Here is a 240,561-nt window from a genome sequence, read left to right as displayed (position 1 = left end):
CAGGCATGGCCAAAATATTGAGGGACAGGTTGCTGTGGGCTTCCCTGGGGGAGTTAGGAGAGGGGGCCCTGGAAGAGATCTGTGGGAAGATCATGGCGCCCCCTACTGGAGTGCCGGAAAGAGGCTAGCTGGGATAGAAATAGTGGGGCTGGAATGGAACACCAGTGTCCCACACGGTTAGTAGCACTTGTGAACACAATGCCTAACCTCATTCAGAGCCATTTGCCTTCGTTTCCCAGGAGCTCCCAGGAACTTCAGTTTCTTATTTGGAAAAGGCATCAAGGCTTTGGTACCAGAGTCTTGGTTTTAAGTCAAAATCCAGCTTAGATCTGTATTAGCTGTGTGATTTGGAGCTGGTTATGTGACTTTTCTGAGCCTCACTCTTCTCTTGTGAAATATGGGGAAATAGTATCTGCTTGATAGGGTGCAGTGAGGGTTCAGTTAGACCACTCAGGAACTGTGCAAGCCCCGGAGATGATGCCAGACTGGTGTTCATGAACTGGGTCTGGAGGTGGGGAAGGGCACATATGTGTAGAGATCTCTGCTTGGGGGCTGGCATATCACAGAGCCAAAAGGGGCTTCCGGGTCCACCACTTCACTGTGTGTTCTCCCATCAAAGAGGCAGATGACAGGTAACCCCGTAGGGGTAGTCCCTGCCTGTCGTTCACACGGAACAACAGGTGTCAGAACTGGGCTCTTCATCTTCAGTCTGATGATTCCAGACACCCATAACGTAGCCACACATCACATCAAAAGACAGCTTTAATTTACCAAATCTGTCAACCAAAGATGAACAAAAGATCCCTGTCCTCTTGTTCTCAAACTTGTGATCACCATAAATCTTCCTTCGGAAGCAAGTTACTCAATAAACTTTGTAAGCAATGGCAACCAATGACACTGATTTACTCTGCAACAAAGATTTGTTGAACACCTACTGTGTGCCAGTACCCGAGCTCTTGTGCGGTCCTGCCATTGCCCAGACTGCAAGTGATGGCATATCCCTGGGATCTCTTTGGCTCTTGTTTCTCCCCTCCCCCCTCCACCGCCTCTTTGTCGCAGAGATAATTCATAAAAATGGAGACCTGTAAACACAATGTGATGACTCCTAATGTTGTATCTTTGGGCCCAAGTTCCCCATCCCTGCCTCCAACTGCCTACTTTCCATTGGATCTCATTGGGATCTCAAATTTATCCCCAAATGAAACTCCTGGCTCTCTCATCCCCCATTCTTCTCCTAGTCTTTCCCCATTTTTCTGGCCTGCTGGCTCATCCAATCATTGTTCATCCAAGAGTCACCTTCGAATCCTCTCTTTCCCTCATGTTCTACATCCTGTCTGTCAGTAAATCGGGCTTACTCTGCCTTCCCAAAGTAGTCCCAAGATCTTATCTCACAACCCCCTACTAAGGCCACCCACCTCTGACTTCCCATTTTTTTTCTACCTCAGCAGCCACCTAATTTGTCACATTTTTATTCTTGCTCTTCAAAGTCCATCCTTTGCACATCAGCCAGAGTAATATTTAAAAATAGATATTAGGTCATATCAGTCTCCAACTGCAAACCTCCAGTGGTTGCCCATTGAACACAGAATAAACTCCCTATGTGGCCTCCCAGGCCCAATATAGTTCAGCCTTGTCCCTTCTCTGGTTTCAATCAATGGGCTCCAGCAGGGCACCCCTCTGTCCTGGCATCAACAACAGTGTGTAACACAGAAGAAGATCAGTCAATAGTTTGCTTTGCCTACACCAGTCTTCTTTCTGTTCCGCAAGTATACCAGCCCCTTTGCACCAGGACCAGTGTTGACAATGTCTGCAAAGCCCTATTCCCCTGGATTCTGATGGTTGGCTCTTTCCGGTGGTTTATCTTTTGGCCCAAATATCAACCCCAGAAAGGTCTTCCTAGACCCCTCCCCCCATCCCATCCAAATTGCCATCAGTGTCCTATTTAAAATTTTTTTTCGTGTTTATTTATTTTTGAGAGAGAGAGACAGAGACAGAGCATGAGCATGAGCAGGGAAGGGGCAGAGAGAGAGGGAGACACAGAATGTGAAGCAGGTTCAGGCTCTGAGCTGTCAAAACAGAGCCTGACACAGGACTCAAACTCATGAACCGTAAGATCATGACCTGAGCTGATGTTGGACGCTTAACTGACTGAGCCACCCAGGTGCCCCATCACTGTCCTATTTTCTTCATGATGTGAATCCACTCTATAATGCTATATTATTTACTGATTTCTGTTTAGTGCTTCTCCCCCAAAATAGAAGGTAAGTAAGCCCCATAAGGGCATGAGCCATAGCTGTCTGGTTCACCGCTGTGTTCCTAGCACCAAGAACACTGGCCACACCATGGGCTTAAAAGGCACCTGACAGGTGGATCCATGGAGGGAATCACTTACGCTCTCACTCTTAATGTTTTGAGTCATTCTATCTCTTCTCTGATTCCATAACATGGCTTCCCCTAAAGAGGTACATGGCATTTCTTATAAGTGAAAAACTAAAGTCACTTTAATTTTTTTGAATTTCTTTGGAAATTCCTCAAGTTTTGTTGACATTATTGAATAGTCTTGAGGCCTCGCAAGTCCAGGGTGGGGACCTACAGTGGTAGTGAACCTTCAGGGAGAAACCTGAGTATTAGATCACTTTCAAGACTCACTCCAGAAACCAGCATGGTGTGGCTTTATATGTAAGAGATGTGATTGCTGAACAGCTATAAATAAAAATTTATTAAACTCAATCATATTACAAACACACTGGAAAAAGTTCATATTTAAAGGGAGCCCATAACAAATCCTTTTATGAAGGGTAAAATTGTCATACTGAATGATCACCCCTTAATTTACTGGTGCTATAAATGTGTATTTGCATAGGTTACATTTTCTTAAAGCAGGCTACAGTGATATGATGGTCCTGGAAATAAACTCCCTTTGAAAGTGTATCCTAGCTTTCCAGAGGGTGATAAACTCTGCCTATAGAGAAAAATTTAATTAGTTGGAAATAACGGACAGATCATTTCTTCTGACAGATGTATCTGTAAACATGGCTCCCTTTTCTGGGTAGAAGAAGCAGTGGAAAATTTTCCTCCATTCATTCCTAAACAGTGACATGTTATAGAGAATGGGGTTCAGGGCTGAGTTGGCAAACGTGAAGGCCACCACCCAGAAGAAGAGGGATGGCCAGATGACCAGGTCCTGCTTGAAATTCTGGATCAAGATGAGGAGGATGGTGATGATGATGGGGCTCCACATAATGAAGAAGGAGATCATGAGCAGGAAGAGGGTACGGAAGAGTCGGAAGTCCTGCTGGGACACGCGGATATGGTGGCTCTCTGAGGAAGCCAGGTTCACTGTGAGCCTTTTCCTTGATGCCTTTGTGATCTGCAGGAACACAAAACAAAGCCAGAGCCACAATTTACTGCAGGATGTAGGGGATTTGGGCTGAGGAGGAACAGAGCATCTAGGAGTTGGAATCTGCCGTCCCTGCTGTCCTGGGGCAACTTTGGAACTTTGTGTGGAGAGGGCCGGTCTCAGTGGCCTCGCAACTGCCCATACTTAGGATGCTCTGGGGAATAGGGCCCCTGGCTGGCCCCCTGGATATACGGCCCCCATCCGTATTGTAAATAGAGTTGATGCAGAGGAGTGGAAAGGCTGAACTGAATGGTCTAGAAGAGAAATATGTGAATGGAAGCACATTGCTATGGTCTGAATGCATCCCTCTAAATTCATATGGTGGAACTAACCCCCAAGGTTACGGTATTAGGAGGCAGGGCCTTTGGGAGGTCATTGGGTTATGGGGACAAAGCCTTCATGAATAGGGCCCTTAAGAGATACGTCCCAAGACAGCTCCTTCAGTCCTTTCACCATGTGAAGACAGCAAGAAGGTGGCAGTCTGCAGCCAGAAGAGGGCTCTCATCAGAACCTGACTGGGCTGGCACCCTAGCCTTCAACTCCAGCCTCCACAAGTGTGACAAATAAACTCCTGTTGTTTTTAAGCCACCCAATCTGTGGCATTTTGTTATGGCAGCCCAAACAGGCCAAGACACGCATTTCCCCTATTATTGCTTTTTTTGAAAGTGGTAAGTAAGTAACTGTATAAAAGCAGTATGTGTTCGGGGCACCTGGGTGGCTCCGTCGGTTGAGCGTCTGACTCTTGATTTCGACTCAGGTCATGATCTCGCATCGCGGTTTGTGAGATTGAGCCCCGCGTTGGGCTCTGCGCTGACAGTGCAGAGCCTGCTTGGGATTCTGTTTCTCCCCCCCCTCCTCAGGCCCTCCCCCACTCATTCTCACTCTCTCAAAATAAATAAACTAAAAAAAAATTTTTTATTAAAAAAAATTTTTTTTTAACGTTTATTTATTTTTGAGACAGAGAGAGACAGAGCATGAACAGGGGAGGGGCAGAGAGAGAGGGAAACACAGAATCTGAAGCAGGCTCCAGGCTTCTGAGCCATTAGCACAGAGTCCGACGCAGGGCTCAAACTTACAAACCGTGAGATCATGACCTGAGCCGCAGTCGGACGCTTAACCGACCAAGCCACCCAGGCGCCCCCCCCTTTTTTTTTTAATTTTTTTTTTAACGTTTATTTATTTTTGAGACAGAGAGAGACAGAGCATGAACAGGGGAGGGGCAGAGAGAGAGGGAGACACAGAATTGAAACAGTAAAAAAATTTTTTTAAATAATAAAAAAAATTGAAAAGCAGGTGGTGGTCAAGGTATAAACTCAAGCAATATGATGCTGAAGGAGAGCAAATTAAAAATATAAGCAAGGCTTCTAGCTTCCTGCACCATCCATGGTCATTCCCTGGAAGGAACCCGTGACCAGAGTCCTGTCTGTCCTTCTGGGAACGCTCTCCCATCACACACATGCCTAGCAATGGGAACACAGACGTCTGCACTGTTGCTTTGCCCACAAATGGGACCACGCCATGCAGCCCCCTCCTAACCCTTCTTCCTCTCCGCTCAGCAGCAGGCCTTGGTGCTCATTCCATATAAGCCCAGACAGAAGGCACCTCATCCTTGTTATCTGGCAAGTGGCTGCATAGATTCCATACTGTGGCTGCACCAGGATTTATCGAGGCCCCTACGGATAGATATTTTACTTATTAGCCTTTTTGGAGGGGGGCGCGAGGGCCCTGGTTTAAGTGGCAGTCCACACACACTTGTCCCTTTCTCCTCCCCTCCAGGTTGTTGGGTGGCAGAGAGGGCAGTGGGAGATGGCGTGAGGGTGTGGCCAGTCTGGGCAGACAGGGAGCACTGAACCCCCACATCTGGTTCCTCTCCTTCCACAAGAGCAACTGAAATGGATTCTAGTCTTGCCGCAGGCCGCTGAGGTGGGGCCATGGAAGGCGGCCGAGACTGGAGGCTGCTCATCTGCCAGGCCACCTGCTGCCGGGAGCCAGCCTGAAAGCGAAGCTGCTCTGGAAAGGGCCCACGATGCCTGGCGTGCATGCCATTTGGGAATGAGTCCCTGATCAGTAGGGTCTGTTGGCACCACCAGCTACATGGAGACCAGAGGCCATGACCAACCGAAGGGGACGGTCACCTTACAGGGGGGACACATAAGGGATGACTCCATTAGCGGCCTCATCGTGTACGCTGTCCACATTGCCCTGCCAAGAAGGATGGAGTCCCTCATACCGTGTCTTACACATATTTTCGAATGATGTTGATGTAAATTCATATTTATTGAGCACTGACTTTGTGCTAGGCTCTGTACATATCACTTGGCTTATCTCTTTACATTCTCCCAACAATTCTGGGACATAGGTACTTTGATGATCCCCATTTTACAGATGAGAAAACTGAGGCTCAGAGCGGCTGAGGAACTTTCCCACCAGTACCCAGCTAAGCAGTTGCAAAGCTGGGCTTCAAACTGGGCAGCCTGACTCCGGCCCATGCTCTTTTTTTTTTTTTTAATTTTTTTTTTTTAACATTTATTTATTATTGAGAGACAAAGCATGAACAGGGGAGGGCCAGAGAGAGAGGGAGACACAGAATCGGAAGCAGGCTCCAGGCTCTGAGCTGTCAGCAGAGCCCGACGTGGGTGTCGAACTCACAAACTGCAAGATCATGACCGGAGACGAAGTCGGACACTTAACCGACTGAGCCACCCAGACGCTGCACTCCGTGCCATGCTCTTCATCTTAAACGAGTTTCTTCCTACCCTCTGCTAATCCCCACCAATGGAAATCCTTCTGCCTGGCCTATAACTCCATGCTCTGATGCCAGAGACTCTGAGAAGCCTTCCTAGTTCATCTCCCACAAGGCATCCTGCAGTACTTTGTCTCCAGCATTCACGTGGCCCTTGCCACGTGGACCATGTGGTAGGTGCTGAAGCGTCATTGTTACCTCAGCCACCAGACTGCAGGCTCCACAGGCAGCCCTGTGGCTTCTGTGGCCTGGGGCTCTAGCAAGTGCCTGACAGTGACTATGAACAAACAGACAGAGAAATGGACTGACTCATGGGTCGAGTGAATAAGTGGTCGGGTCTGTTTTTAGCACTGACTGATGCCACCGTTTCCTCTGCCCATGGTTCCCATGACTTTCAGGGCGTGAGAAGGAAAACGGGCTCATTATAATCCAATGTGGCTCCTTGCTGCTTCCCACCCCACGTTAGATGACAAGACTGGGTGACTTTTATCCAGGCTTTAAAATGTCTCTGTCATTGCACAGAATGCTTCATGTGTTTTAGGGGAAATGAAATGCTCAGCTAACTTGAGGATTAACTTTAATCCTTAAAACAAGCCTAGGGGGCAGGTCCTGTCATTACCCGACTTTGGGTATGCAAGATGAAGGCTCTGAGAGGTGAAGGAACACGCTCAAGGCCTCATGGTCAAGGTGGAGGAGAAGTGCCCCTCTGGGGAGGCATCTGAGCTCTTCATCATGCGGCTACGGGGGAGCACAGTGCTCCCAGGGATGTGGTCCACGGCCACCTGTGTCAGAGTCACCAGGCGAGCACTTGGGACCATGGTCAGATACTCACTTTTATGGGTCTGAGTGGGCCCAGAAAGCTGTACTTCTCACAAACTCTGAGTGATCTTTGCTGACTGAAGTATGGGAACCACTTATACAGGACAGCAGATTTGGAATTGCCCCACAGTTCTTCATAAAGAGTCACTTTTTAAACAGTCCTTTTGAGATGGTCCTGAGGGAAACTTCTCTCTATCTCACACCTCTGCCACTCCAGGCCACCACACCACGGTGCTGACAGGTGGGTGCAGGGGGAGGTGGTTCCTCACTGACATGCTCGGGACCTGGGGGTTGGCTCTCCTTGGGGTGCTGCTTGGTCCATCAGCAACACACAGATTGAATCTTCAGACAACAGACTCCATCTTTCTAGAGGGCCCACCTCCTTCTCCATCACTGGCAAGCAGGCCCCAAACCTGGGAATGAGGGCCAGGCATGGAGAAGGGGCTGAATGTTCATTACCTAACACCTTGGTGCTTAGCTAAAACAGAGTTCATTTCTCAGTTGAGCCCTGAGATGCGTGAAAGTTTTCCAACTTCAAGCAGTACCCTCATTCTCTCATGCGGCAAATATTTATTGAGCCCCTACCATGTTGTGCCGAGTACTCTCATAGGTGCTGGATATACAGCCGGAAAGAAGGGAGCCCTGCCCCACCCCTCCCCGCTCTCCCATCCTAGTGTGTACCTGGAGAACAAGGAGGGGAACAAGAAAGGGTAGAAGCATCTCCTCTTGCCATGGCAGTGGTTGCTGGGTGACAATGTAAACCAAGCCCCAGAAGCTAGCATTGCCAGCCTGATTGAAATCACTTGGGAGTGACTGGGGGACTATTACCCTGGGAAACTATTGATTGGAAAAAGCCACTGGAGATGTATAGCACGCTTGAGTCATGAGGAAAGAGGAAGCAGGGAAGGCAGAACCGTGGATAAGGCCACTGCCCTGAGCACGTGAGGCAGCTTTGGAAGGGAAGTGCCCAGGTGAAGCCTGCTCTCCAGTCCTTGCCCAGGGCAGAGCCAGCAACCCCAGCAGGGACTTTAGAGCAGTGTTCCCCGAAGGAGACCCATAGAGCACCAGTGCAAAGAGATGCTCTGTGGGGAGAAGGGGGTCTGTGGTCAGATTTGGTGGTGCTGCCTCCTCTATTCCTGGGTTGGAGACTCTCAAAGAACATTAGCCTGAGGCCTCCCAGACGTCCTGCTGCAAAGACACCTATTTAACATTGACTCATTGGTGGTTGCTAAACTCATTTGATCACGGACCCCTTTTTGATATCTAACAGCGCATGGAGACCTAGAGAGTGCTTTAGGGGAGATGCTGCTTTAGAGGAATAAAAGATCGGGGTGATTTCAAAGAGGCACTTCTCACGCCTATAGATGGAAACTGAGGCAGAGACAGTACCGACAGGTAAGAGGTAGACCTGGTGGGAAAGGGTTGGCGGATGCAGTTATGTGTCTTATGGTTTCTGATGATTTGTTAGTTGGGTCTCTATGAAAACAGCTGATTAACGCTGATGGTCAATTCATTTTACAGAGTTACGCTCATAACAGAAAAATTTCAGCTGGGAAGCTGATCCAGTGTCTCTGAGTTATGAGTATCATAACGAGTATGAGCTCGTGGGGTGGAAAGTCCTTTTTTAAAGGTCTTATATTTGCATTAACATGATTTTCAAAATCACAACATTACATAGCTTTCAAATTCAATTCTAGCAGCCTGTTCAAAATATTATCATATCTACACTCTCATTTTACTGTGTTAAACAACCCACTGAGGCCTGTCGACCTCCAGACAAAACTGAGGCCCGCAGTAGTTAAATGACTTGCCTGTGTTAAAGTCACACAGGAATAAAGCTTGGACTAGAAGCTAGGTCTTAGGACTTTTTGTTGAGTGGTTTCCCCACTGTGCGAAAGGAGAAGGTAGAGTTGGCCGTTTCACTGTGTTCCAAAGTTTGTCTTACTCATTCAGTGAGTGTTTGCTGAGTATCCACAATGAATAAGCCAGGCTCTGTGCTAGGCATGGAGCTATAGCAGTAAACATAAGGAAGTCTCGGCCCTCATGGAGACTGCATTCTAGTGTGCAAAACAGATGCTTTACAAATAAATACACATAAATGGAATATGACAGGCATGGTGAGTGTACAGAAGAGAAATATATCAGGGTAATGAGGGACTAGAGAATGATGAGAAGGCACTCTGGGGAAGAGCCTTCTGAGCAGAGACCTAAATGGAGTGGGGGAGTGGCCCACACAGAAATTGGGGGAATGGAGATCCGGGAGAGGAAATCACAGGTGCAAAGGCCCTGAGGCAGCTGTGTGTCGGCATGTGTGAGGAGTAGCCCCCAAGGTGGACACAAGAGAGAGTGAGAAGATGATGTGAGAGGGCAGGCAGGGGCCAGATCACACAGGGCATCAAGGTGTGGGCTTTGAGTTTTGCTCCACACATGAGGGAAGTGATGGAGTCTAAATGGTATCTTCGAGTCACTACTGAGAGCACTGTTTCATAACGGTGAGTCATGATAGATATTCTCTTTCACCCAGGAGCTGTCCTGGGGTCTGTGACAGGAGGAACTGAAGGCTGGCCATGGGTTTATATCAAAGTGTCTGGAAAGTGATGAACAGGAATCTAAAGGCTGATGGATATGAGGACCCCTCCCCCAACTCATCAGGGCTCTTGGGGTCTCCCGGAATGTTTCCGTGTGGGCCCTGGCCTGAGAAAAAGATGGAAGAGGGTGGGAAAACCTTTCCGTGGAATAAGTCAATCCTCTCTCAGAAGGCAGCTGAGTCATCTCAGGTGAAGTGCAGTGGGGCAGACAGGAGCTCTCATGGCCTGCAAGGAACTCAGGAGCGTGACCGCCCTGCCCTAGCATCGGCTCCTAGCTCTTGCCACGCTCCAAATCTGGACTCTGCAGTTTATTCTCTCAAAAAATCTCAGGGGTATCTTTTCCCAGCATGCTCTGAGGGTAGGGTCAGAGGAACAGCCATGCCTAACAAATAACAACAGATGTAGTCTACTCACCCCCCGCTACAGGCAGGCATGGCTCTGTGGGTCCCCGGTAGTATTCCTGACATGTCTCCCAACAACCCTACACCGTCTGAGTTATCATCACCATTTTGCAGATGAGGGAGCAGAGGTCCAGAGAAAGTGAGTAACTTGCTAAAGGTCACACAACAAGGACTCAAAAGCCGGGTTACTGGAAGAGCCCTTTATGTCTCCATGTCTGCCTTTCCTAGCCCTCTCCTCTTCTCTCTTCTCCCCCTTATTCACTTCTTAAGTCCGTGCGGTGTTCAATGGTTTGCCAAGCATTTTCACACTTGAGTTCTAGCATCACTCTGTCCTGTGTACTAGAGGCTCACCGCATCGAGCAGCAGTCCTGTTGTCTGTCTCCCCTTCCCCTTCCTGTGTTGGAGCTCCTTCTGAATAGAAAAACGTGACCTGCTCACTCTTGACCAATCTCCACTCCCCACCAGCACTTTGCAGAGAGTAGATCCTCAACAAATGTCTGAGGAATTAAAGTGTTGGGACGCTGGGGCCAGACTGCCTGGGTTCAAATCTTGATACCACTGCTTATGAGCTATGTGATCTTGGGCAAGTTACTTAGCCTCTCTGCATTGGTTTCTTCATCTGTAATTCTTATTAGGATTAAATGAATTCATTCCTGACACATTTTAAATACTACACAAATATTTGTTAAATCATTTTTTAAAGGATTCATTTTAAATTTCTCTTCCTTATTCCCTCACTTCTTTTCTTTTAAGGTAATAATAGCTAACACTTACATAGCATTTACACATGCCAGGCCCCTACTGCAAGCGCTTTACAGACCTTGGCTCCAGGCCTGAATCTGCCTCATACCCTTGAACAAGCCCCAGGCTGGATGTCACTAAAGTGGGTCACAAGTCAATCGGTGGGGAACAGTCTAGGGAATAGATTGGGGATCCATCTCCCACAGGACCCAGGATTAACAGACCCGGATAGAGGCTGGCCTGGTTCTGAGCAGCTGAGAAGGTTCTAGATCCTCAGCTACAAAGAAAAGGCCATAAAAAGTAGCCAGATAACAAGCAGGACCTACAGGGCTCCGCTTCGATAAAATTGTTTGCCAGATGACCTGTAACATGCAATAAAACCAAGATTCAACAACTGTAAACCTTCAAGAGGACTCAAGGTTTTGCATGAAATCTTCTGAGATGAGCATAAACATATATGTACATGCTACTTGCCTGAGCCAGAGCCGTACATGTGAATGGGCCACCTCAGGAGGTGGGACACAGGCTGGCACGGTCCTTTTTACGTCCCTGTACATACCTCCAAAGTAGACATTACTTCCTGGCTCAGCACACTTTTGAAAAGCACCTTCCCTGGGAGTGAGGGGTAGCAATGGGAAGGTACCAGGAAGGGGCGTCTGGGAATATTCTGTTTCTCGGTCTGTTTCTGGAAGCTGCTTCTAGGAGTCAGCTGTGCACGCATGCTGGGGATGCTTTTCTGAATGTATATTATACTTCAATAAAAAGTTTTTAAAAGTGTACGTTCTCTATCACCGTATTGCTATCTGTGATGGGGTAACAATGGACTCAACCCAAAAGCCCATAAAGTGAATTATATCACATCTGTATGATGGAAGACCATGAAGCCATTAAAAAGAATGAGGCAGAGATATAAGAGCAAACATGGAAAGATATTCCAGTATAGTGTTAAGCCGATAAAGGAAATTACAGAGCAAAGAGTGTTATCTCAAATCTGAAACAAACAAACAAACATTGGGTTGACCCATGGTGAGTAGTTGATATTCGACCATTTTATATGGTTTATCATACATATATAACATACATTCATTATACTCATGGCATAAAAATATGCATATAGGCACATCTATAAAAAAAGTAACCTGAAAAATATACTTTGAACTGTTAATGGGAGTAGATGTTTAGTTTCTGTATCACACATTTCTATATGTCTTTAATTTCTTTTAATTTTTTTTAAGTGTATTTATTTTGAGAGAGAGCACAAGCAGGGGAGGGGCAGAGAGAGAGGGGAGAGAGAGAACTCCAAGCAGGCTCTGCACTGTCAGTGCAGAGCCCTGATGCAGGGCTCAAACTCACAAACCGTGAGATCATGACCTGAGCCAAAATCAAGAGTCAGATGCTTAACTGACTGAGCCCCTCAGACACCCCTTTAGTTTAATTTTTTATAATGAGCTTTGTATTACTTTAGTGATCAGCAAAATTAATAATAATAATAATAACAATCACAAAGATATAACTTTAAAAAAATATTACATTCTCACTCCTTGGTGTTGCAGAGGGGGTAGACCTGGGCAGCGAGCCAGGCTTGGACCAGCGTGAACTCTGAGGTAACTTCGCCCTGGAAATGCTAAGATTCCATCTGAAATACCCCCGGCTTCGGTGCAGTTCAGCTGTGGCCCTTGAAGCACACATACCTGTAAAATCTTGGAGTAGCTGATCACAATGAGCAATCCCGGCATCAAGAAGTTCAAAGTAACAAACGACACATCCCAGGAGATTTCTCCAGCGATGCTGGGCCAACTCAGTGTGCAGATCGGAATTTCCTGGTTACAAGAAGGAAGAAAACGTCAGTTAAGTGGTGGCTTCTTGTTTGGCTTGAGCTCAGTCCCAGCAGGAGGGTACCCAACCCTGTTACACTGTTGTGTCACCATTCCACAACCAGGTTGACAGGAACCCCCCGCATCCTTTCCCCTGCCCACACAAACACCCCTACAGGCCCCCAGAATACCCCGTTCTCCAGGAGACTCAGCTGGGTGTCAGGGTCCCATGCAGGTAACAGCTCAAGTTAGCTGCAGGCAGGACTCCAGGCCCAGTGCTCTTTCCCCTCCTGAACTGAGCTGCAAAGGGCCCTTGAGCCTTGTCTTCATTTTACAGGTGAGAACCTGAGCCCTGAGAGGCCACACAGACTGGAAGCGACACGCATATGAAAACAGGCAAGAGGTTCCGGTGCAGTCACACTGGGACTGCTGAGGGCACCAGAAACAACATTGAGGCACTGAGTGTTCATTTAGGGGAATGACGATGTCTAAAATGTGTCAAGCCGTATCAGAGAAGGCTGGGGCTTACTCCAAGACAATACCGGTGCCCAGACTTGGAAGCTCTTTCCTCCTGTGTCCCTCCTCCAGGGGAGCACGCTATAGCCCCAGACAATTCTCCATCATTCAAGATGTAAAACCACTGGAAAGGGGTGGAAAAGCATGCTTTGTGGCCTTTGCTGCTGTCAGTAGGCTGGGCTGAATTCAAACGTTTGACAGTAATTACACACCTTGAAGCATATAGGGACCTTCTTACATGGTTACTAGGAGCTGCTGGAATAATCCACTCCATCGATAGTCAATGGTCTGCCTGTCTGTCTGTTTGTCTGTCTCTCCTCCCAAACAAACTCCTCATGCGTGCTTGACTGTAGGAACAGAACTTTAGAAAGCAAGTTGCCCTAAACACTTCTGAACGTGTAGAACAGACTTTTAAGAGCACATTTTGTGTACAAAGAGCACATTATTGACCTCTGGTGGACAAGGCATCTTAACCAATGGGCTAGTAGTATTTTTTTAATGTTTATTTGTTTATTTTGAGAGAGAGTGAGTGAGCAGGGGAGGAGTAGAGAGAGGGGGAGAGACAGACAATCCCAAGCGGGCTCTGAGCTGACAGCACGGGGCTTGATCTCATGAACCATGATATCATGACCTGAGCAGAAATTAAGAGTCAGACGCTTAAGTGATTGCGCCACCCAGGCGCCCCAAGGTAGTAGTATTACTTACAGCATCATTCGTTTATTCATTCAGCCTATATTTATTGAATGCTACACTAAGTAAAGGCAAAGAACTTTCATCATGTATATCACAACTGAGTGGTCAAATTCAAAATGCAGCCAAATAGTCACTTCTTTTCCTATTAACAGAAAATAGTAAGTCTGATATTCACTGAGCACTTATCTATGCCAGGAAACACTTTAAATACATTACCTCATTGAATGTTTGTAGCATCCATATTGAAATGCATATTACTATTTTTCCCACTACACCGAGCAGAAAACTAAGGCTTAGAAACACCCTCCTAAAACAATAGTTTAAAGGTGTAGTACTTTTTAATCATAGAATATCTTCCCATGAGAGCTAAGTAGTCATAAAAAGAAATCCAGAGACATACCAAGAAAACTCTAAAGCAAGTCAAACAGGGAAGAATGCCCAAGGGCCCCCAACTCTTTCCAAAAGCCTTCTCCAGAATGTCTGCCAAAATCTCTCCAGGCTTAACATGATTTTGTAGAAGAATACGTAATGATAGAGCTGGGTGTTCTCCCTTCAATCGGGGCAAAAAACTAGATCCTCAAATGATCTGCTTTGCCCAGTGCTGTTGAAGAAAATGTGTAGGTGTGAATGAACAGATATACACCTATGCACGTGCACACACAAACACACACACACACACACACGCATATGCATAGAAAAAAGACTGGAAGGATACAGTCCAGAAAATTAAGTGTCTGTTTCCAGGTGGGACTCGAGTTATTTTTGTTCTTTCTAAATCTTCTAGAATGTGCCAAAAAAAGGGCGATAAACGTTAATTTTTTTTAAAAATCATGATCAAACATGAAACCATGATAGTTTAGCAGACCTAACCAGCTACTTTTTCAACAAAAACAATGAACCCATCCCAATTTCATGACTCTGAGGAAGATGCTCTTTCACCTTTTGATTTGTAGCACTCACCCCAGGCCCAGAGTGTGATAAGGAAGTGAGATAAGAACTTTGCACAGCACCTCACACATGACCGAAGAGACAGTGTGGCTGGCCTGTGTGGACTGAATCATTTATATGCTCTTTAGAAAGCTTTATATGGTACCATTGTTTACGCGCAGAGTTTATTCTCATTAAGAAATTTAACAGCAGGCGCCAGGCCCAAAGTCAGTGAGCTGGCTTGGTATTATAATTGCGTTTTTGTGGGAAAATCCATCTGACTTACATTATTTTGATTCTAGGTATTCTGACCCAGGCTGTGACTTAAGAGGGAGTGTGGCAGTGAGTCAACTCTGGACGGCGGAGACATGAGTCTTATAATATTCTCTGTACTTTTTCTGCACATTTTGGAAGTGTTTCCTGATTTTAAACAGGAAATTTGAAAACCAGACGTGCTAGGCCCATTTATGACTGAGCTACAGAAGCAGAGTGGCCGAGTCAACAACTGTCCTTTAATTGGTTTGTTCAATCACTCACTGACTCCAGCCACAGTGGCAGCCACAGTGAGGATGGGCAAGGTGAGGCCCCTGCCCTCGAAGAGGCTATGATGTGCTTAAGGAGAGAGAGAAGGGCTAAGAAACTTCAATACAGGGCAGTGAGCTGGCAATGCCCAGAGCTACGGATGACAGGAGAGCACAGTCACCAGGGAGAGTGGCCTCCCGGAGGGGTTGTGTTCACTGTGCTCAGAGGCATGGGGCTTCAGTCAGGAGAATGGGGAGGCTGGAGCTCGGGACAGGACAGGAAGGGACAAAGTCAGGAGGCCACGTACAAGGGTGTTATGTGGTTAAGTGTGACTTGTATCCCCATCCCAACCTCTACCTCTCCCTGGCAATCTCATCCATTGTCATGGCTTCATTTCCGAGTTGCAGCTGCTTTTTCCAGCCCTGTCTTGTTCTGTCTTCAAAACAGGTCCCAGTGTCCTGAGGACATCTCTGAAGGATGCCTCACAGGTATGACAAGGCTCCAATGTCCCACCCCAGAAGGCTCCACCTCCTGCCGTCACTGACTCGGGGCCTGGAGAAGCCATTCCCAATGCTGCCAGCAACCTGAGTACAGGCCTTCTGCCTTCTCCTCCCTACCTTCTGCCTTCACAGATACCCAGTGGACCCACGTATTTCATTCTCACCGGCCCACCCTTCCCGGACCTGGTCCATCTCTCACCTTGGAAGTCCAAACTCTCTAAAGGACCACAGCTGGCCCTTCTCCAGCTGGCCTCCACCAACCCTTCCAGCACCATGTCTTGCCAACCTGTGGGCTATTTCCTCTGCTTGTAATGTCCCTCCGGTTCCCCACGTCCTTGTCTGGCTAACTGCCTTTTGTCTTCACACGCAGCTGAGACATCACCCATTCTCTTCTAAGAAGACCCCCGGTGGATGGGGGTTTCTGTCTACAGGCACCGCTCCACGTTGCCCCCTCTCCACACTGGCTAACTTATTTGCAGATGCCGCCTGATTCCAGCTGTTCCCCGTCATCCTTCTGTAATGACGCTTCTTGGAGTACCATCGAGGATCCCTTTGTAAATCATTCTCCCTGTTCCACCTCTTCAAACAAAATGGGAGACTTCGAGATCACTTGAAGGAACTGGGAATCCTAGTGGATATCTCCTTGTCTCTCCGCTTCCCAGCCAGAAAAGAAAGAATATATCAGTGCAAGAGATGAACTTTCTTATATCTTAAAGGATCCTCTACTACTAACAAAGGCAAGCAAATTGCGTTGATCTCCTCAGCTAGTTTGCACTCAGCAGAGACACCGTGACGTGATTGGCCTGGTGTTAAAATGGGGCAGGGCAGAGCATTAGGACCAAGGGCTCCCAAGGAAATGTGAACTTGCAGGAAATGGCACAGGAGTGGGGTGGGGGGAGGTGGAGGAGGGACACAGAGCCAGGCTAAATTCTGGTTCCATCCCTTGCCTGCTCTGGGACTTTAGGCATTTTCCCCTTTGGAGGATGAACAAACACCTGTTTGTAGGATTTCTGTGAGAACCAAACTGTGCCAGGATCTGAGACCGTCTGCATTCTCATTACCTGCACCTCCTGGAACAGGACAGTGTCTCGGTCACATGACTCATGATGAGGGCAGGGGGCACGGGTGCTCAGTAAATGTTTGTATAATGAATGGGCAGCACATTCTGGCCGGGGTGCACGGTCCCCCCTAACCTGCCATTGAGGCCGGCGCCCCGCCGGGGCCACAGCATACACAGGCAGGAATCCCACTGGACCAGGCTGAGGTGACCTGGCTGAGATGTCTGTGTTGCCAGGATGTGCCCACCCCCTTAAAACGGCAGCCTATTATCCTACTGCAATCAGAAAAATTACACTATTTGAAGAATGTTTGAAATATTTATAACCAAAGATAAGGAAACTAATAATAGCTGGCAATTCTTGAGTGCTTAACTGTGTATGTGCCAGGTGGTGGCCCATTTACCGAACATTAGTCCCCATGGCAATCCTATGTTATAGACTGTTATCACGCCCATTCTGCAAATGGGGAAAGGAAGGTATAGAGACGTGGGACCACTTGCCTCTGGCACACAGCTCCTAAAGGGCTGACATTGGAATTCAGACTCAGAACGTCGGACTCCAAAGCGCATGCACGCTCCTAATACCGAATTATCTAGCGTTTTCAGCATGCCGATTATTTCATCATCCCTTCAGGGAAGGGTTAGAGAGCCTGGTCACCCTGGATTGTGGGCACCCGCTGCCCAAATGGACAAAGGTACTCATGTTCCTGTTTTGGGGAGGAGGAGGGGTGCTCAGAATAGCAGAAAGCTATTAGACGTACTGTTTCCCTGGCCAGCGCTCCTTGAGAGGAGGCAGCCAGTATGTGCTTGGGGTTACTTAGTTTCCTCGGCTGGTGGTTTGGGTAGGAAAGTGTCTCCCATCCAAAACCTCCATATTTAGTGTCCAAGTGGGAAGGGGCAGGCAGAATCTAGACAGGAAGCTGGGAATAGAGGATTGAGAAAACAAGCTTTTGCTAATTTTAAATGTGAGACTCCATTCAGTCTAGCCTAGATCCTTCTCTCTTTTTTAAAATGGCCACACTCCGCCCCCCCCATTTCTTATTCTTTCCAACTTATTTTTTCAACCCTTCATCCTCAGTTTGCTCACCTATAAAATGAGTTGTTTCGTACATGCTCAGGTCACAGCCCTTGAGGGATAGGGGAGTTTTTCTGTTCCTTGGCTTACTGGCAGGTGCATGTGGTGGGGGTGCAGGTGGGGCAAAGACAAAGAGGATGGAGAGCTGGAAAGGACCATGCTGGTTTTTCATTCCAAGCTCCCTGACCCCACTTCTACTAATGTCAGGGAAGAGGGCTCCTGCGGCCGACTCACCTGGCCCCCAGTCTTCTCCGGTGCTCTCCCAGTGGTTTTGTCCAATCCCTCTCCCTCTCTTATGATCAAGGAGGTGTTTCTGCATTAATACAAGAGGGGGCTGTGTGCTCAGCCCCAAAGGAGACGGAGTGAAAGCCACCACAACACGAGTCTCCATGGAAGCACTTTGCAGCACAGCTCTGGTCATCCCGGAAGTGCCGGAGAGGGCTCTGACCAGAGGTACCTTCCACCAGAGGTACAACTACACAGTGACCAAACAGGGAGGATCCCTCCATCTGAGCGAAGGCCTTCTTGCTCAACAACCACCTGTGTCCATGTAGGCCAGCAGTTACAGTCTGGGCTTTTGGCTGGGAAGGGACAAGAACCTCACTTTTTTAGTGCTATTTGCCAGTTAAGTATAAGTGTACCTGAAGCAATTGTAAAAGGGAAGGGCATAAGGCATATGTCTGGAACATGAGATACCCGTAAGATATATTTAATTTGATCTTTAATTTCCTGAGTGTCATTTTGTCTGTAAGAAGAAAATGGGGAGAAGTCCCTCAAGATCTGTGAAAATACAGAAACACTGTGACTCAGGGAGAGAATAACTTAAAAAAATCCAAAGATTGAGGGCAGAACCTTAGCCTCCAGCTGATCCAGTGGATCTGGGGTGAGCCTGGCCTTCCACTTATTCTAGAAGCATCTAAGTGACCCACCCTGATTCTCAGGTATAGCTGGGTTGAGGAGGAGAGGGCTGCCCACTAAGTTAGGGTCCTTGGCCCACCACACCAAAGACACCCCACCAACTCAGCCGATCCCAGCTATCCTGGCCCCCACTTGAGGGGTATGGCCACAGGCTTACATGTTCTTTGATGAAGTGCCATGGGCCTGACATGGTTCCTGCCTATTAGTCATTCAAGGCCTTAAAACAAAACAATCAAATAAAAAGCCCACAATGTATCCCATGCAAAAAACAAACTATTAGGAAAGAGACTTGTAGATTTCATCTGTGTGAAAAACAAAAAATAAAAAAGGATAGTGCTTATACAGGATGCAGACTTCTCCCCACACCCCACTAAGAGGAGTGTGTGAGACTGGTCTGGGGAAAGCCCCAGAGAAGCCCATCTCTGTGTCCATGCTCCAGAGGATACACCCAGCGGGACATCCCCTGGTGGGACTGTCCACTTCCATAGTGAGAAGCCTTCCCCCCGGTTACATCTCATCCCCGTGCCTTCCTACCTTCTCACTCCCTTCTGGTCACTGTGCAGGCCTCTCTTTGGGACTGTGGTTTGTGAGGGTTTTGCTCAGGCCAGAAACCCAGCAAGTTGTAGAGAAAGGGAGGGGGCGAAGAAACCAGTAGGGCAGACCCTGTGAGAGGCTGAGCCTGGAGCAGGACTCATCCCTTCCTTTACGGTGCACAGACCTATGTCCTCTCCCTGTCCCTCCCCATGAGGCGTAGAAAACCCAACACACTGGGATGACAGCCAGAACAGGCGGCCACTGTCCTACACCCGGCCCGTGCCCACGAGTCATGAGCTGAATCAAACTGCAACAGCGCAGTGGGGCAGCAACGCCGACAGACCTGGACCTCAATTCTGGACTGCGCAACCGGAGTCACCCTCGAGCCAGTGTCATGAACTGTCCGCAGAACCTTTGTCAGGTTGTGGACCCCCACTGAGATCCTAATGACGACTCTGGGCATACTACTCAGAATAAAGCTCTGGCAGCCTCTGGAACCTGCAGGACGTTTGGGGCGCCGAGGGTACTCTGAAGCCACCTGTCCCCCAAGGCTCCCAAGGCAAGGTCCTGCGGTCTAGTGTAATCCTTCTGTCTTGCAGTTGGAAAAGCTGAGGCCCTGGGAGGGGGGGTCACAACACCCCTGGTGGCAGCGTTGGGTCTGGGGTCCCTGGGTCTCCAATGCCCTTTCTCCCTGACTCTGCAAAGCAGGACACTTACCCAGCCTGTACTGAATCTGCCGTGCACGATCTCAACTCCAACTCGCACCAAGGATGACATACCCTGAGCAAGTCATTCCCCTGTGTGCCTCAGCTTCCCCATATGTAAAGTAGATGTGATAGCAAGAGTACCGTAGCACCCTGCCAGGAAGCAGAATTCAACATACAGCAATGCGATTAGCCATTCCGGACCCTCGAAATTCCATCTGACTGGCCGCTAAACTCTCCGTTATTTCACTGACCTCGAAATGAAGGGTGCACTTTACAGGCATTTGGGGGACTCCACTTACAAGGTTTTGGAGGGCGTTTATGGGACCTACGTCGCTGCGGTGAAATTTAAGAGCTAAAACTTCAGAGCGCCGGGCACAGTGTCACAACTATTAAGCGCAACAAATGGCCTGTGATTGTTTTGTTGTTACTGTTATTCATCGTCCCTGGTCGCCGTTTCCGTCGGACCCCCGCCTGCCGGCCCGCCCCAGACACCGGCGGGGCGCGCACCGCCCGGCGCTCACCTGGTCCCGACCGGAGAGCCGCTGCGGAACGACTTGGAAGAAGACGCAGAGGGGCAGCGCGGCCAGCGCCGAGTAGCCCCAGATGAGCGCCAGCAGCGCGGCCCTCGCCCGCCGCCCCAGGCCCCGCACGCCCCGCTGCAGGCGAACGATGCACACCATGCGCTCCAGGCTGACGGCCGCCAGCGTGAGGATGGTGACGCTGCCGCTCAAGCTCATCACGTAGAAGAGCAGGTGGCAGGCGACCGGGCCCAGCAGCCAGGCCTCAGTCCATCGCACAGCCAGCACGGGCGGGATGGCGCTGGTGAAGAGCAGGTCCGCGCAGAAAAGGTTGAGCACCAGGCAGGCGGTGGTGCCGCGGCGCCGTCGGCGCGCCACCAGCACCAAGGCGCACACGTTGCCCAACAGCGACACCGCGAAGATGAGCGCCAGCACGACCGTCTCCACAGCGGTCAGCACCAGCCGGTGGTCTCCCTTGACGTCGGAGAAGAATGGGAAGCGGGTGCGGTTGGCCCGCTCCAGACTGCGCGGGGACCCAGTGCCCGCCGCCTGCGCGCACTCAGGGGACATGCCCTGCGCCCGGCGGCCCGCAGCCGTCTGCTAGCGCGCTCATCTGGGAGGCGACTGAGCGCCAAGGCGGGGAAAGAGGGAGGGAGGCGGTTGCGACATCTCCCCTCTGGCCCCCTCCCGCCGCAGGAGCGCCGGCGCTGGGCGTTGTGAGCTGAGCCTGGGGCGCGCGGGAACGAGGAAGTGCCAGGCGTCGCCGCTGGAAACACCCCGGCCTGGCAAGAGGCGGCGGCCGCTGCGGAGGCCTCACGCCCTCGGACTGTTGGGCGAGCGCCCGAGGGTCCTGGAAACCCCACTTGGAGAGCCCCCAGAACCCCTGCAGGACCTCCCCAGCTTCCTTCATCCTCCAGGGGCATCCTGTGTCCGAAACCTTGAAACCACCGATTTAAGTAAAATTGATTTAAGAGCGTCAGAGCTGGACTGTGGAGATCATTTTGTCCTGTGTTGCCCAGACTTCATCAAAGAAGCCCCTCGGGTCCGGGAGTGGACTCCAAAGCACTTTGCAATGGGGCCACACCTTTTTTTGGGGAGGGGGGAGAGAATCGTTTGTTTTAGCATTGCTTAGTAACATGTGACATTGGGGTGAATTAATTTTATTTCTCTGTTCCCCAGGGTTGGTTTTTTTTTTTTAATCTATAAAAAGAGAATAAAATATCTCATCGAGTAATTGTAAGGATTTTATAAAGAGATTAACACTTGGCATATAGTAATTGCTCTCACACACAATTATTATTTACTATAATAAATTATTAGTCTTCAATTATTAGTTATTATAATAAAAATGCATGTCAATTTTGCATTCTGAGCAACGAGCGATGATATAAAAATGCTCTCGTGTAAAAGGAAAAATCTTGAATAAACTTGACACCCCAGAAAGGCAAACTATCCTAGACCTCGAGGTGTATACACAGGCTGTGAATGTGTCTCAGCACCCCAGTTTGAGAAGCACTGGGCAATCCAGGGCTTACACATAAGGAAACTGAGGCATAGCAAGAAGCGACTTGTCCAAGGTGGCCCCTGGTTAGTAATAAAAGCCAGGTCCCCTGCCCCTGCCCCGCGAGTTTCCACCACACCCGTCGTGTCTAGTTTTCTGTTAAATTAGGCCGTTAGAGAATGAGAAATGTGCCTGTGGCCCTAGACCCAGTGACCACTTCCCTGGCCAGCCACCCCCCCTCCCCTTTGCCACACTGCTAGGCCTCTCCCAGTTGTGCATTCTGTCTTGTAGTTGTCTGTGTACTTATTAAGGATTTGGCACAGCGGCCTGAGGTGCTGTGTGGGGAGGAGATGCAGTCTGCTTATCGCTGTGTCATGTGTGTCTCAGTCGACAGTGTGACCTCTGAACTGAGGATCTGTTTGCTTGCAAGTCAGTGGAAGATGTTCAACTGGAACCTTGAGTAAATTCAAGTTGTCAAACAGAACGAGTTTGTTTTCTGACACTGTTGGAAAAGGGCAAGAGATTGAAATAAAGGGAACTCATATGGGATTTGGCAACTCTCTGGGGTCAGGGTACGTTAGCTTTTTGTGTGAGGGAAAAGGGAGTTGTCTGTGTTGAGAGGGAAGGAGAGGAGGGGGGTTGGCAGATGTGGGGGGGGGGATCCCATTATCATAGGCTAACGTGCCACGAGGACAGGATAGGTTTCCTCAGAGTGGGCAACCGGGGTGGGGTGTCAGGGCTACAGGGCTTTCTCCATAATTACTCTCCAGAGTTCTTCCGATGGCAAAATGGTGAGTGCAAAGCTTCCCAAATTTTCTCCTTTTACATTGCCTTCATGGCACCCCTCAGGCCAAAAGAAATACCTAACAGTTGAATTTATTAAGCAGCTGGATCCAAATGACTTACTAAGACTTTATGTCTTAAGAGCTCAGTAACCATCTGTGAAAACAAAAAATAATTTTTTGTTTTATTCTTAAGCAGACATAGTGACTTTCCAGTGGGATGAGTGCACCTGTTGAGCTCTACAAAACTGGGAATCAGATTGGGCACTGCCACTCTCATTTCCTGCTCCACACTGACTTTCATGTGTCTGCTTTTTATCACAGTACCTCTGAAAACTGAGCTTTTTAAATGGGCTTCACGTTGCAGCTGTGAATGACCTAGAGCTAGTCGTTCACATGGAGACCAATGGATGTTGAGCAGCACTGTGTTTCCCTGGGCACCCAACCAAACACATGTGGGCATGTGGCTAAGAACACAGACTTGGAAACTCACCTGCCAAGACCAGAATTCAGACTGTACAACTCACCTTGGGATGTTGGGCAAGTTAGCTTCTAGTGTCTCAGTCTTTCCATACACAAAAAGGGAATAATAATAGAACTGATCTTGCTGGGTCTTGAGGGGATTAAATGAAGCTCCTACATGTAAAACACTTAACACACAAGTCATCCAGTGCTCGACACTGTTTATAGACTTAAGGACTGACCACACATCCTTGTTGGCTGAGACAGTCTCCATTTATGAAATTATTATTAGAACCCTCATTCTTTCTCAAATTGCCCTGGTTTGGAGGATAAATTCTGTGACCATGGTACCCTCACATTTATTAGCTCGTTGGGTGCTCATTAAGTCGCCACAGACACTGGGATTTAAATTTAAGTGGTCTGGCTACGGGACCCCTGCTCTTAAACACCAGAGAAGTGCTTCTTCTTTTTTTTTTTTTTAATTTTTTAAAAATGTTTATTTATTTTTTGAGAAAGAGATACAGTGTGAGCGAGGAGGCACAGAGAGAGAGGGAGACACAGAATCTGAAGCAGACTCCAGGCTCTGAGCTGTCAGCACAGGCTTGACGCGGGGCTTGAACTCACAGACCGTGAGATCATGACCTGAGCCAAAGTTGGACACCTAACCAACTGAGCCACCCAGGCACCCCCAGAGCAGTGCTTCTTAACCAGGGGTGATTTTTAAATACACACACACACACACACACACACACACACACACACACTGTGGCTGTAGAGACATTGGTAATGTTTGGAGACACTTTGGTTGTCACAACTCAAAAGTTGCTACTGGAATTCAATGGGTAGGGGAGAGGTGGGAGCTACTGCTGGACACTGCACAAAGCACAGAACAGCCAATTGTCCAGCCCCCAAATGCCAATAGTGTTGAAGTTAAAGAACCCTGTAACAGGGGCACCTGGGTGGCTCAGTCGGTTGAGCGTCCGACTTCGGCTCAGGTCATGATCTCACAGTCTGTGAGTTCGAGCCCCGCATCGGGCTCTGTGCTGATGGCTCAGAGCCTGGAGCCTGCTTCTGATTCTGTGTCTCCCTCTCTCTCTGTCCCTTCCCTGCTCATGCTCTGTCTCTCTCTGTCTCAAAAATAAATAAAAACATAAAAAAAAAAAAAAAACCTGTAACAGATGCTATTGCCTCACCAGACTTGACTTCTGTTGTAAAGTCCCACCTAGTGGCAAAAGCCAGAAATGGTATTATTTTCCTTGTTGAGGTTTCCTAGGAAACTGTAATCCCTCTAACCACAGGTGAGCCTCAGCTTTGTGCTCTGGCCCCAGGTGTGCATGGCTGCAAGATATCCTTGGTCCGTGGGACAGGATGTGAAGTCGTCAGGGTGAATTGACCTCACAAGTTCCTCAGAGTCAACATGGCCCGAAACTACAGGCTGAGCCCTCATTATGAGAGTTGCTTTTATTGCTCATGGTCATTACTTGCTATTATTACTATAGCTTTGTAATATAGCTTGAAATCGTGATGCCTCCAGTTTTGTTCTTTTTTCTCAAGATTGCTTTAGCGAGTTGGGTCTTCCGTGGTTCTACACAAATTTTAGGATTGTTTCTTCTATTTCTCTGAAAAGTGCCATTAGAATTTTGATAGAGATTGTACTAAGTCTGTAGCTTGCTTAGAGTAATGTGGCCATTTTGACAATATTAATTCTTCTAATCCATGAGCATGAACTGTCTTTCCATTTATTTTTGTCTTCTTCAATTTACTTCATCAATGTCTTACAGTTTTCAGTACATAGGTTTTTCACCTCCTTGGTTAAATTTATTCCTAGGTATTCTATTCTTTTTGATGCAATTGTTAATGGGATTGTTTTCTTAATTTCTTTTCCTGGTATTTCATTGTTAGTATATAAAAACACAACAGGTTTTTGTATATTGATTTTGTATCCTGCAACTTTACTGAATTTGTTTCTTAGTTCTATCAGGTATTTTTGGTGAAGTCTTTAGGGTTATAAATAAAATAATGTTGCCTGCAAATAGTGACAGTTTTACTTCTTCCTTTTCAATTTAGATGCCTTTTATTTCTTTATTCTGGCTAGGACTTCTAATACAATGTTGAATAAAAACGGTGAGAATGGGTGTCCTTGTCTTCTACTGGTATTATAGGAAAGGCTTTCAGCTTTTCACCATTGAGTATGATGTTAGCTGTAGGCTCGTCATATATGGCCTTTATTATGTTGAAGTATGTTCACTCTATACTCACTTTATTGACAGTCTTTATCTTAAATGGATGCCAAATTTTGCCAAGTGCTTTCTCTACATCTATTGAGATGATCACATAATTTTTATCCTTCATTTTGTTAATGATATTTGATTGATTCATGGATATTGAACCATCCTTGCATCCCTGGAATAAATCTCACTTGATAATGGTGAATGATTCTTTTAATTTATTGTTGAATTTGGTTTGCTAATATTTCATTGAGGATTTTCACATCTATGTTCATCAGGAATAGTGTCCTGCAATTTTCTTTTTTCATGGTGTCCTCCTCTGGTTTTGGTGTGGGATAATGCTGACCTCATAAAATGAGTTTGGAAGATTTATCTCCTCTTCAATTTTTTGGAAGAGTTTGAGAGGGATAGGTTTTAAATCTTCTTTGAATGCTTGGTTGAATTCACCAGTGAAGCTTTCTGGGCCTGGACTTGTGTTTGTTAGGTGGGTTTTAATTATTAATTGAATCTCCTTACTAGTAATTGGTCTAGTATAGATTTTATATTCCTTCATGATTCAGTCTTAGATGATTGTCTATTTCTAGGAATTTATGCATTTCTCTAGTTGTTCAATATGTGACATATAATTTTTTATAATGGTCTCCTTTGATCCTTTGTGTTTTTTCAATAGCAGTTGTAACTTCTCTTTCATTTCTGATTTTATTTATTTAAGCCCTCTTCCTTTTTTCTTAGTGAGTCAAACTACCATGTGATCTGGCAATTCTACTTCTGGGTATTTGTGGGAAGAAAATGAAAATTCTAATTTGAAGAGATATAGGAGTGCCTGGGTGGCTTAGTTGGTTGAGCATCCTACCCCTGATTTCAACTCAGATCGTGATCTCAAGCCCTATGTCAGGCTCTGCACTGAGCAGGGAGCCTGCTTGGCATTCTCTCTCTCTCTCTCTCTCTCTCTCTTTCTCTCTCTCTTTTTCTCTCTCTCTCTCCTTCTCCCCACCACCCTCCTCTCTAAAATAAAAAAAAAGTAAAGATATATGCACCCCTATGTTCACTGTAGCATTGTCTACAATAGCAAAGATATGAAAACAACCTAAGTGTCCATCAATGGATGAATTGATAAAGAAGACGGAAAAAAAAAAAAAAAGATGTGAGATACACACGCACACACACAGTGGAGTACTTCTCAGACATAAAGAATGAAGTATTACCATTTGCAACAACACGGATGGACCTTGAGGGTATTATGCTAAGTGAAATTAGTCAGACAGAGAAAGACAAATACCAAATGATTTCGCTTATATGTGGAAGCTAAAAAACAAAACAAATGAGAAAAACAAAAACAAATTCACAGGGAACATAGTGGTAGTTGCCAGAAGGGAGGAGGCTTGGGGAGTGGGTAAAATGAGGGAAGGAAATCAGGAGGTGCAAACTTCCAGTTATAAAATAAGTAAGTCATAGCGATATCATGTACAACATGGTGACTGTAGTCACCAATATTGTATTACCTGTTTGAAAGTTTCTAAGAGAGCTGAGCTTGAAAGTTCTCATCATAAGAAAACAAATTGTAATTAGATGATGGATGTTAACTTATAGTGGTGATCATTTTGCAATGTATACAAATATCAAATCATGTTTATACACCCAAAACTAATATATTATTTGTTAATGTTATTTTAAAAATTTTTTTAATGTTTATTTATTTTTGAGAGCAAGAGAGACAAAGCGTGAACGGGGAGGGGCGAGAGGGAGGGAGACACAAAATCCGAAGCAGACTCCAGGCTCTGAGTTGTCGGCACGGAGCCTTATGTGGGGCTAGAACCCAGGAACCACAAGATCATGACCTGAGCCGAAGTCAGACGCTCAACTGACTGAGCCACCCAGGCACCCCTGTTAATGTTATTTTAATAAAAAATAAAACAAAATGGTATTAGGCTTAAAAAATACTATTATTATCACGCTCCTCTGCTTCTTCCACTCTAGATAAAATGATAGAAGTGGAGACGAGGATTCACCAAGTGTAAATATGAACAGTCTGGTTTTGGGGCTAAAGGGAAGACCACATTGAAGGATGACTTCTGTGCCTGTTTATTTTATATTTTTAACCAGACAGGAGCAGGGGACTTTTTCTGCATGTGGTTTTTCAAATTTTCCTCTAGAAAAAGTTTACAAAGTTTGTATAAAAATGCTTGCTGGCCCATCGCTTCCTTTGCAAACCTCTCCTGTGAGTAGTCTATCCGTCATCTGTCATCTCCCTATTCACCTGACTGTATCAATCCGAGTTGAGACATAAGTCCTTGCAGACATCAGAGTGTCTCCTGCAAAATCAGGATCTACTCCAGAGCAGAATGCAAAGGGTGCTGCCCTCGTGTAAAGATTTTAAGTCTTCCTCCTACCTCTGTTCTTCCTATCCTGCTAAGGAGGGTTCCCGCCGCACCCCAGACCCAATTGCCTTGACCATGCCCAGCTGGGTAACCGCCTTGGCCAGGCCAGGCCAGGGTGGGTGGGGGAGATGAAGGCCGCCTCGTGCTCCTTCTTCCAGGCCGCCCCAGAGTTCCCAGGTAGACGAGTTCTGAGCAGCATTCCGGCACATCGGAAGGCGTTGGAGACCAAGCCGCACCTGGGAAAGGGCAGGTGCTCTCGTGCGCCTCAGGCCTGTGGTCCTCTCCACTGTCCGCCTCGTACCTGTGAGACGGAAGAAGGAAGCCCAAGTAGGAGCTGGAAAATGAAAACGCTAAACCCCAGAGCGGCAAGTAATCAGCCCCCGGTGGTGAAATACTCACATACCAGAGCCCAGGGCAGGGATCTTTAAACAAGATCTGGTGGCCCAACCACAGCTAGCACATGCAATGTGTCCTATAAATTAGAAAAAGTGCCCCCTCTGAGCAGACGGTTAGGAAAAGGCACCTCTTCCTCAGTGTTGATGCAGCCAAGGCTCCGGGCTTGGCAAGCGGGGCCTGGCTGGGTTTCAGCCTGTGCACGCGCCCCTCAGGCAGGCATCCTCTGCAGGGAACAGCCGGCTCGTTCATTCGCTGTGGCTCTGCCTCAGAGCGTGTGGGCTTGTGGCAGCAACGGTCCTTCCCGCTGGCTCTTCCTGCCCACTGGTTTCTGTCCAGGCTCTCAAAGGCCACCCCTTACCCTATCACCAACTGGGCAAGGCCCCGCGTGTGTCTCACTGGGCCAATCATTTGCCCGGGGAATTTCCTCCAGTTCCCTGTTGCGGGTGTCTCCCCTGAGGAATTGAAGAGCAGAAAGCAAGGGTCGGCCTTGCAGCAGCTGTGAGGACTGAGATGTACAAAGGGGCTGACTCCCCTGTGCTGAACAGCCAGGCCTGACCACTGTCATTGGAGTCCCAGCGTGACTCTTTCCTGAGGTAGATAAAAAGTGTGGGACCAGTCCGAAAGCAGCTCCTGCTTCCTTGACGGAGACTTAGGAGCCAGTAAAGTCAAGGATCACCTCCACTTCTGAGGTAACTTTGGAGGAGGACAGTGAGGAACAGGCCGACTGGCAGGGTGGGTGGGGGAGAATAAGAATATTACTACTACTACCAGCAATCAAACATCTATGTGGTAATTACTACATTCTAGGCGCTATCTTAAACACTACTATTAACTCATTTAATCTTTGTAATGATTCTGTGAGGTACTGTGGTGGTTATAAGATATGGCTGCAAATTTTTTCATATACCTCCCTTCAAAAGGTGGAGGCTAATTTTCCTCCCCTTGCACTCTGGCTGGACTTACTTTCTTCTAAAGAGTGACTATAGCAGAAGTGATGTGATGTGACGTCACAGGCTAGGTCATACAAAGGATGTACCTTCTGCTGGCGCTCTCTCCAGTATCTCTTGCTCTGACAGGTGAGGCAGCCACTATGTTGTGAGGAACCTCAAGCAGCCCAGTTAGGGAGAAACTAAAGCCCCCTACCACCAGCTGGCACAACTTACCAGCCACAGGAGTGAACCACCTTGGAAACATCTTCCAGTCCCAGCTGAGCCTTCGACTACTGTACCCCCAACCTACCTCTGACGGAACCTCAGGAGAATTCGTGACAGAGTCGCCGAGCTAAGCTGCTCCTGAATACTTGACCCACAGAAACCGAGGTAATAAATGTTTATTGTTGTTATAAGCCACTGAGTTTGGGGGTAATTTGCTTCATAGCAAAAGATAAGGAATGCCAGCTGGTACTTTTATTATCTCTATTTTACAGATGTGAAAATGGAAGCATAGAAAAGTCATGGAATTTGCTTTAGGTCCTGGTAGATGGGATCTGAGACCAGGCGGTCTGGCTCCAGGGCCTGTGCTCTCAAGCCCTATGGTAAATCTGTCAGGACTCAAAATCATAAGAAGACTGAGACCTGTGGCAGAGACACAGCTCAGGGGACTCAGCAGTGGTCCCAATGGCTTGGGTCCTGCTCGTTTTACCAATGGGCTCTAGTCTTCCTGTCCAAACTGGGAGTTACCAGAAGGCTTTCCAATGCATTTCTTGCTTGCTTAAATTGGCCGGAATTAACTCCTGTTGCTTGTCAGCAAGAAGCCTGATCAATGGGAAGAGACCTATCCTCCCCAAACCCTGCTGCTGTTTTAAGGACAGAGACTTTTCTTTCTTTCTTTCTTTCTTTCTTTCTTTTTTTTTTTTAATGTTTATTCAGTTCCTGAGAGAGAAAGACAGAGCATGAGCAGGGGAGGGGCAGATGGAGAGGGAGACACAGAATCTGAAGCAGGCTCCAGGCTCTGAGCTGTCAGCACAGAGCCCAATGCAGGGCTCAAACTCACGACCTGTGAGATCATGACCTGAGCTGAAGTCAGTTGCTTAACTGACTGAGCCACCCAGGCACTCTGAGACAGAGTCTTTATTTTAATGGCAGCGGGAAGAAGGAATGTTGCTGGTTACCTCATTCCAGGCTTCTGAGGAGAGAAGCAATCAAAGGCTTCAGACACACAATTTTAAACTCAGAAAGGAATGCAGTTTAGGGATGGCCCATCCCTACTTAAGTGGCAGCTTTTCTCTGTGGTGCCCTCTTGGCCAGGAGCCACCCTGGCCCTCCTAGGAAGGAAAGTGGTCCACTCGGCACACACAGATGGGGCACTTACCGCAAGCCAGACACGAGGCCCAGCCCGAGAAAAGCAAAGGCAGGAGATGAGCGGTGCCAGCCCAAGCCCAGAAGAGCCTTCTACAGTCCAGGATGTGGCTTCACTGAAATTCTGCAGGTCCCAAGGAGACCGAAGTCTCACACAGAGTGTGGCATAATTCATCTTGCGTCATTTTTCTTTCTTTTTTTTGGCTACTTTCTTTGTTCTAGGTTTCTGATTACAAAACAGGAAGATTTGGAAAATGCAAGAAATAACTCAGAGAAAATAAACCCAGACATCATTCTTCCATACAGAGATAACCCCGTGGGATTTTGCTGTATAGCCTTCTGGTGGTTTTTTGTTTTTGTTTTTGTTTTTGTTTTCTGTGCATTTGAGGCTGCCTGTTGGCATACAGGCACTTTACAAATTGGGGGGTTGGGAGTTCATTCATGCTGCACATGCTATTTTTTTTTTAATGTTTTTATTCATATTTGAGAGAGAGACAGAGCACAAGTGGGGGAGGGGCAGAGAGAGATGGAGACACAGACTATGAAGCAGGCTCCAGGCTCTGAGCTGTCAACACAGAGCCAGAGCCTGACGCAGGACTCCAGCCCACGAGCGGCGAGATCATGACCTGAGCCGAAGTCAGACGCTCAACCAACTGAGCCACCCAGGTGCCCCTGCACATGCTATTTTGTAATACACATTAAAAACATTTCCTGGAACTCATTTTTCTATTCTGTCCTTCAGTTCTCTCGTGCACGTGGCTGCCCCATGATGTATTTAGTGCACCTCTCGCTGCCCAGGGAGGGCTTGGCTGCAAGATCCAAGAGTGCCCCTGTAAACTACATACACTCTCCAGCGGCGGCTCCCAGAGGTCAGTCCTTGCTTCAATTCCCACTGATCTAAAGCGAAATGAAAAAAATATAGACCACATAGTTTTGTGGGGCTTTTTAGTTTTTGCTATTTTTTATTTTAGAGAGGGAACACACGAGCAGGGGAGAGGGGGCAGAGGGAGAGAGAAAGAGAGTCTTAAGCAGGCTCCACTCTCAGCGCAGAGCCTGACTCAGGGCTGGATCCCACAACCCTGGGATGGTGACCTGAGCCAAAATCAAGAGTCAGATGCTCCACTGACTGAACCACCCAGGTGCCTGTTGACCACATAGCTTTTCACGAGGCTAAATACATCCACTTTTTTTTGGAGGTTATATCCTGCCTACTTTTGTATTAAGCTTCTTTTTCTTTTAGAGCAGAGTATTTATGGCAGTCATTTTTTTTTTTTAATTTTTTTTTTCAACATTTATTTATTTTTGGGACAGAGAGAGACAGAGCATGAATGGGGGAGGGGCAGAGAGAGAGGGAGACACAGAATCGGAAACAGGCTCCAGGCTCTGAGCCATCAGCCCAGAGCCTGACGCGGGGCTCGAACCCACGGACCGCGAGATCGTGACCTGGCTGAAGTCGGACGCTTAACCGACTGCGCCACCCAGGCGCCCCTATGGCAGTCATTTTTAAAAGGAAGAAATGCTATGGAACTCATGGAGATTCATAACAAAAAATTATCCTGACCTTTGCAGTCCTGAAGGCTAGGAACAACTAGGCCTCCAGGGGACCCAATCAAAACACAGCAGCCCAGCTTGTGGTGATAATGAGGGCACACGGATTATGTAAGGGCACATTCACACTCATGCTCTTATCTCATCTTGAGGACAGCTCTCCGGGACACGAAGTATATTTTACATGGGATACTATAGTCTTACAGATGAAGTCTTATATACTTACAGATAAAGCAGAAGGCCATGTGGCAAGAGGAGGGGGTCCAGCTCAAGCGGCTTGTTAGGTCCCAGTTAAGCAGACCCAGCTTCCTGACTCCCATCCCAGTGACCCTGGAGGGATTCTGAGCCACAGCTTTGAGGTGATGCTGGGTCCCACACAGAGTACTAATACACAGTTGCAGAATTGAACTTGTTGGAACATTCTAGAATTCTACTTTAGGAGCCACAGAGCTATAACACACTTAAGTGAACACAGACCCAGGTCTGGAGGTCTCTGTAGCTCTTGCTCATCCCTTGAGCCTATGTGCTTAACTGCTCCCCAGCTGCCTGCGAAGGTGCAGACTCTGGGAGTATCCTGGGCACAAGCAACCACAAGCCCAACAGTGAACTTCAACAGAAATGCCTGACCATTTGGGTGGCCGCCTTCACGGCTTGACTCCTGGTTCTGTAACTCAGTCAAGTGATGTGATTGCTCTAGACCTTTGCTTCCTCATCTGTAAAATGGGAATAATAACGTCTCCCTCACAGGCTTGTATAATAAGGATAATGACTGTCAGGCCTTTAGCATGGTGCCTAGCACGTAAGTGCTTAAAGGCTTAACAAACGTAAAGATTATATATAATTTTTTCAGCACCCGACACATAGAGGATGCTTAAAATATTGTTTAATAATTGAGTAATTAAATAGATGGATGAACGAATGAATGAAAAGGAAATTTTGAGGTTTTCTGTGCAGTCTGGATATCTCCCTCTGCTAAGGCATGGACCTCAAAAGTCTGCTGTGACAATGTGTGGACAGCCAGGAGGGAAGGGAGTGAGCCATCACCATATTAGCATTCTCTCCAACACCCACCCTCCCCGCAACACACAAAGAGATAGAGGAAATTAAAAGTCAGGGCTAGAGGACAAGGTACACAAGAGAAGTAAATTTGAAGAGGAGAAGCACAGTGTAGGACATGCTCTGAGCATGGGGGCCTTCTTTTCCTGAGAAATATAAGCTCAGGTGATGAAGGTCTAAAAGGACAGAAGAGACATGTCAAGGAAAGAGGGAGTTTGGTGGGGGCTCAAGTCACCAAAGATGGGGTCCCGCTGAGAGGCTGGAAGACACAGTTGGCCCTCCCTGAATGGCGCACTCAGTGGTCCATCTCCTCTGTGATGCACACGTTCACCACCAGGGGCCGACAGGCAGTCCCAGAAAGGGCTCCAGGGGTACAAAGCTGCCGGAGTATTATCAGCACTGGGGCCGTCAGAACCCAGGGAGCTGGGTGTTCTCTAAGGGAAAGATGCCAGACCCACTCAGGTGGCCAGCTCAGGAGCTGTGTGTCCTTGCACAAGCCATCAGGCACCAACTCCTCTCGCAATGAAAATGTTGAACAAAATAAGCTTCTCTGGAAACCTCACCAGCCAGGGTCTGGTAGAAGAGTTTGGGAAGACCTTGAAAAGCTTCTCCATACTGCTCCCTAGTGGCACTTGGCTCCAGAAAGTTTGTCAAAGCTCAGGCGTCTGTCTGTCCCACCCACCCATCCATCCATCCATCCAACCATCCATCCATCCATCCATCCATCTTTCCTTCTTTCCACTCAAAAACACTCTGCCAGTTGTTGGGGACCCCATAGCAAATGATATACTGTCTCTGTCCTAAAGGGAAACTCACAGAACATGGATAAATATAAAACCATTAAGTAACTATTCCACAGGGATCTTAGACTGAATGTTGTGGGAGGTTGACGGGGATGGTAGCTGGCTCTCCTAGGGGTGCAAGCAGAATTCACAGAAGAGCTGGTTGGTCATTCAGCAGACAAGCACTGAGTGACAAACAGAAATGCCCTGGGGCGGAGCATGGCAAGTGCTAACTCAGGCAGCACATGAACATCACCAGAAGGTGAATAGCAGACCCAGGAATGCATTGGGAGGGTGAAGCAGGGACCACTCTGGAGCATTGCCCTAATCTGCTTTCTAGACTTTTCTTCCTCCCTCCCTTCCTTCCTTCCTTCCTTCCCTTTCTTTCTTTCTTTTTTCTTTCTTTCTCTCTCTCTCTTTCTCTCTCTCTTTCTCCCTTCCTTCCTGCCTTCCTTCCTTTCTTTTTTAAATTTTTATTTATTTTTGAGAGAGAAGGAGAGAGACAGAGACAGACAGAGGGCTAGCAGGGGTGGGGCAGAGAGAGAGGGAGACAGAATCCTGAGCTGTCAGCACAGAGTGTGGTTCCAACTCATGAACCACGAGATACGACCTGATGAAGTCGTATGCTTAACCCACTGAGCCACCCAGGTGCCCTTAGGCTTTTCTTAAGGAAAAAACTATTAGAGCAGTTTCTCAACTCTCTCCCCCCAAATGGGGTTTCATTTGGGACACACAAAAACCCAGTGTTTAAAAAACATTTCTTCTGTCCTGGTATCTTAGGTTTGGTGGCTGAATTCACTTTTGAGGCCATTTTAAAAGGTCTTTGTTTCTGCAGAGGGAAAACCAGAGGGAAGTCCTAAGGGGTCTGTGACAAATCAGAGCCAACTCCTCTGGTATGTTAGGGGAAGTGTCTCCTCCCAGGGGCCTGGTATGTCTATGAGGACTGTTTCAGCTCTCCATATGGAGGGGGGTGGGGCAGGGGGGAGAGGCCAGGGTCCATGTCTTAGGGACAATAATGACCTGAAAGAGCAGAGCCACAAGAAGAAGGGAGTGACCAGATGGTCCCTGGAGCTGCATTTGAAATTGGAACTCAGAGGTGCTGAGTGACACCCAAATGAACAGACTGGGCTCTTGTTGCTGGTGGGGCCTCAAATGAGTTTTTAAGGACGAAAGCACCTTAGAAAGGGGACGTGGAGGCACGGACCATATGCACTCCCACACACTATAGAAACGCTGCAGGAGGATGCATACATCCCTGTTGGTTGTCCTTTCCAACTCCATCCTGTGACTGGTAAATTTCCCACATTATGAGTCCCACCTCCCAGGATCAAAGGCTGATTGATGCTGGCTTTCCTAACCCCCTTGTAACAAGGCATAAACCCTAGGCTGACCCATTCAGACATTCGGGATAGACTTGGCCTCCAGGGGAGGACAAGAGGAACTCGAGGCTGCATGGACTCCGTTCTTGGGTAAGGGTTAGGGCACAGTTGTGGGGTTCCTAGCATCCAGGGGCCAGCATCAACGGTGCAAGCCAGGCATGGTGCCTGTGCCCTGGGGTAGTCCCCGCCGTGAGGGCGTTGCCCCGGGCTGGAGGTCTGACACTGGTTGTCTGGCCCTCCCCTCCAAGACCCTGCGAGCTGCATAACACCTCTGCTGATGAATCCAGCCGACTGGGCTCCTGCGGGAACGCTGCCCACATTGTGCTAACACACACACACACAGGTTTGCTCAGCCTCAGAGCCCTGTGGACTGGCTTCATCCCAGTCCCAACCGCCTGGGAAAGCAAGCAGCCTTAACTGAGCATTTTCTGAGTGCAGGCAGCGTGTCCCTTCTTTCCGCAAGCGATGCAGGAACGAGGCTAAGAGGCCTGGCTAACTTTCTCCCAGTTTGCTTTCCCTCTGTCCAAACTGCGTTGCAAAATCAGCCATTTCTGTCTTGCCAACCACTCACCTCCCCTTTCCCCTCCTCTCTGGCAACCCTTGCTGTTTCTAGCAATTGCCAGCAGAATGGGGCCCAGCATCACCTGGCCTTGAAGAGGGGCCCTGAGGGAGCGTGTGAATGAGTGTGGGGCAAGGTGGGGGCGCTGGCTCACACCCCAGGAGATGGTGGCTTCCCCAGGCTGCCTCTGCCTGACCACAAGTTAGGAAAGAGTATCTCCCTGGAGGAAGTTGCTGACACGGTGCTTTCTCTTTTCTTATCCTGGCTTCTCTACGGTTTTATGCATGGGGCAGTCTTGTTCTCTTTCTTTCTTTCTGGGATGGGAGGATGAGATTTTCTGGATTCAGTTTCTTCTACCTCCTTAAAAATAACACATACCATTTACTGCCCCTCATGGTGTGACAAGCACTATATGTGCACCCACTGATGTAAATCGCATGACAATCCTGTGTGGGAGGTGATCGGTACCATTAGCATCTTCATTTTACAGGTGAGAAACGGAGATGGGAGACTGCACCTACCAGGAGTCTTTTGGTTACAACTAATAGGAATCCAACCCAACTTGAACAAAAAGAAGGGTAAGGAGGAGGGCGAGGGGAGAAGAGAGGAGGTGGAAGGAAAGAAAAAGAGGGAAGAGAAATGTACCAGCTCAGGTAAGCAAAAGTCCAGTAGGTAGATCTAGCCTGAGGCACACCGGGACCCTGGTGCCCAAATGACCCGTTTGGGCATCTGTTTGTGCCTCTTTTTTTTTTTTTTTTTTCTGATTGGCTTTGTTTCAGGCAGCCCATCAGCCCCCCAGCAGGAGCACAGAGGCCCCAAGCAGCTCTTCCTACTTCCTACCAACTCATCATGCTCCTTTCTGGCACTTGGGGCAGAATTCCCAAAGATGGCTGTCATGGGCTGGGTTGGGGTCGCATGCCCAGCCCTGGGATCTGGACTGAGACTGTGGGAGGGCAGGTTCCACAGAGAAGAGTCAGAGAGCTGAGACCAAAGACAGGGTGTGTGTGTGGGGGGGGGAGGGGGGTGGTCCGCAGCAGGGGGTGGTGGTAGGGGATCCGCAGCACGGCGGGGGGGGGGGGGGGGTGTTGCAAGGGTGGGGAGTCTGCAGCAGGAGCAGGAGGGGGGTGGTCCGCAGCAGGGGGTGGGGAGTGGGGGATCCGCAGCAGGAGGTGGAGGGGGGTCCACAGCAGGGGGTGGGGGGAGTCCGCAGTGGAGGGGGGGGTCCGCAGCAGGGGGAGGTAGTGGGGGATCCGCAGTAGGGGGTGGGTTGGAGGTTCCGCAGCGGGGGCGGGGGGGCGGGGGGAATCTGCAGCAGGGGACAAAGTGTGTGACTGAGCATCTGCTGCTATGACTTCATCTCAAGTCCATGAACCACCTGGGAGAGCCAGACTCTAGTTCTGTTTTTGTCACTAACTAGCTGGGTTACCCTACAGACTTCACCATTTAGAGCCTCACTTGCCTCCTTTGCAAAATAAAGATAATAGGTCTCCAACCGTCCTCACAGAGTTGTTGTAGATACCAAGTTAGACCTTGAATTAAAAAGCACTTTGAAGAGTTAAATGTAAAGTATCATATTATTCTTTTGTATATCTTCCATTTGGTTTGTTGAAATTAGCTTAATACCTTCCATATTTTCCTAACTCCCTTTCTTATTTCCCTTTTTAAAAACTCATTGCATTGGGGTGCCTGGGTGTCCCAGTTGGTTAAGCCTCAGACTTGGGCTCAAGTCATGATCTCGTGGTTCATGGATTTGAGCCCCACATCAGGCTCTGCGCTGACAGCTCAGAGCCTGGACCCTGCTTCAGATTCTGTGTCTCTCTCTTCCTCTGCTCCTCCCCTGCTCACACTCTGTCTCTCTCTCTCTCAAATAAATAAATATTTTAAAAAAACCTTTTTTTTAAATAATAAAACTTGTTACAAAAGCAACCTACACTATAAGCAATTTTTAAAAATAGAGAAAAAATTAAATTAAAGGAAAAATGATTTATAATCTCACTGTCTTTAAATAACTACTACTAACATTTTGGTATTATATCTTCCTTGTCTTTTTTTCTGTGTGTATGGACCCATGTATGTTTTAAAACAAAAGTGGCACATTATAATACACTTTATAAATCTGCTTTTTCCCATAAGGAATGTTGCACACATTGATATGTGGCATTAAATATTTTCCCACAACATTAATTTCATAGCAGAATGGCCTTCCATTGTTCAGCAGAACTCCTCTTGTTACACATTGGGATTATTTCTAATTTTTCCCTAATAACAAAACTACTACAGAATACATCCTAATAACTAAATACTTGTCCATATTCATGACTATTTCCTAAGAAAATTTTCTAGATGTGGAATTTCTGGGTCAAAGATTTTGTAACACTCTCAGGCTTTGGCATCTATTATATACCCAGAAACGTACCAACTTATGCTCCTGCAAATTGGAGATCTGTGTTCATTCCTGCATCAGCTATTACAATAGGTGTTGTCATGTTTTAAAACTCTTACAACTTTGATATACTTTTTCTTTTTGAATTTAGATCCATGATTACTTCCCCTTGATTACTTTCTGCTGGTGGGGGGGGCCTCAGAAGACCAAAGTTCACACCCACGTTTAGAAGCTGTATGACTTCTAGTAAGTTACTTAAAATTTTTTTAACGTTTATTTGTTTTTTGATATAGAGAGACAAAGCGTGAGCAGGGGAGGGGCAGAGAGAGAGGAAGACGCAGAATCTGAAGCAGGCTCCAGGCTCTGAACTGACAGCATGGAGCCCAACGCGGGGCTAGAACTCACGGACCGTGAGATCATGACCTGAGCTGAAGTTGGATGCTCAACCGACTGAGCCACCCAGGCGCCCCTCTGATAAGTTACTTAATTTCAATGAACAACAGTGTCCATGTCTATAAGATAGAAATCAAGTCCTGCCCTTGGCCTGCTTGCCTCACAGGCTATGAAAGATCAAATGAGAAGTGGGTGTGAAAGTCCCTTTGAAGAAGTCAGTTCCTGCACACCTGCGCAGGACGCTTCGTATTTGCGCATTTGTCCATGAGGGAAGTCAGTCTCCCAGATGGCCCCGGGGAGGGATGCTTCCTGGTACTCATTCTCTAGTGTGTAGGCATCTCCCCTTGAGTCTTGGCTGGTCCTGAGTCTTATTTCTAAGCGGTAGGTGCAGTAGAGGTGACACCGTGTGACTCCTGAAGCTGGCCACGAGATTATCTAAAATTATAAAAGCGTCTTCAAGAGAGAACCACCCAGCTGGCCCTGTCAGTCCACAAAACCATGAGAGGTAGTAATAAATGTTTGTTTTAAGCCACTAGGTTTAGGGCTGTGTTGTTACACAGTAATGATAAGCGAAACATCTGCCAAATCTTCCAGTACTTTGAATCTGGGAGCAAGTCTAAAGCTTAATGGTTAAAAGTGGCTTTGGAACCAGACAGCCTGATTCTCAATTTTTGCCAACAATCTGTCTGCAGCTACATCATCTTGGGTAAATTATTAAACTCTCTCAGCCTTACTATACCAATCAGTAAAATGGGCATGACAATAGGACCTGCCTCATGGCACTGTTGAGACCATCAGATCAGATAATGCACATAAAGTCCTTAGCACAATATCTGGCACATGGTCCTCATACATTTCAACTATAATGGTGGTGATAATCCCTGCTGATGAAATGCCTCACTTACTTGGCTTCCTTAATTAAGTTTCTTAAAGAGTATATATCAAAATACCCTATATTTTTATCCCCCACCCCCCACCTGAACCACCATCCCTGTGACGTCTTCTCTGGGCATTCAGGGAATATTCAACATTTCCAACCTTGGAGATGTAGTTTGGGTTAATGTCCCAAGACCAGACTGAAGGTATTTCTAAATGAGTTTCCAAAAATCAATTTCCTTAAAGAAATGTTTTACGTTTGTTGACGTCATTGATCAAATATTTACTTGATTTATGGTCACATTCTTGAAGTCTGCTCTGCATTATCTTTCGCACCCATGTTTGTTTAAGGGCTGAATCATACTTCTTGTTCCTCAGTGATTCTTCTGCAAATTCTAAAGTTTAGGTATTTAGGGATAAGCCAGGTATTTCTTAAAGACAGTCAAACAGCTGTTTCTAAAAGGCCCTCATTCACTTGGTCTAAAAACATCTATTGAGCACCTACTACGTGCCAGACCCTAGTCTGGGCATAAGAGATGGAAAGGGATGATGACCCAACCTCTGACCTTAAGAAGCTCACAGTTTGTTGGGGGTGGAGTAGATGGAGGGAGAGAATGACAGGCAAGTGAAAGGTAATCATAATACTGGGAGGAAAGGGCAATGGAAGAAAGGCATAAGAATCATGGAATCCCAGAGAACACTGATGGGGGGAGCAGATGGACATGAGACCTGGTGGCAGATTCCCACCCAGCAGCCATTCCCAAGCCTCTCCTTCTCTGGCATCAGGGGGGCCTTTAGGAAAACACAATGCTCTGTGTTCTTCACACTGTTTCCTTTGTGGGGCCAACTGTCCTTCCTAGACATCTTGCAGGTGGGCCATCAGATCAAGTTCAACTAATAGGAATATGAACAGAGTACGTCCCAGTTTCATGCAATTAAGAGCTGGTGCCCTCACTTTCCTCCCTCTTTCCCTTCCCTGGGTCTCATGGTCCCAGGGGTTTGGCCACAAGACAAAGGAGGGCCACCAGCTCACAAAAATTGTGAGGTGAGCAAGAAGTAAACCTATATTGTGTTAAGCCACTGAGATTTCAGGGTTTACTTGTTACCTAAGCTTCGCCTGGACTGTTCTAATATGCTATGCAATCCCGTGCTAGTTAATGAGATGTAGGAAAGTGCACTGTGCAGTTTCTAGATGGATATTTCCCTTTCCAATACATTTTCTTTTATTGGAAAAAGGAGATCAGCATATAGGAGTACTCATTCATTACCCAAGCTAGCTGTCTGTTTCTTGGTTTTTGAAAATACATCTCATTAGAGACATGTGATGTTTGGAACTGCGGCAGCCATTCTGTGAGCATGAGTACAAGACCAAGGGAATTATAGAGATGACAGGCCACAGTCTTCATATTGTGAAACTGGAATTATCTGGTTCCTTATTTCTTTTTAAACAAACAATAAATGTCCCAATGGTATTAGCCTTTCTTGTTACAAATATCCCCACTTTTGAAAGTTCATGTTACAGCCACTTTGCTTTCATGAAGGACCAACTTTAGTATCTGTTTTTGATGACTGAAAGAAAGCCGTTATAGAGGCAGCACACCCCCCTGAGCAGTGAGAGTGGCACCACCAGGAGCTACACTCAGCATCTCGGCATCATGCTGCCAAAACTTGCGTCTGGGAACATCTCCGCTCTGTCTCAATTGATTTTCTGCATCCGTTAGCAGGATGTGTCCTAAGGTGTCAGAAAAGCCTAAGAAAGGTTGTTTTTTTGGTCTGGGAATACTCAAAAAAAATTTCCATATAAATTAATGGTAATTGCTTCTTCACTTACCACCATTTTGGCTTAGGAAAGGTTTCATAGGGCCCCTCTACTTTTGGAAGTGGGGGAAAACCTGTATGTGCATCTGGATGCATCTGCCCTGATACTAGTTGCAAATGAGGATGAGGAGTTGGTTATAATGGATAAGTAAAACGAATGGAGGTTCTTGGGGGTAGGGAACGTCACTTTCATCTCCTGTCTTCTCTTCATCCCCATCCGCACCACAGTCATTGCTGAAAAACACAAATAATCCTGGACAGTATTTCTCCAGCTGTGATGTGCTTTCAAGTTCATTTTCTGGCTTTAAGATGAGAGAGGAGTGGCAGCATTATGTAGGGGCTAAGAGCTCAGTCTCTAGAGGAAGACACAGTCAGGTTCAAGTACTGGCCCTGCCACTCTCATTGCTGTGTGACCTTGGACAAGTGACCTAAGCTCTCTAAACCATAGCTTCCTCATCTGTATAATGGAACGATGATAGAAACTCCCATATACATAGTGTTACTGTGAGGACAAAATGACATCACACGTAGGAAGTTTTAGCATATTGCTTGGGACACTAAACATGCTTAAGACGCAGGATTCCTTACAATAAATTGGACTTTGGTTTTGATGACATCCTAGCAGGCCGGCTAGGGCAGATGCTGCCATTCCTAACGCAGAGTGAAGGAAACTGAGGCTTAGGGAGGTTAAATGACTTGCTCTAAGTCAGAGCCAGATTTTCATCCCACAGTCTGGTGCTTCCCATTTCGGGGGTCTTTCCGGACTAATGCGCTTCGTTGAAATTGCCAAAGACGTAAAACCAAATAAGATTTAAATGTTGAGATGCTTCATTTTTGATTTCCAATGAACAGAATCATTTCCATGAAGTTCACTCTTTCAAGAGAAGGGAGTTTTTCCCATAGCATATGTGCAAATGTGAGGTTGTCAAATTTATATTGAAAAATAATATACTCTGGATGTTGTTCTTGGTCCTCCAGTATCAGCTCCCTGCCACCTACAGCCACCTTATAAAAATCAAGAGAAAACACACACCATCGCAAGAGTCTATGAAAGGAGGCAGAGGTGCTGTCTGTAGAATTTGTGAATCAAACAGCAAACCTGCCACTTTTCTAAGCCTTTTTCTTCTCCTTCATTAAAACATTTATTATCTCTTTCGATATTTTATCACTCGAAACAGTCTGCTTTCTGTGGCTTTTGTGGCTACGTGACTCTGGACAGCAAGTTAGGAGGATATGAAGGACCGCCTTTTACTGCGTCAGAATCTGGATCCACGCTCCTGCCCTTCCTCTACACCCTCACCCTTTGTCATCAAAAAGTGACCAATATAACCCAGGCCGTTTTCTTTAAGTTCTGCTTAATGATTCACTTTCAACATAAGTCCAGGAACAAACACTATTACAACTTGAATATTATTTGTTTTCTTAAACCTAGCTCAGTCATCACCTCCTTTGGAAAGTCTCTCCTCTTTCCACAGTGGGGTGACTTCTAATGGGGCACTGACGTCACTGTGCTGTAATTGATCTGCACTGATATCTGCCCTGCCTTGGCTCTGCTAAAGGTGGGCCTTGCCATACCCTCTCTCCACCTCTAGTGTCTAGCAAGGCATCTTACCCGTTGCACATGGGCTAAATGCTGAATCAAGTAAGGAGATCAGTGCCTAGTACATCCCCTGAAATGGGTAAGATTTCTTCAGGAGACTTACCTGTAATACCTGTTAAAACATTGTAGCAGAAGATGTGCTGATCCTGGGGTTAAATCAATATACTGAGTCTGGTAGGTAAGAAGGTGAAGGTTATTATCAGATGCGAACTCATTCTCTAGGGTGCATACCATTCCTTCTTTCTCTGGTTGCTTCGTTTGGGCGATACAACATTAATTAGATTCTCTCTGAGGTCTCCTGTCTCCTTCTGGACTGCAGCAAGCTCCCCAGGACTCAGTGTTCTTTGATCCTTTCTTCCTGTCTCCAGATTCTATGCAAATCCTTGACCTTTCACCCTTGGTTGGGTGCCACCACTAAATTGGCCACTTGGATGTCTTGCCAGTATTTCCCACTCAACTGTCCAAAGCCAAAATATCATTAGATTCAAAGCAGAGAGCACAACACAGAGATAATAAGGAGAAATAAAGACACCCAGGCCAACAAACCACTGGATTTGCCTTAGGAAGACAGAGCATTAAAGATCTTGGAAAGGGTAATTTTGCTAGAATCACAGTACACAAGCCAAAGTGGTAAGGGCTCTCATGACCACTGCCTTTGAAAGCTTGGGCCTCCCTCACTTTCTTGCCAACCCACTATGGACAAGCTAGTCCCCTCTCTGGGACTCTGTTTCATCAGAAAGTCAAGGTTGAACTAGATGAGCAGTTCTCAGCCTTCAGTAAAACACCGCAATGCCCTGGACAGCTTGTTAATAATGCGGATTCCATGCTCCCCACCCCCAGACATTCTGATTTAGGAAATAGAACTAGGAGAGGCCAAGGATCAACATTTTCAAACGCGCTCCAAGGGTGAGGTGATTTTCCGGACCAAAAATGCTCAAGTAGATGATCTCCTAGTTCCCTTCCAGCCTGGACATTCTCTCAGTTGCCATGTTTGGGAAGCAGAGGGTAGCAAGGAAATGCTGTCAGCCAGCCAGTTCTGTTTGGGAAGGTAGCCACAAAAAGAAAGCCAGATGGCACGTGGAAGGAAACGGTCAGGGAGGGCCATATTCCCGGTGTCTCTCTAACAGTGCTTAAGATTCTGCTTAAGACCCTGCTCAAGATTCTGTTTGAACAGGACTTGGGGAGACAGACCTCAGTCTCAAGACAGCAGACAGGACCAAAAGCCCGCCTTAGCTTCCTGCCTGTCTCAGGCTAAGCTAACCACCGCTTCTTTTGCCCCTTTGAGATGCTCTAAACAAAGGTTACGGACAGGAAATGTGGCCCACGTAGTGTTGTTTTTAATTTTCCAACATTTAAAAATTGGAAGGTTTCACATTTAAATATTCCATATCTCTATTGGAAAATCTGAAAGATCAGCTACATTTGACTCACCTGCACAAGACATTGGCTGGAGTGGAGCAGCGGGTACCTCCTTTCCGTAAAGGCACCATTTTCCGGTCTCCACAGTTTCCGGCTGGCCAGCTGCCTCACTCACACGACCAGGCTCCTGTCTGAGGGGGCTTCTGAGTCGGCTCCCCTGACTCTAAATTTTTTTTTTTTTCAACGTTTATTTATTTTTGGGACAGAGAGAGACAGAGCATGAACGGGGGAGGGGCAGAGAGAGAGGGAGACACAGAATCAGAAACAGGCTCCAGGCTCTGAGCCATCAGCCCAGAGCCGGACGCGGGGCTCGAACTCACGGACCGCGAGATCGTGACCTGGCTGAAGTCGGACGCTCAACCGACTGCGCCACCCAGGCGCCCCACCCCTGACTCTAAAATTTGCTCTGGGATAAGCAAGAGCAGCAGAAATCTACGTACTGGGAGAGTAGGACATGGCCTGCCCTCGAGGATTATGGAATGGCCTCTGGGCACGACCTTCTTCGCCTATGCAGAACACTGGTGAGAAAGCAGCAAGCTGGCACCATTGCTGTGCTTATGGCGACGTTGTGTTGAGGCTGTGGACCTCTACCTTACATGGTTTCTTCTCCACAAGCGCACCCGGGAGAAATCTCTTTCTACAAATCTCTACAGCACCAGGACCGCTGTAATGGTGTTTCCCTCAGAGATCAGCTCTTGTGTTTAAATCACGCGAATGGCGTGCAGGACTGTTGGCGTGCAGGACTGTTGCCCTGTGCTCAGCACCAGGCTCATGGCTCAGAAGCACTCCATGCCCTGCCTTTCAGGGGCTACCCTTAGGAGTGGCTCCATTTTGCTTCTTAGTCTACCCTTACTCTTTTTCTTATTTTTTTTTTTTTTAATCTTCATATAAGATTTGCATCTTTCAAGAGTAAGACCTTGTCTTCATTAGAATAAGGCAGTTTCTGGGGCACCTGGGGGGCTGTTGGTTTGGCTCAGGTTATCCCAGTGTCGTGGGATCGAGCCTGGCATCAGGCTCTGCACTGAGCGTGGACCCGGCTTAAGATTCTCTCTCTCTCTCTCTCTCTCTCTCTCTCTCTCTCTCTCTCTCTGCCTGTCTCCTCTGCTTGCGTGTGCATTCTCTATCTCTCTCTAAAATTTAAAAACAAAAAACGAATAAGGCAGTTTCTGTACCCTCCATATACCTTGATTATAGCACCTCCTACATGTAATACTTACCTGTTACATGTTGGCCTCCTCTGCTAGATGCTGAAGATGGGGCTGCATTTTATTATCACTGTGTCACTAATACCTAGCCTCGGGACTGGCACGTAGATGGTGTTTAATAGGTATTTGGAGAATGAGATTAAAGATGTTGGAGAACTGGCATAGCAGAGACCCATGGAACAGGTGGAGGGGTTCGACAAGGCAGGACTTCTCAGACCAGAGGGATGGAAGAGACCAGTTGGGATGTTCTGCTCTGCTGTTTTCCTAACTCAAGGAACATTCCATTACTCTGGTTATAACATCACCTGACGTGTACTGAGTTTGGAGAATTCACAAAAGTTTTCTGGCAGGGTAGAGTGAATTTGGGCTTTGGGGCTGATTTGGGAGTTTGAAACCCAAGAATATGTTTCTCTTTTAAGTGATTGTGGGGATTTTGCTTTATCTCTCTGAGCCTCATGTAGTTTTTGGTTCCCGTGGATCCTTAACTCTCTTGTCCCTTTACACTGTAAGTGAATCCGCTGTTCTCTGGCACACCCCTCAGGACAGAAATCTTAGAATTCCTGTGTACATATACACAAGACATATTAAAACTTATTAAATAATTTTATTCTTTTCTCCTTTATATTACTAACAGTAGCCCATATTCAGCATTTTAGAAAACCTGAAGAAATAAAAAAAATTGGGGGTTTACACACACACATATAAAAATATATATTCAGATAAGCAAATGTTCATCACATTGCCCAACTTTAAGAGTGCCAAAAATAAATAAATAAAATACCTGCAAATCAAATGAGAGGGCTAGATGGCTTTGTTAAAATTCATTTTAACAACTTTGAGCAACCTGTGCTAATGAAATTCAAGTTAAAGTTACAGCCAGTTAATATGAAAGAAAACATTGTGTGTGGCTACTGAGGAGTGTTGCTTAAGCAGAATCTGCCTTGTGCTTCTATTAGAACACAGCTCTGCAAAAAAAGATCAAGAAAAATTCCAACTTTTCTAATAACCGCCTTATTACAGAGAGGAAAAAATGTAAAAAGTATTACCAGCTTTTAACAATGGACATGAAAATTGGAATTGTAGGTTTATGAAGTTTAATAAAAAAACAAAAAGCCAACAAAGTAAGATCCTGGGTAATTAACTTTGACTTTTAAAAACCTACAAAAAACATAAAATATTTGCTTGCTGGTGTTAACAGATTAAGCCCACAAGCAATAACCTGAACTATCTCGTCCTTATCAAGTACTTTAACAGTGCAAAATGTTAGTTGTCTCAGCTCACCTCATTCCGTCACTGAAGCCTGAAGATGAACCATCTCAGAGAGGTATCACTACCAAGGAAAATGCAAAGCAGCCAAAAAAAAAAAAAAAATACAATGATTCACTCCTATGCCAGAGTCTCAAAGGTAGAGAGGCAGTTTCTTATAGAAGAGGTGAAATAAGTAATTCAAAATGTCCATAAGCTAACAGAAGATACAGTATTGAATCTTTTGCCACAAAAACAAAGAATAATTATATTGCTATTTTGAACAGTATTCAACGTGGACAAGTAGATCTCGATGCTCGGTGGCTGGATACTGTATATTGCACTTGGGACATTCCACCAGGCTTTCATTTAGTGCAGCAGTAGGACTTTTTGGTGAGGTAACTTTTACCCTGTTTTCGGACTCTCCTTGGAAAGTGACTAATGGCTCTGTGAAGGCAAATTCACGAAGCTGCTTCTGAAAAATAAATGTATACGAGGTAGTTATATATTACCCAAATTACCCACGAAATACCAGGATTGGGTATTTACATGGATAGAGTTTATTAAAATGCTTAGAGCCAGGGATGCCTGGGTGGCTCAGTCAGTTAAGCGTCCAACTTCAGCTCAGGTCATGATCTCACCGCTTGGGAGTTCGAGCCCCGTGTCAGGCTCTGTGCTGACAGCTCAAAGCCTGGAGACTGCTTCAGATTCTGTCTCCCTCTCTCTCTGCCCCTCTCCTGCTCATGCTCTGTCTCTTTCTCTCAAAAATAAATATATGTTAAAAAAATTGTTTTAAAAATGCTTAGAGCCAGATAAAAAGGTAGACCTATATACAAGGCTGACAAAATTTGATAGTTTTGTAAAAAAAGGTCAAGTTCAGCAAGTAAAAAAAAAAGAAACTACATAGAATTAAGAGTAGCAAAGAATGTTAGCAGATCAAATAGGTTACACATAGAAATCATAACAATATTGTATAATATCTTTGTGACTTTCCTTCTTTATGGCTTTTTCCCCCCTGAGGACGTCAGAATAGTCAATACAGCTTTAAAATGAATATTTTACAGCATATTCTAAAGATGATGGACAGCAGGAAAACAAAGAAAAGTACAGGAAAATTATGGAATCTTTTTTATAACCTCTGGCTTCCTATACTTTGAAAAATAGTCATTAACAGAAATGAATTATAAACTTCAATTTCAAATATTATATGTGGTCAAAATGAATGACGTACTACTAAAGAACAGAGTCAAGATATATTTTGTCTTTTACTCATAAAGAAGCTACAAATGATTTTTTTAACAATTGCTTTTTCCTCTTTCAAAAACTGAGGAATTCTATTTGTTACATTTTACCATCTGCAAATACTCTGCAGTACTAGGCATGAATAAAATATGTGCCAGGGTGCGTGGGTGGCTCAGTCCAACTTCGGCTCAGATCATGATCTCAAGGTTTGTGAGTTCCAGCCCCATAGCAGGTCCCACACTGACAGTGCTGAGCCTGCTTGGGATTCTCTCTCTCCCTCTCTCTCCCTGCCCCTCCCCCACCCATGCACGCACGTGCTCTCTCTTCGTCTCTATCTCAAAATGAATTAAAAATAAATAAAATATGTGCTAATGGGACATAACACGCACACAGTTACCAACAGGTTTGGTTCAAAAGCTTCTTAGTAAGATGAAAATAGTAAGTCAAAAATCACTTCCTCATAGAAACAATCTTATTTAAAAGGTTTATGTTTTAAAAGATTGTGTTCAAGGTAACCCACAAAATGTGCTTAACTCAACATGCCTGCAACAGTGTATTAACAGAACCATCCATTGTCACTAAAAACGACATTTCTTTCTTTCTAAATAGAAAAACATGGTTTCAGTTCAGGATTTACAACTGCCCTCCCTTACCCCACCTTGCCCCAGGCACAGCCCGTTTAGTGAGTCTAGAGTCACATTAGGGAGAGGTGATCTCGGGCACCAGTAATGTCATTGTTACACAGAGGCACACAGGGCCCCTCCTTCTAGTGCTCTGGGCTGATGCTCAAAGGGCAGGTGCTTCCAACGAAGCAGGGTTCTGCCTGTTGATTTGAGAAATAGCCATGCTTGAAGCTGTATCCTCTCAGTCTGGGCACTGGTTTGATATATAAATGGGAAAATGGCAGCAAGAGAAAGAAGAAAATAAGTTTTAGTTTAACCATTCCAGACTCACCAAGGATTCCAACTGTGTTATTTGATTTCTTGCTTTTCGCAGTTCTTTAAGAATTATGTGCAGTTGGTGCTGCATATTTTGACGGTCAAGTTTTTCATTTTCGAAGTCTAAAGTACATGCGTGCATCTGGAACAAATACCCAGGCCGAGACAATTATGGTTAGTATATACTGTCGAGTTCTCTTGACTGGATGCTTGCATTTTTTTTTTTTAGCACAAGAGGCAAACATTTGCTGTGTCTTCACAGCAAGAATTCATCTGAGTACAGTGAGATGTTGATAAATAGAAAAGCTTCTGGTTGGGGGGTTGGTTTATCCAAGGAGCAAAGCCAGGGCTTGAGGTGAGTGAGGAGCAACTTAAGAAGTTGCTGGTTGGGGTGTGTCCTCCCTGAACCCCCTTCTGTTCTGGGGCAGGGGGAGAAGGGAAAGAGATAGCTGTTCCCTGGTTTGGAATACACTAAAAATCTCTGGTCTATATCCTGAGAACAAGTGGTATCTCTCTGAGTTCTACTTGAAGTTATAAGATGGCCCTCTTGAGGAGATCCTGCTCACTTGGAGTAGGGACTACGGAAGCCATGCGGGGAACAGTAAGATTTACCGAGGCAAACATTACCCTGTCAAAACAACCGCCATCCCCCCTCAGGATCTGGTTTAGCCTAAAGATAGGAATAAATGGCAAGCACAGATGGCCACTTATATTTTTTGCTGTGGTTGTTAAAGTTTATTAAAAACATTTTTCATGACTTTCAAATGGCTCTTCATAGACTAGTGTAAACATGAGGAACAATCCCATTTTCTAACAAGTTAAGCTGAATTTAGAAGCAGCCCCAGTCGGTACCTGTTGTTCCAACAGAGCTACCCTTGTTTGTTCTTCCTGATGCTTTAACAGAGATGTGTAAAGAAACTGGACCTGTAGGATGGAAACAGAGCCAACACTGTCATATCCACTCTTCTACTGCTTGACTTGGGATGCAGGGGAGGCTCCCAAATCCATCTCTATTCCGGACGACACCTGCTAGTTGGGGTGAGTCCCGGCAGCTGGTTGGTTGATGGCTATCTGTACAAGGGGCTGAGCGGCACCACCCTGGCTGAGGGCTCCCTGAGGCAGAGACCGTGAGTCCATAAACAGCACTGAACTCTGCAGTGCACACACCACTTTCCTGGAGGTTCTGACATCTGCTAATATTTCTGATAGGTTAACAAAGCTGGAGGTGCCCTGCCTCCTTGCCTGCAGAGTTGGAACAAAATTCCCCACCATTTCTTTTTAAAAAAATTTTTTAGTGTTTATTTATTGTTGAGAGAGACAGAGCGCGAGCTGGGGAAGAGGCAGAGAGAGAGGGAGACACAGAATCCGAACCAGGCTCCAGGCTCTGAGCTGTCAGCACACAGCCAGATGTGGGGCTTGAACCCACAAACCGTGAGATCATGACCTGAGCCAAAGTTGGATGCTTAACCGACTGAGCCACTCAGGCGCTCCCTCTCCACCATTTCTGGTTAATCTTTTGTAAAGATCACTGCTCACACCTGCAGGCACAAACCAGGGTGGCAAAGACTAAGAAGGCAAATGTTACAGACTGCTTTGTTCTCCCTCTCAACTTCTGGATGATTAAAAAAAATTACTATTCTAATGGCAGCAATAACGAACATTGACCCCAGCCCTTTATTTTACAAAGCACTTTCACATTCTCTCAGTTGACCTTCACAAAAGCCCTACGAGTAAGGCCATACATCCTGAACTAGAGACCAGGTGTGGACCCCAAATAATGTTTTTTTCATTATTCCATGCTGCCAAGCAAGATTTAAATTAATGAGTTTCTGTTGAAGTAGTATTCAATTCTAACAATCCTAACTTAGTAACTCCAATGTTACTGGCACAGATATCCTGGCAGGAGGTCATGAGCGCAATGAGAAGGTGGACGGTATCAGGTGAAGCAATTAACTTGAGCACGGTATCATCCAGATCAAGGTGCCTGCCTGGGAACCAGCACCGATTCCCCTCTTTGCTTCACACCTTTCGGCTCCTCACACATACCTGCCTCCTCTTCCCCGAGGGCCTCTGTACATGAGCTCCTCCACAGGAGGGAATTCCCAGTCACTCTCTTCACAGGCTCCTTCTTCCCAAAAGACCTTCGTGCAAATACCGTCTCTGCAGTAAAGCCTCCCCCGGCCCCCAGTTCTTGTGTCATATTGCCCTGCTTTATTTTCCTGAGTTTACTTGGTTATTTAGGAACTGGTTTATGGTCTGTTTCCATTCTAAATAAGAATCCTAGGGCAGGGCATTTGTTCCTTGTTGGTTCCCTAGTGGTTAACATAGTTCCTGATGCTTGGTAAGTACAATGGCAATTCTGAATTCTGAATCACGGAAAGTCTTACTAGTTAGGCTCACCTGAGATAAGAGCTCCTCAGATCTCTTCTTCTCTTCTTCAAGCTTTTCCCTCGCAATATCATTCTCTTCCTTGAGCCTTTGTATTTTCTCTGTCTTATGCCTATCGTCTTCCAGATGTTGTACATCTGCCTTTCTTTGTGAACACAGCAGTTGATTTAAATCTTGGACTTCTTTCTGGGTTTCTTCATATTTTCTTCGAAATTCACTAAGTTCAAAGCTCAACTGAGTTATGGTCTGTCGTTCAACCTCAAGATCTTTTTTTGCATTTGCCAAGAGATGGTTGTAATATTTTTGCTTTTCTTCTTGAAGATAACCTATGACAAACACATTGGGTCACAACTCACTTTATAAAACATAATAATCCTGAGAAGTTAAAACTAAACACATTTCTGTAAATAAGTTCTTATGAAACAAAGAGTCAAGAGATAGGGTAGACATCCGATAGAACAAGAAACAGAAGTTCAGGAACATTATTTGAAGTTAAACTAATAAACAGAAGAACTGAAAACAGTAATATAGCTATTCTATGGGAAGGGAAAATCAGCAATGTCTAAAAAAGATAAACCAACAAATAGAAATATAAGCTCATTATTTATAGGTATACTCACCAAAATCAAAACCAGAAATGTTAAAAGCGGCTGCCCTAATGGCAGGAGGAAATAGCAACTGGGATGGACTATGAAGAGTAGGGCAAGCCCTCTTATACTACTATTAAATTACTTTAACAAGAGCTTACATTACTCTGATAAAACACATATACACATAGAGAACATATTGCCAAAGAAGAAATTAGACTTGGCCCACAACTAAAATCTTACTTTTATGTGTAATAAACTTATAAAGGAATTACAGTTAAGTAGCTTTGTGCCCAATTCCTTTTATATTTTCTTTTTCAGCATTAGCTTCATTTTAAATATTCAAATGTGAAGCTCCAAGATTAGGAGTCTTGTCTCCCTTTCTTTAGCCTTCTGTTTATATAATTCAAGGCTTCAGTCCCATTAGGGCCATCAGTCTTTTTTTTTTTTTTTTTTTTTTTTTTAGGATTTTATTTTTAAGTAATCTCTACACCTAATGCGGGGCTTGAACTCACAACTCTGGGATCAAGAGTCGCACACTCCACTGACTGAGCCAGCCAGGCACCCCGTGCTATCCGTCTTTTGACAAGTGCTTTGGAAGGGGGTTTCTTTTCTCTTCTTAGCTCGTCACCTGGAGCTGCTGAACCTATCTTCCCATCTGTAAAATGAGAATAATGTCCCCTCCTGCCCCACCTCTTAGAGTTCTTGTGAAACTCAATGTCAGAGAAGCTGCGAAGAACTTGACAAAAAGATTGAATCATCCTTAGGAGCCTTCATTTCAATTCTGTGGGAGACTCACAAGACTGAAAAATCATCTATAAGAGGTATTCTTTCTCCTGGGATTGATATGAATACATGCAAGGAAGCAGAGTAAAAAGCTAATCAGTAACAAGGCTGACCCTGGGGGAAATAAAGCTGGAGAAGATCTTTGAAGGCAGAGAAGGACATGCATGAAGGAGAAAATTTAATGTGCCTTCAGAACTGCCAGAGACCCATTACTCTGTGGCTGTGCCCCCTTTTATCAAAAAACATGAGAAAACAGACTTGGTAACACAATATTTCTTACTTCAAGGTTAGAAGATTTGCTTAATTTACTTTCTAACACTTATTTATAAAAATCTAAATTTGATGAATCTCTCCTTTTGGAAAATGTCAGGCAGGCCTACCCCAAAAGAACATTTTTACACCAGTACCTTCTGATTCAGCCTTTTTTGTCTGCTGTGGGAGTGAATGAGCAGCTGTTTCTGATTTCTGTTCCAACTCGAAGATCTTGGCTAAAAGTCCTTTTACGTAGACCTCCCGCTGCTGATCATACACAAGCCACTGCTGATTTTTCTCCAGAGCCTTGAAATGAAAATGAAAGCAAACCATTAAAACGAAAAACCAAAATCTTAAAACGGAGAAGGGAGCCAAAGTGATGTAGCCTTTCTCAGTGCACAGTCTTGCGGTTCACATAGAAGTCTGGTCCGCCACCGCATGGCTTGCAACCTCGAGATCCATTCGAACATCAGGCTCCTTCAGAGCACCTAACACCATGGCAAAGTCATGTTTCCATGGGGTCAAGTTCATTTCTCTGCCGTCTCCTATACACAACTTGCTTTGTATCTGTGTCCATGTCATTCTCTGTAAACTAGGATGCCTCTGTGGCAGAGGCGAGGTGCACTGCTCGGGCTCCCTTTGAGAAAGAGGGATTTCCACTCAACACATAACTCTGCTCAGGAGCTCTCCATGGGGACATAGACCCTGTCAGGCTTGCAGCCTGGTGCTCCTGCCCAGTCCTGCCACCTTCCTTCTACTCTCACAGATGTTGCTGCCCAGTAAACTGACCTCCGAACTCCATCTCAGTGGCTGCTTCTCGGAGAATCAGCTTAAAGAGCCGCCCCCCTTTTGATCCCCAATTTTCATCCTTTACATCTCTTACAACTCAAGCAAAAATCCCAAGCTGGGATCATTCACTTGGTTTGTATAGGGGCTTATGAAGTCAGTTGTTACATAGATCTACATATTTTTAAAAAGTATTTTACCAAACATCTTCAGATGTTTATCTGTGCTTGCTATGTCTTTCAAATAGTAAGTTTCTTGAAGTGGTAGACCATGCTCTTCTCAGAGGATTCCTCTGAGGAATCTGCTTTTATGTACAATATGTATACTCAAGAAATTATTTGAATGACAGGGTAATATTAATAAAATAGGCAGTGTCTATTTAAGTTAGCTGGTAACAAGGAAACTGATTCACTTTACCATTACTGCTAACACGAGTTTTTCATTTTGGTTACATCTTTCCCTCAAGAAACTAGATATGCTCTGATAGCCTTACCAGGCTACCTAGCTTAAGTTTGAAAACCTGACCCCACCTGATCTGTGGCAAGACACTAGCAAACACTCCTATAGGAAGCTACATTAGCTTTAGTGGGTAAACAAGCTTTAGTGGATAATACATGGACAAAGGTATGCAGATTTCTAAGGTGGTTCATTATTATCAATCAGGACAAGTTCATATCCCCTCTGATTCTAGCTCTCACTGTTCTTAACCACTGGATCCTTGGAAATTCAGTGAAAGGCAAAGGAGTCTGCCAGGGCAGCCTATTATCCCCAGCAATCGCACACTACCCCACCCCCTTGACCCCTGCCCTAGTTTTGCCAGGGGAGGTGGCAGTTTTGTTCATGAAAGTGGAGCCCAGATTCAAGTTGAAAGCTAGGAAAAAAGATAACTCATCTGCTGGCACTGGGGGGAAACGTCTAGAAATTCTTAAATAGCACCGCTATGCAATGAGATAACTCTTCTCTCCTTTCTAATCTAGAAGTTCAGTCCAAGAAGACGGGACTGTCCCTTTCTCGTTCTTTGCCCCTAAGAGGCTGGCTAGGGAAACAAGTCTCAATGACTATTTGTGTAGAGAGGCCGTGCATTATCTAAACCTGATGTCACCTGTGCAAAATGTTACAGATGAAGGGTCCCAGAAGGGGGCACACACAGAGATGTGAACATCCGTTTCTGATAGCCAAGCTCATTTGTACTGAGTCCTCTGGCCCTGGTGCTCATGCTATGACCTGTCTGCCCCTATCGGAATGCCTACTTGAGCAATTATTCACTGTTGGATCTTGGTAAACCCTGGAGATAAGAGGATTAAGAGAAAAAAGAAAAAAAGTGTCCATTTTTTGCTCAACAATACAGATCCTCAGTTTGAAAGTGATTTCCCCATTAAAAGAGTATGAAGAGGCACAGGTTATCACCAAAAGCTTCAGGTTAATCAATACCATGATTACTCTGTGTTTTGGGGAAAAACAGCTACTCCTAATAAATTCAGTTCAACCTTTCCCTTGGTCCCCCAAAGTGCTAAATTGCTTTAATTATATTAGTAACAGAATTTTTGAAAGCTTCATAACACCATTTGCTAAAACTGAAGCTATGTTCCCTTAGGTTAACATTAAAATGGTCCACAATTTGCCTTTTCCCATCTCTTCAAGTTACAGCCTGGCCATTTCTGGCCTCCACTGCCACCTTGCTGTCTACAGAACTATACACACTCTGTGCCTTGCTTAAACTCTTCCTTCTGCCCAGAATGCCCTGGAACCCCTTCCTATATCACCTGCTCACTTAAATCCCACCTTTTCAGCAAGTTCCAGTGCATCCGGGCTTGTCTTTCAAGACTCCTCACCGTAACTGCCCTCACCAACAGTGATTTTAATGTCTTTGTAAGCCAACAGTGATTTTAATGTCTATTCAATCTATTTGGCATCTTACACTCATGATCTTGATTGCCTCCTGATGATAGTTCTTATCTGAACTAGAACATGAGCCCCCAGAAAGCTGAGCCCAGGTTTGTTTAGAGTCCATAGGTTCTACTCATGTGTTCGATGTTTCCATAGCAAGCAGCTGCCTGATGAATGTTCATGAATGATGGTGACGACATGGAGTGGAGAAACAATGATTGACAGAATCAGTCAAGCATCCAAGCAAGGCTTTTAGACACAGACTGAAGTTTGAGAGTATTCAGGAAAGGGAGGAAATGGCATGAAAGAACCTAGTAGAAGTTCCTTACACACAGAACAATCCATTTAGAATGATTCAAAAAGAATCAAACACCCTCAAGAATCTATTACTCATTAACTAAGGAATGTATGAAAATGTAATCAAACCTCTTTGTAATGGAACTATCACAGCTATTTCTGTGATTTTAACAAGTGCATAATATATACGCCTTGTGTCATAATTCATCCCAGACCTGTTGGAATTTACTATTATCAATGATTGAAGTGACAGCCAGGATGTAAAATTTCATATCCTCTGGGGTGCCAAATAAAGATGGTACAAACGTAAAGTTCTTGACAAAAATGTTGCATGGTCCAATCAGACTGAAGTAAAACATACATACTGGAATACATCTTCAAAAGTGCTCAATTCTTTTTACTCACGCTGCATTTGTTGTAGGTGTGCTGAAAAAGGAGGGGGTCCCCTTCCCTATAAGCTGGCATCTCCCCCGGGGAGCGAGATGGGAAAGGTGGTAAGGAACATACTGGACGTTTTTGGTTGTATAACAAGGCATCTTCTTTCAGATAAGAATTTCTATCTTTAAAGACATAAACGACTGAGTCTCAAGTCTAAAAAGATCTCTCTCTATAAAAACCCTTAAGTCTATAGAGTTCCTCTAAACTTTGCTAGGCTCATTCCATGAGCATCCTACAAACTCATGAGCATCTAGGCATAAGGCTTAAAGAATTTTCAGTGTCTTGTTTTCTGTAGAACTAAGAAATGGATTACAAAGACAACGATAGCATCTGGAATCAAAGACTTAGTCCAGGGACCTCCAGTCACTTGACCAGACACTTTTCTCTCTGCACCTGTCATGCAGTTACAACATTAATTCTCCTCACAGAGCTTAAGAGTTCTGTACTATATACTCAAATTTAGTTGCCGAAAGAGGTATGACTCAAAAAGCAGGCACATATCCAAATACTTAATAAATCATATTAGTTAGATGCTAAAGATAACCTAATTTTATTTCAAATTTTAAATTAGTCCATCTTTAAGAAATATTTCAATATAAATAATCCAAGTTAACATTGGATGGTCATGAAAATTTTCTTCTTTTAAATGAACCCAGGACCACCTAGGTGGCTCAGTTGATTGAGCAGCTGACTCTTGATTTTGGCTCAGATTAGGATCCCAGGGTGATAGTATTAAACTCCACATCAGGCTCCGTGCTAAGCATGGAACCTGCCTAAGATTTTCTCTCTCTCTCTCTCTCTCTCTCTCTCCCTCCCTCTACCCATCTCCCTTGCTCACACTTGCTCTAATATATATATATTATATATATTAGTATATATATATCAGTATATATTAGTATATATACTAATTAGTATATATACTAGTATACTAATTAGTATATATACTAATATATATAATATATATATAATAAATGAACCTGTCCATACATTACTTAAGTATGAGAAACAGAACTACAGGTTAAGATTTGAGGTGCAATATTCTAAAAAGCCACGTGGTGGCAATATTACTTTATTAAAGTAGCAAACATTTCTTTACTCGGGCCTCTTCTCACTGACTCTGCATTTGCTTTCTTCTCTAAATAGTATCAATAATTAATGGATTTGATGGCTATCAATAAATGCTGATATTAGTTTTGCATCTTTAGAGCCATCACTATATTACTATCTCTTCCAGCTTTGTGTCTTCTACACATTTCTAAGGCATGCATATATAACATTTCCACTCAGTTATCAATAAAAATATGGGACAGAAGTGGGCAAAAGAGAAGCCCTGTGGAATGCTACTAAAGTTCTTCCTCCTGGCTTCCCAGAGATGCATTACATAATTCTTGGGCAAAAACTGAAATGCAGGTTGAAATGTTAGCCTATACTGGAGAAATAAAAAATGTGGGTCAATTGACAAAACTGGAATATGGATGGTAGATTACATAGAAGTATAGTGTCCTTGTTAAATTTATTAAAGTTGCAATCTGTACTGTAATCACGTAAGAGAACATGCTCATTCTGAGGAATATATATTGAAGTATATAGGTTTAAAGGGCTGTAATATATGCAACTCACTCTCAAATGGTTTAGAAAAAAATATTATATGTGGGGGGGTATTGAAAGAGAGAGGTATAAGGTGGAAAAAAATGTTAACAATGTTTGAATTTTGGTAATTAGTATTGGGTGTTCTATGTATCATCTTCATTCTTGTAACTTTTCTGCAAATTTTACTTTTTCCCAAATAAAAAATTAAATAAATAAACATTACCTATGTTCCCTAAATTCTGTTTAAAAATCAGATTTTTAAAATTAAGAGCAAGAAATGCCTATTTCAACTGCCTCTTAGCTATTTGATTTGCAAGTTAATGACATTGTATGTTTACAGAATGAATGCCATGTAATTATTTCAAAATGTCAGCCAGACCTAAATGGCAGCTGAGAAAATGATACAGCTAGGCTTTAAGAAAGGTAAACATGAGTTTTTAGGGCTTCTTTTAGCAAAACAAATACTGATTCTTAAAATAGGTGGGCAAAGCATTCCAGGAAGCTTTGCTCCAGGAAGCTTTGCAGGAGACTGGAGGAACGGTGAGGGATTGGAACTGCTGGGCTCTCAAAGCAGAATAATGCCACAGTGCCTATGCTCAGAGGAGTGACAGGTCACTTTCTGGGCTCTCTAGTCTCCTCCTGGGCTCAGAGACAATCAGAGCTAAACCATCTCTTGCTCCTCAAACATGTAAGTTAATACAGCAGCAGCTGAGAATCTGTTGGAAATGCAGAATCTCAGGCCCTAACTCTGACCAATGAAATCAGAATCTGCATTTTATAAAAATCGCGTAGTCTCATCTGCACATGACAGTCTGGGAGGCATTGCTCAGTCTATTGAAGGTGAGTTGGGTTAAATTTTACTCTACTTGTCTAAAAGCATTTTAAGGTAAACAGAGCAGAGAAGTACAATGTGATCTTTAAGTAAGCCAGGAAGATAACACAGAACAAAAAGACTGGGTATACATGCATAACATTTCAAAGTTACTTTAACATAAAGAATTGCCATTATCTAAAAATAACCTTAGCTGATATTTGAAGCAGTTGGTGCTGAGACGCCTAAAAATTACATAGAAGTTTAAGATGATAGCATATTTTTTCAGGTACTAATAAAATTCAAATGTTCTAGATAATGGGGATATAGCAGTGAAAAAAACAGAAATCCTTCCCTCATAAAACATATACCAATGTATAGACAATGGAATATTACTCTGTGATCAAAAAGAATGAAATCTTGCCATTTGCAACCATGTGGATGGAACAGAATGTATTATGCTAATTAAAATGTTAGAGAAAGACAAATATCATATGATTTCACTCTCATGTGGAATTTAAGAAAAAAAAAAACAGATGAACATAGGGGAAGGGAAGGAAAAATAAGATAAAAAGAGAGGGAGGCAAATCATAAGAGACTCTTAAATACAGAGAACAAACTGAGGGTTGCTGGAGGGAAGGAGGGTGGGGGGATGTGCTAAATGGGTGATAGGCATTAAGGAGGGCACTTGTTGGGATGAGCACTGGGTGTTGCATGTAAGTGATGTATCACTAAATTCTACTCCTGAAACCATTATTATACTATATGTCAGCTAACTTGAATTTAAGTAAAATGAAAAAAATATATATACCAATGTAAGAGTCATGTAATAAAGTGAGTAAAACATATTATAAGTTTAACAGTTATATGTGATGAGGGGAGAAGTTACAAAAAAAGAAAAGGGAATAGGAATTTTCTGGGAGCTATAATTTTAGAAAAATGGCTAGGTAAACCTCTGGCCCCACTCCCCGCCCCTCCCCCTTCCGGAAAGTGACAATTGAGTATTATCTGATGAGGTGAGGAAGTGGGTCATGAAGATATCTGAGGGCAGTGTGCCAGGCAGAGAGAAGAGAAAGACAAAAGGCAGTGTAATGCAGGAGTAGCTAGAAAGCCAGCATGGCTGGAGTGGAAAAAGGGGAAAACTAGAGGTGGGTAGGTAAATTATTCATAGATATGCGCATCTGGTAGGTACTGATATACACAGAATGATAAAGGTCAGGGTAACATACAACACAAATAACTTATTTTGATAGATCTTTAAAAATTGTGTTTCTTCTTTATCTTAGTTACCTTTAGGTAAATTACTTTGATAAGGCTACTATAGTACTCTGCTATAAAGACACTCAACAGATTTAAATTCTTTTGAAGATCAAATAGACTGCAAGGTACACCTGCCAGATGAAATAAAACAGGAATCTTAAGAGCAACTTAGAGCAGGGCAGACATGCCAGTAATATTTCTGGAATCAAAATACCTACCTACTGGCCTAATAATTAACTCAAGAATTTTATACTTTGTATATCTGATATTAAAACACAAAAAAATACAGTCCTGAATTTAGTCAATCCCTAATGAAACACTTCTTGTATTTAAGACATAAGTTTGAAATAATATAGCTTTACCATATATGTAGAATAACCTCATATCAAATTCTACAGAAGATGTACTGAGTATACTAAGAATGTGTTTCCTTTTCAAACTATGAAAGCAAATCCTGGTTCCAAGGGAAGAATTTTAAATGAATAGGTACATCTTGCATGGATAAACAAAAAGAGAAAAAACTGTAAATTAAATTATACCATAATAATAAAATAATTGGGCAAATCAGATTGGGTGTTTGGGTGATTTCTAGGGCTTTCTAGCCTATTCGTGAGACCATGATTAGAGGAACTGGCCCTCTTGAATGTCTAGAAACAGATTTTTTTTTTTTTTAATTTTTTTTTTTTCAACGTTTATTTATTTTTGGGACAGAGAGAGACAGAGCATGAACGGGGGAGGGGCAGAGAGAGAGGGAGACACAGAATCGGAAACAGGCTCCAGGCTCTGAGCCATCAGCCCAGAGCCTGACCCGGGGCTCGAACTCACGGACCGCGAGATCGTGACCTGGCTGAAGTCGGACGCTTAACCGACTGCGCCACCCAGGCGCCCCTAGAAACAGATTTAAAGATAGTAACCTAGGGAGTTAGGTTCTAACTCAACCTAGGTTGAGTTAGGTTCTCAAACCATTCAGTTCTCCGTCTTAACAGATTGTTTTTTTTTTTAATTTTTTTTTTTCAACGTTTTTTATTTATTTTTGGGACAGAGAGAGACAGAGCATGAACGGGGGAGGGGCAGAGAGAGAGGGAGACACAGAATCGGAAACAGGCTCCAGGCTCTGAGCCATCAGCCCAGAGCCCGACGCGGGGCTCGAACTCACGGACCGCGAGATCGTGACCTGGCTGAAGTCGGACGCTTAACCGACTGCGCCACCCAGGCGCCCCTTAACAGATTGTTTTTAAGCCAGAGAATCAATTCTGTCAATTTCCATGAAACTTAAGAATGAATGAACCAGACCTCTTTTCCCATAACTTAATAAAAGGAAACTGAACTTACATCTTTCAGCTGTATTTCCATTTCATGAATATTACTCATTGATGAGTTGAAGCAGCTTGTGGCCACAGTCTGAAATAAACCAGTATTAGTTAATATCACAAATTTAACAACAGAAATTTCCTCATTATATTTAGTTCTATAATAACACAGTATACTTCACAAGGGCATCCCCAAAATCCAGATCTAGTATATGCTGATGAGCCATCATGCCAGGTCATGAGTACCAGAAGAGAATGAAGATCTGGAAGCTTCCTCAGCACACTGGAAGCCCCGAGATTTCATAACTAATTTGACTTCTTAGGGCCTCTGGATCATTAGAATACCTCAGTGCATATGAATTGCCCAGTGCTTTTCACCAAAATGAGAGAAAACACATAGAAGTGGGCTCTTAGATCAAATCTGGAAAATACTAAATTTTCAAAAGATAAAAGTTGTTTTCTAGAATTATATTTACATTAAAAATATTAATTAGTATTAGTTAAACAGATTTTACGGAACTCAAAACATAATTTCTCTCCTCTTTTTTTTTCATTTTCTTATAGAGGAAAAAAAAGAGGGGAAATAGATGGTTAGGTACCCATGCTAACCAACAAAACTCATAAAAAGCTATATTTCACTCTTTTTAACAGCTTAAGGAAACAGATCTGTGTGAACACTGGCAACAAATCACAAAATATTTTTCTCCAAAGGTACTCTAGATACTCACCCTAGTATGTGGTCCTTCCTCTCTCAATTTAGTCCTCTTGGTAAAAACTAGGACAGAGATAGCTCACCAAATCCCTTTCCATTTTTCCCTGGGCATACCTGGACTTCACATTCAGCCTTCGCTGTGCTTAGTGAGGCCATAAGACTTAATTCTGTCCAATGGAACGTGGACAGAAGTGAAATATGCCAATGCCAGGCCTGGCCCCCAAGCCCTCGCCTGATGCTCCACACAGTCTTTCTAGCTTACATAGCTGTACATAGAGGATCTGGTGGAAGGATGGGGAAGCCACTAGAAGGAAGGAACCTGGATCTGAGTGACCCTGTGGAGTAAGGCCTCCTCCACTCTAACCTGCACTAAATTGTGACATGAGGGAAAAAAAACGAACGCTTATTGTGTCAGACCGTGAGATTTGGAGGTTGTTTGTTATGGCAATAAAACAGTCTGACTAATACAGAAATTAATAGTGGACAGCCTACACAATTACTATAAGAATACATTTTTTAAAAGTTATCGTTTATACCGGGGTCTGTCTTTCCATATTTGAGAGCAGAGAAACTAATTCTTGAGCTTTAAGGAAAAGTATTAGGCAACCACTTTGGATCTGATTATAATTTTCATGAGTTTTAGCTGCATGGAAATTCTCTAGAAAAACTTAACCTCTTTGAATTCACCTGTAAAAATACTCAACTGCCATTCTATGAGAGGGCACATAAAGGTGCATAATTACACATAAATGTATATGTCTGATCACTCTGACTACTCTAAATGGGAGAAAAAGTGCAAAGACCCCAAATAACATTGAGGTATTATATCTGAAAGCAACAGATTTTCTTCTATAGGTGGTATTAATAGTTGTAACATTAGTATTATCCAAGTGTCCAAATTTATTAAAGAATCAAAGATCTGATCAACAAGAAACTATTTACAGAGCACTTTCTATATGCCAGGCACTGTGCTAGGGGATTTAGATATATTATCACACTTACTTTATTTTCTTTTTTAAAAAATTTTTTTTTAATGTTTATTTATTTTTGAGACAGAGAGAGACAGAGCATGAACGGGGGAGGGTCAGAGAGACGGAGACACAGAATCTGAAACAGGCTCCAGGCTCTGAGCTGTCAGCACAGAGCCCGACGGCTCGAACTCACGGACCACGAGATCATGACCTGGGCCGAAGTCGGCCACTTAACCGATTGAGCCACCCAGGCGCCCTTATATTATCACATTTAATCTCCAGTATTCTTTCGCCATTTTAGGACCTCTTTATCTCCTTCACCTATTTTAATCTCCAGTATTCTTATCTTGATTTTACCACTGTGGAAACTGAGGTTAAGGAGAAGGGTCTGGTAAATTCTCTCTAGCACTGCCTCTAAGACTAGAATGGTTACAGTCACACAACTAGCAAGTGGCAGAACCAAAATCTGAACTCAGACCTGCCTACCAACAAAGTCTTGCTCTTTCTGCTACACTAGAAACTTTAAAACAAAAGAGGGGAGCAAAAGCACTTGTAGTTTCAAAAAACATGCTTGATATTATCATTGTATATCTGAAATTTGAAAACAATAACAAAAGGGAGCCTATTGTCTTCATGATACAAACTACAGGAAAAAAAAAAAAAAACAGCCCAAAAAAATCTTCTTGGATGTTGTAAATACACAGTGGATTCTGTATTCCGAATATTCCCTTGTGCAAAACAATGGTCTGGGGAATGGAGGGAGCCATGTTAACTATTTTTGCTTAGGGAGAGGGTATCAGGCTATAAACAAAAAATAACCTGTTGGTATACTATACTGTTTCAACATTTGACAAGTGTGTTTTAACAAACTCATTCTTCACAAGAACTACAAATTGTATCAGAAAGGAAAAAAAAATCTGGATTTAAAGAAATGGCAAGTACCTGTGATAAATGAAGTGTACTGGCTTTGCTCTCAAGTTCAGCAAGCCTTGCAGTTGTAGCAGACAACTGCTTTTTCAATACATCTGTCTCTTCAGACAAGGATTTCAACAGCTGTTCCCTCCTTTCGCCTTCCTTTGTTTTCTCTTCCAGCTGTTCAAGCAATGCGGTACTACTGTATTTGGCTTTCAGCTGCTCTCTGAGGCGCTGTATTTCTTTGTCTTTCTCTGTGAGATGATAAGCATTCTTCTGCCTCTCAGCTTCCAGGACTCGAATTTTCTAGATATAAACTAAGAAGAATCTTAGAACAAAGCCAGGTCAAACATGGAAATAAACAACATCCAACAAGCATTTACAGAGGGTTTATCACACATCAAGTCAGCATCACACTAGACACCAGGGCCAAAAAGAAAATGAAGCCAAGGTCTTGTGCTCAGAGAGCTCCAGAAAGGGAAACCAATACATTAATGCAATATGGTCGGTGCTGTAGTTAAGACACATATAAAATGAATGGGAGAAACCAACTCTGTCAAGGGTGGTAAGAGAAAGCTAACAAAAAGCTGGCTCCCACATGAGTATGTGATAATCACCCCTCCATCATACCAGTTCCAATCATCTTAAAGGCTAAAAGTGAGTCCTAAAAGAGATACATGCTCATTATTGAACTCAAAGCAACATAACCTAAAAATTACAGAAAATTACAGCTGGATAAAAATGCATTCATTAATTTGTTTTTGTTAATAAATGATTTGGTAACAAATCTAAAAGCTGATCTTCAAAGGACTGTTCACATTTCCAAGGATTTAAAAGATAAAGAAGGCACACTTGTTAAGCGGCTGCTGACAGAGGCGGGAAAGCATCTATGGAGAGTCCATAAAAAGTTAACTGACTTTATATGCTAACAAGGTAAAAACAACATAAAACTTCAAACTTGCATGAGGATGAAGGGGAGAAGCAGTTGTTCAAATATAATGGGGAAACTGAGTTAGGTGACCTTGAGAAAATGAAGGGATTTAAGTCGCCTCAAGCTTAAGATAAAGCAGTAGTATGATACAGTTACCAAAACAAAGCCCACATAATTTTAGACTTTTGTAGAAAACAATATCCAAATTAGTAGAAATAATACTGCCATTTCAACCCATGTTTGCCACTGTGCACGATATTGGGTGCATAATTCAGAAGGAATATGAACACGTCACAAAATGTTCAGGAAAGTAACCAGGATGATAAGAAGCTAGAAAAGCTGAAGAAATGGGATTGGTCTACAGAAATGTAAGATGAGGGCTGCCTGGGTGGCTCCCTCAGTTAAGTGTCTGACTCTTGACCTCTGCTCAGGTCATGCTCTCACGGTTTGTGAGTTCGAGCCTTACATCAGGCTCTGTGCTGACAGCTCAGAGCCTGCTTGGGCTTTTCTCTCTCCCTCCGTCTCTCTCTCTCTCTCTCTGTCCCTCCCCCATGTGCACACACGCTCACTCTCTCGCTCGCTCTCTCAAAATAAACTTAAAAATATATATTAAAGAAAAGTAAGAGAAAGCAAGATTTCCTCAAATATCTGAAAAGTTGTCAAATGGATAAAAAAATAGACTTGTTCCATGCAGCTGTAATAGGTACAATTAGAACAAATTGGTAGAAGTTACAGGAAGTGTAATTTCAATTGATTACAAAGGAACAAAGTTTTGACAACCAGTGCTTGTTTAAAGTGGAAAGAGCTGGAAAGCGATCTCTCAGAGAAGCTATTAGATTCCATCACCAGACTGCAAAATAATCTTTGTGTTTAAGAATTGGAGATAGGGACGCCTGGGTGGCTCAGTCAGTTAAGCATCAGACTCTTGATTTCGGCTCAGGTCATGATCTCACGGTTTGTGAGTTCAAAGCCCACTATTAGCACAAGCCTGCTTGGGATTCTCTCTCCCTCTCTCTCTCTCTCTCCCTCTCTCTTTGCCTCTCCCCTGCTCACACTCTGTGTCTCTCTCAAAATAAATAAATAAACTTTAAAAAAAATCGGCGATAGATCATTTCTCAATGCTTCAATAAGTATTTACCTCAATATGTGTTGTTAAAGAAATAAATTATTTGGTTTTAGGTGTGCCTATAAAATAAAATTTAAAGAAATCCAATGATACGATTTAATATAGGTCACTTATTTTCTAACTATGAACAAGGAAATAGCTTTTGCAAAATAAAACTGCTTTATTGACTAGGCCATAACAAACTGTAAATTAGAGAATCTGAAATATAGTTTAACAGAATGCAAAATGCCAATATATGTAATGATTTTATCTCAAATATCTGAAAACAAGGATTATTTGGAAAGCAACCAATATATATGATAAAATGAGTTTTTAAGCATTCACATTAAAATTTGAACTCCATTAAACACTTTGAAATTACTAGTTTTGATTTTTTACATTTAGTGAATGAACAGAATAACCAAATTACATAATTACTGGGAGAATACTTTCTCATCTCCTACAGTAAGGCTTATTATACTTTAAAAAGGTTTATGCGGCACCTGGGTGACTCAGTCGGTTAAACGTCTGACTTTGGCTCAGGTCATGATCTCGAGGCTTGTGAGTTCGAGCCCGGCGTTGGGCTCTGTGCTGACAACTCAGAGCCTGGAGCCTGCTTCGATTCTGTGTCTCCTCCTCTCTGCCCCTCCCCGCTTGTGCTCTGTCTCTGTCTCTCAATCATAAATAAACGTTTAAAAAATTAAAAAAAAAAAAAAAAGGTTTATAAGGCCACTCACCTCCAAAAGTCTGTGTTTGTCTTTATCAGTCAGCTTTCCTTTTCCACTTGTGATTTCATCCACGGATGTTTTTAAGGCTGCAATTTCTCCCCTAAATTTTTCTAATGCAGTTTCTGATTTGGAGTTACTAGGCTTCGATCCCCATTTACCTTTAATTAAACTTTTGGGACTTCTGGAAGACATCTCTGAAACTGTAAAAATAAAAATACAATTATACTTTATTAGTCTAAGTTTGAAAGGCTTGGAAAGGTAATAACCTATTTGCTAAATAGAAGAACATTTCTATCTCAATAGAAGAGATACAGCCAAACCAAGGGACTGGGAAAGGCTTCTGGCTTTCTGGTAACAATACCGATTCTTTAATCTGGGTGGTGGATACATGGGGAGAATTCACCTTTTAAAAATATGTCAACTTACCTTGATGCTCACTGAGTAATGTACAGAATTGTTGAAACACTACATTATACACCTGAAACTAAATAGCACTATATGTTAACCATACTGGTATTAAAATAAAAACGTTAAAAAACATGGACACATGTTTGGTGCAGGATTCTGTATGTGTCATACTTCAATGAAAAAGTTTCATCTAAAAGAAAAAGGATCAATGATTAAACCATCAAATGAAGTCTGAATGAAACAGATCACAATCAAAGACATTTTACCCAGGAATAAAAAGCTAGTGATAAGTATATAATTCTGAGCACACAGGCATTGAAATATCATTACCTGACATAATGATATGTCCTGTTTTAGAAGATAGGCCTAGTTCAGATCTACGTAGTCAGTTGAGAGAGTACAGTGGGGCAGAAGTGAGGAGAATCTAAGATCAGACATTTCTAGGAAAAAGAGGCACAATATTCAAGAATTAAGAACAGTGGCCAAATTGAGTAAGAAACTTAGAATCTGCTAACAGTATCTGGTAACAGTGTAGAAGAAATGTATAATATTAACTCTAGGAGCAAAATAGTGAAAGATACTGCGCATATAATAAAAGTAGCTTTAATTAGGGAGATTAAAAAGCATTTTTCTACATTATGGATCCCAAGATAAAAATAGTGGTGGTGACTAAGGTAAATTAGAGGGATGTGTGACCATTCATGCATTTAAAAAATACTGGAAAACCTAATTTACCAGGCAACATCATAGGTGCTGGGTATAAATGGGCAAAAAAAAAAAAAAAAAAAAAAAAAAAGAAAAAAAAGAAAGAAAGAAAGAAAGAAAAGACAAAGAAACGAGAAAAAGAGACATGTTCCCTTACATAATGGAACTTTCAATCTAGTAAAGGAGGCAAGGACACAATATAGATTCTCAAGTTGTAAAGTCGATGTTCTATAGGAATAAATGATTCTGGTAAAAAAACAGGGGAGACCTACTCGGTTAAGGTGACGGGGAAGGCCTGCCTGTGGAAGTGACTTTTACGGTCATCCTGTATGAAATCAGTCTGAAAACACCAGAGCTGTGAAAACTGAGTGGAACAGACCATCTAGCGAAAGGTTAGTCCTGGATTTTTGCCCACTCTAAGGTGAAAGGCTGAGGTAACTAGTAAACCGATTAAGACCAATGCAAGGTTATGGCATCTTGAGAACCTGCCGCCACAGGAAGTTCTTTCCTACATGCTTCTGTTAGTAACACATGGTTGACTTGCTATAATGGGTTGATATGACAGAAAACTACTTTTCACCCAAGTCACTGAAACACAGAATGGTGGAACTACATGGATCAGTAGAACGGGAAGGAACCTATGGACGTTCGCTTCCTGACCTCTGGACAGAACTTTGGTCACAAATGTCTATTGTTTCTAGCTTCTGGACTAGATAGACCCTGCTGGGATCTCCCAGCTCCCCACCATTTAGTCCTCCCAACCTCCTTTCCCTGTTGTTGTTTTTTTCTACTCCCATCAGGCCAATACTCACAGAGTTCACACTGTTCAAACTTTATCTGGCCCTGCTGCATCTTCTCCAGGATGCCTTCCCTCTGTATAAGCTACATTGGTCACAGGATACAATCTGGTACTCGATTGTTTACTCCCACCCTACACCCACTTCTTAAATTTGTTCAGCAGTTGTTTCAGGGGCTGAACCTTGAATTATTTTTGTCACTCACAGAATCTAACAGCCACTGTTCAATAAATATTTATTGACTGGCTGAAGTGATCTAAGGCATCCTGGACAGGAGATGGCCAAAGAAATCTTGCAACCCAACAACCTGCTCGGGCTCCAAGTGGAGGCGAATCTTACAAAAACCCTCACATAAGATCTACGTGGGGATGGGGCGCCTGGGTGGCGCAGTCGGTTAAGCGTCCGACTTCAGCCAGGTCACGATCTCGCGGTCCGTGAGTTCGAGCCCCGCGTCAGGCTCTGGGCTGATGGCTCAGAGCCTGGAGCCTGTTTCCGATTCTGTGTCTCCCTCTCTCTCTGCCCCTCCTCCGTTCATGCTCTGTCTCTCTCTGTCCCAAAAATAAATAAACGTTGAAAAAAAAATTAAAAAAAAAAAACAAAAACATAAGATCTACGTGGGGAAACACAGAAATAAAGAAAAACTGCAAAACGAGGCACTTTTTTTTTTCCTCACCTCTAAAGTGACGATGTCTGTAGAACAGACATGAACGTGCTTGCTAGTCGGCAAAATGCTGTACTCACGAAAAGACCTCGGCCAAGTCACTCGGCCTCTCCGCACCAAAAAAAAAAAAAAAAAAAAGGCAAAGAGGGTGATGATACCCACCGCAAAGATGAAAGGAAGGATCGACCCGCTGACGCTCGAGGCTCCCAACCCGGGGCAGGCACGAAGTGAGCGCCAGGGAAAGGGGACATATATCAGGGCGAGCAGAGATGGAGTCCAAACGGACGCTATCTGCCCGCTGACCGCGCCTCCCTCGCGGTCCAGCCTGGCCCCGGGGCTGTGGACCCTGGCCGCCCTCGCCACCCTCGGCTGTCGTCTCCTCGCGGCCAGCCAGCACCTGAGGCGAAGCGCGGCGCTCGAGTCCGCCCAGTCACACCCAGCGGAGCGGGCGCCGCTTCCGGGAGTTTGAATCCCGCGGCTGCGGGGCGGGGCACGTCACTGCCGGCGGGGGCGCGGCCGGCAGGAAGGGGGGAGCGGCATACGCGGCGAGCCCGAGCCTCCCCGATTGGCTGCGGCCTCCGAGAGGCGGGGCCTAGACCGGACGAAGTGGGCCCGACGGGGCGGGGTCGGGGGAGGGACGGAAGACTGGAACTCCGGCCCAAGGCCCCGCAGTGCTATTTTGGGTTTTTTTTTCTGGGTTTTTTTGAGGTCTCAAACCTCAAACTCGGTGTTTCTTTGTAAGCAGCGGATTTATGTTTATCTGCTTTGGGGATGAAGTACATTACTATGTTCAATGAGTTAATTCAGTCAATAACTGAACGGGGACTAACTCATCCTGTGTCCTTGAGTGTAACTTGCCCTTCTAGGTACCAGTTTTGCCCTTTGTGGAATGGGAGAACTGCCTTCCCCGAGAAGACAGCCTGTCTTCCCATTGGGCTGAAGCTTTCTCCTGCCAAAAGTCAGGGGTGGAGCATTGGAGAGTGTAGCAGGTGGGAGAACTGATAGGCACGCCCAGACTGAACTCCTAGATTATGAGTCATGCAGGAGACCAGGCAGCCCTTTGCTCCAGATTGCTGCCCTCCGGCTTGATGTCTGTAGGTCAAATCTGAGTCATTCTTAGCTGCCTACAGGGCTCTATTGCTGCAAAGGGGCACAAAGAGTGTTTGGCAGAGCCTAACATTTCTCTCTTAGACCAAGCATAAGCTCATCAAGATTTAATAATAGGATACAGTAGCAAAACGTCCTGGGAAAACAATGTCACACACCAGAACTCTAGATTACGACTGCATCTAACTCCTGGCTTGACTGCCTCTTACTGGATGTGTGATCTTAAATAAGTTATTTAACCTCTCTGAGCCTCAGTTTCCTGATCTGTAAAATAATGTAAATAATAATATCTACCCTCTAGAATGGATATAAGAATTAAATGGAAGAATCTGTGTAAAGTGCTTGGCATTTAGTAAATGCCCAGTTGATATCACCCATTATTACACAAAAAGTAACAAACTCCTATGTAACTAAATAAAATGGATGAGAAGCCATGTAGAGAATTTTAAGGATTTTTTTTTTTAATAACGCAAGAAGATAACATTTGGTCCCTGCTTCCAAAGAGCTCACATTTCTGATGGGAAAGTGAATAGAATTGAGCTCTTTCACATCTGTTGTGTTAAAGTGTCAGATGGGATTGGGGTGGGAGGAATTCCTGGCAAAATAAGGGAGGTTGTGAATGATATGCATTGCCCACAGTTGCAAGGACAAAATTAGTTTCCATAGAAATTTGCAAAAATTTTTGGAGTGACAGAGAAAGAAATCTCCCTGCTCAGTTTAGAACCAAAATGGGAATAAAGAAGAGAGGGAGTTGGGGGGTGGGGAGACAACTCTGTGAAGAGGGGTGGCACCTGGCAGACTGGCAGTGGGGGACCTGCTGGGCCAGACACCTCAATTACACATTCTTCTGGTGGGAGCTCCCTCTGTGACTGGGGACCCCAGAGGAAGAAGAGCAGGCAGGAGACCTACTGGCCCCATGGCTTGCTGAATTTTGTAATTTTGTAATTTCCTAATTATTAGACCTGAAAATCAACATTTGCTCTTCACCGACAGGTGCCACCAGGCATGAAGTGTGAGGAGCTGTAGTTTGTATAAGGCCTCACAAAGGTGCTAGGACTTTGATGCTGACTTCACTCTGAGGAATCCTAGGGCAAGGATTCAGAGAGCAATCTAACAGCCAAGCAGACTGGATATTTATTTCAGCAGGTTATTTTATTTTCTTCCCAGTGGGAAAATCTACTTGTGAAACCAGAATGGTACCAACAGCCTGCTGAATATGTTTGGCCTTAAGAAAAAGAAATAGTGGGGCTGTTTGTTGTAGGTGAGTATGATCAACACCTTTGAAAGGTTAGGTCTTTCCCAAGACCTAAAAGGATAGTAATGAATGCCCAGGGCCTCACCAGCAGATACCACGTACTTTCCAAATACAACTTTCGGCAGTGAGGGAAAAGTTCCTTCTGCTCTGTCCAATATGTGGGACTAGACATACAGCTGTTGAGTGCTTGAACTGTGGCTACTGTGATTGAGGAACTGAATTTTTCATTTTACTTATTTTTAATTTAAAACCTGGTAGTTGATTCAGTTATTGGAAAACTTTTAACTATGTTTGGAACAACTTGGGTCTGCAAACCTATTTTTTTCAACTGTAAAGTTTATGAAATCTAAATACAGATGTATTTCTAATGAAAATTTCATTTCTGAATTGGGATGTGTGAACTACACAGCAGATTTCAAAAACTAGTATGAAAAAGAGAACATAAGGTATTTCACTAGTAATTTTTTATATTTTTACATGCTGAGATGGGGATGCCTGGGTGACTCAGTCAGTTAAGCATCCGACTTCGGCTCAGGTCATGATCTCGCAGTCATGAGTTCAAGTCCCGCACCGGGTTCTGTGCTGACAGCTCAGAGCGTGGAGCCTGCTTCAGATTCTGTGTCTCCCTCTCTCTCTGCCCCTCCCCTGCTCTCACTCTGTCTCTCTCTCAAAAATAAAGAAACATTTAAAAAAAGTTTTTTACATGTTGAGATAGTATTATTATAGATATTTTAGGCAAAATCAAATATATTAAAATTAATCTCACTATTACTGTTTTTTACTGTCTTTACTGTGAATTTTAGAAAATTCAAAACAATAAATGTGGCTTCTGTTGCATTTCTATTGGACAGTGTCGATATGTACACGATAAATGTTCTTTAAATGCAGGAAGAGGGGCGCCTGGGTGGCGCAGTCGGTTAAGCGTCCGACTTCAGCCAGGTCACGATCTCGCGGTCCGTGAGTTCGAGCGCCGCGTCAGGCTCTGGGCTGATGGCTCGGAGCCTGGAGCCTGTTTCCGATTCTGTGTCTCCCTCTCTCTCTGCCCCTCCCCCGTTCATGCTCTGTCTCTCTCTGTCCCAAAAATAAATAAACGTTGAAAAACAAAATTTTTTTAAAAATAAATGCAGGAAGAAAAGGACCAAGTAAACTCTTGCCTCCTTCCAATCCAATTTCCCTTCAGTAGGGATTTTTTTGGAATAAGTAGATGTAATCATGTCACACATTCCCCAACACACTTAAAACATTTTACTGACCCACCTTTGTTCTTGGCATACAAAAAAGCAAATCCCTCTTTGTTCTCTCAGGCTTAGCAGGGCTAAGCCTGGTCTCAAACTTGACACCTTCCATTCCTTGACCAGGCAGGTTTCTTCCTGCCTCAGGGCTTTTTCCCAGGAAGCTCCCACATCTGTGATGCTGCCACTATTATCTTTTCCTACTTCCCTTTCAGATCTCAGCTTAATCCTCACTGCCTTAGGAAAGGCTTTCCTGCCTCTGAGAAGGAGATTTTCCTTCTTTACCAGCTACTTCTTCAAAACATTCGCTGTAGTTATAATCGCACATTTATTTGTTAATGATTCTTTGGTGTCCTGTTTCCTCACTAGACTGCAAACTCCTTGAGGAATTTGTCTGATTTTGCTCACTATCGTATCCTCAGCACCTACCATCACCGTGCTTGAACAAATTAGGAAGCTAATAACTATTTGCTCAATGAATGAATGAATAAATAAGTGAATGAATGAACTGACCTGGGTGTTCTCTGCCCTAGATTACCGTGGAGAAATAGACAAATTCTTTACTCTCCTCCTTTCTGTTCTCAATATTCCTTAACAGGCACAAAAAAGCATCATTTTAGAGCCCGGCACTTTTCTGGGTCGACCCACTGCTCTTTCCTGGGTTAGATAGAGTTCATAGTCAGCCACGAAGGGCTGCGTTCTAAATCTGTAAATAAGGAGACACCCTTAGCATTTAGCTGAGATCAAAGCAGCCCTATCAGTAAGTAACACGTTTGAAAGCCATTTCCGGGGCAGGTTGGCAGATTTTCTCTGCTGACTAATCTCACTTGGGAGAATTTGTTACCAGCCAGTCAGTGATCCTCCTGACATGGTTTTCAGTTCTGTTCTGTTTTCAGTTCTGTTTGATGAGAGCAGCTCGTTGAGCACTGACAGCTCTGCCTGTTTTAGCTCCTTTTAAGTTAATTTTTAGTCTGTGGGGTTATTAAAATGTTTCATTTGTATCCAGAGAACTGGCATGTAATTTAATCATTTTGCTTCTCTGCAGAAAAATGCATCTTTAGTAAATCCCCACTGCCACTGAGGCACGGTGTAAGGAGGTAAGAGCATGGAGTCTAGAGGATAACCGCATGTGTTCACATCCCGGCTCCGCTTGCCGGGAGAACTTAGGCACTACTTAACCAAACTGGACCTCAGTTTCCTCATCTGTAAAATGGGGATGATAAAGTGGTAATTACCTCATAAGATAGAGCAGTGGATGGATTAAATGAGACAAAATAAAAGGCTGAGGACAGCGTCTGGCACAGAGTGAGCACTCATTAGATGTAAGTTGTTATTAACAGAGCAGACAAGTGTCTCTGAGCTGCTGTCTGCCTGCCTGCCTAGGCTCACTGCTTGACTGCTTCACCTCACACGTGATGTTCTGCCAACACCAAATGGCTTGAAGTTTCTAATGCTCACCATGTGTATTTGTTTAATGCTAGTTCAAATCATACATATGTCGATTCAACCATTAATACAGAAGTCCCTGACTTAAAAGCTTTACGATGGTACAAAAGTGATATGCATTCAGTAAACACCACACTTTGAATTTTGATCTTTTCCCAGGCTGGCACAATCCATTGCAATCCTCTTTCATGATGCTGGGTAGCAGCAGGCCGCAGCTCCCAGTCAGCCATACCATCACAAGGGCCAGCAACCCATACAAATTACAACCATTCTGCTTCCATGTAACCACACTGTTTTTCACTCTCAGTAGTGTATTCAGTAAATCATATGAAACAGTCAACGCTTTGTGTTAAATGATTTTGCCCAACTACAGGCTTGTGTAAGTGTTCTGAGCACATTTAAGGTGCGCTAGGCTAAGCTATGATGTCTGGTCGGTTAGGCATGTTAAATGCATTTACGATATGTAAAGCATTAAATATTGACTTATGATATTTTCAACTTATGATGATGGGTTTATGGGACTGTAACTGCATTGTAAGTTGAGGAAGATCTGTATTCAGTCCAGCTGCCACCTCCTCCAGAAGCCCACCCTGTTTGCCCTGGCCTGCCCTGTTAGATACCTGTCTTCTCTGTCTCCCTCTATCATTACACTCACCCCACTGGACTATAATTACCTTTGAGCTTCTTGCAGAGAGGACATGTGTGTTATTCATCTTTGTAGTTAACGTTGTACTTGGCACCAAGTGGATTTTCCAGTAGCTGTTAGCTGAATAAAGGCACATGTGCATGAATGAAGCATCCTTACAGAAGAATGATTGGGAGGCACTTGTCTATTAAACATTTTGATGAAGAATTGTTATTTCCAAAAAAGTGAGCACAAGGCTTAAAATGATTCCACTTTTCCCTGTTCCATTTTTTTTTTTAGGTTTATTTTAAAATATGTTAATACTGAATTGGAGAAGTTCAGATTCATTCCTATCTTGTATTTAGCTCCTCAATTGCCTTGAATAATGATGATATAATGGTGCCAAATGTTATAAAATATTTTGTCCTCTCCTGCCCTCCATGTAGATTTAGGTCACTGCCAGATACTTTTTTAAAGAAATAAAATTTAAATATACTATATATTAAGTTATTTAAAAGTATCATTTACTCCTGTGCAAAACCCTATAATTAAACTACAAAAAATAGCATTTTTGTTCTAAAAATCATTTTAGTTATCAGCTGAAATAATTCTTTTTTTGTTAAGGTTTTTTTTTAATGTTTATTCATTTTTGAGAGATTGAGACAGAGAGACAGAGCATGAGCAAGGGAGGGGAAGAGAGAGGGGGAGACACAGGCTCCAGGCTCTGAGCTGTCAGCACAGAGCCCAATGCAGGGCTCAAAGCCATGAACTGCAAGATCATGACCTGAGCTGAAGTCAGACACCCAACAGATTGAGCCAGGCAGGCACCCCTGAAATTAAAAAAAAAAAAAAATTTGTAAAGAAGTATTTCAGCAAAGAGATCTTAACAATGGACCCTCTGTGTGTGCCAGTTTGAAAACTGCTGTTAGATAATACCTAACGTTCTGCAAAACTGGAATTGGAATAAGGTATTATGAATCTTCGTTTCTCTTCCACTAACCCCTCTTTTCTACCCCTTACTTTGCTCCTTACATCTAGAGTTTTTGCGAAGACTTCCTCTTTTCTATTTCTTTTTCTCTGGTGAAAGCAGTAAATGATAGACATGTGAGAGCTGGCATGTAGTCCCCACTATAGTTGGGGAGCTCCATCAGGTCAGAAATTCGGCTTATTCTCCACTGAAGCCCCAGCCCAAACCCCCCAGAAACATAGAAACAGACACACATCTACATATGACCTAGATTTGGGGAAAGGGCAAATTCTTCAATAAATTGTAATAAAGCATTTGAATATCCATATTTGAAAAGACGAAACGTGACCTCTAACATAGTCAATTACAAGTAGAATATAATCAACTACACAGTGGAATGCATGCACTCTTTGATACAATTCCACTCATAGGTTAGATCCTAAATATGCTCATGCACGTTTGTAGCAGGAAACAGGCACAAGGATGTTCACAATAGCCCTGTTTGTAATAGCCTCAAACTCTGAATACTCCAATGTCCATCAAAAGTAGAGTGGATTAATAAAATGTGGTATGCTCACACAGTGAAATGTTAGATAGCAAAGAGCAAACAAAGTAGTTACATGGATGAACCTCAAAATGTAATGTTGAAAAAAATAAGCCAAACACAATTCATACTATATGATTCCTTTTATACAAAGGTCATAATACAGCCAAGAATTCATTCTGTATGAATATACGTATGTGTGTATTACATATATAGGTATAAATATACATGTATACAAAATTCATAATGTATAAAGCAATTCATATTATAATATAAAGGTCAATAATCAAGCAAACTGTTTTGGGGGTAAACACTATGAAGAACAGAAATTGTTACCATAAAAATCAACATAGTGGTTACCTCTGGGGGGAAGGGAAGAAGGTAGATGTGACATATGGGTTATAACAAGGGGCTGCTGGAGTGTTGGCAATGTTCTCTATCTTCCCCTGGATGCTCATTTGTTAAACTGTCACATTTATGTTCTATGAATTTTTTCAAAAATATATTTCACAATGACAAGGAGATATAAAAACGAGCCAAGCAAAATAAACACAATTTTGTTTATATTCCACCAAAATGTAGTCTATTTAGTCTGTGTGTCTAAATATATTGAGTCTAATATGGTCCCTTTCATCAATAATGTATATAGCGTTGGCTTCATTGGTTGTTTGTATAAGCCATTGAGAAACTCACAGAGATAGAATTCCTATAGATAAACCATGTTCTTTCAATGCACTTGAAGCATTTGCTTACAAATGGTCTTGTTGGTTGTATGTTCAAAACCAGAAAGAAACCCTGTGTTTCTTCACCCTAAGTTCTTAGCCTTTTCTTCTGAAACACAGTGATTTAAAGCCAATTTACTTTATGGGACATGCTATGAAATCATGTTCAAGCATGAACTTCTGGTTCTGTACGTGTGTGACTTAGTGCATGCTCCGTGCCAGGACCCCACACTAAGACCTTTATCTTATGACAACTTTACCTTAGGTTAGATCACCGCAGAAAAGAGGGGGTTAGAACCTTGTAAGGTGACATAACTCAAAGTGAAGCAGAGACCCATACTCAGGTCTGGCTGGCTACTAACCCCAGGCATCTTCTAGGATCGTAATCATCAGGTTACACCACCCAACACACCCTCAGGGGCACAAAGAGTTTTATTTGACCAAACTGTAGTCAGGCTCCTCTGAACCTTCCCATGGGCCTATCTGTGCACTTCCTTGTAAAAGTCACTGTTGGGGCGCCTGGGTGGCGCAGTCGGTTAAGCGTCCGACTTCAGCCAGGTCACGATCTCACGGTCCGTGAGTTCGAGCCCCGCGTCGGGCTCTGGGCTGATGGCTCAGAGCCTGGAGCCTGTTTCCGATTCTGTGTCTCCCTCTCTCTCTGCCCCTCCCCCGTTCATGCTCTGTCTCTCTCTGTCCCAAAAATAAATAAACGTTGAAAAAAAAAAATTAAAAAAAATAAATAAATAAAAGTCACTGTAACCAGAACCCCCCACCTTCCGTATCTGATCACTCTTGACATCTGATGGGGTTTCTCATTCTCTCCCATCACCCAGCTGATATCTGGCCATCCTGACCTACCTTCAGCAAGAATCCTGTTAGGTCTGTTTAACCAGAACCCCCTTTCTGACATTTCTTCCTAGTAACTTTCCATCCTGGCCCCCCACCCTGACTATGAATTCCCACTTGCCCCTGATGTACTTCAAGTTGAGCCCAATCTCTCCCCTCCACTGCAAAATTCCATTGCAGTGGTCCCTATACCTATTGCAAAGGTCCCCTTCTCTTGAATAAAGCCATGTCATGCTTTAACAAGTGTCACTGATTTTTTTTTTCTTTAGCAGAGGAATGGAAGACACTGCTAGGGATTAGCTGTGAAAGAGGGGAGAGTCACTTCTCCGTTTCCATTGAAGACTATTAGCAGCTTTGGATGGACGAGGAAAACTTAAGTGCCCAGCTTTTTTTTTTTTTAAGAAATCCTAAGCCAAATCCTTTTGTAAAGCAAAAGATCAGCTTCTACTACACCAATTTTGCAAACCCTCCGGATTGGGTTTGCTTGGAACAAACTCAGTTATTCCTCTGCATTCCAATAGGGGGCATCCTTTAACTGATTTTTTTTTTTTTTTTTTTTTCCAAACCTTCCTCTAAGTGATTACTGAGTGGGTGTGTTCAGCAGCATGAGAGAGAAAACAGCAAAAGTAAAATTCCAAAAAAACAAACAAACAAACAAAAAGACTAAGCAAAGTTTTAAAACTCCACGAAGCGCAAAAAAGAATGAACGGGGTGGTGTGGAACACCAATTAATTCGGCTTTTGCCGAATTAAAAGTCAGCGGCGTCTTGGCGGTCTCCTGACCTGGCTGCATTTATTAGCGCCAAACCACTTCGGTTTCATTTGTTGCACATAATTATTTTTAGTTGAGGTTTCGCCCTTTTCACTTCCACATTTCCCAAATTCATAAGCTGGTGCCTGCAGCACTGCGGGGGCCCCGGGAGTTTGGGTATCAGTTTACACGTAGCCTTCAGTACACAATCCGTCAGAGATCCACCCAGTCGCCTCCCCCTACCCCACCCCTGCGCTCTGGACTGGAGAAATCTTACCTTCTCCCCCCGCGGCGCGCAGCCCCAGCGCACACTCCGCGTCAACTCGGCTGGCTGGCACTTGCCTTCTGCCCACGAAGAGCCATGCTTCGCGTGATTGTGGAGTCTGCCAGCAATATCCCTAAAACGAAATTTGGGAAACCGGATCCTATTGTTTCTGTTATTTTTAAGGGTAAGGAAGAGTTTTCTTCTTTTTCTCAGGTCCTGCTTTGGAAAGTTAGTTTCGTGGGTCACGGTCTTTAACAGGCTGCGTTTAGTCCACGGATACAGCAAAACCTCTCTGGCTTTAAGCTGGATTGCTACCTGTGCAGGTGAGCGGAGAGGACGGATTTCTGTGGAAGGCATTTCATTTTCTCCAGGGTTTTGCGACTCATTGAATGACCGGATGTTTTAATTCTAATAATGTGATTTCTGTAAGCCCTTGTAGGGAAATATGTACTTGTTAATCCCCAAGTTTTAAGTCTTAAAAAGGGCTGTGTTGGTTCAAAGTAAGTTTGAGCAGTCTTGTGTGCATTTTTATTGTCTGTTTTCAAGAAGTGGGTGACCGAGGAAAAAGTGCAGTTGAGTTGTTCTAGGTACTGTTACTGCCTAACACAGCCCATTTGCCGCTACTTTGTCACCGGCTTTTGGGAGGTGGAGCGAAGTTATTATTTTGGATTAGGTTGTCTTCATGTTGTTTTGTGCCATTTTGTCTTCGTCTCTCCAAACTTGGAGAATGTGGGTTCCATAGCTTTTAAGTTGCTCATAGAGGAAATAGCTCTGAACAAAGCAAGTCTGAAGTTTGGGCATCTACTTTGGTTCTGCTGAATAACCTTGAGCAAGTGACCTCCTTTCTCTGGATGTCAGTTCTCTTTTCTGTAAAACAGTGAGAAGGGTTTAGATTAGATCATCTTTAAAAGGCCTACTGTAATTCCAAAAGGTTATTTTTTTATGACGTTGAATTACAGTGGAAGGGGACAGGAGTGGCTAGTGTGAGAGTTTGCTCCCGGGCATTGTAAGTGATTCCAGTTTGGGCCCTGGTGATGTGTCTAAATCTGAGTTTAGCAGCTTTATCATTTTCTGTTTATCCAAGGTCACTGGCAAGGTATCCAATTCACTTCTTGGCAGGAGGGATGAGAGACAGAGGGGAGAACAGAGAGAAGGGGAGGCTTGATGGGCACAGGGTTCCTGACCACGCCTCTGACCACACCTCGAACATTTCTTTCTTCCTCCAGGAACCAACTACTTCTCCCTTCCAGTTTCTGATTTATCTATGCCTCTCTCTTTTCATTTGTCTATTTTATCTATTTCTCTTCTCAAACCTTTCTCCATTAGAATGAGCAAGAAAATGAAATGAAACCCAAAGCGGTCAATGGTTGTTTAGTTTATAAAAAAAAAAAAAAAAAAAGATTCAGAGGGCAAAAGTCCAATTCTTTTTTTATTTTTTATTTTCTTAATGTTTATTTATTTTTGAGAGAGAGAGAGAAAGAGACAAAGTGAGAGCAGGGGAGGGGCAGAGAGAGAGGGAGACACAGATCTGAAGCAGGCTCCAGGCTCTGAGCTGTCAGCACAGAGCCCGATGCGGGGCTCAAACTCACGAGCCATGAAATCATGACCTGAGCCAGAGTCAGATGTTCAACCGACTGAGCCATCCAGGTGCCCCAAAAGTTCAATTCTTAAAAGACAACCTGGTTTGAGAATCTGTTTAGTAAATATCATGTACTCATGTTACAACCATGTTCTCTTACATGTATTAGTTGATCTTAAGTCTTTTGTTTTTCTTTGAAGTAATTGCGTAACAGGACGTAACATGAAAAGTTTGTACCTTCACCATTGACATGTAAAGACACATAAAAATATATTGGGTTCAACCTGGTGATGTCATTATTTGAGGCAAGTCATATAGATTATAGAGAAATTGGAGTTTAATACTGTATTGAAATCTGACTTGTATTTTGTCTGGAAAGTGTGTGCATTGGTCCAAACTTTTAACGTTTATTTATTTTTGGGACAGAGAGAGACAGAGCATGAACGGGGGAGGGGCAGAGAGAGAGCGAGACACAGAATCGGAAACAGGCTCCAGGCTCTGAGCCATCAGCCCAGAGCCTGACGCGGGGCTCGAACTCAGGGACCGCGAGATCGTGACCTGGTTGAAGTCGGACGCTTAACCGACTGCGCCACCCAGGCGCCCCTGGTCCAAACTTTTAAATGACTAAAAATATGCCTGAAACTATCAACATATGCACCCAGTTGAAAGTGGAAAAGTTCAGTTAAATTGGGCAAATGTAGTCTCTCCAATTATATTTATTAGATCATTTAACTTGAGCCTCTTTTCCAGTTTCCTTTGGTTGTGCAAATTAAGTGGGAAAGTCAGTCAATCGTTCATCTGACCAGCAACCTAGCAGCAGAAACTCTGATCTCAGAGTAGGAACACCCGGACTGTGGCTGATATTTCCAGAATGACCCAGATTTAACCACCCGGGCCTCACCTTTCTCAGCTGTGGAATGGTGGGAACTGATCTCCTGGAGGTTCCTTCTGGCTGTAAAATCCTATTATTTTATAGTTCCATGTATTGAATACCTGTGCTCAGCAAGATGTGGAAGGCAGAGACTTAGGTACTGGAGCATATATGGTAACAGATTGAGAACACTGGGATGGCAAGCCCTTCCCAGGTGTGCGTCCCATTTTTGAGCACTGTTAAGTGCTGACAGGACTAAGGATGCTTATTACAATGAGATGTCCTTCAGAGGGAACAGAGCCAGAGGCGCTTCACGATGTGGTGTGGAGGGGTAGAGTGTGGAGAGTGAGATGTAAAAGGCCTTACGAGAAGATCAGAGAAAGCCCCTGTGCTTACTCAAACGTGTAAAATTCTGACTATTGAGTACATCACATAGTAAGGTCAGGGCAAAAGGCAACTCTCCTCAAATTTCAAGATGGTAGGAAGAATGTCCAAGTGACAGGTGTTAGTGGCGATGAGTGTATGGACGCTGAGGACCTGTGAGACTAGTTACACTCCAGCAGGGAATGTGGTGCACTGACAACCAACTGGTTTAGAGTTGACCTCAGTCCGTGGTGTTCACTCCTCTTCTGAGGTTGACTACCGAACTTCTTAGGACCTGGTATGAACCAGGAGGATTTGGAAGTTACTGGAATCCCGGTTGAGATGTCATTGATATTTTCCAGTTCAGGAGTAGATTATGAAAACCACAGAGGTTATTTGATTTTTCACATCCTTGGGGTGCACCAGCTTCTGTAAACTAGCTCTGAATCTTAAGGCCAGAGCACCTGCAAGCCAAAAGTGGCCATTCTCTCTTGAGTTCTATGCCAAGAGCCAGGCTATAGAGCTAAATATGGCTGAGATTAGATTAGACAGATGCTTGTGGCTTCTCTGAACTCCAAGACTTCGTGATTCTCCCAAACATAACAGGTTTGAAAAACTTTTTTTTAATGATGCTTAAAACATTTTAAAATAATGCAACGTAAAAACACAACAAACAATCCAGAAGGGATTGTACAACCCAAAAGTAAAAATTCTCACCACGTTCTTCCTATTCTTTCTCTCCCTCCACTCTTACTATCTAGGAATAACTACTTAGAACAGTTTGATTTGAAATCTTCTTGACTTTCTGCTTTAGATATGTAACCTGTTCCAACATCTCCCTGTTAGCAGTGCTCTTACTGCAATGGATGTTCTTAACAGTGCACATCTTTGTGAATGTGTGCATTACTGAAGGACAAGATTCTCTTTTTGGTAGTTGTTGCCTTTTGGGTTATGGGTTTGGGTTGTATTTTTTTCTTTTATCTTTTTTTTTAAATTTTAACGTTTATTTATGTTTGAGACAGAGAGAGATAGAGCATGAACAGGGGAGGGGCAGAGAGAGAGGGAGACACAGAATCTGAAACAGGCTCCAGGCTCTGAGCGGTCAGCACAGAGCCCGACGCGGGGCTCGAACTCACTGACCGTGAGATCATGACCTGAGCCGAAGTCGGATGCTTAACCGACCGAGCCACCCAGGCGCCCCTTCTTTTATCTTTTTAAATATTTATTTATTTTTCAGGATGGGGGGAGGGGCGGAGAGAGAGGGAAACAGAGAATCCCGAGCAGGCGCCACGCTGTCAGCGCAGAGCCTGACACGGGACTCAAACCCACGAACTGTGAAATCATGACCTGAACAGAAATCAAGAGTCAGACACTTAACCAACTGAGTCATCCAGGCACCCCTTTCTTTTTGATTTTTACAGATGGTTTTGCAGATTATTGCCATGGATTTCCATTTTCCTTGTGTCTCATCTCTGGCTTTGGTGTCAAATCTCTCAGCATTAAATTGATTGAGAGGAAAGTTTCTTGCAGTCCTTTATATTGCTGTGCTTTTCCAATGTGGCCACATTGCATTCATATGAAACATCCAACTCTAGGGAGCATGATTGTTGCAACTGTAGCATTTTTCTCATTCCATCCTTGTGATATTGTCCATTCTGTCAGCGGGAATTTTTTCTTCTGGTCTTGTGTAGATCATTGCCTCGTGAAATGGCTCTGCTATTGTCCAAATGGTCACCACATAATTGTCCTGTTATCACCTATTTTTCCAGGTACTTGTTGTTTCATTTGTACATGTTTTTGGAGTGAAACCTAGATATTTCTAGGAACTCCTTTCAAAGAGCTTATCGACTTTATAGCCTTTAGGAGACCACTTGACCCCTCTAAGAATCCTTTTCTTTTCCCATTTGAAAAATAGAGTTTTAATGGCTTATTTGAAGGGGAGTAGATCTGCAGAGATCCCCCAAGGCTGTGATTTATGTAACAAAGAATTTTCTATTTTTAGCAAAAAGTATTTTACTATTTGAAAATTTACAGTTAAATATTCAAAAATAACCTTTTAAATAAGCAAAAAAGGAAAATGAAATTCCATTTAAGAAGGATGAAGCATGGTGGGAAAAAGATCCAATGGTTTTCATTCACTGTCATCCGTGAAGGCGCCTGATGAGCAACCCACAGGTGACTTGGTTTACCCAGATACACCATAGGACGAGTCAGGGCTCAACTGACAATCATGCTGTTCTGGTACCCCCATAGAACCACTGTCCTGCATTTACTAAACACTCGGGAAAGCAGAAGTGTTTAATTTACTGAGTCATTTCCCTCACTTCCGGGAGTACAGAACTTGGAGAGTCACCGCCTAAGGAAAGTGTCCCCACTCTAGTGAATGAAGCATGGGAACTCTCAAAGGTATTCTTCCTAAAGGCACATTTTACAGGGTCCCAGTCATTTATAAAGCCACGAATGCCTTTTAAAAATGAATTAATGTGGTTTGTTTTTCTTCTCCTCTTGCACAACGTATCTTACTTACATGTGTGCCCTCAAGGCATGCCCAAAGTTGCTGGTATTTGTCTGGTTTGGGTTTACTGGTGAGTTTCCCCATCCCCATGAGATTTGGCCCTGCTGAAAAGGAATGAGATTTTTATATCCTCTGCAACCTCTAGCACATCACTGATGCTGAATATGCATTTTAAATGTTGACCATGGAAGCAAGAGCTGGCAGAAGATTTAAGACAGCTTAGTGCAATAAAGTCATTGATTCTTGGTCCTGAAAGGGACCTTCAGAAGCCTCCCCATCTCCCTTCTCTCAGGAAGAATTAAACTTAATATTCTCTTAGGTGCTTTGTGGATGAGGTTTGGCAAAGGGTCACTTCACACATGTCTGAACACTGAGCATAATCAATTCCTAGTACTTGCTACCCAGGGGCAAACCGGTGTTGTAGTACTTTTTTATTCAACGTTTATTTATTTATTTTGAGGAGGGGTGGGGAATAGAGAGAGGCAGAGAGAATCCCAAGCAGGCTCCGCGCTATCAGCTCAAACTTATGAACCACGAGATCGTGACCTGAGCTGAAATCGAGAGTTAGACGCTTAACTGACTGAGCCACCCGGGCGCCCCGGTATTGTAGTGCTTTTTGCATTCTTGATTTTGCAAGGAAAATGTGAAGTTGTAAGCTTTTATGTTGCAAATTCATACGTGAACTGTGCAGTGGTGTATACCAGATAATGCATGTACCACGACGTGTCAATGATCACCTATCCTCTGTATAATTTCTTTTTTTTTTAATTTTTTTTTTCAATGTTTTTTATTTATTTTTGGGACAGAGAGAGACAGAGCATGAACGGGGGAGGGGCAGAGAGAGAGGGAGACACAGAATCGGAAACAGGCTCCAGGCTCCGAGCCATCAGCCCAGGGCCTGACGCGGGGCTCGAACTCATGGACCGCGAGATCGTGACCTGGCTGAAGTTGGATGCTTAACCGACTGCGCCACCCAGGCGCCCCTATAATTTCTATTGAACAACTGTTCTGTTGAGTAGGAGTGTGCTGTCAGTGTTTCTGAGCACCCAGAAACAACTTCTTGGACATCTGGCACCTTAAGTTTTATCAGCTAACAGAATTAGGCATTAGATTGCAAAGCCTATCGGGCATTAGGGTGCAAGGCCTCTGGGCTTTGGAGCCAAGGAGGCCTGAACGAGAATCCAGTCTCCCGCCCCTTACTTCCTGCGTGTTCAGGGGCAAATGAATTAAAATTTCCAGCTTCACTCTTCTTAATAACTGCCCCCCCAACCCTGCAGGGTTGTTTGAGGATTAAATGAATATACATGTGATATTGCACATGGGAACCCCTAAATTTCCTTCCCCATTTGATAACATTTACTTTCATGGAGATCTACAAGCACCAGACAGTATGTGAGGAATAAGTCTAGAAAAATATACATAGCATGGTTAGGCCTCCTAAGCCTAGCAAATCAACTAGTTAGAACACGAGAACGAGATACAAACCAGAATAGACATAGGGAATTACGATGCTGGAGCAGATGGACGAGGAATAAGCTTTGCGGGGAAGTATCACTTGACTCAGTCTTAAAGGATGATGTAATTTGACAGAAATAATGAAAAGGAAGACATTCTAGGCTTTGGAAGAACACAGAAAGGCCAGGGAGCATGGGCCTGTGTGGTGAGGTTGCCAGAGGGTAATCTGGTGTGGTTAGGGATTGCACTTTGCTAATAAACTAGTGGTGAGACACTAGGCAGCACTGTGAGATTAGTTCTAGTCAGGGTGACTGAACAGGTTTACTGGTTGAGGCAAATGCTTTGCAGGGCAGAGGGAGCTCATCCCAGGGTTAGAACGAGAAGGAAAGGACTGACATGCAAGATACTAAGAAAGCAATCCGACTGAATTAAATTAATAAGAAAACTGCCCTGGGCAGGCTAATTCTTCACACTCCTCTCTGAAACAGAACATCAGCCTGTTTTTCCTCCCAGCCAGGGTGTTCACCCTGTAGGCAAGTGTGGGGCTGGGGGTGGGGGGGGGGTGTGGAGTGGCTCTGCAGAAGGCCAGCATGAGAATGTTAGCTACCTGAGACTGGTGGGAAGGTAGCCACTAAGAGAAGAAAAACATAGAAATAAAAAGTGGCAGGAAAGACAAATTTCGCTGTTTTCCCAAAGGCCAACAGGGTGCATTTCTTTAACCAAGCTGAGCTGAGGTCTCATTCACATAAAGTCCTTCTCCCCCTAGCCAAGTGTCCTGCCTGAAGGGTGAGGTGTCATGGCCAGCAACTGTTTAATTTCAAGGAACACATGCCCACAAGGTTGTTCAAGTAAAGCGTGGTTTAGTCTTTCTGTTTTTTCCCCAAAGCTAGAGAGAAATCTCACGGAATCTAAATTACGGGCCTCACAGGAGCCAGAATGGTGTTAGGCAGGGTGGCATTCGCTCTCTCTCCCCAGGGGACTATCAGGCCTCATGCCTCTGTTCCTTCCTGCACAGGGCGTCCATTTTCTCTCTGCACTCTCTGCACATTGGCTGCCTTCATGGAGTCTCTTACTCCATTGGCAATGGATGCGTGCAATTGGCAGCATGCATGGGGCTTTGGGTTACCATGGAGGTGACTTGGTCCTGACTCTATATCTCTTATGGCCTCAGTGTCTCTTGGTGGGGATCTTTAAGAGAAAGATACCAATTGGCTCTGTTTTCATCAGGTGTTCACTCATGGTCCAATCAGCTGTGCCAAGGGATACATACACACACAAGGTGGGTATCCCAGATGTCTCTACTACACAAGATGAGCTTTGATGGCCTAGACCATGAACTGTCTGGCCCACCTCCCTCCAGCTTAGGCATTTGACCTGCTTTGCCATCTTTGGTTACTATCTGACCAACCCCACCACATCCCCTAAAAGAGCCTCCTTCTTTCCGTAATCAACACAATTCAGGTAAAGTGATGAGCTTTGGACTGGGCAGACCAAGTTTCACTCTTGGATGTGTCATTAGGAGCTAAATATTTTGTATTTTGTTTGTTTTGAGAGAGAGTTCGAGCAGGAGAGGGAGAAAGGAAGAGAGAGAGAGAGGGAGTGAGAGAGAATATCCCAAGCAGTCTCCACACTCAGGGTGGAGCTGGTCATGGGGCTCAATCCCATGACACTGAGATCATGACCTGAGCTGAGATCAAGAGTCGAGAGCTTAACCAACTGAGCCACTCAGGCACCCCAGAAGCTAAATATTTTTGAACAACTATATTTCTGAGCCTTTATTTCTTCATGTATAAAATGAGGAGAACGATATGTACCTCACAAGGACATTGTAAGGATCAACAATGATAAAACATCTAAAGCAGTATCATAGGGTCTGGCATATAATACCAGACCGTCCTTGACCTATGAGGGTGTTACACTCCATTAAACCCATCCTAAGTTGAAAATATCGTAAGTTGAAAATGCATAGGGATGCCTGGGTGGCTCAGTCAGTTAAGCATCCTACTCTTGATTTCGGCTCAGGTCATGATCTCACAGTTTGTGAGATCTCCCTTTCTCTCTGCCTCTCTCTCTCTCTCTCTCTCTCTCTCTCTCTCTCTCAAAATAAAGAAATAAACACTAAAAAAAAAAAGAAAATGCACTTAATACACCTCATGTGCAGAACATAATAGCTTAGCAGAGCCTACCTTGAACATACCCAGAACACCTACATTAGCCTTCATCATCTGGACAAAATCTTCCCACACAAAGCCTATTTTATAATACAGAGTTGAATATCTCATGTAATCATTGAATACTATACTGAAAGTGAAAAACAGAATGGCTGTATGGGTGCAGAACGGTTGTAAGTGTATCAGTTGTTTCCCTGTGTGATTGTGCAGGTGACTGGCAGCTGTGGCTCGCTGTCCCTGCCCAGCACCACGATAGTATCACACTGCATAGGGCTGGGCCTGGACAAATCCAAATCCAAATTCAAAGTACATTTCTACTGAATGCATATCGCTTCTGCACCTTCATAAAGTTGGAAAATTGAGTTGTACCATCGCAAGTTAGGAGACATCAGTCGCTGTACGGCACTCACTTCCTCCCCCTTTATATGCCCCACTCTTTACCCCACTGCTGGGGGGGGGGCAATACAAAACGCTGGGGGACACTTGAGGGGTGGCCCAAACTTAGAGGAATGAATGGGATGCCCGGTAGCTAGGATGCACAAGCAGTTTGAAGGCAGAGCCAGTGTTAGATTCATCTGTGGGAGTACGTTGTAACTTCTTGACCAGGCCCACTATACGTTCTTTGTTGGTGGTGGTGTTTGAATTGTGGTTCAGTGTATACAGCATAAATGTTACCATTTTGACCATTTTAAGTGTGCGTCGAATAGCATTAAGTACATTCGTGTTGTTGTACGGTCATCACCGTCTTCTGTCCCTAGAACTTTTTCATCTTCCCAAACTGAAACTCTGTAGTATTCATTAAGTAATAATTCCTCATTCCCCCCTCCCCGACCTCCAGCCCCTAGCATCTATCATTCTATTTTCTGTCTCTGTGAATTTGACTGTCTAGGTACCACATCTGAGTGAAATCATTCAATTTTTGTGACTGGCTTATTTCACTTGGCATAATGTCCTCAGGGTTCATCCATGTTGTAGAAGGTGTCAGAATTTTTGTCTTTCGTAAGGCTGTACGTATATGCCACATTTTGTTTATCCATTCATCCATCGATGAGCACTTGGGTTGCTTCACTTTTTGGCTATGGTGAGTAGTGTGGCTCTGAACGGTACTGTTTTTGAGTTCCTGCTCTTAATTCTTTTGGGTATATACCCCGAAGTGGAATTGTTGAATCATGTGGTAATTCTATGTTTAATGTTTTGAGCCACTACCACACTGTTTTCCATACTGACTGCATGATTTTAAGAACATTCCCACCAGCAGTGTGCAAGATTCCAATTTTTCCATATCCTCGCCAGCACTTATTTTCTGGTTTGTCTTGTTCTTTTTGTTTTTGTTTTCGTAATAGTCATCCTAATGGATGTGAACATACTAGATTCTTAGCAACTCTCGGTTGACTTGGATTTTCAACCCGCACTTACTTCAGTAACTCCGAATAAGGGTCTCTGCCTTATTCTGTATTCTGTAGCCTCGGTGGCCAGCATCAAGGCAGCCCTCTTGTGAAGGGACGTCTGCCTGGCAGGGGCCCAGCATCCGCCTGAGAGAGGCTGATGGCCTGTTAGCCAGTGGAGCCCTGACCCTGTGATGTCTGTGGCTGAGGTCGTGCCAAGAGCTATAGCAGGGCTGAAGGCAAATGGAAAATAGCTTTGGTCTCCTGCAGTTCCAGGACTTCTGGTTGGTCGGGGCTCCCCAGCCCAGGGTTGGAACCAGCGGTCACTCATCTGTGCTTCCCAGCAGCACATCCTGACAGGTCCCTCTGTATTTATTTCTCATAACATCCTATGCTCCTTCATGGCACCTATCAGAACATACAGTTGTACATTTGCTGGCTTATTTGATTTGTCTGCCTCCTCCATCGGGCAGTAACCTTCTTGAAGGGCAGGGACTATGTCTGTTTCCCCAGCACCTAGGTTAGTGCTTGGCAGACGGTAAATGATCAAGAAGGAGTTACTGAATGAGTGCCTCTGGCTTCTCCCCTCGTTCACTCAGGTCATGTCACCAGACCAAAGTGGGTCCCCTCCTTGGGGAGTTATAGACAAAGACTGTACATGTGGAGTTGCCTCTCAACATCATCTTTGTTTGTACAAGTAAGGAGATCACGGGAATAATTCCATAGCCATGGCAGACTCCTTTTATTAGGGCTTGGGACGAATACTCAGGGGGAGGGGATTTTAACATTATAGTGAAACTGAGGTAACTGTCGGGCACTTTCTGGCTCATCCATGTAGGCATCCTCCTCAACTGTTTCTTTTCCTGTTTCAGCATTTTGTTAGTTAGCTTCTAAAAGATGAAATCGACAGTGAGGCAGAAGCTTTTAGGAATGTGCTGAGTTCAGAAAGTCAGTCCTGAGTTCAGGGGGTCAATGGTGAATTCAGGGGTCAAAGGGTCTTATCGGTGACAGGGTCTCACAGACCAGATGGGACCAAAGGCGACTAGATCCCTCTGCCCACAAAGTACAAAACTGATCTTGGGTTCTTAAGGCTTCAGAGTTTCCACAGGCTGCACCTCAAAGGAAGCTGGAAGGCAGAGGAACTGCAGCCTACCTCTGACTTTGATATTGGGCTTTGGTCTTATTAATGGCAAGAAACTTCTCGGAACCTCAGTCTTCCTGGCTGTGAAGTGGGTATAAGACCTACCTCTGAAGGTTGTCAAAGTCAAACAAGATATATTTAAAGTACTTGGACTAGGCGCATCTGGGTTAAGCATCTGATTCTCAGTTTCGGCTCAGGTCGTGATCTCACAGGTTGTGAGTTCAAGCCCTGCATTGGGCTCTGCACTAACAGCATGAAGCCTGCTTGGGATCTGTCTCCCTCTCTCTGCCCCTCCCCCACTGCTCTCTCTCTCTTTCTCTCTCAAAATAAATAAACATTTTAAAAAAATAAAAAAGTACTTGGACTAAAAGTATATGTTTACTGGGGTGCATGACTGGCTTTAGTGGGAAGAACATACAACTCTTTTTTTTTTTTCATGCAACTCTTGATCTCTGGGTTTTGAGTTCGAGCCCCACATTGGGTGTAGAGATTACTAAAAATAAATAAATAAACTTAAACTTTATGCTGATCTCACCTCTTGAAGTTTGGCTCTTTTTGCATGTGGAAAAGTAAATTAGTGGTGTAGGTTAGGGACTAAGGAAGTATGAAGCTTGCGAATCAAATGAGGAGAGCTGATGCAGGACCTTTATGTTCTCCTCTTACAAGGTGAAGCTGCTAATCTAGGAAAGAGGTCTAGGTTGGGCTCATTATTTTGTCAAAACAATGAGTCAGTTTGGTGAAAATAAAATAGAGCTGTACTCATTGTATTTACTTCCTTCGGCAGTCACTTATTTGTGTGCTCAATTACTGAGAGCAGAACTGTCTGCTGAAACGTTCTGGGACAGTGGAGATGTTCGAGGTCTGCCCTGTGTGTTATGGTAGCCGCGAACCGCATGTGGCTGCCGATCACTGAAACGTGGCCAATGTGACTTGAGGAATTGGATGTTTAATAATACTTAATTTTCATTAATCTAGATGGACACAGCCACGTGTGGTTATTGCACAGCACAGATAGCAGAAGACAGTCACAGCCGTGAGGGGCTTGGGACTTCCTGTCACTCACTGCTGCCCACCGTCTCTGAACCTCAATTGTCCCATCTACAAAATGGACAGGATAGCAGTCCCCACCTCAGAGGGTGGCTGTGAGGGTTAGCATGATTAAAGGAAAGCACTTATATAGAAAGTGCTATAAGTGTTCCTTGCTACTTAGGTCTTCCGGAGATTCTGGCATGGTGGGAGAGATAGCCTGAGTACCAACCGCCTGCTACACCACCACCACCATTTATTAAATTCTTATACTAGGCCCACACCTGTGTGTATTATCTTATTTAATCCTCATGGCATTTTTAGGAACTAAGTCTTATTATCATCTTTGTTTTACACGTGGGGAAACTGAGGCAGAGGTCGGTCAGGATTCAACTCAGGACTGTCTGATTCCAGAGTCTCCAATGTGTATTCCCTGAGGTCAACATGGGTAAAGAGGTAACACACACCCTGTGCCTTAAACAACCAAGTCAAATTATGAATGCTTCCTTTCCACTCTGAATGGATTGCGTTGTTCAGTGTGGGGAGATCGTTTCAGACCCAGCCTGAAAGAGGAAGAACATGTACCAAGAACATAAAAACTTTTAAAGAAGAATAAAAGTAAAACCCAGCCCTCTTGGGGTGAGTTTCCACAGGGTAATGAAAGCCTTTATGACTTTGTGACTCAGAAGCTCAGAGCTGAAATAGCTTAGCAGTGAATCAGTTCCTCTGATAGTCAAGTTGGAGCCATTTTATTAGTGGAGACTAAAACTCTAGCATATTCCAAGTAAGTATTAAAAACCTAATATCTGAGGGGCACCTGGGTGGCTCAGTTGGTTAAACTTCTGACTTCAGCTCAGGTCACAATCTCATAGTTTGTGGGTTTGAGCCCCGCATCAGGCTCTGTGCTGACAGCTCGGAGCCTGGAGCCTGCTTCGGATTCTGTGTCTCCCTGTCTCTCTGCCCCTTCCCTGCTCATGCCCTGTCTGTCTGTCTCTCTCTCAAAATAAATAAACATTAAACATTTTTTTTAATCTAATATTTGAGTGGAAGGGGAGTCTCCACTTAACCTCACCTCAGTTCTCTGGTTTATTACCTTTTACATTCCAGTGGCACAACTTATAAATTTTTTTAAAAATCCTTTTCTTTATCTCTCTCTCATTATCAAAAAATAAAAAAGGCTCTTTTTGCTGACCTCTCCTCATTGTCGGAAATGACTGCCTTGGACAGTCCCTATTTCCCTCCCTTCTCTCTTTTGCTGTTGTGTCTCCTTACTGCTTCTGCCAAACATAAATTCGTTCAACAAGTGGTGACCAAGAGTGTACTCTGTTGGGCGCTCAGCACTGCAGGTGGGATCGGGAACTAGCCAGACTTGCCCCTGCCCGCACAGCTCCTAGTGCAGCTGTGAATCCAGCCAGAAGTCAGTGAATTCAGAGTTCAGTGGGTTTAAACTCCCAGAAAGTTAAAAAAAAAATGTTTTTCATTATTTGCAGATTCTATTGGTGATGAGAGCTACTAAGTCCAGCAAGGGCTTCATATATATTTATTCTTACCGAATAAATGAACTCCCTCTTTTTACGGTTGAAGTCCCACTTTTTAGGGGTTTGGGGAGGGCACGCGGCCTTGGTCAGGGTCCTGGAGCAGGTTGCATGCACATGCCCACTGCTGAGACTGTAACACCCCATGTGAGAGGCTGGGTCTTGGCCAAGGGTCCGGCCCACCCTGAGGTAATGCGCAGAGAGGCTCAGGGTTCAGACCCCTCTGCTTGGCATCCAGGCGCTCTCGCCTTCCCATTGTATTTCCTTGGCTAGAGTCAGCCCTGGGGCAGGTAGCCAGAGCAGTGCCAGGGCCTGGGACATTGGTGCCTTGGGGCCTCACACTTCTGATCTCAGAGACCTTGTCTGGGGCTCCTCTGGTTTGTCCCAGTGTGCTGGACACATTATGGTGGCGTCCCCTGTATGCCATAGCTTGAGGAAGGGCCTCCTCCCGGGGCCCTGAGACTGAGTTCTGTGCTCTCTCCCACTGCTGTGTGCGTGTCTGGCTTTCTTTGTGCTTCATCTCTCTGGGCTAAGTCTACTTCCATCCCCATCCCAGACAGTCCCAATTCCCAGCTCTACCTTGTACCTGTGGTGACTGATCAGCCTAGCTTGCTAAAGAGCCCAGATGTCAAAGCCAGCCCCAGTTTAGGAAGGAGCACTAGGGACAGTGGATTAAACCACTGGCAATGGCAAAAATCCCATTGAAAGAGGTTATTTACTATGGGACACTGAGATCTGAGCTTCAGCAAAGCACAGCTAGAAGCTCGTTGCTTAGAAGGGATGGAATTGAATTATTAAGATTTTGACTCTGCTTTCTGCTTACTTTCAGAGTTCTTTTCTGTGACTTTCATTTTCTCTTGATCTTGGAATCAAGGAAAGCAGAGGAACATGATCCTCTTTATATTGTTTGATGGTGGTAGTTTGTGATTCTGATTCTGATCCAACACAAAGGAATGTCTCCTGTGTCCTAGACAGCCTCAGGCTTTCTCATCTGATCTTCAGTACAGCCGTGCCGGGGACTTCTTCATCCTCTTCTACAGGGTACCCAGGCATTGAGAAGCCCTTCTGAAACTCTAGGAACTTACCACCTCAAGCTGGATTTGAAGTGAATTTGCCCAGTACCAGCCTTCATTCATTCTCTAGCAAATTGTCTCAGAAACATACCAGGCAAAGGAAGGAGAGGTTAAAAAGCTAGGAGCCAGGATACCAGCATTCAAATTCTGGCTTTGTTTCTTAGTAGCAGGTGACCCTGAACAAGCTACTTAATTTTATTATGCCTGAAAATAAATATAATAGTAACAAGTAACATATACCAAGCCCTTAGAAGAGTGCCTGGTATACTATGAGCCCTATGGATGGGAGTTCTTATTCCTGGGCATCTGGTACCAATACTTATTAATAACAAAATGTAGATACAGAGATCTGGAGAGCCGGCTCAAAGTCACACGGCTGGTAAGTGGTGAAAATATACAGCAGGTCACTTGACATCCTCAGCCCTCGGTGAAGGTTAAGAGCACAGGTCTGGAAATGAGGCAGGCTTGGGGCTGCAGCTCAGTTCTGCCACCCACTAGCCGTGTGGTCTCCGGCAAGTCGCTTAACATCACTGAATCTCAGTTTCCTCATCTGTAAAATGGCAATACTGATACCTCTGTTGTAAGAATTAGACGTGAATGTGTTCAAAGTGCCGGGCATGGAGTGGATGTTCACATGCAAAATAAACAGATAAGCCCAAGAGGCACACAGTTCGGTCCTCTACCGAGGCAGCTAATCCAGGTGCCTGGCCGACCTGGTATCTCTCCACCTGCAGCCCTGGCAGATGGCAGAGCTGGAACACAACCACCCCCAGGGGCAACTTTTTTTTTTTTTTTAATTTACATCCAAATTAGTTAGCCTGTAATGCAACAATGATTTCAGGAGTAGATTCCTTAATGCCCCTTACCCATTTAGCCCATCCCCCCTCCCACAACCCCTCCAGTAATCCTCAGTTTGATCTCCATATCTATGAGTCTCTTCTGTTTTGTCCCCCTCCCTTATGTTCATCTGTTTTGTCTCTTAAAGTCCTCATATAAATGAAGTCATATGGTATTTGTCTTTCTCTGACTGACTAATTTCACTTAGCATAATACCGTCCAGTTCCATCCATGTAGTTGCAAACGGCAAGATTTCACTCTTTTTGATTGCCAAGTAATACTCCATTGTATATGTATACCACGTCTTCTTTATCCATTCATCCATCAATGGACATCTGGGCTCTTTCCATACTTTGGCTATTGTTGATAGTGCTGCTATAAACATGGGGGTGCATGTGTGCCTTCGAAACAGCACACCTATATCCTTTGGATAAGTACCTAGTAGGGCAATTGCTGGGTCGCAGGGTAGTTCTATTTTTCGTTTTTTGAGGAACCTCCATACTGTTTTCCAGAGTGGCTGCACTAGCTTGCATTCCCACCCCAGGGGCCGCTTTTAGGAAGAAGATCCTGTAGGGGGTTGTCCAGATCGATTGGGCTTCACCGCAGTTCCCTTGGAGGATTTGGTTTTGATTCAAGAGCTCAAATGCCTGTCAGGACATCTCGAGAGGCCAGTGGGGGCACAGGCTATGGAAAGCAGAGTGGTAATCCCGCCTGCCTTTTTGTTTGGGCCTTTCTGTTTATCAGCAATATCAGTGACTATGTCAGAAATGTAGCAAACAGCTTTGCTTTTTATCATAGTTGCCGTTTGGCCAAAATAAATGCCTTTCCCCAGAACTCGTTTGACAACATAGGCTGGAGCAGTAGGGCAGCCAGGGTGGAGACGCAAAAAGTCAGAGATCCACATTTAGCCAGGTAGACCTGGATGGGCCACATGTCTCTGTGCTCCCCCCAGGTCCCTCTACGTCCTGAGGGTGGGAGGAATCTCCTGCTGGCCCTTCCCAGAGCCTTCTCTGACCTCTCTGCTTATGGTGGAAATTCTCCCAGATGCTCATGGCTGCCAGACTGACTGCCAGGGAGGAGCGGTCGCTGCCCGTCTGGCAGCTGTCCCGGGCGGGCCTCGGAGGTCTGGAACCGAGCCACGTGAGAGAACTGCTACACCAAGCCTGGGCGTAGCATCACTGGGCGCTTCCTCTGGTCGCTGGGCCCTGCCCTCCAGGGCGGGCTCCACAGCCTGGGAGTGCCCTTGGGGCATGCAAGGGGTGCTGCCCAGGTGCCATAGTACAAAATAAAAGCTCCTGGTTCAATGCTTCCTGTATGCTGGGCCCTGTGCTGAGCACTCTGTATTCGTTTTCTCACTTAATCGTTAAAGCAACCCTAGTAATAATACATGAGCTTACGAAGTCAAATGCGCTCAAATCATGGAACGATTACGCTGAGAGGAATACCAACACTAGTAAAATATAGTCCCAGCCTTCAAGGAGTCACCGTCTGGTCTTAATCCTCATAGGATTGTTCTGGGTCCTGTCTGCCAGAGTCTGAATCCCAGCTCCACCACTTAATAGCTGTGTGACCTCTGATAAATTGCTTAACTTCTCTTGTCTTGGTTTCTCCTTTTGTAATTGGGGAAGCTTATTACCTTTTAGGGTAGTTGTAAAGATTAGTGAGACAATCTATAGAAAGCTCCGGAAACAATGACTAGTTCAGAGCACTTAGTAACCGTTAGCCATGATTGGATGGCTTCAGGAGGTCTGTGATATTCTAGGCCAACTAGAGGGTGACTCTCCATTTGTCTATGAATGTTTCTCAAGACAAAAGTGGCCACAACCCAGGAGCCAGAGAAGATGAAGAAGTATTTCTGAATGGGAGGTCAAGTTTAGATGCATGGCTGGACCTAGAGATCTTGTTAATCTACTTTGCCTACCAAAAAGCTGAGGTACTTGGGGGAGCTTTGTAAATGCCCTCTGATCCCCACTTCTCCTGGGACCATGTCATAAGACACAGAAATCTAGCTAGGGAGGACTTGGGGGGCTTCATAAATCACATGTTCCACTAGACCTGGAGGCAGACTTAGAGATCATCTAGTCAAAATTCCCCGGTGTTTACAAGAGGGACTCTGAGCTCAGTGGTTGAGCCTATGTCTCTCTGAGATCAAATCTCAAAGAATTGGAGAGTTCACTGATTTGAAAGTCCAGTCAGAAGAGCTGGGCCTGGGTGGCTCAGTCGGTTGAGCGTCCGACTTCAGCTCAGGTCATGATCTCGAGGTTCGTGAGTTTGACCCCCGCGTCAGGCTCTGTGCTGACAGCTCAGAGCCTGGAGCCTGTTGCAGATTTTGTGTCTCTCTCTCTCTTTCTCTGTCCCTTCCCTGCTCACGCTCTGTCTCTCACTCTCTCAAAAATAAAGAAACATTAAGAAGAGCTGGGCCAAGTCCTGCACTTTGCCCTGAAGGAGTATGAGGATCAGTGAGATGGCATGTCTTTGGAAGTACTGAAAAAGTGTTACCATTGTAGATGCTATTATTTCCATGGGCACCTGGTGGTACTCATTGTAGTAGAATTCTCCAGAGAAATGGAACCAGTAGGGCGTGTGTGTGTGTCTGTGTGTGTATGTGTGTGTGTGTGTGTGTGTGTTGACAGAGAGACTGAGAGACTTATTTTAAGAAATTGGCTCATGTGATTATAGAGTCCGGCAAATCTGAGATTTGAGGGGCAGTCCTGCAGGCTGGAAACAGGTAGGAATTCTATGTCACAGCCCCAAGACAGAATTCCATCTTCCCTTGGAAATCTCAGTTTTTACTCTAAGGCCTTCAGCTGTTTGGATGGGGCACATCCACCTGATGGAGAACAAACTCTTTCACATAAAGACAATTGGTTGTAAATGTTAATTACATCTATGAAATACCTTCGCAGCGACTTCTGGACTAGAGTTTGACCAAACAAGTGGCACCATAGCCTCGACAAGTGACACATGAAATGAACTGGCCCTCTCAGCACAAATGTAGCAGTCCGGTCTTAGGAGTCATGGTGGCGCCTCATCCCATCCTGGAGAGCCCAGCATGGCTTGTGGTGTGATAGGCGCGCAGCAGAGGAAATGTTTCCGTGCGGGAGGGCGCGGTGGCTTGGCAAGGAGTGCTTGCTCAGTTCTCAGGGAAACCGTATTCAGAGGTTGGCATGCAGGTTAATTACTGCAGCGGTGACCTTCAGCGAACTGAGAGAGAAGCAGGCAGGCGTGACTTATCAAAAAACAGGAAATGTCCCAAAGAATGCCTTGAGTCATGGTCCAGAGTGTATTCTGCTTTTGAATCCGTTGTTATGTTCTGGGTTGAAAGTATTTAATTCCTTTCCATAGGAGGAAACTGTCATCTTAATAAAATTAGAGATGAGAACAGGGGGAGGTAGGTGATGTGGAAAAGGGGAAAAGAGCTTCCTGTAATTTAATCTGATGATCAGCCTCTGCAATTTAGACCTTTAAAAAAAAATGTGGTGGAATTGAATAATTAAATAATATAAATATGTGACTCTGTGGCTGTTGGTAAGAAAGAAATTTATTGGGGCGCCTGGGTGGCTCAGTCAGCTCAGCGTCCCACTCTTGATTTCGAGTCAGGTCATGATCCCAGGATCGAGGGATCGAGCCCTGAGTCCAGCTCCTTGCTGAGCGTAGAGCCTGCTTGGGATTTTCTCTTTCTCTCCGTCTGCCTGTCTCCCGTACTCTCACACTCGCTCTCGCACACACACTCTCTCTCTAAAGTAAAAAGAAAGAAAGAGAGAGAGAGAGAGAGAGAGAGAGGAACAAATTTACCTTTGTTTTTTTTTTTTTTTTTGCTGACATTTATGTGTGAATAGGTTTTCAATAAAATATAATGTGCACACATTCTGATAAAAAATAGAATCTCCTTTTTTAGAAGAGGTTGAGCTGGGTTTTTCCAGAAGGATAGGAGCCAATGTTAGCATGTAATCTTTACTTATTGACCAGGGAGAAGCAAGGAACAGCGGTTGAATGCATGGCCTATAGAATTAAACTAGTCCTGAGTTAGAGTGTTTCTTCCTAGCTCTGTGATCTTGTGCAACTTACCTAACCATTCTGGGCTCATTTTGCTCATCTGCAAATTCAAGATGCGTGGGCTTGCTGAGAAAGTTAAATGGAATGACCTATGGGCAGGATTTAGCACACGCTTGGCCAGAAGAGAGCGCCCCCTATCGAGTGGCACCCTTGGCATTAATGCAAGTGTTTGAAGTGGCCTCACGTTCCACTTGAACAGTCCCACCTGGCCCTGGTCAACCTGCACCTGCCAGGATTTGGCTGGTTCCCTTTGTTCGTCAATACACAATGGAATCATGTGTTCAGGAGCATATATTGGAAGAGTTGTTATGCAACTTGGTTTTTCTCATGGGGATTATGAACCTCTTGAAGCCATAAAGCCCAGTGTCTAACACCCTCTTTACTAAGTGGCTTGTATCCGCCAAATGAAGATTAGCTTGGCATTCGTGGCTGCACAGTGTGACGATAACCTTCCCACACGGCCTGGTTGCCTCTGCTCCCTTCCATATTCCCTTGGCTCCAGCCAAATGGAGGGCAGTGTCCTCCCTCCCACAGAGTCCTCCCCTACTCTCACACTCGCTCTCACACACACTGTGCAGCCACGAATGCCAAGTGTGCAGTGTCCCCAAACATGACTGGTTCTCTCTCCCCTGTGATTGACCTACTCACCCTTTTGCCCCCACCTGGAGTGACCTTTTCTTCCCAGCTCCACGTTTCCAATCCATCCTTGTCTTTCAAACCCCAGCTCAGCCTCTGCTTCCTCTCTGAGGCCTTATCTGGTGCCCTCAGCCTGAAGTCACCTCCCCTTTTCATTTGTACCCCCTCTGATGGCAACTGCTGCCTTCTTTCTATATCAGTCCCCTGTGGCCACATCTAGCTCCCTGCTGGAGCACCTGAGGGCAAGAACTATATCTTGGGTACCTTTGTATCTCCCACAGCATCCAGCTCAGTGTCTGGGCCAGTGATACTTCAAAAATACTTGTTGGATAGAAGAATGAGGAAATGCTTTACTGCTGGTGGAAGAACTCACTTAGTGGACCCTTTCCATGGACTGGGCTACGAGCTCCCTTTGCCTGACCTGGGCAGGCTTTATTCCCATTATCCCCCTCTGGCAGCAGGAAGCTCCAACCTGAGAATGAAGCAGACAAGAGCATGGTGGGCTTTTTTGCTGTGTGCTGAAAATAGTCATCAAGATTCATTTGGGTCTTCTATGCCATAGGCCATGACCTCCTTTTGTGGAACGTTTTAAGACCAAGAACTATCTTGTACTCTTCTGTTTCCCCAGTTCCTGGCACACAGCAGGTGCTTAATAAATGTTGGAAGATGAATGAATGAGCAAGTGGCACTCCCTTTTTCACGCCCCCCAACTGCTGACTTTGGGACAGTCCTGCCCCTGTGGGGAAGGGGAGGGAGATCAGTACCAGGCTCAGCACCAAAATGTCCCAGTGCAGCATTTCTTGTATGCTGATTCCCAGGCCAGTAACCAGGCTTGGGATTCAGCTCAACTGGACAAGTACTGGCTCTTTCCACAGCCTCTCTGGAGCCCTTGTCCTTGCTTTAGCTCCCTGCCTGGAATCTTGGGGACTTGGAGACTGAGATTTTCCTTCAATACCATCCATCAGGGACCCACATTCTGCCTCAAGCCCCCATACCCAATTTCTATAAATGATTTGCTGCTTTCTTCTTGCTTTACTTACTCTGCAATGGCCTCTTAAAATTTTCCATCTTTTCTCTTGAAGATCTGCTGTGGTCCCAGGGTCCAGAGTCACTCTTTCCTGACTCAGTTCTCCACCCGCCAGGCCTGGTTATGGCAGCAAGGGTGGTGGTGAGCTGGAGGGATATTAATGGTACCATTTCATGCTTGTCGAGGTCAGGAATTTTTAACTTTGGTGAAGGTCATGAACTCATTTGAGAATCTGATGAGGGAATAAACTGTCTCCCCAGAAAAACTCACAGATGTCACATTTTGTGTGTTGGACCAAATAGTCTTAGAGAGTCTCAGGATACTCTGAAATCTGACCTTGGACTTTCCTGTGGCCACTGCTCAGGACGTCAAGCCCGTCACTCATATTATACTCATGCATTTTCTTTATCCAGTGTTTCTGACAGCTTCCAATGAGACACTATGGTGTGATAGTGAACACACACTCGGGTTTTGGAGCCAAGGAGACGTAGGTTGTTTCTGACTCTTTTTTTTTTATTTGCTGTGTGACCTTAGGCAAGTTAACCAGCTTCTCTCAATTATTTGTCTATAAAAAGGGGATGAGAATGTTACCCTTGCAGGGCTATCGGAACGACTTAGAGACACTGTAGTGGAATGTACTTCCGGGGCGCCTGGGTGGCTCAGTTGGTTAAGTGTTGAACTTCGGCTCAGGTCACGATCTCATGGTCCGTGAGTTCGAGCCCCGCATCAGGCTGGCTGTTTCAGATTCTGTGTATCCCTGTCACTCTCTGTCCTCCCCACCCTTGTGCTTTCTCTCTGTCTCTCAAAAGTAAATAAATAAACAAACATTAAAAAAAAAACACAAAGGAATGTGATTTCTGGCACCTGTAGATGGTTATATAGAACAGGCTGCTCCGATTGTGCAAAGAAGCCATGTGTCCCGTTCTGTCAGTTTAAACTTTGCCTGGCCTGTCTTACTCTCAAAAGTACTCGCTTGTGTAGCAGCCAGAGAGGAAAATTGGGAGGCTATTCATCAGATGATGGGAGGGGCAGGTGGGGTCAGTATGGAAATGTGGGAGGGACAGGACAGCTTCTAGGTGATATCAGAGTCAAATGCAGGGAGGCGCTCTGTAGGCCACATAGAGACCACAGTTAGAATGCATCAGTACAGGCCCCGGCGTGAGCCGATGAGCAGGGTCATGCTGAAGTTTAAAAAGGGAAGCCGGTTGGGCTCTGGGAGCTGCTCAAGTGGAAAAGTTAATGCTTAGCAGAGTAAGGGTGATGATTCATGCTTTGTCTATGCTGAGGTCTTGGAAGAATGAGGTGGTTAGTCCCACAACTGGCATGTGCTGGGAGCCTTCGCAACATGACACTCAGCTGAACGGAACCCACTACCTCCTACGTTCCATAGCAGCAGAGGGGTAACTGGGGAGTGGTTCCCAGTGTGGCCACCAATGTGAGGCTGCTATCCCTGCCACTTACCAACGGGACTTTGAATATGCCACTTAACTTCTCGGTTTCCTTAGCTCCAAAAGGGGGATGAAAATTATCATACATATCTCCTGGGGTTTTTAAAGAGGTTAGATGATACGAGATGAGAAAAAAAATATGTATGTTGGTCTCTGCTCCTTTCCCCCACCACTTTCTGGCACTGAGCTAAAACCCTTATAAATTCCTAAGTGAGAAGAGTAGGAGCATCTTTTGTTCTAATGAGATCACTCTGGGTGGGCTCCTGGATGGCTCCTGGATGGGGACTGATCACCAGGAAGACCAAACCATGATGAGAAGCTTGGCATTTTTGGCTCTGCCCCCACCTCCTCCCGGCTTCTCTAGACTGGAGAAAGAGACTGGAAATAGAGTTAATACTTGATCTTGCCTATGTGAGGAAGCCTCCATCAAAAATCCCAGAAGTATGGGGTTCCAGGTGTGTGATGAGCACATCCATGTACCGGGAGGTTGAGGTACTCCAGCTCCATGGGGACAGAAGCTCCTGTACACAGGACGTTTCCAGACCTTGTCTTATATATCTCTTCATCTGGCTGTTCATCTGTACCCTCTATCCTATCCTTTAGTAAACTAGTAAACATAAATGTTTTCCTGAGTTCTGTGAGCTGCTCTAGCCAGTTAATTGAACCCAGTACAGGGGTTATGGGAACTTCAGATTTATAGCCTGCTAGGTCAGAAGCACAGGTGACAGCGTGGACTTGCTATTGTCCTCTGAGTCCTTAACCTGTGGGACCCTGTCTCCAGGTACATAGTATCATCATTGAGTTAAATTGTAAAACACCCAGCTGGTGTCACAGAAAATTTCTTGGCTGGGGAACGCCCCACCATACATCTGGTGTCAGAAGCGTGATGAATGTTCTATGTGATGGTAAAGAATTCACACGGGAAGAGAACTTGTTTTATTTTTCTCCCCCTGAAAACAGATAGCTCATGCCTCCAAAGCATTCGGTACTCAAATACTAGCTTTTATTTTGATGAGTATTTGGGGACTTAGAGATCCAACAGACGCCTCTCTGTGCTTTGGACTTCTCTAAGGAAACTTTGAACACTAGCTGGAGGAACATTTATTCATGCAGGAAGGTCTCAGACACACAGAGAGAAAACCCGTGTCTTCAGAAAAGGTGAGCCTGTTGTAAAGGAAACCCTACATTCTTTGCAGGTCATAGAAAGTGTTCATCTACTAATTACCTTGTGCCGAGGCCTATGGGAGGGAGTCCAGCTCAGTCTTTAAGCTGTGGGGTCTTATCACATGCAGAGGCAGCACGGGCGTCAGAGAGGAAATTGCAGGTTATATAGGAACCAGTGCCAAGTATTAGCTCAGACACATTTCTCAGTTCCTTTGAGTCTCAGTAGTCACATCTATAAAATGGTGACACCTTTTAGCAAAGGTTAGCTTTGTTGGCTTCTTTCTGCAACACACTAGAGACACAGAAGCCCTGGGTAACCTTGGTCTATAGGAACTGGTGAGGGAGATTCAGGGGATCATGGCATTTCCATGATTGTGAGTCCTTCATTCCCCAACATCTCGTAGACCTGGGGTGGGAGAAATGTTTTAGGTCAAAAAATGCCATTCAGTTTGGAGAACCTTGACTCTTGTAGTCCTCACTCCAGGCTGATGAATGGGGAAATGCAAGCACACGGTTGGCCCTCAAGGGAATGCTCTTTGAATGGACGAATGAATGGACAAGTTCTAGAAATATTTCTAATTGATATTTCATATTTTTTATTTGCAGATGAGAAAAAGAAAACAAAGAAAGTTGACAATGAACTCAACCCTGTATGGAATGAGGTAACTTCATTTTTTTTTTTTTTTTTAACATTGTTTCAGTGGATAAGCCACATCTGATTGTCCTATCTTCGGTCAAAGGTTATCTTTTCCCTTTGAAAGAAGAATCTCCACATTGCATCCCCCACCACTCTATCTCTCTTTGTGGCCATAGAGATAGCAGAACAGTTCAAGGGGACATACCACAATGACATCTCCTATATAATAGTGGTGTAAGTGAAGTCTGGAAAGGGAGTGGGAATCTTATGTTCTAGCCGGGAGCAGCTTTGAGCTTGCTGTGTGACCTCGGTCCAGTTATGTTACACATCTGGGGCACATCTGTAGAGCAAGGGGTGGGCTTAGATCATCTCAAGAGTCGCGGAGGGAAAGCTCCATATTTAAAAATGTATCTGCACGTGACTAACCAAGAGTACATTACATGACACTGTGTGTCTGACTGAGTAATGACGTTTACTGTGTTTTATGCTGATAAAGTAGAATATCCTTAATGTAGACATTTTGAAAGCTTTAGATAAACAAAAAAATTTACCTTTGGACCCCCTATCCAGAAGCAATTACTGTTAACATTTGGGATATAGCAATACATGTTTATTGAATAAGTATATTGTAATGTATAAGTAATTATTATTTATAAATAAATTAATAAAATATGATGTCTTGACATATAGCAGATACAGCTTCCTCTCCTATTTTTTTCTTACTATTATATCCTAAGCATATACCATATCATTCCATTCAGAAGTATCTTTAACACTATGCAACATTCTATGGAAGGGCTATAATATATTTACTTCCCCCACTGTTGACTTTATATCTATTTTATAAGCAGTTCAGTGTTGAATATATTTATAGATATGTGAAAGTTTTCATTCTTTCCACTGAGTAGATTTTCCTATGCTGACTAATTTTTTAAAAGATGATCATCAGCCCCATTGTTTTTCCCAAAAGCTGGTCAAACGTTCCTGGATAAGCGTAGTGATAAATGTCTTTGTTATTGTCACTAAGTCACCAGGCTGTGAAGACTTCTCCTCCACCAACTGTAAATTCCCCTCCTCTCCTAGTCCCGAAACTAAAATAAAGCCATACCTTTTCATTGAATGAGGTGAAGATGAACTGTCTTTTTAATGCCTTTCTGAGAAGCAGAAAGTTGAAAGGCAGTTCTGCTTCTCTGCAGTTTCACTGGAACCCAGAACCCAGCCAGCTGGACTACCAGCTCCGTGAAAGCAAGAGGCCAGTCTGGTTGGTCCCGGTGGATGCTGTGTGGATCCTAGCACCTCACACAGATCTCCAAGAATAAAACAAATTGAAAGTACATTATGTATGCATATAGTGCTTCTGGTTTTGAGTAATTCTCACATGCTTCTTTATATCTGGTCAATCCATGTAGCTGATGGCAGAGGTGGAAATGGTCACGTGAGCAGACATCCTCTGCAGGGTATCATCCATCTCACCCCGTTTTGTTTCTAACATGTATTTTCTTTTAATGTTTATTTGTTTATTTTTGAGAGAGAGAAAGAGTGTGAGCAGGGGAGGGATAGAGAGAAAGGGAGACACAGGATCTGAAGCAGGCTCCAGGCTCCGAGCTGTCAGCACAGAGCCCGACTTGGGGCTCAAACTCACACCGTGAGATCATGACCTGAGCCAAAGTTGGACGCTCAACCGACTGAGCCACCCAGGCTCCCCATCTAACATGTATTTTTTTCTAACTGCAATTGTATTTATCAAGTAAACTTCCCAACTCTAGTTTTGTAACGGAAATCTAACCCAAATGAGATGCTAACCCCAAACCTATTAGGGTTAGGATTCTAATATGAGCTCTGACACATTCACCACCCACTCCAAACCCAGTACAAGGAGAATCAAATCTTCAGTAGGCTCTGCTTTATTTAATTCATATGTTACATGATCAATCAAAGACATCAGCGGTGTTATGTTAGATTATTTTTGTGTGTTTGCCATTAGACAGCAATTTATTGCCTTAAGATGAAAGTCTCATCTGATTGCAGACTAATCATGGTGGTGCAGACTAATCAAGCCTAAAATAAAAGGCTGATGCATTTTAGAAAATGTTTTTTTAGATTATCTATCTCTCTGATAATAATATGACTAGGAAAAGCAAATAACTTAAAAACAATCAATGAAGAAAGCATTTTCATTTTATTTTATTTTTATAACCAATTGTGGTAAATTCTCTGACTCTGAGATGGGTTTGGTGACTTGCCCATAGTAACAGAGCCTAGAAAATGGGAAGCCAGAGGTCACCCCCAGGTCCTCTGAGGCTGTCTGGTTTGCACTCCCACAGCTCTCAGCAGCCTCCAGGTTTGGAATTTGGTCACTTCTACTAACTATAGAATTGATGATTCACAAGACTGACATTGGTGAAGATAATGACATTTAGTCATTTAGTGTTGGTATGTCTTATTATACTATACTTCCTGACCCTTTTAAACAACTTTTCTGTTTTTATAACCTTTCCATGGGCAGATTTTGGAGTTTGACTTGAGGGGTATACCACTCGACTCTTCATCTTCCCTTACAATTGTTGTAAAAGATTTTGAGACGATTGGACAAAATAAGTAAGTTGATTTCAACTATTTTTCTCATTTTACGTATTATATTACCATTGTTTATTTTGTTGAAGGAACGTATCGTTAATAACATTTTATGATATTTGCAATATAATCGTGCTTCAGTTCCGTGTCCTTCCCCCACCCCCCATGCACACAACTTTCTGAGCCAATATCAGATGTGATTAATGATCACATTGCTTTCCCCAAACTTCTGTATAGTAGTCCCCTCTTACCTGTGGTTTCTGTTATCCATGGTCAACTGAGGTGCAGAAGCAGATGATCCTTCTTCTGAAATAGTGTCAGAAGGTCAATAGTAGCTTAACGCTACGTCACTGTGCCTACATCATTCACCTCACTTCATCTCATCACTTAGGCATTTTATCATTTCACATCATCATGCATAAAAGGGTGAGTACAGTACAATATATTTAGAAAGGGAGAGACACCATATTCACATAACTCATTCAGTATGTTATAATTATTCTATTTTATTATTAGTTATTGTTAATTTCTTACTATGTCTAGTTTATAAATTAAACTTTATCATAGGTATGTATGTATGTATGTAGGGTTTGGTACTATCTGCGGTTTTGGGCATCCACCAGGGGTCTTGGCACATATCCTAATGGATAAAGGGGAACTACTGTATTCCTAAGAGGCTGCAAACACTAAGCCACCATTACTGTATCCAATTTGGCACTTGTTGTGAAATCTATTTACATTCCTAAAACATCTTTGTTGACTGTACTTAGTCACTTCCTACCCTGGGGTGGTTTATCTGAACGGTAGCTATATTAAACACAAGCAAAATCATTTCTTCTTCCACTTATGTGTGACCATTCAAGTTCTACTTGCAGCCCCACTTTCATTTTAATGTTTTATTGGCCTTTTAAACTCAACAGATCTAAGTCAGATTCCTGTCGCCTTTACTAGTTTCAAATGGGAAGGGTCACGATGGTGCCCATGGTGGGACTATAAAGCTTGGGGATTTCCAAAACAGGTCTGTATGGGACAGAATGACCTCAGTAAATTCACCCCAGCCCTTGATCTGGACTTTGGCCTTACAGACTCAGAAACCAGTCTTAGGTTACCAATTCAAACTAACCAAGCTTACAAGAAACCAGTGCTTAAAACCAAGTTACTTATGTGTTATTTTCCAGTGGAAATAAATGCGTGGTGGGAGGACATTCTCTGATTAATGAATTCACCTTTGTGTCATCCTGCATGGAAAGCCAATTTACTCTGTATCCTTGATTATAAGATATCATTGACCATAGATGTATTATTAAATTAATAACAGGTTTGGGGTGGGGAAGGAGCCTGGTGTTAAATGACCTTATCAATTGTAAGAAGCATCCAAGTTTTTAGAAATGTCAATACATTTAAAAATATGTCTTAGGGGTGCCTGGGTGGCTCAGTCGGTTAAGTGTCCAACTTTTGGTTTTGGCTCAGGTTGGTTTTGGCTCAGGTCATTATCTCATGGTTTGTGGGATTGAGCCCTGCATTAGGCTCTGTGCTGACGGCATAGAGCCTGTTTGGGATTCTCTCTCTCCCTCTCTCTGTCTGTCTGCCCCTCCCCTACTCGCACTCGCTCCCATGTACTCAATCTCTCTCTCAAAATAAACTTAAAATAAAATAAAATTTTAAAAATAATAAAAATGAATACCTTAGCCTTAAGCACATTTGGTATAAGTAGAAGGCTGCAATGAGAGGCATAAACCAGAAAGAATTAGTTGAAATGCAGTGACCTTATGTCCTGACTTGCTTGGAACAGTCCTGGTTTATTGTCCTAGCACAAGGGTTAATAACACCTCTTTTGCTGTCAACAGTGACTTGGTTTGGACGGTAAATTAGATAGTCACCCTAATGACTGGAGTCTTCTACTTAATGGTGTTAGGCTAAGAGATCCTGGACAGACATTTACCCCCTGGACAGTGCTTTGATAGGTACTATACATGTTCACCTTTGATGAGATCCTTTTTTTCGTGTTCAGTTGCTGACCAATGCCCCTTATGACTGATGCATTTTTTTCTTAAGCTACATAAATATACTCTGCAGGTTCTGGTCCTACTACTTGGACTGATCTGAGTGTCTGTTTTTGTGCCAGTACCATACTGTCTTGATGATTACAGCTTTGTAATACAGCTTGAAGTCTGGAATTGTGATGCCTCCAGCTTTGGTTTTCTTTTTCGAGATTGCTTTGGCTATTCAGGGTCTTTTCTGATTCCATACAAATTTTAGGATTGTTTGTTCTAGCTCTGTGAAGAATGCTCGTGTTATTTTGATAGGAATTGCCAGGAAGGTCTTTTTAATTGGGAGGTTAGTTGTGTGTCCTACAAATTTCGCTGCATAGTTGTTGACCATCCTCCAGTGAAAGCGGACCCCGAGTCTGCTTTGGAATGAATAGTGCGAATGATAATGCTTACTTAGCTTACTGTGCTAAGCTTCATGCTTCTCCACCATCAGCCAGGAATTGTGAACTTTGACCTTGCTGTCACCAACTAAACAATGCATACACCTTGGTCAAATTTGCCCGTAAGTACACTGGAGAAAAAAAAAAAATTAAACCCATCTGGGAATAAGCTGTATGTTTGTCCAAACTATTTGTGTACTTTGGTCCCAGATTTTTTTCTTGGCTTTTTTACTAAAAATTTGGCCTTCGGGGATCTGCTCACTGCTCAGTGTGGGAACTTGCTTTCACTTGGATGTGCAGGGTGGGGGCAGAGGATTTTTCTACCAGCTTAAGGAATCCCTTGCCTGTTGACGTTCCTGTTGCCATGGAAACGGGTTGTGCAAACAGGGCTCTCACTTTGCATCTGCTGCCTGGGGCCTGGAAACAAACAGCGCTGGACTGCCTAGGTTTGCCTGTGCACCCGTGCCCACACCCACAGCGGACTGCAGGGTCCAGGTCATGCAAGCATAGCACTGGTGCGTCAGCAACATCCCTCCTCAGGCACTGGGAGCCGGCTGCGCTGTTCAGTGCAGACTCTGTTCTTCCCCCCGCCCCCCTGCCCCCCCCCCCCAGTCATCCAGCCAGCCATCCAGGCTGAATGAGGGTGAGAGAAGAGCCAGAAATGCCTCTTGATCACGTGATGAAAATGAAATTATTTTTAGCAGAAATGTCAGAGTGGAAGGATTTTCCCAGCCGCTGAAGAATCGGAGTTCCCTCTGCAGACAGCCAATACCGCTATAGCTTAGTGAGATCTTAGGGAGTGCCAAGGGCTATGCCAAGCCCTTTGAGTGCATTATGCTACTTAATCCTCACAGACACCCTCTTTTTCCCCAGAGAGGCTTGGTAATCTGCTCAAGGTCACACAGCAGGCATGTGTCAGAGTGAGCATTTATGTCCAGAGTGAGCACTTATGTCCAGGTAATCTGCTCAAGGTCACACAGCAGGCATGTGTCAGAGTGAGCATTATGTCCAGCATTTGTGTTCTGGACTTTCACATTATACTGAAAACCGTGAACCACCTGCAGGAACCAAAATGTGGATGCAATTATTGATTAACTTTTGTCCAGAATGGAAGTAATTTTTCTTTCTAATTTTGCAAAAAAAAAAAAAAAAAAATGAAGGACAGTCATTATCAGAGTATTGGCAGTCCCTCCCTATGTAACACTTTTAAGCAGGCAATTTTATACTATTGAATAGTAAGTCACTGATACTCATGTTCTACAGTGCACACGAGAAATTTGGAGAGCATATCTCATCTCATGTGCTCTTCACAGTAACCTTGAGTGGTGGAGATGAGATTTGAGGCTGGGACCCTGATCCCTTGGCGTCCTGGCCCTGCTGTCACTTCACCTGAGTTCCTAAAGAAGAATCGGCTTCAGGAGCCTGGAAATGTAAGAATGAAAGGTGTTTACAGGTTTTCAGGTGTGTGCGTGTGTGTGTGTGTGCGTGTGTGTTTGTGTGTGCGCATGCCCGCATGCCAAGGAGGAAAAAGAGTTACCATTTCAGGCTTTTGAATTTGCTGTTCACTCTGCATGGAATACTCTTTCCTTCTAACTGCAGTAGATATGAAATCTTGTCATTCGGCCTCAGCATCTCAGACCCTCCAATCTAGAGCAGCGCCTACCATTGCTTTCCCATTGCCCTGCTTCATTTCCTCAGAGCCCTGCTTATTAGCAAGCTTGTGTGGGTGTGGGAATGGTGGAGGGAGCCCAGCTGGGTGTGTGGACATTTATGTTGGGTTTTAGATAAGTACTCAAAAATATGTGCTGGCCCGCATTCCTGCTTTGCCTAGCTCAGCGCTCACCACCACCTGACACGTCCATATCTGTTTTGTTATTCACGCGGCCTTCCCCTACTAGACAGTAAGCTCCACACCTGTCTGGCTCACCACTGTAACAACCAGCGCTTAGCATAGTGCCTAGCACATAATAAGCTCTCAGTAAGTGTTTGTTGGATGAATGAGCAAGTAAGTTCACGATACTAATACACGAATAGTATCTAAAGCGCCTTGCATTGGACAGTTAGCCCACTAGTAACGAGCCATTGATGTGGAATCTGTCCAACCCAGCTCTCTGAACAGCTCTCTGGTTCCAACTCGGGTTTAAGCTGCAAAGGAGTCAGAACACAAAGGGATCGAGTCACAAGGGAAACAAACGCCAGTCCCAAAGCTCATGCCTTTTTGTAGAGAGACGTGGAGCTTACTCCTGAATTCACAGGAAGGTAGCAACTCATAGTGCATAAAAGCTGAGATTCGGGAGCCAGACAGAGGCTGCTTTGAGACTCCGCTCTACTGGTGACTACTGATGACCTCAACCAAGTGACTTAACCCCTCTGGGCCTCAGAAGTCTTATCCTTAAAGTGACCATAGTTTGGAAGTTCTGCTCGTGCTAAGATAACATAACAGGGACCAGATCTACATACTCACCTGATACACCAAAAAAATAGATAAAACATATGTAACCATGGTTTCAGATACTGGACTGGATAATGACCCCAAGCAAGAGGACATAAATGAAATGAGCCCTTTGAGTGCCCAACTTAATGCCTGGAGAGCATTCCAGCTGCAGTTCAGGGAGAGAGAAGTGAGGCAAGTCCCAGTTGTCTCCCAGAGTTGGGGAGGTGCAGGTGGGAGTCTGGAGCTACACACACACACACACACACACACACACACACAGAGTGGTAGTATGGGCTACAGAATTTAGAAAAAAAAAAAAAAGACAAGTTTGGATTGTGATAATAACAAACTCCCTGAACAAAGGTTTGTGGGGTGTTTTTTTCTGTTTTGTTTTTTGTTTTTGTTTTATATTAATAAAAACAGATACTGTAGTTTGGAATGAAATTAATATGGTGAAGCAGTATGGTAAGGCTTATGAGAAATTTTCATTCCCTCATATACAAAAGACCTTGTCCTCATACTTTTAATACTTAAAAAAAAATTTTTTTTTTTGAGAGAGACAGAGACAGAATGCGAGTGGGTTAGGGGCAGAGAGAGAGGGAGACACAGAATCTGAAACAGGCTCCAGGCTCTGAGCTGTCAGCACAGAGCCGGATGCGGGGCTCGAACCCACGGACGGTGAGATCATGACCTGAGCCGAAGTTGGATGCCCAACCGACTGAGCCACCCAGGCACCCCTAAGATATTTCATTATAAAACAGACCTGAAAACAAACCTTTAAACAAAAACCCTACCTAAACCAGCACACAAATATTTATACACACGTACACATATACACACACTCTGCCTCTCTCTCTCTCATCTTGTCATTTTCTCCCCTCTTCCCCTTCAATCTTCTTCATCACACTAAACACCATCTGATACACTGCACATTCCGTCCACTCAGAGGTAAGCCCCATGAAAGGCATGGAGTACTCCCAGTGCCCGGAGCAGTGTCGGACACACATAAGCATCAGCAATTATTTGTCAGATGAATACATTAATTGATACATCGCTGAAGGTAGTCCAATAACCTTGCAAATGACTTACAAGTTGTAAAGCTTCCTCTCCTAAGAGATGGTCCTCCAAGTGCAATTAGAAGATAATTATAGCTCTTGTCATTATGAAATGCCTTTCTCTTTCAATCTCTCTGGGCGTCTTTCTCCAAAGCTTTGGCCCACCTTTACTTACTTACTCATGAGATGTTGACAGACATCAGCAGGACTGTGGCACCTACTTCACTGGCCTCCCCAAAACGCTGGGGTTCAGCTTTTTGAAGTCAGTACCCAGACCCAGCCAGCCCAAACCAATTGTGATCTTTTCATACTTTTGCCACGCCACTGAAAATATGGAACTAAAAAGAACTGAACTGAGAATCCTGTTCCACAGTAACACTGGCCTCTGGTTTAGATGTCTACACAGCCTGAGAAGCTACTCCAATCAGAAAGCCTTGGGGCACCTGGGTGGCTCAGTCGGTTAAGGTTAAGCATCTGACTCACTCTTGATTTTGCCTCAGGTCATGATCTCACTGTGTGATGGAACACAAGGGCTCTGTGCTGACAGCATGGAACCTGCTTGGGATTCTCTCTCTCTCTCCCTCTCTCTCTCTGCCCCTCCGCTGCTTGCTCCCTTGCATTCTCTCTCTCTCTCTCTCTCTCTCAAAATAAATAAATAAACTTTAAAAAAAAAAAAAGAAAACCTGCCTCAACCCATGGGCTGTCCATCCCTCCCGACCAACCACATCTGGGCCACTTCAACAAATCCCATGGCCATGATTACATGTGGCAATGTCAGCAGGAAGTCTTGTCACTAGGAGACATAAAAGTATTAAAAGTATGGGGGCGCCTGGGTGGCTCAGTCGGTTGAGCGTCCGACTTCAGCTCAGGTCATGATCTCACAACTCGTGGGTTCGAGCCCCACGTCAGGTTCTGTGCTGACAGCTCAGAGCCTGGAGCCTGCTGCGGATTCTGTGTCTCCCTCTCTCTCTCTGCCCCTCTCCCGCTCAAGCTCTGTCTCTGTCTCTCTCAAAAATAAATGAACATTCAAAAAAATTTTATAATGAAATATTTTATGAGACCTTTAAAACCTTTATTCAGTTTCCACTAATTGGATTTTATGAGAATTCAGCTATAGCTGAAGTTTGCTTCTGGTCTAACCCTGAAAATAAAAAATGATTTTCCAAGCAGACTTTTGGTATATACAGCATTGACGTTGGGGAGGGAGTTGTTTCATGTATGTAAGAGAAAGGACTGGTTTTACGAACTTTGCACAATTGATTGCACAGAAATGGAAGTGGGTACCTACCCACTGGCTACCTACCCATATCCTTGCATAGATATCCCACCTTCCTGTGATTTAGACTGTGCATGAGTTCAGACCAGCTTTCCCTGCCAGTACTGGCCTGGGGTCACATGCTTTCTTTTGATTCCTTTTTCTAAATTTTTTTTTTTTTCAACGTTTATTTTTATTTTTGGGACAGAGAGAGACAGAGCATGAACGGGGGAGGGGCAGAGAGAGAGAGGGAGACACAGAATCGGAAACAGGCTCCAGGCTCTGAGCCATCAGCCCAGAGCCCGACGCGGGGCTTGAACCCACGGACCGCGAGATCGTGACCTGGCTGAAGTCAGACGCTTAACTGACTGCGCCACCCAGGCGCCCCTTTTGATTCCTTTTTCTAGAGTAGTGTCTGAAATAATAAAAAGTAACTGTTAAGGACTTACCACATCATCCTTTTGATCCTTACAATACTGTTAGGTAGTAGCTGTCATCACCCCATTTTACAGATGAGGAAACTGAGGCTCAGAGAAGTAAAACAACCTGTACCTGGCTTCTAGTACAAGGATGAGTCCGAATTAGTCAGCCCTGCCTAGCTCCAAATTCTTAATCACTGTTATTCTGTCTCCCTTTCCTTGTTAGGTCCAACTTCTTGATGAATGAATGAAAGAATGAATGAATGAATGAATGAATAACAGAAAACTACTACCTTGATTCCAATGGGCCAGGGACAGAGCCAGAGCCTGGGAGTTGCTCTAAACTGTACAAGCAGACAACCACAGATTCAGACCCTTGAGGACTGAATGAACAGGAGAATTGGTCAGGTTACAGGTTATAGTCACTTATTCTAGAAATAATTATTGAGCATTGCCTGCATGTCAGGCATTAGGCTAGTTTGTCTGCTCCTTGTAGCCACAGGGTGACTGATTCTGGCCTGGGTGCCTCACCTGCACCTAGGTGCAGAGGCCTGGGCTTCTACTCAGCTCCTTCCCTTGTTAAAGTGACGCCATTGGCTTCAGGGCAGTGGGGTTGGGAGGGACTGGAAAAAAGGGAGTTGTTGCTGGCCCTGAATCCTGCCAAACCTGCCACAGCCTCTAGACTAGGTGAGTGATTCTGAAACCCAGGAATGGAGTTCGCTAGAAGTACAGAGCACTGCCTTACCCTAGAGGGGCTGGTACACAGCCAAATTTGGGAACCACAGTTTGGGCCAGTGTTTCCACATTTGATGAACCGGACAAAGGCCCCAAGGCTCTCTGACAATCCTGGTGGCGAGTAAGGAGGAGAGGTCACAGGAAAGATACAGATAACGAGGCTGGCCGAGTGGTTTTAGTTGAGTTTTGCTTACTACTTTGTTCTATTAAATAATTGGATTCCTATGCTCATTTCTCAAATGTGAACTGTGTTATCCTATTGAATGTGCTTTTAAAAACTGCACGTCTCCCTGTCTCCAGATCTAGCTTTGCCAGCTGTCTTTCCTACCTCCCCCCCCCCCCCCCGCCCCCCATCCCTCTACTTTTGCCCTGCTGCCACTGAGAATCACTGCTTTAGGCCATTGTTTCTCAGACTTCCTGGGTATAAGAATTAACTAAAGAAAAAGTGTGACTCAGGGTCCTGGGAATCTGTAACTGCCCTAGCGATTCTGCTGCAGGGAGGTCTGGGGAAATACAATCTCAGAAACGGTTTATGAGCTAATCCAAAGGGCCAGCGTGGGCCAGTTGGGAGACTCAGGAAGGTTCCCCACTGGTGAAGTGGATGGGAGACCCAGATTGTGTCCTTTGAGGGAGTTTTTGCTTACACAGGGCTTCCTGGGATAGGATTTGCTGTCATGGCTGCCCCAGCTCCGCCCCTCGCACCCCCCCTCCCCCCCAATCTGGTCATAAGGAAAGTGTAGGCCTGGCTCTCCCACCTTTGGGTTCAGCTGGGGGTGGGGGTGGGGGTGGAGCCAGGAAAGAGCTTGACGGATACTGGTCCTGGGGGAAGGAGAAGTGTGGGGATGGGTGATGCTGCCCAGCCAAGGAACCAAGGCCACACAGACCTGGTAGAAATGACAAGGCTCAGCTGGCTGAGAGCCCAGTGCTTCAAAGGGTGGGCAGGTCTGGCCCTTTCTACAAGGGACCCAGGAGCAGCTTGGAGAAGTATTTGTGCTCAGCCCAGCTGGGGATTGTTATTCCCTCCCTGAGGAGGGGAAGTGAGATGTGCTGCAGTCCGTAGGGGCAGAAACAGTACAACATGTGATTTACTTTCCAGAGTCCAATGTATTTTTCCTTTCCTTCATGAAGGAATTTCCAGTAAACCCTCCTCCAGTAATCCGTGTGGGCTGTGCCCCTGCTGCACAGAACAACTTGATATATGCGAGCTCCCATGATTAAGAACTCAGCCAGCAAAGCCCTTACTCACCACAGTGGCATGTGGCTGTTAAGGTTTGTGTCTGTGCTTACAGGGAGAACATTTCCCATTTCTCTTTTTGAAACACGCTAGACTCTGTCTTAACAAGTTAAAAAAGTTCTTAACTAGCCCTCGCATGACTAAGTTGACTAGTTTGCAGTTCCGCTGCTTAGAACTAGTTCCATGTCGCATGGAGACCCAACTCAAAACCACTAGACCTTCAAGAACTGTAAGGGATGAGAGCAGGACTGGCTTTTTCTTCCCCTCAGAATACATCTGCAGTTTATTAATTCTGCAAATAAAGCTGGAGAGCTGAAGGACTTTGAGATTCTTTTCACTGTAAAGCTTCCTTTTGAGACATGGTCCATCTGTTTTAGTGTTGGGTGGAGTCCATCAGGAGACTCTTATTTTTCCATGAAAATCCAGGGCAAAGTGTCCACATTACTGTCACACTGTAACATGTTAGCATATTTATAGCATTAGTAATATGAAAGAAAAAGGGTTCTTGGTTTAGCGTCACCTCCTTTAAAGGAAACTGGCCTGACTACACTGTTCTTGTCCTCTGTGTAGGAGGCTGGGCCATCATTTCCTAGCCTCTCATGGTATTCTGTATCCAGGCAACGTCACAGAAAACAGCCCACGACAGGCTGCCGGGGGCCCTCGGAGACCTGCGGAGCTCAGACATGCCCTTAGGGGGCGCTTTCTCCAATTTACAGGGAAAGGTGTTAGAAGTTGTAACTGCATTTTTCTTCAACACAACCTAGCTGTTAAAAATATTTTGGGGGACTAACATCTTTCCAGGCTTTCATCTAAACACACTATCTTTACTTCAGAAAAAAGAAAGCGAAGTTTTCTTTTAAACCACCTCCCTCACACACAAACACAAAAGCATCAGAATTGTATGATGAAAAAGCACATTTAAGAAATGGGACTAAGGGTTTCTGAAAGAAGGAATTGAAGTTTGAGTTTATAATTGGCTGCTTTTATTTTAGTCCATTCCTGGTCTGTTATCCGTTACCACCCTCTCAAACCCTCTGGGGGGTGGGGGGGAAGGAAAGCCACAGATATTGGTTGAGTCACAATGGAGGGTGTAAAACCATTCAGGACCACGAAGGGCCAGTGATGGGATTTGTGTTTCAGGTGAGCCTGTTCCCTCTGGTTAGCACAAGTCACCACTCCCTACTGTCTTACACTTATTCCACATTTCTGTGATTGGCCTAACCTTTCTCCTGACACTCTGTGTGAATTTAAGCTTGATCCGTGAAATGGTAGGTCATATTGGTGGAAGGAGGAAACTATTCCGGATTGTCCAACGTGGACAGACTTTAGGATATATTCTTCCTAAATCAATGAACAAAGAGAAAAGAAATATTTAACATGAGATAGTGTCCTATATAGATATGTGTAGAAAACATCACACGTACAAGCCTAGCAGGACTTTAATAGCTGAGAAGGGTCTGAGAAATGATTTACTTCAGTCTACCCAGATAATGAATGAAGTGGGCTCAGAGAGTTGAGTGACTTAGCCAAGGCTTGGGGGAAGTTGGGACACCGAGTTAGGGCAAGAACAGAAATCATCTAATTCCATGCTTCTCAACCTAGGGCTGTGTTGCCCACCTGGTCACAATTGGCAAGGTGTAGAGTTGTCAGTGGGTTGCGGCCAAGGATGCTGCTGAACATCTGACAAAGCACAGGGCAGACCCCCAAAACAAAGAACTGTCCAGTTCAAAATGTCAGTAGTGCCAAGGTCAATAAATTCTAGTCCAACCCCAGGCCAGCCCTCTTTCCACATTGTTCTGACATGCTACACGTTGTTTTCTTCTAAGAATTATTTATTGCTGATAGAGTTTCGGGTCATCTTGGTTTCAGCAACAGCAAATCTGTCCATGTCCAAGTGTGCAATGTTGTTATTTTTTTTTAATTTTTTAAAGCTTATTTATGTTTGAGAGAGAGAGAGACAGTGTGAGCACGGGAAGGGCAGAGAGAGAAGGAGACACAGAATCTGAAGCAGGCTCCAGGCTCTGAGCTGTCAGCACAGAGCCTGATGAGGGGCTCGAACCCACGAACTGTGAGATCATGACCTGAGCCGAAGTCGGACGCTTAACCGACTGAGCCACCCAGGCACCCCACAATGTTATTATTTTAATCATACAGTTAGGTTATGAATCAGGGTATGTAAGGGTATGTAAGAAAAAAAAATCCAGTGTATTTCCATGTCTTTCAAGGCGAGTACCTCATTTAGACATTTAATACCAGCCAGATGACTTTTAAAATTGGAGTTTTCACATTTTGTCCTTAAAAACTCAATTAGCCAACCTCACAGCTTACTGTGCTATTTTTAAAACTTGGAACAAAATTCTCGTCAGGCTCATATTATGTGGGGCTGAGGGAGATATGGAAGAGATTTTGCCAGGGCCCTCACCTTGTGTGGGTTTCCTTGTTTCATCTGGTGGAGATGGAATCATGTGTAGACTCTTTTCCTCAATATGTCAGGGGAATTAAAACCCAAGTAAGGAGAAAACTTATACTCATGTACAAAAAAAAAAAAAAATTCTAGCAAACTTCGTGAGTGAACATACTTATCTAGAAATTACTTTATAAAGGTTCTGTCAATTCCCAGTGTTGACTGAGAGCCCTAATTTCTGTATTGACCTAAAAGTGCTGAAAAGTTTACTCTTAACCCTCTGGAGGCAGAATTTTTCTTTTCCATTTCCAGTAACTAACTCTACTTGTGGTATTGGAAGAGATGAGAACCCATCATGGTTGCAGTGTTCTGTCCAAGAAAGTGTATTCTTCCAAGAAACCATATGCAGTGCGTCATGCCATGGGGTAAATCAGGTGAAACCAGGTGCCATAGCAGTTTCCTGGTCTTGTGCAATATGTCTATTCACAGAAAGTGAAGTCATTTATTCATATTGTTGAGTCAGTGGATGTATGTAGTTGGGTGACAGACTCCAGATCTACAATCTAGTTCTATTTCTGGGGTCTGAGTGGAGAAGGAGAATATGGATATTTGTCAGTTCAAAAATGGCATTTCCATGTTGACATCAATTTTCACTCCTAATTTTTAAAGAAACTACTACATGTTAAAATACAATAAATATTTCTGCACAAGATGAACTCTCCAGATTATTATTTTTTCCCAAAAGCCCAGTTATGTTTTATGCCCAACTATGGTTTCTTCACCTGGGTTGTTTGCAGAGCTCGATGTGGGGCTTGGTCTCATGACTATGAGACCATGACCTGAACCAAAATCAAGAGTCAGACACTCAACTGACCAAGCCACCCAAGTGCCCCACACTCTGGGTTTTTTGATGTAAGGAATCTCCTCTATGACTTTGAGGACTTGATGCTTAGTTTTCTATTTCCATGCTAATGATATTTATGCTGTCATAGGTGCCATTTATTAGTATCAGTCACTGCAAATGTAGGCTACGTATAAGTAAATAACATTTTTTAAATCTTCTTGTTTTTCTTATCCTTTCTCAGTATCCATACTGAGAGCACACCCCTGGGCTTTCTTTGCTTTTTGATTGAATTTCTCAGAGGGAACTTCTTCAGTTCCCCAATCTCATGCCCCGTTGTCACTATAACTCCCAATTTACAGACTGTATTCTACAGGTTACATTTTTATATTCACCAACTCTCAGGGAATGCGTGTTTTATGAACTTTGTTGATCATGTGCCCTAACCACAAAAATGTTTTGCAGATTCAGGGGTGCCTGGGTGGCTCAGTCGGTTGGGTGTCCGACTGAGCCACCCAGGCGCCCCTTAAAAACAAAATAAAAAAAAATGTCTTGCATATTCATTTTTAATGTATGTCGATTTATTCATTCTTTCCTTCATTTAGTAAATATCTATGAACAAGTGTAGTATGTTCCAAGCACTGGGGTTAGAGCACGGAAGGGAGCAATCCTGGCTTTCAGGGGGCCTAACCATGGCGAGCAGGGACATATGCATACTTCTGTACCAGTAGGTTATGTGCACTACGAGGTAGATGGGGAGGCAGTAAAGGCTGAACAGAATCCCTCAGTGTCCAGGAAGAGGGAGACGTGCGCATATCCAACTTTTGAATTCTGCTCCGGACTATGCAGGTTAGTAAGCTGGCCCCATCAGTAAACTGGCAACCTATTGACAAGTGCAGAAGGTCTCCTTGGGGGGGCATTTTTACAGTGGGCCATGTGTGATGGGTCCTTTTACATTTTCGTTACAGAGGAATGCCTGAATTTTGTCCTACTTTTCTCTCTTCTTGGATTCTGAGGGGGTTATTCCATCTTTGTCTGTCACCATTCACTGCTCATCTCATTCATGACTTCAAATTTCATAGACACCATAGTTGGACTCTCGAGATGACTACATGTTGTGGAAAAGTGATGTTTACTGCCAAAATTCCCCCAAATTCATCTCATTGTGAGTGGTTTTAATGGTAACATGAATAGGCAGGGAATCGGGAGGCCCGCTGAGTGCATGAAAGCATGTCCCTCACTTAGGTTACTGTGTGCTTTCTCATTTCACCCACAGATTAATTGGCACGGCCACGGTATCCCTGAAGGACCTAATTGGCGACCAGAACAGATCTCTGCCATACAAACTCATCTCCCTGCTGAATGAAAGGGGTCAAGAGACTGGGGTGAGCACCTTCTGTCTTTGAACTGAGATAAGTAAACAAAAGTTCATTAAGAAGAGTGTGACATTAGGCACGCCTGGGTGGCTCAGTCCATTAAGCATCTGCCTCTTGATTTCAACTGAGGCCATGATCTCATGGTTCGTGGGATCAAGCCCCGCATCAGGCTCTGCACTGACAGTGCGGAACCTGCTTGGAATTCTCTCTGTCCCCCTCTCTCCGCCCCTCCCTCACTCGCTCTGTCAGAATAAGTAAGCATTAAAAGGAAAGAAAAGCATGAAATTATATTAGATCACCACACACACACACACACACACACACACACACACACTCTTACAGGTTTATACTTGCAATCACAGAACTAGTGGATTAGATAAACTTGACTCTCTTCGACAGAATGCTCTCGAGTTAGGTGGCACCCTCTCTTGGTATAGCTCTGTGCATATCTGCTCAAGTATTTATTTACATTTGTGTGGTGAGTATAGCTCTGTGTATCAGACACTCTTTGAAATACTCTGTAGAAGGTATTTCATTAATATTGCCTTGGAACATCAAGATGTGAATATTAGCTATTTTCTGATTACAGCCTCTAAATGAGTACATATTGATATTGTCTGATGTGAGTCCAGAATTCTCTTTCTCAAGTGCACTTAAAAGAAACAAATGGACTCAAGGCTCATAGCTCTCAGATTTCATGTTTGCTAACAAGTGCTCATAAAGCTACCTACCATGCTTATCCCATTACTCTCTAACACCTTCATTTTCCAATCAATTTATTTTGCTTGGGAGCTAGGACAAAGGGAGAAGATTTTATACTAAAATAGGCCATCCCTGGGGCACCTGGGTGGCTCAGTCGGTTAAGTCTCCAACTTTGGCTCAGGTCATGAACTTGCTTTTGTGGGTTCAAGCCCCACGTTGGGCTCTGTGCTGACAGCTCAGAGCCTGGAGCCTGCTTCAGATTCTGTGTCTCCCTCTCTCTCTGCCCCTCCCTCACTCATGCTCTGTCTGTCTGTCTGTCTCTCTCTCTGAAAAATAAACATTAAAAAAATAATAATATAGGGGCACCTGGGTGGCTCAGTCAGTTAAGCGTCTAACTTTGGCTCAGGCATGATCTCACGGTTTGTGAGTTCGAGCCCCGCATTGGGCTTTTGTGCTGACAGCTTGGAGCCTGAAGCTTGCTTCTGATTCTCTGTCTCCCTCTCTCTCTGCTGCTCCCTTGCTCACACTGTCTCTCTCAAAAATAAATAAAGATTTAAAAAATTTTCAAAATAGGCCATCCCTGTTGGCAAGAATATATAGGTGAGGCTTCTCAGAGCCCATTCAGAATATCGATTTGGTTGGTCTAGGCTCCAAAACTTATGGGCTTGCTGTGAATCTTTCTAATCCTAAAACGTAAATTCAGAATGTCAGCTGTCATCTATTTGTCCAAAACCTGGCTGAGGGAAATGATACTTAGGAAAGATACTACAAGTCAGTGATGTTTCTGGCTGTTTGGGGTTTTGTTTTCTTTTTTTTTTTTTTAATTTGTTTTTAACGTTTATTCATTTTTGAGACAGAGAGAGACAGAGCATGAATGGGGGAGGGTCAGAGAGAGAGGGAGACACAGAATCTGAAACAGGCTCTAGGCTCTGAGCTGTCAGCACAGAGCCTGACGCGGGGCTCGAACTCACGGACCACGAGATCATGACCTGAGCCGAAGTCGGACGCCCAACTGACTGAGCCACCCAGGCGCCCTGGGGTTTTGTTTTCTTTTTTTTTTTTTTTTTTTTTTCTTTTTTTTTTTTTTAAATTTTTTTTTCAATGTTTATTTATTTTTGGGACAGAGAGAGACAGAGCATGAACGGGGGAGGGGCACAGAGAGAGGGAGACACAGAATCAGAAACAGGCTCCAGGCTCCGAGCCATCAGCCCAGAGCCCGACGCGGGGCTCGAACTCACGGACCGCGAGATCGTGACCTGGCTGAAGTCGGACGCTTAACCGACTGCGCCACCCAGGCGCCCCGGGGTTTTGTTTTCTTAAGCACAGAAGAAAGCACATGTAGAAGCCTGAAATGGCAGTGCCGTGGTGATTGAGTGGAGTGAGGCAGATGAAGGGCTTCAAGTCCTATCTTCTGGTAGTTCCTACCCGCCGTTAGGGAGCACTTCTGGGAATCCTGACGTAATTGGAAAATCATTGATCCAGAAGTTGAGCCATCGATGTCCTCTTCTAAGTTTTGAAAGTTTGATTCTTTACTTAAGTTTAGCAGTTGAGCCCCTCTTGCTCCTTGCATTCGGCCTTCGGGTTGTGGCCTGGGTCCTTAGCATGGGTAGCCATGAGGTGCTGCTCTCACGATTCTTTACTTGCCATGAAACTGTTGTTCGGGGCCCCATTCATTGTTCTGTTCAGCGTCTCCCAGATCTGTGGTTCCTAAGTTGGCCACACAATGTGCTGATCCATGAAGGAGTATTCACTGATGAACAGACAGATGAGAAAAAATACGGACAATATAGTGTGTGTGTGTATGTGTGTGTGTGTGTGTGTGTGTGTGTGCGTGTGTGCACGTGCACGTGTGTATGTGCTCACACTAGAGTTTGCCGCATGTAGCAAAAGTGGCAGTTGAAAGTATGGGATGCCCATTGCAATTTGAATTTCAGGTAAACAATGAATAATTTTTCAGTAGAACATAAATATTATGTCTGTGTTTTAACTGGTAACTTGGGGGTGTGTGTGTGTGTGTGTGTGTGCAAGCCATCCTTATTTGCAAGGCTCCTTTTATTCTGAGATTTGTCCTTTCTCGTTTTTGCTGTTAAAATTCATTTCTTTTGTGAAATTCTCATAATAGTAGATAGCAGTTGTGGGCTTAGGTTAGCATCCCTATGTCGACTCCCCCTAGCATAAACTTGTTTGAAATTTTGTAGGTTCATGAAATATATAAGTATAGGAAACTCTGCCCTAAAATAAGGTGAGAAATTTATCTCAGATTTTAAAAATGGGAATAACTTGATTTCCTATCAGGAACTAGTATGTTTCTTCCTTTCCGATAATGAAAGTTACACCACATTTTCTGCCCTCCTTCTTGCCTTGGCTCCTAGCCATCTTGGAGTCACATTTTATGCAAGATGCAATTATCTTGAACTTCATGATTTGCATATTGGTTTCCTCTTTAATGAGACTCGAGTCCCTTTTTTATCCTGTTTTATGAATCACATTGTTATATAATTTTTGTTAGGCGCTCAAGTTCTTTTTAGAGAGAGAGAAAGAACAATAATTTTCAGCAATGAATAAAGAGGTCAGTGTGCAAACAAATAACTCAGCCGTTTCAAATGAGCCTCTGTGACTGGAAGGCATCTCAAGTCTCAGATGGAGGCTAATTTCAAGTTCATGCTTGCTTGTCACAACTTTGCTCCAGTTTGTGAGTTGCCCCTTGGCAGTGGTACACTTGGCAACCTGTAACAGGTAATTCGTTTCCCAGGCTTTCCTGCCTGCCTGGCTTACATGAGGGAGGATACAATGGAGCATGTGTGACCTTTCTCTCCTCTTCTCACCTTCCCTTCCCCCTGCCTATTCCATCCAGAACTTTTGCTCCTGCTGATTTGGTTTGCTTTGAGTCTGTTACCCTGCACTGATTCTGTCTGCAATGAATTATTTCTACCTAGGCCACAATTGACCTGGTGATTGGCTATGTTCCACCTTCGGCTCCACATCCGAATGACCCCAGTGGGACCAGTGCGTCAGTCATGGAAGGTAAGCTGACCCTTTTGAAGGCCCAACCTATGCCGGAGGCCATCCATTAAAGACACACAGGGAGTCTCCAAGAAAGCCTTCTTTGTCATTATTCTGTCGGTAGCACCCTGCCTACCTAGACAGGGCCCCGTGAGGCAGGTGGAGCTGCCCCAAACTGGGACAGTACAGTTGTTTGTGAAATGCCCTTCAAGGGAGAGGAGAGGGGTGAGACAGCCCCTGCCTGACCAGCCTTGCAGTGGGCCCGTCCAGCACACACAGACTCTAGTGGAAGGTCCCAAGCAAGGCTTTGCTTCACGTTTGTACCTTCTACCGCTGGTTGGAATGTCCCTGGTGGTAAAGCTACATGAGTGGCCTCTACTCTCTTCGTGTTTCTTCACCTCCTAAGTGTGTGATCAGCACTCCATTTCTTAGTAGTTACTAAGTAAAGAAAGTGGTTGCTGGCTTTCTTGAGCCATTGCTGGAAGCTGAAGTGCTGGGTGATAAGGGCATGGCTCCTGCCTTCGGAGGAGTTTAGAGAAAAACATTGACTCCGGAGTTTAGAGAAAAAACTCTTTTTATCCTGAAACTGTAACATTATGAATAAGAACAAGGGCTTTGGGGTCAGAATGGCCTAAGTTGGATTCTGTGTCTATTGTTTATTTGCCGTGTAACCTTGGGTAAGTCACTTAGCCTCTCTGAATCTCAGTTTTCTTTACCGTAAGGTAGGGATAACAGTGGCACTTAGATCAGAAAGTTGTGGCAAGGATTCAATGAGATAAAGTATATAAAGTACTTCGCCCAGTACCTAGAATGCTACCTTAATGGTGGCTATTGTTATTATTATGATTTTTCTTATGATTTATTGTTTTATGATCTAGTGTTTTTACAAAAACAACTCCTGGTGATATGTAGTCATGAGTTCAGTTGGGTGGCACCCTCTGTATGAACGTTCAGATTGTTGCCTCTAAAAATCAGAGCTATTGGAAAAGAATGATCTGGTTTGGCTCAAAGTCATGTTGGGATGACTAAATGTTTATTTTTAAATATCTTTTAAACAAAGGAAAAGAAAAAGATTGTGTCCTAGTGGACCAGAAAGACTGAGAATAAGCAACTTCTCAAGTTATTGACAGTGTAGGGGGAGGTCCCATCTCCTGAGACAGACCCAGGTAAGACCAAGCTCAGAAACCATGCAATTTCCCTGGAGCCAAGGCTGCTTAAAAATGAGAAAAGCACCAACTCTTGAACTTGTAGACCCAATGGGGAGAAAATCCTTGTCATCTAGGCTCCCTTTGCTTGAGGCTCCTTCTCCTCAGCTCCTGGATTGTCTTGGCAACGCTAATGCTCCAGCAGTGTTTGTGGACTGACAGCCCACCCATTCCCTTTGGAAGCTCGCTCCCAGCAGGCTCTGCCATGGCAGTTGGCAAAGGTCGTCCTCAGAAGTTCTATAGAATGCCTGATCATGCTGGATAGAGATAGGAAATAAACCAGAACCTGAGTTCCTTTCATTTGGATCTCAAACAAAGGGTGTGTTACTAGGTGCTGGCCAGGAAATGAGCAGTGTCTGCAGGCCAGTTTCATTTTCAAGTGTGAGATGACAACACGAAACTTTTTTATTTAAAAAACATACAGGGTTCTTGGCCCTGAAAGTACTATCTTTGTTGTATAAGATGACTATTCACCAAAGTTGGGTCAAGGGAGACATTCTGGGGTGCCCGGGTGGCTCAGTTGGTTGAGTGTCCAACTCTTGATTTCCACTCAGATCATGATCCCAGGGTCATGGGATCCAGCCCTGCACTGGGCTCTGTGATGAGCGTGGAGTCTGCTTGGGATTCTCTCTCTCTCTCTCTCTCTCTCTCTCTCTCCCCCTCTGTCCTTACCCCGCTCTCCTTCTTTCTTTCTTAAAAAAACCCAAAAAACAAAAAACAGTTTTAAGGGTGACATTCTGAATGATGGCTTCATAATCCCGCTGAAAGAATCTTTTCTTCAACATTTAAGAAAATCTTTCAATATCCTGGATTATTTGGATGTTTCAAGGGAAAACCTTTTTTTGTCTTAATAAGACAATTCAATTCAACTAAGCAAAGATATCTTTGAGTATTCACTACAACTCTGTGCTAGGGAAGACACTAGGGGGAAAAAACCCAACAACTTGCAGTCTTGGGGGAAGATAAGACAAAGAAATATGAGGCAGAGAAATAATGGTGAGAGAGCCACACCTTCTGCCGCCACATACTTTAATAACCAAAACAGAACATCTGGCCCAGAATTTTTTTTCCCTTCCTTTTAAATTTTTTTTTTTCAACGTTTTTTATTTATTTTTGGGACAGAGAGAGACAGAGCATGAACGGGGGAGGGGCAGAGAGAGAGGGAGACACAGAATCGGAAACAGGCTCCAGGCTCCGAGCCATCAGCCCAGAGCCTGACGCGGGGCTCGAACTCACGGACCGCGAGATCGTGACCTGGCTGAAGTCGGACGCTTAACCGACTGCGCCACCCAGGCACCCCTTTTCCCTTCCTTTTAATTAACTCTTTTAAAAAACTTTACCATTCCATGTAAAAGTAATGGTCGGCTTCCTCTAATTTATATAGATCTTTACAAATTTTTAAAAAAATTTGAACTTGTTGATCTTCTTTTTGAGTACAAAAGCAATACCCATTTGTAAAAACGTAAACATTGCAGAAATATAAAACACAGAAAGTGCACATCTTCCACACTCCCACCCTCCTGAGATAACCACTGTTCATGATTACCAATATCGTTTGTAAAGATTACCAACCACATAGTGAGTCTTGCATAGAGGAAATTTGAAACACTAATGATAGAACACAAAAGTGAAGATTTTCAGGAAAATTCACCGCTGGAAACTGAAGAAACTAATTTGACCACAGATCCCAGGAATTGGATATAGGAGGTGTGTGTGTGTGTGTGTGTGTGTGTGTGTGTGTGTGTGTTAAGGACTTGTTTTCTTTTAGAGCAGTTTTAGGTTTACCACAATATTGAGAGGAAGATAACAGAGATTTCAGATACACACCCTGCCCCACACATACATGGCCTTCCCTGTCATCAATGTCACTCATCAGAATGATGACATTTTGTTTTACAAAGGAAGAACCTATGGGGCTCACAGTGAACATATGTGACATCATAGTCACCCAGTCCATAGTATCCCTTAGAGTTCATTCTTGGTGGTGTATATTTGATGGGTTTGGACAAGTGTATAATGACATATATTCATCATTATAATATCATACAGAGTATTTTCAGTGCCCTAAAATCCTCTGTGCTTTGCATATTCATCCACCTGCCCAACCTTTGGTAACCCCTGATCTTTTCATTGTCTCCATAGCTTTGCCTTTTCTAGATTGTCCTTGAGCTGGAATCGCGTAGTATGTAGACTTTTCAGATTGGCTTCTTTCACTTAGCAGTATGAATTTATGATTCCCCATGTCTTTTCATGGGCTGATAGCTCACTTCATTGTCTGGGTACACCATGGTTTATTTATCCGTTCACCTTCTGAAGAACATCTTGGTTGCTTCCAAGTTTGGCAATATGAATAAAACTGCTCCAAACATCCGTGTGTGGGTTTGTGTAGACATACAGTTTCAACTCCTTTGGGTAAAGACCAAGGAGCATGATTGCTGGATCACACGGTACGAGTATGCTTAGCTTTGCAGGAAGCCCCCAGTCTTATAAAGTGACTGTATCATTTTGCATTCCTACCAGCAACGTATGAGAGTTCTGTCACTCCACATCCTCGCCAGCATTTGGTATTGGCAATGTCCCGGATTTTGACCATTTAAATAGGTGTGTAGTGGCATCTCATTGTCTCAACTTGTATTTCCTGATGACATCGGATTTGGAGCCTCTTTTCATATTCTTATCCGCTATCTGTGTATCTGTATCTCTGGTGAGCTGTCTGTTTAGGTCTTTGACCCATTTTTTAATCAAGTTGTTTTTTTCTTGTTGAGCTTTAAGAATTCTTGCTTATTTTGTATATATAAAGGATAATCGTCCTTTATCGATTGTGTCTTTTACAAATACTTTCTGCCAGTCTGTGGCTTGTCTTCTTATTATCTTCACATTGTCTTTTGCAGAGCAGAAGTTTTTAATTTTAATGAAGTCCAGTTTATCAATTATTTCTTTTTTGGATCGTGTCTTTGGTGGTATAGCTAAGGGTTTTGTTTTTAAGGAATGCATTTCTGGAACTCTTATATCAGGATGACAAAGATTACAGACCCAGGGTATTGGTGGTTTGACTGAACATGTATAGTATCAAAGCTATTTGTTTCACTGATCCACCTCTAAGACTGTTCCTGTGACAGAGGGGTGGGGTGACCCAGACTTCAGGCTTGACTTCCCAAAAACCTGTTACCTTCCCAACTTGATTCACCAGATGTCAGTTAGCTTGAATGGAGCCTACATTCTTGTTGCCGGAATGAACTATTTTTAAAATCTCACATCTATTTTTGAAGAGCCATCTGTTAAATTTGTGCTGTGTTCAACAACGGAAGGGCAAAAACTCATTTATCATTAGACATTGCCACTTCGAACTTATTTTTTTCCACAAATACTAAAGTCACTGTGCTTAAGATTAAATTCAGTCCACTTTGGGGGCACCTGGGTGGCTCAGTCAGCTGAGCGCTGTGACTTCGGCTCAGGTCATGATCTCACGGTTCGTGTGTTCAAGCCCCGTGTCAGGCTCTGTGCTGACAGCTCGGAGCCTGGATCCTGCTTCACATTCTGTGTGTGTGTCTGTCTCTCTCTGCCCCTTCCCGACATATACTCTCTCTCTCAAAAATAAACAAATAAACATTAAAAAAAATTCAATCCAGTTTAGAAAACATTTACTGACAACTGAGGCATACAGAGATGATAAAGTCATGGTTTGCCACCGAGGAGCTTGCATTTCAGTAAAAAGGTAAGATATCAGCATGAATAAGTATAGGTCAGAGCTGAATAAATTCCCCAACAGAGGATTAAGCAAATTATTACATGGAACATAATTTTTTTAGAGAAAGTACTTTTTCAGCTATCGATTTCAACTGTGTATTCTTAGTGCCTACCACTAAGTCATGATTGCTCACTAAATGCTTGGTTGGTTGAGTGAGTAAGTGAATGATGGATGGGCAATGGATATTGTTTAAATGTTTCCTTTCAAGAAAGGCATTTTGGGGGGGAATACTAGTGAATAGACAAAAGGGACGAATTCATTCAGAGACGTAGTCAAAAGGCAGCGTGTTCCCAAGGGCTGGGAATGCCAAGCCGAGACATTTGTTCTGGGACACATCATGGGGATCCATGGAGCATGGTGAAGAAGGGACTGACTTCGTCAGAACTGAACTGGAAAATTACCAGTTTGCTAGAAGATTGTTGGAGGCACTCTTTCCAGGATTGGCCTCTATTTGACTTTGTCCAGCAAACTGATTGTATTAAGCCTATCTTTCTTCCAAGTTATTTCAGAAAGCCAAAGTGATCATAATAAACAAGGGGTTCTTAAACTTTAGACACAGGGAAAATCATCAAGGGAGATCTTTAAATGTGCAGACTTCTGTCACCGACTCCCAGAGAGTGTGATTTAGCTGGTCTGGAGGGGACCCCCTGCAATCTGTGCAGTTGGTAGAAACTTCCAGGAGATCCTGATGAGAGCAGAGTTGGGAACTCACTGTAAGAAGTCCCAGAGTTGAGCATTTTACCTCGTTAATAGTATCTTGCCCAGATGCAGCTGGAGCTTTTTGGGCAACGTTTCCTAGACTGGATCACAGGTCAGTTAATTCAAGCAGTTGCTGCCAAGATTACCCTGCAAGCCTCTCTTTGCATTACTGTATGGTTAGAGGTTCTTCCGTGACACCTGTGCTCTGGGCTACGCATTAGAACCATTCCAGAAAATTCGTGGTGCACATATAGTGCTGTTTACCCAAGAATCGGGGTGGAGGGTAATGAAGTGCTTATGGTTGAGTGCAGATGTGTATTTATATAACTTCTCTCGGGTTAGAAACCCAGAAAAGTTACTAGTCAACATAGCAGCTAAATCAGCACGTTATCTCCAAAATGTTTTCATGTTTAAAGACGTCCTCTCTCCCATTCTGCTTTGTACGTTTTTAACTTACACTGATGGTATTATACCAGCCCTTTGTGCTGACTTAGCAGTGACCTTTGGCCCAAGGTAATTAAGTTCTGCCTTAATCACTTAACAAAATTTTGTCATTAGAAGCAAAATTAATATCACAGGCAGAGATTGGCATTCTAGGACTCTAGAGAAACAGAGTTGCTGTGACCAAAAAAAAAAAAAAAAAAAAAAACAGGAAAGAAAGAAAAAGAAAAGGCATAAAATATTCCAGAAAGGACTCTCATCAAGGAATGGGAGAAGATTAGATGGAATGGTGGCCCAGTTAGAGCCTAGGTGGAAAGATGAGGGGCGTGGAACAGTGTTTGGAGGCCTGCTGGCCAGGGCACAGGGTCTGTATTTCAGGCCAGGAGAAAACCAGTGGCGACTGGGTAAGTGTCTCTCTTCTTCAGCCATTCCTAGGAATTGCCTTCATTGGGAAGCTCTAACAGGATGAGAGCGATGGCAGGGAAAGGCTGGCTTGCATATCTGGTGCCATCTGAGTGACTGATAGCTCATTCTCTTACGCTCAGAAAGGGTAAGTGCTAGAGTAGGATAGCATGAGAGCTTGGTGGAGTGAGAGAAGCTGATCTCTGCTAGGGAAGGGCACAGTTGGGCATGCCGGAGGCAAACTTGACTGTATCCTAAGGTCCCCTAGGGGCTGCCAACTCTTCAGCACTGGGTGCACAAACAGATGCCCTCCAGGGAAGTGTCACTATCACAAGTGATGACACACAGGGGCAGCTGGCAGGAATATTGCAACTGAGCTTCTGGAGAGAGGCCAATATTACATCTCAGGAATTATGAAGACGTGTTTTGTTGAGCTGCTGGAGTTGCAATGGAGAGCCATTCCTAAGTGTTCATTGAAGCTCACTTATAACCAAGGGTGAGTCACATAGAGGGTTACTGACATTCAGAAAGGAGACAGGCCAGTGTTGGCTGCACTCAAAAGCTTGGCAGGATATGACTGAGTGGCATGGTAATTGTTGGAGAGGCAGGATGGTGTTCATATAAAGAAATTGTGCAGAGGTTTTCACTGTCAAAGTGACAGATAAAGAGAGCAGAAAAATAGTAACTATAGAGGGCGCTATGGAATCAAGGACAGATTTTGGTTTGTTTTTATTGTGGGCAGTATTTCAGCACATTTATATCTTGATGGGAATGATGCAACTGAGAGGGAGAAGACTGAGGAGTACATACAGAGGCAGAAATTGCAGAAGCAAAATCCATGGGTAGGTGGAGGAGAGGAGATGTGTGCACATGTGGAAAGATTGACCTCAGGTTGGGAGCACAGACAGTTCAATGATTATAGCAAGAGAGGAGGCAGACAGCAGGTGCGGGTAGGAAGGTTGCCTTGGCATGGGACGATGAGGATATTCTCTTCTGATTGCCTGTTTTGTCCATGAAATAAGCAAGGTCATGAGCTGGCAGTGAGAAGGATACGAGAGGGTGTTAGAAGCTTTCAAGGTGCAAAAAAGGTGGGAGTTCAGAAAGGTAAAGTGATTTGACCTTGTTGGCTAATTAGTGGCCTTCTCAGACCAGGGTCCAGGAAAACTGTGAATAGATGCCTTGGAAGTATGATAGATGGCCAGGGAGTCCTGCGAGTCCACTTTGGGGGTGTGATCATGACATTTAAGTGGGAATAGTCAGGAAGGTGAGTGTTCAGCCATATGCAGCTCCCTGGGTGAAGGCATGGAGCAAGGGGAGGTTGAATGAACCAGATGAGCACAATAAGTGAGAGAAGGGAAGGGTTGAGGAGCAGAGAGAAGAGAGATGGCAGTGTTAGATCACAGACTCCAGCTCAGATTAGGAGAAAAGGGTGTGAACGCAGTGAAGGAGGATGGGAGGGGGTGATGTCCATAGATTGGGGCTGCCCATGTGGCTGCAGACTGTGGACTGGAGCAATAGATGGAACGCACTGGAAAGATACAAAAAATGGCCTCTGGAATGAGTTGAATAGTGTCCCCACTGCCCAGTTCCTACACGGACCCTGAGAAGGTGACCTTATTTGGAAATGGGATCTTCGCAGGTGTAATTAGCTAAGATGAAGTCGTGCTGGGGTGGGGTGGGCCCTAAATCCAGTGATGGGTACCCTTACAAAAAGAGAAGATACATGGACACACAGGGGAGAAGGCCATGTGATGACACACGCAGAGGTTGGAAGGATGCAGCCACAAGCCAAGGAATGCCGAGGATTGCCACGGGCCACCAACTAAGAGGCAAGGAAGGACTTTTGTCTGAAATTAATAATTACAAAATTTCACAAAATTACAAAATTAAAATTACAAAATTAATTATAAAATTAATATTTACAAAATTAACATTACAGAATATTACAAAATTCTGGAAAAACTGGGTCACTGTGACACCTCCTCCCCCCCCCACCCAAAGAAACATAAACTATTCCGGAAAGGACTCTTCATCAAGGAATGGAAGAGGATTAGATGGGGTGGTGGCTCTGAGGGACCATGGTCCTGCCAACACCCTCCTTCTAGAGTTTGGAACTGTGAGAGAATATATTTCTCTTGTTTTCAGCCACCCAGTTTGTGGTTCTTCGTGCTAACCAGCAAAAACAAGCAAATAAATACAAGCAGCAGCTTTCTGTTTGATCATCAGTTCCCAACTCAGTGTTGCCCTCTGTGGTCATGAAGGGTCATCCTTTGTAGGTCCACTTGGCTGTGCATCGGATACATGCCTGGGTCTCAGTGATGGCGCATGCCCACACAACCACTCACATTTGGTAACAAAACAGCTTGCACAGAAGGGTGTGCCTGGCAGGGCCTAAAGGGCCCCCCCTCACTGTTTGTGGAACACTTAGGGTGGTATTGTTTAACCCCGTGCAACTTCCTGCCACCTAATGGGGCGATTTCCTGCTCCAGTATCCTTCTGTTCTACACAGAGATGCTGGCTGTAGCCATGACTTTGGCTGGTTTCCTCTGACGCATCGCTGAGCCTAAAGTCTGAATGGCAGAAGGTATTTCCTAGAAGAAACTGGCTCTTCATTGCCTGCTGTCTTTCTAAAGTATCCATCAAGAGTTTAATGAGGACTTGTACAGAGTCCAGCACCGCGAAGGGGTACAACTTACCCCTCCTTCTCCTGCTTGCCACCATACATAACCACCAACCCCGAATGGAACAGTCCGCAGCAGGGAGGAAGCTTTGCTTAGGCCCAGGACGATGGAAGGGAGTTTGTCTTAGTTGTCAGAGCATCCAGCCCAGCCACTGCCCAGTCCAGAACAGGTTTGCAGCAGGGGGGGCCTGGCCTTCTGGGTTCTCCTGAGAATGGAGCAAAGGTCGGAGGAGCACCTTCTAGTGTCCGGGCGCTCTTCCCTGAGAGCTGTGCTGCCACTTGTACAAATTGCTCAGGAACTCGGGAAGGCAGGGGCCCATGTCCCCTCATTCATTCTGCATTCACCAAGCCCCCGGCTAGGACGATGTGTGGTGCTGTCCAGAGACAGGGTATTCACCTGGGGCTTGAGGGAGTTGAGGAGCTCACTTGGTGAAGAATGGGAGGGACATTTTGAGACCTGGGCTCCCAGAGATGGGGGGCAGGCAAGCCTTGCTTCTGAAGCCTATTCAGGGATGGGGAAAATGAGACCCAGGTTACCTTGCAGAGGGCAAAGGTAGCCCTTCCCTGCCTTCAGCCTCTCTGGGGTATCCTGGTGTCCTGACAGAGGTGCTGAGGAACCAGACGGACCACAGCTCCTTCACCCACAGCCTGGTTTTAGACCCAGTCTTAAGCCATTGAGGTAGGGTGAACACCCGGGTGCTCATTTCAGCTCAGCTCCCAATGACCTCACAGCTCGTTCAGCTTTCCAGACTTTAGTTGTCTCGTCTGCACACCGTGGGGAGGGGCACATCCAACCCGGGACCTCTGAGGCCCCTCTAGCCTAACGCTCTGAGGGGCTGTGACTCCAAAGCGTAGATCCAAAGGGTGTCAGGGCAGACCTCAGAGGGCTGAGGAACAGAGGGGGAAGTCACACTTGGGGAGTAGGACATGAAAAGGGGACCATGCAGAACCTGAGAAGGTTCAGTCAGAGTGCCAGGAAGAGAGTGGCATGATGTAAGGAAGTGTGTGTGGGTCCCAGTGCCCAAGGCCATGTTAAGTGGAATGTGAGGACTCAGAAAAGGGTCCTGAGCTTAGTGAGAAGAGGTCATGGTTGACATTCATAGACAGAAGTGGGTGGATAGGCGAAGCGTGAATGAGGGGTGGTGAGGAGGAGGGTTCATTCTGGGCTGAGCTCTGAAGCAGTATGTGGTGTGGGTGGGCGGCTTTTACTTCCTTGTAACTGCCCCTTCCTCACACTGAGCCCCCCTCCCCCATGCTGCCTACTGACTGTTCCAGCCCTCACCCCACCTCATGACTGCTCTCCAGGAAGTGTCCTAGAATCTTGCGCTCCTGCAAAAACTGATTCATCAACAAAAGTTAAAAAAAAAAAAAAAAGATGAATTTATAGGCTGGCTTTTTGCCAGACACCATGTTGAAGGTTTGCATATACATTAATTTTCTTTACAATAACCCTGTGGTAAATACTATTATTTCTCCCTTCTTACAAATGAGAAAACTAAAACAGAAATTATAAAACTTACTCAGACTCACATAGCTGAAAATTGGGATTTGAATTTAAGCCATATGACTCCAGAGCCCAAGTTTTAAGAGCTGTGCTACACGGCAGTTTGATTGAACTAATTCATACTATCATGTGAGTGACTGACAGACATGTTAGCATGGAAATTCAGTCTCTTGCATGATTTCGCATTGTAAAGGAGGAGTTTCAGAATCCAAAGGTAGGGAGTGCAAATGCTGGTACTTTTTGGACAAGTTAGTCTTCTAGGATCTCTTAAATTATACTGCACAGGTTAGCAGGAGTTCACACTTTTTGTCTGTTAAGATAAGAAAAACTGAAATTTGTCAACGAGTCTAAAAGAGTCTGTGACTAGAAGAAAGGGGAGACATAGTAGGCAGAAATTAGTTTTTTGTTTTTGTTTTTGTTTTTTTGTTTTTAAGGAGAGAAAGATCTGTGCCTGTGTGAAGGCAGAGGGGAGGCCCCGTTGGGAAGGATCCTCTGGACGTACTCAAGAGAGTGAGGGACACTTGGGGTGTTTTCCAAAGAATCAGAAGGAAGTAGGCTCTCACTATGTCAATCAGGAAGCACCTCCCCTGCCCTGCCCCGAGTATGAAGGGAAGCTAGGGGGATAACGAGGAGACAGATGTGTGTGGAAGTGAAAGACTAGGTGGGCAAAGGGAGGGCATGAGACCACCTTGGTCTGCTTGGCAAGAAAGCGGGAGTTGAAGTCTCCTGTGCAAAGTTCCAGTTTCCGCCGGCATTTTCTCACCTCTGTGTCCTAACTGCAGAAAGGTCCCTTGACATCAGGGGGGGTTCCCAGATCAGAACCAGGTGATTTCTGGCTAGGTCTGACTGAGACTTCTATCACTCTCCCCTTGGTCTCTGGTGTTCTCTTGGCCACTCTGAATACAGCCCGAATGAGCGCCCTGATGCACCACGAACACATTTTCCTAAGAAACTGTATCCGAGTCAGCACATCCCAAATAAGTGTCACCAGAGGAGCGACTCCTTCACCACCTGCCTCAGGAACACTGAAAACTCTTGGAGTCCAGGAAACCCGAGTTCAGACATTTACAGTGTGAGGGCCATCTCTGACGGCATTCCTTTTTGGTGTTTTAGGAGAAGAGGAGGAAGATGGAGGTGATGAAGACAGATTGGACAATACAGTCAGGACCCCTGGGCCCAAGGGGGCAGGTGGGCTGGAGTCGGAGGCTCAGCTTGCCCGGAGGCTCACGAAAGGAAAGAAGAGCCGGCGGATGCTGTCCAACAAGCCCCAGGACTTCCAGGTAGGAACAGCCAGCACACCCCACGTTTGTTTTACTGCCGTATTGTCCAGCTTCTGTTAGTCGCGGTGTTCCGGGAGAGACCCATTGCTATGGGCAGCAGCTCAGCTAGCAAAAGGGGACATCAGGGCATAAACCCGAAAAGAAGAGCTGTCCGTCTCTGTTCTGCATGCAGAAGTAGACGTAGTCAAGCCAGATGAGGCTCGTCAGAGAAATAAAACTATACCGCTCCTTCCCTTTGGTGGTAGGAGAGACGAGAATCACAGTATTGCATTTTCATAGCTCTAGGCACCTCATTGGTGGTCAGCCGTGGAGTGAGTTAATGCATCCCAGGCTCAGGCAGACCGGGGAGGAGGCTGGGGTTGGAGCAGCGGCCTCTGCCCTGTCCCGCCCTTTCCCAGGGCCAGCTCTGGACTATTCCAGTCCCACTACTGCTCTCAGTTTCTGGAACCCAGTTCCACCTTGGGAATGAGCATGGGGGCCACCCCAGTCCATGCACGCCGCTGTGTGGCAAAGCTGCCCTGGCCTGCTTTCAGCGGTCCTTACAGGCAGGCGAGCTGACGGGGATCCGAGGACTCCTTACTGGGGAAGGATCAGTAACAACACCCCTTCTGTGCTTCCAGATCCGTGTCCGGGTGATTGAGGGCCGGCAGTTAAGTGGCAACAATATAAGGCCCGTGGTCAAGGTCCACGTCTGTGGTCAGACACACCGAACGAGAATCAAGAGAGGGAACAACCCATTTTTTGATGAGGTAAATGGGCATAATGCATGTTTCTGCTCAATGCGTCTGTTCTACTTATATGCACCTCCCAGCGTTCTCTCTCCTGTTCCGTATGGGAGGGGAACTCGTGGACAAAGATCTGGTAAAGACAACGAAAAGTTCCCGCGTTAAACATTCTAAGGACCACTGGGTCTTGAAACCACGTGTCCTGCTTCATCATTGGTTCTCAGAGCTGCCGGGGTCTTGCTGGCGTTTTTAGACCACTTCCCCATGGCGCCTCTCCTGACGGATCCTTGTACCCCTTAGGATGGAGCCCGTGAAGTCACCTACATCTGCCTTTGCTCTTTCTAATCAGCAGGGTGTGTCTGAGGGATGAGTCCATGTGACTGAGTCGTTTCTGTGATTGCTTTGTTACTTTTAAAACAGCATGCCCAGCACATTTTCACAATTAAGACCAGTTGATGCTGGACGCCCATGAAAGAAAAAAATACCGAGTTTCAGTCCCAGCTCTAAGGCAGATGTTACAGTTTTCACAGGGACAACAATGGCTGGCTTTTTAAAGATGTCAAAACCTACATGGCTAGAAAAATAATACATGTTAAAGGAAAGCAGTTAGGAGCCAAAAGGTTTTTCTTGTCCCTGAATATCGAGAACATAGTCCTTCTGTTGACCCCTTCTGGAACACTCCTCAAAAACACTGAATACCTTGATAGTCATCTCAGGTAGCACAAACCCCACGATCAGGGCTGTGAAGAGAAATGATAAGCTTGGGGACTTTTCCAAGCCCAGCCTTGCTCTGAGGAGATTCATTTCTGAGATTCCTCAGGCGTGCGTCCCATTGCCCGTTCTGTGAGCCCAGGCCTTCTTTCCAGGGTTTCCTATCCCCGTTCCCCTGAGATCCCTCCCTACAGCTTCCAGACCTAGCCTCAGCTCCACTTTTGTTCTTTTCCATACCCCTATGTGTAAAAGGAACCAGTTGCTTCTGCCTTGTGTTCTAGTTTCTTCCCCTATGTTCAAGCTGGCCCTACCTTCATTCACAGAAGACCTATCTTCTTGCTTGTCACTTCTCTTCCTTGGATGAACTGTAGACACCAGCACGCAGCTGAGTAGTGTCAAAGCAGACATGAGACATGGGTGTACATTGAGCACTTCCGGAAAGTGGACTTTGGGAAAGAGGTTCACTGTGAAGAAGACCAGACTGCAGGGAGGGCAGGCCGCGGGTGACTGGACACCTAAGGTGTAATGCATTCATAGGCAGGATAAATATTTACTCAGCCACATTCTCAGGAGCCTAGCAAGAATCTCCACCTTAGAATTTCCCATTATAATGAATTTTTTTGAGATGAGAACTCTGGGCAAAAGGGAAAAGATCAAATACCTGAGGCTCCAAGCAGACCAATTCAGGAATCAATAAAAGAATTTTACTAAAAAAAATCCCTAGTTTACCTACATCTTCTTAACCAAGTGATTAAACTTGGTATCACTGATAATGGGACGAACTGAAGTGTGTGTCCTGATGTGATATAATGGAAGTATTAACATCACCTGTGTTGTTTCTTGTCAAATGACCAATTTGAATCTAACAGTGAGGAAATATTCATGCAAATCCAGAGTGTGGGATATTTTATAAGACAACTGATCTTGATAGAAAAAATAAACCACAAAAATAGGCAGGAGTACAGTTCTACATAAAAGGAAACTAAAAAGACACAACAACCTGTATGTATAATCCTTGAGTGGATCCTAGATGTCTTTTAAAAAAGCTAAAAAAGAACTTTTTTCAGGACAATTGTAGACATTGTAGAAATTCAGGACAATTGTAGGGAATTCAACTCAACTTTCCAGGTCATGCAAGCCCTAAGCACCCATTTTAGTGGGATTGCAGCATGCAATAACCTTAGATCTTTATGTGAGCTAGTATGTTTCTGGCCCCAAAGGAACAATTCTGTTTCATTACATAAACACTACCGTTGTTACTTAACCCTTTTTCCTTTTTCTGACATGCAAAGGTGAGTTTGCCATGAAGCTCAATAAGTTTAAGCTTATGGGTCTTTCTGAAGGCCCTGCGATGTGTTCTCATGGTCACACCTATTTGGGGGTTATGTTTTTATAATTTCTTAGGAGGGCCCTCAAATTATAGCATTAGATCACACTAAACCTGAGTCCACCCCTGTAAACGTTCAAACATTTTTCTCTTTTGTTTTGACAGTTATTTTTCTACAATGTCCACATAACTCCTTCTGAACTGATGGATGAGATCATCAGCATTCGGGTAAGGGGGCTCCGGAGTAGGAAGGTGGTGCTCTCTAACTGCCGGATAAAGCCGATAAGCTTCTCATGGCTCTTCTTTCTTTCAGGTTTATAATTCCCATTCTTTGCGGGCAGACTGTCTGATGGGGGAATTTAAGGTGAGTGCCAACAGTCTGTTTCATTCAACTTAGATGGGCACTGTCGTAATGAGGCATCAGGTTCCTGGCCACATATCCGGCTGTCCACCTGGGTGATCTTAAAAGTTACGTGTGAGGGATTCATGTCACGGTCTTTGCTGAGGGCTGGTATGCCAGCAGGACACAAATGCCCCAGGGGCCAGAAACCAGCTGAGTGTCCTCTGGCCTGGGTCTAGTCAACTTCCAAGTACAACACTTGTGATACCTTAAAGCAAATACCTGAAAGCTGCCACATCAGGGCCCTTGCCAGCACTCCAGCTGCGGATGGAAGCCAGTGCAGTGCTGCAGAGGGAAAGGGTGCTTGTTGATGGCAAGAAGCCCATCACCCAGCTCCACTTACCGGCAGCCCCAGAGCTCCATCTACAAAGCCAATTATTGTAAACCTTGAATATGAAAGGCAAGCAAACCAGGAAAGAGAATCGGGGTGCTTTTCCAAGTAACCCATCTTGGAATTAAAGATAAATACTTGGTGGGTGCTTCTCAGCAATTCTGCGTGGAATGGACTACCTCTCAAAGCCTCTCAGGGCTCCCAGTCATTAGAAGTCCTAGAGAATGATTTGGATCAGGCCTGAATGTGTTCATACCTGTCTGCCACCAACTAGCCACATGCCAACTGATCCTTAGTTTCCTCTGTAAAAAGGAGTCAATGTGAAGACTAGTACACTGTTTGGCACATTGAAGTGCCCAACTGATGGTTGTATTAATATTAGCATTAGCATTAGCATTAGCATTAGCATTAGCATTAGCATTAGCATTAGCCAGAGGAGAGGAAGAGGAATATTGGATAGGAAATTGGGCCAGGTGACTTCTCATAGGGTAACCAAAGTCCAGGTTTGCCCAGGACTGAGGGATTTCACAGAATGTGAGACTTTCTGTGCTTGGGGAAAAGTCCCAAGCAAACCAGGACATACTGGTTATCCTACTTCCGTGGTCCCTTCCAGTTCTAAGACTAGTTAGTTCATTCATTCGGAATGATTGATTGAGGGTCAGGCAAGGCACTGGAGGTATGGAGAGGGTAAGAAGGAAATGTTCTCAAAGAAACTGAAGTCTTGGCAAGAGTCTTATATTTAATATATAATAATGGGGCACCTGGGTGGCTCAGTCGGTTAAGTGTGGGACTTTGGCTCAGGTCATGATCTCATGGTTCGTGAGTTCGAGCCCTGCATTGGGCTCTGTGCTGACAGCTCAGAGCCTGGAGCCTGCTTCAGATCCTGTGTCTCCCTCTTTCTCTGCCCCTCCCCTGCTCGCACTCTGTCTCTCTCTCAAAAATAAAAAAAAAAAAAACATTAAAAACATTTTTAATATAACAATTATGGTTTCTTTGAAATGACTAAACTGATTTTAAAATCTATTTGAACTATTTTAAATTATTTTTTCCCAGATTGATGTTGGATTCATTTATGATGAACCTGGTAAGTAATATTTTTTCTCCCCATGAACTTGAACATTCTGGGAATCAAGAAAATCTGAGGGATCAAAAAGGGAATAATAAAAATGTTTTCTTGACTGAGGAGGGGGAAGTATACTTAGGAATGAGTAATAGCTTAATATGGACATCTTTTTTAATCTGATAGTAATTATCCTAACATTCACAAGTACGTAATTTCTCTGTTTTGTGACAGTATTTTGATCTTATCAAAATCAAATTATAAAAACAGTTAATAGAGCTTAGAGAGAGTCTTGAGTCACACCAGGGCAGGATTGGGGTTGGGGGCTAGTCAGTGCAAAGCAGAGGACATCAATATAGAGACTCATCTGGCAAATTTGGTGTCATTATGATATTTCAGAGAAAATTATTGTTTGTCTTATAGCAGATGAAATCACAAACCTGTCAACTTATCTGTAGTGGGTCCCTGTCCTTTTAATCCTTCTTTATTTTAGGTCATGCTATCATGAGAAAATGGCTTCTTCTCAATGACCCCGAAGATGCCAGCTCAGGAGCTAAAGGTTACATGAAAGTCAGCATGTTCATCCTGGGAACCGGAGATGAGCCTCCTGTGAGCCCTTACATTCTATACCTTTTACATGTTTTCACTAAAAAGGGAGGGCCAAGAGCTAAGCAAGTGGGAGTCAGTAGTTGTGAAATGCAACACAACTTCCAATCAATAACCCCAACCTTCCAGTTCCTCCTATTTTTTGGAAGTTGTTCTTTTCTCCATGGTAGAACTATTATTCCAGCTCACTTGGACTCCTTCCTGGTGTCCAGGAGTGGATTTTTCATTTAGTAAAGATATGTGTATTTTCAAGAGTCCCTTGCATCATTTGACCTATAAAGTATGGCTCACTTGCAAAACCAGGCATTGCTACCTAAAGGGACAGTTGTCATTCTAGGAAACTAGACAGCAAACTGGGAGACAGGTAGTACCCAAGAGAAATTGACAAAACTTCAGGAACGGTCTCTCTTTTTTTCTCCTATTTAGTGCTCATAAAATTACAAAAGGTCACGTTATTTTCTTGTGGAAGAGACATACGAGCTTTGATTATGCAGACTAATTTTGACATGGAATTGGTGGCTGAACTCTTAAGCCTGAAGCACAGGAAATCCTAATGGAAACAGTTCCAATTGGTTTCATTTTACAAGCATCAGTTTGGCTCCTTCCAAGTGCTGCTTTTCTATGGGTATCATTTATAATCATGTTTCCCCAATAGGCTGAGAAACGAGATCGTGATAATGACAGTGATGACGTGGAGAGTAATTTGCTACTCCCTGCTGGCATCGCCCTCCGGTGGGTGACCTTCTTGCTGAAAATCTACCGAGCAGAGGACATCCCCCAGAGTACGTATGGATTCAGTCCTTCCCCAGGACGACCAGTTATCTGCACGATCACATGTGCTAACATCATGCTCTGAATAGTGATTGGTTGCTATCTATCCTTGTTTTTTCTTTGCGAAGGTCTTCGTGGACTTCTTTCCATTCATTCTGGCCCCACTGAAAGCTTCCTGAGCAGGCTGATGGGGAAGCCAGTTGGTCATTGGCCCTTGCTCCTAACTGAGCATTTGGCCCATTCTGTTCCATCTGTGTTCTCCATCTTCTCCTTATTCTAGAGGATACAAAAGAGTGGCCAGCAGTCAGCACTTCTGACTCCTTTCATCACAGGGGAAAATATGACATTTTTGAAACAAATAATGTATTTGTTATTGGATTATTAAAAATAGCTGAGCAATGGGGCGCCTGGGTGGCTCAGTCGGTTGAGCAGCCGACTTCAGCTCAGGTCATGATCTCACAGTCCGTGAGTTCGAGCCCCGCGTCGGGCTCTGTGCTGACAGCTCAGAGCCTGGAGCCTGCTTCGGATTCTGTGTCTCCCTCTCTCTGACCCTCCCCCGTTCATGCTCTGTCTCTCTCTGTCTCAAAAATAAATAAACGTTAAAAAAAAAATAGCTGAGCAAAACATGGTTAAGTGCCAGTAACTAGAAATCTGGCAATATTGCGTGGCGAGGTACGTGTAACAAGAGATTGGATGCATTTAAGAGAATCACTTATGGTGATTTTACTCATAGACACTGGCCCAGCCACTCCTTTGTCATTGCCAAGGACCCAGCAACCTTCTGCCTTGTCCAGCCTATCTGCTTCCCGCTGGGCCCTGGGACATGGGAACCCTTCCCAAGTCCCCAGGAGATAGCACTCTGTGTACAAGCCATGGATCTCTTCAGGATTTGCTACTTTCCCTGGGAACCTACCCCGTCTCTTTTTTAACATCCTATAATGCTTAACATCCTATAATGCTCATCTCTGCTCAGAGATATCTTAAATGAAGTAAATAAATTAAACCTCACATTATACTGCCTACACGGACTATTTAATTGATCTCCATTCATTTCTTAGTTTGTTAAAACAGAGACATGGTGTTTATAGTTGCTTAAATGTGTGATTTATGATTATGTTATGTGTGATCATGCCAAAGTTCCTTGGATTTCTCTGTAAAAGTCGACTAGGCTTACACTATTTTGACCTAAAACGTATTTCCAAGTTGAAACCAGGATGAGTTTTTGAACTGCCTCTGACCTTATATGGATGGACTGTCTTTATTCTACTTTTTCTTCATGGATGACTGATTTTCAATACAATAATTTATTGGTTTATTTTTCAAGGTGCTCTTGTTTTTTTTTTTTTTAAACTTTGTGGGGAGAACACATTTTTTTCTCTTAGCTAAGACAAAATTTCTGTAGTACAGTGCTACTCCTGCTTGCCACTTTTGAGAACAATTCTTGTTGCAACTTGTCTTCATGTTTAGGAGAAAATTTTTAATTTTGCTGAGTGATTTCTGTTCCTTTAAGAAAATCAAATTTAATCTCTGCTGTGCGACATGTTGCTTTCTAGTGGATGATGCCTTCTCACAGACGGTAAAGGAAATATTCGGAGGCAATGCAGATAAAAAAAACCTAGTGGATCCTTTTGTAGAAGTTTCCTTTGCTGGGAAAAAGGTTTGTATGTGATCTAAATGCAGACGCCTCTAGGAAAAAATATTTAAACCACTGTGCTTTCCTTGGAGTGAATTCCTGTTTATTCTTTGTGAAAGTAGCTGACTCCTGATGATCTGGGAAGTCTGCAGGAACACAGATTATTTGAGTCGGAACATGCCAGACTTCTCCACAGGTTTATTTTGGAGTGGAAAGTTTGCAGGACTCAAATTAGAAAATTCAGTCTTTCGAAAGAATAGAATGTGAAAACTATCACTGAATTATTTGGATTACTTCTCAGACCCAAACCTTGTCTTTGTCTAAGGCAAGCTTCCTCGCTGGCAACAACAATCCTCAGTAAATGTTAGGGATAGCCCCCCGACGCCCAGCTGCCCGCTCCCCACATGCTTCTCACTTCCCAGGCCCCAGCCAGCCACCGGAACTGGAGAGCAGGCAGGAGAGCTCCATCCCAGCCCACAGGGATGAGCCGGGAGACTCTTGGTATAGGCACATCCGAGACCACCATGCCTAGTTATAGGCATGAAGACCTAGCGTCTTCTGTACAGTCGAACCATTTGCTTATGAAAGCGAGATTTGGTCAACCACACGCATATCAACCAGGTGTTGCTTTCTAGGAGAGGCAGTGCGTGGTGGAAGGGAGGCGGTGGAAAAGCCCTCTGTTCTGGAGCAAGATTTACGGTTTAGACTGGAGCCAACTCCAGAGGCAATTAAGGCAAATTCCTTTAGCTCTCAGTCTCAATTTCCTGAGCTATAAATCAAGATAATAAGAATCCCATAGGATTGTTGAAAGTGTTAATTAATTAGGTTAAGTAATTATTGTGAGCCTATTAAATATGGAAACTGTCCTGTGTGCTAGGGATAGAGAATTCAGCTCTCATGGAACTTCCCTTGTAGCAGAAGGAACAGCAATAAACAAGCAAATAAGTATTTGAATCATTTCAGATAATACCATGTACGACGCAGAAAAGAGGGCAGAGAACAAGGAGTGATTGGTGCTGGGGGTTGGGGAGAGGAGGTGGGTTTTGCTAGGTTAGCAGGTGGGACACCTTTGAGGAGGTGACATTTGAGCAGAGGCCTGGATGATGTGAGATCTGGAGGGCAGGGGCTTCCAGGAAGAGAGAAGAGCAGGTGTAAAGGCTCCCAAGGAGGAGACACATTTGCAGTGAAAGACACCCCATGTGGCTGGGGTGCAGTGAGCCGGGGGAAGCTAAGAGCTGAAGTCAGATTTGGGGTGGGGAAAGGTAGGCAGGGTTTTATGAGCCAGAGTAGGGTCTGGACTTTAAGCATGCCTGGAGAGCTCACTGAGACTGCTACACAGGGAGTGCCATGAAAGTAAGGAGGCAGGAGAGGGTGTGTGCATCAGACAGGAGCCAACGGCAGGCACCCCGGGGAGATCAGCATCTGGACAAAGCTGTGGTATCAGGAGTGAGGCATGTCCGGGGAAGAGAGATGTGGTGACTGGTTCTAACAGGAGCTGGTTTGGGGAGCAGGGAGAGGGGCTTGTGGGCAGGATCAAAAGATCTGTGTACATATGTTAATGAAGAGATGCTCACTAAATAGTATGCAGTAAGTGCTCAATAAACATTAACTCTTGCAACATGACCCTAATCCAATGTTAGAAATCTGACGATTGAAAAGTAACTTTTAGTGCATAGATGAAGCAAAGATTAATATTAAACCCATGTTATATTTTACCTAATAGTTAGAAGAGAAATAAACTTTAACCAGGTTACTAAGTATGTAACTGGCTAAATAGACTGCTAGAGTCATAATGTAGTATGCATACATGTGAACTTGCAGAAATTAGAATCTTGAATATCTACTGTTTTGTTTTGATGATTTTACAGGTTTGCACAAATATAATTGAGAAAAATGCAAACCCTGAGTGGAACCAAGTCATTAATCTTCAGATCAAGGTTTGATGTTTTTTTCTTGCAGAAAAATAAGACTATTTACTTTAATAGTTACTGAATGAGTTGAGAAACAACTACTTTGTTCTGTTTCTTCTTAACAGTTTCCTTCGATGTGTGAAAAAATAAAGCTAACAATATATGACTGGTGAGTTAAAAAACAAATTTGTGTCTAATTCAGAATTAAAGAATTGAACACTTGGATATTGCAGAACATTACTCTGATGGTCTAACTCTTACCTTTCAGCCTGTTTCTTTTTCTTCTAGAGGGAGGTGATAAACTGCTCCTGGAATTGGGTGTTTTCTTTTTAAAAAAAATTATTAATGGTATTGCTACAGAAAAGCTTTGTGTATCTTCGTTCCATTGGCTCGTAAACAAAGAAGGGGAAAATAATCTGAAAACGCCCCAAGATAAGAAATCAAGGATTTAAATACTGTTTAGGCTGTCCAAAATAGACTTCAGAAATGGAGTGAACCATTGCTTGAGAAGAATCACCAAAACATTTCAACAGCTATTCTCTGTTATTGTTAGAAAGGAAAATGGAGAAAGCTACCTGTCTGATTGAATGCAAAGAAAATTCAGTGAGAGGTTCTGATGGAATTTTAACTAGATCACCCTCCTAGCGGGGATTGACCATAATAAGGCCATTCTTGTGCATGTTCTAGCTGGATGAGGCATTCAGTTGGCAGTCCTTAACTCCTTGAGATTGAAAATGGCAAATACCATCATCATCCTCATCATCAGCGTTTATACTGGTGTTAGCTACCATTTTTTGGGCACTCTAAGTGCTGTACCATGTGACTTAACTGTAATATCCCATTTAGTTTTTAGAGTAACCTTTTCAGTTGGAGACTATTATCAGTTCATTTTACAGATGAAGATACTAAGGCTCAGAGAGGTCAGGTAACTTGCTCACAGTCACTCAGAAAGTTAGAGACTGAGTTGGGCCCCTGCCCTGTCTGGCTGTCCCCATAGTTTTTCCTTTGACAGAATGTATTTGGCTTTTGCATTGGCACCCTCCCAGTACTATGGCAAAAGGGCACTTTGGGAGGAGGTAGTAAATTTCATTTTGTTCAATGACCACATCACAGTTTATTGAGGGTCATGGAAGGGTCGTGAAGACAGAAAACCCCTTCCAGTGAGTGTAAGCTTGATTTTAGCACTTGAGACCCTCAGGCAACATTCTGAATGTGTTCCATGGGCCTCAGGAACTCTCAGGAATGTGAATGTGGACCTATAGAGTTCAGGTGACTACTCTGGCTTACTGGCTTTGCAGTGAGTGGTTGTGGATTGAGCCATCCCAGAGTCGTCTGTGGTCACTGCAAATGTGGTTACTTTCTGAACTAATCTGCCCCCTCCAAAGCAATAGTGTAGACTAGGATGCAGAGACAGGCCCTGTTTCACTAAGGAATCCTTGGATCCAAATCTCAGGTTACATATTTTGTAGGGTAGTTGCACAACTGGGGGGAAGCTAAGAGTTCTTTAAATGTAGTCTAGATCCTTTTGGATGAACAGAAAAGATTCAAGAACCATGCTTGTGACTTAATATCCTTAAGTAATACTTCTTCTCAGGAAAACTGTGTTTCATTAGTCATTCTTTATACTCTAATACTATTATACTATACGATGTATAAGATTGTATGTAACATAGACCATTACTATAATGCAGTATAATAATATTACACTGTAGTATTGTCTTTCCCCCAAATACTGAACCTTTCCTCTCTCCCATGGGGTCTTAGATTTCAGAGTGGGTATACTATTAGATTGAATAAAGGAGAGCCTGAAATGGGGCACCTGGGTGGCTCAGTTGGTTAAACATTTGACTCTTAGTTTCCACTCAGGTCATGGTCTCATGGTTTGTGAGTTCGAGCCCTGCATCAGGCTCTGTGCAGACCCTGCTTGGGATTCTTTTTCTCTCCCTCTCTCTGCCCCTCCCAATCTCTCTCTGTCTCTCTCCCTCCCTCTCTCTCTGTCTAAAAATAAGTAAATAAACATTAAAATTTAAAAAAGGAAGAATAGGTTGAATTAAGCACAGAGATGTTATTCATAGAAACCTCATTTTTTTACACCTACTGTTGAGCCCATCCAGAGGCCACTTCATGGGTTAGACTTGCATACTTTCTGTGATATCCATGGAAAGATTAATAATAATGTATTTACTTGTAGTGGGAATATTTGTCCCTACCATACAAATAAGATTTAGGTTCTAGGCAAGCAACTGCCCTCAGCTGCCCTCAGCTGTTACACAGTAGGTGCTCAATAAATATTTGAACCGAATTGGAAGGGAATTGTTCTCCCTGTGAAAGACCCATTCATTGTAGTTGTTAAACCATCAGAGTAATCTGTATGAACATGATAAAATCAGACACACACACTTATCCTATGTAATGTGATGACATTACACCCATTAGATAACGTACCTATAATTGTTTCATTCATTTTATGACAACGGTATTGAGTGGCCATAGGCAAATCCCTTGACCTGTCTGTAAAAACCTCAGTTTCCATAGCTGAAATGAATTGCCCAGTTAATGTTTCTCAATAGGTAGTTGGAGGACCATCCATATCAGAATCAGTTGAGATATATACTTGTGTAAATGCGGGTACTTGTTCTCCACCCCTGCTTTTATTGAATCAAAAGCTTGGATAAGAGATGAGAGCTGGGGTTTCCAAGTAATTCTTAAAGTACAGTAAAGCTTGAGGCCCACTGGACAGGATGATTTCTGAGGTCTAGCATCTTTTCCAACTCAACCTTATTATTGTTGAAGTGAAGCTATGTCTTCATAGGTAGAAGCCTTAACCTGTTCTTTTACACAGGGACCGTCTTACTAAAAATGATGTCGTTGGAACAACATACCTATACCTCTCCAAAATTGCTGCCTCTGGTGGGGAAGTGGAAGGTAAGTCCGTCAGCAGACCTGGAACTAGACGGGGTGCAGAACTTCTGAAGCAGAATGAACTGGAATGGCCACCTGGCAATGGAGTTGGTTTCTCAAAAGCCAAAAGTGATGAGCCAAGTGAACTATTTCAGTGATGTTTTGGTGATGACCAGCAGAACAATTAATTAGTAACTAATAATTAAGGCAACTAACAGTTTGAAGAATTTGGTTTTCTTGCGCCCATCCAAAAACTCTTCCCAGTAGCTATTTTATAAATTTTTGACTGTCAATACAGAGTGTTGGCAACCTATCTGTTAGAATGGTATTAACTCCAGTCCCTCCAAATATAAAATAATACTCCCTTCTCCACTGACTTCCTTAGCAGGAACAAGGATGTCAGGTAGCAATGAGCCATAAAATCTCCACTCCTTAAGATAATGTGTATTTTGTTTTCGTGCTAAAAGCATTGATAACAAATACACTTTTCTTTCTGTTGTTCTCCATACTGAGAATTACTTGCCTATTCCTGGCATTGGGATTCTGTGCATACACCAGAAATTGTAACAGGAAATGAAGGAGAAAAGCAAAGATGGTAAGAAAGAAAAATTTAATGCTGACATATCAATAATATCAGCAGCTGATTTTTGTTACCAAAACAAAAATAACAAAAATGCTTGTAATTACTAATGTATTCAACATATTGAGTTGAGTAAATTATGTGAGAGAATTCAAGACAGAATATGGTCTTGAGAAACTCAAGCTTCCTCTCATCCTCATTTTGTTTAAGAGGAAACTTTATAGGTTTTAAAACATATATTAATCCAAGCAATGTATAGCATGGATAAGAACCTGGAAGATGTTAGAGATATCGTGAAGAAGACAGAGATTTCCTCTCTCTAGAAGAAAAAAAAAAAAGGCAATTTGAAATTCCAAGAAAAACAAAATACTGAACAAAGAAGATATAGTTCAGATATAAAGTCATATGTGGCCGTTATTTTATTTTATTTTTTTAATTTTTTTTTCAACGTTTATTTATTTTTGGGACAGAGAGAGACAGAACATGAACGGGGGAGGGGCAGAGAGAGAGGGAGACACAGAATCGGAAACAGGCTCCAGGCTCTGAGCTATCAGCCCAGAGCCCGATGCGGGGCTCGAACTCCCGGACCGCGAGATCGTGACCTGGCTGAAGTCGGACGCTTAACTGACTGCGCCACCCAGGCGCCCCTGTGGCCGTTATTTTAAGCAAATGCTAGAAACTAAGAAAGCTCCCGTCTGCATGCCCTCTGCTGAGTGGCAGAGGGGACCATACAACTGGAACTGTAACAAAGGAAATGTAATCACGACTCTTTCCTCTGCAGAGATCAGTATTTATATGGCTGTTATACTGTTAGCACTAATTGTTTTTTGATTTTTTTCTTTGACGCCTATAGCCAAAGCTCTGAGCAGAATGTAAATGTTATTGCCCATTGCAATGTAAAAGCATGGAAGATAGAGACTAGAAGCAGAAGGAGGAAGGCGAGTGGAGGAAGGGTAGGCATGGTGGTAGCCTTGTCTTATCAAGTGAGGAATCCAGAAATAAAGACTAGATTAAATCATAATGGTAACCCACAGAGTAGTTAAAAAATCATATCAAAACTATGTGGGTGGGGAGGGTCAAAATGAGTTATGTCCATTTATCATTGGCAAGAAGTCATTCAATAATTACCTGGAGGTAATTATTCAAAATTTACTGGCATAAGCATTTTTCTTAGTGATATAGCAGTAACATCCAGAAGAATTAAAACCAAAAATTGTTACATGCAGTTTTCAGCCTTCTCTCTGAGGCCTTCTCTCCTTGAAAGCCCTGCAGACTGTCTGTTATGGGTCTCAAAATAACAAGAGGCAGCAAGCATCCCCCGCCTCCCACCCCCAACACACACACAAAAGAAACAAATAATGTACCATGAACTGCAAACTCTGACCTGCACAGCCTCAGACTAAATTAACTTGGGTTTTCTGGCCTTGGTCCCAGTTAAGTCAGATATAAGACAAGTACATGTTTTATTAAAAATATGAAATGTTGGTAACTTCACCAGGCCCTCCTTTGGTGGTGAGAAGCTAGCTCTTCTCAGATGCTTCGCTGCCTTGGGACCAGAGGGATTTGAGTTATTTAATGTGTGGCGCTTCTGCCAATTATCACAAATGTTTGAGCCATTTTGCATATAACCGGTGAGATTGGTATAAATTACAAAAGGGTCATGTCACTTGGGTCTGAAGTTGGTGTTTTTCTGGTGTTGCTAAACCACTTACCTAGCATTGGATTTGATTAACTTTTTCAATGTCTCTTTTATAATGCCCGTGTTTCTCTTGTGGTTTAACCAGTCGTATTTTTACTATATAGATTTATCATCTTCGGGATCTGGGGCTGCATCGTATACAGGTTTATGCTTTGTAATTTTGCTATCTTCTAGATTTTCCTATTTACTATTGTCTTATTAAGAATGTATCAATTGACTATCTTTAGAACCTTTTTTTTTAACATTTTGCTGTCTCCAAAGTAGTTTTGCTATAATTTTAATTTTTGTATTTGTGCTCTATGGTTGTCCTGCATGGCTAAAATTAAAACAGATGTGCTAATCAGGCTTTGCTACCATCTCACGTTTTCACCTAGATGCATACCATCCTATTGGATGCCATTGTAAATAACTGTGAGAGATAACTGTGTGTTATTGTTGTTTTTGTTCAGTAGGTAGAGATATGGGGCGTGAGATCAGTTCAAAATGTATGGAGTAACTGTCCCTCACTTTGAACGTGGATCTCTAGGTTGGAAGACACTGAACGATTGTACATTGAAGGGCTTCATCTTTCAAACAGGGGGGATCATAACATGTTCTTTCGTCTGCACAGCACTGGCCATTCTTTGCAAGTTTGCTCAATGGTCTCACATTTGACCATCACAACTCCCCTAATGTTATTGTTCCCCAAATAGATGAGGACTTGAGGCTTACAGAAATTTGTCATTTTTCAAGTCAACACGATAATCCCTGCCGTGCTAATTACCCAGGCTTGTGGTGAGAAGGGAAAAGAGATACTGCACTGAGAAACCTTTGCAAACAGAAGTTCTGTGCGAATACAAAGCATTATTATTGTCTGCCTTTGTGTTACTGGCACAATGCCCCATTCATATTTGTTTTTAAGAATCAATCTTAATATCTTATACTCGGACTTAATATGAATATGAAGTAGTCCTTTAAGTTTAATTTTTTTTTAATGTTTATTTATTTTTGACAGAGAGAGAGAGAGAGCATGAGCGGGGGAGGGACAGAGAAAGAGGGAGACACAGAATCCAAAGCAGGCTCCAGGCTCCGAACTGTCAGCACAGAGCCCGACGCGGGGCTCAAACTCACAGACCGCGAGATCATGACCTGAGCCGAAGTCAGACGTTCAACCTACTGAGCTACCCAAGCGCCCCTGAAGTAGTCCTTTAAGTTTATAACAAACTTGGCAGATTTGGTAACTCTTCATTCCTTCATTCATTTTTCCAATCAATCCAAGAATATTTATGTGGTAGTTCCCCATAGTAGAACCAGTTCTCAGTGTTTAAGGAATCAAAATAAAATATATTTGAATCCTTCCCCACTCACCAAATGAATTTATAATGTAGTCACAGAAATAGGCAGCTATTTAAGGTTCAAAAATTAAAATATAAAGTGATACGTTATACAAATCCAGAATACAAAGGAGCCTCACAGAGGTGAATGAAGTCTGAAAAATAATGTTTGAAAAGCAGGTCAGAGGGCTGCCTGGGTGGCTCAGTTGGTTAAGCCTCCGACTTTGGCTTGGGTCATGATTTCACGGTTCCTGAGTTTGAGCCCCGCATCAGGCTCTGTGCTGACAGCTTAGAGCCTGGAGCCTTCTTCAGATTCTGTGTCTCCCCTTCTCTCTGCCCCTCCCCAGCTTGCATTCTCTCTCTCAAAAATAAATAAACATTTAAAAAATTTTTTAAAAAGAAAGAATGAAAGAAAGAACAAAAGAAAGAAAGAAAAAAGAAAGAAAGAAGGAAAGAAAGAAAGAGAGAGAAAGAAAGAAAAGCGGGTCAGAGGAAAAGGTTGATGGCCAGGCTAAAGAATTTTTGTTTTATGTAGTATAGGCTTTTGAGGAAGGTCTTTGGAAGTTTGATGTGACAGTTGTGCAGGAAAAGTTTGGTGAGGAAAGTTTGGAGGCAGGAAGAGACTTACCTTGTGAGAGAATAGGCTTTCCCTGGAGACCATGCTGAGGCATAAACCCAGAGAAGGAAGGTTCTCCATGTTAATGCATAGCCAGCAAGTCAAAGGGTATAAAATACCTGAAAAGAGATTTGCTTGGACAAAAAGAATTAAGCTGTTAATATCACGGTAACTTGCAATAGATCGTTATTGACAATGATTGTCTGCATCTCTGGAAATCTTTAATGAAAAACAAATACTCATGACAAACAACATAATAAGTTACCCAGGGGAACTGGTTGGGGGTGAGGTAGGGCTAGGCCAGAGGGATGGGTGGTGTAGTAGAACTATGAAACTCGAGATCTGGGTCTCAATCTGTCATCTTCAGGGACCTTTGACTAGTCATGTCACTTCTATGGGCTTCAATTTGGCCATCCATAATGTGGCATGACTATGGTACAAGAGTTTTAATGGCCATTCTTACTTGAACATTCTGTGATTCAACTCCTGAAAGTGACTTCCTTTTCTCCCTTTGGATCTCTGCTTTAGTCCTCTGCTGTAGTTCCTCACAATGGATATTCTAGCACAAGGAAAGCAATCAAAACCCTGCTTATTAATAATCAAGTAGTCAACTGTGTCCATGTTCCATATGGCAGATTAGATAAAGCCAAACCAATCCATATGTCCAGATATAATATTCCTTTTACCCTGATCATTTGGTAACAGGATAGCACAATCCAGAGAAATCTCTGTTGGAAAAATTCTTGGTCCCCATTCGGGTTTCACAAGAAGTTTCCAAACAGGTGTGAAGTATGGCACCCCAGGGCATTACCAAGTCTCACCCTTAGGCTGTCAGTTGTTACTTTCCTAAATCTTAATTTAAATGTTTCTTTTTCGTGCATTCTTCACGGAGATTGCACTTTAATTAATCTCTGCCAGTGTGCATGGTTCCTACCTCTTCTCAAAAGTGCCCAAGCGCATTTATACATGGTGTAAGAACCTCAAATAATAATTTTTAAAAATTGCAAGAGCACATTTATATATGGTCTGGTCAACTGTTCACTAATGGGCATTCTGCTCAACTGCTAATCCACATTTATCTTTCTCCCTTACATATAATCATAGAGTTGGAAAGGGCCATAGGAGTGATGTGGTTAACTTCTCATTCATAGAAGACTTGTCTTGATGATAATCCTGAAAACCCTAGCCTAAACATTTCCTCTGTCACCAGTGTGATCTGTCCCATTGTTTGACATCTCTAATTCCTACAAAGATCTTCCTTATGTTGAGTGAAATAAAGAATACCTCCTCGTAGCACCCATCAGTGGCCCTTACTGTGTTTTTGGAAACAAATCCATCCTTCTTCCATATGGGAGCCATTCAGATGGTTGGAGACATTTCCCCATCTTCACCCACAGTCTCCCTTTGACTCCATTTTTTCTTGCATTGCCCTCAGTTCCCCTCACTGCACTGGGGAGCAGTCTTGGCTAAGACAAGGTAGCAGAAATATGGACCATATTGGATGCTCATCAGAGATAAAATGTTTGAATGGGGACTTTATGTTGCTTATAAATATCATATGGTCCTAACCAAAGGCAGGCAGTTCATTGTCATATATAAAAATTTTTAATGTCTCGTATTTTTAATAGCATCTGCCATATTTGTACTAACTATTTTAGTCTAAGTGGAATTTGGGGAGAACAAATGCAGTTCATCTGGTATATATCATTTAAATGACTTCCCCAAATTACCAATTACCCCAAACTATCCCAATTACCAATGACACATTTAATACAAGGCCAATTATAAACTTGCAAAAAATGTGAAGATCAACTCGAAAGCCTTATTATTCTTTCATTTGCATAGCATTATCTTTCTGTAATAACAACATAAGTTTACCTGAACTATCCCCTGAATTTTTTGTTTAATGTTTTATAGCAATAAGAAAAGGAAAATACTGCAAGTCTCACAAGTGCTTGTAATTTGCATTAATACAACTAACTCACAAATTAGAGGAAAATAGTCTCACTCAGCTAACTAATAACTAATATTTATTTCAATAGATTAATTGGTAAAAGCCTAAAATCTAATAATGATGTTATCTCTCAGCAAATACAGGAGAAACAGAGGTGGGCTTTGTGCCAACATTTGGACCTTGTTACCTGAACCTTTACGGAAGCCCCAGAGAGTACACAGGATTCCCAGACCCCTATGATGAGCTAAATACTGGCAAGGTTAGTGTCTCAATTAAGATTTATTATTAACGGAATACTTATTAATGTGATTCCTTCTTATAATTGTTATAATTAAGTCTCATATCTAGGGAATCTCTACACACACACACACACACACACACACACACACAGATAGACCCGACATGTGACTGATCAAGTGTTGAAGGACAGAAGTCCCACACTCCTCAAGTCTTTGAATACAAGGCTAGGAAAGGATCCTGGAGACCATCTAATTTGGCAATTACAAATGCACAGCATGGCCATTCCCCCTGTCCTGCACTTAGGGCAGATGTCAGTGATCAATGCTGGCTCTTTCCTAACAAGCAAATGTGCTGCCTCAGAATCCTGTTCGATACTGTGTTCTAGGAATTTACCAAATGATTGGAGGTGACATGCCTGAAGAAACTGCTATCCCTGATCCAATCCAACATCTTCATTTTATAGATGAGGATATGGAGGCCCAGAGACGGGAAATGCTCTTTCCAGCATATTAGAAGCCAAAGTAATGTCTTTGAGTCAGTTCTGAAGGCCCAAGAAAGGGACTGAGGTAGAGATAAACCCCTGAGGGAGCAGGGGTAATGGACTGGCTCTGGAAGTGGAAGCCTTCCCTTCCTCTCCAGAAAATTCTGTTGCCAGCACTGCCAGATATGGAGAGAGGAGTATCCGCTCTTCATCTTTATGCTTAGCTACACCCAAAACATCTTCCTCTTTTATTTCCTGGCTGCTCCGAGACTTGCCCTGGTTGCCAACATGGCAGCCTTCCCTTCCTGAGAAGAGTAGGGAAGGAGCCAAGGTGACACAGATTACGTAGAGTTGCTCTACTGAAGTAGGGTGAGGGAGACTTTGAGTCCCTTCCACTCCCACCCCCAGCCTCCGGGAACCTCTTCAGGATCCAGAGCATGGCTTGAAAGCCTCTGACCTAGTCATAGCTAAGATCCCTTTCAGCCCTGGCTCCCCAGCTCTCTTTGGATCCCTTCCTGAAGTCACTGACTTTTCCTTCAGCTACCAAAGACCTGAACCCAACTGAGAGAGTTGTTGACCGATTGAATTTGGAGGTTAGGGCCACAGGAGGGAAACACTAAACTGTAGCTGCATTAGCCTGACTAGAGAGACAGTTCTTTTTGCTGTTGTTCAGGCCTGCAGGAATGATTTCGTGTTATTGCCTTTCAGGGGGAAGGAGTTGCCTACAGAGGCAGAATCTTGGTTGAATTAAGCACTTTTCTTGAAAAGACACCACCAGACAAAAAACTTGAGCCCATTTCAAATGATGACCTGCTGGTTGTGGAGGTAACTTTGGAGTGTGGATGATGCTTGGTATGGAAAAGGGGGTGTTAGGGGATTGGCGGTGGGTGGCTAGTACTGGCCTGCCTGAGCAAGTGGGGACATCGAGGGACTGCAGGATCAGCTGTGGCAGAGTTGGAGAGCTGAGTCATAGCAAGTACCTCTGGATCTATTTAACACCCTCTTGATCTATCTAGAACAGCTGTACGGTGAGTGAGGCTTGCTTCATCTTGTGTGATGTTAATACCCTACTGAAAATTGGCAGGAGCAGTGATACCTCTGAACCAAGTGGCCTGTTTGCTAACTGGGGTTGTGTGGTCCTGGGGAAGTGGCCGCAAGAGCCATCCCAAATGGCATTGGTGCCACCATTAATCATTTCCACTTTCAGAAGTAGGCATATCTCAGGCTTCCCAGCATCTGGGGGCACGTTTATATTAATTCCTCCTTGAAGACAGAAGTCTTCCAAATTCACCTCCGCAACTGTTTCGTTCTTTCTTTCTTTCTTTTTTTCTTTCTTTTTTTTTTTTCCAATCAGCTCTTTCTCCTCTATGGACACAATTTAAGCGCCCATGATCCATATGGTAGAGAGCTACAGATGTAGTTTTTTCCTAGTAAATTCAAATGCCAGTGTTACTAACTCAAGGTAATAAATCCCAGAAGAAGAATATTACTATCATTAAGCTGTAAAATGCTCATTTTTTCCTTGTCAATTAATTGACATCTGCAATACAGATTTGTTAACATATGTGATGGATAACCCAATATTAAGTTATCCCTGTCTCTGTTGCCCACTGAATCATTTCCAGCACATCCTATACCGTTATTATGAGTTTTAAAAATAAATATGCTAGTTGATTAATATTTTTATTTTTTGACTTCTAAAAAATTAACACATAGCACTGTGTAAGTTTAAGGTACATGGTGTGTTGATTTGGTATACTTACATATTGCAATATGATTACCACTGTAGTGTTAGCTAACACTGCCATCATGTCACATAATTGTCATTTCTTTTTTGTGGTGAGAACACTCCAGATCTAGTCTGTCAGCAACTTAGAGGCATGTAATATGGCATCGTTGACTATAATCACTACGCACTGCATTACATCTCCAGAATTTGTCTTCTAACTACAAGTTTGTACACTTTGACCAACATCTTCCCAATTCCCCAACCCCTGGTAACTGCCCTTCTACTCTCTGTCTTTATGAGTTTGACTTTTTAAAAAAATTTTTTTTAATGTTTATTTATTTTTTGGGACAGAGAGAGACAGAGCATGAACGGGGGAGGGGCAGAGAGAGAGGGAGACACAGAATCGGAAGCAGGCTCCAGGCTCTGAGCCATCAGCCCAGAGCCCGATGCGGGGCTCGAACTCACGGACCGCGAGATCGTGACCTGAGCTGAAGTCGGACGCTCAACCGACTGAGCCACCCAGGCGCCCCACAGTTTGACTTTTTTAGATTCCACATATAAGTGATAGCATACAGTGTCTTTCTTGGTCTGGCTTATCTCACTTAGCATGATGCCCTCCAGGTCTGTCCATGTTGTCACAAATGACAGGATTTCCTTCTTTCTCATGACTGAATAATATTCCATTTTGTATGTGTACACCACATCTTCCCCCACCTATTTCTGAGAATCCCGGGTTGATGCTTATGTGTTCCAGAAATCTGAGCTGTTTGCCAGAGCATCCAGCTCACTTATGGCTCTCTGCCCAGGGCCACTCTTTGCTGGATTCCACCCCTGACCCAACAAGCTTCTTGAAGCTGTCTCCTTCACCTTCCCCTCCGTCCCAGGCATGGGATAGACCCTTCTCTTATGTCTCCACATTACGTCAGAAACCAAACGGCAATTTTAGAAAAACTTTTACCTCCAGTAAGAGGTAAGAGTAGGGAAACCGTGAAATGAGTAACTTGAAATGGCTAATCTCAAAGCTCTGGGCTCAGACCAGCTTTCTGGGTCTGTTGCAGTTGGCCTCCCTGTCTCTCTCTAGCCTGCTTACTGTGGCAGGGCTCGGCCCCCCACCTGCCCCTATTCCCAACACCACCCTGTACACATGGCCACCTCAATGTCCATGTCAAGGGCCATGAATTCCCAGCCAAACAAGGCCTTCTCCTTTCTAGGAGTTTCATGTCTGCCTGTTGTGAGATTTGCCCCTTTCAGGATGAGTGACAAGGAAAATATCTACTCCCTTTAGAGGAAACTCTCCCTTCTCCCCCAGACCATTGTAGCCTTGTTCATGGACTCCCAAGAAGACAATATTAGGAGGTTAGAGTCCAAAGCAGTATATTCTGGATTTTTCGGTCCTGGCGTGTTTGGAACATTAGGAGTCCGGTTATTCACGAGCCACACAGATTTCAATCCAGTGCCTGTGTCTTTCCCTGTAAGAGAAGACTGGGCCACACATTCTTTCACAGGTTACCTCTGTCTCCACCCCTCAGCCTCAAGAAGGAACCTTACACCTACCACCGGCAAGCCACAGGGCATCAGTCCAAGTTCTCACAGGGAAAGGATCAATTCTCCCCCCTCTACGAGCACAGATTATAACAGAGTTCTGGCTAAAATATACACTTAACAGTGCACGTGACCAAATGGAACAGTTGAAGTCAGGTTATTTAAATGGTGAAAGAACCCCGGTAGGTGTATGTTTTGTATTATAGTTAAAGGTCCGTCCAAAGAAGTTTCCTAAGCAAAGCAATGGTCTGCCTTGAATGTGAATTCATATCTCGACTCCTAGAATCAGAAACTGCTTAGAAATTTTAAGTCATAGTTTTCCCAGTTTTTATACATTAATGTATCCAATAAAAAAATTCTAGGGCACTTGCTTCTATTTCCTGAATCAGCCTATCAAACAAGTGGATATAAAGACCAGATTATGTTAAGAACTCTTGGGAGATAAGTCTTCAAGAAATTATCAAGTGTCTCTCCATCACTCTACTCCTTGTCATCCTACCTATTCCCACTGATATACAGACACATAAATAATACCATTTGCAACTTATATCATGCCACCAATGGTGCCATAATGCCATTCTTGGATTTAGCATTAATGGTGTTGACCACTCTTGAGTTATCCCGGAGTTTCTGATGTGTAGCGAGGAGTGATTTTGCTGAGGTGAGAAATTGAGTCAGGTGTGCAGAAAAGCAGGTGTGTGAGTGCTGGTCACTGCACCTAGCCATCACCCAGTCTGCATGTCCATGAGAGTGAGGCTCTGTGCTTCTCTATTCCTGACACCGGTGCACAACTCTTACATAGGGTCTGAAGCAGTCCCCCAGAGTTTTCAGTTATTTTGTTACATTTCATGGGGGTAATGATAGAATATTGTGACATTATTGACTTTCGGGATTTGCTATGATCTCAGGAACATAATCCTTGCAAATGATAAATCTACCATAACATAGTAACAACAGGGGACACTTGAAGACCTTGAGTGCTGGACTTATCCTGACTTTTCCAACCTTGCTTCTGCAGATGAGGTCATAAATCAAGACGAATCTCTATAAGAAGTGTATGTTGTGGGATCATGTAATGTATACTCATTTTGTTTTGGTTGTTTACTTGTTAAAGAGACACAGAGCCAAAACAAATTCCCCCGGTCAATAAGATCCTGGTGTGAGTCTTTCTATCCACCCCATACCACCATCAATTCTGAAGGTGAGGAATCGTAACACATCTTAAGAACAAATTTAGAAAAAGGAAAAAGAAGAGAGGGTGGGTGGGAAAGTGGAGCAGCTTACATGCCATTTACTGCCAGGATCGTGCAAGAAAATAGCTAAAAAAAACCCCAAAGGCCTCTATGGAGACACATGGTATGGCATGGGTGGTTCTGGACTTGAGTTGTTATAGATTGGCTCTTGAAGAGTCCAGCTACAACTTGGGTTTAGGCAGAAATGCGGCCATGGGTTCTCAGCAATTACAGTGCCTCTTTACTTTGTGCTGTCACCAGAACAGAATTTAAGTTCATGGCCTTTCTTTTTATTTTAAGCACTTGTAATAGAGAGGGGGAGAGGGAAGGGGTAGGAAGAGACTCAACAAAGTATGGTAGCTAGAATGCAAAACTGAATTCTTTTTTCTATTTTACTCCAAATAATTAAACACATACAGGCAAAGAAGCCTGTGTCATAGATTTATTAAAAAATGAAACCAAAAAGAAACTCAAAAAACAAAGAGCCAACAGTATACAGTCGCCACAGTATATGTCAACAGTATAAAAGAACAGCTTTTTATAAACTGAAATAGAAAACAAAGTTACTTTTCTTTGATCCAAATAATTAAACCCAGATAGCAAAATGGCTTATGTCATAAATTTAATGAAAGCAAAAACGAAATCTATAAACTAAAATCCCTATAACATTAAAAAGCAGGAGAAGAGCTGAGATTCTGAAGACACAGCCACAGTGCAGGCAACCAGGAGCCTGGTAAGAGAGTGAGATGAGCAGATTTGTGTAACCAGCGGGAACCATTGGCCTCGAAGATGATCCTGACCCTTTTCCCATTTCCAAAGATCCCATGTTCCAGGTCATACGCAAATAATGAAATTTCTGGTCGTGTTCAAGAGGGCAACTTGGTTGCTGTGAAATAATAGTGCTAGTATTTGCTCTTTGACTCTGGTTCCTGACGCTGAGCTCCTAAATCTCTTGGGACTTCCTGGATGGTAGGTGAGTCTTTTGTTCTAGTGAGGTGACTCTTATGGGCTCCTACTTTGAAGCTGCTCATGAGAAAGAGCAAGCCATGATTAGAAGCTTGGAACTTTCTGCCTTACCCCCTGTTCTCCCGAGAGGGGCTAGAAATTGAGTTAATGATCCATCACACTTATGTGATGAAACCTCCATAAAAAATCCCCAAAATACAGGATTCAGAGAGCTTCTGGGATGTGGATACATGCATGTTTGGGGAGAGTGCTGTGCCCAGAGAGGACGTGGAGGCTCTGCGTCCCTGCCACATACCTTGTCCTATGCAGCAGTTCCATCTGGATGTCCCCCTGTAGCCTTTATCATATCCTGTTATAATAAACTGGTAACCAGTAAGTAAACTGCTTTCCCAAGTTTTGTGAGCTGCTCTAGCAAGTTAATCAACTCTGAGGAGGAAGTCATGGGAGCCTCCAATTTATACCCGATCGATCAGAACCTGGACTTTCGACTGGGATCTGAAGTGGGGATGGGGCAGTCTTGTGGGACTGAGACGTTCTGTCTCTGGGTAGATAGTGTCAGAATTGAGTTCAACTGTAGGACACCCAACTGGTGTTGCAGAATTGCATGGTGTGGGAAAATCCGCTACACGTCTGGTATCAGAAGTGTTCGGAGTGTGGTAGTCCTGTGAGAGTAAAGGAGGAACACAGGAGGGAGAGTGAATTTTTCCTACTCAGTCGCCGTAGAGCTGCCCCACCTCCTTAGAGCTGAACTGGCTCCAGTCGAGAGACCCTTGAAGAGATGCAGCTGGGTTCCACCTGTGGCCACCTCCCTAAGGAATCAGGCAGGTAGAAGAAGATGAAGCGTGGCATCCCACTTCTATTCAGACACCTGCTGGCTTCTGGAACCTCTGCCCAGTCACTAAAGGACGCCATCGTCTTGTCTCCCCCATCTGGGATCTGTTCCTAGACCACTTCCACCCTACTCCTTCCCAGTCTTCTCGTGTGTGACCTAACATATTTTGGGACCATTTTATGAACATGCATTCTGTCTTCTGCTCAATTAGAACCTCCTTGAGTTCTCCCATTCGTCTGGCCTACGTAAGTGCTCAACAAATATTGCTTGAAATAACACGTTCAGATTCTTCCACCAGCTCCGCTAGTTGTCAGCCGCCTTTAGTAAATAGACCAAAGGTGGCGAGTCGGGCAGTTTTCTTTGGCACAGTCTCCTTGTCACTGATCCTTAATGTCCCACGCCTGGTGGTCCCCCGGCAACTTTTAAGAGCTGTTACTTGTTACCCCTTTTTCAGTATTCTGCTTGACAAAAATCACACCTTCTCCAGATTTACTCCTAAAACTCTGATACCACCTGCATCTACCACACACACCGGTCTTTGATGATTGGAAAGAGAGCCCCAAGGCCCTACAGAGTCAAAGAAACATCCGTCAGTGTTCAGTAGATTATAATTTACATTCTTTAACTTTCCGCATTAGGAGCAGTTTTGCCCAAAGGCAACACAGGGAACAAAAGCTGAGGCTCCTGACTTTTCTAAACTTTGTTGCTTGTTCCTTCTTCTCTCCCCCTCTTTGAGCCCTGAGGCACAGGGGAAGTGAGAAAGGGCTGGGGGGGAGGGCGGAATTCTAGGCTTCACAGTCCAGAGCCTGGCTCTGGGGCAGGTGAGCAGATGTAGATCCCCTGCCCCTTGTGGAGTTTGGACCTGGGAAGCGACCCAGTTTGTAGCTCCATCTTGAACGGCTCGCTCACAGAGTGGACCGCTCTGTTGGGAGTTGTGGTGATGGCCAAAACCCAAATTACTGTCTTAGAGCTCAAACTCTTCAGGGTGAGGGTGCTACCAGGGTGCAGGTGACTGCGAGCTATGCTCAGGAAAACCCAGGGAGATCTAAGGGAATCGTGGCCACGTAGAGGTGTGCAAGGCAGAGCCAGCCCAGCCGGAAGTGGCATCCCCACCCCTTCCACAGCCTCCCCATGCACTTTCTCTCCTCTGCACCCTCTGTATAAGCAGATGGCACCAGCTTAAATGCTGGTCATTTGGGGGGTGGGGCCCTGACTTAGGCCCCAAATCATGTCTCATATTTTTGCTCCTTCCCCTCTCTTAGATCATCCCAGATGGTTTACAAAGAAGTTATGCTGTATATAGAAGTTCTGACTAATACGAATAACTTCCTGCTTTCTAATTTTCACACAATTTAAACCAAACCCAGAATTTCCACAGCATTCCTGAACCATGGATAGATAGTTCAGGAGGCTTAGTTGTGGATAGTTAAAGGGACTCCTGACAAGCGATAAAAGTCTCCAACCCCCTCTCTGCCAAAGTGACGGTGGACTAATGTAAGTAGGAAAAATTTTAAATTCACAGTGCTAGGCAGTCTCTGGGATGTGGCACCCAGCTATAAGGATATTTCAAAGCCCTTCAGGTGATTCAGTACGCAGCTAAGTTTTCAAACCAATGTTTTGGAAAGACTTTCAAGAAAGATTGAAACTCAGAAGGATTTCTGATGAAATCCTATTGAGGGTTTCCAGTGTACCATGTCAAAAATCCTTTTAACCAAAACAGAGAGTTTGTAATAGTGGCACGTCCTGTGGTTCTTCAAGACAACAAACTACAGTCCCTGTCAGATGTTCTTAAAACAGTCCTCAAGAAGTTAAAAATAGAATTGCCATGTGATTCCAAAATCCACTGCTGTGTATAGACCCAAGAGAATTGAAAGCGGGGACTCAAGTGGATATTTGTACACCCATGTGTATAGCAGCATTATTCATAATAACCAAAAGATAGAAGCCGTCCATTGATAGCAATCCTTCGATAGATGAATGGACAGACCAATGTGGTATATACACACTGCTAAACTTATTAAACAAGGATGCCATTAGACAGAAGTGGCCGTAATGCCTGGGCAGCCTACATAAGCAAACCAGAACTTAGGCCTGTAAATGCTTCCAGGTTAAGAAATCAAAACCAAAGGACAATGAAGCGCAAATAACCAACTAGACTTTCCCAAATAATGCAACCACTTAAGCCAGCGCCAGTCAAATAATTTCCTTGCCTTCCTTCCACATTTGCTCTCTGAAAGTCTTTCCTCAACTCTTGTAGGTGGAGCACTCTTAACTGCTTCTGCTTTGTCACTGCCCAATCCAATCTATGTTTGCTCAAATAAAATCTTAAAACTTTTCAACATGCCCCAGTTTATCTTTCAACAGTACAATGGAGAATTCTTCAGTCTTAAAAACGAAGGAAACTCTGACACGTGCTACCACATGGTTAGACACTGAGGGCATTGAACTAAGTGAAATAAGCCAGTCGCAAAAGGACAAATGTTGTTTGATTTGACTTACATGAGATACCCAGAGTAGCCAAACTCAGAGAGACAGAAAGGAGGTGGGAATGGGGAGTTGGGGTTTAATGGGTACAGAGTTTCAATTTTATAAGATGGGCAGAGTTTTGTGGATAGATGGTGGTGATGGTAGCACACCAATGTGAACGTCCCTAAGGCCACCGAACTGCACACTTAAACATGGCTCATGTGGAGAATTTTATGTTATGTGTGTTTCACCGCAATTTGAAAAAAGAAATTTTTGATACTGTCGTCCAAGCACTTCTGTGAATGAAAGAACATATTCTTACATCATACAAGGCAGAAGAACTGCCCATGATTGTGATACATTTAATAGAATAAAGGCCATGGTATGGATGAATAACAAAAGAAAAGGAAATCGGTTGACAAATATCCTACTGGGATCACGTAATTTTTGTTAGCTTCTTTTGAAAAACAATTTTTTTTAATGTTTATTCATTTTTGAGAGACAGAGAGAGACAGAGCATGAGTGGGGAAGGGGCGGAGAGAGGGAGACACAGAATCTGAAACAGGTTCCAGGCTCTGAGCTGTCAGCACAGAGCCCAACGCGGGGCTCGAACTCACGGACCATGAGATCATGACCTGAGCTGAAGTCGGCCGCTCAACCGACTGAGCCACCCAGGTGCCCCAAGTTTTGTTAGCTTCTTAAAGATGAAGTGTGTCATTACGTTGCTACGTAGATTATGCTGCACAAATTGGTAGCAAGGTGGGAATGCAAAAGAGCAAATCCAACGACAATAAGATTCAGCATATGCCAAAGTTTGATAGCAATGTGGCCTCCAAATCTCAAATTGAAGGACTCCAGATCTGGGAGTTCCTTCTCTAAGGGCTTTCAAAGTAAACTTGCCATAGTGAGAAATTCGTCAAACAATTTGGGTATTATCACTCATGGGTCTCCATGAACCCTCTAGTGAAGCATGTAGCCAAGTGTAACCACTGGTATTCTCACCCCTAAGCTTGACAAGTGTCTACAGAGATTGGATACCGATGGAGATCCGGAACAGAGTCTAGATGTGGACAGTATTAAGTGGCAGTATGCCTAGAACATAATGAGGTACAGCAATTTCAACCATTGCACGGCTCTGTTTGACTAAAGAAGGCAGAGTACCCAAAGATCAGTGAGGATATGATCCACAAAGAAGGAGAGATGCCATCTGATCAATCTGTGGATTCAGGAGACTTTATGTGCTCGGATTAAGGAAGGCCTGAAGGGCTCATGGTCATTTCTGCCAGGCTGAAAGATCCTCGGTGTGATCATTTTTGGCCCTATGTTCAACTCCCTCACACACACACACTCAATAAACCAGTAATCTTTTTTTTAATGTTTATTTATTTTTGAGAGAGAGAGACAGAGTGGAAACGGGGGAGGGGCAGAGAGAGAGGGAGATGCAGAATCTGAAGCAGGCTCCAGGCTCCAAGCTGTCAGCACAGAGCCTGATGTGGGAGCCCGATATGGGGCTTGAACCCATGAACCGTGAGATCATGACCTGAGCCAAAGTCGGATGCTTAAATGACTGAGTCCCCCAGGCGCTCCCCCGGTAATTTTTTTAAAAAGAGAGAAAGGAAAAAATAACGTTTGATTTCTGTTTCAGAAAACAGGAAAACAAGTTCACCTAAATTCAGTTAATTTTAAAGTCTTACGTTAAAAATCTTTATTGTTGTTTTTTATTTGAAAATTAATACTAAAGGAGCACCTAGGTGGCTTAGTCAGTTAAGCGTCTGAGTTCGGCTCAAGTCATGATCTAAGGGTTCATGAGTTTGAGCCTCGCATCAGGCTCTCTGCTGCCAGTGCAGAACCTGCTTCAGATCCTCTGTCCCCCTCTTTCTCTGCCCCTTCCTCACGCTCTCTCTCTCTCTCAAAAATAAATAAACATTTTGTTAAAAAGTAGAAAAAAAGAAAATTAATACTCAAGCAATTCAAAAAATTAAAAACATATAAATTAGAAAGTACGATTAGCCATAATCTTTTTACCTTCAACAATTTTATTTCTATTCTACACATTCTCCATGCATATGCCAATATTAAAATACATAATTAATGAGTTCACTTAAAATACATTTGCACATATGAATCTACCTTTTTACTAACTTTATTGCATTATATGGATGTAACATAGTTTGTTTAACCAGTGACCTATTGCTAGACATCTGTATTGCTTTCATTTTTTTTTTTTTTCTCTCTATTTCAGTCAACACTGCCGTGAATATCCTGGTACTTCTATCTTTGCCCACTTGTATGAGTACAAGAAAAACTGCTAGATTTAAGAACATTCTCTACTGGCATTTAATTCAATACTAATTATTAGTTTTAGAATTATATCTGCTAGACACCCACATATAAATAAGAGCAAAAGGAGTTTCACTGAGCCTTACGTCTGTCCATACTTTACAGAAATACCAACGAAGGCGGAAGTATAGCCTGTCTGCCGTGTTCCATTCAGCCACCATGTTGCAAGATGTTGGCGAGGCCATTCAGTTTGAAGTCAGCATTGGGAACTACGGCAACAAGTTTGACACAACTTGTAAGCCTTTGGCATCAACTACTCAATACAGCCGTGCCGTATTTGATGGTAAGACTGCCTCTAACCATCCTCTTCTCATAAGTTCACGGTGGGTGCATCACAGGACAAGAAGCATCCAACATATTCTCCCTTTGGCAGCCATTATCTTCAGCATATGCTTAGTGGAAAGAAAAGATTAAATGGGGAAGACAGGTGGCTAGAGTTCGAGCACCTTCAAGACAGGTCAAACCCAAGAAGTTGCAGGCCCTTTGCCAGGGTCTGAACCCCAGCCCCCTTGCCGTGTTCAGCTTTCACACTGGCTCTGTTTTGTAAAATCACAAAATGGTGACTTGCTGAACTCTGAGGTCCCCAGAGTTCCCACCTGGTGAGAGTCAGCTCCCACCCTGCCCAACTCCACCCTACCAAGCCCCAACTGCTCTTAGATTAAGTAGTTGAAATGGATGGGACACTGGCTCAGGTCCTGGAAAATCAAGCTTCTGGTCTTCATTCTGTTACTCTCCAGCACTATGACCTTAGCCGCATCACTCAATTCTTACCTTCAGTTCCATTATCTTCTCCAGAGCTCCTGTGAGGATTAAATAGCTGTGTTTGAACAAACATGGATGAGAAACAGTCTCTACTTTTAAGGAGTATATATTCTAGTGTATAAAATAACAAAGTGGAGTATGAGAATGCGCAAGTAAAAATATCAACAAATGATTTAAGAGTATATAGAAAGGAGAGAGACATTCTGATCAAATGTTCCAACAGTATTGCCATAATTTTTACCTAATTTCTGTACAAGCAGTGTGAAAATATAAAATGTACTAGAAAAATTGGCTGGTAATTGTTAATCCCTGTAAGGTTCTAAGTAATACCAAACCCCATGAATCCATGCTTTACAAAATAGAAAATCATTTTTTTTCTTGCCCCAATTCCAACAAAAATATTTAGAATAGCACTTTTCAGGTACAAACACATATAATCTAAACTCCCATCTCTATTTTCTGCTGCAGTGTTATGTAATCATCGGTGATCCTGAACCACTGCAAGATCTTAAAATTGTTGCATTCAGCTTACTAGGGTATTTTAGAGAGATTTTCAGAACAGGTTGAATGAATAAAAAACTTTCTGTCTATACTTTGGTGGCTTCATTGAATAAAATTTAAAAACAAGATCACCCCAAACCATTCCCCAAGCATATGGATGGATTAACCTGTAGCCCATTTTGCACATCTCTTAATAGACATGTTGTTTAAGTGTCCAATGTTCACTGACCCTCAATGTTCTACACCAGGAAACTACTATTATTACTTGCCTTGGGCCCACACAAAGCCAGTTGTTACCCTGACTTCATACTGGGAGGACATTAGTCATCGCCTGGATGCGGTGAACACTCTCCTAACCATGGCAGAACGGCTGGTAAGTTTATCTTTTCTATATTTCCTTTCCACTGGACAAAATGAATTATGTATTAGTTACAAGGTAGGCCCTGTAAGTGACATCAGAATATAGTGATAAGCAAGATAAAAGCTATTTCTTTAGTAACAGTTGACATCAGTGATCCAAGGCTGGCATGGAGGTTCAGAGATGTTAGGGACCTGCACTCCTTCCCTCTTGTTGCTCTGCCATTACTAAGGAGTTGTCATTGTCTGCATGGTTGAGGCTGCTCACCACTAAGCCTGCCCTCAAGCCTGAGGGAAGAGGAATGGGGAAGTAGATGGCACAGGCCTTTCCCTTGGAGGGAAAGACCCAGAAGTCACACACTTGATTTCTACTCATTTTCCATTGGCCAGAATCCAGTCATACAACTACATCTCACTCTAAGGGGACTGGGAAGTGCCGTCTTATGCTTGGGTTGGCATAGGCCAGATAAAAGTTCTCTTCCTGAGGAAGAAGGGGGTGGATATCAAAGTGGGAGGACAACCCACAGGTTCTGCCACAGTTAGGAGTGGTGTGGAAAATGGCTCATGCCAATAGAAATATGCAGCCCGTAGAGCTCTATTGTTGAGTAAAAATCTCCACTGTGGGAAGAGGTGGGCTCAGAGGAACCAGAGCCTGACATTTTATGCTCTTTTTGTAAACTAGAGGGAACTTTCCTTGTTTGGAGGTTGGGAGTTCCCTCTGGCAGAAACTGCATAGATGTGGTATCTGTAATTTTCCATCTAGTTGATATTGATGAGGAGGGGCACATGGTTGGGATATTTCTAAGTCAAAGATACTAAATTGGTGTGATTAGTGTTTTGATTTCCAGATTATATTAGTATTAATTTTTTCTAAGGTCTAACCTCTGTCAGGGTAAGACCAATACATGTGGGGGTCCTGGAATATACCTGATCTAAGATTCCACAGCAAAATCTAAACATTGTTTTATGGGGGCGCCTGGGTGGCTCAGTTGGTTAAGCGGCAGACTCTTTTTTTTTGTTTTGTTAATATAATTTATTGTCAAATTGGCTAACATACAGTGTGCAGAGTGTGCTCTTGGTTTTTGGGGTAGATTCCTGTGGTTCATTGCTTACATACAATACCCAGTGCTCATCCCAACAAGTGCCCTCCTCAGTGCCCATAACCCATTTTCCTCTCTCCCATATCCCCCACCCCATCAACCCTCAGATTGTTCTCTGTATTTAAGAGTCTCTTACGGATTGAAACAGCCGACTCTTGATTTTGGCTCAGGTCATGATCTCATAGTTCATGAGATTGAGCTCCATGTCTCTCTCTGCACTGACAGCACAGAGCCTGCTTGGGATTCTCTCTCCCCTTCCTCTTTCTGCCCCTCGCCCCCCATGTTCATTCTGTGTCTCTTTCTCTCTCAAAATAAATGAATAAACATTAAAATATATATATTGTTTTATATTATAAAGATGATATTGAAGGAGAATTGTAGTTTAAGTTAACTTAAGCATAATTGTTCACCTGACATGCAGTCTGGTTGTGGTATTAACTTCCAGTCCTCCGTCTCAAGGAAATTAGTAAAGAACTGGTCACCCCTCTATTCTGATTATATTTTGGGTATTCTTCAGGCCTTTTTTCTTCCTTGTTCTTCTCCTCAGCATTGATCAGGCTATCCTTATTCCATGCTGATCTGGACAACATGGTGGCTTTCCATGATCAGGACTTTTGATGATCATGGTGGGCACTCTCTCAATCTGTGTCAGCAGATGCTCAAAGTGACACAATGGTACGTTCTGGGCTCATCTTGTACTGCTCTGCCCTAATTCTCAAATCGCCAATTTTCTGAAGAATTCTGTTTCCTCTTAGTGGGAATATCATATGAAAACCAAGATCTGGGTATTAGATGCTCACTACTATTTAGATGCCATTGCTTCTAGGCCTTCTCAGTGGACAGACTTAATGATGGGCACATGCCCACACATATTCACGTGTGATTTATTTCTAGATCTATCAATATATGAAAAGCAATGAATTTATAAGCCTAACTCCAAATCCATTCTAATGTCACAGGTTTGTTCTAGTCTTTCCTATTTCTATATTTATAACTCTTTTCTCCAACAGTGAGAAACCTCATTTGCTCATTTGTTCAATCCTGATGTCCATAGATAAACCACTGCAACAAACAAATTTAGAGTTTGATATGTTCATGGTTCTTTTCTTCAAATTTTTTTAACGTTTATTCATTTTTTTGAGAGACAGAGAGGGTGGGTGGGGGGGGGGCAGAGAGAGAGACACACACACAGAAATCTGAAGCAGGCACCAGGCTCTGAGCGGTCAACACAGAACCCCATGCAGGACTCGAACTGACCAACTATGAGATCATGACCTGAGCCGAAGTCAGCCACTTAACCTTAACCGACTGAGCCACCCAGGCGCCCCAATGGTCTTTTCTTTAAATTGAGAGTATATCATCAAAATATTGTGTTCAAAAGTTATTTGGATTAGCTTGGTGTAGTCATATAGTTCATTTGTTTCTGTTTTATATTCCATGGTAGGATTCCTTCTCCCATCTTTATTGGTTTTATTTTATTTACTTTTTAAATACATAAAATATTTACATGGTTTCAAAGGTCAAGGATATATGAAAGATTGCCCTGTTACTTATAGATGTCAGCGTTGATTGCCTTTTGAAGAAAAGTAAATAGTGCTAAGCTATGGTGAGCATTACTAAACGTAAAAAATTAAATGCACTGGTTTTTCTGTCTTTTGTGTATTTTTTCTTGAAAAGAAACATTAAACCTTTACTAGGTTTAATGGCATGACGCACAATTAACCGATTATTTCCTCTCTTTCCAAACTCTCCAGCAATCAAACACAGAGGCTCTAAAATCAGGGATTCAAGGTAAAATTCCTGCAAACCAGTTGGCCGAATTATGGTTGAAGCTGATCGACGAAGTTATAGAAGACACAAGGTACAGTGATCTTGTTCCTATCTCAGAATTCCCAGTCATGCTCTCCTCCCTGAAACTGTAAGGAGAGCCTCTAGGATTGTTCCCAGTGTTGGCCTGAAAAATGAATTTGAATTAGTCAAGCTTCTCAAAAGGCCCTAGTCACTGGGAGGAGTCTCTGAATCACCACCAGGAAAAGTTCTACTTTCTGATTTGGTGCCAATTCTAAAGCAGCCTGGGGAGGCTGAGGGCCCTGAAGGAAACATCCCAGGGCAGCCTCAGGCAAGCGGTGGGGACAAGGAAGGAGGATGCTGGCCTGTGCTTGTGGGCCCCCCTCCTGGAGAAGGGTGAAGCCTGGCTCCCACAGAGAATGGGGTCTAGGGGTGGAGCATTGATTTTGCCATTCAGAATCACATTCCTAATGCACAAACACATTTTTAGAAGTAGCCTTTTTACTTGCTTTTTTTTGCTGAATGCCTAAGAGACTGTATCTAAGGCTCCCTTCCCAAAGCCAGTAGATTTGACTTGAGCCGGAGAACCTTTTAGAACTGTGACTTAGAGAAACAGCTCAGAACTCTGGGCATTTGGAACTCAAAAGGGGAAGTGATTCATTCCAAACTCAGTTTAAATATTGGCTAATAGAGCAGTGGACAGGAAAATTCCAAAAGAAAAGCATATTGAAAACTTCTCACAAGCAGCAAGAAACAGGACCGCTTTTTTTTGTCCCCCTCGGGGCTAATGCCCTCAGTCTCCAGGTCTTCTTATGCCTTCTAGTGGTTTAGCTAGGTCATTGAAATGCAGCTGAAATCAGAGCACTGGTGCGCTCTCGCTTAAATTCAGAAAATTTAAATCAGGGTCCTAACAGGTCATCTCTTCCAGTCCCCTTTATTTTATGGATGAGAAAACAGAGACCCAAGGGGGTGAACGATGCATCTAACGTCCAGGGTGGGGTTTATCCACACAACTTTTCCTGCTACATGCTACACCCAGTCAACTTCTATTTATTGAACGTCTCAAATGTGACTTTTGAGCTAGCTGCTTCCATATGCATTTTTGCCTCAGATCATTCCAGGGACTTAACCTTTCTAATGCATTGCCATAACTACTAATGTGACCAAACAGAAACATTTGGTAATACCTTCAGGTAGAAAATTCTATGAATTTTAGGATTTGCGAGCAAAACACAGAAAGACCTATTTACACAGTTTTTGAAGTACTCAATTGATGTGAACTGTGTTTTCAAAATCAAATGGAATCTTTTTAACTTCATGTATCAGGAAACTTGTGTTTAAAAGAAGTCGTGCTAGGATTTCCTCCATTTAAGAAGCTAGGGGAAATTCAAACCAATGGAAATTCTTAGTAGAGACAATGTGAGTAGAACTTCCTGGAATTGATGACAACCTCACCCTGTGGCCCCCACCAGCTGCCATAGTGAGAGGAAGACCCTGCAGAAGAAGGCTAATTCTGGCCCCAACTCAGCTGTTCTAGACTTCTCACTTTAATGGGAGCTTTGCCTACACAAGTGGTTCTTAACCTTTTGGGAGCTAATGGGCCCCTTTGGATATCTAATGAGACCATGACGATGAAGAAGACAGTGCTTGATGACCTCACTCAGACCTTACTCTGCAGTAGGGAGTGTTCTAAATGCTCTCCATATATTAATTCATTTATTTCTCACAACAGCCCGATATTTTCATGCATTTGAAGATAGGGAAAGAAGAGATTAAGTAACTGCTCAAGGTCACATCACGGGACTAGTAAATGGTGGAGCCAGGATTTTTACCCAGAGAGCTGCAAAGCATGTCGTCCTCATCATACATCACACTGCCTGACTTTTTAAATAAGTTCCAGGGATTTGCAGACCTCCTGAGCACCCCGCCCCCCCCTCCACCCTAGGACTGCTTAGGGGTGCATGGTCCTTAAGAGCCCTTCTGCTAAATGCTCTGTAATCTGCCTTCCCCTCCTTCATTTTGTGGGTCTGCACAGTAGTTTTAAGAAGCAAAAGAAGGGAAGGCCTGTTCCTCCCAAAGGCTGCAGCTGTTGCCATCTTCTCTCCAGTGACTCCATGGGCCTTAAGTCAAACCCAAGAACTTGCTTTGGAATTTTAATCCCCCTGCATTCCTCGTGAGAGTAAGGAGGGTTTGTCTGACAGGTCTGCTCTGCCAATGCCACATACACTCAACTTCAGCTTAAACCTGGTCATGCTTATGAGTCAGGAAACTGGTGTGGCTTGCAAGATGGAAATCAAACATAAATGACTTTGACAGTTCTGAGGCCTGAAAAGCTATTCTACAGATTATCTGTTTCTTTTCTTTTTTAGGTACACGTTGCCTCTCATGGAAGGAAAAGCTAATGTCACAATTCTTGACACTCAGATCCGAAAGTTGCGGTCCCGATCTCTCTCCCAGATACACGAGGCAGCTGTGAGGATGAGGTCTGAGGCCACAGAGGTGAAGTCCACTCTGGCGGAAATTGAGGACTGGCTTGATAAACTGCTGCAGCTGACTGAAGAGGTAGGACTTTTAAACTACACAAAGGTCACTTGATATGGAAGAGGGATTCTGTGGAGGGGCACCAAGGATAGAGAAGGTGGTAAGAGAATGTAGTATATTATCTTGGATATTGAGCAAATCTGACAGAGGTGAGACCAAGAAGTTACTGGGCTGGGATAGTAATGGGTAATGGGGTGAATATCACTGAAGTGAGAACAGAAGAATTTTGAGTTGGTGGTTCTGGAAAGATCTTCAAAGTGGACAGATCGGAGAGTAAGTCAAGTAGAGGGAGAAAGTAGCAAATCTATGTAGCACAGAGGATTGAAGTGCCACCTTTTCTTGGGACCGGGAAGACCTGGTTTTGAATCTTGGATCTACTGTGTGTAACCTTGGGCAACCTCTCTAAGCCTCAGTTTCCCATATATAAAATGGGATAATTGTAGTACTCACTTCATAGCATTGTATTTAGATGATGAGTATGAAGGGCTTAGCATGGTGTAGGGCACATCGCGGTGCTGGGTAAATATTGGCTGCCGTTAACCTCTGTGTACTGGAAAAACGAGAGTATAAGACCCCTCCTATTGACCTTCAGAGATTCGGGTGGGCGGGGATCATAATATATTTGTGGATAAAAATACATTTGAAAAAACATGCGATTATAAGTAATTTTTATTTTCTACTTTTTATGCTTTGGTACTTTCAAAGTTTCCTATGGTGACAACTTATATCATCTTTATAATCAGAAAAAAAGGGGATTTAAAAGACTAAATTAATATTTCAGATTTGGCAAATATTGGATTGAGGTGGAGCTACTTGGTCAGTGTCCAGTGAAATATATGAAACCAATAACCCTTGACTACCGATGGCAAGAAAAGAGAGGTTATTTCCTAAACTACCTCTCAGAGCTGTGTAGGTCAGACTTTTGGCAGGTGAAGCCACCGCCCCCACCCTGCTTCACTCTATTCCCTTTGGACCAGCCACAGCCTGCCTCCCCGCCCTACAGACTCTGTGGTCCCAGAAGACGTGTGACTCGGGAATTCAGACAGAGCCCTAATCACAGAGTTTCTAAGGGGAGCCCTGAGGAGCCAGCCTGCAGGGTCTCCAGTCCCTCTGTGTTTAGACTAACTCCAGTTTTGCGTACTTTCCCATCCACCCATGTGACCAGCCACAGAACAGTATGCCTGACATTATCATCTGGATGATCCGGGGAGAGAAAAGACTGGCCTATGCACGCATTCCTGCACATCAGGTTTTATACTCCACCAGTGGTGAGAACGCATCTGGGAAATACTGTGGGAAAACCCAGACCATCTTGCTGAAGGTATGGCTTCAACACCGTGTCATGCGAAATACTTACATGCAAACCCCACATTCCCAAGAAGGGGCTGCTTTATTTTCTGACCGTTGAAGGACTACTAGGGCAATCATGATCAATTCCTATCCATTCTGGCATCTTCCCCTGGAGTGATAATTCCCAGAGAGTAGTCTGATGCCTGGCTTCACAGAAATATAAGTGGATTCTCATATCCGTTTGTACATTCAATCTGATGGAGTAAGTTGTTTGGTTGAAGTACATGAAGAGAATCAGGCCTCACATAGATATGTAATTGGAAAAGGGAGGAGTATTTTAATATCTTTTTCAGATAATTGTGGATACACATCTTTGATACAACACCAGACTCAAGTAGTAGCTTCTAAACGGCTATTTGCAGTATGGAATTGAAACTGTATCAGTGACCTTTTCATTCTCTGCTACATTGAAATCCATTGGTTTTTCTTGTACTTTGAATGGTTCTTTTATCCATCCCTGATTTTGTAACATTTAGCATTGATCATTTAGAAAATATTAGTTCATGGGGCGCCTGGGTGGCGCAGTCGGTTAAGCGTCCGACTTCAGCCAGGTCACGATCTCGCGGTCCGTGAGTTCGAGCCCCGCGTCAGGCTCTGGGCTGATGGCTCGGAGCCTGGAGCCTGTTTCCGATTCTGTGTCTCCCTCTCTCTCTGCCCCTCCCCCGTTCATGCTCTGTCTCTCTCTGTCCCAAAAATAAATAAAAACGTTGAAAAAAAAATTAAAAAAAAAAAAAAGAAAATATTAGTTCATGAAGTGATGCAGATTTTCCTAACGTTGACACATTTTATCTTACGACATTGGAAAAAATCACATTTATTAATATTACTCATCAGGAAAGTCTTTATGTATCAGGATGCTATGAAGCTCACCATGACAGCTACAAGTTTTAAAAAAATTCTTACTTGTTTTTACTTGGAAGACTGACTTCTATCATTGGCTATAGAATACAGTCAGTCATCGTCCTTGAAGTGACAGGTTCACTTGGTTTATGTTCAAAAAAACGTCTGCCCCACACCTAAGTCTGAGTGGCCGTTTTTGTCTGTCAATCACTGTTTCAAGTAAAAAAGGTTTCCATTAAAAAACAAAAAGGGGTCATCTTGGTAGCTCAGTCATTTGGGCATCCAGCTTCGGCTCAGGTCATGATCTCATGGTGCATGGGTTCAAGCCCTGCATGGGGCTCTCAGCTCTCAGCAGAGAGTCCACTTTGGATCTTCTGCCTCCCTCTCTCTTTGCCCCTCCCCCTCTGCTCTCTCGCTCTCTTGCTCTTTCTCCCTCTCTGTCTCAAAAATAAATAAACATTTTTAAAAAATGCTAATTCAGATGAGCGCTGGGTGTTGTATGGAAACCAATTTGACAATAAATTTCATATTTAAAAAATCAAATAAATTTTTTTTTAATAATAAATAAATAATAAAAAAATAAAAGGGCTAATTCAGAGGTGCCTGGGTGGCCCAGTCCGTTAAGCGTCTGACTTCAGCTCAGGTCATGATCTCATGGTCTGTGAGTTCAAGCCTTGTGTTAGGCTCTGCACTGACAGCTCAGAGCCTGGAGTCTGCTTCAGATTCTGTGTCTCCCTCTCTCTCTCTGCCCCTCCCCTGCTCACGCTCTCTCTTTCTCTCTCTCAAAAATAAATTAACATTAAAAAAATTAAAAAGTAAATTTAAAAAGGCTAATTCAGTTCACATTTCAAACAACCGCATAAGAGATTTTTCGCAAGCTATACAGTAATATGCAGCAGAAATAATTTGTGTATACTTTCCATTTCATCACACAAAATATTTTAAAAACGTACTCAAGGGGGCGCTTGGCTGGCTCAGTCAGTAGAGCATGTGACTCGATCTCAGGGTCATAAGTTCAAGCCCCAGCTTGGGCATGGAGCTTACTTAAAAAAAAAAAAAAGTTAAAAGAAAAAGATATACTCAAGAATCGTGATTTGACAAGATTAGTAACTTTTACTGATTTGTTTAAAACTGGCATTTCTTTTCTTTACTGAGAGTGATGAAGAAAACTATCACCACAGGTTCAGTTTGGTGTTACTGCCCCAATTCCTGCTGCAGTGCCCAGAGTCTTATCCACCACTGCTTTTGTGCCCTCAGTGCCCATGCCAGTACAGCGGAAAATGACAAGTAACACGTTAGTATTATTAGGAAAATAGTTTTACTCCGTGAACCTCCTGAGAAGGTCTCAAGGACACACAGGGGTCTAGGGATTACATTTTGACAACCACCGCTTTCTTTGTTATCACAATCTCTGCTGTAGGGTCATTTGGAAACATTTTAACTAAGCTGACTTAAAAGTAGGCTGGGGAAAATAGGAGAACAGTGATTGGATGTTCAGTCTGTTTGTGGCTTGAACTTAACATCACCGCGTGTGCTACAGCCAGTGTTATTGTGCATCTCACAGTATCCGCGGGAAAACAACCACGGACCCAAGGTGCCTGTGCAGCTGCGGGTGAACATCTGGCTGGGCCTGAGTGCCGTTGAGAAGAAGTTCAACAGCTTCGCAGAAGGAACATTCACCGTCTTTGCTGAAATGGTACATTTCATGATATGACTATCTTTTCTTTCCGTGGGGGAGTCCTTTTACATGTCCTCCTTAGAGAAAACGCTGACAGATCAAAAACAGCCACAGGCATCAGCACTACCTAGAATCCCATCTGAGGGACCTTCCTCTGGGGGCATAGGGATAGATTGGCTACACTGGGACGGACCCACCAGAGTGATTCATACACAGACAACCCAGGAATGAGGACACTGGGCAGGTGCAGACCTTGAGAGGTGTGCTTGGGGAGTGGGGGTCTTTGCACCACAGAAGACTCATTCCTCACATAGGGAAACCTCTCTAAGTGATGGTAAAACTGGGTATCCTGTTGACCATGCGGACTGCCAGGGCCACCCGGGAGATTCTGATTCTGTAACTGAGTTAGGGATGAGCACCAGCAGTGATTCCAGGGTGGGTGGATATGAGACCTCAGTGGACCACTTTGAGAAACAGTGAGATACATGGGAAACACACAGAGCCCTTACAGAGAAGGCTTGGAAGTGCCACTGGAGATCAATAGAGGGTGTGCTGCAAGCCACACGGAAGGCCTGGAATGGCTGATACTTAAGCACAGTCAACTGGACCACGTGGAGTCATGGCATCAGGGCACGTGCAGGAGACGCTTGCTCCAACATTCACATAGGGTTTCTTGGCATCGGCCTGTCTCCAGCTCTGAGGCTGGAGCTCAGCTGGGAGAAGCTAGCTAGCACTGAGCAAGGATCAACCAGTCCAGGGCTCCATTTCACCTTTCCTAGATCTTTCAGACTAGATAGCTCAGACTCTAGTTTCAACTCACATTAAAGAGGTGATCCACACATCTTAGTTGCGTAACTAGTTTCCTTAGATTCTCACAACCTATGAGTACCAGGCAATAATGGACATTTCAACTGGTTCTTGCCCTCCTGTGCTAAAACCACACCTCTGTTCTCTGCAGAATCCACCATCACCCTGCATCCCCTACCAGATTTCTGGAGGTCTCTGAGGTGCTTCACATGTGTTAACGGTCTTGCCAAATTCCTTGCCTGGATTTTATTCTAGCCATGCTGGCCTCCAAGCAGAAGTAGTGGGAACACCTTGCTCCTCTCTATTCTGTGTCCTTGTCACTTAGAAACCAGAGAAGCCATGCGCATGCCCCCAAGTCTCACAGCCCCTTGTAACAATAGCTTCTTCAGCTACTTCCTGAAGCTTATCTCCTTTCAAGGCTCAGAGCCCATATCTGAGACAGGTACTACTGTGGTTGCTTGAACCCAATTTCCCCATCAAGCGTCTATTCAGACTTGTTCCTTCCTTCTTCAACCTCAGTCAAACTTCCCTGTCACTTGCAAATCATCTTTGCAGTGGGCTCATCAGCAGAAAAATGGAAATTTCAGCTTGCACCTCAACAGGGACACTCACCACTGGCAAATCACAATCTTTTTGATGGTTGACAGAGTGAAGAGCAGACCTTTGTAGATTTATGAGTTCCAACTTAGAAAGAAATGCCCTGTAAACCAAAGTCTGTCACTGCCACTGAACCTGGGCTTCCAGAAAGATCTTGATCTTCATCCCCACTATATTCCAGAGGGGATGAAGGCACAGAACTTTTAGGCTCCATAAAGGCTGGGCCCTTAAAGGACCTTCGTATGTCAGACAGGTTCTTTGTAGACTGCCTAGGAAATGTACCATCAATTATAATGTTGATTCTGTGGGGAAATGGGCCCTAAGTTCTAGACAGTAGACTGTTTACAAGTAAACTCTTAGAAACCTGCACATTCATAAATTGATGACTTTTGTGGGTATTTTAAAAATTAGGTTGACTCGGGGCGCCTGGGTGGTGAAGTCGGTTAAGCGTCCGACTTCAGCCAGGTCACGATCTCGCGGTCCGTGAGTTCGAGCCCCGCGTCAGGCTCTGGGCTGATGGCTCAGAGCCTGGAGCCTGTTTCCGATTCTGTGTCTCCCTCTCTCTCTGCCCCTCCCCCGTTCATGCTCTGTCTCTCTCTGTCCCAAAAATAAATAAAAAATGTTAAAAAAAAAAAAATTAGGTTGACTAAAAAGACTCTTAAATACAGAGAACAATCTGAAGGTTGATGGGAGGTGGGGGGAGAGGGGAAATTGGGTGATGGGCATTGAGGAGGGCACCTGTTGGGATGAGCACTGGGTGTTGTATGTAAGCCAATTTGACAATAAATTATATTTAAAAATATTTTTTAATTAAAATAAAAATTAGGTTCAGAGAACCATTTGGAGCCATTTAGTATAATCATGGAAACAACTAGTGTGATATACCACTGTTCACAATCATTTGCACATTTGAACAATTCTATGAGAATTGGTAGTATTATCCCCAATTAACAGATGGGAACACTGAGTCTTAGAAAGATAAGACTAGACTTAGACTAGTCTAAGACTAGACTTAGAGTGATTTGCCCAAAATTACATAATCAGTAGCAGCTCGAGTTAGGTCCCTACCTTCTAGGTATAAAGTTTTTTCACTTTCTATCATTGTTTAGCTTAAATGGGCTTAAACATTTAGAGGCGGGCTTTATTTCTTGCTCTCTGATGGTGTTTCTCTAATTTGTTTTTAACAGTATGAAAATCAGGCTCTTATGTTTGGAAAATGGGGCACTTCTGGATTAGTCGGTCGTCATAAATTTTCGGATGTCACAGGAAAAATAAAACTCAAGAGGGAATTCTTTTTACCTCCAAAAGGCTGGGAATGGGAAGGAGACTGGATAGTTGATCCTGAAAGAAGGTAAATTTTTCCACTTTCTGAGAAAACAGGGATGACAATGAAGCCTTTCCCTAGAAAGTGCTAAATGAATCTTCTCCATCATCATTCTTGGAAATATTTATGTAACACTCACTGAACACAAGTCCATAGAAACTTGAAATATGTCATTGGTGCCCCATAATAAAACAAGGAAATACAAAAAGCACCTAGTGCTAACATTTGTTGAGAACTTATTATGTGTGAATGTGTCAAGCAGTGTACTAAGCACCAGTGTGCTAATCACTTTGTTGAATCTGAACTACAGCTCTACAAGGTAGGTAGTGTCAGAAATTATGAAGGGTCTGAGATTTTTAACAAGCAAACAAGGTCACCTGCTATACTTCCATGGATGCTGGAAGGAGATTCAGGACTCCTGCGTCAGAGACAAAGGACTTCACGGCCAGCCCCAATAGCTGTACCAGAATTAACATTTGCTCTAGTCACTCTGTGGGAATAGGGAGTCAGTTCCCACAGAGTGACAAGGAGATGGTCAGATGGTACTTAAACATGAAGTGGTTTGTGTAACAGGAGAGGAAACTGAGCTTAGGGAACCAGAATCAATTGGTTAGCAAGCCTGCTGGCCCTTTGCTCCAGAGAGAGAGAGAGAGACACTCTCTCTGTCTTCCAAGATTATTCCTCATATAAACATCCTTAACTGTGCAGAAACACAAGAACTCATAGAGAATTATCTCCCAACAAATAATAGCATTATCTCCACTTCACAAGTGAGGAAACTGAGAACTACAGAAATTAAATAACTTACCCAAACACACACAGGTTGTGAGTGGTACCAGTCCAGCCTGGGCACCAAAACCACCACTCAACTATTTTGCTGGAATGTCTGTAAGAAACAGTAGAGACTATGCTTTAAATGGGTGAATTGTATCTCAAAAGCTCATTGTTAAAATGAAAGAAACAGTAGAGGGGAGGCAAGCATGTGTCCCCAGGAGTTTGGGTTTCTGCAAGTTGCCAACACCCTTGGAACCAGAGCTCCCCTTCCCCACCTCATCACAGCATACTTGACTTTGGAGGAAACGAGCTTGTGAAGCTGGATCTTAAAGCCTCAAGCTGGAGTTCTTCCTCTCTGTCCACATTTGTTTCCTGTGATCACAGGCATTGGGGAAGGAAGCCAATGAGCATGCTGGGTCTGGTCTGGTCTGTCAAGACCGGCTGATTCCACATGATTGCTTTTAACCCACAACAGCTTGCTTTGGATGGGGTTGGGGTTGCTGGTGAGGAGAAGCGAAATGGGATCTGAATTGGACAGAAGGAAGAAAGGTTAGTGAGGACAGGGAAAGGCAGAGGCATTGTGTTTGGAAAAGTAGAAGGGTCAAAGCATGTCAGGGGTTGACGGGACCTCAGAGGCGGCAGCCAGGTCTTCTGTTCTCCTTCTCGGGGGCCCAGAGAAATGACGGGATGAGCTCAATTTATACAAAGAGTTGGGACTACTTACCTTCTGATTTCTTTCCACTGCTTGATTCTAGGGGAGGATGCAGCAGGGAAAAGATGTAGGGCCACGGTGAAAGAAAAAGAAACCTCACTTGAGTGGGTACCTGGCAGAACACTCCAGTCAAAGTTGGAGCCTCCATACTTTCCATTATGGGTTGTCAAAATAGTTCCAACTCCAAGAGGAAAATTGGCCTGGCAGAGAGTCAGTATGGATTTCTTAAGTACCTAAATGGAGTCTGGAGTCTTAAATGACCTGGTTTGGCTGTCGACCTAGGAACTATCCAGAAAATGTAAACTCCTCCCTTCAGTTTGTGTTACGTAGACCATGCAAGCCATGAGTAAAAATTTCCACACTTGGCCTCATGAGACTGTCTCCCCTCAATTTTTTAAAATAGGGGGAATGAGGGTGGACAACATCCTATTCTTTTGAACTGTTAGCCAGGAGTTTTGCTGGGAAAAAAAAAAAAAAAAAAAAGCTGAACGGTCCTGAACTGAAACAAAAATATGGAGCATAAGATCTCTATAAGGAGCTGCCCACAGAACTGTTTTCCCAGTCCCCACCCTAATTACTGAGAAGGAGCAGGCCTGCTAACTGGAGGAGTGCTCTATAATTTAGGTCTCCTTGTTCCCGCAGACCCCTTCTTCAAAGGAATGTCAGAAGCTATTAGCAGGAAGAGGAGTTTGGAGTGGAGAACCCAAGGGGTAGAGTGAGGAGGGAACCAGTGTAGATGTTTCCCGACCATCGGGCCGAGCTGGGGTGGTTGGCTTCCATTGCTCCTTTGGTAACCCGAGCCTCACCCGCAGCTTGTTGACTGAGGCGGACGCAGGTCACACGGAGTTCACGGATGAAGTGTACCAGAATGAGAGTCGCTACCCCGGGGGCGAGTGGAAGGCAGCCGAGGACACCTACACCGATGCGGTGAGCGGGCTGCTCCCCAGAGAGAGCCTCAACCCTAGCTCTTTGGAACCACGACCCGTGAACCCGCCGACCATGAGGCGCGGCCTCCCCCTCTCTTCTGCTCTGTCTCGTGTTCTGAACAGCCTTACCTTAACTTTAAGCCACACAAGTGCACCTATAAATTATTTTCTCTGGAGAAGTCACTGGGCCTGTTTAGATGTTGGCACAAGGTAAAATTTGAGTTGTGCAATAAATAAATATTTATCATTTAACTCGTTTTAAGAAGCACAACAAGTGGAATGTGTATGTCTCTAAAATATTCAAACAGCATAAAAGGAAATGAAAAGTAATTCTCCCAGATTTATATTCCACCCCCACCCCGCCCCGTGGTAACTACTGAAAGCATGTTTCTGTTCTTGCTCAACTATATAACTTTTTCCTTCCTCTCTCTCTCTCTCTCTCTCTCTCTGTCTCTCTCTCTCTCTCTCACACACACACCTAAATAGAATTGTGTTGTGTGCACAGTTCAACAACTTGTATTTTCCATATGACAGTGTATCATGGACATCTTTTGATATCAGTACATATAGAACTATGAACTTTTTTAAAAAAATGCCTGCAGAGTGTTTTATTATATGCACCCTCTCTAATTTATTTAAATGATCCTCTCCTTGTGGACATTTTTTTTTTCTAGTCTTAGGTTTTTTTTTAAGCAATGCAGCAGTAAATGTTTTTATACGTACATTTTTATTCACTTGTGAAAATTTATCTCCAGGAAAGATCCCTGGATTGGTTTGGTCAGATTTCAGTACATATGCAATTTTGATAAGTATTGCCAAACAGCTTTCAAATAGGTTGTATAAGTTTGCATGTCCAGCAACAGCTTCTTAGAGGGCTGTTTTCCTGAACACTGACTACCCCACTGCCACAGCCTTATCACTGCATGATCAGTGGTACCCTGATGTCATCTCCATTTTCTCACTCTTTTTTTTTTTAAATTTTTTTTTTTCAACGTTTATTTATTTTTGGGACAGAGAGAGACAGAGCATGAACGGGGGAGGGGCAGAGAGAGAGGGAGACACAGAATCGGAAACAGGCTCCAGGCTCCGAGCCATCAGCCCAGAGCCCGACGCGGGGCTCGAACTCACGGACCGCGAGATCGTGACCTGGTTGAAGTCGGACGCTTAACCGACTGCGCCACCCAGGCGCCCCACCCAGCCTTACTTTAAATTAAGAGTGAGATGGGGCGCCTGGGTGGCGCAGTCGGTTAAGCGTCCGACTTCAACCAGGTCACGATCTCGCGGTCCGTGAGTTCGAGCCCCGCGTCGGGCTCTGGGCTGATGGCTCGGAGCCTGGAGCCTGTTTCCGATTCTGTGTCTCCCTCTCTCTCTGCCCCTCCCCCGTTCATGCTCTGTCTCTCTCTGTCCCAAAAATAAATAAACGTTGAAAAAAAAAAATTTAAAAAAAAGTAAGGCTGGGTAATTTTCCATGTGTTTATGGACCACCTTTACTTCTGTTCTTAGGAACTTTTTTTTCATAACTGTCGGTTTTAATGCAGTCAGTACTTAAGTGAGTATTTAACCTAAACCTTGCTTAATCTTACACAATTAGCATCTAGAACCTCCAGTGACATTCCCTTGTACTTGAAAACATGTTTTTTCCACACTTTTTCCATCTCTGATGGTTTCTTTCCTACTAGCTCCTCATAAAGACAGTTGTACCATTTCATAATTTTAAGTTGAACACAGGAAATTGCTGATATTTGACATTTTTGATGGTCAAAGCAATTCCCATGGTTCAACCCAACATACCCCCTAACAGTGGAAATAGAAGGTATTCTAAAAAAACTAATTTCGTGTAGCAGTTGTGCATAGAGATTAAAGATTCTTCTGAGTGTAGCATCTAAGTTAGCACGTGAATACCATTGTTAAATGTGAGGTACCATCTCACTTTTGCTTCTTATTGGACCCTATGACTTACTTGTCTTCATTTTTTCGTTTTTGTTTCAAAGAACGGTGATAAAGCAGCATCGCCCAGCGAGCTGACATGCCCTCCAGGTTGGGAATGGGAAGATGACGCATGGGTATATGACATAAATCGAGCAGTGGATGAGAAAGGTAACATTTTAGATCTGTTACGTGCCGGGCTGTCTGCGGCAAGGCCCTGCTTAACCAGAGTAAAGTTTCCTTGGCAGGGAGGAGTCTTACTTCTGTTGGTTTGTGACAATCAGGTCTTGGATATTAGCTGTGACTCTTCAGATGCAAAATCTGAAGGACGAGCAAGTGCTTGGACAGGTGTGGGGGGGGGGCATCAAGAGTGAAAAATACAAGATCACAGGGGGCCAGTTGGCTGCACGTTGAGATGCTGGGGATCCAGGACGAGAATTTGGGAGGGAAGTGGAATTTGGACTTTCTCTTTTCTAATCACACCCATAGCTTCCCTGGGAACATCACACTCAGGACCCTGTAGCTCAGGAAGAAAGACTGTAAAATGCCTTAAAAGTCAACCTATTCAGCAATAATGCAGATTGTTGTGTTTTTTTTTTTTTTAAGTAAGGTTGACATACAATAATGTAGATTATTGACATAGATTCTGTTAATGGTGTTTATCCTTTTCAATGAATAGTAATGTAAAGTTAAATGACTATAATATTTGGAAATATCAAAAGAGAAAATCTGATTTTTTTTTCCCTTATGAAAGAAAAAAACAACCATAATACAGAAGGGTTCAACTAGATAATAAATTTCTTACTGATCTTGATGCACACGCCAGGCCTTATAATAATAGCTAGCACTGAGCACAAACATAGTCCTAGTTATTTGCATGTATTATTTTGATGAACTCTGTTTTAAAAAGGTATTCTTTACCGTTATTGCTGGGGAAATTAGGCCATAGGCAGGTTTACTAACCAGCAAGGAACTTTTTTAGTGAACATCCAGCGGTGGTGATGCTGGGATTTAAACCCTGGCTGTGCAGTTACACAGACAACACCCTTCAGCACTGTCCCCATCTGCCTCTTGCACTGTGCTTTATTCGTAGATGCACTAAATTACCATGAGTGATTGGAGGGAGAAAGGGGAAGGAGAACCTCGTGGGCGCAAAGGAAGCAGTTTGAAGAGGGATCGAAGGGGACAGAGCTGTATTCAGTTTGGCTGAACTGCAGCAAAGTGAAAGGGGCAGTGGCATTCCTTGTCACCACAGAGAATGTTGATGGGGGAGCAGAGAGATTGGCTGGATGTTTTCTGGAAGTTTATCTAGCAGTCTGGCAAATGCATCTCTTTGGGATAACCGTTGGCAAACTCTGTTCCAGGCTGGGAGTATGGAATTACCATTCCTCCTGATAATAAGCCCAAATCCTGGGTTGCAGCAGAGAAAATGTATCATACTCACAGGCGGCGAAGGCTGGTCCGAAAACGCAAGAAAGATTTAACACAAAGCGCTTCAAGTACTGCAAGGGTAAGAGTTACCATGGAGGAAGCTACGTCCGGGGAGTCGGGGCGGGGGGACCCACACAGAATTCCAGTGACTCTGCTTTTGCTACAGAAACCATTCACCAGTCAAGGGCCTAATGCCTGCTCAAAGAAGTTTGCAAAATGTGCCCCCCACCCCAACCAGCCACAACACATTACCTGCGAGCTTGTTAGAAACGCCTCACTCCAGACCTACTGATTTAAGAATCAGGGGTGCGGCCCAGCAGTCTGTGCTTCAACATGTCTTTCAGGTGACCCTGAAGTAGGCTGAATAATGAGAACCACTCTAGAGGTAGCATTAGAAATTATTTTGGTGGCATAAGGAAGTAGTGGCAATAGTTCAGCCCTTGAATAAGATACACGAGGACTCAAATCCTGGCTTTATTTCCTTTCTCATCTGCAAAATGGGTATAATACCATGCTTTTAATTAGGGTAGTATAAGGCTTACGTGGAATAATAGTAAGTGAAATGGAATAATACTGCTCATAATAATAAGTGGAATGTGTTATGTGCCTTCTCTAATGCTAGGTACTGAATATGCATTGTCTGTAATCCCCGAGATATACAGTTATCCTCATTTTTTAGATAATGCTCACAGAGGTTAAATGGACTCTAGGCCACATGTCTAAAATGACGGAGCCAGCCGTGTTTGAACACAGGCAAGGCTGTTCCACAAAGTGCCTGACTCATAGTAAGTGCAATGAAATTACTTTTTATTAGACAGGGAGCTCCCTGGACACAAATTGGAAGCCGTCTACTTTGTATCCTTCTTGCCAGCTCAGAAACTAGTTCCTAACAAGTAATGGAGGAGAATGAATAAACTGATAAACGAATACCTCTCATTCAACTACCCGTATTCTGATGGGGTGAGAAGTTCCTAGAGGCACTTGGCTCCCTCCTGCCTGCCACAGGAGAGCACCAAGAGGGGGTGGGAAGAAGACTAGAAACTTGGCCCAGTCCTACCAAAAAGCATTGTTGAGACTTTGATCCTGTTCCCTAACCTCCTCACTCTTGGCTACCTGAAATATTTCAGTGCCACTGTGAATACTACTAGAGCAGCGATTACAAGATTGTGCTTGACCTGCAATTATGTTTATTCAAAATTGAAAAACGAATCTCTACAATGGTTATAGCCTCCATAGAGCTCTTATTTCTGAGATCATAAATATGATTCAGTATTATTTTGCATTTATTAAATCTAGTAATACTTTTAAGGTATTTACAGAAAATGTCCACCAGTAAAGGTCAGCCACACGAAGGCACGGACCCTGTCTTGTCTTGTCCTTCACTGCCTCCTTGGCGCTTAACACAATCTCTGTCACACAGTAGACACGCAGATTTGTTGAACTGCATACAACATTGAACACTGAGGGCATTTATGTATAAACCGTTTTGAAGATGAAAAGTACTATACTCATAAGTTATTAGTTATTACGGAAGTAATATATCTGATCTATCACTTAGTTATGCCGGCTATCAGCTTAGATGAGACATTTAAATCCTAGGGACCGTGGTGTCACTTTTTCCTATATAAAGTGGAGATAATAATGTTTTATAAACCGTATCACAATTGCAATGTCTTATGAGCTAATGAAAATGACAATATAGAAAGCAAGTTAAGAAAGAATCCATTTTCCTTAACCCTCCCCAAATCTGAATAAGGTGCCTCTCCTGCAATGTCTCATTCCATTGCAATTGCTTGGTTATCTCTCAGTGTTCCCACAGTCCATCAGCTCTGCAAGGACAGACAACGTGTCTACTTCTTTCTTTGTCGTATCACTGGCTCATAGCATAATGCTCGGAACAGAGTAGATTTTCAATGCGTATTTGTTGATTGACCACATAATCTGCCTTATCAATTAAGGGATATTATTGTTGTTATTATTATGATTATCATTAGCATTCAAAGTTTTACTTCTGTTCTAGGCCATGGAAGAATATGAAGACCGGGAGGGCTGGGAATATGCTTCTTTAATTGGCTGGAAATTTCACTGGAAACAGCGTAGTTCGGATACCTTTCGCCGTAGACGCTGGAGAAGAAAAATGGCTCCTTCAGAAACACATGGTGCAGCTGCCATCTTTAAACTTGAAGGTGCCCTCGTAAGTAATAAATACTCAAAGCTCAAAAATTTTGGTGTAGAGAAAATAGATGAGTGTTGGATACACCTGGGACGCCATGGAGATCCCTCCAGTACTGCAGGACTGCAGATAATTTGGGAGAAAGCTGCACATCCTAGATGCTCAGTAACTCTTGTTAAATGAATAGACCATTAATATAGGAAAGATTCTAAGAAGTTCTACTGCAGACACACCTGTTTAATGTTGTTTCATAGGGCATTTTCCAAATACATCTGTTCCAAAACCCTGGTCGCAGGTGACATCTGTTAACATTCCCAGGCACAGGTTCCTTGGATTATACCTTGGAAACTACAAATGTTCAACAAATCAAGAGTGTTAAATATACAGATGTGAGGGGGAGGAAAACAGAAGGATGGCTCACGGAATTAGAGAATAATTTATATGGACTCACAGTAATGAAGGGAGGGAGGGAAAAAGCAGAACGGTGGAAGGAAGGAATAAGAAAATGGCAGTGGTCCATCTAAAACAACATGGTGGTCGGGAGCCATTTCCAAACACAGCCTGTTTTGATATTTTTGCACACTGACCCTGCTGTGTGCTTCCACTGCTTATTCTTGTCTTCCTCCCACCTTTTTAATCCCCTTATTTATCCTTTATGCCTTTTTAAAATTTTCAGCATCCGGGTTTGGTAAGGCTGACCTTGAGGCAGAAAGACTGGCTTCAACTTCATGCTCTGTTGCTTTCCAGCTAAGTGACCTTGGGCAAGTCACTTGCTGTGCTGGGCTTCATTCATCTTTAAAAATGGAGTGATCGGATGAAAAGAGTCTATTTTGAAAGCCACCATTCCAGATTTTTGTAATTCTTGCCTCTTTGTTTGTCTTGAGGCACCATTCATGGACTTTTCTGCCTCTTTAGGGTGCGGACACTACTGAGGAAGGAGATGAAAAGAGCACAGAAAAGCAGAAGTACAGTGCCACCACCGTGTTTGGGGCAAACACTCCCATTGTTTCTTGCAACTTTGACAGTAAGTTTTAAACATGAATTTGTGCCTTCCACTGCTATGACTTATCTCTAGAAAACCCTTTGCATCACCAAACATGATTAAAATGTCTTCATGCAAGTGTGACTTCCATTGCCATCACCTGATAAGAGGATTTTTTAAAATATAGTTTTAAAAATTGTATTTGGGGTGGAGGGTTGTCAGATCATTGACTTTGACAGAGTCTTTACTGATTCTATCTGTTAAGCAACCCCAAAAGATTATTTTAATTAGAAAAAGAGGTTCAAAAAGTTAAGTAAAGATTGGTTCCGATGATAATCTTTAGGCATTCTGGGAAGAGGCAGACCTGCTGTGTAATAATAATAATAATAACAAATGCTTATCTAGGGCTTAGCATGTGCCAGGCACTGTGCATATATTAATTTGTTTAATCCTTGTAACATCCCGAGGAGGTAAGTGTTATTATTGCCCTCATTGTAGACATGCAGAAGGATTAAATAAGTTGCCCCAAATCTTACAGCTTGGAAACACTATAGACAAGATAGTCTGACTCCCAGATCTGTGCACCGAATCACAGTGCCCTACTCTCTCTCTCAGATCACGTGTGTGGGAGGTGGGAGGGTATACACATTAACACAATAAGGATAAAGAGTATAAAGATTTTGAGCTATCAAAGCAGCTTTTAGCAGATAACTGTCTCCTAGATCTGGGGCTGAAATAGTATAGAAAGCCCTATTTCTATAACTCCTGGAAACCAAGTTTCATTTTAAAGGTCTGTGATGACAAGCAGTAGCCTAAATCCAGGTATTTCACAACAGGAGTAATGTTCTCCTGAGTGATAACACTTGCATTGAGCTTATTATAGTATTTTTTAAATGTGTATTTTTTAATTTTTTTTTTCAACGTTTATTTATTTTTGGGACAGAGAGAGACAGAGCATGAATGGGGGAGGGGCAGAGAGAGAGGGAGACACAGAATCGGAAACAGGCTCCAGGCTCCAAGCCATCAGCCCAGAGCCTGACGCGGGGCTCGAACTCACGGACCGCGAGATCGTGACCTGGCTGAAGTCGGACGCTTAACCGACTGCGCCACCCAGGCGCCCCTTAAATGTGTATTTTTAAGAGAGAGAGAGAGACAGAGTGCGAGCAGAGGAGGGGAAGAGAGAAAGAGAGAGCGAGAGAGAGAATCTGAAGCAGGTTCCAGGGTCTGACCTGTCTGCACAGAGCCCGACGTGAGGCTCAAACTCACAAACTGTGAGACCATGACCTGAGCCGAAGTCAGATGCTTAACCGACTGAGCCACCCGGGTGCCCCAACCTTACTGTAGTATTTTTAAAGTTGGTTTTATTTTATAGGAAACAGAACTACTTTGGGAGCACGTGTCATCAGCAGTCTATGTGTTCTTTACTGTGGAGAAGTAGATCTGAAATATGTATTATCTCCAAATATTCCTGTGTTCTGTTTCTTGTAAGTAACCTCCATCCTGTTCTTTTCAGGAGTCTACATTTACCATCTGCGCTGCTATATCTATCAGGCCAGAAACCTCATGGCTCTAGACAAGGATAGTTTTTCAGGTAAAGACACAAAAATCTCCATCGTGCATGTTGTTACATAGCAGGCTAGCTTGTGGATGCTTTTAGTGATTTCTCAGAGAACAACTAAAAGGCTTTCCATATTGAGATTAGTTCGATTTGTGTGAAGTAAACTGCTCAGTCATTAAATAATCACTGAGTATGTCGAGCACTCCTGCTGGGTGCTGGAGATACACAGAAGATATGTGGTCTTTTAATACTAATAATCATTAACTGATCAGCTAATAAAAAGGCCCAAGAAGAAAAGCAGTTTCTGCTCTCTGCTTATACACACAGCTATATATACATATACCCTGGGCTCTTGGGCTGATTGGGAAGTTAAGATCCTTTATATATTTTTTGTAGCTCTCTCAAGTTGACAGATCACAAGTTCACGCGTTTGCCTACAACACCAGGCTTGAGGTCATTGGGAGTCCGTTTCGACCTCTCCGCAGCCTGTTCCCCTGATTCCCAGCAGCACCATAAAGCCATGAGACCCGGCTGGTTTTGTGTCCTTTGGACTGGATCTAAGGGGAAGGCTGAAGGCAGGGCTGAGGAAAAGGTTGCTGGGAGTTTTTGCTCTAGCTGGTGGGATCATGAATAGTTCAGGGGCCATCTGGGCTACTTGGGGCAGATTTCTCCTTCAGGACTTGAACGGAGCAGAGCTTCTATGGAAACAGCTCTTAAAGCAGTTGCCTGACACTCTGGCACGCTCACATCAGTTGTGAGGTGTGTTCCAAGCACTAATGTAACCAACATTTGTCAGTGGTTTCCTTTTCTGACAAATGAGAGGAGATTCAAAGCTATCTCTATACTACGGATCTCCAAATGGGGTTTGAAGACATTTTTGAATATTCACCACCAGAGGGCACTCAGTCATTGAAAGTTGAAGTTAGAATCTTCTCCAGATTCTTGACTGAAGTTGCCTAAAACTCAAGCACATTCTTCGCAGTTTGAGACATAAGATATATGATCGGAGCAGAAACAAAGAGCCCCATTCATGTGATACCGCAATGCTAAAAATGAAGCAGCATTTTCGATGATACAACACTTTCAGGTTAGATATTAGGCTATTGCTCAAATAGATCAGCTCCCGGGCAATTGCAAAAGTTTTGGTGAAGTTATTTAGCATGGAGGAGAAACAGATTGCTTCTTTTTTTCCTTATCTTTTTTCAGCTTTGTTGAGGTATAAATTACAAAGTTGCACACTTAAAGTATACAAAGTGACGATTTGATATACAACTACGTGATGGAAGGGTTCCCACAATTGCGTTAACACATCTGTCACCTCACGTAGTTACACTTGTGTGTGTGACAGAACACTTAAGTTCTCCTCACCTAGCAAGTGTCACTTATACAATACACTGTTGTCAACTGTAGTCCTCATGTTACACATTAGGTCCTCAGGCCTTCTTCGCCTTATAACTGCAATTTGTATCCTACTAGCCTCTCCCCATTTCACCCCCCTCCCCCCCACACATACCCCCCAGCCCCTGGCAAGCACGATTCCACTCACAGTTTCTATTAATTTGATTTTTGAAGGGGTGTGGGGGAACTTCTACATGTAAGTGATACCACGTAGTATTTGTCTCTCTCGGTCTGGCTTATTTCACTTAGCATAATGCCCTCCCGGTTCCTCCATGTTGTTACAAATGACAGGATCTCCTTCTTTTTAAAGGCTGAATTATATATAGATAGTACACACATACACACCACATTTGCTTCATTCATTCATCCATCAGTGGACACATAGGTGGTTTCCATACCACAGCTATTGTGAATAATGCTGCGGTGAACATGAGAGTGCAGAGATCTCTTTGAGATCATTATTGTATTTGCTTTGAATATATACGCAGAAGTGGGATTGCTGGATCAGGTGATAACTATTTTTAATTTCTTGGGGAACTCCCATACTGCTTTACACAGTGGCTCCACCAGTCTGCATGTTCACCAACAGTGCACAAGGGTTCCCTTTTCTCCACATCTTCGCCAACGCTTGTTATCTCCTGTCTTTTTGATAATGAGACATCCTAACAGGATAGAGAGGTTACTTAATATCTCATTGTGGTTTTGATTTACATTTCCCTGATGATGAATGATGTCGAGCACCTTTTATTGTACCTGTTGGCCACCTATATGTCTTCTTCGGAGAAATGTCTATTCAGGTCCTTTGCCCATTTTTTAATTGGGTCATTTGGGCTGTTTGCTCTTTTGTATGAGTTCCTTGCAAATTTTGGATATTAACTCCTTATCATATATGTGGTTCACAAATGTTTTTTTTCCATTCCATGGGTTTTCATTCAGTTTATTGTTTCCTTTGCTGTGCAGAAGCTTTTTAGTTTGACATAGTTCCGCTTATTTATTTTTGCTTCCGTTGCCTTTGTTTTTGGTGTCAAAGCCAGAAAAAAAAATCACTGCCAACACTAATATCAGGGAGCTTACCCCTTATACATTCTTCTAGGAGTTTTATGGTTTCGGGTCCTATATTCAAGTATTTAGTCTACTTTGAGTTGACTTCTGTGTATGGTATAAAACAGGGCTCCAGCTTGATTCTTCTGCATGTGGCTATCCAGTTTTCCCAGCATCATTTATCAAAGAGACTATCCTTTCTTCATTGTGCATTCTTGGCACCTATATTGAAAATTAGTTGCTCACATATGCATGCATTTACTTCTGAGTTCTCTATTCTGTTCTGTTGATTCATGTGTCTGTTTCTATGCTACTACCATACCATTTTGATTACTATAGTTTTGTAATATAATTTGAAACCAGCAAGTGTGATGCCTCCAGCTCTGTTCTTTTTCATGATTGCTTTGGCAATCTACCTCCCAGGTGGTGGTGAGGGTCTGTGATCAGTGCACCTGAAGGAAGAACATGCAATTGAAATGAGTGGTCCTGAGGAGCTGGACTTTAGCCATGGCCTCACTGTTACTCTCTTCTTCTGTTTTAGTTCTTATTTTTATTATTTTTGTTTATTATTTTTTTGTTTTGAGAGAGAGAATGTGAGCAGGAGAGGGGCCAACGGGGAGGGAGAGAGAGAATCTTAAGCAGGCTCCACGCCCAGCACGGAGCCCGACACAAGGCTCAATCTCATGAATCATGAGATCATGACCTTAGCCACAATCAGAAGTCAGACGCTTAGCCAACTGAGCCACCAGGCGCCCCTCTCTTCTTCTGTTTTAGATCCATATGCTCATGTCTCCTTCCTCCATCGAAGCAAAACCACTGAGATCATCCACTCAACTCTGAATCCCACATGGGACCAAACGATTATATTTGATGAAATTGAAATCTATGGGGAGCCCCAGACAGTCCTGCAGAACCCACCCAAAGTTGTCATTGAACTTTTTGACAATGACCAAGTGGTAGGTAATTTAGAATTTCTAAGATGGCTTGGGGAATAATGGAAGTTTATAGGGATATTTGTTGGGGAATTTAAGGATTGTTTGTTTCTCTAGGGCAAAGATGAATTTTTAGGACGAAGCTTGTGCTCCCCTCTGGTAAAGCTAAACTCAGAAATGGATATCACGCCCAAACTTCTCTGGCACCCCTTAAAGAATGGAGACAAAGCCTGTGGGGACGTCCTTGTAACCGCAGAACTGATTCTGAGGCACAAGGTACTTACTGAGTACTCACTTACATATTCTTTCATAGCAACTGCTTAAAATACTTGTTAACAACCCGCGACACCATTCCCTTGAACTAGAGAGGCACTGACATTTCCATGTTTGTTTTACAGGATGGCTCCAACCTTCCCATCCTTCCCTCACAAAGGGCGCCAAATCTATACATGGTTCCCCAGGGGATCAGACCTGTGGTCCAGCTCACTGCCATTGAGGTATGCAGCTCCCTAAGTTTTATGGATCAAGTCAAATGACATAGCGACAGAACTGGAATCCTTCACCTGAGAAATGAAATCTTGTCACCTGTTCTCTTGCTGTGTCCAACTTCCTAAAGCATTTGTCCAAAAATCTGAAATATTCATGGACATAGAAGGCTTGTTGAAACAAGAAGAACAGGTCAATTCCGGCCTTACTGAGGGAATTTGGGGTTCTCATTTACTAGGATCCAGGAGATTTCTGAGTTTCCCGTGTCCACTGGAGAGCTGGGAGAGGGAAGGCAGACAAAGAGCAGTGTGTGTGTGTGTATGTGTGTGTGTGCGCGTGTGCACAGAGAGCAGGAGACTCAAGAGGGGACTCAAGGTGGAGAGAGGCATGGGGGTAACAGGAAATGCTGACATGCCAGACAATCAGGGCAGACACAGGCTGATGGAGCTAACAGGTAGCTTGATGGACTGTGTCTGGTCCATTCTCAAGGTCTCTTCCTTGATGTTACCTTGAGATTTCCATTCTCAAGCTGTCTTGGTAAGAGTTTCCAGAGACCAAACAGATGGCTTTAAACAACAGCTATCATTTTTGAATGCTTACATGTCAGACGCTGTGTTAAGAAGTTTACACTTGATCCTCGGGATGACCCTGTGGTAGATAATGCTGTCAGTCCTGTTTGCAGATGAGACATAGAGAGGTTACTAACTTGCCTGGGTTCACAGCCAGGATTTGATTCCTGCACTCTTCACTGCTCTGCTTTTTAGCAGCTCAGGCAGAGGAAAAGGGGCAAAACCACTTTCTCTGCATGACCTACAGGCTTTCCAGAATAAGAGTCTCAGAGATTTTAGGCAAATCTGCACCAGTCAACCTTAAAGAATTTCTCAGTTATTAAGGAAGAATGTTTCCTTTGAATATTATTTTTAATATACTGGGTTTTCTTTCTATCTCTTTATATTGTTTTCTTAGATTCTAGCTTGGGGCTTAAGAAATATGAAGAACTACCAGATGGCTTCTATCACATCCCCCAGCCTCATTGTGGAGTGTGGAGGGGAAAGGGTAGAATCAGTGGTGATCAAAAACCTTAAGAAGACACCCAACTTCCCAAGTTCTGTTCTCTTCATGAAAGTGGTACAGTATCAAAATTGTAATAGTCCATGTGTGTTGAGTACCTGAGTTTTATCTGAAATATGGATATATATATATATATATATATAATCACACACACACACACACACAAAGTTTATATATTTCCAAACTCTGACAGCAAATAGAAAAACCTTGCCTTGGATTCAGCTTGCCAGTGACTTTTGTCCCTTAGACTCTCATACCATAGTGATGATTTCTTGAAGCTTTAGACATCCCCAGTGATACAGAAATATTTATGAGAATACGTATTTCTAGAATAAACTTTTCATCTGCTCAGCTACCAGGTTCAGGCTTTGGGTCAGTCCCCTGAGGGCAGAATACTAACCCTCAGTCCTGCCCTTGCAAGTGTATATGGACTGGAAGCCTCCAGACAGGCACTGGCTGGCTGGGGAAGGGCAGGTGCGGAGCCCATTTGGGGCAGTGGGGCCATGCCCTAACAGGCCGTGACTGCGCCCCTCCTCCAGGTGCTTCTGGAAGGCACCCACCTTGCTCCACGGGTTGTTAGGAATATGGGACAGTGTCAGATCCGGTTCACGGTCCTCCATCATAGGACCCCATAGGAGCAAGAAGAGGTCACCCAGTCCTCCTGCTTTTAAAGCAGTTAAATCCTTATCCTACTGTACTATATCAAAGAGATAAAATCAAGGCATTCCCTTGGCTTTGATGGAGTAGAAAGCCCAGGACCCTCACATTCCTTTTCTCTCCCTAGTCATTTGGTGTCGCTAGCACACCATTCTCAAACTCTAGGGTCCCGTGATTTAACCTGAGCTTTTACAGATGAAGAAACTGAGGCCTAGACAGGGGGACACCTTATTCAGGTCCTGCAAGTGAGTGTCAGGCCACACCTTCTGTGCGGCAGTGGGTATGTGGAGAGGCGACAGCAGCAGCCCTGGGTGCCGGCTGCCTTCATACTCCCTGCCTTTTGTCTTTGCTCTCACCCTGCAAGACAGGCATTTTTCACTCCTTAAACACCCACTGTAGCGGAAACCCAGAAGATAAGTAATTTACACCAGGGACATAGCTGGCAAGTAGGCCAGAGTTTGGACTTAGGTTCCTCCGGCTGCAAAGCCCGTCCTCCTCCCCCCTGCAATGTGCAGATGGAGTGCCACCTGGGTGCTGCAAGCCCGAATCCAATCGGGAAGTGATCGCCCCAGGCCACTCCACCCACCCTTGCCTGCTCCCCAGCCCCTCCCCCACCCCCCACGTTCTAGTCTGAATCTAGTCTCAGTCAGCAGGAGAAAAGCCACTCAGTCAACCCCAACTTCGATTCCTTTGCAAGGCCAGAGATGGAAATGTATCTGAACCACATACCAGGCAGACCCCAAGACCAGCCCATGATTCCCTAATCAGGCAATGTCATCGAGGCCACCAAATTCCACATGGAAGAACAGGAGGAGTCGAGGAAAAATGAGCATTCCATTCGGACACCGAACTTCCAAGACTAAAAGATTCCCAAGCCACAGTTATTTCCCTTGGAGATTCAGTTTGATCTCAGTTACTTTTAAATGCTGAGTCTGCATCCTGTGACTGGGCACTGAGACCCTATTCTAAGCAGTTCACACACATCAATTAAACAACCCTCCTATTACTGAGGAGATAACTGGGGCTTTGAAAAGTTGCCTGAGGCCAAGCGACTCCTAGTAGCAGAGCCAGGATTTGACCCCAGGCAGTCTGGCTCAGCTCCCGTCCTGAAGCACTATGCTGTTTGCCTAGCACATAAAATTCCTGAACTACGTACTGTGAGTCCCCAGGGCTATACCAATCAGGCAAAAAGTCTGGGTTCGTCCCTTTGGGAGAATTTACTGGGCAGTTCTGCTACAGAGAAGTGACGCCTACCTCTGTGAATCCCCAGTTCTTGCCCAAGGAAGAATTGTACATGCCTCCGCTGGTGATCAAGGTCATTGACCACAGGCAGTTTGGGCGGAAGCCTGTCGTTGGGCAGTGCACCATCGACCGCCTGGACCGCTTTCGCTGCGACCCTTATGCGGGAAAGGAGGATCTTGTGCCACAGCTAAAAGGTAAAATTCACGTCTATAAATATCCCTTTGGGTTTTTCATGTGAGATCTGATTAAATCTTCACAGACCTCCTCAAGATAAAAAATATTCATGCAGATGAAGAACTCATTTGATATCCAGTGGGCTATGTAACTTTCCCAAGGTGCTATAGTTAGTAGGTGGTAAAGTTAGATTTGAATTCCCACCTTGTTTGGGTGGGGGGGCGGCATCCAGCGCCCAAACTGTTACCTTCTGAAGTAACCTATCCCTGGCTGAACATAAGCTGTCTCTTCGGGAGATGTTAAGTGCTTCATAATGTTTTCATGTAGTCAAGCAGAGAAGACAAACAAGGAAATGAGTAGTTGCAGTCAGTGTGATAAATGCTTTGAGCAAGAAATACAGCGGTCCCCTCCTGAGCAGTGAAGCGGGGTGGGGGGGAGGATTTTCATTTCGAATTGCTTTCTGTCTGTCGTCTTCATGAGCGCATCCCGTTATCGCAATGTCATTGGAAAGATACTATTTCATTGTTATATCCGCGGAGGAAAAGCTGGGGACTTGTCTGCCGTAGGTCACGTGATTCGTAGGTAAATGATAGTGGGGCATGGTGCTGACCTTAGGGCTCCAAATAAATAACAGCTAATGAATAGCATTTTGCTATTGCCCATTCAATAATGACTTGTTTTTAGCTTGCTGTGTGCCAGGGTCCGTGTTAGGGGTTGGGGAGTGGGTCAGCATAGTGAATAAATTTCCAGGGCCCCTGGCTTCATGAGATTAGATGCCGTGGGGAACTATCACACATTCATTCAGCTGATCGTCGGTGCCTCAAGACTGAAACAGATGTCTTCTGTTTAAGCAGCTGTCCTGCTAACCAGTTCTATTTAATCTTCCAGAAGGTTTGGTATTGATTTGACAGAGCATCTGAAACTCATCTGTTTCAGCATCCTATAGCCCTGATTCAGAGAAGAGGCTAAAATAAAATCCACAATCACACGTGGGCAAAAATAAACCTACATGAGTTTATCCAGAAATTTCCCATGCCAAGCATTTTGTGTTGAATTGATAGTACCTAAAATAGCAACTTTTTTTATAGCAACAAGGATTACTATAACTGCAGCATTGTTTAATTTGGGGTTACTCAATGGAGAGAAACCATTGTCCTAGCATTGCCCCTGCTGCTTTCATGAGACAAAGTTCTTTGATCCAAATATGTGAAATCACAAATTCTGCAATCTTTCTCTGGCCTCCGAGTGTGGACTTGTTGGTGTCTATGGGGCGGGGGGGGGGGGGGGGGGCGGGTAGGATGGGGCTCAGGCAGAGGTCTCCTGGTTAGTGACTCTGTAATTAATGTGAAATATGGTCAAGGTTTCAGAGAACTCTTCAAAAAGGAAAATCCGTAAGGAGTATGGGGTGGGCAAAGCATAATGTTTCCAAGACTAGAATCTGGTACTTTCTTAAAACCAAAAATAGAGTAAGAGTTGAGGAATGTAATTGGCTGGCCTAGTGTCAGAAGCATACAGAATAGCTTTCCTCCTGTCCTTGAGGCTTTGTTTACATGAGGCTGGTACAGCAGAGAACTGCTAAGAAGGAGCTTGCATACAGTTGTGTTCCCGCACACCTACCCAACTGGCTGTCACGTCCTGTGTTGTAGCTGGCAGAAGTTTTGGGGGGAGCCTGTTTTGGAAATGTAGAGACTGCTGGTAGGGATGGGGGTGCTGCGTGGATATAGAATGAGCTGGCACAGCAAGTGGAGGATCGCAGATGTTCAGTAAATGTCACTCTCCCTGTCTCCCCAGTGTCCCCCTAATCCTTTCCCATTTCATTGAGCATTTACTCTGCCCTGGGCGCTGGCGTGTTAAGACACAAGCTCTGGGGTCAGACAGCCCTAGGTCATCTACTTCCACTTCCTACTGGCTGTTTAACCTGAAGCGAGTAACTTGGATTCTCTTAGCCTCAATTCGTTTTTTAATCTTTATAATGGGGATAATGGTGCATATTCTACAGGATTATTGAGGGATTAAATGAGATAAAGTACGTAAAAGGCTTAGTCCACTCCCTGGCACGTGGTATGTACCTAAAATATGTGTCCTCCCTCCCCTGCTTTTGGTCCTACACGGGTGGGTTAAACAGAAAGTTCTTTTGGCTTTGCAGTTTGTTCTGTCTGGGTGCTGGCCTCCCATTGAATGTCTGACTGCCCAATGCTGTCTTCCATAAAGGGTAGACATACTCCTCACCCACACCCGTGCCCTAGGCTGAGGCTTCATTGGAAGCAAACCTGGTGAGCCCAGGGGCTACCCCTGAGCCCTTGCACTAATCCCAAAATCCAGAGCCACAAATACAGTTGATCCTTGAACAACGCAGGGGTTAGGAGCACTGACCTTCATGCAGTCAGAAATCCATGTACAACTTTGACTCCCCTAAAGCTTAACTACTAATAGCCTCATGTTGACCAGAAGCCTTAAATACCAATAACATAAACAGTCCATTAACACATTTTTTGTATGTTGTATATTTTATACACTGTATTCTTACAATAAAGTAAGCTAGAGAAAAGAAGACATTAGGAAAATCATAAGGGGTCCCTGGGTGGCTCAGTCAGTGAAGCTTCTGACTTCAGCTCAGGTCATGATCTCGCGGTTGTGAGTTCAAGCCCCGTGTCGGGCTCTGTGCTGACAGCTCAGAGCCTGGAACCTGCTTCACATTCTGTGTCTCCCTCTCTCTCTCTGCCCTTCCCCCGCTCATGTTCTGTCTCTCTCTCAAAAAATAAACATTAAAAATTTAAAAAAAATACAATCATAAGGAAAATAAAATATATTTACAGTACCATAGTGCATTAAAAAAATTCCACACATAAGTGGACCTGCACAGTTCAAACCCGTGTTGTTCCGGGTCAGCCGTATTCTGGGAATTGCATAAAACCAGGGTGACGCCTCTTCCCTGTGCTCCCACCGTGGGAACCGGAGCCGAATGAGCCGCCTGCAGCTTCAGGCCTGAAATGTGCAACTGTTTGCCCTGCTTTGCTTTGCTGTGTCTTGGGAACAGATTCTAAGAAGCTGAAGCTCCTTCCGATGTGAGTTTCCTTCTCCGCTCATGTCCTCTAGAGACATTGGTCTTTCTTGATACAATTGAACCGTTCTTTTTTGAGCACTTCCTGTGTACAGGCACTGGGCTAATTGTCCAAGACAAGAGAAAATGTCTAAACCTACATCACGTTTTGGGAAAAGTGATGAGTTACTGGGTCACCGTCTCCATTCAGGGATGGTCCTGTACACTCAGTGAGTCCTACCCATGAGTAAAGTCTACTTTCCACTGTGGCTGCTGAACTTGAACTTCAACTAGAATGTTCAGTACTGTTTTCTTCCTAAGTATCTTGGGTGAGAAATTGTCTGTCTTGCAGCCTCCCTTCTGTCTACCCCACCCTGCCGGGACGTCATTATTGAAATAGAAGACACCAAACCATTACTGGCTTCAAAGGTAGGTTTCAGAACTGATCATCGGATAATATCAGTTTTATTTTCCAGGTGCCTAGGCATTGGGCGAATTCAGGCAAACCGCCATTCAATGCAATTAAAATAATAATAACCAAGCCAATTTATGGAGGTAGAATAAAGAATCTGAATCTTACACTCATCAGTAATTAAATGACGTTGTGTAGATTAATGTCCTCTACCCTGGGTCACCCGGGATACTTAAAATAATACCCAGGACCAGGCCCCACCCTCCAAGAGGAAGAGGGACCTAGTAAACATCAGTATGTTAAAAAATCTCTCCAAGCGCTTCTAATGTGCAGGCAGGTCTGAGAACCATTGGTGTGAACAGTCTGAATGATACCATTTGCTAGAAAGAGAAATTTCAGGAAGTGGTTTGTAGCACTGAACATTCCAAAGAAGGGGTGCATGCATGAAGTAGAAATGTCATGGATTTTTAATGACCCTATTTGCCCGTGTGTGGGTTATCTAAGATTTTTATATTCACTGTGGTTTTGAGGTGAAGAAATTGGTGGAAATGCTCACTCAGGAGCCTATTTTAGAACCATTGCAGCCAATTCTACAAGAAGGAAAGGGAGGGTGGGGGGAAGAAAGGTCTCAGTCCAGAAAAAAGAAAACATCAAATATCTCCCTGTTTGTGTTGGCATTTAGGATGGACTTTCACAGCATGTTTTAATGTGCAAACTGGCCAAAAAATGCACATGATTGCACTTTAATATGTTATGTCCATAAACAGTGCCTTTTAAAAAATTCACTTCCTTCCCACTTCATTAAGCTCACTAACAACTGGACCATATGAAATGTGGTCTCCACAGCCAGCTCTGTATCGCAGTGCATTTGATTCTGTTCCCTGGGAATCCTCCACAGTCATAAATGACAATATCAAATCTGCGAAACACCACATTTGCTTTGCAAATGACCTCACATATTCCCACCAAAACAGTGGTGGCCTAGGGAGAAATTAAGTACTGTATACTTAAGAACCTTGATTGATAATACATTTTCACAACAGCCCAGGAAAAAGGCAGTTTTCGATCCTGTTCTGTAACCTGTCTCCAGTTTTCTTACTTTCCATCGCCAAACAATTCTTATTCGTGCCTGCTGTGTCCTCGGTAGCCCTACATATGGGGGATCAAGAAGAATCAAGGCCAATCTATGCTGATATTGTCACTCATTTCGTAACAGTAGTTGACCGATGACTGGGCTACTGGAACAACACATTGTGAAAGGTTAGTTTACATCATAGAATCTGAGTTGCAGCGGAACAGGATTGGAGGTGGTAGCACTCGGAACCACCATTGTTCAGTGCCCCCCGCCCCCCATCTGAGGTTTCACTTTCCCTGCAGTCGACTACTGTCCCAAAACACACGGTCCTCCTTCTGTCAGAAGGGCAATAGTAGCCTGACACTGCGTCACAGCCCCTACATCACTCACCTCACCCGTCTCATCACTTAGGCATATTATCATCTCGCATCATCAGAAGGGTGAGTTCAGTACAATAAGATATTTTGAAAGAGAGACCATAGCCGCAAAACTTATTACAGTATATTGTTATAATTGTTCTATTTAATTATTAGTTATTGTTGATCTCTCACTGTGCCTGATTTATACATTAAACTTTATCATAGGTATGTGTATATAGGAAAAAGCGTAATATATACAAGGTTCAATTCCACCCGCAGTTTCAGGCATCCACTAAAGGTCTTGGGACGTATGCTCCGCTGATAAGTGGGGACTACTATACTGTACATGACTTTAATCAGCTTGTTCTGCTAACACCTAGCTGAGGCACATTGTGTTAGGAAAGGCCGGTTGGAATCTCCCCTCAAAAACTGACTCCACCCATTCATTAGGGAAGACAGTACACATCTCGGCAAAGGCAAATGAATGAAGTTGAGCTTTGGAAGAGCAAATAATAACAACTTTGCTGATGTCCTATATTACATGTACATGATGTGCGTGCATTACATGTACATGTGATATATGTGTAATGTATGTCCGTTACCACTAATCTGGGTAAATTGAGAGAGTAAGTCAAAACTAACTGCTGTTGATGTGAGCTGGAGGCTAGGGCTTTGGGTGACTGTCCTGTGCTCACAGAAACTCACACCGTTGCCCTGTGAGATCTCTGGGAGTTCCTTTTTATTTTTTTAATTTTAATGTTTCTTTTTGAGAGAGAGAGACAGAGTGCGAGCAGGGGAGGGGCAGAGAGAGGGGGAGACACAGAATCCAAAGCAGGCTCCAGGCTCAAGCTGTCAGCACAGAGCCCGACATGGGGCTTGAACTCACAAACCATGAGATCATGACCTGAGCCAAAGATTCTTAAGCGACTGAGCCATCCAGGTGCCCCGGATCTCTGGGAGTTCTTAAATGGGCTCAGCATTACCACAAGAAAGGTGGTGCCTGGGGCAAATTGGTAAGTGCTAGCCGGATAACATGGGCATTCCTACATGGCCATTTCAACAATTACCTTCCAATTCCAGTGTTTAAGCAGTATGTCAACAGCACTCAGCAAAATGGCTTCTCCAACGACAGTGCATGTATGTATGATGAGAAAATGCATGAAGCTGCTTGGGACCATGGGGACCTTGGTCTAAAGACTTGAATTCTCCTTTCAGATTCCTTCTAATACTAGATTTTGGAGTGAAAGGTGATCTTTCAGCAAATGTGATTGTTTGAAGCCCCGGGAGATTCTTGCCATGCAGATACCATAAAGCAAGCTTCTTGAGATGCTCGCATCCCTTTTCCACATGAACTCCTGAGTAAATGGGCGTGAATAAATTCTCCCATATTAATCCTAACTTTTAAAACCAGACATTTGTTTTGAGTCACGCTTTTTAAACCATGAACTATTCTCTTCTTGGAAATGATTTCAAATAGCTAAAAATAGATGTGAATAAACAGACTTTAAAAATCTTTTTAAAAAATTCAGGAACCATTCAGAATGTGAATGTACTTTTGGCATAAAGTCCCTCTCTCCAAAATCTCAATCTGGCTGCGATTTAACCTTTAATCCTGCTTTGGTATGAATCTAATATAACAAACTGTTACATCTGTCTATCTCTCTGCCTCTCTTGGCAATGCTGTGTACTAAATAAACGCCAATCAGAAAACACCAAGGGGCACTTAACAGAGGAAGCCCTGTGGCCGCCTCATACAACAGCTGCAGGAAGGGCCTATAATGAGGAGCTACTGTCTCCTCACATAAGAAATGAAGTTAGGATTTCAGAAAGGGGGTCTAGATAGCAGTTCCTCAGACTGCCCCTGAAGGTGAACTTGGATGACAACCAGCAGGCACGGAAAGAAAACTCAAGCCCAGCATCCGAGCTCACCATTCCCTCATCTCTTGGATGCACCCTGAGATCAGGGGTGGATTCTCCATGCAGAAGCTCAGATGGAAGCATTTGACCATGAGAAACTTGACATCTTCGAACAGTGTTGATGGACGCATCTGTATTTGGTGCTGTAACAGAGGCATGGGGAAAAAGCAAGGAAAGGCAGCTACATGATGATGTTGCAGCCATGCTAGACATGATTTTCCCCTGACAGGAGTTTTTGAAGAGATAAGAATAAGGCCAATTTGGGGTATACTTTAGGAGCTAAGTGAAATGAAAGGTTGGGGGCAGACTGATAAGTGGCCACACTTCCATGCACCCCCATCCCTCCCGTCTTGTGACCACTGTGCTGGCAGACAATGAGATTATCTAACCCTTGAGAACATGGGATGTGGGTGGCTACCTCCAACCCTTCCATTTTAATACTATTTGTAACTCATGTGCACGTTTTCAGAGAAGAAACCAGGAAGGTGTGTTTAATTATGAGATCATCTTGAATACGTTAAATAATCCATCAAAATGTTGATCATCTAAAGCATGCATGAAAATTAATTTCTCCTTCTCTCTTTCTCTTTAAACCTGATGCTCATGGGGTCTCCATATCTGTGTGACCTGACACGGTTTGCCCTCTTCCTGTGCATATATGTGATAAACAGCTGACAGAAAAGGTAACTATTGTACACACTTTGCTAGATTTAAGATTCATTTTAGATTTTCTGCCTATAGCTGATATGTAAAGAAACTTTTTAAAATCCAGGCTTAGTTTACTGACTATAAAGGGGAAATAATTCTGTATAGTGTGTGTGTGTGTGTGTGTGTGTGTGTGTGTGTGTGTGTTTGCATGTCTATGGTACACAGAAAGGAAATAGCTTTTCTTGAGTGTTCCTTCCCTGCCCCTACCCAGACTAAGAGTCTATGTTACAGGTGACACTGTTTTTTTTCCCCCCAGCAAGATCACTCTTTCCCAGGTATATTAAAATAAACAATGGGTGGGTCTGATGAGGCTCTATTCTTGTTAAAAATTTGAGTGGAACTGGGGCGCCTGGGTGGCGCAGTCGGTTAAGCGTCCGACTTCAGCCAGGTCACGATCTCGAGGTCCGTGAGTTCGAGCCCCGCGTCGGGCTCTGGGCTGATGGCTCAGAGCCTGGAGCCTGTTTCCGATTCTGTGTCTCCCTCTCTCTCTGCCCCTCCCCCATTCATGCTCTGTCTCTCTCTGTCCCAAAAATAAATAAACGTTGAAAAAAAAAAAAAAAGAAAAAAAAATTTGAGTGGAACTTATAGCAGCCTTTAATAAACTATAGGCTTCTGCAGTTTTAAATTGTTGTACAAGTGACTCTGATATGCTATCCCCTCTGCCCAACCAAGAGCCACCCGTCTAAACCAGAGGTTCTGAACACTGACCGCACAATGGGATCGCCTGTGGAATTTAAGAAAACATTCCTGAATGCTCAGGACTCCCCCAGGCTGATTGAATTAGAAACCCCAAGGACAGGTTGGGAGCCACTTGTCTAAATGACCCATAATGCCTCCCTACTGTGTTTTACATTTTATCATTTTTAAAGCTCTTTCTCCTAATGATCTTTTTTGATTTCCAAAACAACTCTCTGAAGTAGATGGAGACAGGTAGTGCTCTTACCCACTCGGTGGATGAAGAAATTGATGCTCAGAGATGTTGGATAACTTGCCCAAGCCGATGTGGCTTATAATGTGAGAGTACAGCTTATCACGTAAAGGATGGGACTGGAATTAGAACCAGTTTTTCACGTCTCAGCTTAGCTTTGTTTTATAATGCATTGCTGGCTATAAGGACTAAAGAAATGAAATAGTGGAAAACATATAAGGGAAGTTTTATCTAATTAATTTGTATATATAAATATCAAGTCAACAGGCTAAAAAAGTAAAATCAGACTAATGAATATATTGTGTCTATAGGCTGTAAGAAATCATCTAGGGGCACCTGGGTAGCTCAGCAGGTTGAGCGTCTGACTCTTGATTTCGGCTGGGTCATTCATGATCCCAGGGTTGTGGGATCTAGCCCCATGTGGGGCTCTGCACTGAGCATGAAGCCTGCCTGAGATTCCCTCTCTCCCTAGCCTTCTGCCCCTCTCCGCCACTCATGCTTTTTCTCTCTCTCTAAAACTAAAATAAATAAAATATTTTTTAAAAAAAGAATCTATTATAGCTCTGGGCATTAGATCCCACCAAGGATGGTCATTTCACCTGTAGCTTCTGGGTAGAAGAATCGTGAATGCTGAGTCTGAATCTACATGTAAACAAAAATCCTATCATCTCCCCTGTTTCAGGTTCAGAAGTACCTATTTCTCTTACCTGTTACATATGGGTTTTCCTGCACTGATTGGAAATCCACGTCAATACTAAATAAAGGTTTTTCCATTTTGATGTCTTTCATTAGGAGGAAGAAATCGTTGACTGGTGGAGCAAATTTTATGCTTCCACAGGGGAACATGAAAAATGTGGACAATACCTTCAGAAGGGCTATTCCAAACTCAAGGTACCTGGGCCTGTGCTGCTGTGGGTGAGGGAATCGCATCCATTGCAACTGACCATGGGCAGAGCTAAGTAGAAGACAAAAGGAGGTGATGGGGAGGGGCCCGGGGCACCTCTGGCTTCCTAGAGAGTCCTCTTGCAATAGGCTTTGGCTTTGCCAAGATTCCAGGAGCTTGAGGACAGCTGTTGATTTATGGTTATGTGACTGCCACTTTGGGGCTGGGGGCATCTGACAGAGGGTTGGGAATGGGTTGGCACCACACTAATTAGGCCAACAATTATCCAGTTCAACCCAAGGAACCCTAAAAGTCATGCTCTTACAGAACAGTGTGAAATGTCAACATGCCTGTCCTCCAAGCAGGCATCCATTTCACCAGCTGAAAAGTTGATTCTGTTACATGGGTATAACATACCATCACAACCATGGACACATGTGTCCAGGAGGAAGGTGAACTGTTGAGCTAGGCAGATCTGGCCATCTGTGATCTCCTGGTTTAATGTTTTGAGTTTCCAATTCTTCATTCCATGTTTCAGGCTATAATTAATGCGCTTAAGTAGAAGCAAATGCTAAAGTTTTCAGAACATTGCATGGGAGGAAAAAAAATTTTAAATGAGAAATATCTAGCCATTAAAATGATTTTCCCCATCAAAGTAGTAAAACCTCCACATATTTTCACCTTATTATCATAACATCTCAGTGCAGCTCAAGAAACACCAGCATGTAAAGAACCACTAACTTGGAAAAATGATCAAACTGGTCAGGTAGATCAGTCCCCGAACCACCTTCCCTTCCTCCCTCCTTTCTTCCCTCATTCTCATTCTTGTTCCTCCTCTTCTCCTGTTTCTGTTATGGAGGTATAATTTATGTACAATAAAGGAATCCATTCAATGGGTTGTGATAGTTGTATGCGTCTACGTGTAAACTGCCCCCCAAAACAAGGCAGAGAACATTTCCATCACCACAGAGAGCTCCTGTGCACCCCTTCCAGCCAATTATCCACCATCACCCATCCCTCTTGGAGACAGCTGATCTGGTTTATCACCATAGACTGCTTTGGCCTGTTTTTACACTCCATAGAAATAGGCTTATACCAGATGTATTTTGTGTGTGTCTGGCTTTTTTAGCCCAACACAGTTGTTTTGAGATCCATCACGCTGTCCTGTGTATCGGTACTCTGTCCCTTCTTATTGCTGAGTGGCAGTTCATTGTACGGATATACTGCGATTTGTGTATCCATTCCCCTGAGGATGAAGCTGCTTCAGACCTTCTCATATCATGCGGACGTGGACGTGTTTTCATTTTTCTTAATAAACACTTAGGAATGCAGTCTCTGCATCATAGAGTCACTGGGTATTTAACTCAATAAGAAACTGCCAGATGTTTGCCCCAAGTGGTTGTGCCCTTCTACATTCCTGCCAGCGATGTGAGGGTTCCTGTTGCTGCATCCACACCCTCACGCCCACTTGGTATTGCCAGTCTTTTTGGTTGAGACCCCTCCTGCATTTTAATGAGAAATTAAGAAGCTGTTGATGGTTTTCAGGTATATGATTGTGAACTGGAGGATGTAACAGAATTCGGCGGCCTGACCGACTTTTCGGATACTTTCAAACTGTATCGAGGCAAATCCGATGAAAATGAAGATCCTTCTGTGGTAGGAGAGTTTAAGGTGAGCAACGTGTGTTTCTGTTCTGTTTCAAATCCACCTTTAATTTCTTTTTTTTTTTTAATTTTTTTTTTCAACGTTTACTTATTTTTGGGATAGAGAGAAACAGAGCATGAACGGGGGAGGGGCAGAGAGAGAGGGAGACACAGAATCGGAAACAGGCTCCAGGCTCTGAGCCATCAGCCCAGAGCCCGACGCGGGGCTCGAACTCCCGGACCGCGAGATCGTGACCTGGCTGAAGTCGGACGCTTAACCGACTGCGCCACCCAGGCGCCCCCACCTTTAATTTCTTTAGAGACCTAGGATAATGGACAGCCAGCCTCTGGGGCAGGGACATGTCCTCTGACATCTGAAGGATGCTACAAGGTGGTGACAAGAAAACGGGCCATGGGGTGGGGGCCAGAAGCCTCAAAGCCATTCTCAGTACATTTCCGTCATCCTGCCTGTGCCATCCAAGCTTGAGTCCTGCAGATTCAGCGTCGTCAAGACCTCATTTCTGCTCCCTGCCCCCACTGCCTCCTCCCCGCCTTCCAGCAGGACCACCAGGCAACTTCCTGACCTTTCTGCCCTACTCCAGTCCATTCCCCACGCAGCCCAACATGATCATGTTTCTTGACTCCTAAAAGATGTCGGGTTTCCACGATGGCTCAGGTCCCAACTCCTTCCTAAGGCGGAGCTGGCCTTCCCCGAGCTCCTCTGCTCCCTCGCCCTGGTGCGCTGCTGCTCAAGGACCTCTCCCAGGCCCCAGACACACCTCGTCTGCTCACAACTGGGAGCCTTGGGACAGGCTCTTCTGCCTTCCCTCTCTGTGGTCTGACAAACTCCTACTCATCCTTTTCAAGGTCAGCTCAAGTGTCACATTCTTTGTGAAGTGTTCCCTGGTTGCTTCTGGCAGAGTGACTCACTCCCGCTCTGGGCTCCCACAGGTCTGCTTCCTGCCACCATTAAAGCGCCTTTCACACTGGGAGTATGGCTTTCGTGACCGCCCCTCCCTCCGACCACAGCCCGCAAATCCCAGGCACCTGTGCTGCTACTTCCCAACCCTTTCCAACAGCAGACATTGCTAATCGATCAGAACACTATACCCTACCTACCCTACCCATGTTCTCGGCATCCTTCTCACTGCGGCTTCCCAGCAAGCAATCAAAGAAGGCCTAAGAATCAAACCTATCTAATATCCCTGTGCCAGACCGGGTTCCTTGAGTTCATTTTGGGGTCCCTGATGCCCGACACATAGTAGTAAGTGCTTATTACTTCACACTGCTTTGCTGGATGAGTGTAGCTGGAACTAAGACCCACATGTTTGGAATCCAACTTGAGTGCTTTCTCTTGTACTTAATTAAGCTCATTTCAGCATACGATGTATGGCCTGTCAAGCTGGCCTGATGGCTCACTCGTTCAAAAAACATTTATGGTGCCCCATAGACATGCCCGGCCCTGTGTTAGGTCTTGGAGACAGAGTGATAAACAAGACCCAGTCCCCACCCTCAGGAAGCTCCCAGTCTCATGAAGAATGTAGACAATAAGTAAACAAGCACGATGCAGAGGTCAGTGCTGCAGCAGGGGTGAGCGCAGAAGACACATCCAACCCAGAGGCAATCAGGGAGGTTTCCTGGAAGAAGAGACACTTTTTAGTTGAGACCTGAGGGATGAACAGGAGTTTGCCTGGGAGGTGGGAGGGGGCTTACAGGGGTGACACCAGAAAAGGGAAATCACCCTTAGCACTTTACTCGGTTTAAAAAATAATCACTTTTTGGGGCGCCTGGGTGGCGCAGTCGGTTAAGCGTCCGACTTCAGCCAGGTCACGATCTCGCGGTCCGGGAGTTCGAGCCCCGCGTCAGGCTCTGGGCTGATGGCTCAGAGCCTGGAGCCTGTTTCCGATTCTGTGTCTCCCTCTCTCTCTGCCTCTCCCACGTTCATGCTCTCTCTCTGTCCCAAAAATAAATAAACGTTGAAAAATAATCACTTTTGGGGCGCCTGGGTGGCTCAGTCGGTTAAGCGTCCGACTTCGGCTCAGGTCATGATCTCACATTTCGTGAGTTTGAGCCCTGTGTCGGGCTCTGTGCTGACAGCTCAGAGCCTGGAGCCTGCTTTGGATTCTGTGTCTCCTCACTCTGCCCCTCCCCCACTCGTGCTCGCTCTCTCTCTCTCAAAAATAAACGTTAAAAAAATTGTTTTAAATAAAAATAAAAAATAAAAAATAATCACTTTGATTCCTATCTTCAAAATATGTGCAGGGTTTTACTCCTCACCACCTCCTTTGCCACCATACCGGTCCAGCTCTGGCCCCGATTTGTGCCTGGTCTTCCTGTTTCTGCCCTGCCCTTTCTTCTCTGTAATCAGTTAAATACTTATTTTATCATCATTTTACCTTCCCTACTGGAAACGTGTATAGTGTAATAGACACTGTTCCCTTCATGAAAAGGCAGCCCCTGTGGCTGCTCCAGAATGTACGTGGCAGGGGAAGGCAGGAGTCCTCCGCCCGGGTCACCAGGGGCCTTGTGAGGATATCTGTGTGTCTCTCTCTTAGGGCTCCTTTAGAATCTACTCCCTGTCGGATGACCCCAGCGTGCCGGCCCCTCCCAGACAGTTTCGGGAATTACCTGACAGCGTCCCACAGGAATGCACGGTTAGGATTTACATTGTTCGAGGCTTAGAGCTCCAGCCCCAAGACAACAATGGCCTGGTAAGAGTTTGGGTGTGGGGCCTTCTCCTGTAGCAAGATAATTACAGTCATCAGCCACAATAATTGTCATGTTCTTTCTTTTGGGGCGTCTGTTATCTCACTAGGGGAAAGATACTCTATCCAAGCAATGTATTCAGGAGGACTGTCCCAATGGGGATTTATCCGAAAGCTTGAAGGGGCTTTGGTTCCTCTGGTTCATGCTTCTCATTTTACAAATGTGACCTCGAGGAGATTTGCGCGGTGCCTCCTCCCTGCCGCCGCCCCTTCACCCCTCACCACTTCTCCGAAGGCGGCTGGCGGTCTGCTGCACCAAGGGCCGTGTTGCTCAGACCTCAACTGAGGCGCGGACGCCACCTTTTCGTCAGTGTGGGAGCGGGTGTGGAGGCTACCTGAGTCTGCCCTGGAAACTGCCTTGAACTTGCACCCGATGGTGACACGGCATGCCATCTGTTTTGTCCCCACAGTGTGACCCTTATATAAAAATAACACTGGGCAAAAAAGTAATTGAAGATCGAGACCACTACATCCCCAACACCCTCAACCCGGTTTTCGGCAGGTAACGAACATTTCTAAACGTTTCTCTGTCCTTTGTTTCTCCACGGCTTTTGAGTTAAGGATGTGACATGTGCCCAGCTTTGTTCTAGGCCCCAGGACCGTGACTAGGAACTAGACACATATTCTCATCAGCAGAGCAGGCAGTAAACACGTAAGGTCACAAATGCAAGTGAAAAGCGCCATGAAGAAAATAAAGCCAAGTCATAAGATGGGCTTCTCTTAGAGAGATCTGCTCTGAGCCTGGGAGGTCAAGGGGGCCAGGGCCCCGGGAAGGGGGAGGGGACAAGACCCAGAAGTCCAATACGCTTGTGGGTTGCAGACCAGAAGGACGGGCAGTGACTCACCTGTAGCCACGTGTTGGTTCTCACTCCCCGAATCCAGTTTGTGCTTGTTCTCTGGGACATTCTAATTCCACCATTTTGGTCCAGTGAATGTATTAATGTGCCTGTTACCAAAACTGAGGAGGGGGCAGAAAATGATGGGGTCCAAATGCCCCTCCGTCTTCTGTTCCTGAAGACTCTTAAAAAAGCATTAGTTTCTCCACCGTTACCACATCAGACTTGTTTCTGGGCTGCTACACCGATCTATCTCTTCAAGGAGATGAGGTCCTTCTCAAGGGAAGGGCACATCCAAGTCACCTCTAAATAGGACCCGGATTTTTCAGCTACCAGCTGCATCCACATTTAATAAAAGCTAATAACTGCTGAACTTTTCCTGGGTGCATGCACCCTCCGGAGACATTTATATGAAACATCTCAACTTCACAACTCTGGGGTGCTATTGTTAATCCCCATTTGACAACAGAAGAAACTGAGGCACAGGGAGGAAGAGTCTAATGTGCCCAGCTGGCAAGAGGTGGAGTCAGGATTCGAACCCAGGCCATCTGACCGTAGCATCTGTGTGGTATCCACGTGAGGCTCTCTGTGGCTGCCACCATCTCATTCCATGGTCAGCCTATCAGCAGGGCAGGGCAGGGCAGAGGTCAGCAGCCCCACATTACAGGGGAGGGGCATGGTGCCAGAGCTCTGTCGACAGAGCTAGTACATGACAGAGCCAAGATTTAGATAGGAATTCCTGACCAAGCCCCAGGCTTTTTTCCAACACCCTTGGTAATGCTTCATATTCATGGCAAAGCCACCACCTGTAGAATAAATGGTCTTTGTACAAAACGTTTGTGAAAACAGTGTTATTTTCCCAGAACCTTGCCAAACGGGAGAATACTTTGTTCTTGTTTGATGTGTGGCCTATATTTTAATTTCTGGCTTTATTATGTTGCCCATCCTCCTCTTTTCTACTCGTTTGTTGGTTTGCGTCCTTACGCGCTCTCTCGTGTGTGCGCCCATATGTGTGCACACACACCCGTCTTCATCACAGTCTCTCAGGTTCGCACGCACTGTTCTCCCTCACACACACTCACACCTGTGACACACGCACACAGAACCGCACTCTCATTCAGCTCCTGAGCACACGCGTGCACACGCGCGCACACACACACACACACACACACACACACGCTGCCGCACACCCCAAAGCTGCCTGCCGGGGCCAGGGAATGGAAATAATCCTCTGGCACGGCAATATGATCATTTTCCTTTTCTTCCGCTGATCCAGCCCTGAGGTCTAGACAGGAAAAGGCACGCAGGGCAGGAAGGAGGGCTCCATGTGAGGGAGACAGGGAAGCGGGGGAAAGCCAGCTTTCACGGGAGAAAGGCGGCCCTGTCTGAATCGCACGTCTCTGAGGAGCCAAGCACAGGCTTAATTAAGTGGCAGGAAAAGTCTTGCTTGGAGCCCCCCTGCCCCCCCCCCCCCCCGGGAGGAAGCGACGCTGTCAGGCTGTGCTCAGCCAATCTGTGCCCGGTGTGTGTGTGTGTGTGTGTGTGTGTGTGTGTAGCCCCCTCTCAAAGGAGATGCCGCCTCTGCAGTCCCGTGGATGGCTCTTGGTCCCTAGGCTGATTCTTAGGGGGTGACTTTCTTCTCAGCAGAGACCCTCAGGGGTTCTGGGACAGGAATTCAGAAAGGGGCAACCTTTCGTGTGTGCTCAGCCATCGTTCAGTATATTCCCGTCACATCATAGCAACATCCAGGTCATGTTCAACAGAATGTGTGTCTTCTATAGAATGTTAATTGGTGTTCCAAGAAAAAAAGTATTCCTTCGTCAAACCAAGACACCTGGGTGAAAACATAATAGCTGCAGGACTTCTCAAAGCCTTTAGTTTGACCAGAGGAACTCCAAAACAAGTGGTTTTCTTTTCTTCCTTTCTTTCTTTTTTTTAACATCACAGCTACTGGGTTTTCAGCAATGCAGTCATGCCAAGTGCTTTCTAAACATTTCTTTGCCTGACCCTTATAACAACATGGGATGGTAGGTATTGCTGTCGCTGTTTTACAGATGAGAAAACTGAGCACAGAGAGGTCAAGTAACTGGCCTAGGGTCCCACAGCTAGTAAGCAGCAGGGTTAGGGTTCAGACATATGTATTTAAACCCAAGCTCTCCCCCTAAGCAAGCATGTAACCTTGCATTATTCTTACTTCTAACACGTACTGCTTCTCAAGTGCTCCTACCCACTGCCACCCACCTGGCTGTCCCAGTCACCATGTCCTCCTCCAGCAGCCACAGTCACCGCCTGGGGACTCTCTGCAGAAAGCCTTGATTTGGGGGTGGGGGGTTAATTAACTAATTTATTATGAGAGTGAGAGAGCGTGTGTATGTGAGCACGCGTGGGAGAGGGGCAGAGAGAGACAGGAAGAGAATCCCAAGCAGGCTCCATACTGTCAGTACAGAGCCTGACACGGGGCTTGATCCCATGAACTGTGAGATCATGATCTGAGCCAGACTCAACAGTAGGTTGCTTAACAGACTGAGCCACCCAGGTGCCCCAGAGCCCTGGGGTTTTTTTTGTTTGTTTGTTTTTGTTTATTTGTTTGTTTGTTTTGTTTTTGAGAGGTCTGGATAGAATCATGGAGATTCTAACATTGCATTTGCTTATTTAGAATGTATGAGCTCAGCTGCTACTTACCTCAAGAAAAAGATCTGAAAATTTCTGTCTACGATTACGACACTTTTACCCGTGACGAAAAGGTGGGAGAAACAATTATCGATCTGGAAAATCGATTCCTTTCCCGGTTTGGGTCCCACTGCGGCATACCTGAACAATACTGTGTGTAAGTTGTCCTGGCCATAAAAGTAGACAATTTGTCCCATCTAACGCCAATACCTGGGGAAGCCTTGGGTCCCTACTTCTGTGCCTGACTTCACTGAACCACTCTGACTCAGATATATACTGTTTTTAATAACTGGACTATCTTCGGGAGAATAGGGCCACAGCATTGCCCAAGTCCAGGGCAACGCCCACCCCACCCCCCGATCAATTTTGTGATGTCCCTCTTTCCCTAAGTGTTTTCTATGGTATCTAATGAGATACAGCTTGCGTTTTCTGGTTTATGAGCTTGCCTATTACGATTACAGTGATTGCAGTCAAACCCCTCATTTTGATGGAGGAGGAAACCGAGGGGGGAGAAAAAGGATTAACTGGCCGGGGCCAAAGTAATTGTGGATTTTAGGTCTCTGAAATAGATTTCTAGGCAAAAGCCAAAGGGTAGAGCCCATTCCCTGCTCCGTCACTACATGGGGACGCCTGTAAGAATAAATAGGAGTATATGTGTATGAATCCAAGAAGAACCTCTCTGCCCCGTGATAACTCTGAGTGTGGACTGTTATTCACAGTTCTGGAGTAAATACCTGGCGAGATCAGTTGAGACCAACACAGTTGCTTCAAAATGTAGCCAGATTCAAAGGTTTCCCACCACCCATCCTTTCCGAAGATGGAAGTAGAATCAGATATGGAGGTCGAGACTATAGTTTGGATGAATTTGGTAAGTGCAAAACCATAGGCTGCAAGCTGGTTACAAAGTATAGCAACTTTGCTGGGTCTGCTTTGGGAGGGGGATGGGCAGAGCAGTGCCCTAATTATACCACAGGAGACTCCGCACACATGACTATCTAACAAAAGCCCCATTATAGCAGGGTTTTGCTGTCTTGTCAAGTGTCAAAGTGTACACATTTTCTTGTCTGTCTTAGGTTTCACTTGACCTTTTTAGGTCATAGCCACTGGAGCTTTGAACACAAAGTTCTAGTAATTAACTAATTTCTATGTAGTGCATAATTAGCTCATAATTTAGCTCAAAAGTGCTCAGATGGTAGTGCAAGAATTTCTCTTCCAGGCTTATTCCATCATTCTTCCAGCCCTTCTCTGAGAAGGCTCGGGGATGCAGGGGATTTGTTTGAGGACTCTTCTGAGTTCACATCTGGCTCACGTCTGAGCTTGGGGTCTTGCTCTTTCTCCAGCAGTAATTTATAATACAATCGGTCCTGACACATAGCCAGCTAGCTGCGCTATGACAAAGCCTGAAATAAGCTTAATAGAGCATAAGAGCTGTGGCATTATTCACGGTGTTGCAGGGAGGGAGGGCTTCCCAGAGGGGGTGGCAGTGGAGCTTGCCTTGAAGGGTGCACAGGATACCCAGAGAAGGCTGAATAAAAACACACGGGGGTGAAGGTGCCTTCCTGATCCTGCACTGTTTATTCCTGACATTGCAAGAAACTATGCTTTGTCTTCCCATTTGAAGAGGACTTCTGCAAAAGGGATAAGGAATTAACTGGCAAGCAATGTGGCCTCATAGTTAAGAGTACCCCCAGATAATCAAACAACTCCCCCCAAAACGGTCTCAGTCACAACGATCATTCCAATTACTATTGTTACCTAACAAATCACCCCAAAACTTAGCAGCTGAAAAATGTCCATTTTGTTTTGCTCCCAGTTTTGCAGGTCAGGACGGGCTCACCCACTGGGCAGTTCTCATCTGAGTACCTCATGTGCTTGGCTGCTGTCAGATGTCGGGGGAGGGGCCAGGCGACAGGCATCCCGGCTCCACGGAGCTGGATGTCCAAGATGGCTCGCACACATGGCTGGCAGTTGATGCTGGCTCTTGACTGGGGCTAAGGATCAGAGCACCTACTCAGGCCTTTCCAGAAGGGCAATCTCTAGATACCCATGCTCGTTCCAGGGCAGATGGCTTCCCTCAAAGCAAGCATCCCAAGTGGACCAACCACAAGTCACGTGGCCTTGTATGCCCAGCCTGAGAAGTCGCACAGCATTCTTTCTCCACACTTCAGTGGTCAGATATGTCTCCAGACTCAAAGGAAGAGGACATAGACCCAACCTCTCATGGGAGAAGTGTCAGAGAATTTGAGAGCTGTTTTTAAAATGCCACAGTAATGCTAGCTGCTATAACAATTAAACTTCCAAATGTCGGCGGCTTAACACAATAGAAGTTTACTTCTCAGAAATTCGCAACAGGTATTCCGATAGGCAACAAGCCCTTGGCGTTTTGCAGCTCTGCCATTCTTCAACGCGGGCACCTAAGGTTGCTGTTTCTTCTGCATCCAAAAGGCAACAGCACATAGAGTATCTTTCACGAGAGGGCTTTATTGTGTCCCATCTAGAAGTGACACACGTGTCACTTCTACCTGTGTTACATTCTAGCCAAACTAGGTTGTGTGTCCACACCTAACTGCAAGGGAGGCTGGGAAACAGAATCTGGCTGTGAGCCTCTGCCAGAAAAGTAGATACAGGCTGCTCTTACTTACACATTCTGGTATGTTCTGGCCCCTTTGGTGTTGGCAGCCCACAGGTCAGGTGTGAGACTGGTTGGGGTAGGGCCCATGGTCAAGAGCTATTACTATCAATGACTCCTTCACAAATCAAAAGTTCGCACACTGGCCCTGCCTGTCCAGTTTGCAGAGTCTGGTTGGAAGGGATACATGCCCCTCAGGGCAACTGTTTCAATGCCACTTTCTATTCCAGAGGCCAACAAAATTCTGCACCAGCACCTGGGGGCCCCTGACGAGCGTCTTGCCCTTCACATCCTCAGGACTCAGGGACTGGTCCCTGAGCACGTGGAAACGAGGACTTTGCATAGCACCTTCCAGCCGAACATTTCCCAGGTAAAAGAACGCTCTGTCTGAAGACCCATCCTCCACATCCCAAACGCAGTGGCAACAGCTGACACAGATTTGCCTCTTTTATCTCTTTCGGACACTTTTAGATACACAAGAAATAGAAGGGCAACTCAGATTAGCTTTATCCCAAAGGGGAAATAAATTGTCAGAATTTCCAGGTAGCTCACTAAATCCAGACAGGAGGGTGACTACGGCTCAGGATCTCCCCCTGTCTCTTACTGTTTCTCTCTGAGTTTCTGTTGTTCTACACACTTCCTGTGATCCCCTTCCTATGAATCGGAATATTGTAAAGAGTTTCTAAGGTTTTCATGTTATAATGTAGCCCCAATCTACTTCCAAATGTGGAAGGGATTGGTTGCCCCAACTTGGCCCAACTCTCCACCACTGGACTACTCAGCTGCAGCCAAGCAGGTGGGGTCTGGGGAAGCACTGTACTTGGCCCTACCTGGGTGAGGCGGTACTCTCTGAGACCAAATTGCCAGGGAGGAAGCTGGGCTCAGTGCACAAGATGGCTCATCACAGGACCACATGCATAATGATGGGGGAGAATTAGTTTCCAGCATCTGGGGAACAGTTTCCAGAGAAACCAGGAGAGACGTGGCAAATGACAGAATGATCCGGGTGGAAGCTTGTTACAAGGAAGCCTCCTGGGATGTGCCTGGGAGATTTGGATTCAGTAGGTCTGGGGTGGCTGGAATCTGAGTTTTAACAAGTACCTGGAGGGGTTCTAATGCAGGTGGCCAGGAAATCACACTAAGAAATATTAATCTAATGGATGCAAATCATGTTGACCCCACACAACTGTGGACAAGCTTATCTATAAAAAGTGGCCGCAGGTGCCCTGGGCTTACTAGTTTGTCACTCACTCCTTGCTTTTATTCTGTTCTACATTTTCATTTCTTCCTTTTCTTATTATTCCTTCCCCCAAAGAGCCCATTCCTCCTCTTCTCTCTCCTCCCACACCTTAAATAAAGTCTTAAGAAATTACAAATTTGTAATTACAAATAAAATCCACATCTCCCCTACACCCCTCCCTCAATCCCTAGCTGGGTCTTAGGAGACACCCAAATGCCTCATGTTCTGCATCATGCTTGATGTATTATAGAACCTTGAACCCTAGAGGTTAGTTAGAAGAGAGCCAGGATTGTAGGAAAATATATCCTCTTTAAGAGTTCCAGTTAAGTCATTTTGATCATAGCGTATTAGGAAGCCAATCTAGTTTCCTTGGTAAACTTCTTATAGACCAGTCTGAAGGCAGAGTCAACAAAACATCTGAAATCAGTTTGTGAAATTTCAGTTGCTTCATGGGGTTGATATAGTTTGTTAATGGCACCCCTAGCCCATCTGGAAGAACATTCTAGTCAGATAGATGGACCTGGTCTGTGGCAGGGGAAGACCTGCTCGGGACCTCACCAAGATGGCACCACAAGGGTCAGTTGGGCTTTCAGCCTCCCCCTTCTTGCGAGCCTCCTCCCAGGTGGTGGGCACTAGCCAGCCAATAGCAGGGAGTCCTCAACTTTGGGGAACAGTAATGTTCTTGTCGTTGTTTGGGTCTTTACTCTGAACGTGCCACGTTGCAAGTCCTTCTTTAACAAATTAAATACCATTTTACATTATTTTGATTTTCTATCCGGAGGTAAGTGGAGAAACCCTTGGATGTTACAAAACTGGGATAGCAAGTAGGCAATGTGACGAATAGAGTTCTGAGTGAGGGACTCAACTTTAAGTCATTGTAAGAGGGTATGTGAGCATGTTTGGGGTGGGGGGGGGAGGTGTTAGTGATATGAAGCCCCTTCATTAACCAGGGAACACTCAGACGATGATAGAGTGGGCGCATGCAGTCATCAGAGGTTTCTGGTGAGAGTGGGAAGTGGGTACCCTAACTGCCACTGAAGATAGATGATTTCTCTTGGTTCGCTCTCCTACTCTACTCTTTTTGCCTTCCATGTGGACTAATAGTTAGCAGGCCCAAAGAAACAGTTTCACCTAGAAGACATGAAAGAAAGCTATAGGCTTCACCACTCATCATATAACTTAGTTTCTCTTTTCATTTTTAAATGATTTAGGGGAAACTTCAGATGTGGGTGGATGTTTTCCCCAAGAGTTTGGGACCACCAGGCCCTCCTTTCAACATCACCCCCCGGAAAGCCAAAAAGTAAGTAACCGTGAGACCCTGCTCTATCGGACTGGGGTCTGGGTGCAAAATCACCTTCAAAATGTGCTCCTTTCAGGTACTACCTGCGTGTGATCATCTGGAACACCAAGGATGTTCTCTTGGATGAAAAAAGCATCACAGGAGAGGAAATGAGTGACATCTATGTCAAAGGGTAAGTTTAGCATGCTAGTTTGCCTCTGACAGACTCAAGGAACGAAACAGATGCTCTCCTTCATGAGTCATCATTATGAAAGGTGTCCATTCTAGGATCCTTGGTTATTTGAAGTTCTTCTATTCCATTAATGCAATCTGCTCAGGAAACGCCAGCAGGACAAAGGGAGAGAGAACAGAAAGAGAAGAGGAATCTCTGTGGATCTTGGTTATGAGCAATCTAGTAAACTATAGGAACTGATAAGCAGTTCTACATTTCTCTTTTAAGAAAATGGGTTAAGTTTATTAAGCCGACTTATTATTTCCTTTTAGTCATTCTTTTAGTCAGCTCTTTAGTCATTCTTTTTAGTCAGTTCATTTTTATTCCTTTTTGATACCTTGAGTAACTAGCCCTAGAAACACAAGTAAGGCTTGTTAAATTTCACTTTGTATATATTTTACTACCAGCAGCTAAAGTCCATGGGAAAGAGGAAACATTAGCATATTTCCAAAAAAAATCATTGATTCTACCAGCATTTATGGGATGCCTGCATCTAACATGTGAAATGTCATAGCTGTTCATTATTCTGTTACTCGTATCATTCAATTCCAAATAGTCCATGTTGATGTTAGTTTCATGTTATGCCCTGGATCAAAGATGTTGAGTACAAAATGGCATAGATGATCAAAATGCCAGACTCGAGCCAAACTACCTGGATTGAAATCCTGGTACTTTTCCTACCAGCTGGGCAAGTTAGTAAACTCACTGTTTCCCATCGTAAAAGGCAGATAATGATAGAACCCACTGCTCTGGGATATTCAGAACATTGAGTTATTCAAAGCATTTAGGACAGTGTCTGGCAGATAGTAAACACTGGGTGTCTTAGGGTTCTCCAGAGAAACGGAACAAGTAGAGAGCAAGAGAGAGTGAGTGTGTGTGTGTATAGAGGGAGGAGGGGGAGGCAGAGAGAGAGGGATTTATCATTAGGAATTGGCGTACATGATAATGGAGGCTAAGAAGTGATTCTGCCATCCATAAGCTGGAGACCCAGCAAAGCCCGTGGTATAGTTTAGGATGAGTCCTTCCTCTGCCTTTTGCTCTCTTCAGGCCCTCAACAGATTGCACAAGACCCACCCACACGGGGGAGGGAAATCTACTTCACCGAGTCCACCAATTCAGATTCTACCTCATGCAGAAACACCCTCACAGACACACTCAGAATAACGTTTAATCTGGGCACCCTGTGACCAGTCACACTGACACAAAAAATGAACTATCACACTGTGTAAGTTAGCTAGTATTACTACTATTCCACATAGACCAGGTTTGGTTCTTTGATATGTGAAAGATAAGATTTGTTGAAATTTAATGCATTCATAAAGTGATAACAAAGTTTCCCTTTGTTATCCCAAGTGGATCCCAAGTGGCCCTCAGTCAAAACTTTGTTGAAGACATAATTACTATCATTTGGGCTCACTGTAAACAAGGAATGTTTCATCAAGTTCTTCATTATTCTTTCTCATTTCAGAAACTTATTACCATTCCCCAAGGAAAACTAATCCTAGCTAATTATATATATGCAAATTTATTTGACTCTCATAAGCATTGTTTTCTCAAATCACGGAAACAAACTCAGGTAATACTGGACTGAGAGAAAACTCTTCTAATCAAAGAATAAAAGCACAACCAAAAGTACCATGTCCTATTTGCAATTAAAATCCAAATACTATATGTGAAAAGATGAATTATGTGTAAATAGCATGCCTAGCACCGTGCACATGTGGGTGTTACACACAAAGTTATACGCATATGCACACAAATACATGGAGTAGTTCAACTTGTTTTAAAGTAAAAAATGTGAAAATATTCCTATTTAAAACTAAATGTGAGGGGCGCCTGGGTGGCGCAGGCGGTTAAGCGTCCGACTTCAGCCAGGTCACGATCTCGCGGTCCGTGAGTTCAAGCCCCGCGTCAGGCTCTGGGCTGATGGCTCGGAGCCTGGAGCCTGTTTCCGATTCTGTGTCTCCCTCTCTCTCTGCCCCTCCCCCGTTCATGCTCTGTCTCTCTCTGTCCCAAAAATAAATAAAAAACGTTGAAAAAAAAATTAAAAAAAAAAATAAATAAAATAAAATAAAACTAAATGTGAGGGGCGCCTGGGTGGCTCCGTCGGTTAAGCGTCCGACTTTGGCTCAGGTCATGATCTCACAGTCCGTGAGTTCGAGCCCCGCGTGGGCCTCTGTGCTGACAGCTCCGAGCCTGGCGCCTGTTTCAGATTCTGTGTCTCCCTCTCTCTCTGCCCCTCCCCCGTTCATGCTCTGTCTCTCTCTGTCTCAAAAATAAATAAACGTTAAAAAAAATTTTTTTTTAAAACTAAATGTGAAAAGATTCAGGAAAAAAAAGAGCAGGAAGAGCTTCAGAGGGTAAGCGGTCTGGGGAAGGAAGACGGGAGCACTTTCAGGATGTTATCAGGAAGCGAAGCCATTGACATCCTAGCCAAAGAGTGTGGACTCTGTTCAGCAAGTTAATTTAAAATCTTAAAAGTGAAAAAGAGGAATCTTTCAACTCATCTAGCTAGTCAGTTAATTAACTAGCAAAAACTACAACTATTGTAGTTGAATGATATTAGTAATACCACTACTAATAATAGGATCTAATGTTAGCACGTGACCTTACGTGACCTTCTAGTCTCCATGGTCCTTTGAGGCAGAGTGACAGGCCTGGACTTTGGAGTCAGACCAACAAAGGCTTCATAATTCTTAATTAAGACTTAATTCTGTCTGTTGCTGGCCGTATGACCTTGTGGAAGTTATCTATTCTCTCTGAACCTCAGTTTTCTCATCTGTAAAAATGGAGATAGTTATGCAATTGTTGGGAAGAATAAAACAAGGCATGCTAATTAGTACTGGTTCACAGCAGATGATCCGTAACACAGTTAAGGATATCCCTCTTCCCGTTCTGGCCCTTCTAAGCCATGATCTTTCCTTCTGTCCCCATGTCGACCAAGTGAAGGGAGCACAGATTGTTAACCACATTTTACAGATGCGAGATGAAGCCCAGAACGTGAAGTGGCAGATTTCATAGCCAGGCCTGCCTCCTACTGAGAATCTCTATCTGTGGGGTCCAGGCATCAGTATTTTTTAAAAACTGCACAGTCGATTCCACTGTGATTCTAGGTGCCGTCAGCCTGCAGAACCATGCATTCTACCCCTTTACCAGGCTAACCTCCAGCATTCCCATGGTTCCTAAAACACACACCCTCCCAACAGCCGGCAGATATGACAACAGTTTCCTCCCTCGTGTGTTCATTCATTCCTTTATTCATTCATTCATTTATTCCTTCACTGGACCTACTACATGCCAGCCATAAGGCAAAGGAAACTTTTCCGATGTCAAAAGTTAAGATGTTAAATTGTTTATGGAAGTGAATTTTCGTAGATATGCAGATGGAAATAACTTGGCTTACGTCTCCCTTGCTAGTCTCGTTAATGTGATCATAGGGCATTTAAGAATAATAAAAAAAGGAAGTTGTAAGATTACTTGAGTCATGCCTGTTTTGTTTGCTTAAATGAAATATGGAAGAGGAAATGCTAAAATTTTGAACTAACTCATATTCGTTAAGCCTATCAGCAGTGATGACAGACACTGATGAGTTATAGTTATAAAGACCAGCAGCATAGCCAGCAAGCCTCAGCGTTCCCAAAATAGAAGTTGTTGATATTTTCCAGAAAATGTCACCTTATCCCTGTTAACTGAAGTCTAAAGGGTTTCCTGCTTTTGGTTTTAGGGGAATTATATTTTATTTGGCTACAACCTGTGTTGGATGCAACAGAGCGCCTCCCCTTAATAAATCACCCCCAGCTCTGCAGATAACTGGAACCCACCCAAGAAAAGTGCATTAATTTCTTCTGCCCTTCACTTCCTTAATCACTGCACAGTTTTGTGGCTAGATTACCTGTCAATCCCGTGAAGCTAAGTCTGTTTGCTTCTGCTTTTCAGCTGGATTCCTGGCAGTGAAGAAAACAAACAGAAAACAGATGTCCATTACAGGTCCTTGGATGGTGAAGGGAATTTTAACTGGAGATTTGTTTTCCCGTTTGACTACCTCCCAGCTGAACAACTCTGTATCATTGCTAAAAAAGTGAGTTCTGAAATAGGCACATGGGAAGTGGGTGTCATGGACAGATACAGGGCATGTAGGAGCTGCTCAGCCCCTTAGGGGTCATGGGTCCAGCTCTCTCGTGATACAGACGGGGAACCTGGGACCCACAGAGGTGCAGATACTTGCCCAGGCTCACAAAGCTAGGACAGCTATTTGTGCAATTAGGAAGTATCTGGAACACAACGGTCCTTCCCAAACATGTTGGCAGCAGGGTGAAAGATCTAGTAAAGGGTAGATCCGGGGGTCTTGTATTAATATAGGCAACCACCTAAGTGTGTTTTTATATCACAGGGAGACTGATTTCTTCCCACGATAAGCAGAACTGTTTGACTCGTTAACCAAACAGGTGAAATATTAAAGTAGGTGAAATTTAGGGGTGCCTGGGAGGCTCAGTCAGTTAAGCATCCGACTTTGGCTCAGGTCATGATCTCACAGTTCGTGGGTTTGGGACCCGTGGAAGGCTCTGTGCTGACAGCTCAGAGCCTGGAGCCTGCTTCAGATTCTGTCTCCCTCTCTACCCCTCCCCCGCTTACTCTCTGCTGTCTCTCTCTCTCAAAGTAAATAAACATTAAAAAAATTTTAAGTAGGTGAAATTTTCCTTTTACCTTCTTTATTAAAACTCAGCATCTGTTTTACCTCCCTCAGAAGCACTTCCCTGAGGGTTCAGGGCCCTCGTGGTTGATAAGACTCTAGTTACAGAACTCAACTCAAACTGGCTTATACCAAAAAACTGATTTATTGGTTCACATTACTAAAACGTCCAGGGATGGCTGGCTTAGGAATGCCTGGATCCCAAGTTGAACTGATGTCTTTAGAAATTGTTCTCACTTTCTCCACCCCTCTCTCTCTGTCCTCTCCTGTGGCCCTCCTTCTCTGGTGGAGGCAAGATGGCTGCCAGCAGCCCCAGCCACCTCCTGCCCTCCCAGAAACCTCAGCAGAAAGAGAAGAACTAATCCCCAATGGCACCAACCAGAGTTCTGGAATTGGGCCTCAGTGCCTCTGCCTGTTTGGGGTCACGTTCCCATCCCTGAACCAACCAATGTGGCCTGGGGATGCAGTGCTCTGACTGGTTCTGGGGTTAGGAATGGAGTTAGTTCTTCCCAAACTGGAGGTCAGTCCCCAAGGAAAATCTGGATGCTTTTTTTTTTCCTCCAAAAAGGAGGCCTGAGGTCTGGGCAGGCAATAATAACAGATGTCTTTTATGGGTCCCCTGTCCCATTCCTGTCCCCCACATTCTATAAACTTTTCCTAGTTCTGCCTGCTCACCTTCTCTCCCCACACCTGATCAAAATGCATCTGCATCATGTCCCATATAACCAGACCCGTCCCTCTGCTGGCCCTGCTCAGTGCTGACACTGTGGGGAGCGTTTTTCTGTGCCTAGTGAGAGAAATGCCTTCAAAGGGCACTGTCCAGAGACCTACTAGTTCAACCAGATGTCAAATCCTGCACACTTCCAGATGGTGAGGCAGACTGGCGAGAAGGGGAGGGACTTAGGGTTAAGTAGGCCTTTCTTACTTACCCACATCTACTGCTGGACCCCTCAGCGCCCTGAGTGTCACCTGGAGCCTGACCCCACACAGGACAGTCAGTGGGGCCAGGACGAGCTTCCTAGCCCCTCAGAGCCAGGCCCCCTGAGCCCTGCAAAGGGCAACATTCATGGAATGTCATCTGAAAAACAAGAAACAATCCAACCATCTTTTCTTCGAATTCATGAATCACTGGGGGATTCCCATTACGTAGGTGTGATTAGGCTGTGGAGGTGTTATTGTGGTTGGCTAATATTGTTTGGGCAGAGGCAGAGACCAGAGGTGAGAACTTAGAGGACCCTTACCCAGTCCTCCCTCCACCCAGCTTTAGAACGAGGAATCCGGGGGTCTTGGTTGACCGCAGCGTGTAACAAACAGCAGTATTGTCAAAAGCCAAAAATGTCAGGACATTTTAAACCTGCACTGAGAAAAGGGAGAAAGCTGGGTCCCAGTCTCCTCACCATCATGTGAAATGATGTGCTCAGATACCCACATGGGGTGGGAAGAAGGTCACCGAGCAAATGTGACACCCCAGTGGGTGATATTGTGGGCTGGCTTCGGACAGCCTGGCTGTTAGTCTGAGCTGGCCTAGTGGTCTCGGGGTGGGGAAGCAGAAATAATCACTCCCCAAACCCCAGGAATGGCAGCAGGAAGTCACGCTGATAGGAACATGGCAGGCAGGAAACCTTCTGTTTGGGGATTGCCTGGGGCAACCTTTTTGTCACCCAGCTGGTGGCCTTGAGACTTCCGGGAGAGACCGGCTGCCCTCCATACCATGGGGTAGAGGGGTGAGGGCAAGGGAAAGGGGTGTTAGAGGTGGGATGCAAAGGAGCGAAAAAGCCCCATGCCCTGATGCTGGGGTCTCGAGGGGCCCAAAGGGAAGGTTTCAGAGTTCAGTGGTGTCATTTGGTTTTTCTGTTTATCTTGTCATTTTAGGAGCATTTCTGGAGTATTGACCAAACTGAATTTCGGGTCCCACCCAGGCTGATCATTCAGATATGGGATAATGACAAGTTTTCTCTGGATGACTATTTGGGTAGGACTTACATTTGGATACTTTTCTCTAAGAAATTTTACTTTGATTTAGTGAAATCAATTAAAATTTGGAGTCAATTATTCAAATCTCCAATACTGTGGGTAATTAAGGGTTGGGGCACACTCACTGCCTGGATGTCCCCTGGGTGGTGTGGGCTGCCTGTCTTCTGTCCCAGGTCCTCCGAGAATTTCCTGCAGTGAACGTCACCCTTTTCTGCAGGCCCCATCTACTCTCAAGGGCCCCTAAGGAGGCTCTTGCACCAGCTCCTGTCTTGCCATGAAGACACAAATCCTGTCTTCACAAGGGGATCCCACACCCCTGCCTCCACTTCCAAACTACCCACTGTACCTCCTCAGCACCTCGGAATTGGCTCCCTCCTCCATGCTGCTCTCCAAGATTACTGAGGTTCCCTAATGTCATCAGCCATTGTTCCTTCCCCCAGGTCCATCCTCCTCTGTGGTTAAAGGCACTTACTAAACAACCCCCCCCCCACCACCACCATGTTCCCTTTCTTGGCACACATGCTCCCCACCCCCACCCCCAGTGCATAATGCTCTTCTGATTTCTACTTTCCCAGGCCCGGGGTCTGCCTGGTTGGCCAGCTCTGTTTTTTCCTCCCCCTCTTTAAATACAGGCTTTTGCCTTCCCTGGGGTTCTCTGGCCCTTCCCCCAAACAATTTACACTCCCCACTCAGTTGAAGGTAAAGCTTCAGTGTTCACCTGTCAGCAAGGTATGACTCCTAAAGCAGCACAAGGAGCCTGACCACTCACAGTGCCTCTGTTCAGGGCAGCTTGAGACCACTATGAGCAAATTTCAAATTTGCGTTCAGTGGATGTCTAGTCTAGTCTAGTCTAGTCTAGTCTATAGATGTTTAATTATTTTGAGCTTGTAGAAGAGCTCAGTTTATGTTTGTATCTTTGAGAATTAAACCGTGTCAACCTCTGTGAGATGCAGAGTGGTGGGTAGACATTTCTCTACCACTTTCCATCCTATCTGGAAGGAATTTTAAATGTCTACCAGGATCCCTTTCTCTAACTCACCCATCACCTGCTCAAGATCATTGTGTGCCTCTCCTCCGACAAGAACATTGTGTTCACTTGTGAACAACGGCTGATCCGTGGAAGCTTATGTGGATTTAATTGTTTCCTTGGCTAGGTTTCCTGGAACTTGATTTGCACCACACCATCATTCCAGCAAAATCATCAGAGAAATGCAATTTGGACATGGTTCCAGACCTCAAAGCCATGAACCCCCTTAAAGCAAAAACTGCCTCACTGTTTGAGCAGAAGTCCATGAAAGGATGGTGGCCATGCTTTGCGGATAAAGATGGCTCCCGTGTGATGGCTGTATGAGTATTTCCCAATTCGGGGTCATTTATTTCTTTCATCATTCAGGCTTTGCCCTCTATCAATCGATTTACTCCAGATAAAGAAGTGTTACACTGATGGGGCTTTAAGCTACAGGAGTGGTTTGTACTGGGATTACAAGAGAAGGTGGTAGATGCCGTGAGTGTATGTTTGGGGTTGCGTGGAAAGTGGAGAGATTGGAATGGTAAAAAGCTGAGAGCCCAAGTGGTTGCACCGTATTTCTTTAGGACCCTCCTTCCCTGAGAAGGCTAATTTATCCAGAGTTCCAGTACAATTCAGTACAGGAAAGGGAACTTCAAACTCAAACTCTTGTTTAAAAAAAAGTAAATTTTAAAAGGGTGGAAGAAGCAGGGAGCCCTGACATCCACTGAACAAGAAGGCCATAACTTACAATTTGGAGAATTCAAGATAGATTGTGGTAGAGAAGCAGAAGTCTGGGTTACCATGCCATGTCACCGAAAACTACCTATTTCATCATGTATTATTGTCATTCTTATAACAGCTAACATTTTAGATCACTGATGATGAGCCAGACAACATGCTAAGTGACTGCTTTATGCTCAAATCTTGTTTTTAAAAATAACTTTGAGGTATAATTTACATAAAATCAACCACACCCATTTAGAGTGCACAATTCCATGTGTTTTGACTGATATAGACACTTAAGAAGCCACCACCAGAACAAAGGATCCAGAACATTCCCACTGCTCCAGAAGTTTCCTTGTGCCCTTTGCAGCCTACTATCCCCTCCACCCCTGGCCCAGGAAACCACTTATCTGTTTTCTACAGAGTAATTTACACAGAATCTCATTTCGTTCTAGACATTATCTCCAAATTGTAGATTTAAAAAACAGGCTTGGATATAATATTATAGGTCAATTATACTTCAGTTAAAAATTTTTTTAAGTTTTCTTTATCAAACAAAAGAATAAAAAATATTGCTGAACTAAGTAAAACAAAAACAAAAGCCCCCAAAACAGGCTTGGAGAGATGTAGCAACTTGCTGCAGGCAGACACCTCATTTTGTCCGACTCATTAGCATAGGAGTCATTTGGCTCCACCCCCTAACCAAGTGCTGGGGTTGGGGGTTCTTAGGCTGCCGTGACCAAGTGGGCATTCTGGGGTCCTAGAAAGCCCATTACAAGCCTGGCCATAGAAGTGGGCAACTTACTAGACGTCTTTCGGCTTCAGTGTCCTTGGGTGCACATGAAGGAAATAGCAGTACCTGCTGTATAGGGTTGCTGTGAGCCTTACATGAGATTATCCACGTAGAAGGCTTAAACAGTATCCAGTGCATCACTTAGGAACCTGTATAAACACGAAGGCAGCATTCATTCGTTCACTCATTCATTCATATATTCAGCTAGTGTGCATCGAGTACCCATGAAGTGTCAGCCCTGCTCCAAGCAGTGGGGCTACCATGGTTACGCAGGAAGCATGCAGACTCTCTGGGAGCCTACAGTTAATGCTCAAGAAGTATTAGATATTGGTATTAGCAGTATTTAGGTTAATCTGGGTCCAAATAAAGTTACGAAGGGTAGTGTGTGAGAAGGCAAGGAGATGGCTATGAGAGAATTAGATGATGGGGTACAGAGAATGAAAAGCAGGGACTGCGGGGAGGGAAAGCAACTTTTCCTCTCAGTTTCCCACAAGGAGTCGGTTCAGAAACACATGGAAGAGGAAATGCGATGAAATCTCTTGAGGAAAATTTAAGGCAATCTAAGGATTGTTTTACAAGAATAAAAATCATTGCTCAGGGAATACTCCTTGGGTTGAAGTGAAAATATTTGTGAAACGTGATGTCATGTGTTTAACCTGTTCTGCTTTACTGAAGGGGAAAGTGGAGATGACGTTGGAAATCCTCAATGAGAAGGAGGCAGACGAGAGGCCAGCCGGGAAGGGACGGGATGAACCCAACATGAACCCCAAGCTGGACCCACCAAAGTGAGAGGCCCTCTTTGTTCTTCACAACGTCTGATCCCCAAACACCTGCAGTCTGAAAAGCCCCCCTTCCAATGCACTTAATGGACTGGATTCACTGTTGTCTTAATTTTGTACTTAATGGGGGTGGGGGATGGAAGAGCCCGGTGATCTGGCTTCATTTTAACCCTTGTCCCTTCCCACAAAACCAAAGTGCAGAGTATCTTCGGCATCTTAGGAGGCTATAAAATGTTAAAGAATCTTTCTCAGCCAACTAAGGGGAATAATATCTTTTCTTGACTTTATAAATGTTATTTATTAATTATTCTCTAAACTGTGTTAGGTTCTGAGGTAAAATTCCTGTCCCACCTGAACTGGCTAGGTAAAACCATTTCTTTGCAATGCAGCCGGCCAGAAACCTCCTTCCTGTGGTTCACCAACCCGTGTAAGACCATGAAGTTCATCGTGTGGCGCCGATTTAAGTGGGTCATCATTGGCCTGCTGATCCTGCTGATCCTGCTGCTCTTCGTGGCCGTGCTCCTGTACTCCTTACCGGTGCGAGTCCTTGGCCTCTCGTCTTGGCGTTTTGTGTGTGAATCACAGTCTGTCATCTAACTTGGGTCTGGCCTTGGTTGCTCTTCAGCAGACTGACCTACTTCGTGGTTGTGGTGTCGCAGCCCTTCAACATGTGGAAATTTTGCAGTAATGCGTGTTGTGATAAGCATGACATTCTTAGGGTTTCATAATTACAGGCAGAACTTCCTGGTTGGAAGAAAAAACTTTTGGTTTCAAGAATTCTAGGAGAAACCCCTCAGACCTTTAGCAGTATGTACCAGGACAATAGCCAGCATTTCTGACTGATCTTCCTGCCTTCACACTTCCTTGGTCCAAACCATCCTGTAAGCTAACTCCTTATCCTAGCATTCACAGATTCCCCCCAGTATGGGCTCATTGTAGGTCTACACTAATCTTGAACTTCACTCAAACTAGCTAGTTCCCCCAACCCCCAGCAGGTATTGCCCTGACCTGACAGGATGCCTTTGCCAATGCTATTCGCTTGCCTGTGTCGTGTCTATCGAAACTTTCTTATTTGTTCTTTAAGGCCTGCATCACATAACCTGTCCCTTAAGTTTTCTTAACCACCTCAGTCATAAATGGGAGTCTAAATGGGAGGTTTGCCAGTGTGCCTAGAAGTAGTACCTCCATTCTTTCATTCAAGGAATTTATTGAACATCTACTATAGGCTAGGAATTGGGATGTCAAGATGACCAAGGCATGATTTCTGCCCATGAGCAGTTCATGGCCTGAGGATAAGCAGACATAGGAACAAGTCAATTACTATGAAAGGCAAGCTATTATGGATATATGAACAGATTATCATAGGACCTCATTGCTGAGGATGGTTTCACCAAGGAGGGGGCATTTAAGCCCATTTTGCCAAGTGGAGAAGGGATAGTCCAGGCATTTAAAGACCCTTACTTTGATTCATATTAGTAATAATACAGCTGGTTTTGTGTAGGGTGGCATAGTCACAACCCCAACAGCAGAGATTTTAAGTCTCTATTTTTTCCCAGTATACTTTCTGTTTGTTAATGCACACACACACAATTTTCTAGTTATAAGTAGTCCAATCTGTCTTGACCATTTAAAAAAAACTCCTCAGTTATTTTTACTGATTTAGATTTTATTGACTTAAACAAGTGGTTCCCAACTGGGGGAAATTTTGCCCTCAGGAGGATGTTTGGCAATGTCTGGAGGCATTTTGGTTGTCACACCTAGGGGTGCCCGCGTGCCCCTGGCATCAGGCAGACAGAGGCCAGGAAAGCTGCACATCTTGTGATGCACAGGACAGTCCCCAGCAATAAAGAATCACGCAGTTCTAAATGTTGGTAGTGCCAATGTTGAGAAGCCCTGACTTAAAATATATACATTTTTTAACATTTTTGTTTCCTTTTCAGAACTATTTGTCAATGAAGATTGTGAGGCCAAATGCATAATGAAAGCAAAGGCTTCTTTTCAAGTCATCCAGCAATGAGGGAATCCTGTCTCTGTTACGGACCAAAACCAAGAGTGATTTTGTGTCTGAGACAACATCGCCGTGACTTGTCACATTACTTCACCGAGGCCATCAGTTCCCGGAGGGTCTAGGTCCTGGAAAGTCAGGCCAACAAGCAACATTTTTATTTTCTTATCTTGTGAAGTATTAAAAAGTTTTAACCATGTTTTTCAGGATATTTTTCAAGGTGGCTGGTTCCATTTAAAAAAGCATCATTTTTACGTGTCCTTAATTTTATAATTCAATTTTTAGAAACTGCTGAAATCAAAGTGGAAAAATTTCTGCACCTTAACTTCATATGCTTATTTGTAATCAACAAAAAGGACTCTGCGTTATAAAATATTTAGCATAGCTAGAGTAATTCTTATTTATGCCTGCAGCCATTGTTACGATATTTTATACGGATGAATGTCATGAGACTCTATTCAACCTCTCTGATGGACTCAAATAAAAACATTTCACCTTTGACACATAGCTGTTTATTGTAGCTGTGGGCTGAGTTGGGAAGGACGCAGTTTCCAGTCCTCTGGGTCTCAGCAGATGGAAGGCCACAGCATCCCACTTGGCTGTAAACCTTTTATATATGTGTGTTGCCAAATCCTAGCCAGTGGGCCAAACTGAGGCTAATATAATAAATCACAAAAGCTAACAGTTAGCAAAAGTACTCACTCTGGGGGCACCTCGGTGGCTTAGTCGGTTACGTGTCCAACTTCGGCATGTCATGATCTCACAGTTCGTGAGTTCGAGCCCCGCGTCGGGCTCTGTGCTGACAGCTCGGAGCCTGGAGCCTGCTTCGGATTCTGTGTCTCCCTCTCTCTCTGCTCCTCCCTTGCTCATGCTCTGTCTCTATTGCTCTCAAAAATAGATAAAACATAAAAAAAATATTTTTAATTAAAAAAAGAAGTCCTCACTCTGTGCATAGCATTGTTTCACGTGCTTTATGTTTAGTAACTCATTTAATCCTCCAGATAATCCTATAAAGGTAGATAATATCAACTCCATTTTACAGTTGAAGAAATTGAGGCACAAAGGTTAAGTACTTTGCATAAGGCCACACAATCAATGGTAGAGCTGGAATTGGAACCCAGGCAGTCTGGTTTCTTCTTCACTTCTCTTAACCACAACATGATACCACCATGGGAAGGCTATCAAGGGGAGCACAGGGCTGAATGGTCAGGTGACGAATGACAGTAGTGACCCAGTGTGGCTCCATGCCAACACCAAACACAGCGTGCCTTCTAGAACATTGTCCTGATAATATTTGAGACCACAGTGACATCGTCAGATAGTTCTATTCGAAACACAGAGCCAAGGGGAGCAAGAAATGGTACAATAATGGTGATACTTTTGCACATTTAGACAACATTATACCACAGTGGTGACTATCTTAACATTATTGCCGAGTTGTTTCATATTTTGAGCATTTTATGTTCTCAGAATTTTAACATTCTAGTGTGCTCAATACATAAAATGGCTGACAGAGCACTAACTAAATCAGAATGTTCACCCTTCCCCCAGGCGCCTTGTATTCTGTCCCTTGAGTCTGGCGATGGTATCTCCCACCCGAAACGCCTCCACCCACCTGCACTGGTGGGAGCGGTGCCCACCCTTGAAGTTCTTGTTCAAATGCCACTTACTTCTTACACCTCCTAGGCCTCAAAGTGATCCTTCGATATCAGATGCAAACATATTAGTACAACCTTCCTGGAGATATGTTTAAAAGCCTTAAAAATGTTTGTGCCCTTTGACCCGGTAATTTCACTCCTGAGTATTAACTCCAAGGAAATAATCAGAAAGACAGCCAAAGGTTCATGTACAAAAATGGCACATTACAGTGGGCTTTCTAATGGCACAAATCAGAAACCTAAATGCCCAACTACAGGGGAATGGTTGAATATATGGTGCAATCCCTATATTGGTGCACAAATGAAAACATATCAACTTTTAAAATTTTGTTACTGACATAGGAAAATGCTGATATGTGAGAAACAAAAAAAAAATCACAATACAAATATAAAATAAGCCCCCAAATACATGTGTGTCTATAAGGAGAGGCATCAAAATATTAGCAGTATAAGGAGTTTACGCGAGATTTAGATTTGGGCATATTTAAGTCATTTATAAAAGTAAATCAACATTGGAGGTTCATAACAATTTTGTTACCTAAAACTAAGGGATCAAGCTTTGACAAATATTGCCGTACTTTGTTTCACCTTATAGCTCTATAGGTGTGGCTCGTTTTCACAACCAACTGTAAGCTCCTTTAGGACAGAGGGTGCCATGAAGCAGCAGGCCTGGATTTGTATCCTTGGTCATGCCTCAGACTCCTCTGCAACCTGGGAACAATAGTGCCCGCCTCACTGGATTAAGGTGAGGGCTAAATGAAATCCTGTGTGTCAAGTACCTTTACAATATCTGAGGCCTGGTAGGCACTCGATGCATGGACGTTCGGTATTACATCAGATGGGTAAAAATCTGATGTTCTAGTCCCAAAAGCAGATAAAAGCCGACTGTTTTCCTTCTAAGACTCACCAAATAGGAGAAAAGCAAGATCTAAGACTATCTGCTACCTCCTCAAGGCCGAGAAAGAAGGAAGTAGGGGTCTCAAGGCTGGGAGGTAGGAAAACAAGTCAGTTCTCCCCAATTCGGGTGGTTTTGTAGAAGTGGTGTGTGGGTGATGGCAGGGACACCTGCGTCCTTCCAGTGGTTTCTGCTCCCGTCTGGCGACCAATGGGCCCTCCCTGTTATGGGGTTGACAGATGTCATCACAGCTCTCATGAACAGTCACAGGCTAGCCTCCTAACCCTTTGGAATTATACTGTACCCACACCCAAACTACTTTTTTACAATGTCACATCATCTTGCTTATGATGAACAGAAAAAAGGTCAAAGCTTTCATCTAATTTAGGAGACACTCTAATGATGTAAAGGATACAAATGTATTTAAAATGGAATTGTCTTGGAGAAAAAAAAATAGGCTCCAAAGAAGACCACTGTTCCAGGCAAGGTTGTTATTTTGAACATTTAACAATCAGTATGGCATTGACACCAGCCAATCAGAACAGGTGCTTTACCCCGTCACAATGGAGAATGGCTAGTAAAAGCCTAGAACCACCATACCAATACGTGCAGGTTGAATATTAGCTTTCCTTCCAGGGAACCCCACCAATATGTCCTCCCACAGTGCCTCACTCAAGGAATACAGGCATACCTCAGAGATATTGCAGATTTGGTGAATGTAGCAATAAAGCGAGTCAAATGACTTTTGTTGGTTTCCCAGTGCGTATAAAAGTGAAGTTTCCACCATACTGCAGTGTATTAAATGTGCAGTAGCATTATGTCTAAAAAAATAATGTACATACCTTAATTAAAAAAAAAAAAACTTGGGGCGCCTGGGTGGCGCCGTCGGTTAAGCGTCCGACTTCAGCCAGGTCACGATCTCGCGGTCCGTGAGTTCGAGCCCCGCGTCAGGCTCTGGGCTGATGGCTCGGAGCCTGGAGCCTGTTTCCGATTCTGTGTGTCCCTCTCTCTCTGCCCCTCCCCCATTCATGCTCTGTCTCTTTCTGTCCCCCCCAAAAAAAAATAATAAATAAATAAACGTTAAAAAAAAAAAAAAAAAAAAAAACTTTGGTGGGGCGCCTGGGTGGCTCAGTCAGTTAAGCGGCCGACTTCAGCTCAGGTCACGATCTCGCGGTCCGTGAGTTCGAGCCCCGCGTCGGGCTCTGTGCTGACAGCTCAGAGCGTGGAGCCTGTTTCAGATTCTGTGTCTCCCTCTCTCTGACCCTCCCCTGTTCATGCTCTGTCTCTCTCTGTCTCAAAAATAAATAAACGTTGAAAAAAAAAATTTTTTTTAAACTTTGGTAAAAAAATCCTAACTGTCACCTGACCTTTCAGAATCCTAATCTTCTTGCTGGTGGAGGCTCTTGCCTCTATGTTGGTGGCCACTCACTGCTCAGGGTGGTGGTTGCTGAAGGCTGGGTGGCTGTGGCACTTTCTTAAATTAAGACAACAACGAAGTTTTCTGCATTGATGTGCTCTTCCCTTCATGAACGATTTCTCTGTAGCATGCGATGCTGTTTGATAGCCTTTTACCCACACCAGAACTTCTGCCAAAACTGAAGTCAGTCCTCTCACATTCTGCCTTTGCCTTATCACCAAGTTTATGCAATAGTCTAAATCTTTTGTCGTCACGTAAACAATCTTCACAGCATCTTCACCAGGAGATTCCACCTCAAGAAATCGCTCTCTTTGCTCTTTCCTAAAAAGCAACTTCTCATCCAAGACAGTTTCACCATGAGATCGCAGCCATTCAGTCCCAGCTTCAGGCTCCACCTTCAGATTCCAGTTCTCTTGCTCTTTCCGCCACGTCGGCAGTTACTTCCTCCACGCCAGTCCTGAGCCCCTCAAAGTCATCCCTGGGTGCTGGAGTCAACTTCTTCCAAACGCCTGTGAATGTTGCAATCTTGACCTCTCCCCATGAATCACAAGTATTCTTAATGGCATCTAGAATGGTGAATTCTTTCTGGAAATTTTTCAATTTATTTTGCCCAGATCCATCAGAGAAATCACTATCGGTGGCAGCCACAGCCTTCCAAATGTATTACCTAAATAATAAGAATGGAGAGTCAGAAATGACTCCTTGATTTATGGGCTGCGGAACAGATGTAGTCTTAGCAGCTATGAAAACAGCATTAATCTCATGCATTTCCATCAGAGCTGTTGGGTGATCAGGGGTACTGTCAGTGAGCAGTGATATTTTTGAAGGGATCTTTTTCCTGAGCAGTAGGTCTCCACAGTAGACATAAACCATTCAGTAAACCCTGTTGTAAACAGATGTTCTTGACCGAACATCTTTGTTGTTCCATTTATAGAGCACAGGAAAATTCAGCGTAATTCTTAAGAGCTCTACGAGTTTGGGTATAGTAAATGGGCAGTGGCTTCAACTGAAAGTCACCAGCCGCATTAGCCCCTGACAAGAGGGTCAGCTTCTCCTTTGAAGCTTTGAAGCCAGGCACTGACCTCTGTAGCTACGAAAGTCCTAGGTGGCATCTTCTTCCAATAGAAGATTGTTTCCAGTATACGGACAAATCTGTCATTTAGCGTGGCCCCCTTCACGAATTACATTAGCTAGATCTTCAGGATAACCTGCTGCAGCTTCTACATCAGCACTCGCTGCTTCACTTTTATGTTACGGAGACGGCTTCTTCGCTTAAACACCATGAGCCAACCCGGCCTCAAACGTTTCTTCTGCAGCTTCCTCACCTCCCTCAGCCTTTACAACACTGAAGAAAGTTAGGGCCTTGCTCCAGATTAGGCTTTAGCTTAAGGGAATGTTGTGGCTGGTTGGATCTTCTATACAGACCGCTAGACCTTTCTCCGTATCAGCAATGAGGCTGTTCTGCTTTCTTATCCTTCGTGTGTTCACTGGAGTAGCACTTTTAATTTCAAGAACTTTTCCTTTGCGTTTGCAGCTTGGCTAGCTGGCTCCAGCCTCTGGCCCCTCTCAGCTTTTAACAGGTCTTCCACACCGGGCATCACCATTTCTAGCTGCTGATTTAAAAGGAGAGACATGCCATTCCTCCTTTCACTTGGAGGCAACTATAGGGGTATTAGTTGGCCTAACTTCAGGGAATTGAAATTATTGTTGTGTCTCAGGGAACAGGGAAGCCTGAGAGAGGGCGAGAGATGGGGGAACAGCCAGTCGGTAGAGCAGTCAGAACACACACGTTTACTGATTAAGTTTGCTGTCCCACATGGGCGCAGTTCATGGCGCCCCCAAAACAGTTATCATAGTAACATCAAAGAGCGCTGATCACAGATCACCATAAAAAATAGAATAAAAGTGAAATTGTTTTAAATTAGCAAAATGTGGTGCAGAGACACAAAGTGAGCAGAGGCGGCTGGAAAAACAGTGCCAATAGACATGTTCGATACAGAACTGCAACAAACCTTCAATTTGTGCAAAACTCAATACCTTGTGAAGAGCAATCAAGTGACATTCAGTAAGACAAGGTTTGCCTGTAGTTGCTGAGTGGATAAGTGAACAGCTATAAGGAAAGTCTTTTCCTCCTTTGCCTTGAGCAACCGGAATGCACTAGTGTGGTTCCTTTGAGTAAGTGGCTGTGAAGCTCCATTAGGAATGAAATAATTCCCAGAGAGAGTATTAAGCTGGCTTTCTGGGTAACACCCTACCCCCTCCTCCCATCCCCCCCCCCCCCGAAAATGCTTCATCTTGTCAAAAGATAATGGTCCCTCATTTGAGGTTGTTAGCCGCCTGGTGACCTATAAATGATAGCTAAAAGCTGGAACTAATCACAGTCCAGTCAGATTGTCGCTTCACTGTGAATTAAATACCACTTAGTCCTAACTGATTCTAGCAAGTGCCACCATTACCGTTGGAACCTTCATTAGGAAAATAAATCTCCATCAATGTCTTGGGGTTGACAGGGAACTGAAAATCCTGACAGGCTGACACTTGATTTTGGTTTTGTTCCTCCTTTCTCATTGTAGGGTGAGGGGGAAAAAATACATATATATATATATATATATATATAGACACACACACACACACACACACACACACACACACACACACATATCACAATTAGACCTGCATGTTGCTTTAAAGAGCTATTTAAAAGGTGGGCTGAATTCTGGAGCCCATTTTGGAAAGGGAGTGGAGGGGAGCTGAGCAGTCTGGTTTTCCAGCTGCTGTGGCCAAGTGGCAGTTCTTTGCCCCTCTGAGTTCACCCCAGCTCAGAGGATTGTTTGTCCAAAGACTGGAGCTGACTTGTTTCACCACTGTTGAGCAGATGTTATTACAAATACAAGGAGAAGGCAAGGGTGCTTTCCAGAAACTGCTGTTCAGTTCAGAGAAAGTACAACCTGACAGCCAAATGGGGAACCAGCACTGACAATGATTTCAAAGTTTAAAAACCCTCTACAGTTTAAATATTTCATGCTAAATAGATTTCTTTGTGCAGCCAATACGTTCAGGACTGGGGACCACATGCACGTAGGCTCCTCAAGCAGATGAAAATCCCGTTCCAAAGAATGCTTTTCAGAGTCTGCTTGGATGGAATTAGTTCATAATGGAGTCGATGTTGTAAATAGATTAAGCACCCGCCATCTTTGCAGCCGAGTTTTGTGTTTGTTTAGCGTTGAATGGCAACTCCCTAATCTTTCTTAGGTTAAACATAATGGTGTCCCAAGGAAGATCAAAGGAAGGCTGCTTTTCCCTTGGATATACATCCCCGAAATGAAATGCCAGAGTTCATGAAGTTCAAGAAAAACACAAGAGAAACGTGTAGCACAGACTAACTGTGAGACCTGACGAGTAAGGGAATGTAATGAAAAACACAGGCCTGCCATATGTATGGTCAAACTCATAACTTCAGGGGTTCAGCTTCGTAGGAGATACAGACTCCAGATTTTTACTATCTAAATAAACTTAACAGGAAAGAAAAATTATAATTTTTTTGGGCGACTCCACGGTAAATTGAATACTTCTCAGGGCAACCTGATTTTGCCAGAGTTTATCTCGACTCCTTAAAAAGGCCCATTCAGCCCTTGACTAATATTAATGTGCTACTTCCGTGTGTTTTCACAAAATCTGAGAGCCAAACCCGTAATCCTCTCCCCGTCATATTTCAGCTCAGTCCTGCCCCGGTAATGATCAGGGAGAGGACCGGGAATATCCAGCTGGATCCCGATGCGGCACAGCAGCCTCTCAGAAGAGGTTTCACTTGGGTCGACAGGATAAACAAAATGAACGGGTGGAATCCTGTCTTCGAGAACATGGGGCCAAGGGGTTGCAGACGTCTGGAAGCCTGTGAGCTCACCCGGTCGGTCACGGCACAACGCTGTGACTTTGGACATCTCCTCGTCGGCCTCCTTTCCCTTGTTTGTGAAAGTCAATGCTGAACGAAATGAGCCTGTCTGTCCTGGCACTGTTTACGGTTCCACTTCTCTGTGGCTTGGTTTCCTCACCTGGAAAACTGGGACAATAATCCTCGTAGAACGATTACGAAGATAAAATTATTACAAATATACGCAGAAGTGTTT

General features: G+C 44.1%; 3 protein-coding genes and 2 long non-coding RNA genes across 13 annotated transcripts; 1 reads left to right on the top strand and 4 right to left on the bottom strand.

Moving 5' to 3' along the window:
- Positions 1-2,692: 2,692 nt before the first annotated feature.
- On the bottom strand, positions 2,693-21,155 carry FFAR4 (free fatty acid receptor 4). 2 transcript variants are annotated; one of them, XM_086680394.1, is made up of 3 exons: positions 20,633-21,155; positions 12,384-12,512; positions 2,693-3,370 (listed from the first exon to the last, which is right to left on the bottom strand). In XM_086680394.1, the coding sequence occupies exons 1-3, from the start codon at positions 21,041-21,043 to the stop codon at positions 2,981-2,983; spliced, it is 930 nt and encodes a 309-aa protein (XP_086536520.1). In that variant the 5' UTR covers positions 21,044-21,155; the 3' UTR covers positions 2,693-2,980. The 2 variants fall into 2 exon arrangements, with proteins under 2 accessions (XP_086536520.1, XP_025774131.1); XM_025918346.2 differs by having other exon boundaries at positions 20,477-21,135.
- Positions 21,156-46,119: 24,964 nt separating this feature from the next.
- Positions 46,120-69,711, bottom strand: CEP55 (centrosomal protein 55). 4 transcript variants are annotated; one of them, XM_086680390.1, is made up of 10 exons: positions 69,295-69,586; positions 67,450-67,559; positions 66,721-66,911; positions 63,978-64,253; positions 61,375-61,443; positions 53,129-53,279; positions 51,361-51,674; positions 49,813-49,884; positions 48,977-49,102; positions 46,120-47,255 (listed from the first exon to the last, which is right to left on the bottom strand). In XM_086680390.1, exons 2-10 carry the CDS (start codon positions 67,454-67,456, stop codon positions 47,055-47,057), a joined length of 1,407 nt encoding a protein of 468 aa, XP_086536516.1. In that variant the 5' UTR covers positions 67,457-67,559; positions 69,295-69,586; the 3' UTR covers positions 46,120-47,054. The 4 variants fall into 4 exon arrangements, with proteins under 4 accessions (XP_086536516.1, XP_086536517.1, XP_086536519.1 ...); XM_086680391.1 differs by having other exon boundaries at positions 69,445-69,553; XM_086680393.1 differs by lacking the exon at positions 67,450-67,559 and having other exon boundaries at positions 69,445-69,711.
- Positions 69,712-78,931: 9,220 nt separating this feature from the next.
- MYOF (myoferlin) lies at positions 78,932-232,965 on the top strand. Of its 5 annotated transcripts, XM_086680389.1 has the most exons (55): positions 78,935-79,225; positions 103,930-103,985; positions 106,467-106,558; positions 120,619-120,727; positions 124,357-124,444; positions 136,216-136,382; positions 137,003-137,131; positions 139,311-139,373; positions 139,459-139,509; positions 140,930-140,960; positions 141,430-141,545; positions 142,198-142,324; positions 143,867-143,970; positions 145,815-145,883; positions 145,982-146,025; positions 148,699-148,781; positions 151,141-151,179; positions 155,054-155,178; positions 156,349-156,465; positions 166,853-167,030; positions 168,259-168,383; positions 171,222-171,328; positions 173,625-173,817; positions 174,962-175,117; positions 177,551-177,682; positions 180,256-180,419; positions 182,691-182,805; positions 184,796-184,901; positions 186,095-186,240; positions 188,182-188,355; positions 189,250-189,358; positions 190,830-190,907; positions 194,088-194,269; positions 194,363-194,521; positions 194,644-194,742; positions 195,698-195,859; positions 197,730-197,895; positions 201,268-201,344; positions 203,842-203,898; positions 205,350-205,361; positions 207,107-207,205; positions 208,743-208,868; positions 211,396-211,551; positions 212,016-212,107; positions 215,098-215,268; positions 215,831-215,979; positions 217,971-218,110; positions 220,192-220,280; positions 220,357-220,452; positions 224,428-224,569; positions 227,054-227,153; positions 228,310-228,500; positions 230,356-230,465; positions 230,849-230,996; positions 232,400-232,965. In XM_086680389.1, exons 1-55 carry the CDS (start codon positions 79,138-79,140, stop codon positions 232,436-232,438), a joined length of 6,243 nt encoding a protein of 2,080 aa, XP_086536515.1. In that variant the 5' UTR covers positions 78,935-79,137; the 3' UTR covers positions 232,439-232,965. The 5 variants fall into 5 exon arrangements, 4 of the variants coding, with proteins under 4 accessions (XP_086536515.1, XP_086536513.1, XP_086536512.1 ...); XM_086680386.1 differs by lacking the exons at positions 203,842-203,898; positions 205,350-205,361 and having other exon boundaries at positions 78,936-79,225; XM_086680387.1 differs by lacking the exons at positions 151,141-151,179; positions 203,842-203,898; positions 205,350-205,361.
- Positions 98,533-100,871, bottom strand: LOC147576084 (uncharacterized). Its single transcript, XR_015241741.1, has 3 exons — positions 100,725-100,871; positions 100,058-100,156; positions 98,533-98,730 (listed from the first exon to the last, which is right to left on the bottom strand). It is a non-coding gene; the product is annotated as an uncharacterized LOC147576084 (long non-coding RNA).
- On the bottom strand, positions 230,726-235,876 carry LOC147576083 (uncharacterized). The gene is made up of 2 exons (XR_015241742.1): positions 233,167-235,876; positions 230,726-231,203 (listed from the first exon to the last, which is right to left on the bottom strand). It is a non-coding gene; the product is annotated as an uncharacterized LOC147576083 (long non-coding RNA).
- Positions 235,877-240,561: the final 4,685 nt, after the last annotated feature.

The sequence above is a fragment of the Puma concolor genome, chromosome D2 (assembly GCF_028749965.1).
Source record: "Puma concolor isolate L17-30 chromosome D2, mPumCon1.1.hap2, whole genome shotgun sequence".
NCBI classification, from domain to species: Eukaryota; Metazoa; Chordata; class Mammalia; order Carnivora; family Felidae; genus Puma; species Puma concolor.
Note: the sequence above shows the minus strand (reverse complement) of the source record. Positions and strands in the feature narration are given on the sequence as shown.

Excerpts from the sequence above, each read along its gene's own strand:
- FFAR4 (XM_025918346.2), bottom strand. The coding sequence starts at position 21,043 with ATGTCCCCTGAGTGCGCGCAGGCGGCGGGCACTGGGTCCCCGCGCAGT. Across the intron at positions 12,513-20,476 it reads GGCTCTCCGGTCGGGACCAG|GAAATTCCGATCTGCACACT; the intron begins GTGAGCGCCGGG and ends TCTTGTAACCAG. Across the intron at positions 3,371-12,383 it reads GCTACTCCAAGATTTTACAG|ATCACAAAGGCATCAAGGAA; the intron begins GTATGTGTGCTT and ends GTGTTCCTGCAG.
- CEP55 (XM_086680390.1), bottom strand. Across the intron at positions 61,444-63,977 it reads GTACACTTCATTTATCACAG|ACTGTGGCCACAAGCTGCTT; the intron begins GTACTTGCCATT and ends GGTTTATTTCAG. Across the intron at positions 49,103-49,812 it reads TAGCTCTGTTGGAACAACAG|ATGCACGCATGTACTTTAGA; the intron begins GTACCGACTGGG and ends TATTTGTTCCAG.
- MYOF (XM_086680389.1), top strand. The coding sequence starts at position 79,138 with ATGCTTCGCGTGATTGTGGAGTCTGCCAGCAATATCCCTAAAACGAAA. Across the intron at positions 79,226-103,929 it reads TGTTTCTGTTATTTTTAAGG|ATGAGAAAAAGAAAACAAAG; the intron begins GTAAGGAAGAGT and ends TTTTATTTGCAG. Across the intron at positions 220,281-220,356 it reads ACCCCCCGGAAAGCCAAAAA|GTACTACCTGCGTGTGATCA; the intron begins GTAAGTAACCGT and ends TGCTCCTTTCAG.